The following is a 288,358-nucleotide window of genomic DNA, read 5'->3' on the forward strand; positions in this document are numbered from 1 at the left end:
ATTTTTCACAAAAGGCATCAACAAATTAGGAATGGAAGAAGACTGTCTTTAACTCGATAAAAAAAATACACATATATATATACATCAAAGTCTACAGCAAACCTTTTACCAAAAGGAAAAAAATCATAATACATTCCCTTTAAGATCGTGAAAATATCTACTAACACTGCTACTGTTTAATATAATATTGGAAGTTCTGTCAAAGACTATAAGAAAAAGAAATAAATAATAGAAGAATTAGAAGGTAAGACATAAAACTACCATCATTTGCAGTTAGTGCAAAAATCTATGTATGAGAGATTTTGTCCTCTACACCAACAGTAGTCAAATAGAAATTAACCTTAGGAGGATAACATTCACAGTAACACCAAAACAATAAATTGCCTAGGAATGCCTTTAAAAGAATACCTAACACCTCTATGGACAAAACTTCAAAGCTCTTAAGAACATGGAAGAGTAAAGAGAGAGTAAAGAGAAAGCATCCCATGCTCTTGGATGATACGACTCAACATTACAAAGTCACTGCTCTCTATACTCATCTAAATATTCAAGGAAACCAAAAACAAAATATGTTGCATTTTTTGAGGACTAACTTACTCTAAAATTTATTTTGATAAAAAAATTATCCAGAAATAGTTATGTCAACCTTTAAAAACAAAATAGAGGAACTTATTCTATCAGATACACTAAGATACTCATTGTAATAAATGTGATATGCTACTCGTGCAACAACAGATAAATAAACCAATGACTATTCCAGTGAGTCTAGACAGAGCTACAGATATTTTAGAACTTAATAAACAATAAAGGCAGCACTACAAATCAATGAAGAAATTTATCAAGAGCCCACGTGGCTGAGGATTTGGTGCAGTGGGAATTCTTATACCAGAGGGAATGGAAATTGCTACAACCTCTTTGCAATGCAATTTGGAATGAACATTATTCTGCACTATGGCACAACATTTTTCCCCTAGATGACCTGAGAGTCTTGCATAACTATGTTCATAGCAGCACTATTCATAATAGAAAGAATACGGAAGCAATCCAAATGTCTATCAATGGGTAAGTGAATTTAAAAAATGTTGATTCAGGCTGTATTCACAAATACAGAGTAGTAAAATTAATGAACCACAGGTGTACACAAAACAGATGAATTTCAGAAACCTGATGTTGAATGAAAAAAGCAAGTCCAAGAAAACTCTGTAATGTATGTGATCACATTTATGGTGCCACAAAACTAAACAATATATTGCTTAGAAGGGTGTGTGTGTGTTAAGCGATATTTAAAAAGAACTAAAAGCCGTTCTGTGGAACTTCTAGCCTGCCTTATGCACTACAGAGAACTCCCTTGGGTAGAGGGTTGCAAACACTTACAGTAAGGGTCCATCTTCCTTTACAGGAGGAGTGAGTGCCAAGAGGATGTAGGTGGTGCAGTGACAATGTCTGCTACACAAAGAAACAAAAACACAAATTGAAGACAGTGATTATTTCTAGAGTGAAAACAAGTACGTGCGATAGCAGAGAGCACTTAGGTAATATCTGTGACCTTCTAGCTCTTAAATTTCAGATGGTGTGTGTTTGTTTTATAAGTATGGTTCATATGCTACATATATTATTTCAATACTTCATTAAAATCACAAAAGGAAAAATGAAACATTTTCTTGACACGAAAAAGTAAGTTTAAAAACAAGGAAAAGAGAATTTCCAATTAGGAAAAAAATTTTTCCCAGTTACAAAAGCCTGTTAATTGCAGTCTGTTTACCACAGAGTACAAATATGAAAATGTTTTATTTTTTCTTCAATAATTGCTTGTTTACTTTTCCTTTTCGGCCTCTTATGACATCTTGGGCTTAATGTATAGACATGCATTCATTTTCAGTCATTAAAAATCCAGTTGATTTCTATCTCATAGATAATTTAGTGTTCCAACTTCCACTGTCTGAGACTGTGAGATATCAATGGAAAGAAGGTGATACATGGTGGATATTCTCATACCTCTTGCCCCATAATAGCTCTCCTCGTTCTAGCATCTCCTAGGTTGGGAAAGGAGAAGAGGCATTAGAGAGAGGGGGTAAAGGTCTTACTAGCTACCAGAGTCCACTTTTCATTGATGATGCCCTTGGCACAAACTGGGAGCTGGTTTGCTTCTCTCTGAGTGATCACCCCTGCTTGGTTCTCTCATGTGGAGGATGCACTGGTATCTCCAGACCCCCTATGTTCCCACCGCCTTTGTTACATGCTGTAGGAGGTCATTGAGGGGATGTGACCCTTGGTTGACCTGTAAGCTGGATCTGGGCAATTGGATGCTCCTGAGCCCCTCCCCTGTGCTTGTAATATATGGTCTCCACACCGTTCCCACACTGGGAGCTATTCTCAAGACAGCCTTGAGAGAGCAATGTGTTGTTAAGACCATTTGAGCAGTATATGTGTCTAATCCCAGGTAACGCGTACGTATAAGCTTTTAAGATTTGGCATAAGACTTGGCAGGCAGGTGCAAAAGCCTACTCATCCTGGGGCCAACCAAGACAAATTGTATGTAAGTTCGCTTGCTGCATCTACCAGTTTGGAGTGGTCTGCGTCTTTGATGTCTCCTTGCCCCCTGCCTCAGGGCTTATTTCAGACTATACTTGAAAAGCTTTTGGGGTTGTGAAACAACAGCACACCCCACAGCCTCTGGCTTATGAGGCCCCCTCATCTGGTCATACCCTTGAGGGGTGTGCCAGGTAGAACAGTAGAAAGTTAGATATCCACCATGTCCATTTTATTTATGGAATACCCACGTTAGCATATTGGCCTGCTAATATTAATTCTAACAATTATTAATTCTAACAAGTTTGTGGGATAAGTACTATTATTAATTTCATTTTACAAATGAGGGAAGTGGAGCTCAAAGTTATCAAAACGTTGCACCTGACTATTGAAAGCTGGAGTGGGTAGAACTGAAGTAGCCACGTGATAATCAATACAATGCTTGGAGGAAATGAAATCAGACAAATGGAGGTAATTTCATACAGGCCATGTTCAAAAATGAGGAATCACTCCTGTCTACAACAAAAAATTATTCATATTCCTTAAACTGTCCATCTTCCTTGAAACGTGCTATTGTTTAATTCTTAATCTATAAATGTCAATTCTTCGCCTTTTGACTTTACATTTTTTAAATTCCTTATTAACATTTTATTTACATACATTTAAACACATTAACTAGGCTGCAGTTTTATCAGGATTATAATTTTGCATGTATCTTACTTGTTTTTTTTTTAAGAGCATTCCGAATTATTTGGAAGACATAGTACTGTTTCTTACCTCTTAACTAAATAATTCCAATATCCAAACATAAGTTTATGTATGCATAAAAAGCAAACAAGACTACATAACAGCTTCTAAAACTACAAAGCATTTTTTAGAATGGTGTCAGAATATAAGATCAATATAAAAAAGTCAATCACATTATTAATTATTGGAAAAATTGGAATTAAAAAAATTTTAAGTACCATGTACAATACCACTTTAAAATATGAAATCATTAGGAATAAAGCTACAAAATTCATACAGAATCCATATGCTGAAAACTAAAAAATAATTGATGAAGGACATCAATGAAGACCTAAATAAATGGAGAGATATACTGTGTTTATGGATTGAAGACATAATATTGCCAAGGTGTAAATTCCCTTCAATTTATTCTATAGATTCATTGCCAATGGTTTTTTTTTTAATATTTACAAGTTGCTTCAAAAAATAAACAAGAAATATAAAGTAACAAAATAATCAAAACAATTCTGAAAAAAATTCAAACAGATGACTCACACTACATGATTTCAAAACTACACATAAGCTACATGAAGAAAAGAAAAAGTGAACTGGTGAAGAACAGATATGCAGATCAATGGGACAGAATGGAGAGCCTAGAAATAGACCAAAACAATATAGTTAACTGATCTGATTTTTGACATGGATACAAAGGAAATTCAGTGGAAAAGTATAGTGTTTTCTACAAAAGGTGCTGGAACAATTGGATGACCATATATAGTAAAGTGAACTTGACCTATTTGTCAACCTAACACAAAAATTAACTCAAAATGGAATAATAGATCTAACTGTAAAATGTAGAACTATAAAATATCTAGAAAAAGTTTATATGATCTTAGGCTTTGAAGAGTTTTTAGATAAAATACTAAAAACACAATCCATAAAAATAATAAATTACACTTAATCAAACTTAAAAATAACATGGCTATTTCTTATAAGTTAAATATACCCTTACCATACAAACCCAGCAATCATGTTGCTAGTTACTTACCCATATGAGTTGAAATCCTTTGTTCACACAAAAAATTTGGAGGGAATGTTTGTAACAACTTTATTCATAATCATTAAAAGTTGAAAGCAATCCAGTTGCCCTTCAGTGGATGAATGGTTAAACAGAATTACACCCATACAAAGGATTACTACTCAGTAATCAAAATTAATGAGCTACCAATCATGTAACAACATGGATAAATCCTAAATGCATTTTTCTAAGTGAAAGAAGCTAAATAGTCTACATGTTGTATAATTTGTTTATATGACATTTTGTAAACCAAAATTATAAAGGCACAAAACAGATCAGTGATTGCCAGGGATAGAGATGCGGGAAAGAGTTGATTATAAAAGAAGATGATAGAAATATTCTATATGATAGATACATGATTACACTTTTGTTAAAACCTATAGAATTGTGCACCAAAAGGAGTGATGTTTTACTGCCTGGTATTAAAACAGTAATCAGCAAGGATGTTAAAGAGATCCAAGACAGAATGCAAATTGTGATATATAATTTAACTGTATTACAAATGGATGGCCTACCACACTGAAGGGTGGTGAAAGACAAGAGCTGATATATGTAACTTCGTGAAGCAGTATTTTAACTAGATACTATAAGGTGAAAGAGGAAAGACTCTATACACACACATTTTAGATAGTAAAATTTTTCTCCTGGGGGTAGGCTAGTAAATCTGAAACTACACTACACATATAATAGGGCTGAAGAAGTAAGTAGATAATGACAGACAGGTTTTTCAGTCGAAAAATAATAAGCAAGATGGTGGCTTATTAGAAATATTGTAATGCTGCAGTAGAGTCTTTGGAGATAGCAGTATGAACTGATGTTAATTTTAATATAGGTAGATGATGATAAATGGATAGACAGTTGATAGAAAGGTGGAAAGAGAGACAGAGAATATGTGTGTGTGCATGTTTTAGTTGACACACACACATTTCTCAGCTCTGTCTTCTGAGAAGTCCTAGAAACAGTGGTTATCCAGTAACAAACGGTGACCATACCTGACACCCAGATTAATTTCTAGGCACCATTCTCTAATACAAGGAACCAGGGGTCTTTGTGAAGTGACTAGGCCTTGAGCTGGGAAAGACAATGTGAGCCTGGAACAAGCATCATGTGGTGTCAAAAAGCAAAGAAATACTTAAAAAAGTGAAAAAAATAGATAAGAAGAAAGAAAGGACAGAAAGAAAGGAAGAAGGTAGGAAGGATGAAAAGGAGGCATGTGAACCAAACAGCCCTTCAATGGCCAAAGTTGGACCAATTTGAGATACAAAATTAGCACCATAGTATTGGATTATAGCCCAAACTATAAAACAAATACCCATGGGTTCACATTAAAATAAATAAATGATTGAATAAATAAATGGGTGAGAAGAGACAGTTCTTCCTTTCTGAGGAATTCCAATGAATAACATAGGAGATAGGAGGGAAATGAAAAATCACCATTAGAACATTATAGTTACAGTGGCTGCAGGCAAGTCCCATGGCAGATGGCTAAAACTAGTGGGTGACACTTTAAGGAGATATTTGAGTAACTTGAAATACCTACCCTAAAATATTTCCTATGTACTATGGTATTTTTGCATGTCCACATATTCTTTGATATCCTTCCCTCTAGTGGTGGAGACTAATTCTATTCCCTTAAACATGGGCTGGAATAATCACTTGTTCCTAACAGTGTATGGCACAGGAAATAAGTAAATTTACTGGAGAAGCCTGGTACAATCATCTCAACCAAGAGTTCAAGGTTAATATTACTAATTATGAGATAGATTGATGTGACCCCCTAATATGATGCAATGGTAAGCACATTATTTTTGTGGTAGTCTTCTAAAAAATTCATTGCTTTAGTCTAATCATGAGAAAACACCAAATAAATCTAAAATGAGGAACATTCTGATAAGGAAAATATTCAACACAGCCGTCAAGGTCGGCAAACCACTTTTTTCCTCCAGTTGGCAAAGCACTCCCAGCTCCCTGCTCCCCTCCTCCAGGCTCCCCCTTTGCCCTGCACAAGCCGACATGACACATATCACAATAATACAAATTGCTCGCCTTGCTTGTGCTCAGGGCTCAGACCTTGGGAGATTACCCCCCTCTGAGCCCGCCCGTGAAATAAAATCTCAACACTCCAAGACCTCCAAGTGCCGCTTGGTTCTTCCATCAGTGATCCAGTCCAGGCTCTCCAGTATTTTACGTAACAGTGTTTTCTGTAATAATTCTATAAAATATCTAAAGAGTACCATTTGTTTTAAATTATTTCTTTACAGTTTTATTAAGATTTATTAGACATAATAGGATGCATTTGTTTTCATATTTTAAATGACCTTTAAAAATCTTAATTTTTGCTTGCTCTCTGCTAGTATACACATGATGCAACTAATTTTATATATTCACCTGGTATCCTGCAGTCTTGCTAAACTGATGTATTAATTCTAGTTAGTTTTTTTGTAGATTCCATAGAATCTTCTACATATACAATTATGTTGTCTGGATAAAGACAGATTTACTTCTTTTGTTACAATCTGGTTTTCTTTTATTTCCTTTAGTTCCTTTTATACACGCTAGAACCTCCAAAAAAATGCTTAGTAGGAATGATAGGAGCAGAAATCCTTGCTTTATTTCATGTCTAAGGGGAAAATAACTTAGTCTTTAACCATTAAGTACGATGCTATCCATAGGCTTTTTGAAGATACCTGTTTTAAACTTCTTGGCTGACATAACAGAATACCACAGACTGAGAGGCTTAAACAACAGAAATTTATCTTCTCACAGTTCTGAAGTCTGAAAATCAGAGGTCAATGTGCCAACATGGTGGAGTTCTGGTGAGAGCTGTGTTGCAGGTGTAGCTGTGTGTGCACTTGGCCTTTCCCTGCTGTGTGGGTGTGAAGAAAGTGGAGAGAAAGTGAGGTTTCTTTCTCCCTCTTCCTATAAGGCTACCAATCAGATCTCATCTAAACTGTTGATTTAATGTAAAGGCTTTCAAACAATTTCCTAATAATCCTTTAATATCTGGAGGAACTATAGTTGTATTCCACCTCTCTTTTTCCTGATATTGGTGATTTGTGTCTTCTCTAATTTTTGAGATTGGTCTGATTAGAGGTTTATCAGTCTTACTGATCTTCTCAAATAGTAAGTATTTGGGTCTAATTTATATTTCATTGATTTTTCACTATGACCTTTATTATTTCTTTCCTTCTGCTTAATTCGGGTTTTCTTTGATCCTCTTTTTCTAGTTTGTTAAGGTAGAAGATGAAGTAATTGGTTTAAGATCTTCATTCATTTCCAACTTAAATGTTTAGTGGCATAATTTTTCCCCTGAGCACTGCTTTTGCTTCACCCCCCAAATTTAACACAATGTGTTTTAATTTTCATTCTGATAAAGAAAACATTTCTAATTTCCATTTTGATGTTATCTTTGACCAGCGTAGTTTAGATGTATGTTATTTACTTTCTGTGATAGTTAATTTTATATGTCAGCTTGCTTAGACTACAATGACCATAGTCTGTTTAGGCAAACACTAGCCTAGATGTTGCTGTAAATGTATTTTTTAGGTAAGTTAACATTTACAAACAGTTGGCTTGAAATGAAGTAGATTATCCTACATAAGGTGGGTGCCTTAAGCAATTAGTTGAAGGAAGGCCTTAAGAGCAAAGATAGAGGTATTCCAAGGAAAGAATTCGGCCTCCAGATTGCAACACAGAAATTCTTCCTGAGATCCCAGCCTTCAGTCTCAGACAGCAACATAGACTCTCACCCAAATCTCTAGTCTGCTGGATTAGCCTATGATTTCAGGTTTATCAAACCCCACAATCATATGAACCAATGAGCCAATTCCTTAAAAGCTTCTTTGCCCTCTCTCACTCTATCTAGGCTATTGGTTCCTTTTCTCTGGAGAATTTTGACTAAAACCGTTTTCAAATATTTGGGGATTTTTCACAGATCTTTCTATTTTTGATTTTGAAGTAATTCCATTATTGTCAAACATAACTTATATGATCTAAATCCTCTCAAATTTATTTAGAATTGTTTTATTGCCCCAAATAATGGCAATCTTATGTGTGCATGTTAAAATAATGTGTCTTCTGCTGCTGTTGGGTAAAATGTTCCAGAAATGTCTATTAGGTTAAATTAGTCGAGTATTGTTCGAGTTTCTAGACTTTCATTGATTTAGTATTCCATCATATGGAATACTTGCTGTATTCATTTTTAAGATGGAAGCTGAAATCTCCCACTGTCACTGAACTTTTCTGGTTCTCAAGTTATATCAGTTTTTGCTTCATTATTTTCACCTTCTGGAGCTAGGTTAATAAATGGTTAGGAATGCTATGTCCTATATTTGAATTGACACCCTTATCATTATGAAACAACTTTCTTTATGCATGATAGCACTTTTATTGACCTGAAATCTACCTTTATAGATACTAATATGGCCAGTCCAGCTTATTTTTGATCAGTAGTAGCATTTGCTTTTTGCTTATTCCATCTTTTTTTCCCTTCTATTTATTTTCTATTTGTCTTATCTGCCTTCTCCTTTTTCCCTCTTTTTGCCCTCTTTTGGTGTGAATATTTTTTATTATTTCATTTTATTTTCTTTATTGACTTACCAGTTATAACACTATGTTTTGTTATTTTAGTAGTTGACTTAGCATATATGGACCACGTCTTCAACTCATCATGGCCTACTTCTAAATATTAGTCCACTTTACCTTGATCATAAGTTCCTTAAACAATATACTTTCATTTCTCCCTTCTGGCCCTATGTTTTGTCCAACAGTTACAAGTTATTAACCCCAACACAAAAGAACTCTTGCCTAATTTGCTGTTGTTCTGAGGCTAACCTTCATAATAGGATATTACCCTACTGGGAAACCACCCCCTTTCCCTATAGATGAAAAAAGATGGTCTCTCCCTTCATAATTGGAGACATCCAGGTAAAAGAGGGCAAACTAAGGTCTCAATGCTGCTAGTAAACTATATCCTTTTAAAAATCACTACTTGTAACTTTAGGTGTGTTTTGCCCCTATTTTGCATGAGGAATCTGAAGCAAAAATAAATAAATTACTCAGTTTATAGAAATAGATGAGATTGAACTATTCTCTAGCTTCAGATACTGCTCTTTGAACATATGATATATTTATTTTAAAAATGCTTTCCTTTTCAGAAATCTTATAAAAAGATCATTCTATATTTCATTCTAAAAAGTTCTAGAAGTTTTGTCTTAATTTTCAATCTTTCAGCCATCTAAGAAAAATTTGGTTTTTTATGGCAAGCTGTAGAATTCTTTTTTAGCATGGTATTCTAATTAAACTACCTCAGTAACCTGGTACTTACTTTTTCTATAGAAAGCAGTCAAATAAATCTCTGTAAAATCAAATAATTTTTCTTTTGTTCTTTCTTTATTTTAGAACCATCATTTATAATTTAAGTCAAAGCACATTGGCAGTTCTTTACTCCTGATTCTCCAGGGCACCATTTTCCCAATATGTGTATCCACATTAGCAAACAAATGGATAGTAATATTTATAATATAATCACAGAAACATATCCATACTCGATGTAGAAAAATTTGTTCCAGTTTGCTGTCTGATAGCCACCCAGTAGTTTCCATACTAAGTCCATCACATAAACCAGACCACAAGAAGTTTTCTTTTCATCTGGCTAATAGAATTCCAACAAGAAAGACCAATGAGTAAAGCATGCCTGAACTACGATGGAAGATTGTTAAGAAATTGCAATGAAGAGAAAGAGGTAAGAAGAGAGTAACTGAAATTGCTGACATGACCAATTTGCTTTATAAAAACCATGACTAAAGGTTTATACTTACCTATTTTACTTTTGAATAACAATATAAGTGATAGAGAAGTATGACATATAATAGATCAGAATGAGTTCATCTGTCACTAAATCTTAAGAATATATTAAACTAAAACTAGGTTATAATAGGAGAAAAATAATTCATCTTTTGTACTTTGCATTTTTTGAAAATGAAAAGGTAAGCTAAAATATAATTTAAGTAATACAACATAGTGACTTTTATTGGGTCTGCTATATATAAAAGATTAATGGAATTGTTCATGGAATATTGAAGGCTTAAGGCAACATAGCTTTTAGTAGAGGTATAAACTCAATACTGTTTATGGATTATTTATTGTTTTTGGCTTCTTATAGCATTTATATAAAGTTATATATTTAAGATACTATGTGATTACATCTAAATTCTGGCTCATTACTTGCCAGTGATCTAACACAATAACTTCATCTCTACTTAATTGAAAGGATATGTGAAGTTGAGGCTAAATGAAGTGCTTTAGCTTCTCACCCAAAATTAGGAGAGGTGATAAATTTATTATTTGTAGATTTCTTAGACTAAGCTAAGAATTTCCTTCACTGAATTTAACTAACTGATGTATAATGTACTCTTTCTACTCTAGTTTCTAATAGCAGGTTCTCAAACAGAAAAAAAACTGCATTTTAGTAAAGCCATGCTAATAAATGAAGGTCAAATTATGCCCTTAAATTTGTATATATTTGTGTGTGCATGTGCACACAGGTGTGGGTGTGCACACAGGAGTGGGTGTGCATCAGCCTATCATCTCCCAAAGATACAAGAATTCTGCCTCTTGTTGCTCTATCAGTAGCAGTTTTCCCTAATATGTCTACATGTTCCAGAACATAATGAAGAGCATAATGTACCATCCATCATCTACTATTTCCATCATTTGCTTCCTGGAAATTGTAATCTCCTAATGGATGTACAAATAGAGTAAATGATGATTCAGTAAGAGAGTAGAGGAAAGAGAAGGGAGTAGACGCGGCTGTGGTGGAGGAGTAAAGGGGAGGGAAGGGCCCTGACATTTATACCTGAGATTTCACCTGATGTTCGGATCAGAATGACCTCTGCAACCAAATGCTAGATGGTACCTCTAGAGGTCATTCAGTCTTTTAGATCTTCTTTTGGTCAATAGTAGTTTTCTGGTTCAGAATGTAAAGCATACATGTAACTAGTTTATTTTTACCAAAAATAAAATAAAATAAAATAAAAATTTTTAAATCCCCAATGAAAATGCTGCTAGTAAAATGTTTTCAAGAAGAGTCTATTTCTACTCTTTATTTTGAGCACACATTTTACTCTTTCTTTGTGTGTATGTGTATTTTGTGTTTATGTCTTTAAGGACATTTCTATGGAAGGAAAGCAAGTGTTATGGATCTATAAGTCTATGGCTCAAATAATTCCTGTCCCCTACCTTTTTTACTTTGGGAATTTATCTAAGGACTGGCTCTATATGAATATCAGCCTAATTTCTGAATCTAGGTCTAGGAACGTGAAGTAGGTAAGTGAACAAGCAGAATGTATGGGGCTGTAAAAAAATTACATCTACCTTATCTGACAACAAACATAAGACCTGCATAGAGCTTTTCTATTTGAAAATGAGTAATGAGGGAACAACAGAACAACAATAACAATATGCAGCCTTTAAAAAAAATTTGCTGCCAAGAGGAAGAATCACTGAAAACACTAATTTTGAAAATGTTTTAAAATAGGAGACAGAAAAAAAAATTTATAAATATGCTTCATATCTTCTATAACCTCAAATGTACCACAATGTGACATAATCAAGGAGCAGTTTCAGATTAAGGCAGAAATGAAAAGGAATATGACTGACTGAAAGAGAAAATAATGCAATGAAATGAGAATGGGTTAAAGACGTCACTTAAAAAGTAAAGACATATACACACTATAAAAATAATAATTGACATCAGGGGAGGTGAGAGAGACTAAGATAATTGAGAAAATACAAGGAAGCACCATCTACACCAGAAAGAAGCTATTAAAATGGGAAGGTAGAGATGAAATCATGTGTGGCACGATGACTCTTACTGCCTACCCTCCCCTTCTTAAAAGCAAAAAATGCTCAAGACCAAATTACCACCCCCCCACCAAAACAACCTGCTATACTACAATTACCCATGAGCTAGAGCTCCATCATAGCAAATAAAGAGGGAAAATGCTCTCTTTCATTATTGTCCAAACCCAGCTTAACAAAATAAGTGTAAGAACTAATAGTACCATGGACTATCAATGCAAAAAAAATTGAAATAAAATATTAGCAAATAAAATTAAAAGTATAAATTTACAATGATAAAATAGGCTTTTGCTAGAAGCAGAAGGATGATTTAATATAAACCAATCTATTCATTATGATCTACCATTTAGTATGTCGAAGAGGGAGGGAAATATTTATCTTCATTAGATAAAATTCAAAAATCCATTCAAAAGACTCCCATTAAAACAGGAACAGAGAGATACCTCATTATGATGAATAAATATATGTAGGTATTTGCATATATAATGTAAAGCATTTAAGATGAAAGTATGTGTTTGTGTATACACATCAGTCCAAAAGTTAACATCAGACTGAATGTTTCAATAATAGAAACAATCATATTAAAACCAGAAAGAGAAAAATTGCTCATTTTTGCAGCTATCATTAATTAGTCTGGCAGGTCTAGCCAAGGTAAATAGCATGAGAAAGAAAGAAACATTTAAAGGAGAACGAAATATTTGCAGATAACTATTATGAAGTAATTAAAAAATTCAAGAGAGTAATTTGCCCAGTTATTAGACATAAAAAAAGAATTCAGAAGTATGCTGGATATAGGAAAATGTATTGTATTTCTATATATAAACAGCAGCCTATTTGAATATATAATGGAAATAAAAATCAAGTTTAAAAGAAATCTTCTGTATGATACACTGAAGAAAAAGCTTAATGAGAAATTGTATATTTATATAATGAAAAATTTTAAATGTTGCCAAGGGACATTAAAAAGATTTGAATAAGTGCCAATATGTATTATGTTCTTGGATAAGAAAAATCAGTATTATAAAGATGACAGTTCTTTGAACTTGGAAACTAGGCAAGCTAATTCTAAAGTTTACATGAAAAAAGCAAGTTAGTGAGAATGCCAGTTAACTTTTAAAAAGGCAATTAGGACAGTTTTTTAGAAGGTCGAGTTCTATCAAGACTTCACATTAGGACTTTATGGTCTGCAGAGAGTAATAAGGTTCCAGAGATTCTAAAACCTACACTCTATTACCTCAATAGTTACAGAATCTGCCACTCAGCAGAAAGAAAAAAAAAGGCAAGAAGGAAAGACTAATCCTACCAGATATTATAAAGTCAAAGCAATTAAAACTACAGATATTAAAATATATACAATAAAGATAGAAAAGCAATGGATGGGTTAAATAATATAAAATAAACCCTCCCATATTTCTCTTATCAAATTCCTTTTCTCAAATTAAGTGAAATATCAGTGATTAAGTAAAATCATAAAACCTCTAAAATGAAGTATGGGAATACTTGCCCCACTATTGTTATAATTAAAATGCTTTGTAAGACATAAAACCCAGAGACCATAAGGGAGGATTGATGAATTTGGCTATATGAAAATTAAAATTCCTGCATAAAAACAAAGCCAAAAGATTAAAAGTAAGAAAACATAAGACACATTTGACAAATGGCTAATTTCTTTCATCTTTGTGGAAGCATTTCAAATCAATAAGAAAAACACTGACAATAAAACAAAATGGACAGGGGACATCAGAAAATGACAAACATGAGGTATTAAAATATTTTTCAAAAGTTGCTTTATTTTTCTTATAAAGATATGCTAAATAAAAAAGGAGGATATCACTTCTTAAACTATTATTTCAAAAAATGAAAAAACATATGAAAACTCATAGTTGGAGTGGGCATGAGAGAAAAGGCAATCTTGGACACTATCAGTGGAAGTGTAAATTGCATAAACTCTTTGGCGATCAATTTGGCAATGTTTATCAAAACTACAAAGTTACACATTCTTTTACCCAGTAGTTCAGCCACAGGTATACTGGCAAAATTGCCAAATAACGTATGTACAAGTTGATTTATTGAAGTATTGTTTTTAATAGCAAAATACCTGGTTATATAAATGTCCATTGATGTAGGAATCCCAACTGAATAAGGTAACCTCCAAAGGCCTCATTCTTAGCAGGTACTGAACCCAATTTTGTCTTCCTCACACCATAAGGGTGCTGAAAATTCTGGAGGTTTCTCAGCCTTTTGGTTATTACTTCCTGCTTGACTTCTCACTCTTAGCTACAATTTAAAAACAGCAAACACTTTGAGGGGAACATTAACACCAAATATTAGGCTAAACTCAATGCATTTTCCTTCTTTCAGGATCCTGGTCTCTCAGGTTCTGAATGCCTTGATTGTTCTCTCATGTTTACAAACAGCTTTTATTTTTAATCTATAAAGCTTTTCCAATTGTCCATTTTGGGGATATTGGTCTGATGCAAGATAATTCTTGATAGTTCAAAGTGGAATTCTGAATTAGGTATTTCTGAGGTGTTAGAATTTTGAATAACTTTTATTACTATTGTGATCACAAAAAAAATATTTCAGTTTCTTTCACGTATGTCTATTACAGAAATGCATTTAAATGTTGGATATAGGAGGAATTCATTTGCAAATGACTAAAAATACATAGAGGGACAGAAGTAAAACCAAGAGAATATGGAATAATGAAAGTCAAAGAACATTATTCCAGACTTTAGAAGAGACTAATTTATTGACTAGTAATGAGAGTATAACTAAAAAAATAAAAAGGGAAATATGTAAAGATATCAGTGTTCATTCCAGATATTATTAGGCCACAAATATTGCAAATGTGGTATAGGTGTCAGATATATCAGTTGAATTTTTAAAAAGCCCATTAAAAAACAGACACAAAAATCTACACAGCTATAAATGTCATTATTTTATTATAAAGGTAGTGTTTCAAGTCAGTGAAGAAAAAAAATTGATTAAATGAAATAGCATTGCAACTCTTAAATCACTTAGTAGAAAAAAAGTAGTAGATCCTTAATTCAGTTTATATAAAAATAAATTCCAGAGATATGAGAGACAGAAATCATATAAAATACTGTACAAAGATACAGACTTCAATTATTTTCTTTTAATAAAGAAAAAAATCATTCATAAATATTCGTGAAGATACACTATTTAAAAAAATTTTTTAAGCTTTAGAGAAAATTATTTTTAAAATAAGTGATAATTAGGACATATATATCAAAACAAGAAATCATGAAAATTTGGAATTACTGATTCTTTGAAACAATATTTGAAATTTGAAGACCAAAGGATGAATTTAATTATAAGAAGTAAGAAATATAAAAATAATACAAAAAAGCACATATGTTAATAGTTCGTTATTGTTTTAACTTAAAAGAATGCTATATACAAATCCAAGTTAATGCATCTGTGGGTAAAATTCTAATATTTCCAGAATATCTCACCTGGCTTTAGTGTATTTGCATATCCTCAGGGATGGAGAGAAGTTTATGTCCATATCAATGGATAATTACCTGGGCAACTTAGGGCTTATGTGAACCTGAGAGGTTAGGGGGAGGTCCTTATTTGCTTCTGCTGGAGTAGGAGAGAGAGATTGCTCGGACTGCAGTTTGTAAGCATTAAGCAGTTTTTAAACTTTATTTCTCACTTTCTCTAATTTGGTTTTAAAGTATTTTGCCCCAGGATTTCCTCTCCCTGGACTTACATCTGGCATAGTCAGCAGGATTCCTCTGAACACAAAATCTGTCATAATGGGTGCAACCTTTGGGAGGGCCGCCCCTAGAAATGATGGAGAGAAGTGGCTCTCATGCCAAGGGACGTGTATCTACACTCCTGTGGTCATGGAGGCACCACTACCACAGCTGGCCATGCCGACTCCAGCCCATGGCCCAAGCTGAAGGCTGCTGTTGCTTCCAGTTATGCTGCTTCTGCTGCTGGCCAGAGCCTGGTCACGACTATGGAAAGGAGCAGAGGTCTGGTTCACCTTGATAGAGAAGCAATTGGCTTCTGTGTACCACGTCTTGCTGGTCATCACCAGAACAGCTCCAACCAAGGTAATAATGACCTATTCTATTGCAGGGTGGGTGCAAGACTGGAACCAAAGGCCATGGAGTGGCATGGCACAGATACCTACTGAACATCATGTGACTGGCCATTTGCCTTTGGCATCCAGGGAATAATGAAGCAGATGCATTGTCCCAGGTGTGTTGGCTAGAAGGAAAGCCTGCCTTTGATGTGGTCTAATAGCTTCATCAGAGTTTGTTGCACATGGGGCAAAAAACAATGTGGGCTGTAGCCCATTGGTGGGGCTTGCCATTGACCTTTGAAGAAGTCAGCCAAGCCCAGAAGGAGTGTCCTGCATGTTGTGCAGATTAGCAAACCACCAAAAGGGGTCTAGAGCATCTCTTTGCAGCCTATGGCCAGCCACAAGTGATTAAGAGTAATCAAAGCACCCACTTTATTGGACATACATTGCAAGAATGGGTGCAGCAATTAGGAATAAAATGGACATGGCCCTGGACATTTCAACACATGGACTGGTGATGGCTGGCTCTTCTGGCAGCTTGGGGAAAAGGCCTGGAAGCTGGCCTCCTGTGTATTTCTGGAGTAACAGCACAGGGACCCCCAAAGATCATGGTTATTTGCTTCTACTGTCCTTGTGTCCTGGATGCGACCCCCTGGCTGCTGCTGCCACATAATGGCTGGAATGGATGAGCTTTGGACTTAATGCTGCATGGGACTTTGAACCTAGTTGAATCCTCTGTCTTGAGGATTATCATGATTGTATTGCTGTGATCAAGAAAAAAATGTTTAAAAAGAGGCTTAACTTTGTCTAATGTTCAGTATAAGTTTTGTGAGTAATCTAGCATGGTTGTTAGGAATGAGTAAACAAGTATAGCAAGTGATAATAATAGTGTGTTAGTGTACTAAACATATTTTGTGCTTAGGGAGAGATTGTGCTGTAAAGCACATTTACTTAATCTGCATAGGTTGAATCCTCTGGTTTGAGGATTATCATGATTTTATTGCTGTTTCTATTGTATGTCACTAGTCTGGTCACAATGTTCTGGTTTTCTCGCCCAGAAACCATTGCGGAAGAGGGAGATGGAGTAGATTGTAAGGTGAGATTTCTGGAGGGGTGGCCTGCGGATAAAATTGTAACATTTCCAGAATATCTTGCCTGGTTTTAGTGCATTTGTCTATCCTCAGGGGTAGAGAGAAGTTCACCTCCATATCAGTGCATAACTACCTGGGCAACTGCGGGCTTATCGGAACCTGAGAGTCAAGGAGGAGATCCTTCCTTGCTTCTGCTGGAGAGAGACAGCCCCAGACTGCAGTTTGTAAGCTTTAAACAGATTTTAAACTTTATTTCTCCCTTTGACTGATTTTGGTTTTAGATATATTTTGCCCTGGGATTTCTTCTCCCTGGACTTACACATCTCAATAAAACAGATATTATTGTAGAAATTTTTAAATTACCATTGTTAATAAAAAAAGACATCCACTAATTAAACAGTCTATTTGTCTAAGAGAATTTGAGGGAAAGGTATCATATAGTTAAAATCATCACTGTCCAAAGGTTTGGGCCTCATGGTTTTGTGAATATAAGTTTTCAGTATTTTAAATACCAAGTATTTCTGATCCTAGCATAATTTATTCCAGCCTAAGGAATATGATACAGAATTTTCCAATTAATTTGATAGGTCTAGGATAATTGTAAGCCAAAATCAATAAAGAATGCAGAAAAGAATAATAAAGACAATTTATCTACAAAAAATTTATATACCTTAAGTAAATTGTTTTAAAAATATAGTGAGCAAGAGGCGGAGCCAACATGGCGGCGTGAGTAGGACAGTGGGAATCTCCTCCCAAAAACATATATATTTTTGAAAATACAACAACTACAACTAATCCTAAAAAAGAGACCAGAAGACACAGGACAACAGCCAGACTACAACTACACCAGCAAGAACCCAGCGCTTGGTGAAAGGGGTAAGATACAAGCCCCGGCCCGGCGGGACCTGAGCACACCTCCCCCCAGCTCCTGGCAGGAGGGAGAGGGAGCCCAGGACTGCTAAACACCCAGCCACAGCCACCCGCACCAGAGCACAGACACAGTGCATGCGTGGAGGATTGGAAACTAGGGAGACAGGGCAGCAAGACCTCTCAGTGGGTGCCGAAGCTGATGCCCCTGTGATAAAGAAAAGCGGGGGCTTCTTGAAAGTCTTAAAGGGACAGGGATTTAACAGCTGGATGGAAACAGCATAGGTCACAGCCCAGTGGCTGGAAATTACAGGGAAATCCAGGCACACTAACCCCCTGGGCAACAGCTCTGAGACCCCTCACGGAGGTAAACAGCCAAACAGCCCCCCTGTCCATTACCCTATGGGCGCTGCAAAAGCAGAGAAGCAGCCTAAGGCAGACCACGCCCACAGAAAGGGAAATTCCTCCATTCCAGCCAGGCAAGACACAAAGAGCAAGTCTAAACACAATTACACAACACAAGCCACTAGGGGGTCGCAGTTGTCCCAGTAAAGAAAGGCCAGTAGCAAGTGAAAAGTTTGGCCCTCCCAGCTGACAGTCAATAGCACCTGTCAACATGAAAAGGCAAAAAAATATGATCCAGACAAGACTAACCCAGACAGCTTCGGCATCTGCTACATCTTCCCCTGAGAAGGAACCTGGGGAGATAGATGTAGCCAGTCTTCCTGAAAAAGAATTCAAAACAAAAATCATAACCATGCTGATGGACTTGTAGAGAAATATGCAAGAACTAAGGAAGGAGAATACAGAAATAAAACAAGCTCTGGAAGGACTTCAAAACAGAATGGATGAGACGCAAGAGACCATTAATGGACAAGAAATCAGAGAAGAGGAATGCAGAGAAGCTGATGCAGAGAGAGATAAAAGGATCTCCAGGAATGAAAGAATTTTAAGAGAGCTGAGTGACCAATCAAAAAGGAATAATATACATATTATAAGAATACCAGAAGGAGAAGAGACAGAAAAAGGGATAGAAAGTGTCTTTGAAGAAATAATTGCTGAAAACTTCCCCAAACTAGGGGAAGAAATGGCCTCTCAGACCACAGAGGTACACAGAACTCCCATGACAAGGGATCCAAGGAGGGCAACACCAAGACACATAATAATTAAAATGGCAAAGATCAAAGACAAGGACAAAGTATTAAAGGCAGCCAGAGAGAAAAAAAAGGTTACCTACAAAGGAAAACCCATCAGGCTATCATCAGACTTCTCAACAGAAACCCTACAGGCCAGAAGAGAAGGGCATGATATACTTAATGCAATGAAACAGAAGGGCCTCGAACCAACACTACTGTATCCAGCACGAATATCATTGAAATATGAAGGAGGGATTAAACAATTCCCAGACAAGCAAAAGTTGAGGGAATTTGCCTCCCACAAACCACCTCTTCAGGGCATCCTACAGGGACTGTTCTAGATGGGAGCACTCCTAAAAAGAGCACAGAACAAAACACCCAACATATGAAGAAGGGAGGAGGAGGAACAAGAAGGGAGAGAAATAAAGAATCATCAGACCGTGTTTATAATAGCTCAACAAGTGAGTTAAGTTAGACAATAAGATAGTAAAGAAGTTAACCCTAAACCGTTGGTAACCACAAACTTAAAGCCTGCAATGGCAATAAATTCATACATTTCAATAATCACCCTAAATGTAAATGGACTGAATGCATCAACCAAAAGACACAGAGTAATAGAATAGATAAAAAAGCAAGATCCATCCATATGCTGCTTACAAGAGACTCACCTCAAACCCAAAGACATGCACAGACTTAAAGTCAAGGGATGGAAAAAGATATTTCATGCAAACAACAGAGAAAAGAAAGCAGGTGTTGTAATTCTGGTATCAGACAAAACAGACTTCAAAATAAAGAAAGTATCAAAAGACAAAGAAGGATATTACATAATGATAAAGGGCTCAGTCCATCAAGAGGATATAACCATTATAAATATATATGCACCCAATACAGGAGCAACAACATACCTGAAACAAATATTAACAGAACTAAAGGAGGAAATAGAATGCAATGCATTCATTCTAGGAGACTTCAACACACCACTCACTCCAAAGGACAGATCCACCAGACAGAAAATAAGTAAGGAAACAGAGGCACTGAACAACACACTAGAACAGATGGACCTAATAGACATCTACAGAACTCTACATCCAAAAGCAACAGGATACACGTTCTTCTCAAGTGCACATGGAACATTCTCCAGAATAGACCACATACTAGGCCACAAAAAGAGCCTCAATAAATTCCAAAAGATTGAAATCCTACCAACCAACTTTTCAGACCACAAAGGGATAAAACTAGAAATAAACTGTACAAAGAAAGCAAAAAGGCTCACAAACACATGGAGGCTTAACAACACGCTCCTAAATAATCAATGGATCAATGACCAAATCAAAATGGAGATCCAGCAATATATCGAAACAAACGACAACAACAACACTAAGCCCCAACTTCTGTGGGACACAGCAAAAGCAGTCTTAAGAGGAAAGTGTATAGCAATCCAAGCATATTTAAAAAAGGAAGAACAAGCCCAAATGAATGGTCTAATGTCACAGTTATCGAAATTGGAAAAAGAAGAACAAATGAGGCCTAAGGTCAGCAGAAGGAGGGACATAATAAAGATCAGAGAAGAAATAAATAAACTGAGAAAAATAAAACAATAGCAAAAATCAGTGAAACCAAGCGCTGGTTCTTCGAGAAAATAAACAAAATAGATAAGCCTCTAGCCAGACTTATTAAGAAGAAAAGAGAGTCAACACAAATCAACAGTATCAGAAACGAGAAAGGAAAAATCATGACAGACCCCACAGAAATACAAAGAATTATTAGAGAATACTATGAAAACCTATATGCTAACAAGCTGGGAAACCTAGGAGAAATGGACAACTTCCTAGAAAAATACAACCTTCCAAGACTGACCCAGAAAGAAACAGAAAATCTAAACAGACCAATTACCAGCAACGAAATTGAAGCGGTAGTCAAAAAACAACCAAAGAACAAAACCCCCGTGCCAAATGGATTTACCTCGGAATTTTATCAGACATACAGGGAAGACATAATACCCATTCTCCTTAAAGTTCTCCAAAAAATAGAAGAGATGGGGATACTCCCAAACTCATTCTATGAAGCTAACATCACCCTAATACCAAAACCAGGCAAAGACCCCACCAAAAAAGAAAACTACAGACCAATATCCCTGATGAACATAGATGCAAAAATACTCAACAAAATTTTAGCAAACTGAATTCAAAAATACATCAAAAGGATCGTACACCATGACCAAGTGGGATTCATTCCAGGGATGCAAGGATGGTACAACATTCGAAAGTCCATCAACATCATCCACCACATCAACAAAAAGAAAGACAAAAACCACATGATCATCTCCATAGATGCTGAAAAAGCATTTGACAAAGTTCAACATCAATTCATGATAAAAACTCTCAGCAAAATGGGAATAGAGAGCAAGTACCTCAACATAATAAAGGCCATCTATGAAAAACCCACAGCCAACATTATACTGAACAGCGAGAAGCTGAAAGCATTTCCTCTGAGATCGGGAACTAGACAGTGATGCCCACTCTCCCCACTGTTATTTAACATAGTACTAGAGGTCCTAGCCACGGCAATCAGACAAAACAAAAAAATACAAGGAATCCAGATTGGTAAAGATGAAGTTAAACTGCAAACATATTTGCAAATGACATGATACTGTACATAAAAAACCCTAAAGACTCCACCCCAAAACTACTAGAACTGATATCAGAATACAGCAAAGTTGCAGGATACAAAATCAACACACAGAAATCTGTGGCTTTCCTATACACTAACAATGAACCAACAGAAAGAGAAATCAGGAAAACAAATCCATTCACAATTGCATCAAAAAAAATAAAATACCTAGGAATAAACCTAACCAAAGAAGTGAAAGACTTATACTCTGAAAACTACAAGTCACTCTTAGGAGAAATTAAAGGGGACACTAACAGATGGAAACTCATCCCATGCTCGTGGCTAGGAAGAATTAATATCGTCAAAATGGCCATCCTGCCCAAAGTAATATACATGTTTGATGCAATACCTATGAAAGTACCAGCAACATTCTTCAATGAACTGGAACAAATCATTCAAAAATTCATATGGAACCACCAAAGCCCCCGAATAGCCAAAGCAATCCTGAGAAAGAAGAATAAAGTAGGGGGGATCTCACTCCCCAACTTCAAGCTCTACTATAAAGCCACAGTAATCAAGACAATTTGGTACTGGCACAAGAACAGAGCTACAGACCAATGGAAAAGACTAGACAAACCAGACATTAACCCAGACATATATGGTCAATTAATATTTGATAAAGGAGCCATGGACATACAATGGCGAAATGACAGTCTCTTCAACAGATGGTGCTGGCAAAACTGGACAGCTACATGTAGTAGAATGAAACTGGACCATTGTCTAACCCCATATACAAAAGTAAACTCAAAATGGATCAAAGACCTGAATGTAAGTCACAAAACCATTAAACTCTTGGAAAAAAACATAGGCAAAAACCTCTTAGACATAAACATGAGTGACCTCTTCTTGAACATATCTCCCCGGGCAAGGAAAACAACAGCAAAAATGAACAAGTGGGACTATATTAAGCTGAAAAGCTTCTGTACAGCAAAAGACACCATCAATAGAACAAAAAGGAACCCTACAGTATGGGAGAATATATTTGAAAATGACACATCCGATAAAGGCTTGACATCCAGAATATACAAAGAGCTCACATGCCTCAACAAACATAAAACAAATAACCCAATTAAAAAATGGGCAGAGGAACTGAACAGACGGTTCTCCAAAAAAGAAATACAGATGGCCAACAGACACATGAAAAGATGCTCCACATCGCTAATTATCAGAGAAATGCAAATTAAAACTACAATGAGGTATCACCTCACACCAGTAAGGATGGCTGCCATCCAGAAGACAGAGAACAACAAATGTTGGCGAGGCTGTGGAGAAAGGGGAACCCTCCTACACTGCTGGTGGGAATGTAAGTTAGTTCAACCATTGTGGAAAGCAGTATGGAGGTACATCAAAATGCTCAAAACAGATCTACCATTTGACCCAGGAATTGTACTCCTTGGAATTTACCCTAAGAATGCAGCAATCAAGTATGAGAAAGATCAGTGCACCCCTATGTTTATCGCAGCACTATTTACAATAGCCAAGAATTGGAAGCAACCTAAATGTCCATCGATAGATGAATGGATAAAGAAGATGTGGTACATATACACAATGGAATACTACTCAGCCATAAGACAAGGGCAAATCCTACCATTTGCAGCAACATGGATGGAGCTGGAGGGTATTATGCTCAGTGAAACAAGCCAAGCGGAGAAAGAGAAATACCAAATGATCTCACTCATCTGTGGAGTATAAGAACAAAGGAAAAACTGAAGGAACAAAACAGCAGCAGAATCACAGAACTCAAGAATGGACTAACAGGTACCAAAGGGAAAGGGACTGGGGAGGATGGGTGGGTAGGGAGGGATAAAGGGGGGGAGAAAAGGGGGGTATTAAGGTTAGCAAGCATGGGGGAGTGGGAGAAAGGGGAGGGCTGTACAACCCAGAGAAGACAAGTAGTAATTCTACATCATTTTGCTATGCTGATGGACAGTGACTGTAAAGGGGCATATAGGGGGGACCTGGTATAGGGGTGAGCCTAGTAAACAAAGTATTTGTCATGTTAGTGTAGATTAATGATTAAAATTTTAAAAAAAGCACTTCCTGTGTGGTGACCTCCAATGAGTTCTACACAATGATATAAAGGGCATATAAATGTGTAGGCAAAGGGTCTGTTTGTGTTTATACAGAAGATCAAAGCCTAATTTGGCTACCCCGAAAATGAACTAAGATACGATATGAAAAAGAACTTCCAACATCAGCACTCTCGGGAAGACTCATGCCAGAAGATGATCATAAAAAAAACCCCAACAAAGATCCATGCACTGCTACAGCTGTAGATGCACTCATCCCACCAATTCCTGGACTTGCCATCGGAATGAAGAAGGAGATATCTAAGCTGGCCTGTGCATACAGTAAAACAACAAATTTGACTGGATCTATACTGTTGGAACTCAACCAAGAATTAGGAGAAGTGCAAATTGTAGCACTCCAAAATCTTACAACTACAGACTATTTACTGTTAAAAGAATATAAGGGATGTGAACAGTCCTCAGGAATGGGTCGTTTTAATTTGTCTGATTTCTCTCAGAGTGTTCAAGTTCAGTTGGACAATATCCACCATATCATAGATAAGTTTTCACAAATGCTTAAGGTGCCTAACTGGTTTTCTTGGTTTCATTGGAGATGGCTGGTAATTACAGGTATGCTTTGGTCATGTAACTGTACTCCTATTATATAAATGTGTGTGCACAATTTAATTAGTAATTTCAAACCTATACATGCTGAAGTTACTCTACAAGAAGATATGTCAAAGAAATAATCAATCTTCCCAGGTTTTCTTCCACCTGCTACTTCTATAGCTTTTCTTCTTCCTTCCTAATTACAACCCTTAAATAGAATTCATGCCACATATCGAATTTACCGAGTATCATAATTCTTCCAAGTGGTAAAGACACCTCGAGACAGATGCTGGGCATAGAAGCCACAGGGCATAAATACGCAAAGAAGTAAAAAGCTAACCTTTCCAAACAATAAGGCTTCTCTCTCACTTACCAACTTAACGTTTCCCTGTATGGCCCCGGAAGATGACTGATTAGCCAGAGACGGGTAAGATTCCTCAAGGGAGGAACAACCTAACACAGGCACAGTTGCAGGGGGGTCATCAGGTGAGAAAATTGGGATCGACAGAGGTGAGGCTTAGAACCTCACCCCACCTGTTCTGAGAGAAATCTTCTGCATATGTGGATGTTTTATTGCCCTTGTCTAGCTTGGATTAACACATAGTCTACAGGCACACACCTGATCATCTACATTTGCTCTCTTACAACACTAATCTATGTTTTCTACCTTTATCTTGTATCTACCTACCACTTCAGCATTTTATTAAAAATAATAATAATAAAGAGAGAAATGTGGTATTCACATATAAATCAAGTATAAAAATCAAATGAATATTCATATTTGAACTGTCTGTTTATAGTTCATAATGCATGAGCAAAACCGAAAGTTTCTGTGATGACTGCCCTTGTAATGTTCACCATGTAACTTATTCACTATGTAAGAATTTGTTCTACATGTAAGAACTTGTTCGTTATGCTTCAGAAGATTGGAGACTGACGAAAATTAAGCTTGGGGTGGATTAATGATTGTGCATTGAGCATTGACCCCCTATACAGAATTTTATTGTTGTTAACAACCATTTGATCAATAAATATGAGAGATGCCCTCAAAAAAAATAATAAATAAATAAATAGATAAAAATATAGTGAGCAAACTTGTTTTTAAGAAAATTTAATATTATAATCAGTAGCTTTTGTTTTTGGATTTTTTTCTCTGCTTGTTCTTTTTTTCCTGACTTTTTAGCCATCCTTACAATAGAAATATGTAGTGAATAACAAACCCATAACAAAATAAATACCAAGTGTCTCTAATGTATCTAGGTCACCCAGGATTATTATGATCACTGTTTTCATACTCTTTAGGTTCTAGTTTTTTTGATTGATGTTATTTTAGGTGGAGTTTTCATATGGCTACATTGTCCGCATATTTGTTAGTTTAAATAGTAATATAACAGTGCAATATATGGAAGTTAGGTAATTTATCTAAACCTTCCTTAATTCTAGGCATTTGGGTTGTATCCATTTTGGGACTTTTATATACAGTGCATCTTTAAAAGTCTTTGTATGGGGTTGTGGGTTTTTTGTTTCTTTTCCTTCCTTTTTTTTAAGAACAAATTTTTGAAGAATGGTTGACATACAATATTATATTAATTTCAGGCATACAACATAGTGATCCAAAAATTACACACATTATGAAGTGCTCACCACAATAAATGTAGTTTCCATATGTTACCATACAGTTATAATATCAATAGATTTTGCTTAAACAAGTACTCAATACCACTCAACAAGCAAGTATTCCATAGCACTCAACTGCCAGTTCTTATTTTTAAAATACTTTTGAACTATGTTAAAGGGTATATCTTTGACATAAGGAAAATCTTACACCAATGGTAAAATCATATTTAAAAGTCATTTTAATAGTTTTTAACACTTATTGGGTATTTATTTCAATTAATCTTTTCAACAACATTAGAAAGTAATTATTGTTTTGATTTTAAAGAAACTTTTGCTTTTTACAGATAATAAATGGAAGAACTAGAATAGGAAGGCTCTTAACCTGTATAGTAAAACATTAGAGGTATTATCATTAGTTGTGAGCATTAAAAGAGATTTGCTTTATAAAAAATAAATATCTCACACCAGAGAATATCAGAAAAAAAAGTGAAAAGTCAACTGTATTCTGGGAAAAATGCTTTCAACATATCAGATAGAAAATGGGTTAATACCATTAATATAAAATTAAGAATTGTGGTTATTTATTTTTTTATTTTTTTAAGAGCCAGCAACTTCATTTTTCTTTACTTTAGATGTTGTAACTGTTTACTCTCTGATAACAATTATAGATTTGTCTCCTTCTCCCATAAGCTTGTTGTCTTTCTGGAAAGGGAGAAAGCATAAGCATTAGAGAAATTCTTCATAAAAATTACCCTGTATTTAACATCTATTAAAATGCACCATCTTTGATAATTCAATCCACTTTGACTTTTAAAATATTCATGCTGTCCTAGTAAGATACTATCACTTTGTTGTTGTTGTTTTTTTGACTTCTCAAAACAAGCAATTAAATATTCTCACTTTCTTTTATTGATTTCATTCTCAGCCTGATATGCCCTAACTATTTATTTCAGGAGATTTCTGTCTTTAGTCATTGAAGAAATTTAATTCCCTTGGATCAGCTAAATAGGTTAAACAACATCATCAGGGGATAAAATTTTAATTAACAAGGAAATACTTCAGGAACTCAAAGAAAAAAGTTGCTAAAATACGTTGAATTCACAGTATTATCCATTTTTATTCATTCATGATAAAAATATTAGCTGAGTTTTCATGGGTGTGAGGCATGTACTACAGCCTCATTTTTTTTCAGTCATTATCCATTTCTATTATTTAAGCATTACAAATGTTGGCCAGATAAGATGTATTCAACTTTTCAAGGACACATTTCTAAAATTATTTTTATTCTCCTTTTCATATGAATTACAGGTAAAATATTCAAATACAGACAAATATATCTATCAGGATTTCATGGGGCATCAGGTGAGTTTAGCTTTGCTGTTCTCTCATGTCCTTAGGTGACCTTTTGGGGGGCTGTCAGTCTAATAGCACTGTCCCTTGTGCTCTATCTACAGACAAACTTGGAGGCAATGTCAAAAGAACATTTTCTCATATTCTCTTACAGTTTTCTCTCTATTTATTCTTCCTATCCTGGATGCTTAAATTTAATGTCAAATCACCATCCAGAAATATTAAGTTGAGTGTCTAGAAATTGGTCATAGCAATCTCTTAAGCAATTTCACAATGAGAAGAACACCTGTTACTTGAGATCATGAAGCTTATGTTTTAGGCTCCTTTAATACTTCTTTAGCTGTCTGCTTTCCCCAATATTTAATGATAAACTACTATCCTGTAGCCTTTCATAGCTGTCACCATCTATACTATATCATAATCTGAATGATCCCTCATTTATTTCATTGTTCATCAAGTGTTTATTGAGTGTTCACTCTGTGCCTGATGTTACATTAATTATTGGGGCTACAGGTAGAAATCCTCTGCTCTATCTCCAGTCTTATCTTTTTTCCTTCCTTCGGTCACACTTTATGCTCAAACACCACCACACGGCCCAGTCTATTCACCTCTGCATGTCTACTCACCTTTCAGGATTAAACTCAAGTCCCATTCAAACATCCCTTTCTCACGTTTTTTATTACTCCTTCCTACCAGACTAATCGCTCTCCTTTTTTTTTTAGTGCCCATGTTATCACTGTTTGCTTAATTGAATTAAAATTATAAGGTTATGAGCCAAGATGATACAAACAAAACTCCATCATCTTCATCTTTATATCACCACCATTTGACTGGTTAGAACATAATTGCCACTCTACAAGTGTTCATTGAACTCATGTAAACTATCTGAACTGAATCTAACAGGTGAGTAACATACCTAAATAGAGATATAATATGGTAAAATAGAAATATTAACAAGTAGGAACAACATTGCCGAATTAGAATGTAACAAGGCAAAAGGAACTAATTCTGTGTGTAAGTTTTTTTTAACCTATTACCTCTTAGCTCCAAATTCACCTTTTTATTTTTTCTGTGGCTCCGGGACTGGAGCTGTGTTTTGCCAAAAGAAAAAATAAAAGGGGATTGGAAGGCAAGAGGAGATAAGGGACCTCCTCTTTTGTGTTCTTTTTTCTGATCTCGACAGGGTTTCTCATTGATGGAGAGTTGCAATAATAGCAGTGGTTGGTTTCAGATTCCAGCTTCTTTCAAGACTCTCGGAACCATCCACATCTTGGTTCTTAGTAGGAGCCATCCACAGCCAGGTGTGGCTTCTGCCCGAGAGGACTGAAGCTCAGCTCCATAGGGCTCCATCTCTTAGCTTCTAGGTTCTGATATCCCAGCCTCTTTCTTTTGTTGTCCAGCCTTTGTGCGTTGGCTGCTTCCTGCAGCTGCTATGTCTTGGTTACCCATGCCCTGTGTTTTGATTTCCCAGCCCTCTAAGACCTAAGTAACTAGTTCTTTTTGTTAAATTCTCTTTATGAAATAACTTGGTTGGGTAGTTTAGAATGGAATTTTGTTTTACCAACTGGCCCCTGTGGCTAATACAGTATTGCCAGAAGATGGTCTGGAAAGACCTTGCAGAAGTGGCACTGGAGTTAATTTTTAAAGGCTATGTAGGAAAGCTAGAAGAAACTTTATAAACTTTAAAAAGTAAAAAAAAAAAAAAATGAGTTAAGCTACCCATTTTATCGAGTGACCAATGACTTAGAATGATCTACATCTAACTAGAGTTTTGTAAGATTTTATTTGAAAAGGAGATTCTTCAGCTTAAAACATAAAGTTTGAGAAGTAATGCTCCAATCCAAATATAAGAAACTGATTGAGAACATACATGTCTTTGAACAGGATCAATCTTTTGGATTCGATCTTTTCAGTACCACTGTAAAGTATCTTGTCTACATATTTTAAGTAGGTTTCCCAAAGTCATATAGTCTGCAAGAGATGCACATTCCATTTGAATCTGTATTTCTAATGTAAAATTCAATGTATTGTTCGCAATACCATGTGGTCTTTAATTCAGGTAAAAGCTGTTTGGAAGCAAAGAGACTTACTAGCCCTATCTGATCAGAGCCGGCTTCCAGGGGCTCCTGGAAACATAGTAACTAACACTCATTTGACAATTAGTATTTACAAGACATTTTAGTAAGTGTTCCTTGTGTTATTTCATTCAATCCTTAAAACTATTATTATTTCTGCTTTAGAGATGAAAAAAGTAGGGCTTGGAGGTATTAAGTAATTAGCACTTAGAAAGGGACAAAGTCAGAATTTTATAACAGGCATTCTGAATCCAGAGCCCACATACTTGATCACTACACTGTAATGTCTCCTATAAGGAGGTATTTTAAAGCAATATTGGAAAGAAGGGTATTTTTATCCTAAATGTCTGAATGAATAAATAACATTTTTATATTTTAACTTTAAATGGAATGAATATAGTCATTTGCATGTCAATGTAAGTCAGAAACAAATGAGTTTGTTATAATAGAATGTTCTAAAGTTGGAGAAAACATTGAATTCTAACAGTATACAGAAATTACCTCACATTTACTGAAGTATTACCCAAACTTACTAATACTGGAAAATTAAAATCACCTTTATATTAATTATTGGAGGGAATACATAAACATTTATAATTTTTCTGAATGATTATTTTTCTTTTGTGAATTCAAAATGTGATACCATGTTCAAAAGTTAATCCTGTTGAAGAGACTGCTTTTATTTTTCAAAACACTTTGATATTATTATATATTCATATACTAGTTAGTACCATCCTCATATTCTGTTTTTTCCCAGTTATAGATACTAATGAAAGGCAAAAGCCACTTCAGTTTCACACGATCTGTCTATAATCCAATTCCTAAAGCTGCAACATCAATTACTTTTTAAAAGCTGTTCAATTCTCAGCTGAACTGAAAAATCAAAATAAAATATGAGTCACACTACCTTGTAGTCTAAATTTATTTTATTTTAAAAATAAAGAAAACATTATAGAAAGTAAACATCTATAGAAAATTTCTTTTTGATATACAAATGAATGCTTAGTAATTGCATCCAATAACAATATTAGTCAGGAAAATGTTTTTGATGAAGGTTTTTTCAGTCACAATCTGAATTGTCCTATTTAAGATATGTTGATGTGAAAACTTTAACTATTGGTCTTATAGGGCATGAGATTAAATTTGTTGATTTTGTCCAGTAAGTGAACTTTTAGATCAAACTATATATTCAAGTGCTTTTCATCTATTTTTCCTTATTCTAAGGCCTGCAGCAATGAAGCTGCTTAGCCCATTAATGTTGGCCCTACAAACCATCAAGATTTGGAAATCATCATCATTGCTCCTGTCTAGAGTCCAAAGCTTAGGTGACTAAACCAGGAGTCTCCCACCCTCACTCTTACAAGACAGCTGGGTGGTCTTGGTAGGTAGAAACATAGACATGAGCAGCCTGGGAAGGGGAAGATAACGTTCAAGAAAACAACCGCCCAAACCACACCTCATCATAATCTCATTAAAATATAATTCTCTGCTTCCTAAGTTTTGCTGCTTCTTTTCTTAGACTTCTACTTGATAAAATATCGGGAGTGACACCCAGCCCTGTATCTGACAGAATCACAATCTCTCTTCAGCATTTGCAAGGCTGTGTTTCCACCACCTTCTGATATTTCTCTGTGGATCGCTTTGTCTCTTTAGTGCCCCACATTCAGTTGCAAACACTTCAGGATCACACAATCATATCCAAGACTACATATAAATACATAAGCATACATACATATAGGTTTTAAAAAGTATGGTTTTATAAAATAAATAGTGTTTTTGTCCATAGGCATATTTTTACCCATAGATATTATACTTTGGAAAATGCCTCCAAGTCAATATGTATGGCTAGAATTATTACTTGTTCTGTCTAGATAATATTCCAGAATGAATTTTATAATTTATTCACCTAATCATCCATACGTAGGCATTCAGATCCTTTCCAGTTTTAGCCACCATATACCTGCTACAATTAAAAAAAAAATTGTTATAGATTTGGAGTAATTTGGAGAAGTTAGTTATTAAATTTAATAAAATGCCTTACATTTTAGTGTGTGTGTGTGTGTATATATGTATATATCTCACATATATACACACACACACACACTAAAATGTAAGGCATTTTAATATATATATAATGAAACTGCTTTCACAAAGTAGTGCAATAATTTTCCTATCCACCGCTATTTAGGAGGGTAGTTTCTACTTAAATCCACAACAGCAGATGATCTGATTAATTTCCAGTCTTCCGAGTAGACTAGTCATCTTGCTCCAGGGGAAGGAAAATGAATTACATATTTTACTGTTCCTCAGCTCACACATTTGCAGTCAAAGGTACTTGGGGCCTCCAATTCCAGAACTTCTATGAAATGGAAATTAGGTTACTTTTTCCAGTTTTCCCCTAATTCCTGAAGATTGTTGCTCTCTCCATTTCAGTATTGCTTGACTTCTGGTCTAATCTTTTGTTCTATGGTCATCCATTCCATGTCCCTGCAGGTTTATACCTTTAAAAAAAGAAAAAAACTCTTCTACTCTAATTTTCATGGGGTTTCAGGAAGGGGCAGAGTAAAAGTTTGTTTCTCCAATATTTTACCAGGCTGAGTTTTTTCTCTTAGGCCCTTGTCCCCTTGATAACAAAGAATTGAAAGGCAGAGACACAATAGTGTAGAAAAGTGAAAGTTTTATCTGAATACATTCGAAGGGAGGAGTGGGCCAGAATCAAGGTAGACAAAGGTACAGAACTTTTAGGGGAGGGTCTATTTATCATGATCTAACTGGGAGGCATCTGTTTGATTGACAAGGTGAGGTCACTTGATTGACAGCTCTATTTATATACCCATTCCTCTTAGTGTACATGTCTTTTACAAAAAATGCACACAGAAAACTCCATGTGGGGGGAATAAAATGACAATTTTATTTTATTAAGATTATGAGGAGGTATGGTTTGTGTGGTTCTTAGTTTTGTTCCATTGTGCCTGTGTTGGGACCTGGTTGGGACAGCTGGGTCTGGTCCTGATAGGCATGACGTTATCTCCCTGCAAAGGCTTTGTTGTCTTCATATGGGACCATATGAGCAGTTTGGGCATTTTTTTTCTTTGAACCTTATCTTTCCCTTCCTTGGCTACTCATGTCTGTCTTTCTACTTAACATTCCTAATATATGGTCTTTTACACAAGTTAGCTATTTCATCAACTTTCAGGTTGTATTGTCTACTCCAGTGTTTTACTTCTTGTTGGTTACTTCCAGTGATTGGAAAGGTCTGAGGATTACAGTAAAACTGACCATTCAGAACAGACAGGCCCAGACTGAGGTGGTGCCTTCTGCCCCTGCCTGATCATCAAAGCCCTCAAGAAGATGCCAAGAGACAGAAAGAAGCACAATTGATGAGATGGTAAACATTGCCTGACAGATTCAGTGTTGATCTTTAACCTGAGAACTATCTGAAACCATTAGAGAGCCTAGGGACTGCTCAAGTCCATGGGATGCACACTGTCACCCTCATTACATCATAGATGACATCAACCAGGGAGCAGAGGAATGCCCAGCTAGTTAAGTACTACAAAGTAAAATCTTTCAAATTGACAACCAATGAAAAAACAAAAATTCTTTGGAATGCTCATGTAAACATTGGTGTAGTAAAATTGCAATATTTCCAGAATCTCTTTCCTCACCTTAGTACATCTCCGTATCAATAGGTGTTTCCAAGTGCTGGAGAGTAGTCATCTCCATATCAATAGGTGATTACATGGGGAAGCAAGGGCCAGAGAGGTTGGGTGGGGTCCCTTTTTGCAGCCAGGTGGTGAGGGACACGGCCCAGCAGAAGTGGATGATTCGTTGTAGGCAATAATCGAGTTTCTCCCACTTTATTTCTCCCTTTGACTGATTTTGTTTCAGAGGTAATTTGCCCTGGGCTGAAAAAATATTTTTGCCCCAGAGTTACATCCAGTGGTAGTTGGTAGGGACCCTAAATCTGTCTTTATGGATGCAACCCTTGGGCAGGCTGCCCCTAGAGATGGTGAGGAGATACCTGGAAAATCCCCTGTGGATAGTGGGAAGGCAGGCCCCAGTGGCTGCAGTGGTGGAGGGTGCAGCTTCAGCCAGGAGTCCCCTATCCGTGGGGCTTCCAAATGGGGAGCCCCTAGTGGGGAATTGGTCTAGGGTAAAGCACCTCCTAGAGGGGTGGGGCCTTCCCGGAATTGCAGAAGGGTGGAGACACTAGAAGCTATGGAATTAGCCCTCTGTGAGAAAGAAGACTGCTTAGAGGCCCTGAGAGGCCATGTAGCAGCTGGGATTGTGGGATATTTGTTTCTCAAGATAATGAAAAGTGTTATCAAGGACAGAGAGAGGGTTATTGAGGAGAGGGACTTTAGAAGGAGACACACTTCAGCATCGCTTGAAGGAGCTGGGCGATGACCTATGGGATGTCCTTAAGAAAGAGAGACAGTTACTGAGAAGACAGGTCGCGCTCCTGGAAGATATATTAGCTAGCAGGAGAGGAGGCAGCAGGAGAATCCACATTGCAGGAAGCCATGGCGGAGGGGAAGGAAAAAGCGGTGCCTTCACCCCCAGTTATGGTAGAGGAGATGTCAGGGGAGGATGAGGTGCTGGGGCTGAGGGCTGAACTGTTACTGAGGCCACCGCCCGAAGCACCAGCCTCTCCCGCGTTAAAGGCCCACCCGGTTGTAATTACGAAAGTGAAAGTGCAACAACCACGGGCTCCTCAGGGGGAGGACCAGCCCCCTCCCCAGGTTGTGGAGCACTCCATGCTCTGCCCTTTTACCCAGAATGAACTCATTGACATGAGTGTTCGGTTTCAGCAGAAGCCGTGGGACCCTCTGCCTACATGGCTTCTGTGTCTCTAGGATATGAGGATAGTAAACATTGTTATGTCGGGTTCTGAAATGGATAGATTGGCTTCCCTGACAACTCACCCTTCCCTCCAACAGTGGTTGCAAAAGCGCCCATCACACCTCAGGGAATCAGGCACTTCTGGATTGGCTGACAGCAGCTACCAGGGCAGTTTGGCCTAATCAGGGTGATTTACCATACTTGCCCACTAGCTGGAAAATGTATGCAGAGTTTGAGCAGGTGTTATGGGAGCTGGGCATGAAAAATATCATCTATAATATGGACCCCCAGGGCCCCGATGAGGAGTTGTTCAACATAGGAATGAGAAATCTGGTTCTCCATACAGCTCCCCCATCTCTCAGGTCCCTAGTGGCTATTCTTGCCCCCCCCATAGGGGAACCCATAAGTGAGGCAACTTGTACTTTAGCAGATCTGGGGGAGGTTGAAACAATAAGAGCACAGAAAAAAGTACGGGCTACAACTGAAAGGACAAGTGCATTGGGCCCCATGAAGGTCTTGAGAACCCAGATGTGGGTTGATTTGATAAAGGCCATGGTAATGAAAGAAAAATTTGATGAGCATCCCAATAGGATCTTGTTAAAATTGTGGCACCAATTAACACCAGAGCAGCAGTTCTAGCCACTGAAATTCAGGACATGGAAGCCGGAGGCAAAGCCCCATGTCCAGCCTGGGTCCCCAAAAAACTTCCTGGGAGACAGTACTCAGGCTGTGCCTGAACCCTCACCCCCACAGGAAACGATTGGGCATCATGGTTTGACTGTGGTGAGGGTCAAGGCCCCCATCTTGGGGAACATGGTGGGGACCACAGGTCACATGTAGAATTAGCAATTCATAAGTGCCCTGTGAATGTACAATGTGCCCTGGCACTTGTGGACACAGGAGCTGAATATTCTCTGATTTATGGCAACTCTGAGCATTTTCCCAGGACTCCTACTCTGATAGATGGCTGTGGGGGTAAGGCAGTTAGAGTGAAGAAAGCCGAAATCCCATTGGGGATAGGGGGTTTACCCCCAAAGGAGTATATTGTGTACATTTCTCCCATCCCTGCATATATTTTGGGGGTAAATATCCTGCAGAGCCTGTGATTACAGACCATTGTAGGTGAGTTCAGATTGAGGATACATGTGGTAAAGGCTGTTCTGTGGGGACATGCTAAGCACCAGCCTGTAGCTCTGCCTATAACTTGGTGGGTGACAAATACTAAGCAGTATAAATTACCTGGTGGACACAAGGAAATTGAAGAAAACTCTACAGGAGTTGGAGAAGGTGGGCATCATAAAGCCCACTCATAGTTCTTTTAATTCCCCAGTGTGTCTAGTGAAAAAGCCAGTTGGCTCCTGGTGTGTGACCATGGATTACAGGGAATTGAATAAAGTCACACCCTCTTTGCATGCTGCTGCCCCTTCTTTAGCAGCCCTTATGGACACCCTCATTCATGAAAGGAAAGCATCGTTATGTTGTGGACCTTGCTTATGCTTTCTTCTCTATTGACATAGCACAGAAAGTCAGGAACAGTTTGCCTTCACATGGGAAGGCCAGCAATGGATATTCACTGTCCTTCCACAGGGATATATCCACAGTCCCACTATTTCTCATGGATATTTAACCCAGGACTTGGCCACATGGAAGAAACAGCAAACAATGGAGCTATATCACTACATTGATGATATCATGCTCATGTCTGATTCTCTTGCATATTTAGAAGGGGCAGTTCCTAGACTACTGCAACATCTACAGGAGAAAGGATGGGCTGTGAACAGCACCAAGGTTCAGGGAACTGATTTGTCTGTAAAGTTCTTGGGTGTTGTTTGGTTGGGTAAAACTAAAGTTATTCCTGAACTATTCATAGACAAGGTCCAGGCTTTCCATACCCCTATCACTGTGGCAGTATTACAAGAGTTTTTGGGTCTTTTGGGCTACTGGAGAGTACTATCCTGCACTTGGCACAAGTTATGGGCAGACCCCAAAGTGAAGGGCTGTGGCTTTCCATCCTAAGACTGAGACAATATGGATGGAGGATGGGCTGAACTGCAGGCAGTATGGCTTGTGATCACCCAGGACCCCTCCCCTATAGTTGTCTGCACTGACAGCTGGGCCATCTACTGACCCTGTGGCTACCAATATGGTGCCATGCCAACTGGATGGTTGGTCTCTGGCCCCTGTGGGGGTAAGAGCTGTGGCAAGACCTATGGACCTCTGGTCAGACCAAAACATTTATCATATATCATGTGACTGGCCATTTGCCTTTGGCGTCCCCAGGGGATGATTAAGCAAACACATTGGCCCAGGTGTGTTGGCTACAAGGAAAGCCTGCCTCTGATGTATCCCGATGGTTATATCAGCATCCATTGCACATGGAGCAAAAGGCAATGTGGGCTGTAGCGTGTCAGTAGGGCTTGCCATTGACCTTTGAAGAAGTCAGACGAGTCCAGAAGGAGTGCCTTGTGTCCTCTAAGAGGGACTTTCACTGAGTCCTGCAGCAACATGGGACAATAGTAAAGGGGCTGATACCTCTTGCCAGGTAGCAGATAGACTATTTGGGCCATCTGTAACTCCCACAGGGAGGGGGGTGAAAGTCTGGTATACTAGACCGGGATGAGATCCCATTCCTGCCACTGTCCTATCACAGGACCACTCTCTTGCATGCATCCTACCTGATGGACAAGATTTGCCTATATTGGTGTCATTAAAACATGTATCTGATCTCCCTTTAAGTTATTTTCGTCGACAGTTCCTGTGGCCTGGGAGTGCCCCCTGGCTACAGCTGCAGCATGATGATTGCTCCGAACTCCCTACCTGTTCAGCTACTGACCACCTGTGGAATGGGGGAGCTATGATCTTGATCTGCATAGGACTTTGAACCTCACTGAATCCTCCATCTTGAGGATTATATGATTTTATTGCTGTTATTATTGTCTGTTATTAGTCTGGTTACAGTGCTCCAGTTTTCCCACACAGGAGCCATTGTGGAAGAAGATGGGGAGCAAGCAGATTGTGAAGCGAGATTTTTGGAGGGGTGGGCTGTGGGTAAAATTGCAGTATTTCTGAACCTCTCATCTGGCCTTAGTGCACCTCCATATCAGTAGGTGTTTCCAAGGGGTGGAGAGAAGTAGCCATCTCCATTTCAATAGGTGATTATATGGGGGAGTGAGGGCATATTTGGGCCAGAGTGGTTGGGTGGGTTCCTTTTTTTTTGCAGCTGTGTCCTGATAGGCATGGGCAAGCAGAAGTTGACAGCTGCTTATGAGCAATAAATGAGTTTCTCCCACTTTGTTTTTTCCTTTGACTGATTTTGGTTTCAAAGGTAATTTACCCTGGACTGGGAAAATATTTTCCCCCAAAATTTACAATTGGTCATTTATATTTTTGTCAGGAGCTATCCACTTCCTACAGGCTTACAAATGTGTGGACACAAAGTTTATACAACATCTTTTATAATTATTTTAATGTCCTTTATACTTATGGTTATGACTCCTCTCTTACATAGTTTGATTCTTTCTTTTCTCCTTTACCATTTTTGTTAGGAGTTTATTTTATTGGTCTTTCACAAAAGTAGCCTCTATATTTACTTTACCTTATTCTTTTGCTTTTAATTATTTCAGATTTTTATTATGTAATTTCTTCTTCCTATTATCTTTTAATTTTGTATCTAATTTCTTCGTATGTGTGTTTAGTTGTTGTCTTTTATTCTTTTGTTCATCTCTTCTTTACTGATGAAGGTAAACAAAGGCAAATATTTTCTTATGGCTCAGGATTTCTGTGCTCTCTAGGCTTTTAATGTGAGGTTTCTTTCATTTTTGTCTTTATCAGTTTGAGTTGTTTTAACAACTATGTAGTAGACTGGATTTTTTAAATGACAAACATTTATTCTCACATTTCTTTAATGATGGGAAGTGTAAGATCAAGCAGGTCTGGTAGCTGGTGAGAAAGAAGACAATCTACTATATTCTCACTTGATGGAGAGCACAGAAACAGGAAGCAAGCTCTCTCATGTCTCTTCTGGAGTACACTAATCCTTTTTATGAAGGCTGCATCTCCATGACCACTTACATCCTAAAAGACCCATCTTCTATTACCATCACATTGGGGGTTAAGATTTCAGAATACAGATTTGGAAAGGACACAAACATTCAGTCCATAGCAATCATTTTCTAGATTGCTCTTTTCTTTGGGATTTATCTTTTCAAAGTATTATGAAATGTATCTCTAATTTCAAAGCAAGTATGTTTTCTTGGACATCTGTTTTGTATTTATGTCTAGTTTTATTCAGTCAGTCAACAAACACTTACTGAATACCTACTATATGCCCTGAATGATTCGTGATGCCTAGGATACCTCAGTGAGCAGAGGTATTCACTATGCAATCTTTGTTTATCCCATAATTATTTTGAAATCTCCCATGTTTTTTTATAGGTCATTTCTAAAACATGAAAACAATGAATAACATTTGTGGACTATGGCTATGTTAATATGATTTACCTCAAGGTAAGTTAGCATGCTAAAACTGTGATCATTATTCCAATAAAAGAAGGGACTCCAGACTGAAGGGTTTTTTTCCTTATACATTATTAATTTTCAAATGATTCACATTTCAGTTTCCCTATCTGTACCCCAAGTACATTATACAGTTTCATATTATTTTCCTCGTGCTTGTACATGTCCTTCTTTGCTTCTCACTGTGAGAAATACATGCCTTACTGCTCCTGTCATCTATACTAATGTTTTATTTGTGGTATATGTTTCTTGCCATCTACTTCATTATTCCTCCTGATCACATCTTTTTCTCAGAGTCTAATGATTTTCTTATCCCACTAGAATCAAGTATCCTTTTGTTGGGAAGTAAGAAATTTCCTCTACCCCTCCAGATTCTTCTATCTGGTCTAAGATCAAATTGACAGGAGCCAGATTAACAGGAGAGAAAAAAACCAACAGCAAAATTAAATTATGTACTATGGAGAAGCCACAGATGGGGTTCAAAAGACATTTAGGGACGCTGAGGTACAGCTGTCATCCTGAACCAAGGAGGAGAGGATAAGGGTCTGAGACTTCAAAGGAAAAGAGAAGTAATTCACAGGAATATGAAGAGCATATGTTTGGAAAACAAATGTTTGCTGGGCCACACAACAATGGACACAGAAGAATTTTAACAGACATAGCCACATCCCTCCCTGTCTACCACACCTAGTTTACATTACAATATTGTCTATGTTGATGGCTCTCTTCCTGGATCACATCCTTCATCTAAATTCTTTTTATGCAGTTGTGAAGTGGGAAATTAGAGTTTTTTCCTGAGTCTTTTAGGCCTTGATGGTTCTCAACTCTGAAATAATCTGCATGTCAGAATGGCACATATTGGGGCAGCCTGCCCTTGGTCCCTACACTTGCAACACTGCCATCCCAGGGATCTTTTCAATGGATTCTTAGGTTAGTTTCATCATTTATTTTGGTAAAATATCTTCCTTTTCTTGTTTTTCTTTCTCCTTTTGTTCAGGGTAGTTTCCACATGGGTAAATGATCTGAACACTAGTATTTCAGGAAAGATATTATTTCTCCACACATTTGATAATCAATTTGGGTGTAGAATTCAAGATAGGAAATACTTTTATTTAAAAGTTTGGAGGAAGATTATTTTCTTGTCTTCTGGAGCTTAAGTTTGCTGATGAGGTATCAGATGCCAGTCTAAACCACATTCCTGTGTATGCCAAGGGTGTCCCAAAGACCCAAGAAAAACCATGAGGAATGCCTGCTCCATCCGTACTCTGGATATCATCTTTTCCACATTTTCCTAAAACTGACATTTACTCAGTGTTCTCTGAAGAAGTTTTCAATATTATTTAATCAAGAGTTGATACAATGAACACAACTAGTTGTTTATGCAATATTTTACCAACCAATCCAGATTTTTTTCCTGATTAAAAATCTCAAATTTTCAACCTCCTTTGCAGCTAGGGATGACCTAGTGACATGGATGCAGCTAATGAAATGTAAATGGATGACTGCTCATTGGAACTTCCAAAAACCTGTGTCTTTTCCTTATTTTAACAAGACAGAATGATGCCATTCACATTTTATCCTTTGCCTTTCCCACTTTTTCTTAACCAGAATGCAGACACAATTCATAGAAGAAAAGTTGCCATAAGAAACCATGGAAACAGAAGCTACATTCTAGGGATGGAGACATGAGCAGGTCAGAAAGTATGGATCAGTAGGGAGGTGAAGTAATGAACTAACACTCTTAACACTGCATGAATCATATGGTTTATTTTGCACTTTCTTTTCATACAACACTCAAAGTGGGGATCACACATATCACAGATCAATACATCTCATAGCAGTCACATCGATGGTTTGGATCCAGGCTGTCCCTATCAGCCTCTTCTCTTTCCCAAGGGCTGTCATATGAGCTCCACCTTGGGGGAAGGCAATGCAGTGGGGATGGTTCTGGTGGAGTGACGAATCTGTGACGGAGCAGCGGCGTGGGCAGATGAGCAGAAGCAAGCCTTGGAGCACGTTTGCCATATAGAATTAAAGGTAGGAAATAATTTTATTTAGAAGTTTGGAGAAAGATTTAGTCATGTAGGGACCTATGAAACGAGCTTGTTACAGGAACTCTGTGTTGAGTCCTTTGTATGGTCCAGTCCATCCACCCAGGGGTCAGAGATAAGAGGGGGCAGTCCACATCTAGTTCAGGTGTCCACCAGCACTCCCTTTAAGGTGGGGTATGTCTAAGCATATATAGAGCTATCTGGTTTGGGCATTCACCGCAGGCCTTTTAGGGTGGGGTATGTTTGCAAAGGCAGTGTGAAAGCAGGCAAGCCTGACATAAGTAACTCCATACTGGATGCTCACATCAGATAGCCAAGCAGGTAGCTAGAGGAATCAATTGACCTTGACCAGCTATATAAGGCTTGGAATGCCTCTCTGGACTCCTTATTACTTAAAGATGTTATTATTAATAACAATAACTCTTTCCTTGTTAAAGCTACTGTAGACATCATGCAACCACTGTAGACAGTACACACCCAAACACAATTTAATAGGCTCATTGCATCCAAAGACATACTCCTGGGAGTGGTATCTATTGTTGTAACACAAACTTAACTAACCTGCCTTTCTAGCTTCTCTCATCATCTCCTTCCACAAAAATTCCTGGAGAATGATGATGATGTTTATTTCCATGCCTTCACACAATCAATCTCTTCTTCTTAGAACTCACTCCTCATCTCTACTCTTACCTCACCAAGATAACCTTTATTTTCTATATAACTTTCACCTAGTTGCTACTGTTGCCAGGCAGATGCATCTGGGGAAGTCTCTCCCTGCACACCAGGTGAAATCTCAACTTGGAATTGAGGGAATTCTTAACTCTGAATGTGAAAGAATTCTCAAGATCAGATGAGTGTAGGCAAGGAAATAATTTATTAAAGCAGGAGTAGCAGGGAATGGCAGCTGTCTTACAGGCAGCAGAGAGCAAGGAAGAGCAGAGGGGGTAAAGGGAAGTTCATTAAACTCTTGCTTCCCATAGGGCAGATCCCTTGCCAACTCCTAAAGCCAGGGTCACCTGGTGTCCAATGTCTGCTTGAATCTGCATAGCATGGGAACTAAGTCCCTGCCACCCCAGGATTTGAGGGAGCCACAGAGCACTGGATGGAGTAAAATTATGTTCTGAGAACTTCCCAAAGGCAAAGAAAGGAGATTTTCAGGCAGGCTGCTAAAGAGCATTATCTTGCAGCTGCAGTCCTGTCCTGGTCACCCAGGTGATGGGAATCTGCAAGCCCAAATCAGAGCTCTTAGTAGCTCCTCCCTACTTGTCTCAGGTATGACAGAGAGAGGGACTTGTACTTAAGTCTGGAGAGCAGAATGAAATAGCAAAATGACAAAGACACTTATCACTGGAAAAGCACAGAGACAAAACTCAATAAGTTGAGCAGTGAGAAGGCTTTATTTAAAAAGTACATACTCAAAGAAAGGGGAGTCCGGACAGCCTTAGAGAGGAGGTGTACTTAAGAGCTTAGGATTCTGTCTTTTAAGGCTTTCAAGAATGGGGCAAAGGACAGTGGGACAGGGGTGGGGCATAGGCTTGATATGTGGTCTCATGATGTCTATCTCCAGTGAGAGACATTATGTAAGCATCCACAGCCCTCTAGATAATTCTGTAAGATAAATTTAACATAAGGAATTTGTTGATCCTGTTCTTCTCCAAGATAGTGGTTTCCCTCAAGCACTGGGAACATATTAGTTAGGACTGCTTGCCCTGCCCTAAGATAGATTGTTGTCTGATTACCAAAGAATATGTTAGGACTCTTACATCCAAACTCCCTGGTTTTTAAAATGGAATCTTAGCCTTAAGATGGAGTCCCTCCTGTTCTTACTATACTCTTTGCATCTTAGCATTTTTCATTATTGGCAGGAAAAGTTAATCATGATGCTTGTCCCACATCCCTGCCCTACCTCACTAGTTCATCCTAGAAGCCTTCCAATAATCAACACTTTGAGTTGGATTCCTCTGTGTGTTCCCTGAGTACTCTCTGTCTTCCATGATCCTGACCGTGCTATATTGTTATCGATTGTTCACTTTTCTGCAACTGTTTCTAGATTGCAAGCTCCTCAAGGCCAGGATTCCTGTCTATTTTGTTCACCACTATATCCCTCATACATTGTATGACTCATAGTATACACTGAACGCATGCTATGGAATGAAAGAATGGAAATATATAGACATACATACATACACATATGCACACACACATACAAACACCCGAGGGTGCCTTGGGCAGAGTTTCCATCTTTAAAGATCTTGTTATCTTTTTTATTTCAAATACTTTGGGAGATCATGTGAGATAGTAAAAGGAAGACACTGTGTAATTATAGCTGGACTCATACTTCAGCTTTACCACTTACTGACCTTGTCACTTGGGGGGAATTTATCTATTCCTTTGAGCCTGTCTATATCAATAAACATAATGAAAATAACCTTCTTATGGGTTATTTGTGATTACACAATGGGATGATACATGTGTCTACCAGAGTAGACTCTCAGTAATGTTAGTCCTCTTCCTCTACTAACATGCAGCTAGCTTCTTTTCCAGTTAATACAACCATGTACTCCTTTAAGGACTCAACTTTATCAGATTTAACAGTTTCGTCTATAACAAGCTCTTTGCATTCCTTCATTAAATAATCACAGCATCACTATGATTTTTTAAGTACATAGAAAGGAAGGAGTAAAAAAATATTTGTTTACATTTATTCACAAATATAATAAATTTAAAGAATAAGTATATATGAAGAATATATTATGGTTTTAAGTCAAACTTTGTGAATCCAAGCTATATATATATGTAGACTGGGTCTTGAATCTCCTTGTAATGATTTTAGTCTCCTTGAATTTACCATTTTTTCAGAATGTATACACACACACACACACACACATATAGATAGATATACATATATACATATACATGACTATTAATAAGCTATTTTGACTGATGGCAATATTCTATATCATTATTTGGTTGTGGCTACACAATACTAAATAATTGTCAAAACTCATCAACTTAGATATTTCAGTTTGTTGAAATTTATTGAATTTAAATTATATCTCAGCAAAGCTGTTTCAAAATTTAAAAGCTATGGTAGAATCAATATGTAGTGCTAGTAGATTAGGTATTTCAGAGCAAACTATCAGAAAAAATATATGGAATTAAGTACTAAAAATATACAAAATGTGCATGTGCTTTTGTCTTGAAGGCATTTGGTAGTCTAGAAAAATAAAATTTTAGCCTTTTCAGTATCATAGGAGTAGATAAGAAATCCCCCATCCTTTCTAATATGGGGGATTTAGCAGGAGCACCCATCTCACAAACAGCCACACATCAGGGTGAGAATAGACTGGGACTTGAATCTTCTTGTAACCATTTCCAAGTCTCCTTGAACTTACCATTTTTTCAGAATGTAGAGAGCTTTAGGATGTACATGAAACAAAACAAACAGGATGAATCAAACAAGTTAAGCAATACAGACTTTTGTCATTTCAATCCTTATGCACAACTATGGAATCTCTGATTAAGGACACTTCAAAAATTTACTTGAAAATATACTTAATACTGTCATTGAGGATGTAAGTATTTTCCAATCTCTGTTTACTAACTTCATAGTGTTGGTTTTGTTTTCAGGATAAATTCTCTCACACTCCCCAAATGGGCTCATATCCCACAATCCCCCAGATGCCATATCCAGAATTGACAAATTCCAGGCCTTCAAAAGTGGGACAAGGAGGACTGCATGTAGGCTGAACTGAGTGGCTCTGTATGTTTGACAACTGGAAGTTTCTTTTTTCTTTGTAAAATAGGAGATAAAGTCACCTGCTGAGAGTAAGGAGGGAGGTTCTGCAAACAAGGTTCACAGTCTTGTCTGAACTTTTAAGTTGTGTCTGACTTTTGAAACATCATTGCCTGGGGGTAAGAATGAGAGTTGAACAAAGAAACAGTAGAATAACTGAGCTTCAGTGAGGAGCCGGTTGGTGTACGTGACTATGCAGTTTTCCTGAGAACAATTTGTCATGTTCAGTAATTTTCTCTTCGAGCAGCACTCAGCCACTCATGTGTGAATATGAGAAAAGCAATAGTTATAATTATGCAGGTTGGAGGCATTAGAGAGACATGTGAAAGAAGAAGGGGTGAGGGGACTGGGTACTAGAATGACTGAAATGAAGCGCCAGAAACTCTAATCTGAATCATGGTGTATTAGAGGGAAATAGAGAGCAATAACCTGGAGGCCCCAGTGAGATACAGGAAGTAGTTGAAACAATAAGCTAGAATAAAAGAAAATTGTGCTCAGGAAACAAAATGCTTGAATTAGTGCTTCTGGTGGCAGACAATCTTTTTTAAAAATTGATTCTTAATAAAGCATGAAAGTGTGAATGTATTCCTCTTAACTTTTAGAGAAAAGCCAGAATTTTTTGGTGCATTTGTGTAAAATTTAGAGTCACTTTTGGCCACCTCTCTCTTCTGAAAAGGTGAACCATGATAACAATCTGATGTCTATTTCATGTACAAATATACATACTCACAGAAAATATATATTATTGGTTTGTGTGTGTATATAGATACAGATATATAGCTATATATTGTTTATACACATTATTGTGCTACTTGCATTTTTCATTTAGTAATATTTTATTTAATAATCGTATATGACTTTGTTGATACATGGAGCAGCCGATCATTCCTTTACGTAACAAGGTGATTTCATTATATGAATGTATCATACTTAATGTTGTCATTTCCTTATTGGAGGTGCATCAGTCAAGATTCAGTACAGGAAACAAAGAGCTGTGTGTATTAAGAAGTTAGAGATAACATATAGAGACTTGGAACTACAGAATCATTAGAAAGAGCCAAAAGAGAGGATTTCCAGAGGGTACTTTAGGAGTATCCTCTAGAACAATGTGGGATTGACCAACTAACGTAGCCACTGCAGCTACTTCTAAAGCTGTACACAATCAGGATGTCAACGCTGCTCCTGTTACTTCTACCAAAACCTCCTCTCAGCACCCAGGAATCTGGGGAATGGATCCTGGAATGCTACTGCTGTGGAAACAGTTGATCAAATAACAGCAATAGCAAAAAATCTGTACATTTCCACCACCTTGTTTAACTTTAGAAATTACCAAGTAAAAGCAGAATGATCGTGGTCACCTCACTTTCAAATTCCACATGGATGCCTCTATGTAAATGACCCAATTTGTACCCAGAGCCATAACTTCAGTAGTGTCTGGAAAATGAAGTTTTTAGCTTCCTGATTTCAAAGTGTAGAAGATAAAAAGAAATTTGAGTGAGCTGATCCACAATGTCCAACATAGAATAGGGCACTTTAATTATTTCCAATTCTTTGCAATTACAAAAATGCTGTAATGAGCATTCTTTTATGTGTCTTCACATCTTATTAAGAGAAAATACCTGTAAGTGGAATTTATGGGTCAAAAGGTATTATATTAATCAGCACACATTGCCATAACAACATAGCACAGACTAAGCACTATTAAACAAAAGAAATTTATTTTCTCACCATTCTGGAGGCCAGAAGTCCCAGATCAAGGTGCTGTCAGGGCTGGTTTCTTGAGAGATCTATCTTTCTGGCTTGGAGATGGCTGCTTTCTCATCCTAATACGCCTTTGCTCTGCTCATGTGTGGAGACAGAGAATACTCTGGGGTCTCTTCCTGCTATTATAAGGATGTCAATCTTATGAGATTAGGGCCCCATCCTTGTGATCCCATTTCACCTTAATAGGCCCTATCTCCAAATACAGCAACTTGGGGGATTAGGACCTCAATGAACAGAATTTGAGGGACACAATTCAGTTCATAATAGGTATGTATGATTTTTATTTGATGAATATCACCAGATTACTCTCCAAAGAAGTTTTACCAAATTTATATAATTTTCCATGTAACAAAATTTGAAAAAGCAAGCTGAGAGATTTTGCATAATCATACATATAAAAAATTGGAACTTATTGTGAATTTCATCTGTATGTTTATCTTTGTGTTTGAGCCTCTTTTTATATGCTTAACATCCACTTATATATATTTTTTCTGACAGTAGAAATGTATGACTGAGTTGAAATGGTCAACAAAATCTTTAGAGTTGAAGACAAAGAATTTACAGGACATCATGATGAACATATTCACTCAGGATGACTATAGGATTTTGAGCATAAAGAAAGACTGTGGGTCCAACACCAAAAACATTTAAGAGCAATAATTAAGAGCAATAGAGAAGTAAGTTCATAGCATTACTAAGAATGGGGAGAAAATGCTATATTCACATGACATATGCCTCAATGAATTTTGATGTGCAAGTCATAAAGCTAACAAATATGCTTTAGATTCTTAAAAAAGACATATGCTAAAGTTTCTACTTGCAGAGTATGTATGGTCAGATGGTTCAGCAATATTGTCCCTATTATAGCATTTTTCTGATGCAGCCATTCAAGAGAGAGAGAAATATTTTTTTTCTGTGTCCCCTTCTGAGACAGAAGTATTTTATCTGAGACTTCCACATATAAAATTCTTGTTACCTTTTTAAAAAAACTTAAAACTCCCAAACAGTTCTACCCTGTAAGATATCTTCTATATAACATTTTTGGAGGAATATTCAGTCTCATAATAATAACTGCAATTATTTTAAAAGGATAAAGTCAGGGTTAAAATTGGTGTTTAATACATACAAACATACAATACTTTTGCCTCTACTCACAAAATATATAAAATATTCACTGCACATTTTCTCTTCTTCCTGAAGACATTAAATGTGGGAGTTTTAATGTACTTATTTATTTATAACTCTTTTAACATTTATTTTATATCATCTTTATTTGCAACTCAACAGGAAGTTTTAGTAGTTGATTTTTTAAACAAGAACACTCTAATTTTCTTAAACTATGTCTAATGCAGGTCATTTAAAGTATTACTCCAGGCCAAAATGTTGATACTAAGTTCTAATACTAAAGAAATTGCTTGACAAGTCCCTTTATGAAGTAAAAATGCAATTTTTCACTGAGAAAAATCAAAGAAATAAAAAGTTTTCCCTGGGATCAAGTGTCATTATAAAAATCATACCTTCCAAACACTGCATGATAATGAAAAAGGAGAAAACTACTCTTGCTCTGAGAAATTTTCTAAACATCATTATTTACAGATAGTATTAGAGACAATTTCTAGAATGGCTGCATGAGGATCCCTTCAGACCTGTTGCCCAGTGAAACAATAATACTTATTCTTCAAAAAAAAAAACATTTAAAGTCTATGGAAATCGAGCCTAAGGGCATGCAGCAAATGAACATTTATTCAAGAAAATCTACTGAATGTCTGTAAGAGTAGTGAGTCTGTTGTACTTGAGTCATAACCTGATCCCTCCCTCTTTCTCTCCCAAATCTGGACAATGGAAGCTCTACTCTGGGTGACTGTGCCTAGGAAGACAAGGATCCCTCTAATCCCAGCACACAGTCAAGGGCCATGGTGTATCCCTGTGAGGGGCCGGCATTTCTATTCCCCCATCCCCTTTCCCACATTGTAGAGATTAAATTACAGGTGTGTTCATCTAATATACAGGGCTCCTTTCCTCCACTCACACTCCACACATAAAGTGGAGGCTCTACCCCAAGTCAGACAGGCTAAGAATACTGGGACTCTGACTGTCCTCATGTAGCTCAGTTATAGGGCAGAAGTTTGACCACATGATCTTTGGAATCTGCAAGAAAAAGCATTTAAGAAAATCTAAAACTCATTCATGATAGAAAAAACAAAACAAAACAAACTACAATAGCAGGGGATTGTCTCAATTTGATAAGGGACATCTGTGAAGAACACACAGCTAACATAAAACTTAATGTTTAAATTGAATTCTTTCTCTTAAAAATTAGAAACAAGACAAGGACGTCTGCACTCTCACTTTCAGTCAACTTTCCTCTCTAGCCAGGGCAATTAGGCAAGCTTGATGGTTAATTTTATGTGTCAACTTGAATCACTGTCCAATATATGGTGCTGTTTTTCTATAGCCGGGATTCATGCGTCTAGGAATCAAGGGATGGAAATGTAATGGCATCTCTAGTGATCCACTAGCAAAAGTTTTGTTTCCTGTTCCCATGACTTTATGCTCTGTTTGCCTAAAGGTATTCATTCCAAATGGAGGAGTGTTTCCTGTTCCCCTTGGGTCCAATAGATACAATGATTCCATTGGACTGGAAGTTAAGACTGCTTCCATTCTTCTCTGAGCCTTTCATGCTTCTTAATGAATAGGCAAAGAAGGGAATTACTGTGCTGGTTGGGGTGATTGATCCTAACTACCATGGAGAAATTGGACTCCTACTGCACAATGAGGTAAGGAAGAGTATGTCTGGAATACAGAAGATCCCTTAGGGCACCCTGTAATTAAGATCAGTGGAAAACCACAACACAAACAAGGCAGGACTACTAATGGCCAAAACCCTTCAGAATGAAGGTTTGGGTTGTTCCTCCAGGTAAAGAACCACGACCAGCTAAGCCAGGATGCTTGCTGAAGGCAAAGAGTATAGAGAATGGGTAGTAGAGGAAGGTAGTTGTAAATATTAGCTGTGACCATATGACCAGTTACTGAAATGAGGACTCGAATTATCATGAGAGTTTCCTCCTTATTCCTTATTTTGTTATGAATATGTTTGTGTGTGTATGTATGTTGGCCATTTCTTTCCTCTTATTCCTTTATCATGTATGTAGATAATTAGGTAACACCCAATTAATTCATCAAATTAATTAGGTAACATTTACTGAATAATTATCTTACTATGCCAGGAGTTCACTCTACCTCTATATTTCTAGTTATGTTAGAGAATAAATTTTCTTGTTTTTGATGAAGATCATTCCTGCCTTTGATAAGGATCATTGTATTCCATAACAGAAAAGCAGACCACCATTAGTCATGGAATTGCAAGCATATTCCATATCCTTTAGGTTTTGCTGAGTTAAAGATGCTTAAAGCCATGTTGCCTTATTATTCAAGAACATTTATTTATTTGTCACAATAAATGACAAAGGGACTTGAAATTGCGAGTGTCCCTTAATAGTAAGGGAAACCTTAAAAAAATACCCCACATTTTCTTATTGAAGCTGCAAAACCTTGTTACATTATAGGAACTAACCCAAACATTACTGCATGGGAGTTGAAGTGGAACTATTGGGAAAATATGGCAATCATATGCTATTACTTAAATTAATGATAATAATAGTAATAAAGCAAAATAAGGTTTGTATATATCTTTAGCTCACAGATCATTTCACATAATTTCTTTGATCTTTGTAGCCTTTGAAGTATATATTACTATTTATCCCCATTTTTGTAAATGAGAAAATTGAAGCTAATAATTTAAAGCACTTGCTTGAGTTCTTTAAACCAGTAAGGAATTTCATTTAAAGAACTGTACACTTGCAGGATAACTGGGCATTAATCACAGGCTTGAGGTTATTGCGTTTCCATCAGCTTGTCTTTGCCTTGTATTAATCACCTAGAATTAACCACATATAGGTTGTGACTGTTATTTGTGCTATTCATCAATTATTTTTGACTCTGCCTACTGAACACATGATATGATTTTACTTCAAGACGTTCTTGAGTTTGGGTGGAACCATGTGACCAGTTCTGACCAATGACTGAGCAAAAGAGACATGAGTCACTTTCGGTCAGAAGAGTTGGGATGGAAAGCAAAAATTCTGCAAGTGAAATATTAGGTATAACAGTGAGAAGAGTCACTCCCATTTCTACTTCTTGCTTCTTGGGCCCGTGTTTTCTGGGCCCATGGTACCATATATTGCACTCTGGTGCAAAGTATATACTGTATCCTTTAAGAACCCCATTATTTCAGGATATTGTGTCTTAAACGGCACCATAACTAAGTCTTCTGCAAAGCAGCCCATCTTTCAGCTAAGCAATCCACTTCCAGGTTATACCACATATGCTAAGAACAGTTGATTCCATGTGCATGCACTCATGATGACTTCTTGCTGTGAAATCAGTTCCTTGATAGGATGGAATGCTGTATGGAATGCCATGCTGGTGATGAAGAAATTCTGTGAATTCATGGGTGGTGGTGTTGGCAGAAACATTAATGGCAGAGGAGGTAAATTCAGAATCTAGAATGTGTCTGTTTCAGTGAGGATGAGTCTCTACCCACTCCATGAGGGCATATATCCAATCAACCTATCACCGAATGGCTGGTTTGTCCTCCCATATCCCAAGAATGGTGCCTTGTTGAGAATTCAATACTGTTCTGTGCTGTTGGGAGATTTGATATACAACAGTAGCACTAGCCAGTCAGCTTTGGTAAAGGGGTGTCCATGTTATTGAACTCATGCATAGATTCCATCCCTGCCACCATAGCCACTTGTTCATGGCCCATTAAATAAAGAATGTGATGGCTAGGGAGAAAGGGGGACTGACACCCCAGAGTCTATAATTTTGTCCATCTGATCATGAAGTACCTCCTTTGCAGTAGCAGTCCTTTGGAGAACATTTAATATTTACTCTTATCTTCACAGTCTGTGCTGGTTCTGAAAATTCCATCCACATATTTCTTCCCAAAGTTCTCTTTTCATCAGTTTTTCAAGTCCTTGACCAGTCAACCAAATCACTTGCAACTACCTGTAAATTAACATAGACCTGTATTTCTGGACATTTCTCACTTGACATAGGAGATGATCAAATGTCCAACCTGAAGTTCAGACCACTAGGAAAATTTTCCTTTACCACTGTCCCTCAGGTATAACCTCAAGTGAGCCATCATGCTACAGTTGCTACTTTCAGGTAGTACTAGCATATCATGAAGACCCATCTGTAAACCAGGCTCAGGGTTTTTATTTCTCAGTTAGCTGGTTGTTATGAGATTCCCAGAATGCCATTTTTTGCAGGTCTATCTGCTAGAACCATTCCTGGTAACAATTCTGTATTGTTCAGTATCCAATCAAGAGAGAGGATCACACATTCATTTGAATAGGGAACATTTAATATAAAGCTTTATATTAAAAAGAGGACTGGAGTAAGGAGAAATTGTCTAATGAGAATTAAAAAGGATTCTAAAGAATTTAGGAATAGCAGATATAAGATGTGACCATTATTCCTAAGGCTGATATAAGATGTCATTGGAAAGAGTACCACTTTGGCTTTCTGAATGGTGGAGAAGTCAAAGAAGTACTTCATTAGTGGAACCTTATAGAAATCTACCTCTGGGAGCTGCTGAGCCTCAGAATTTTGTCAGGCACCAGGAAAGCTGTGGAACACTGTTGTACTGGGCACTTAAGCCTTCCTCAGGAGGCTAGTGAACTTCCATGTCCAACTCAGACTGGGTCAGCTCTGGCTGACTGTGCAGGATGAAAGTGAGGGGATGGCAGACCTCTAGTGTTCCTGGTGTGTGTCCATGCCTGGGACTGAGGAGAAGATATAGGGGGCAGCAAACTGGGTTGGGCCAGGCCCACAATACCTGAGTAACTAGACTATGCCACCACAGCTACATGAGTTTGATGGTGAATCAAACCCCATAAGAAGCTGTACCTTGCCAACAAGATGGCAGTGTGAGAAGTGAGGCAGAAACCTCCTCCCCAAACCACATATAACATGTAAATATAGGAAAAACAACTAATCCTGAAAGAGCAACCCAAAAGAAGACTATGACAGACTGCCTACATCTGGGGAAAACCTCTCGGTAAAGTAGCAAAGCCAAGATCTGGCAGGCCCCAGGCCTTCCCCCTACCCAAGCTCACTGGCAGGAGGAAGAGAAATGGAGTGGAGAGGAAGTAGAAGCCCAGGACTGCTAAACTCCCAGCCCTGGAGATCTGCTCCAGGAGCACGAACCCACATTACACAGTGCTCTGGAAATTAGTGAGGTTGGAAAGCTAAGATGGCAGAATACTTGGAGAGACTGAGATTCCAGCTGCTTGTGGAGAACAGATACCCACAACCTGCCACTATGGGAGGCACTTTGAAAGACTTCCCAACAGCGAGAGGGGTGCTAAAGAGGCAAGGATTACACAGAGCTTGCTGCGCAGGAGAAAGGACAGGTGGGCAAAATTGTCCCAGCACACTCAATGCAACAGGTTGGGTACTTTCAGGAGCTTCAGGAGTTCCATCCTCCTGGCTGCCAATGCAGCCCTGAGGCCCCCATGACATGCTGCCTGCCACTCCTTCCTCTCGGCCAGTATCAGTTTGCAAACCTTCTGCTCCCACCATCACGCCAGGCCAGCCAGAGGTTGTTCCCACCTACAGTAGCCACAAGGGCATAATGTAGAGGCTCCTTGCCACACTCTCAGCCAACTGGCCCTAGCAGGGGAGGCAGGCACTACAGCCAGGAAGCAGAAAATAACTCTTTCCTCCCAGCAGACAATGGCACCACTCGCCTGCAACCCCCACCATTGCTCCAGGTACTGGGCAGCTCCAGAGAGTAGAGCTTCTGATCACTAGAGGGTGCTGCCTACACAAAGTTATTATTCCATAGTAATCATTAGAAATATGGCAAAAGAATTTTGCACAAACCCATATCCCTCAAGCACCAGAAAGAGGGCTAAGTGAAACTAAAATCAGCAATCTCCTTGATAAAGATTTCAAAATAAAAATCATAAACATGCTCACAGAGCTACAGAATAATATTCAAGACCTTAAGGAAGAGTTCAAGAAAGAGATAGAAACTTTGAAAAATACAGTATCTGAAAAGAAATATACAATGGAGGGATTTAAAAACAGATTAGATGAGGTAGAGGAGATGGTAAATGAAATAGAAATTAGAGAACAGGAATACAAAGACGCTAAGACACAAAGAGAAAAAAGGATCTTCAGGAATGAAAGAATAATAAGAGAACTGTGTGACCAATCCAATATTTGCATTATAGGGATACCAGAAGAAAAAGAGAGAGAAAAAGGGACAGAAAGTCTCTTTGAGGAAATAATTGCTGAAAACTACTCCAATCTGGGGAAGGTAATAATCTCTCAGAACGTGGATGTGCACAGATCTCCCAACACAAGGTACCCTAGGAAGACACCAAGACATATAATAATTAAAATAGCAAAGCAGCCAGAGAGAGAAAAAAGATCACATACAAAGGAAAACCCATCAAGAATTCAGGGAGTTGATCTCTGAATCTGGGTGGACCTTGAGACTTGCTCCAGCTAATGTAGGTGAGGTAGGGCAGAGACAAGGGACAAGCATGATTAATTTTCCTTAAAAAAATGCTGAGGTTAGCATAATAAGCTCAGGAGAGACTTATCTTAAGGCTAAGAAACCATGCTCTGAAATGGCCAGCCTGAGAAACAAAGGGGTTTTCTGATCCCCCAGCCCAGCCTTAGCAACAAGTCCTAGGCAACCAGGTGGACATCCTCCTTTCCAGTGCTTGTAATTCTTGGACATTGCAGCCCAAGTGGTTTTCCTTCCTTGGAGCCCCTCTTAATTAGTAGGAGGCTTTTTTTACTCTTCATTAAAAGCTTTGCTGGTTGCTCTGTACTCTTGTCTGTTGGCTTCATTCTTCATTGCCTCCAAGACACAATCCTGGGAAAAACAGCATCTCAACCAGTAACAATGGTACATAGCAATGCCCATTCTGCTTCAAAGGAAGGAGGCTAGGATGAAGATTCTATACTGTTTAAAGGACACATGCTAAATGTTTTATGGGATGAGACTTAGAAGGAATGAAGTAGGGTCTAGGAGTCAAGAAGGTTTGGGAAAATGTATGTGGACTGGAATGTTTCCAGAATCAACATATATTTGTAGCCCATGGCAATGCTTTCCAAAAAGCCCCACTGGATGAATTTTTATGATCGAATAGTAAGCTTGAAAAGAATTTTGTTTCTGTGAATGCTAATCCTACTGCTTTCCCAGGCACTTCAGTGCTTGTTCTATGGCCTCACATACCAAGTGGCCAAGGTGTTAAGGGCAGACACTATGTGTCAGCTCAACATGGATTTCCCCCTACCTAAAGAACTGGCTACTTTCATGGCTGAGCGTTCAACTTGTCCCATCAGCAACTACTCCTGGTCCTCCCCCTGGCACACAATCTGGAGGATGCTTTGATTTGATCAGCTTCCAAAAGATACACACTGGATTTGATTTTTCTGCTCAGCAACTTTCTCCCAAAACGATTGTCCACACACTTACTGGCTTGTTTATTCCCCATTAGATTTCACACATACCATTTTTTAACCAATTAATCATCCTTCAGCAAAAGAAGTAAAGCCATTGGGCAATGCTCATGGGGTGACTTGTGTAACGAATCTCATTACCAGAAACAGCCAACTTTATGGATGGTTGAGTTAAAGACTCAGTTACGGTCTGAGGAGATACCACCTGGAAAGTGTGGGAGGAAGGGAGCTTTCTGACAAGATGTATATTCTCAGAGCCAAAAATTAATATGTGATACTCTTTCTCCTATAATCATAATAACAGTTCAGGAAACAAGAGGCAGGACTGGGTAGGACTCCTCTTATTATGATACCTGTACTTAAAGTTTTGGACTATGCTGGTTTGGAGGTTTTAGTGCCTAAATAAGAACTCTTCCATTAAAGAACCTAGTGATGAACCCATTTAATGGGAATCTGAGACTGTTATGTGGCAGTTAAGGACTTTCCATGCTGCTGAATAAACCCGCACAGTGTATTGGTAATTAAATTAAAAATTTTCTTCCATAAATTGCAAAATATCAATAGGATACAGCAAAACTGGAGGAGGATTCGACATATTAGACTTGAAACTGCATCAGTAATGAGTAGGTTTGGATTTTCTTCCTTTGGGGAACTGGTGCTTGAGGCTTAGCTGAACAACACTCAGCAGGAACGGGAGAAAAAAAAAAGTATGAGAAGAAATGTGATATTAATTTTGGGCCACTAGCAGAGTGAATTACTGTAAGGTTTTTTTGTTTTTTGGATGACCAGCATTGATATGGCCTTTCTATGTTTAGAAAACTCTTCTGCGTTAGGAATCTCCAGAGGACTTGGCCAAGTGGGCCAAGCAGATCTACCTTCCAGGGTTTTGAAACTAGAACTATTACTACAGAGATCCAGGACTGTGGGGCATTCCTGTGGCAGTAATAGCAGAGGCAGTTCTCAGAGGCACCTGTGATACTGTTACTGGTTTGTTTAGATCCCAGTTCTTTGTCTTCTCAATGGAAACAATTCAATCAAGTGACAGACTTAGGACAGTCTTAAGTGGCAGGAATTTATAAGCAAAGCAAAAGTAAGCTCTTGAGAAGGGGGGGACGGTGGGCTGTTCAGAACAGCCCCGCTATTAGAGTTAGGGTTGGTCTTTAAAATGGTGAAAACTCCCTCCCCTCATCTTACATCATTCAATTGACATGTTGATTGACATTTTCAGATTATATAACCTTCCTAGTGTGCAGGTCTTACCTGTAAGTTGCCAAGTAAAAGCCATGGGGTGGCAGGGTAAAAGTGGGTGGAGGTAGGCAAAACCACAATGTAAATTTATTATAATTATGGTATAATGAACCCTGAGGTAGCTCCAGTTGCATTCTGGGTCTTAGTGTGCCAACCCGTGTTGGTGGTCTGGAAGACGGCTTGGACTTTTTTACATCTTGTTTGGCCCTGTTAAGGCAGGAGACTGAACCATAAACAGGAGGGGTTTGGGGCATATTCTGCCATCTGGTGACAAAGGGGTAGATAAAGAGGCAGAGGACCTGGTCCAAGACAGGGTAGGACCCACTCATGTCTGCCTAACTACCTGACAGTACTGATGGTGGTGACAGCATCTGGAGTCCAGCGACATCAGCGTCAACGGCAGATGGGATACATCCAGTGTTTAGCAATATTGGTTGCACTGTCTACACCATTAGTTCAGCGGCATGGCTGGGGCTGTGATCCAAGTTGTGTAGTCTTGCTGTGTTCTGTTCATTTTCTGAGCCTGTCTCTATGCTTTCTGACAATTCTGTGAGTTACAGTATCCTTAGGAATTTCCTGTTCATATTGTAATTAGAAAACCTTGACTCTTTCTCACTAGCCAGATGAGCTTAATGAGAAAACCATCTTCAATAGTTTGTATTCCTTCTAGTCCTTAGCAGAGAACCTTTTTAAGTGAGTACATCTGATAGCATCGTTTATGAATAAATAATGTGATCCCTAACCTTAAAAAGTTATAGTTTAATACAGAATGTAAAGAATGCGCATGAAATAAATACAATCTATAAAATTGAATAAAACTAAATGCTAAATTGCTAACAAACTGTGTCATTTGGAAAAATCTTCCTGAAAGAGATGGGACTATAGTTAATTCCTAAAAGATGAGCAGAAAACAGGCATTTTGGGTACAGGAACCATAAAACATCAGAAGAAGAGGGCATATTCACAGGGCCCAGAGACCAGCCCAAGTGAAGAATTGGGCATATAAACTGAAACCAATGGGTGGGCGGGGGTTTGGGTGGGGGAGATACTTTGAATGATTAAGAGGGAACATATTATTAAAGCCTTTTCCTCTAATCAGAAATAGAGAAACTCTTTCCCTATATATCTTACATATATCTCTTAAGTTTTTTAAAGTTAAACATTTTAAACACTGGGTTAAATAGTTTGCCAGGAAAAGTTTTAGAAACCAAGTTCGACTTAGTCCTCTCCCTGGTTATATGCAAACTTCTTAGACATTTTTGTCAGAACTGATGGGAGAAAAGAGCTGAGACTGAGGATAGCAAATAATAAAACGTGCAGACAGTTTCAAAAAAATTCAGTTTGCATTCAATTTTCCATTACTTTGTAATTTAATTTTTTTTAATACTAAGCAGTGAACCATAATTACAGGTATGCACTGGCAGCGCAGACTGAACATTATTTCCTGGTGGCAAAGTCCAGTCCTGCTCCTTGTCCTCGACTCTCAGTAACTAACATTCTTGCTCATTAACTTCAAGAAGACGTCTAGGAGTAAAGATAAAAATGAAAGTGGCTGCAAATAGTTTTAAATCCAACTTGCCTGGCTTGACAGTGAAATGACCACACGGTCTGGTCATTGGGTCAAAAATCAATTACAAAACAGAGGAGCTTTTCTTGTTTTTATTTTTGCATTAGCCTTAGTAAAAAGCGGACTAGAAAACCACAACCAAGAAGAAAGGCAACCATTAAAGCAGGAAATACACTATTGGCTTTTCCCTCGGCGGGATGGGTCGGCTGCCTTCCAGCCCCGCGGCGGCTCCTCGCCCAGGCGCTTCTGACCAGACCCCCGCCCCCGCGGAAACCGTCGCCTGGCAGCCGCCGCGCCCGGACGCCCTCCTCCAACCTTCCTCCCCGGCTTTCTTCCAGCGGCCGGCGGCCCTTTCCTACCCCAGCCACAGCTCGAGAGCCCCACTCCCGCGTCTCCCGCAGGCCCCAGGCTGGATGGGGGACGAGCTCCGCTCCCGCGCTCGCAGCGCCGTTTCCGCGTCTGCGCAGCGGGCGAGGGGCTGGAACGGGGCCGATCGGGGAGGTGCAGGACGCGCGGGAGCCAATGGGCAGGCTCGGGGGAGCCGGGCTGGCAGCGGCGGCCGGCCGGGCGCGCACTCTCGGGATGGAGGGCGAGCGCCGGGCGTCTCAGCCGCGCGCCGCGGGCCTCCCAGCCGGCGGCGCCGGAGAGGAGAGCCCGGGGGATGCCGAGCCCGTCCCGGGCAGCAGCGGCTCCTCCTCCCTGCTGCAGGCCGAGGTGCTGGATCTGGACGAGGACGAGGACGACCTGGAGGTATTCAGTAAGGTGAGGGCGGCGGCGGCGCGCCCCGGGAAAGTTCCAAGGCAACTCCCGGAGTTGGCACGGCTGTGCGGCGGCCCCCGCAGGAGCGCGCGGGAGGCTCGGAGCTGGAGGTTGTGGGGAGGGGGGAAGTCTGCGCAGCCGCTCCGCTCCCCCGGGCCGCCCGCCGCGCCTGTGCTGCGTCCGGCAGGGCCCCGACCGCTGCCGCCCAGTCTAATGCACTTTGACCTGCCCCTCGGCTGGGTGGTGGCATCGTGGAGCCTGCAAAGTTGTAATTTTTTCCCTTTTTCGTTTTCTTCGCTGACGCAGACGCCTCCTCGAGACAGTACTCGAACCCGAGAGGCGGTGGCCCGAAAGTGGCCCCGTCCTAGAAGCAGCTTTTCGCGTGCGGCCAGCCCTGAACTCGGGGAGAGAGATAACTCGAGTCTGGAGAAATTATCCTTGATTAAGTGTTACTGGCTGTGAATTTGAGACTCGGGTGAGTCTCAAAGTCCACTGCGAGTAGGTGCGAGGGAGGCCCCTCTTCAGGAGAAAACGGTTCGTGTGTCCAGCGGGAAACTCCCCCACTGCAGAGCTCAGGATTTTTCAGATTGTCAGCGACTGTCGGTCAACCCACTGCCAGACGCTTTCTTTTTTTCCTTTTCCCAGAGAAATCTGGACCAAAGGGCCCTCTTACTTTGTAGTAGAGAAATTGACTCGGATTAGTGGCGGACGTGTGGTGCGTGTACGCTGGTGGTGGTCATTTCTTTTTGGAAAAAAATACCTTTCTGGCAGGGCCGCTCAAGTTTCTCACGTTGCTGGTGGTGGAATACCTGAGTTGACGTGAGAACATTGTATTACTTACTAAAGTTAAATGTTACTTCGAGATGTCAGGTAAAGCAACATACTTAACCACTGCTTTATTGTGGGAGAGCGAATTGCAGTTAGAAAGTGACCAAGCATCTGACCCCAAAGAGGAATATTATGCAAAACTCCTTCTTTTTCTTAGGATTAGATGAAATGGTAGGCACGTTGTGTTCTAGGTATTTAGACAGAGTATCAGTTTTGTGCTCTTGATAAAGTGTTTGACCTTTCAGTGTGCTTAAATTATAAAACAGTGGACTTATTTTATGTTCAGTTGTAAAAAGTTAACACTGCCTTTTTACATTCCACATATACTTTATGTTCAGATCAGGGACAATAGGCCAGCCCTTACAATGTTTTCCAAGACCCCCGTGAGTCTCTGAATATTTGTGTGTGACTCTACATTGTGAAACTTCTGGCCGAGGGAAGGGAGAGTGTTGGGAGTGGTGGCATTTGTGTACCAAATCATCTGGGATTGTTTTAAACTTGGCATGTGGTTTCTCCTTTCTTAGATTCTGAGTGTTCTAGCTCCCTCTTAAAAATCGCTGTTCTAATGAGCCCTTGTTGTCAGAGGTAGAGCTAAGGTGAAGCTAATGAAATTTAAGCTTCAGATGTTGTTTTGTTTGGGTGGTTGGAAATGGGAGTTGGAGATGTTCTAGGTAGGTTGTGGCAGGACAGGTTGCAAGCAGAAACATTTCTAAGTAAGCATTTCTGGTAAATTGCCTACAGCTGTCTCAGAATAAAAGAATATAGATCTCCATGGCTTCAATCAGTTGTTGAGATTTCTTTTCTCATTGTAAATAAAATTTCGTTTTCCTACATAGTTTTGTATTCTTTTTAAAAAGGTTGCAAACTTCAGCTCCATACACATGGATCCACCCTGCTTGTCAGTGTTGTGTAATTACATGTGTTGTACACTTAAAAAAGTTAAGAACCACTCCTACAGAAAGTGGCCACATAGATTAAGGTAAAGATATCACATTGGTTGAAGTCTGAAAAGAATACTTAGAAATTTTAAAAATTACCCTCCTGCTTATATTTCAGTAAGTTGAATTTTTCAACCATTAACTATGGTAAACAAGCAAATGTGAGAAAGTACTCTCTATTGGCCTACTAGTTCCTTTTTAGCCTTCTGCTATGTAGAGCTCTACCATTGCCCAGCCTACCCTAGGATGGTATCAAAAATTACTTCTAAACTATACTATGGTAACCCTTTAGTACTTTGAGATCCACTACTTTCATATTTAGTTTATGTTTACACTTGTGGTCCCTTATTCTCTTAGATTATTTGTGAATATATATCATGCTGCCATCTAAAAGCTTTTGCATGAGTAGGATCTTTGGCTTATTATTATTCTTTTCTTGCCACAGTATATTACAAGTACATGTTAGATATTTTGGCTAAGATGCTGTACTATTTCTTGGAAAATAAAGAAATGCAAGATTCAGTTCTTGTGATCACAGTCTGGAAGTCCAGGTGGAAGATGTGACAGAAACTCTAAATGACAACATTAATCAAGAGAGTTGGAGAGTAAAACAAACAATTGTTCTGAGTTTTCAAATAATCCAGTGAAGAGAAGATGATGCCAGATATCTCAGAAGACCATAGAGAACGAAGGAGAACATAACCGATGATTCAGAAACAAGAAACAATAACAAAAACAAAAGGATAAAAATTATAACAATATTGTATGAATAGCGTTAGAACTGGGCCAAATGAGGTAAGGCTTGCAAAAAAATAAATGTTATTAGAGAAAAAAGGCCTTTTTCTCTGCATTTAAAGGGAAAGGTTCTTCTTTTTTTTGGAAAGTATATGAAAGTAAAATAAATTGCCTTTATTTTTATTACATACTTAATGTATAGAAGAAAGAGCAATTGCAACATATCATAGGTAACTAGGTCACAGGGAAGCACTGAGATTCTTACCTGGTAGCAGTAAATGAAAACCCTAATTGGTTGTTTAAAGGTATCAGGACTGTAAAATGAGATTTGCATTATCAAGCATAATCAGGGAATTTACAGATGTAATTATCCTCATCACCACTAGTCATCCAGGAGAAATCATGCAATGCAGGCATGGTACGCCCAAACTAGAGTTGTGTATCTATTCTTTTTTAAAATAATAGGCAAAAAGGAAAGTCCGGACAGTGAAGATCAGTATAATTCAGTATCCAGCAAGGCTATCAAAGCAATAGAACTATTTGGTATTTTGTTTATAAACTCTTTGAAAAGAAAGACGTGGTCATGTTTTATTAGTTATGGAAAACTAAGATTGTTTTTATGCTAAATCAGAAACATAACAAACATGTTTATTGGAGCAAGGCTTTTGAAAGAGTCATTCATATTTTTATAGAAAAGGTTATTTTTGAAAGAATAATAGAATATAGTTGTTGAGACATCTAGCTCCCATAAATATGTATAGGATCTCTGTCAATCTAGGAATTCATAATAGTTATGGAGGAACATAATTGTACTATTCAACACTTCTATCAAATACTTAGAAGAAGATATTAGAAGTTTCACATTTGTTTTCTGAACCATCTTTATTTAGTTCCTACTGTGTGCCTGTATGAGTCCTGGTCCTGATGAGAATCAGAATTTTCTCCAGTGATTTAAATGAAGAGAGTTTAATGCAAGAACTATTTGTAGAATTTTGATCAGGGTTCAGGAACAAACAAGGAATACTGAGAGACTTAAGAGACTTGCATAGCAAAAAAACATTAGCACCCTTAGTTTAAAGGGAAGAGGAATGGAAATAGTGTTGCTGGAATCCATTGAGAGCCAGAGCAGGGTATATGGGGCCACTTTCACAGGAACTGTATTTACAGAGAGATGTAGCTAGAAATGTGCTACTGCCAGAAATGTGGTGCCTAAGCAGGGAGGAAATAGGTAGGATATTCCCTGAGCTATGCTTCTGCTTTTGATCTCCTGCTTATGGCCTCCACTGATAAAGATGCTCAGGTGGTATCATCCATAGGGGTCAGCCATCTAGGGCACAGGGAAAAATGGGTGGAAACTGGGGGGTTGAAAATAAAGAATACCAGCGTAATATATAGTACAAGTGTAGAGAAAAGCTTTGGATAAAGATAGCCACATCTCTATCTCCCATCCCATGTGCTCCTCCATAATGTGACCTGCTACCTTTCTATCAAGAGGTGGGATCTGTTCCCCTCTTCTTGAATCTAGGTGAGATTATTATGACTGTTTTGATCAGTTACGCTTGGTAGAAATGATGGATATGGTGCAGCTTCCAGAGCTAGGTCATAAAAGGAAACATAGGCTCTGCTTTGTCCAGTGGGACACTGTGCTTTTCGTAGCTGCAATGTAAGAAAGGCAAGCTAAGGTCTCCATGTTGCGGGGAAGCCCACGTTCCCTTGAGAAACCAGATGCAGATGCTCCCATCAGGTGCCCCAGCTGAAATCCCAGGTACCATCCAGCATCAAGTGGCTGGCTTGTGAGTGATGATGTCTGTATGATTTCTACCCCCAGCATGAAGCACTTCCAGCCATCAGATCTTCTCAGCTGAGGCCCTGCATGTGGTGGAGGAGAGGCAAGACATTTCTGCTGTGTCTAATCTAAATTATTGGGCTAATAAACCAGTGAGCATGATGAAATATAAAAGCAATGAAATTGTTTTATACCACTAAGTTTTGGGATGATTTATTACACAGGAGTAGAAACTATAATAGCTAATAATCTGTATAACAAAGCTTTCCAAATCTTATGATAAATTAGAATATTGGGTTCAGAAGTAGACTATGATATTTAATTGGGGTAAATGTAAAGTCCTGAAGAATGTTCTGCTAGTCACTGTAAATAAAAATACAGTTTAGTGGGTAGGAGCAGAGCTACACTGCCTGTGGCTACACTGACTGTATTTGAAATCCTTGCTCCACCACTTACTGGCTTTGTTTCCTTGGGCAAGTTACTTAACCTCTCCATGCCTCAGATTTTTCATCTGTAAACTGAGGGCAAATAATAAATATGAGAATTAAATGACTTACATGCAAAGAGCTTATAGTGTCTGGCCCTTAGTAAATATGCAGGTGCCGTGAGATGCTGCTGTGCAGAAAGACCTGCAGTGATGGGCATGTTCTGTACCTGCCTGTTTGATGTGGCAGCCACTAGCCACTTGTGACCCGTGAGTACTGGAAATGTGGCTACGACGCATAAGAACTGACCTTTTAATTGTTTCAGTTAATTTACACTTAAATGTGAGTACCTTGAGCAGTAGCTTGAGTTATAGGTTACTAAAGAAATATCTTTGAATGGATGGAATGAGTGATTTCCTACCTTGGTGATCCACATAGAAATATGTAAAATACACATACCTTGTACACACACATGCACACATATATGTACATAGTGTATATGTGTTTAGTGTATGAATCTATGAGTGTCTGTATGTACATAGTGTTTGTATGTGTATAGTGTATAAATGTGTGAGTGTGTGTGTGTGTGTGCACTCTCAAATGTCCAACTCACTTGAAGTCTAAAATACAGGATTACAACAGGCAAGTCATGTGTTCCCCCTTCCCTGGTCTACTTCTGAACTTGCCTGGGTGGGTCTTACTATTTTGATGATTAAAAGAGGAAGCAGTAAAGCTAAGGGAAATAGTGATGATTTGGAACTATTTATATTCCTTCCACTAGAGGCTCCACTCTCTACCATCACAGCTTTCTAACATGTTAAGTAATTTCGTATGCCTCCCAGTGGAGGAAGAGTGAGTGAGTGAAACAAAGAAGATGAAAAACCCTCAAGTTCTCCTTATGAATGAGCATGTATATGGTCAACAATAGAATTACACAAGGACATTTCAGGGCAAATTTGGGGAGACTTCGAATAGGACCATTTTATGTACAAATATTCCTATCAGTTTTCTTTGATTGAAAACTCAATTTACACAAATGACATGATATTGAATCTAAACAAACACCATATTTCCAAGATCATATGGAATATTAATTGTTCTGTGATCTGCCCTGTCCTGCCACTTCTGACGTTCCATTCCACCCACTGTATTTTAAAGGGGAATTGATAGTCTTTGTCAGAAAGTGGCACAGGGAAGTTAGGTCATCTGCAGATGCCAGCACTCTGTTATTGGTTCTTTGGAGCCCTATGTTAAGGTAGAACCAGAGATCTTGCCCGCTCAGCGAAAAGAGGGCTTGGATCCACAAGCACTGTCATCCTTGGGCACAAGAAGTGGGGAAGGCTGCAGTAGTAAGTTATGCTGCACATTTGCTGTTGTGGAGTAGAATGAACAAAGAGGTTTCACTGATAATATGTTCTAGCAATTGCCACATAATATGAAAGACTGGGGAAGAACAAAAAGTAGTTTAGCTTGGAAAAGACTTGGGTTAATTCTTTTCACAACTCTTCATGAAGAGTTATGATCAAGGTGGATTAAATATTTGTAGTTCTGAAGGATAAAACTAGAACCACTAGGTCAAAAGTATGTGGAGACAAGTTTTAGGCCAGTTTAAGGAAGAGATTTGTAACTGAAGGTTCTAAAATGAAAAGGATTACTCAGCATGGTCATGAATTCTGTCACTACAAATGTTCAAGCACAGGCTGGATGACTAACTGTCCCAGAGGAGAGGAGGGTGGGATAGTTGGGCTGCCCCTTTCCACTGTTAAGAAGCTGTTACAAATGGAATTTCAGATTACTAAATTTAACTACAAGAGCAATGGAAAGTCCTGACAAGATGGTCTGCTCATCTCTTCAACTTAATTTTCGAACTATATTGCATCATTCTCTGATTCTTGTATTTCTCTTTCTATCCCTTTTATCTTTTCCATTTCATTCACTGCTAATGATGTGACTATTTCAGATACACATAATAAAATACTTACTGTTACCTTCTGTTTATCTCTTTCACTTGCTCTTCATGTCCCTTAAATATCTAAAAAATAACCCCCATCACTTTTATCTTCTTGAAATCTCTGAAATTAGTGCCATCTTCCTGTTCCCATTGCTACAATTAAAATAGTTATATTGTTACATCTGAAAAGCCATTAACTAGGCTAGGCCTTGCAGCAACTGATGTTTCTGATCATATTGTTACATTTTGCCATTCAAGGGTCTGGGTGATCAGTCTGCATACCGGCTGTCCTGCCTTCTGCCTCACCAGTCTGTCTCCTCTACAGCCTGATTGCTTAAAATACCTCCCATGATCTATTGCATCTACTGGGAGCTTGTTGGAAATGCAGTTTCAGAGCTCCCTCTTGACCCAATGAATCAGAATCTATATTTTAACAGGATTCCCTGGTGATTTGTTTGCACCTTACAATTTGAAAAGCACTGATCTAGAATCACTGATCTATGGTCCACTTGCTGTATGTGAGCTTACTTTGTATTTTTCTATCTCTGTGTAATTATTTTTAGGTCCACAAAACAAAATCCTTTGTTATTTATGGCCCAATGTAAAGCTGCCTGTTTCCTAAGGACTTCTCCATTCTCCATCTTAATCTCTCCACCTTGTGCTCCTCATAATAGTGTTTTGAATCTTGTGATTCTTAGTAACATTTTGCCTTATAAAGAGGTGTTTATTTCTCTTCTCTAAAACCTGGATTGCTTGTCTACCTCCAGCAGATTAAACTCCTTGATGGTAGGAGACTAGGAGCTCTAAATATACATTAATATATTTACATTATACATTATTATTAGAAATAAATACATTAGTGATGACATGGCCTGTGACCTTTTCCCGTGTGTAGACACAATTATTACAGTAATTTGCCAATGGTCTGTCTTCAGTTAATCCATTTGTATTGTGTTGGTCTTTCCTATCTGAATACTAAACCAAATAGAATTAAAACAAATTGTTCTTATTAAATGGTGAGTAAATGTTAATTGCCAGATGACACAGAACTATGTTGAATGTCAATCCTGGACAAAATTTCCTACTTGGATTGCCTTAGAAGGTACAAACACTCAGCATAAAAAACCCAAGGAAATCATTTAGGAATCATCTTTTACTTGAAAAAAAAAATCCTTTTAAACTAGTAGCACCTGATTCAATCGGGGCCTGGTGGTAAGCAACGGCAACCGACTCTGGCAGGAAATGAATGAAATGGTGAATATTATTAGATTGCTCACAGAGTAGTTTTGAAGTCAGGAAATGTAGGTGCGGAAGTGGATAGGCACTAGCAGAAAATGTAGCCAATGTGATGTTTGGAAAGAGGATTGGATGCTGTATAGCCAAAAGGAAAAAATAATCCATGGGAACCTATAGGAAAGGGAACTATGTACAATTCATTTTGCCAATGCATTTACTTATTGGTCAGTAGAAATGCAGAAAATTATAACAAATACTTTGGGAAAATGATGTCAAAAGATTGCAGATATGAACTTTATATGCCCTAAAAATATACTTTATTCAATTGGGTTTTAAAGGTACAATTTTATTTCTGCATCCTTGAGGTTCTCATCAGTTGCTCTGGTTAACGCTGACCGTCTGCTACAGTTTTCCAAGTGGCTGGTGTGATCAGAAGGGAAAACAGATTCAATAGCTATGGGATGTAGTGCTCAAAATTAATTTTATCCATGCATTTATTTATTTCTATTGAACATATTCCAAAGAAGATATAAGACAAAATTAAACTAATCATTCACAGTTGCTCACTTCAAGAATATATCTTAAAGTGTTCTCAGTAAACAAGGGAAAGGTTGTATCCTTAAAAGACTGTTTTAAATGGAATATTTGATTAACTCTGACACTACATATATCAGTCATGCTGGACAAAAAAATGTATTGCTTGTTGTATTAATAAAAAAGGATATAGTCAGGCAATCAAAGTTATTAGCAGGTACTGACATAAAAAATCAGTAAAACACATGTGATAAAATAGAACAGAAGGCTAAACCAGTAGTTCTTAAAATTGAAGATATAATAATTTTACTTTTTAACTTTGAGAAATGCTTTGGTATGCTGTACTCTATTTTTTTTCTTTTTACTTTTTTTTTGCACTAACTTCTTTGATGTATAATCTATATACCATAGAATAATTTTACTTTTTAACTTTGAGAAATGCTTTGTTATGCTCTACTCTATTTTTTTTTCTTTTTACGTTTTCACTAACTTCTTTGACGTATAATCTATATACCATAGAATAATTTTACTTTTTAACTTTGAGAAATGCTTTGATATGCTGTACTCTTTTTTATTTTTTTCTTTTCACTCTTTTTTTTCACTAACTTCTTTCACATATAATCAATATACTATAAACTTCACCCATTTTGGGTGAATGATTTTTAAAAAAATAAATTTACTGAATTATACAGTGAGGTCTTCTGAGAATCACAAAAATGTATTTCTAATATTTAAAGAGCCTGTATTTATTTAAAGGAGGCTGTTCTGGTATTATATTGGTAGTTTAGGTTGGGCTGTATAATAACTACTTAGGTTAAAAGTATGGGAAATATGGGAAAACATTCCATGAAATCAAAGGAGGCACCAGGGATATAAAACTGAGGACGAACACTTTTAATTTAAAATTACCAAAGCGTATGTTTTTCAGTTAGTGTGAGAGTGTGACCAAAATTTGGTATTGTCTTTTAAATGCTTTATTATGTGTATAGCTTCCCCTTTGAATGAGTCATTACATGTAGTGTCTGTTAGGCTATTTAGAAGTAGTAGGGTAAAAGAATATTCTTGGTACAGCTGTTTTAACTGTCTAATAGTTTTCCTGATATATTTTAAGCATATAAAGTCTCTTCAGGAACATTCATGTTTGTTGGTGTGGCTAGATATCAAGGCAATTCAACACTTTCCCTGGAGAATATCTATAAAGATGGCACTTATGTTTAGGGGAGTAGTTTTAATTTACTGTAGGCCAGAATACATTTTAGCCCTGCCTAGTAAGTGTACAGTCAGCTGGTTACACTCCTTAGGAACCATTTTTATTATATTCCTGAGATGGGTCTTCAGTGTGATCTGCCCATAGAAAATATTTTCAACTTCTTCAGGAATTCTGGTTAAATCAATTATTTTTCCTGGCTTATACTACTTCCAGTGAGTCAGCATTGAATCCATATAGATATTTTCATGCCTGCAGAAGATACATAGTTCTTCTTCAGCTTACAATGGGTTTATGTCCCAATGAGCCCATTGTATGTTGAAAATATTGCAAGTCAAAAATACATTTAATATTGAACATCATCACTTAGCCTAGCCTACCTTACTTAAATGTGCTCACAACACTTAACACTTGCCTATAGTTGGGAAAAATCATCTAATAAAAAGCCTGTTTTATAATACAGTATTGAATATCTCCTGTAATTTAGTCAATACTATGCTGAAAGTGAAAAGCAGAGCAGCTCTATGTACACAGAACAGCTCTAAGTGTCTGGGCTGTCCACCCTTGTGGTCATGTGGCTCACTGCTGCTGTCCAGCACCAAGAAAGAGGATCCTACCACATGTATCATCAGCCCCAGAGAAGATCAAAATTTAAAGTATGGTTTCTACTAAATTTGTACCACTTTTGCACCATTGTGAAGTTGAAAAATCGTAAGTCCAACCATTATAAGTTGCAAATTATATATAAACATATGTATCTATATTACGTCTGTCTCTGTATATTATATAACTGTCTATGTAATACCTGTATAAAGCAGAAGCAAGAAGCCTGTAGGCCAAATCTAGTATGGTTTGTTTTTGTAAATAAAGTTTTATTAGCATGCAGCCACACCTGTTTTTTTTTTTTTTGTACTTATCTAAGAGTTTGTTCCTTTAAAGAAAAGTTTTTCACAAATCAACTATGTAAAAATAAACTATAATTTTTGTACTATATTATTAAGCTAATTTGTAAAATCTTTTTAGATGATCACTCAAAATATTTACAGATCTGAAAAAAGTTAAAGATATTCCATATTTAAAGTACCTAAAATACTCTTTTTTTTTTTTACTGTATAATTCCCTTTATATGACAATCTTTTTTTTTTTTTTAATTATTTTTTATTGAAGGGTAGTTGACGCACAGTATTACATTACATTAGTTTCAAGTGTACAACACAGTGGTAGAACATTTATATACATAATTCTAGGTTCCAGCTATCACCCTACCAAGCTGTTACAATATCTTGACTATATTCCTTATGCTATACATTACATCCCGGTTACTTATTTATTTTACCATTGGAAGTCTGTCCTTTTTTTTTTTTTTTTTTTTTTTTTTGTGAGGGCATCTCTCATATTTATTGATCAAATGGTTGTTAACGACAATAAAATTCTGTATAGGGGAGTCAGTGCTCAATGCACAATCATTAATCCACCCCAAGCCTAATTTTCATCAGTCTCCAATCTTCTGAGGCATAACAAACAAGTTCTTACATGGAGAACAAATTCTTACATAATGTTTTTTAATGTATTGTCTGTGATGGTTTTCACATTACAGTGGCCAAGGTGAGTAACTGTGACAGAGAGAGATGGCCCATTAAGGCCCAAATTTATTGTCTGGCCCTTTATGGAAAATGTTTACAGTCTCCTAGTAATAGAATAATAAAATTTTCATGCATGTACTTACCACTCAGCTTAAGAATTAAAACATAAACCTAAAATTTGATATGTTCTGTGTGGCCATCTCCAATATTCTCTCTTTATCCTGCTTAAAAGGAAATAATAATCTGAATTTTGTGCTTATCATTTTGCTTGGTTTTCATAAAAGTTTATTCTATATTTGTATCTTGAATCAATATATTTTAATGATTTATATGGATTTGGACCTTGTATGTTTTAGGAATTTAAAAAATGATACCATCCTGTATGAATTCTTATCTGATTTACTTGTTTTTCCTCCTAACATTATGTTTATGAGATTTGTTTGTGATTTTGCATGTAGTTGGTTTTCATTGCTCTATAGTATATACAACCTTGTATGCATATGCCACAATTTATCTATTCTTCTGTTTCTAGTTTTTTCTAATTGCTAACAATGCTGCCTTGAATGTATTTGTACTTCCTCAGGTTTTGTGCACTAAGTAACTATGTATTAACCATAAGAATTTATTTATTCTTGCTTTACATTTCTATTTAATTTCATGGGCAACTGAAAAAAGTGAATTCACTGACAACTCCCAGGGATCATACTTTGATGTACTTTTGACTTACTGGCAGTTAGAAGGTCAAACGCTAGTTCTTCTACTTAATAGCAGTTAGAATTTGAACAAGTGATTTAACCTCTCTCCTCTCATCTGAAAACAAGGTATAAAAGAGCACCTACTCAATAGTTTTGCTTTCTGATTTAAAAAAATGGGAAGAAATAGAACCTGGGTCATTGTACGGTTTACATAAGATAATTCACATAAAACCTTCAAGCAGATAATGTACACATCACATTTTTTCATCTCTTTTTATCCTCTCCTTAATCCTCTGTGATCCAAAGTGAGATGAGACCTCTCTCAGAGGTTACAAGTAAGAACACTGAACCTCAGAAAAGTGAAATAAAGGCCTTATGTCACATAAAACCACGTGAAACATTTCTGTGGTCAGTATATAGTGTTGTAGTGCACAAGACCTGAGGAAGTCCAAGTGCATTCAAGGGAACACTGCTGGAAAACAGAAATGTAAAAATGGATAAATAAATTATGGAATATGCATGCAGGGTATATATACTACATAACAGTGGAAATTTTGTTTAACTAGAATGTTGTAGGCCCCTTTAGAGAGCACAGAACAGGCTTTTTCCCCCAATCACATTTTCAGCAGCATTCCACAGAAGGCCTTTCTAATTTTTTTATTATTATTATAAGCAGGCAGATTGGAAGGAGTTGTAAACCAAAACACAGCTGGTAATTCTAAACTTAGGCCCATCAAGATGAGTGTCCCTCAAAACAACAGGATTTCTCACACTCCCTCTACTTTAAGTTGCTTTTTTACCAGATGTCTCTTGGTGCGCGTGTTTCTTGTGCATCAGCAATTTTATTTGCATGGCCTTTTCATGCCACTGTTCTGATTTATCACACTTCTCACATTGATTTTTTGTTCCCTCTACTTGTAAAAGGAAAATAGCTGTTTGTGCGCAGATGGCGGGTGCGATTTAGTGTTATTGGAGTAATTCATGTTATATTTATGAGATGTTCCAGAGTAGCATCTCAGAGAGGGATATTAAGGAAGGACATCTCTTAGAGAGGTTGTACCTAACCCTTTAATCTGTTTCTTTGAGTGTTCAGCTCCGAATGCAAGGCACTGTTTGTTTTAAAATTCAGTTATGTATTTTGTTTGTTTCAGTAGTAGAACTTCGGAACCATCTAATTGTATTAAAGGAGGGAGGCAAAAACATTTTTCAGGAGTTACTGTAAAAAACAATGAATGAATGGAGACAGGATGAAATATTTTAAGCTTAGTGTCTTCCTTACATGTTGTGTATCACTCTGGGTACAGACATGCTGTTAGTTTTTAGGGCTGCCGTAACAAAGTCCCACTAAGTGTCTGAAGCAATGAAAATTCATTTTCCCATAGTTCTGGAAGCTAGAAATCTGCAATCAAGGTGTCAGTGGGGCTGGTCTCTTCTCAGCAGTAAGGGAAGGATCCCTTCGAGGCCTCTCAAGCTGGTTTGTAGATGTCCATCTTCTCCCTGTGTGTCTGTGTCCAAATTGCCCCTTTTTATAAAGACAGCAGTCATATTACATCTGGACCCACCCCAGAAACCACATTTTAACTTAATCTTGATTGCCTCTATAAAGATCCTATCTCCAAATAAGGTCACATTTTGCTGTACAAGGGATTAGGACTTCAACATATAAATTTTAGGAGGATGCGATTCAGCCCATAACAGATGCTTATAATGAACTAAAAGTAACAGTAAGGAAAACTTACACTTAACTTTTAAGTGGCTTTGTCAGTAAATTCCAGTATCATAGTAACACAACTCTAACATCCATTTATTTCAGTAAATTCACTTAAGTGGTTTTCTTACAGTGGTTATGTTGGTTTGGATAAGGATAAAAGACAATGACTTCCTGTAACAATTTGGCTTACTTCTTCATTACACATATTCAAATCTCAATCTGAGATCATTCCAAGATTTTTTGGTTGTGGGGGTATGTGTGTTTTCTCTATCTTAGCTATAGGACAGGTATTTGATGTCATTTAAGAAGTAGAGATTTACTACACAGGTAATTTCTCTTCTGCTTTAACGCCTTGAAGAAAAAAATGAGATGATGTATTTTCATTGTCAAAAACATTGTAAGATAATGGGCATATATCTGGATGCTAAGAATGAATGAATGCATAAATGAAGTTGAGAGGGGTTAGGGTGGCAGGGTGGGGGTCGGGGGAGAGAGAGATAGTAAGAGGAAAGAGGCCTGCATTGTGGAGGTGAGACCTTTCTTTGGAAATACAAATTTTAATGATCCATTTCTCCTGGAAGCATCAACCACAAAAGGTTAAATGGAATTCTTTTTTGTTAATTGGTTCTTTGGCTTGTCTCAAACACTCATTTCTGTCACTTATTCATGTCCAAATGTAAATCTTTTAAGTATTGTCAGTGTATTTTTTCCTTTTTTTTGAAGTGAATCTAAAGCACTTTAGATAGTCTTATTAAGGTTTTAAGAATGTTTTTGAGTGATTCACAGTAATTTAAATCCTTCTACTGAAATCTGAGATGTTGCTAAATTTCAGCCTGTAATTTTCTTCCTTTGCTAGACATTGAAGCATATTTTTATGACACCACACTAGATCTTATTGTAATTGTGAGACGTTGTAAATTCATGCAGATCTTTCCCATTTTACAAAAGGATGTCTTTTAAGCAGAAGAAATAGAATGCTAAATTATGTAGCAGTTCGAAGGGGTGAGTTGTGGTAAGTTAAGGGGGTAACTACAAAGAATGCCAAAGCACATGGTTGTCTTCCATGTCAGTGAAACTTAAAGTACATTTGCCCAGCAAATTAAAAATTTCAGCTTAAAAAAATACTGTAGGTTTCCCCTGCTATTTGAAAGTAAAGTGTTCCTGTGAAACCTTTTGAAAGTCGAAATGGCATAAAGTGAAGAAGCAATGACCATTAATCTATGTGGAAATAATATCTGAGCATTCCCAGACAGAAAAAAATAACCTCTTTTAGGCTTTTCTGATGCCTTCGGATGCATTTTGCTAATGGATACACAAAATAAATCAAGAGAAAGCACAGATGCTCGCAGACACAATTTAAAGCTTTTGGTGGCATCATACTGAGATGCTGAGAGTAGTTCCTGGGGAAGGAACTTGGTGGGGCCACTCTTGCTGCTGGGGGTGCACACTGCCTCCATAGTGGCTCTGCAAAACAAATGTAGCAGGTCGAAAATGTTCCACACTCTTTTCACTTTTAGCTTTTTCTCATAAAAGAGAAAATCCTTAGGATTTCTTTCAGTTAGCAAAACAGGTATTAATTTATGTCTTTCCTAAAAGTGAAGTGACGTAACACAAACTTTCAAAAAGTGGGGGATACCTGTATTTATATGAAATGGTTACTGAGAGAGACCTTTGTACATGCTCATTGCACATTGATTTGGAACTTCTAAATTCTGTTTTTAATGGCTGCTTAGTATTCCATTGTGTTAGTATCTCATAATTCATTGTGACAATCCCATTATCATGTGATCCCTGACATTTAAATATTTCCTATTTGACTATGCAGTTTTGGTGAGTTAAGAAAAAAAGTAAATGGTAATCCAAGGTCTTCTGCTAGAATGGCCCTAGATAACTCTTAACTTATTGTAATAGTCCTTTCTGTCTCTGAACACATTATGTATAGTGTTAGCTCTGACAATTTTAATATTTCTTCTCAAAATAATATGTTAATAATATGTTTGTTTTAGAGTATTTAAGGATATACAAAAACTCACATAGGAAAATATTAAACTCAGTAGCAATCCTAACACCTGGCATAACTTCTGTTAACTTCTTTTTGTGCAGCTTCTGTTTGTATGTGTGTGCACATTGTGAGTGTGCTCACTCCCCCTTGCCTTCCTCATCTTCTGTGTCTCTTTTTCTCTCCTACCCTCTGGTTCCCCCATTATACACTCACATAAACAACCATACACACATTAGAATCAGGGGTATACAGATTTTATAATCTTAATAATGTACTGTGAGTATTTTTTCCAAGTTACTATACATTCTTCCAAAATATTAGTTTTAATCACTTTATTATATTCTGTCATAGAGACAGATTTTATTGTGTCCTATCCTAGAGATGCACTATAGCTTATTTCACTGAATTTTTGTTGCAAAACATTTGTTGTATCTATGTTTTTATGTGTCTGATTAACATGCCTGTAAGTTGTTTCCTGTTCCTTGGTCTAACTCATGCCTAGATGTATTTCCTTTCACAAATTATTTTGTAATCACAGTTACCTTCTTAACATAAACATCATTGTTCATCTTGTTTCTTCAATGAGCGTGACTTGCCCTAATACTTTTGTATTATTTAATTGAAGGATCACCCAAATGCTGTATTATATAGTTCATATAAGTACATTTCTGGGAGGGACCTTGAGAACAGTGCTCTGGATATTATTGCTACTTCAAAAGCATTTAAGTTGATTGATTTTGAGGGAAAAAGAAGTCAATGTTATGATTTCAGACTTTTGTGATTCATAGTACTATTAAAAAGTAACTTTTGTTAGAATATCAGGTCTTTGCAACATCTTACTGTATTAATGAATTTGGAAGGTATTATTTTAGCCTCTGAGGTGAGAGAGATTTTGGAGATTTTAAAGTCCACTCCTTAATTTAACCTAGAAAGGCTGAATTAATCATTCAAGGTTATCTACTTAGTGGAAACAGAACTAGATCCCAGTTTTTCACCTCCTATGTAATTATTTTTTCATTCAGGACTGGCCAACTCTTGCTAAACTAAGATAGATTTTGCTGCAGAATTAATCTCTAGGTGTGTCAGTTAACTTTAGTTTTTGCATAACAGCAGACAAAACTTTTTATTCTATCATCTATATCCTTGCTTTTGGAGAAAAAAAAGGTATCTAAAAGAGAAAGTATAGAGTTGGAGAACAAGTCATTACTACCACTGGAAAAATAACTTGTCATTTTGATAGTGTTAGTTTTATCTTTGGGTGTGAACGAAGCATGACTGTATTTAAAGTTTATTGCATCTTATACTTTTGTTTCACTTTTAATTTTAAAAATAACATGTAGACCTTCTTTCCTAGTCATTTAAAAACAAACTACTGAAGATACCTGAGGAGATGACAAGTGTGTCCAAGGAATTGACCAGTGGGATTGGTGCTTGAGGAGGGATCGAACATGGTTGGGAATGAGAATGAGGCGTCCTTGGCCTACGTGGGCAGGGCTGAGGAGGCAGCTGACATGGTCTGGATATTGAGCACATGTAGGGGATTGAATTTATAAGTAAATATATTCAAGATAATGGGAATCAGGCTTTTCTTTGTCGGAGAAAAGAGTTACAAATATGGAAAAGGGGGAAGGCTGGAATAAGCCATGTGGTGTAAAATTATAATTGGATGTATCAGTGTGTACTCATGGTATTCAAAATCTCTTTATATCTCTGTATTTATCTAGATCCAGGTGTGTGTGTGTGTGTGTATACACATATATATGTATTCATGTCTATCATACATATGTTTCTTAGTATTTATATCTTGGTTTCTAAATTCTAATGTCTAAATGGAACCAAAGCTGCTTGGAGGAATGTCTGATTTCATGGCTGGGCCAGGAAAAATATAAGATAAACTGAAACATTTTGTTATGCTGAAAAGTAAAGTGCTCATGGAGTAGGGAAGATATAGCAAAAATACCCAGGTGCCAGCTTTAAGGTGCCACTAGTCAGGTGTAGGACACATAGAATATCAAAATAAATTATGATATTAATTGATTGTGACCCACTGAGTAAAATAGGAATCTGCAAGTCTACACACATTTGATTAATTAACTAAATAAATACTTTTCATCCTCCTTAATAGGAAACCTGATACCAAAATTGAGAAGTAAAAAAAGCAATATGTATGTTGTTTTGAAATAAGGACTATAACAAGAATAAAAAACAGCTAATAGAATTTGCTTCTGAGGAGAGTATGAACTGGTAATAGCAGTGCTAGAGGAGGGAAGCTGCTTTTTTATTTTTGTTTTCTTTTAAGCCTTGCAGAATGATTTAATTTTTGAAAACTATAAATAAACTTATTTGGACATAATTTAAAGCTTGGACAAAAGTTGCAATTTCACTTAGAACCTAGGTTTTCCAATCACTACTCCACAACTTTTGCTCTCTCTGTTCTAAGTTGGTTAAATTGAAGACATGATGTTTTATTACTCCCAAAGAGGCCTATGTGTCTTTTTTGGAAACAAGGACACTCTCCTACATCATCACAGTTGTAAATATACAAATCAGGAAGTTGACACTGATGGAATACTACATTGTAATCCACAGAGCCTTTCAAACTTCTTCAGTTGTCCGTAGTATACTTTAGAGGGAAAAGTCAAATGTTCTCCCCCATTGGTAGAGTCCAGTTCAGGATCATGTGTCACAGTTAGCTCTTTGTCTCTTTAGTCTTCTTCAGTCTCCAACAGTTTGTCATCTTCCTTTTTCCATCAGGGTACTGGCATTTTTGAAACTGTTTTATAGGCAATGTCCTTCCCCTCAAACATATACATATACCTTCTTCCCATCATTTAATAAAATTTTATCACCGTTTTAAGTTAAAATTGGGATTAAACCAGTTTATTTTTGGTTTAACAAAAATCAGGTATCCTATAACAGGTAAGCCATATAACTGAATTAGGATTGCGTTTTCATTCCTGTACACCTTTTCTTTTCTTGAGAGTACATCATTCATTCATTCATTCATTCATTCTGTCTTTGTTTATCCTTCCCTTTCTCCCTCTCTCGCTTTCTCTCCCTCTTGGCTCTTTTTGCGCCAATCATATTTCATCTACAAAATCTAACAGCACACTTCTGCCCATTACGTTTGAATATATTAGATATTTTGCCTCTTTCCTTTCTCCTTCTTTCCTTTCTCCCTTTCCTCTCTATCTTTCCCTCCTTCCTTTGCTCACTCCCCTTTCTTTCTTGCCTTCTATCCCTCCTTCCCTCTTCATCTTCCTGCCTCCCTAGAGGCTCTGTCCTCCTCGTCTAGTCTGTCAATCTGAAACATTCTTCAACTACCATCCAAAGAATTTCCTTTAATCTTCTTTTCTGTTAACTCTCCTGTTTTTAAGATTTGATTCCTTCTTTCTTGGAATATGCCCTTATTTTGGAAAAGTAAAGAAGTTTCCAAATAATGGGTACATAAGAAGTCAGTTTTTGAAATCTTTCCTATCTGAAATGACTTTATTCAACCTGTATACTTCAATTACAATTTGTCTGGCTATATAGGATTCTAGGTAAAAAATATTTTCCTCTCCAAATTTTGAAGATACTGCCATTTTCAAAGTTAACATTTAGCAGTCTGAAGCCATCAATCTGGAAACATTTCTGTTCAAAGGAAATTTTCTTTCTTCATTTTCTGGAATTCCTTTTATTTTGGCATTTTTTGCTTGGATCCTTTAAATTTTTAAAAATTTTTTCTTAAGATATTATTGATATACACTTTTATAAAGGTTTCACATGAAAAAACAATAAGGTTACTACATTTACCTATATTATCAATTCCCCACCCATATACCCCATTGCAGTAACTGCCCATCAGTGTAGTAAGATACCACAGATTCACTGTTTGTCTTCTCTGTGCTACACTCTTTTCCCTGTGACCTCCCCATACCATGTGTAGTACACATAATAACCCTCAATTCCCTTCTTCCTCCCTCCCTACCCGTCCTCCCATACTCCTCCCCTTTGGTAACCACTAGTCCCTTCTTGGAGTCTGTGAGTCTGCTGCTATTTTGTTCCTTCAGTTTTGCTTCATTGTTATACTCTACAAATGAGAGAAATCATTTGGCACTTGTCTTTCTCCACCTGGCTTATTTCACTGAGCATAATATTCTCCAGCTCCATGTTGTTGCAAATGGTAGAATTTGTTACTTTCTTATGGCTGAATAGTATTCCATTGTGTATATGTACCACAACTTCTTTATCCATTCATCTACTGTTGGACACTTAGGTTGCTTCCATTTCTTGGCTATTGTAAGTAATGCTGCAGTAAACATAGGGGTGCATATGTCTTTTTTGAATCTGAGAAGTTGTATTCTTTGGGTAAATTCCAAGGAGTGGGATTCCCGGGTCAAATCGTATTTCTATTTTTAGGTTATCAAGGAACGTCCATATTGCTTTCCACAGTGGTTGAACTAGCTTACATTCCCACCAACAGTGTAGGAGGGATCCCCATTCTCTGCATCCTCACCAGCATTTGTTGTTCTTAGTCTTTTCGATGTTGGTCATCCTTACTGGTGTGAGGTGATATCTCATTGTGGTTTTAATTTGCATTTCCCTGATGATTAGTGATGTGGAGCATCTTTTCATGTGTCTATTGGCCATCTGAATTTCTTCTTTGGAGAATTGTCTCTTCATATCCTCTGCCCATTTTTAAATCGGGTTGTTTGCTTTTTGGGTGTTGAGGCATGTGAGTTCTTTATATATATAATTTTGGATGTTGACCCCTTATTGGATATGTCATTTACAAATATATTCTCCCTTACTGTAGGATGCCTTTTTGTTGTGTTGATGGTGTCCTTTGCCGTACGGAAACTTTTTAGTTTGTTGTAGTCCCATGTGTTCATTTTTGCTCTTGTTTCCCTTGCCCAAGGAGATGCATTCAGGAAAAAGTTGCTCATGCTTATATTCAAGAGATTTTTGCCTATGTTGTCTTCTAAGAGTTTTATGGTTTCATGACTTACATTCAGGTCTTTGATCCATTTTGAGTTTACTTTTGTGTATGGGGTTAAACAATAATTCAGTTTCATTCTCTTGCATGTAGCTGTCCAGTTTTGCCAACACCAGTTGTTGAAGAGGCTGTCATTTTCCTATTGTATGTCCATGGCTCCTTTATCGTATATTAACTGACCATATATGGTTGGGTTTGTATCAGGGCTCTCTAGTCTTTTCCATTGGTCTATGGTTCTGTTCTTGTGCCAGTATCAAATTGTCTTGATTTTGTGGCTTTGTAGTAGAGCTTGAAGTTGGTGAGCATAATCCCCCAAGCTTTATTCTTCCTTATCAGGATTCCTTTGCCTATTTGGGGTCTTCTGTGATTCCATATGAATTTTAGAATGATTTGCTCTTGTTCATTGAACAGTGCTGTTGGTATTTTGATAGGAATTGCACTGAATCTATAGGTTGCTTTAGGCAGGATGGCCATTTTCACAATATAAATGCTTCCTATCCATGAGCATGGGATGTGTTTCCATTTATTAGTATCTTCTTTAATTTCTCTCATGAGTGTATTGTAGTTTTCAGAGTATAGGTCTTTCACTTCCTTGGTTAGGTTTATTCCTAGGTATTTTATTCTTTTTGATGCAACTGTGAATGGAATTGTTTTACTGATTTCTCTCTCTGCTAATTCATTGTTAGTGTATAGGAATGCAACAGATTTCTGTGTATTAATTTTGTATCCTGCAACTTTGCTGAATTCAGATATTAGATCTAGTAGTTTTGGAGTGGATTCTTTTGGGTTTTTTATGTACAATGTCATGTCATCTGCAAACAGGCACAGTTAATCTTCTTCCTTGCCAATCTGGATGCCTTTTATTTCTTTGTGTTGCCTGATTGCCATGGCTAGGACCTCCAGTACTATGTTGAATAGAAGTGGGGAGAGTGGGCATCCTTGTCTTGTTCCTGATCTTAAAGGAAAACTTTCAGCTTCTCGCTGTTCAGTATGATGTTGGCTGTGGGTTTGTCATATATGGCCTTTATTATGTTGAGGTACTTGCCCTCTATGCCCATTTTGTTGAGAGTTTTTATCATGAATGGATGTTGAATTTTGTTGAATACCTTTTCAGCATTGATGGAGATGACTATGTGGTTTTTGTCCTTTCTGTTGATGTGGTGGATGATGTTGATGGATTTTTTAATGTACCATCCTTGTATCCCCGGCATAAATCCCACTTGATCATGATGGATGATCTTTTTGATGTATTTTTGAATATGGTTTGCTAATATTTTTTTGAGTATTTTTGCATCTACATTCATCAGGGATATTGGTCTGTAATTTTCTTTTTTTGTGGTATCTTTGCCTGGTTTTTGTATTAGAGTGATGCTGGCCTCATAGAATGAGTTTGGAAGTATTCCCTCTAATTCTACTCTTTGGAAAACTTTAAGGAGGATGGGTATTAGGTCTTCACTAAATGTTTGATAAAATGCAGCAGTGGAGCCATCTGGTCCAGGAGTTTTGTTCTTAGGTAGTTTTTGATTACCAATTCAATTTCATCGCTGGTAATCGGTCTGTTCAAATTTTCTGTTTCTTTCTGGGTCAGCCTTGGAAGGTTGTAATTTTCTAGAAAGTTATCCATTTCTTCTAGGTTATCCAGTTTGTTAGCATATAATTTTTCATAGTATTCTCCAATAATTCTTTCTATTTCTGTGGTTTCCACAGTGCTTTTTCCTTTCTCATTTCTGTTTCTGTTTATGTGTGTAGACTGTTTTTTTCTTGATAAGTCTGGCTTTGGCTTCATCTATTTTGTTTATTTTCTCAAAGAACTAGCTCTTGCTTTCATTGATTCTTTCTATTGTTTTATTCTTCTCAATTTTTATTTCTGCTCTAATCTTTATTATGTCCCTCCTTCTACAGACTTTGGGCCTCATTTGTTCTTTTTCTAGTTTCGTTAATTGTGAGTTTCATGCGTTCATACGGTATTTTTTTCTTTTTGATGTAGGCCTGTATTGCAATGTACTTTCCTCTTAGCATGGCCTTTGCTGCGTCCCACTGATTTTGCGGTGTTGAATTATTATTGTTATTTATCTCCATATATTGCTTGATCTCTGTTTTTATTTGGTCATTGATCCATTGGTCATTTAGGAACATGGAAGTCTCCATGTGTTTGTGGGATTTTTCATTTTCTTTGCGTAATTTATTTCTAGTTTCATACCTTTGTGGTCTGAGAGACTGGTTGGTACAATTTCAATCTTTTTGACTTTACCAAGGCACTTTTTGTGGACTAGTATATGATCTGTTCTTGAAAATGTTTCATGTGCACTTAAGAAGAATGTTTATTCTGCTGTTTTTGGGTGTAGAGTTCTGTAGATGTCTGTTAGGTCCAGCTTTTCTAATGTGTTGTTCAGTGCCACTGCCTCCTTACTTATTTTCTGGTTAATCTGTCCTTCAGAGTGAGTGGAGTGTTGAAGTCTTCCTTGAATTAATGCATTGCATTCTGTTTCCTCTTTTAATTCTGTTAGTATTTGTTTCACATATGTAGGTGCTCCTGTGTTGGGTGCATAGATATTTATAATGGTTATATCTTCTTGTTGGATTGACCCCTATATCATTATGTAATGTCCTTCTTTATCTCTTGTTACTTTCTTTGTTTTGAAGGCTTTTTGTCTGATACAAGTACTGGAACTCCTGCTTTTTTCTCCCTATTAGTTGCATGAAATATCTTTTTTCCATCCCTTTGCTTTTAGTCTGTGTATGTTCTCGCATTTAAAGTGAGTCTTTTGTAGGCAGCATATAGATGGCTCTTGTTTTTTTATCTGTTGAGTGACTTTATGTCTTTTGATTGGTGCATTCAGTCCATTTACATTTAGGATGATTATCGATTGGTATGTACTTATTGCCGTTGCAGACTTTAGATTCGTGGTTACCAAAGGTTCAAGGTTAACTTCCTTATTATCTAAGAGTCTAACTTAACACAGTATGCTATTACAAACACAATCGTAAGGTTCTTTTTTTCTTCTCCTTTTTCTTCCTCCTCCATTCTTTATATATTAGGTATCATATTCTGTACTCTTTGTCTATCCCTTGATTGACTTTTGGGATAGTTGATTTAATTTTTTATTTGCCTAGTGATTAACTGTTCTACTTTCTTTACTGTGGTTTTATTACCTCTGGTGACAGCTGTTTATCCTTAGGAGCACTTCCATCTAAAGCAGTCTCTCCAAAATAAACTGTAGAGACAGTTTGTGGGAGGTAAATTCTCTCAGCTTTTGCTTATGTGGAAATTGTTTAATCCCTACTTCAAATTTAAATGATAATCTTGCCCGATAAAGTAATCTTAGTTCGAAGCTCTTCTGCTTCATTGTATTAAATACATCATGCCACTCCCTTCTGGCCTGTAAGGTTTCTGCTGAGAAGTCTGATGATAGCCTGATGGGCTTTCCTTTGTATGTTATCTTATTTCTCTCTGGCTGCTTTTAATAGTCTGTCCTTATCCTTGATCTTTGCTATTTTAATACTGTATGTCTTGGTGTTGTCTTCCTTGGGTTCCTTGTGTTCGGAGATCTGTGCAGCTCCATGGCCTGAGAGACTATCTCCTTCCCCAGATTAAGGAAGTTTTCAGCAATTACCTCCTCAAAGACACTTTCTATCCCTTTTTCTCTCTTCTTCTTCTTCTGGTACCCCTATTATATAAATATTTTTCCTCTTGGATTGGTCCCACAGTTCTCTCAATATTCTTTCATTCTTAGAGATCCTTTTTTCTCTCCTTGCCTCAACTTCTGTGTTGTCCTCCTCTCTGATTTTTCTTTCATTTATCATCTCCACCGTATCTAATCAGTACCCTCCATTGTGCTCTTCAATGATTGGATCTCTGACTGGAATTCATTCCTGAGTTCTTGTATATTTTTCTGTATCTCCATGAGCATGTTAATTATTTTTATTTTGAAATCCCTGTCAGGAAAATTCATGAGGTTGATTTCATTTGAATATTTCTCGGGTGTTGTATTCATAATGTTACTTTGAGCCAGGTTTCTTTAGTGTTTCATATTTGTATATGGCACCCTCTAGTGCCCAGATGCTCTACTCTCTGGAGCTGCTGCTCAGCCCCTGAAGTAATCTCAGGGTTCTCAGGGGAGCAGTGTTGGTGCCTGAGGGAGGAAAGAGCTGTTTCCTGCTTCCCAGCTGCTATTCCTGCCTCCACTGCCAGAATCAGAGGGCCGACCACACAGGTTTAAGTCTCTATGCTTTGCAATTGTAGTTGCTGTAGATGGGGCTTCCCTCTGGCTGGCCTAATGTCAGGGTAGGGTTTGCTGGTTTGTGAGCCACGTGGGGCTGGCCACGAGAAAGGCATAGTAGACTTCATATCACAGAGGGGGTCCTTTGAGCTGTGCAGCCAGCCAGGAAACTGGAGCACTGGAAGAGCAAGAAAGTTCCCAACCTGCTTGGCAAAGTGCACCAAGACAATTTTGCTTACCTGTCCTTTCTCCTGAGCAGTAAGTTCTGTGGAATCCTTGCCCCTTTAGCAGCCCTCTTGCTGTTAGGAAGTCTCTCAGAGTGCCCGCCTTTCTTTTGTCCCAGAGTAAGTGGGTGGCTGGAATCTCAGTCTCTCCAGGTATTCTGCCTGTCTCAGCTTTCCAATCCCCTAATCATGAGAGTACCATGAAAACACCATGAAATGTAGGTTTATGCTCCCTGGCAGATCTCCAGAGTTAGGTGTTCAGCAGTCCCAGGCCTCCACGCCCACCCCGCTCTGTTTCTCTTCCTCCCGCCAGTGAGCTGGGGTGGGGGAAGGGATTGGGCCCTGCCGGGCCGCAGCTTTGGTACATTACCCTGTTCTGTGAGGTTTATTCTTTTCTCCAGATGTACGCAGTTTGGCACAGCCCTCTTTCCTGTTGCTCTTTCAGGATTAGTCATATCAATTATATTTTTGTATTATATGTGGTTTTAGGAGAAAGCCTCTGTCTCACCTCTCATCCCTTCATCTTTAGTCCATCTATATTGGATCCTTTAAGTTTTTAAAACTAGTTTTCTCTCTTTTTTTCTACATTTTATTCTTTTGGTTTTTCTTGGGTTCAATTTTTCAAATGTCCTGGCCAATTTTTATCCTATTCTCATATTTCAATTTTCATGCCCTTCTTTTTTATTGTTGGTTTTCTGTATTCTCTGGATTTTTTTTTAATATTATAAACCTCTGCACATGGATTTCATATCATTCTTATCCCTAATGATTTCATATGTTTTGTAAGCATTCTATTCTCTTTTCTGCCTGCTTCTTGTATTTTCTTTGTGAATCTTAATTTTTTACATCAAAGCTTTCCACATATTTATGAGTTTGGTGTTTCCTACACCAGCTAATAGGAAGCTAAGTAGACATTCGGCCTTCATGGTAGGGGCTTCATTGATGTTATGTAAAGACCTGGCCAATTCTTTAAGGGACTATAATGGTCAGATTTCTCTTGGGAATGGTCAGCTAAGAGAGGAAATCTCCAGCCTCTATATGGGGTTTTCCCCTAGCTACCAACATTTTTGGGGCCAAATTAGGGACAAGAACTGGTCATCGTCACATCTAGTATTTAGGAGTTGCCCTTGATATCTGTGTGGTCCTAGGGCCTCTTCCTACATCCTGCCTGGTACCCTGGAGTTTAGACACTCCAGAAAGGAAATTAACACGTTTTTTTCAAATTGGGAAGGAAAAGTCACCTGATCGCATAGAGTAGGTGAAGGAATCTAAGGTTCTATCTTTTGTTTTATTAGCTTTTCACCCAGTCCTCCAGGTTTAGCTCTACCAGTATTCCAGGTCCACACATTCTGCTATTGCCAATTCTTGAGTTTCTGTGGGATTCTCATAAGGTCATAAATGTGCCTTCTCTTTCTTGGTTTACCCTTCTCTCCTAGGTTTATTTCCCAGCTTTCTTGGCACTGCTACTTCCATTACTACTTGACAATCAGATTTCCAGTTTCTAAAAAGTAGCTGACTTTCTTTGTGTAGTCCTTTCTTTTTACCTTGAGGCCTTATGCCTTTTTGTCATGTCTTTGTTTCTTTATTGTCATTTTCAAAGTGAGATTTTAAAAGAAGCAGAGATAAAAATACATGCTTTGAGTCCAGTTATCCTTTTGTTCTTGACATATTTCATTAATATATATGTGGTATCTAAGAACAAGAGGATTTTAGCTTTTTTTTTCCTATGGATGCTCATTTTTTAATGTTTTTATTCCTTAGGATGCCTCATTGATGGACATGAATTCCTTTAGTCCTGTGATGCCAACATCCCCTTTATCAATGATAAACCAAGTCAAGTTTGAAGATGAGCCAGATTTGAAAGATCTCTTCATCACAGTTGATGAACCTGAAAGCCATGTTACTACAATTGAAACTTTCATTACTTACAGGATTATTACCAAGGTAAATACTTAATGAACAACTGCTTAAATAAAATTGTTCTCTTTGAACTTTTGGAAGTGCTTTTTATTCACTGTAACTCTTAACATTAGAGATTCTTAGCTGAGGTGACATATTTTCTGACCATTTTTGGGTAAGACATTGCATCTTAACTGCCCTTCACTTGTTCTGTGAAATCAGTGATATTCAAAAGAACTTGAATAATAATCACCAATCTTTTAGTAGTTGTGATTCTTTTTTTTAATATATGTTTTATTTTTTATTAAGATACATTGATAGATGCTCTTATGAAGGTTTCACATAAAAAACAATGTGGTTACTACATTCACTCATATTATTGAGCCCCCTTGCCCATACCCCACTTCAGTCACTGTCCATCAGTATAGTAAGATACCACAGAGTCACTACTTATCTTCTCTGTGCTACACTGTCTTCCCTCTTCCCCATAACCCCCCACACACCATGTGTACTAATCATAATAACCCTCAATCCCCTTCTCCCTCCCTCCCGACCCACTCTCCCACACCCCTCTCCATTGGTAACCACTAGTCCCTTCTTGGAGTTTGTGAGTCTGCTACTATTTTGTTCCTTCAGTTTTTCTTCATCGTTATACTCCACAAATGAGGGAAATCATTTGGTATTTGTCTTTCTCCGCGTGCCTTATTTCACTGAGCATAATACCCTCTAGCTCCATCCATGCTGTTGCAAATGGTAGGATTTGTTTCTTTCTTATGGCTAAATAGTATTCCATTGTGTATATGTACTATAACTTCTTTATCCATTCATCTACTGATGAACACTTAGGTTGCTTCCATTTCTTGGCTATTGTAAATAATGCTGCAGTAAACATAGGGGTGCATATGTCTTTCTGAATCGTAGTTATTTTCTTTGGGTAAATTCCTAGGAGTGTAATTCCCAGGTCCAATGGTATTTCTATTTTTAGTTTTATGAGGAACCTCCATATTGCTTTACACAATGGTTGAACTAGTTTACATTCCCACCAGCAGGGTAGGAGGGTTCCTCTTTCTCCACATCATCACCAGCATTTGTTGTTCCTAGTCTTTTTTATATTGGTCATCCTAACTGGTGTGAGGTGATATCTCATTGTGGTTTTAATTTGCATTTTCCTGATATTTAGTGATGTGGAGCATCTTTTCATGTGCCTGTTGGCTATCTGAATTTCTTCTTTGGAGAAGTGTCTGTTCATGTCCTCTGCCCATTTTTCAATAGGGTTATTTGCTCTTTGGGTGTTGAAGCATGTGAGTTCTTTATATATTTTGGATGTTAACCCCTTGTTGGATATGTCATTTACACATATATTCTCCCATACCGTAGGATGCCTTTTTGTTCTGTTGATGGTGTTCTTTGCTGTACAGAAGCTTTTTAGCTTGATGTACTCCCATTTGTTCATTTTTGCTTTTGTTTCCCTTGCCCAAGGAGATGTGCTCAGGAAAAAAGTTGCTCATGTTTATATTCAAGAGATTTTTGCCTATGTTTTCTTCTAAGAGTTTTATGGAGTAGTTGTGATTCTTAAAATTGGAACATTTCCAGTTTTTAGGTTAAAAAATTATAAAGAAGTATCTTTGGATCAGAAGGGCCCCAGTTTGTTAATAAAGAAAACAACTAGTTAGAACTTAGTATTTTAGATTCCCATTTCTTCTGAAGATCACAAAAAGTAATTTCATTTGTTTTCCAAATAAGAACAAGTGATCACTATATTTTATATATGAGATACTGTGACGCATCCAATAATTCAAGGACAGAGTAGATCTAGAACCCCAGCCTCCTTAATCCTGGTACAGGGCTCTGCAAAAAAGACAGTTGACCTCTGCCAAAATAAATCAATGTCCTTTATGTAATGTCAGCCTTTAAGAATTCTATTTACAGGTTATATTTTGTTTATTAAGCCTCACTATCTCGTTTGTAGTATGTCTCTTTTGTAACTGAAAAGGTTTTGGATCTTCTTCTTATAATCACTTCCTCCAGTGCAGTCTCTACACTGTGGTTCGTTATGTTTCATAAAAACGTATACATCTAATTGCCGATTAAAGATGGCGGCGTGAGAGGAGAGACAGAGGCTTCTTCCTAAAACTGGATACAATTAGAAAATTTAATTGGCACAACTAATCCTGAGAGAGCAACAGGAAAGAGGACGGTGTCAGACTGCACACACCTGGAGAAAAGAGCAGACCTCAGCAAATGGGGTAACGTACCAGAGCTGTGGCTCCCTGGGACCCGAGCCCCTCCCCCACCCCAGCTCACCGGCGGGAGGAAGACAAACGGAGCAGGGAGGGAGTGGAAGGCTTGGGACTGCTGAATACCTAGCTCCAGAGATCTGCGCTGGAAGCACAAACCTACATTTCATGGTGCTTTCATGAGACTCGCATGACTACCGGGTTGGAAAGTTAATACAGGCAGAGTTCCTGGGGAGACTGGGATTCTGGCTGCTTGGGGAAAGCAGGGATCCATATCTGGCTGCTCTGGAACAGAAACTTATACCTGTGTGCCCGGCCCACTGGCTCAGGCAGCGGAGACAGGCACAGGAGTCAGGAGGCGGGGAACAGCTCTTTCCTACCCCCAGTACTGCTCCCCTGCGACCCCCGACATTGCTTCAGGGGCTGAGCAGCTCCAGAATAGAGCTTCTGGACACTAGAGGGCACCATATACAAACATGAAACGCCAAAGGAACCTTGTCCAGAGTAAAATTGTTAATACAACTCCCAAGAAAGATTTAAATGATATGGACCTCGTGACTCTTCCTGAAAGATAAAAATCATCAACATCCTAATGGAGGTAAGGAAAACATCCAAAAACTCAGGAATGAATTCAGGTCAGAGATCCAGTCATTAAAGAACACGATGGAGGGTATTAAAAGCAGGTTGGATATGGTGGAGGAGACAATAAATGAAATAGAAACTAGAGAAGAGGAATACAAAGAAGCTGAGCCACAGAGAGAAAAAAGGATCTCTAAAAATGAAAGAATATTGAGAGAACTGTGTGACCAATCCAAGCGGAACAATATTCGCATTATAGGGATACCAGAAGAAGAAGAGAGAGAAAAAGGGATAGAAAGTGTCTTTGAGGAGGTAATTGCTGAAAACTTCCCCAATCTGTGGAAGGAGATAGCCTCTCAGGCCATGGAGATCCACAGATCCCCCTACACAAGGGACCCAAGGAATATAACACCAAGACACATAGTAATTAAAATGGGAAAGATCAAGGATAAGGACAGACTCTTAAAAGTAGCCAGAGGCAGAAATAAGATCACATACAAAGGAAAGCCCATCAGACCAACAACAGACTTCTCAGCAGAAAACTTAACAGGCCGGAAGGGAGTGGCATGATGTATTTAATGCCATGAAGCAGAAGGGCCTGGAACCAAGATTACTTTATCCGGCGAGATTATCATTTAAATATGAAGAACGGATTAAACAATTTCCAGATAAGCAAAAGCTGAGAGAGTTCACCTCCCACAAACCATCTCTGCAGTCTATTTTGGAGGGACTGCTATAGAAGGAAGTATTCCTAGGGTTGGATAGCTGTCACCAGAGGTAGTAAAATCATGGTAGGGAGGGTGGAGCAGCTGATTGTGAGGGAAATGCAAAATTAAATTGACTATCCCCAAAGCCAATCAAGGGATAGAGAAAAAGTATAGAATCTGATACCTAATATATAAAGAATGAAGGAGGAAGAAAAAGGAGGAGAAATAGAAAAGAACCTTTAGATTGTGTTTGTAACAGCATACTAAGTGAGTTAAGTTAGACTCTTAGATAGTAAGGAAAGTAACCTGGAACCTTTGGTAACCACTAATCTAAAGCCTGAAATGGCAGTAAGTACATACCTATCAATAATCACCCTAAATGTAAATGGACTGAATGCACCAATCAAAAGATATAGAGTCACTGAATGGATTAAAAAACAAGACCCATCTATATGCTGCTTACAAGAGACTCACCTTAAACCCAAAGACATGCACAGACTAAAAGTCAAGGGATGGGAAAAGATATTTCATGCAAACAATAGGGAGAAAAAAGCAGGAGTTGCAGTACTAGTATCAGACAAAATAGACCTCAAAACAAAGTAACAAGAGATAAAGAAGGACATTACATAATGATAAAGGGCTCAGTCCAACAAGAGGATATAACCATTATAAAGATATATGCACCCAACACAGGAGCACCAGCATATGTGAAACAAATACTAACAGAACTAAAGGAGGAAATAGACTGCAATGCATTCATTTTAGGAGACTTCAACACACCATTCACTCCAAAGGACAGATCCACCAGAGAGAAAATAAGTAAGGACACAGAGGCACTGAACAACACACTAGAACAGATGGACCTAATAGACATCTATAGAACTCTACACCCAAAAGCAACAGGATACACATTCTTCTCAAGTGCACATGGAACATTCTCCAGAATAGACCACATACTAGGCCACAAAGAGAGCCTCAGTAAATTCCAAAAGATTGAAATTCTACCAACCAACTTTTCAGACCACAGAGGTATAAAACTAGAAATAAATTGTACAAAGAAAGCAAAAAGGCTCACAAACACATGGAGGCTTAACAACATGCTTCTAAATAGTCAATGGATCAATGACCAAATTAAAATGGAGATCCAGCAATGTATGGAAATAAATGACAAAAACAACACAAAGCCCCAACTTCTGTGGGATGTAGTGAAAGCAGTCTTAAGAGGAACAGCGATCCAGGCATATTTAAAGAAGGAAGAACAAACCCATGATGAATAGGCTAACATCACAGTTATCAAAATTGGAAAAAGAAGAACAAATGAGGCCTAAAGTCAGCAGAAGGAGGGACATAATAAAGATCAGAGAAGAAATAAACAAAATTGAGAAGAATAAAACAATAGAAAAAATCAATGAAACCAAGAGCTGGTTCTTTGAGAAAATAAACAAAAAAGATAAGCCTCTAGCCAGACTTATTACGAGAAAAAGAGAATCAACACACATCAACAGAATCAGAAATGAGAAAGGAAACATCACGATGGACCCAACAGAAGTATAAAGAATTATTAGAGTCTACTATGAAAACCTATATGCTAAGAAGCTGGAAAACCTAGAAGAAATGGACAATTTCCTTGAAAAATACAACTTTCCAAGACTGACCAAGGAAGAAACACAAAATCTAAACAAACCAATTACCAGCAAAGAAATTGAAGCGGTAATCAAAAAACTACTCAAGAAAAAAACCCCTGGGCCGGATGGATTTACCTCGGAATTTTATCAGACATACAGAGAAGATATAATACCCATTCTCCTTAAAGTTTTCCAAAAAATAGAAGAGGAGGGAATACTCCCAAACTCATTCTATGAAGTCAACATCACCCTAATACCAAAACCAGGCAAAGACCCCACCAAAAAAGAAAACTACAGGCCAATATCCCTGATGAATGTAGATGCAAAAATACTCAACAAAATATTAGCAAACCGAATTCAAAAATTCATTGAAAGGATCATACACCATGACCAAGTGGGATTCATGCCAGGGATGCAAGGATGGTACAATATTCGAAAATCCATCAACATCAGCCAGCACCACAACAAAAAGAAGGACAAAAACCACATGATCATCTCCATAGATGCTGAAAAATCATTCGACAAAATTCAACATCCATTCATGATAAAAACTCTCAGCAAAATGGGTATAGAGGGCAAGTACCTCAACATAAAAAAGGCCATATATGATAAACCCACAGCCAACATCATACTTAATAGCGAGAAGCTGAAAGCTTTTCCTCTGAGATCGGGAACAGGACAGGGATGCCCACTCTCCCCACTGTTATTTAACCTAGTACTGGACGTCCTAGCCACAGCAATCAGACAAAACAAAATACAAGGAATCCAGATTGGTGAAGAAGAAGTTAAACTGTCACTATTTGCAGATGACATGATATTGTACATAAAAACCCTAAAGACTCCACACCAAAACTACTAGAAGTGATATCGGAATACAGCAAAGTTGCAGGATACAAAATTAACACACAGAAATCTGTGGCTTTCCTATACACTAACAGTGAGCCAATAGAAAGAGAAATCAGGAAAACAATTCCATTCACAATTGCATCTAAAAGAATAAAATACCTAGGAATAAACCTAACCAAAGAAGTGAAAGACCTATACCCTGAAAACTATAAGACACTCTTAAGAGAAGTTAAAGAGGACACTAACAAATGGAAACTCATCCCATGCTCTTGGCTAGGAAGAATTAATTTCGTCAAAATGGCCATCCTGCCCAAAGCAATATACAGATTTGATGCAATCCCTATCAAATTACCAACAACATTCTTCAACAAACTGGAACAAATAGTTCAAAAATTCATATGGAAACAGCAAAGACCCCGAATAGCCAAAGCAATCCTGAGAAAGAAGAATGAAGTGGCGGGGATCACACTCCCCAACTTCAAACTCTACTACAAAGCCATAGTAATCAAGACAATTTGGTACTGGCACAAGAACAGAGCCACAGACCAGTGGAACAGATTAGAGACTCCAGACATTAACCCAAACATATATGGTCAATTAATATTTGATAAAGGAGCCATGGACATACAATGGGGAAATGACAGTCTCTTCAACAGGTGGTGCTGGCAGAACTGGACAGCTACATGTAAGAGAATGAAACTGGATCACTGTCTAACCCCATACACAAAAGTAAATTCAAAATGGATCAAAGACCTGAATGTAAGTCATAAAACCATAAAACTCTTAGAAAAAAACATATGCAAAAATCCCTTGGATGTGAACATTAGCAACTTCTTCATGAATATATCTCCCCGGGCGAGGAAAACAAATGCAAAAATGAACAAGTGGGACTATATCAAGCTGAAAAGCTTCTGTACAGCAAAGGACACCATCAATAGAACAAAAACGTACCCTACAGTATGGGAGAATATTTTCATAAATGACAGATCCGATAAAGGGTTGACATTCAAAATATATAAAGAGCTCACGCACCTCAACAAACAAAAAGCAAATAATCCATTAAAAAATGGGCAGAGGAGCTGAGCTGAACAGACAGTTCTCCAAAGAAGAAATTCATATGGCCAACAGACACATGAAAAGGTGCTCCACATCGCTAGTTTTCAGAGAAATGCAAATTAAAACCACAATGAGATATCACCTCACACCAGTAAGGATGGCCACCATCCAAAAGACAAACAACAACAAATGTTGGCGAGGTTGCAGAGAAAGGGGAACCCTCCTACATTGCTGGTGGGAATGTAAATTAGTTCAACCATTGTGGAAAGCAATATGGAGGCTCCTCAAAATGCTCAAAATAGACTTACCATTTGACCCAGGAATTCCACTTCTAGGAATTTACCCTAAGGATGCAGCACTCCAGTTTGAAAAAGGCAGATGCACCCCTATGTTTATAGCTGCACTATTTACAATAGCCAAGAAATGGAAGCAACCTAAGTGTCGATCAGTAGATGAATGGATAAAGAAGATGTGGGACATATACACCATGGAATATTATTCAGCCATAAGAAGAAAACAAATCGTACCATTTGCAACAACATGGATGGAGCTGGAGGGTATTATGCTCAGTGAAATAAGCCAAGCGGAGAAAAACAAATACCAAATGATTTCACTCATCTGTGGAGTGTAAGAACAAAAGAAAAACTGAAGGAACAAAACAGCAGCAGTATCACAGAACCCAAGAATGGACTAACAGTTACCAAAGGGAAAGAGACTGGGGAGGATGGGGGGGTAGGGAGGGATAAGGGTGGGGAAGAAGAAAGGGGGTATTATGATTAGCATGTATAATGTGGGGGAAAGGGGAGGGCTTGGCAACACAGAGAAGACAAGTAGTGATTCTACAACATCTTACTATGCTGATGGACAGTGACTGTAATGGGGTTTGTGGGGGGGACTTTGGGTAGGGGAGAGCCTAGTAAACATAAATAAAAATAAATTAAAAAAACAAACAAACAAAATGTATACATCTGATTTCTACACTCAGATTCTTAAAATCCTTTCTTTGCTCCTCATTTCCTATGGAATAAAGTACAAACTCATTTATATGACATATAAAGAACGTCTCAGTCTGTCGACAGTAAGCATATATGGATCATCATTTATTCCCCACATTTAATCCCCCTGCTCTCCACTCATATAGAATATCTTCTGTTTTTTAAGGTGTAGTATTGTAGGTATTCTTGCTCTCACAACTTTGCATATACTTTTCCTCCTATATGGTTTATCATTCCCAGTTCTAGGCAGGAGAACTGTTATTGTTCAAGACACACCTGAAAATCTTGCCTACCCATAGGCTGAATATCCTCTTTCCTCTGTTTTCTCCTTCTGTCCTAAATGAACTCCTAAATAATGTAAAACTGTACAGTCAGAGTAGCAAAGGAATTAAAAGCCTACATTTAATCCTTCTAAGCCTCAGGCTTTTCTTTTTTTTTTAATCTATAAAACTTGAGTGATAATGGAACTTGGTTCTGTAGAGTTGCTGTAAGAATTGATTTTGGATAGGTAATCAATGTAAAACAATTAGCAAAATTCCTGATACCTAATACATGTTCATTAATTGGCACCTACCTGTACGTGAGTAGGTAACTGTGTGTTTATTTGTATTTATTCCCAAGGAGTCTGTGATCCTCTCAAGGAAGACAATTGTATCTTAAGTTATTCGTAATTCCAAACACAATCCTTAGCTATAATAAGTAAGCAATATAACTTTTTGGTATTTGAGTGAATGAAGAAATTTATGGTATCATATTCATCGATTAGCAAGAGGCTATAGAACAGGACAGCCTGGAGTTGAACCTTTCCTCTTCCTCTTCCTTGCTATATGTCTTGGGCAATTTAATGAACTTCCTCTGTTTAGTTTCCTCATTTGTAAGTAAGATAACAGTACTATTCTTGTAGGGTCTTTCTGAATATTTAATGTGCTAATACAGATATGTTGCTATGAATAGAGCCAGATTTTTCTTGTAACTACTGTTATAATCATCAACTGTTATTACCCTTCCTAGAAATGAATTTGTGAAACTAAAATGTTTTCCCATCATTTATTTCTCTGAGAAAGATAATCTTTAGAACCCACCTTATAGATTTCATTCTGATGATAGACATATAATTCTTATGAGTTTCCATAGTTACATCATACTTTAAATGTAGGATTAGTAACAACAGTAATATTACAGTGTGTTAAACCAATAATATTTGTTGTGCTATTACTTTGTCACAGGCAATGTTCTAAGCGCTTATACATATTAGCTCATTTAAAGCTTATAGCAATCTAGGCCCTAGATGTTATAATTTACCCCCATTTGTGCATTGAAACTCAATAACTTGCCAAAGGTTACACCACATAGTGACTAGCTGAGACGGGATTTAAGTCCAGAACATTTACTTTAGTTTGATTATACATGTTTTCCATTGTATTTTTGTGCATATCTCTATGGTTATGGCAAAGGTTTAACTATTGTAAACTAAGTCACTTTGTTCTTTTTCCAATTAATTTTGTTTTATCTTGTTATATAGTAACAGAATATACCTGCATATATTAAAATATGCATTGTAGATACAAATTAATAAACATTTAATATATGTATATTATATTATCAAGCATAATCTTTTCTTTGTTACTCACTTTTTATCACTATATTTATTTACTCATCTATTCAATAAAACTTTTGTTGAGCCCCAATTATGTCCCAGTTAATGACCCTGTATATGGAGACTACCTCAGCAGTCAGGCAGATGTCCCCTGTGCCTTCATGGAGCTTTCAGTCTAGCGGGGTGATGGGTATTAAACAGTTATATGCTTAGTTATTTAATTATCATTATAAATGCTGACAGAAAAATACAGAATTTTACAGTGTAGCACAGAGAAGGCAAATAGTGAATCCGTGGCATCTTACTACACTGATGGACAGTGACTGCATTGGGGTATGGGTGGGTGGGGACTTGATAATATGGCAAATGTAGTAACCACATTGTTTTTTTCATGTGAAACCTTCATAAGAGTGTATATCAACAATACCTTAATAAAAAAGAAAAAAGAAAAAAAAGAAAAATACAGGATTTTATAAGCATGGAGCACTCCATCTAATTTGGAGGTTCAGAAACAACTTCCTCGGGAAAGTTTTAGTATTAAAATTTATATTCATAGACACTAAAATTATAAGGATAAATGCATTTATACACATATACATACATACACTGACAATCTGCTATGTAGGAACACTGAAGAATAACCTGACTGTAAATAACTGTGAGTATCAGGAAGCCCAGTTTCCTGGCAGCTGATGCCCTTATGGGAAAAGGCCCTTTATTATCCAGGTTAGTGTATCTGAAGTGACTGCTCTAAAGAAATACTTTACCTTTTGGAGATCTAGAGATGTGCCTTCCTTTAGTACATATCTAAGTAAGAACTAAGATTTAATAAGTTCTTTCCTCTCATATCTTCATCATTATGACAAATTTCTAAGTGTCTGACAGTGTGCAGGTAGGGGTTAGAGTATCTTCTTGATTCTGAGATTGATATTTCCTCAAAAACAGTTTTCTCAATGCTCAGAGCTTAGTGAATGTTTGCCCTTGACTGAAGGTCAGTATTTATTGAGTGAGTGCACGCTGGGGTGCAGGTCACATGAGTCCTTTCATGCTAAACTTCAAACACCCGAGGTTTTATGGTCAGACATGAAAAATTAAATGCCATTTACAATATAGCTTCCATAGAAAACTATATTCTACAATAGAAGCATTGTTTGTGCTTCAGATAAACTTTTTAGAAAACATGTTCTTTCTCAATTGGAGATATGTCATCAAATCTCATTATTCCTACAATTTGGAAGCTTTTATCTACCTTTTAATGCCCCAAATTGGCCACTTGAGGTGGGACATGATTCTATTCCTGCTGTAGGGGAATTAGTTATGATCTGAACTCAACTGATAATACTTGTCTTCCTTGTCATATATTAATCTTACAACTCTTTAGGAATAGAATAAGTTCTACAGTAGGAAGGAAGAATACACGGTCTTTGAGGCTTTTACTTCTGTTTTCTTCTATTAATTCAGTTTGTTGGAGAACTCTTTTTAGTCAATGATAGACCAATGAGGACAGAATCAACCAATTATTTGACTTGATTTTATATCTTCCTCTCACTGGAATTTATATTAGGTTGCTCTGTGTTTATTTAAAGTCTTGAAAATTCTTGTAGACATACAAAGCTCAGTCTTACTTAAATTGCCCAGTTTTTGAGTATTTTTATTGTTAGTTATATTAGCATAATAAACCTGTACATATATGCCTGATACAAGGAGATGTACAATAAATATTTTTAAATGAATGACTCTAAGCCATGTTTTGTGTACATGTGAATTTATGCATGTATGTGTGTATTTGCATATACATGTACACATACCAACTTGTGTATACATTGTTAAACTATGTTTCTATTTAGATTTGGTTCTCCTATTTTTATCATTTCCATAACTTGTAACATAGTTAAGATTTTGTAGTGTTTTGTGAATATTGAGTTTCTCAGACTTCTTCATCTCATTGACTTCTACTTTTTTCCGACTCAAAAGGGAATGTTTTGCTAAGATATATTGTATGCTACTCTAAAAATTCATTTTAAAAGAATAAACTTTAGAAGTATAGCTTTTATGAGTCTTATTCATGACAATTGAGATGGTATCGTATGACTTGAACTACTTAATTTTACAATTGTGTTCATCTGTTTGGGTGATTGATATTTCTGGTGAGTGTGAAATATGTATGCAATATGCTACTTCATCTTTCCTCCTCCAGGAAAATCTCAATCTTTGTATTACTATGTATAATTTTTTAAATGCAGAAATTCATTAATTAAGATATTGGTAGGAGTGAACTCTTTTATGATAGATGAGTGTGTATTAGATAATCTGTTTTTGTATCTGGCTTGGGATTCAGGCAATAAAGGTGAGTTTGATATTGTACCCTTCTTGTCCTATATGTTGACATAGATTTTTGGTTTGTTGAAAACAGATATTTTCATGTATTTGCTTAATTTTTAGTAATTTAAGCATACAATTAAAAATAAAATTCCCAAAGAAATGACAGGAGGATTTTCTTTTCACATGAAATCTCCATTAATAACATTTTAAAACAGTGGTAAAATTACCCTGTAATTTTGTAATTTTCATATACTAAAAGCAAATTTTAGCAAAGCAATTCATTTGAGCAAATTCCAGGAAAACATTTTTTTCTCAGTTATGTTCAGGTTATTTTCCAAATTGCAAAAATAGGACTTTCCTCAAATTCTGAATTCTAATCATCTTGAGAAAGAAATATATTTGAAACCTAAATTCAGAACACACTGTCTTGTTAGCAAGAAAGTCATGCCAAAGATAATAGTAGTTAAAATCTTGTGGAAGGCAGATGGTTGCTTTAAGACAGATTTTTCAGTTTGGATTTTAAATTTGAGCATGATGTTTGCTTTCTTTCTTGAAATACTGGAAAGTTTCCTTTGTTTCATCTGCTACATGAATTAATGACTGCAGGAAAAAAAAGCACGGGCTGACAAACACTGAATAATTAGAATTTGTTAATTTTTCTTCAAGACCCATATATTTCAGAATGTCTAAAATAACATTTAGCAAATGTCTTCTGTCTTACTTTCTCCTACTTTCCTCAGACATCTCGTGGGGAATTTGACTCCAGTGAATTTGAAGTTAGGAGACGGTATCAAGATTTCCTTTGGTTGAAAGGAAAACTCGAAGAAGCACACCCCACACTGATTATCCCAGTAAGTTTATGTATTTTTTTCATAGACTAGGTGCCATTTTGTCTTTTGAATTCTAAGTAAAGTTAGAATGCCTAAAACCTCATTTAGACCTTTAAATTCAGGTAATTCATTTATCTTAGAAACATTTGTTTTTAAACATTTCAATCTATGTACAGATTTGCTTTTTTAAACTATGGTAATATGTTAAGATTTTGCAGTTGTTTGGTTTTAGCGTCATGAATTTTGAAGAATTATTTTTATGAGAAATAATCACATGTTCAAATAGTCTTCCAAGAAGAAAAGGTGTTAGAATTCCTTATAATCCCTTACAGTGCTGTAGAATGCTCAGATACCTTTTTAAAATCTTTTGCCTTAGCCGTTGCCAGAAAAGTTCATAGTGAAAGGAATGGTGGAGCGCTTTAATGATGACTTCATTGAGACACGCAGGAAGGCGTTACATAAATTCTTGAACCGAATTGCTGATCATCCAACTTTAACATTTAATGAAGACTTCAAAGTTTTTCTTACTGCACAAGCTTGGGTAAAGAGTTTTGATGTATACTTATATAATTGTTTAGTATCTGTATGTATGGTAGGTTGTACACTTCCTCTTGCTTACCTTTGTAAATCAGACAGCAGTGTCCTTGAATTAAGATGGATTTTTAAACACTGTAAAGATACCTTCAGTTTTAACCCTGTGTCTAATCTACATGTAAATATTATAGAAATCTTGTATTTTCTCATATTTTTTGTTTTTAATGTCAAGGTACTCCTTTCATATATAGCCAGTACTGAATATACACAAATATATTTCTTTGACACTATTTTGAGTAATAATGAGTCAGGACCTTTTTAAGTTAGGATAAAGGTCTATATGAACTGGATAGTTGGAAGGGTGGATGGATGGATGGAAGGATGGATGGCTAGCTAGCTAGATTATACAGTTTCTTTATTTTTACTTCAGTAACATAATGTGAGGGTGTCTAATCTCTAATGTACAAACCTCATGTGTTCCTCTTTTTCTTTTCTCCTATGATGATAAAACTCACCAAGATCATGGATAGGACAAATAGTCAATATTAAATAATTACTGACCAGTGTTGAGTTTTATGTCTCTCAGTTGTTGCCAAAGTGATAGGAGTTAAAAAGCAGTTCATCTCGATCTTGACAGTCCTGCTGTCTGGAAGTCCTTGTGACTTACATGAAAGAATCTGTGGCCTGACTCCAGAACCTTAGGAGCTGTTAGCAACATCCTCTGTAGTCACCAACCATGACCTGTGCTGTCTTCTGATGTTTCTATCAGGTGATGCTATAGGACCACTGAAAAGATGTATGGCCTAGTCAAGGAGGGTATCTGTTTTTATTTGCGCACAAGATCATACTGATATAGAAATAAGTAAGTTTGTATTATTTTGTGTAAGACCTTTAGGAAAGAAAATCTGGAGAAAGATAATACATTATTTAAATAATACTTAATGATATTTTTATCTGTGGATTTGATAGTCATCATTGTTGTTTATAGTTCTTTTTATTTCATGTTCCTTTTCAACTTTTATTTGATCCAAAAAGCTTGTGTTTCAACAAGTGCCCCAGCCATCATCAGAATCCCTTGCTCTCTTTCTTGCTGTTCTTTTGCAGTAAGTCATACTCATGAAGGGATACTTTTGTATAGTGTATCCTTCTATAACATTTATTTTATTTTGCAACTCTGTAGCTAACTCTCCTAAGTTAACTATGAAACAGCTAGTTACATATCTTTTAAAAATCTCTACAGCCGGCAGGTCAGTGGAGGTAGTGTCACAGTTTACCCACTTCAGTTGGTTCACAAACTGTGGTCGGGGGTATCTGTTTATGAACTAGCCTAGTGACTTTAAGAAGACAAAGCAGGTTAGTGCTTAGCAGTAAAGTCTCTGGAGTCAGACTGCTGAGGCTTTCCTTGTCTACCACCTAAATGTTCCTGGACCTTGAGCAAGGTCTTTACTCTTCCTGTGCCTCCCTCTGTAATGAGGATAGTAATAGAACCTACCTCATAGTGTTACTGTGAGTTATGTATATAAAGATGCAAGTATAGTGCCTGGAACATATTAAGGTCTCAATAAATGTTATTATATTAAAGAAGTAATGAAGTTTTCCAGTTTTTTATTCAGGATGTAGTTTAGACCCTGAGATATCTTCTGTCAATCATTTTTTTATTAAACTCTGTTACAAAGCATAGAGTGCATTCCACATCACCTTCATATCTTATGCAGTATCTCCTTCAGTACAGTTTCCTCTGTTAAACCTTATTCTTGTAAAGATCCGTGCTCTAAGGAAACACATATACATTTTAAATGAGTACTTTGAAAAAGAATATGCTTGAGACTTAGAGAAAGAACTATACCAATAAAACTCATCTGCTTCAAACTAACAACAAAAAGACATATAGGAAATGTTTTTACCATCTTTATTTTTCTAATTAGGTCTCTTTTTTGTTGGTTCTGGACTACTGTTGTTTGCTTCACTGTTAATATTCCACTGTTTTTTTTGTTTGTTTCTAGGAACTCTCTTCTCACAAGAAGCAAGGGCCTGGATTCCTCAGCAGGATGGGGCAGACAGTCAGAGCTGTTGCAATGTCGATGAGAGGAGTTAAAAGCCGCCCAGAGGAGTTCATGGAAATGAACAACCTTATTGAAATATTTAGCCATAAAATTAACTTGATAGATAAAATATCTCAGAGAATTTACAAGGAGGAAAGGGGTATGTAGAATCAGTGCAATGTGATTTCCAAATTGTCCAATTTCTGAAGAATCTTCACAATTGCTGGTATAGTAAGGCACATTAAGTTAGCATTTCTTTTTATGTTCTTAGGATTTCCATCTCTCTTCTTACAGTGCCCATTGGTTCTTGCAAGCTCTTTACTTTATCTGCTAGAGCCCTTGGCCTATTAATCATAGTTGTTTTAAATTCCTGGTCTTGTAATTCCAACATCACTGCCATGTCTGGTTCGGATGCTTGCTCTGTCTCTTTAAGTTGCACTTTCTGCTTTTTTGTATGCCTTGCAGTTTTTGTCTTGATAGCCAGACATTCTGTACCAGGTAAAAGGAACTGTTGTAAGCAGGCCTTTAGTACAGTGGTTCTGAGGTGCTGAGAGGGAAGAGGAAGTGTTTGCTAGTCCTATAATTAGATCTCAGTCTTTTTGTGAGCTTGTCTGTGGACTGTGCCTTCACAAGTGGATCACAGTTTTTTTCCTCCCCCCTTAGTTGGGGCAGGAGGGTCCAAGGGAGCTGAAGTTGGGAATTTGCCTTCCTCCAGGTCAGTTAGGCTCTGTTAATAACCCAGCAAGTTAAGCTCTGGTTAACTAGTTTTCCCTGAGGGCAGGCCAAGTTAAGAACCGAGTGCTCTGTTTCCAAATGGTTCATTTTCCATTTCCCTGGCAGGAAGCAGTGGGAGGTTTTTATTGATATTTGAACAATGGCAGTTTAGATGAACTCCTGGGGTAAATCTCACAATATTGTGGGACCCCCTTTGGCTGGATCCCCCTAGAATTTTAAACTCTCAGTTGTCCACATTGAGGCTCCAACGATTCTTCAATTAGAGCTCCAGCCTCAAGCCCAACACTGGGCTGCCAGAGGTGGTTTCTGCTCTTGAGTCTCTGCTCCAGGAAGCCACAGTTCCTTGTATTTGTAATCTTGGAGGCAGTGGTTTGTACTGTGTCTTCCTCTTTCTTACAGATAGAAGAACAGTGGATTTTTTCGGTCTCTTCAGCCCTTTCCTTGTTAGAACAGAGGGTGACTTCTAAGCTCTTTACACGAGGAATCACTCAACATTGTTACAATTTCACCTTCCAAGTGTGTCTTATTCCCAGATGTATTATGAAAATCTCTGATTCCTAAATGATTTTGAAGGTATTTATGGCCAGTCTCTATTTGCTTTATTAAATCACTAGCTGTTCTTATTCCCATTTATAAATAGTAGTGGTAAAGTAAGCCCTGAGCTTAAGATTTTGAATATAGTTGTATAAAATTGATCTTAACTTAGACAATGGCTTAAATATCAAAGAAGTGATTTTTAGGAAGTAGGGTTTCTGCATTTTCTAATGATTTTTTTGGTGGGGATAGGCACTTTGCATTAGGCCTGTCCAAGCATGGCAGAGAGACTTATGTACTGGAAAATAGGTCCCTTTTCCTAATTTCTGTCTTCAATTCCTTTTCCTATTTTCTTTGTTTACCTCCCTTCCTTCTCTTTATTTTCTTTCTTTTTCTTAGTTCATAAGTTAGACTTTATTCCATGATGGCTTTCTTTTTTCTAATTCCATGATGACTTTTTGCTAATTTTCTAATTGCTTTTACCTACATAAAAATAGATTGCTTAGTCAGAAAATATATTTCCTAATATAAATTGGTTTTAGAGATCAATTACTTAAAATCCCGATGTTGATGACTTATTTTTTATTGTTTGTCCCCTGTTAAACTGTAAGTCCATCAGGACAAAAGGGAAGAGAAAACGGTTTGTTTTACTTCTAGTATTGCAATAGCACCTAACATACAGTAGGTGCTCAGTTAAAATCTGTTCAATTACTGAAAATATAAATGAATGAACATAAGATTTGGTGATAAGAAAATATGCTTTACCAAGAATTATTTGGTTATAACAAAAGATAAAGGAAAGATTACTATAGCTGAATGTCTGTTGCTCTTTCTCTTTCTTTTTCCACACATTGATACTTTGTAAGGTCATTGTGGTGACTGAATACGGTTTAATAATTTGTTTTAAGCCTTCTTGGTCTGCCCTTGTATTTGCCATTTGTCATTTTTTTTTTTAATCTCAAGAAGGTGATTGTTTTAACTAAGTTCTGTGATTCCAATGCTGTTGAGTAGATTCTTAATGCATAGTTAAGTGGGATAGCAATTCAAAGAGGCCCTTAGAAACTCTTGACACTAAGCGTTTTATTGAATATCGATATGCTTTTTATTTGCTGGGCTAAGGGGATAGTTTTAATATCTTTGATATACTCTAATGTTTGTTAAATGCTCAGAAGAAATCTGGGTTTTGTGATAAAATTTATAAATATGAGCTCTCATTTTCAGTGAGTGAATGCCACTGGCCCCAATTAAAGGGATTTCTTGGTCTTTAGAAGGTGAAACCCACCTGTCAAGGTTCCATTCAGAATAATGGGATGCTTTTTTTTCTAACTTTGTGAGTCTAAGCTATACAGGGCATTTCGTTCATATTTAATTAATGAAGAATTCGGTGATCATAACTAGTAGCTTCTCTTTTTATTTTCTATTCAATTTTTTTCTTTGACTTTGTTTTACTGTGCGTTTCCTAGTTTATTTGCAAATTGGTATAGACCACATGTGCTGCTTCTCTGTGCTGGAGATTAAAAGAAGAATAAGATGGTACTTGTCCTTGAGCTCACAGTCTAGTTGAGGAAACAGATGTGTTAAGAGATAAATTACAGTGCAACTCATTAAGTGTTTGCATATAAATGTGATCAGACTGCTATGTAAGTACAGCTTAGAATTTTAGAGAAGCTCTCTCTATAAAAAATATTGCACAGGTTTAGTGACACACATTGATATATACACAAATTGAAAAAAGAAATAAAGGTGAATATTTCCTTTTCCAGAAATACTAGTTTCATATGGACATTATTTAAAATAAAGGATAGGCCTAGATGAGGAGGGTGGTATTTGGAAGGGTTCTGATACTTTCATTGGGTGACAATATTTTCATTGTTGATATATATATTTTTATCTTTTTCAGTTTACTTGATCATACAAACTTTTGAAGGTTTAATAGTTTAATTTGGAGCAATATGATATATTTCAGCTAACCCTTATGAGTAATAAGATGATTAAACAAATGAACTCCATTGTATTTATATGGACGTTAGAAAAAAAATGCTCACTGCTTATATATTCTCTGCCATAAAAAACTATTGTTGAAAGTTGATAGTATGAAAGCAAAATGTAATGTTCAGATTTTAAAATGAAATGTAAAGTTTTGAATAAATGGCTTGTCAAGCATTGAATAGTCTTAAATGTTCATTAAAAATGAAAATATTTATTGAACACATTATACATCGGGCTTGAGATAAAAAATAATGACTCAGCCCCTGTCTGAGGGAGCATATGGCCTAGAAGTATGTGAGTTACACAAGCCATTAATGTAGAGTGGGATAATAGAAGTATACAGTTATAACAGGCTTATTGAAGACAAAAAAATTCCAAGAATCCTTTGGAATAGAATCAGAAGAGATATATGTACTGTAGGATTTAAAGGATTAAAATAGTTGTTTGCTGGATAATAGAAATGATAGAGGGCAAGGCAAAAGGATATGGGCAGTTTGATTTGGGAGAAATCATCAACTACTCATGAATGAGCAATTATTTTGGTTTGAATTAAAATGTCTTTGGGAGAGAGTCTCAAGATTTGTACCTAGAGAGGCACTGTAAGGACTGAACATAATGGAATTTCTGATTCAGCTAAGAAGCTTCAATGTTTATATATTGTGACAAAAACTGAAAGAAGGAGAAAAGCTACACGTCCTCTAAAGCAGTACAGGTTAGAGATGCTGATGACAGTGAAGCCGAGGCTAGAGAGATAGGTAGGTTTGGTAGGTAGGTAGATAAGGATATGTATGCATGGACAGAGAGATAAATAGATAGATATTAAGAAATATTGGAATTGGTGATTGACTCACTGTATGCAGGTATGAATCTAGGATGGCCCCCAGATCTTCTGCTTAGATTGCTGGAAGCAATTGCCATTAAGTAGGATATGTAATCAAGAGAAGGGGAGAAAGAACACAAGTTTTGTTTAGGTTTTGTTGCCTATGAGACACTTGGGTAGTTTGGTAGGCAGAAGTCCATGGTAGACATGGTGGCCATATAATTTATCTTCTAAGCCAGAACACTTTTGAGAATAAAAAAAGATGCTATTATTGATCACTCCGGGACAGTAGTCATTCAAGGACTGATGTGAGCAGACTGGGACAACTGGTCAATTTAATGAAAAATGATATCCATTTTTTTATGCTTATGTATAAGAACGGGTGCACAATTAGAAAAATAAGTTTCTTACTGTCTGTAACACAGGGATTTTGAAAACTTCTGTAAAACTTAATTTTTTTTAGAATATTTTGATGAAATGAAAGAATATGGCCCAATTCATATTCTGTGGTCAGCGTCAGAAGAAGATCTGGTTGATATTCTAAAAGGTGTTGCCAGCTGTATTGACAAAAGCTGTCAAGCCACTGAAAAAAGGATGTCTGGACTCACAGAGGCCCTTCTTCCTGTCGTACATGAGTATGTGCTTTATAGTGAAATGTTAATGGTAAGAGCACCTAATTATGCTTTCACCTTAGACCCTGACCTGATTATAAGCTTTATAAAGACAGCTTTTATTTCTGTTTTTTTCTCATTACTCTTTTCCTGTTCTTACACAGGACACTGTGTATGAAGATACTTAATAAATATTGGTTGACTGAGATTTAATTGATGAATTAATGCATATGTTAATGAAAGAAATATTCAACAGCGACAACATTTTGTAAGATTATACACAGATTTGAAGCATCCTTATAAAGATTTACATAGAGAACGTGATTAGTTTTCCAACCTTTAATATTTCACTTAAAACATTTTTCAGGCTTTAGAAATTCCTTTTCATGAAAGAATTGCTTTCCTGCTTCTAGGTACATTTGATTTAGCAATATATTTAGCAGCATTATACAGAAAGTACTTGAGTAGGATCTTGATGTTCATTCTGCCTTCTGGATGCTTCTAAAAAGAAATCTTCAAATTAAAATGTTTTTTCCTTGAAAAGGCTCCCTCTTATATAAAAGTTTTGCATTTCACCTCAGTTCAAGTTAAGGTTTCTAGATATTTGGGACTTAACAATGCTATCTATAAAGCTAATGTTTTTCATCCAGTATTACCCTCAACTCACAATACCTTGCAAAAATTGATATCCTAAGTTTTTAGTGTTTTAGGGTGGTGGTGGGGGAAGGAATCAGCTTACATTAAGATACAGGCCATTTCTTCTGCCACTTATAATTGTAGTCATGTCTGGTTTCTGTTTTCATGTACTCTTTGATTTTTTTGGATTTTGTTTTTTTAATTATGCTTCTGTGTTGGTAAGAAAAACTCAGCCTTTAAGCATGAGATCTGTCTCTTTCATGTTTAGATTTTCCTTTCACAGTCATTAAATATTTTGAGGATATTCCAGTTTTCTGCTATTATTTAACTTTACTGGGGTCCTTTAAACAAACCCTTCTTGTTTCTCAAAAGCCTCTATTAATGTTTCACTGCTGAGGAGACTCCTGCTTGTCTCCATCAATTTTTTTGGCTACATTATTGATTTCCTCTTGTGTGGCTGTTCAAAGAGATCTGATTTGTGTAATTAAAAATTATATTCTTCCTTTAATTAGATATTGTTTTGCTCTTTATTATATCAAGATGGAAATTATGCAGATTAAATCATATATCATTAAAGGTGTGGAAAATTATAATAGCAAACAAAAGGATTATTTTATAGGTCCTCATTTGTATTATTTTGTAGATTCCTAGGGTATCATCAGTAGCATTTAAATTGCAATTCTGATTCTGTTTTATGTTGACATACTTTCTTCAGTGTGAGCTAAAATAAAGTACATACTTTGAAAAAATTATTAAATTGGTGTATTTTTTACTAGTTGTCTTCTGAAGCAACCTCTTACTAAAAATATTTCTACCCATATGAAGCACAGTACTTCATATTTATGGAAATAGAACTTAAATTAATGGGACTAAATTGCAGTATGTGTCATTTGGGGTAGAGAAAGGAAGGGGCTCCTGACATTAATGGCAATTAAACATTGAAGTAAATACAAAATAATTTGTGATAATTGGTGGAATTTTCTATGAATTTCTTTGAAAACAGGAGAAACATTCATGTTTTTTGAATGCTGTAAGAGTGATTCCACCAGGCACAAAAGTAGCCTGAGTAGTTTTCACAATGCTTTTTGTTCTTAGTACCTCTCAATACTCATGCAAATAGTAGAGCCACTTTTTCAGGCTTCATTTAACTGATTCGTGTCCAGGTTCTTCTCTTCCTCTGAAAACACTCAACAGATGTGTGTCTCATGAAGGCCCTCTCGTTTATGTACTGTACCTCTACTCTCCCTGTTTGAATTGTTTGTTTTTTTTCCTGAACCTGTTTAGAACACTTGTGTTCATTATTATAATTTCATTATTTAAATTAGTACTATGAAAACCAGGGAAAGATGAATACATATAAAAAGACTCCTTGTGTCTATGAAACCTAAGTACAGTGTCTTGGAAGATATGTGAGTTGCCAAGGGAAAGACATTTTAAAAGACTAGCAAACATAAAACATTATACAATTCTGCATTCAAATTTCTTCACAAGGATGTTTGAAGTTGAAAGACATTGAAACATAAAATCATGGTTATTCAAGAGAGCAAAATGGAACTGCTATCAGTCAGCGAGGAGGCCATGATTTCTCATCAAAAGCTTGGCTAATTGATTAATATTTATATATTTTAAGCTAAAATAAAATCTTAAGATCTGAATGTACACTTCAATTTCCTGATTCCTTACCCCACTGTAATTGACTAATTAACATGCCCTTGGAGTCAGATAAGAGAGAGCCACTGATTATAGATACTTTGAGGTGAGTGGCTTATGTGACCTCCCAGATGTGATCAGTTTATACCATAGCATATATTTTCAGTGCTCCTACTGCTTATTTTGTTCTTTGCTCCTTTTGAAGAACTGCATGCCTAGAGTGTGCCATCAAAAGTTGTGCATAAAATACTTAAACCAGTAAGATGTGCATTGGGAAAACTAATTAAAGGCTCATGAAAAAAATTCTGTTAAATACTTGCTTTCAGTTAAGCTTTTAGGGATCAAAATGTTTTTAAGTCGTTATATTCCCAAATGACTCATGACTTGTGGAAGAGATGCTATTTATATTCTGAAATGTATGTTTTTGTTATACAAAGATTATTAAAACTAACTATAACCTATTCCATCCTTTTGTTTTAATATGAAGGATGTTATGAAAAGAAGAGACCAAATACAAGGAGAACTGGATTCCAAAGTTGAAATTTTGTCCTATAAAAAGACAGATATTGATCTGGTAAGTTTTTAAGTTTCTTGATATAATCATGTAGAATGAATTGCCTAAGTTTTTTATTAGCAATTTAAAGCTCCATTATATGCTTGTTTTTAAGCATTCAGCAAATGATACTAAAATTTCTTCCAAAAATCTATTATGCATTTATCACCTGGAGAGTCTGCAGGCTTAACAATGATGCTTTTCTGCCTTTTTGTCTTATACTGTCTCTTTTTTTAATTGAAGTATAGTTGATATACAATTATATTGGTTTCAAGTGTACAACATAATGATTTGACACTTAACTATATTATTAAATGTTCACCCAACTACTATAGTTACTGTCAGCATAGCCAGATGTTACAGAACCATTGACTATATTCTCTATGCTGTAGTTTCATCCCCCTGACTAATTTATATTATAATTGAGATTTTGTGCCTCTTCATTCCCTTCACCTATTTCACTTGCCCACCCCAACCCCTCCCCCATTGTAACCACCAGTCACGTCTCAGTGTCTATGTTTATTGCTGTTCTGTTCATTTTTTTTTGTTTTGGTTTTAGATTCCACATATAAGTGAAATCATATGGTATTTGTCTTTCTCCACCTGGCTTATTTCACTTAGCATAATACCCTCTAGGTCTATCCATGTTTTGGCAAATGGCAGGATTTTTTTTATGGTTGAATAATATTCCATTGTATGTATATACCACCTGTTCTTTATCCATTCATCTATTGATGGACACTTCAGTTGCTTCTCTGATTTGTCTATTGTAAAGTAATAGGGGTGCGTATATCTTTTTGAACCAGGGATTTTGTTTTCATTGGGTAAAGAAGTGGAATTACTGGGTCATATGGTATTTCTATTTCTAGTTTTTTGAGGAACCTCAATACTATGCACAGTCGCTACACCAATTACGTTCCCACCAACACTTGTTATTTCTTGTCTTTTTCATGGCCGTTCTAACTGGTGTGAGGTGATATCTTATTGTGGTTTTGATTTGCATTTCACTGATGATTAGGGATGTGGAGCATGTTTCCATGTGCCTGTTGGACATCTGTATTTCTTCTTTGGAGAAATGTCTGTTCAGGTCCTCTGCTCATTTTTTAATTGGGTTATTTGTTTTTTGGGCCTTGAGGTGTATGAGTTCTTCATACATTTTGGATGTTAACCCCTTATTGGATAAATTGTTTATGAATACATTCTCCAATAATGCAAGTTGCCTTTTTGTTTTATTGATCATTTCCTTTGCTGTGTGAAGATTTTTAGTTTAATGTAGTTCCACTTATTTTGCTTGTTTCCCTTGCCCAGGGAGATGTATCCAGAAAAAAATCATTCATGTTTATGTTCAAGACATTTTTGCCTGTGTTTTCTTCTACGAGTTTTATAGTTTCATATCTTACATTTAGGTCTTTAATCTATTTTGACTGTTGTGTGTGGTGTTAGGGAGTAAACAGTTTCATTCTCTGGCATGTAGCTATTCAATTTTCCCAACACCATTCACTGAAGTGACTGTCTTTTTTATCTATTGTATATTCTTGCCTCCTTTGTCATGCATTAATTGACCATATATGCATGGATTTATTTCTGGACTCTCTATTTTGTTCCATTGCTCCGTGGGTCTGTTCTTGTCCTAGTACCATGCTGTTTTGATTACTGTAGCTCTGTAGTTTAGCTTGAAGTTGGGGAGTGTGATACCCCCAGGTTTCTTCTTCTTTCTCAATATTGCTTTGCCTATTCAGGGTCTTTGTGGTTCCATCTAAGTTTTAGGATTATTTGCTCTAGTGAATTGAAAAATGCCGTGGGTATTTTGATAGGGATTGCATTGAATCTGTAAATTGCTTTGGGTAGGATGGCCATTTTGACGATAATAGTCCTTCCTATCCATGAGCATGGGATAGATTTCCATTTATTTGTGTCTTCAATTTTTTTTTATCAGTGTCTTAGAGTTTTCAGAGTACAGGTTTTTACCTTCTTGGTTAGATTTATTCCTAAGCATTTTATTTTTTTAATTCAATTATAAATGAAAATTTTTTTTAATTTCTCTTTCTGCTGGTTTGTTAGTATATAGGAATGCAATATATTTCTGTATATTGATTTTGTATCCTGTGAGTTGCTGATTCCCCTTATTCTAACAGTTTTTTGGTAGAGTCTTTAGTGTTTTCTGTATATAGTATCATGTCATCTGCAAACAGTGATAGTTTTACTGCTTTCTTACCAGTTTGGATGCCTTTTATCTCTATATCTTGTTGTCTGATTGCCATGGCTAGGATTCCAGTACTATATATTGAATAGAAATGCTGAGAGTGGGCATCTTTGTCTTGTTCCTGATCTTAGAGAAGAAGCTTTCAGCTTTTCTCCATTGAATATGGAGCATGATGTTAGCTGTGGGGTTGTTATATATGGGCTTTATTATGTCGAGGTCTGTTTCCTCTATGTCCATTTTGTTGAGAGTTTTTATCATGAATGAATGCTGAATTCTGTCAAATGCTTTTTCAGCATCTATGGAGATGATCATGTGTTTTTTTCCCTCATTTTGTTAATGTGGTGTATCACATTGATTGTCTTATGAATATCATAACATCTTTGCATCCTTGGAATAAATCCTATTTGGTCATGTTGAATGATCCTTTTGATGTGAATTCAGTTTGATAATATTGTTGAGAGTTTCTGCACCTATGTTCATCAGGGATATTGATCTCAAATGTTCTTTTCCATGTTGTCTTTGATTTGGTATTAGAATGGTGCTGGCCTCATAGAATGAATTTGAAAGTATTCCCCTGCTCCTCTGGTACACATCCCACTGCTGGTAAATATTTCAAACTGTTGCCTGTGTGTTGGATCTCAGTGGGATGCACAGAGCATTTCCATCTTCAAAGGGACAGGAATCTGGGCTCCTCACAGTGCTCCAACTCTCCCTGGTGCCCAGCCTGTTAATCCCAAAGCCAAATTTAATGTGGACTTATATTCCTGTAGCAGATCTCCAGGGCCAGGTGTGCCGATTCCTGAGCACTTACCCAGTCCCCATTCTGTTCCTCTCCCTCCTGCTTGTCTGCTGGGATGGGGGAAGGCCTTGGGTCCAGATCAGTGGCAGCTCAGCAACTTTACCCTTCTCTTTAGGGGGTCTTCTCTTCCTCACCAGGTGTAGATGGTCTGTTCTGCAATCCTCAGGTGGTTTTCAGGGTTAGTTGTATTTGCTGTGGTTGCATCCTTGGTGTATAAATGGGAGGAGGTTTCTGCCTTGCCTTCCTACTCCACCTTCTTTTCACCACCTGGATCCTCTTACAATGAGTAAAGTATGAAGTCATTATTTTTTTCAAATTAGGGTTTTAGAAGAAAGTTTGGACAATACCTAATATTGGTCCAGAAGGTTAGCAAGTTCTCAGTAAAGAAATCCAGTTTTTGGTAGTTTTATAGGATATTTATACAAAATAAGTTGGTGTTCCTATATGCTTTTTTTTAAGTTGTTATATAAACTTTCTCAAAGTATGTATCTTTTCAAGTTTAGTCCTTTCCTTAAAATACATTTTTATGGAAATTTTCAATATTAAAAAAGGTCCAGTAATATAGTGGACTCATGTACCCATCCCTGGGCCTCAAAAATCCCTACATTTTGCCTACCCTTTTTTTTTTCTTCTATCACTTTTCTTACTTTCTTTTCTGAAGTGTTCTAAAGCAAATTCCAGACATTCTGTTATCACCCACAATGTTTTAATATTTACACTTTATTGTTTTTACATATTTTCAGAGTAATACTATCAGATCAGAATTATTATTCTTATTTTAAAGTGAAGAAGAGGATTATAAGGTTGAATAACTTGCACAAGTTTATATAATTCTTAAAGCAGAAATAGGATTGGAGGTGATGTTATCCCCTGCCTCCACCTGACCAGTGCTGCCTCTCAGAGAACAGGTATAAAAGTGGGAAAAATTATTACTTTGCTTAACTTCTGTTGAGTTGTCTATGAAAGATACTTTCTTAATCTTTGTTTTAATTTAAGGATTTAGATAATATTGAATACAATATTGAGTACACAGTGACAGGTGAATGGGGGAGTCTTGGAACCCCCACCCCTGCTTATCTGTAGTATTATAGCCCCCACCCCAACCTGGATTAGGACTTGGCATCCTTCTTCCTGCTTCAGTTTTCTCCCTAGCCTTAATCATTTTTTTAATACAAGATATTATTTCTTTACTGGTTTTCTTTATATCATCTTCCTTTCTCTCCCTGTCCATAATCTAAGCACCTTAAAGACAAGAATTTGTTATTTATTTCCTGAAATGTTCTGAGCCCCTCAAACTGTGCCTGGTACATGGTAGAAATTTTAGTGAATGAATGAATGAAACCTGCAGTGACTGCTCTGATTCATAAAAACATTTTGAAGGCTCAGAGCAAAAAGTCTCTCCAAAATCAGATTTTGTGCAAAATGTTGAAACTTCACTAAAAAGTGATGGAATTATCCTCATCTTTCTTGACTATGTTTAGTTTTCAAACTCAAGTTCATTCTTGATGAAATGTGAGTGGGGAGTGGTGGGCTTCTGTGGACAGAGTAGGAGAATGGAATCTGTGACAGAAAATAATAGAAAATGTAGAACCAGGGGAGCAAATGCTCAAGCGAAAAACATTTTTGCTTTTACCTCAAGATGAGGAGAAAAAAGAGAAAACCAAAGATAAACCTTTTCAATAAGACAAAGAATATATATATATATATATTTCGAGTCAATTAGAAGGGACAAAAAAGGGTGGCTACATGTAGAGAAATTATAACTATCTTTTAAACTGTAGAATTTCTTTATTTGTTAAATAATTTTGAAAGATACGGAAATTAGTGATTAAAAATTTACCCCTCACTAAATACTAGAAAAAGAGTATTTTAAAGTTTCAGGAGAATAGTGTAAAATGGCTTAAATACCATGCATCTGTTCGAATGGCTTAAATTCATACTTTAAATTGAAAGGAAGAGTAGTTGGGATTGTTCCAACCACAAAAACACAGGAAAAAATAGCTTAGGCCCAAAGATGGCTAGGCTTTCCCAACTCAACTAAAAAAGCACATTATTTTTTTCATTTGACTTGCAAATATTTTGTCTTTTGCTCTATAAAGAGTTCCTTGATATCTCATTATAACCTAATGATCCATCTGTATTTATGATTTCATTTTTGTGTGTGTGTCATATCCACTATAAAATGTTCCTTACCTATTCTGCTATGTTATAAGACTGTATAAATTAGAGACTTTAATTACCTGCATTGTGTTCTGTAAGATAAATTTAATTCATAAAGATCTGAAACCAGACACATTTAAAAGAGATGTGCAAGTATTTTTTTGCTACGCATCAAAACAGATCCTTCCTAAAATGTATAGGGACTAAGTTAATGATGTGTGAATGGTACCTGTTCCATATTCAAGCAGTTTATTTGTTTACAGATTCCACTTCCTAATCCCTATATGTTATGATGTTTTCCTTGGGAAAAACCTTCCAGAGTTACTCTCAAAATGAACTTGCCGTAATTAGTCACAGAACAACTGGAGGGAAGTTGCTTGGAAATGTGCAGGATAGGGTCACCATGGAAACACGCCCTTGTGAGGTCCTTCTAAGCAGCCGTCTTTGTGGTCACCATGGCGACCTGACAGAGAACTGAACATAGCCATCTAGCCCCGCGGTTTACCATGGCAACCCAAGCAGGGCCACTTTGGAGACTACTTGGGGGCCATATTTATGTAGACTTGCTGGGGCTGCCTTCAGATGCTCCATCAAAGTCACCTTTGGGTGGGATGCTATATGCAAACCCAGCAAACCATTTCACAATGAAAAGGTCTGTGACATGAAGCTTTACCAAGAAGGGCAAAGTCTAGGGGAGTTACAATTATTGGTCAGAAATACAGCAGTGATGAAACATTTCAGAGTTCATGTTGGACATGTCAGGTGATCTTTCTGTCGGCTTCATGGCAGGCAAATACAAAGTCTGGTTTTTTACCTTCGCCTATAACTTTGTATATGCTGTAAATTGGCAATAATGACTTTATTGTTACTTTTTCTTATCACACAGATATGCCCAGAAGAACTGCATATTTTTCTGCAAACTAAAATAATGATTTAGAGTGAATTCTTTGATTTATTACCTGGGTAATTGCAAAGTGGCTGCTTCTTAGAGTTTGTGGTTTGTAGTTCTTATCTCTCAACAATAAAATTAATGTTTGCAAAATGACCTAAACTCAGTAAGACTATCAGAATACTCATTTGAAGGTCAGTTCAGCTGTACATTTAGAGTTTTGTCATTTAGGCTTTGGAATTACGTAGACCTAGGAGCAAATCCTAGCTCATCTGTTTATTAAGTCTGTGACTGAGGACACTTTTCATAACTTGTTTTAGCCTTGTTTTATCATGAATCATCTGGGAAATTAGCAGTTTAGGGACTAAATGATACCATTCAAGTAAATTATTTGGATCTTAGTAAGCACTCACTGTTAGATGATGTTACTTTGATGACTTTATAGAAATAATATTTGAGATGGTTCTTGTAAAATGACTGAGGAATGGTTCCCTGAGAAGCAGGGGGGATTATTTCAAGTAGACTGAATACTATGAAAGTGTAGTAAAAGCTAAAAAAACATGATAAACTGAGGAAACCAGGTTGATGTACAAGGGACATGAAGGGGGAGTGACTATCAAGGAAGATCATAGACAGATGGGATGGGAGCCTTATTATTTGTCAGGATGAAGAAATATTAACTTTATCCTTTGGACAGTGTGGAACCAGTAAGAACCTGAACCGAAGAAGTGTAGTAGAGTTGCAGAGGGCAGTAAATTTGAGAAAGATGTAGGTGAAAGGTAGAATCTGTGGCACTTAAAGAATGAGGGGCCAACATTTCAAGTTGATAGTGACTCTTAACATTTCTAGCTTGTAAGGACAGATAGGTGCTCTATAAACTGAACTATAGCATAAAAAAGGAAGAAAATTAGAGATAAGTGACTTCATGCTAAGATGACATTTAAGGTAAAGGGATTCAGCAAAAACCTTTCAACAAATGGTGAGTACCTTACATATAAGAGACACTATTCTAAGTACAGTGAAGACAGTGTTCAAGAAACCAGGACCTCCTGAGGCTTACCTTCTAGTGGATAGAGACAATGAGAAATAAATAACTGATTAAAATTTATAGTATATTGTCATACAGTGATAGTTGTGGAGAAGAGGGAATATTGTGCAGCATGCAGTTTAAAATTAGAGGTCAGGGAAGATCTTACCAAGGAAGTGAGTGAATAAAACCTGAAGTAGGTAAGGTCTTGAACCTACCAAGGGAACATCCCAGGCAGGGGTCAATAAATACAAGTACACCTGCCCATTTCAGGAAAAACAGGGAAACCAGTGTTGCTGAGATTGGATGAACAAGGAGAAGAATTATGGGAAATGAGATCAGAGAGGTAACGAGGGGACAGATCACATAGGACCTTATAAAGTTTGGTGTCAGTGAGATAAGAAGAGAACAGTTGAACAGGACTAATAGGATCAGACTTGTTATAAATAATTAGTGTGCTTGCAAAAGACAAAAGATGCTCTGTTTGTGGTGTGTGCATGTGATGGGTGAACCAGAGATGGAGACCAGCTCTTAAAATCCCTGTGAGATGTAATGGCTTGGATAAGAATGGAGGTGGTGGGATCAGATTCTGAATGTAATTTGAAGGTATAGCTGTTTGCTGTTTGGTGGACTATGGATTGTAAGTAGACAAGAATGATACTGAGGTTTTTGGACTGAGCAACTGGAAAATGAGAGTTGGCATTAATTGAGATAGGAAAGACTTTGGAAAGGATGGGTTTAATGGGCAAGTTGAAGAAATCAGATTTGGACATATAAGGCTGATGTGCCTAGCAGATAGCCAAGGGGAGATGTTGAGTAGGGAATTCCATATAAAAATCCAGAGGTCAGGGGAGGAATCTAGCTGGAGATGCACATTTGAGAGTTGTCATCAGATAGACAGTATTTAATACCATGCGATTTGTTGAGGTCACAAAAGGATGAGAAAAAAGAGGTCCTAGAACTTAATGGGACTGAGCCTTAGCATATTCCAACATTAAATATCAGAAAAAGGATAGCTGGTGAGGAGAAGGGAAGAGAATTTGTATAGCTTTGGTTGGTGGTAGATGATTGGGGCAATAAAATGAACTAAGCAGATTTATTTGGGCTTATTCAACTTTTTAAACTACTTCTCCATTTATGAGGCATTTATAAAAACAGTAAACAGTTTGATACAGCATATTAAGATAAGTGTATATAGATAATAACAGATTTCAAGAGAAATTGGGAGTTATGTTATTGGCTCCAATAAGAAAATGCTCAATGACATAGATGTGTTCATTCAAAGTAAGAGACTTTTTGACTGTGGAGATAAAAGTATAACAATAACTGAGATTATGAGGAAAACTCATATATTTGGAAGAACTTGCAGTTTTTACAGTTACAAGTTTTCAGAGTCAGAACTTCTGTTTGAAAATGCTTATTCACTTCACTGCCTAACTGTAAGATAAATAAAGTTCATCTGTAGTGCTAAATAATGCTGCATATCCATTTTATTTTTGTTTTTATTTTTGAATGATGATTTATAGTTTTCCACTCAAAGTAGCATTCAAATATAAATGAATATGAATACATTTGACATTTAGCAATATGTGCATAGAATCTGAGAGTTGGATCCAGATATAATGCCATAGCTGTTTAGCAGTATATTTATGTGAGCAAAAAAAGTCATTTTCAGAAGATCATTGTAGTTTAGATTTGCATATAGCCACATTCAATAGATGCAAACAGATACCAAATTTATTCACACTGGTCCTTGCTCTGTATGACTTGTTATTTTGAATCAGTAGTTTCCTTACCATCAAATAGTGGTTATTAATCTTCAGATGTTCTTGATAATACACTACATGCTGCACAGAGTAAGACTGACTTCTCTCTAAGCTTTGAAGAAAGGAAATATTGACAAAAAATTTTTTTTGTGGTAGGGGCAGAGGTCACCTCTATCTTTTCTCAGTTATTTGTTGTCTTACCTTTCTCCCCTGAGTTTTTTAAGAATTTGTTCCTTCCTATATGATTCATTTCCTTATATCTAGTTTCCTCTCTCTGCTTCTTTTTTGTCTGTTTACATCTATGTGTTTCTCTCACACACACATATACACATGTACATATACACATACACACTCATGAAGGACATGACACTATCCTGGGAAAGGAAAAGGGACTTAATTCTTAAATACTTCCTACTATCATTTTGTCCTAGAAGCATCTAGCAGACTTTTCCTCACATCTCATTGGCCAGAGTTGTGAAAAGCCCATGATCAAACAGTGGCCTGGGAATGGGACTGTGACAATCAGAATTGACTTAGACAAGCTGCAGTGTGCCCCCCAGTGCAAACACCTGGAAGAAAATGGGGATCTCTCTAGTAGTAAGAAGGAATAGGGAATGGATTCTGGGTAAATAAGTAATAAATTGGTGCCACACATACACAGTGTAGCAGCATATTGGGGTCACATAGACACAGCTGAATGGGAATTGGGGATGAATGAATGATGCTGTAATCAAGAAGGCACTCAGCGGCCTCTCTTCTCAGACCAAAGTCCCTGGCAGTGCCTAGAATTCCTCTACCTCTATACACCTTCACTGGCAGGCTTCTCATTCAGGACATCTTTGGTTTGAGTGGTAGGAAAATAAATAAATAAAGTCATGTGTTCCTACTTGTATAAATTTGTAAAGATTAATAATGAATATTTGATTAAAGAGCAAAAAGTGGTGTCTACCTTGCAAGTAAGAGTCCACTGAGCCTGGGATCTATATTTGGAATTTTACCATATTACTTTTTCCCTCTGTCATTGATTTATATGCCCCAGCACTTCCAAGTAGAGCAGTCTCCATAAAGCATTTAATAAAAGGTTCTAAACCCAATTGCATGTGATTTCAGCCACAGCATCAGGTGCCTTTGTAGTTCTGGGCAAGTTACTTAGATTCTTCTTGATTTAGTTTCCTCAACCATAGGAGTTGTGGCGAATGTCTATCCTAGAGTGTTGTTAAATCAGCACTTGAAAACTCTTAACCTAGTGCTTAACCAGTGTTACATTGTAAATATTTTTATAAACCATATTAGAGGAACTTTCTTTGAATTGGGCATTGTATTCTCTAGATCAAAATTTAGAAGGTGGTAGCTATAATCTTGTTTATTAGACCGTTACCATTTAAAATAAGAAAAGGAGACAGCAGTTAGCTTGAGCTGAACAATGCCGGCTCCCACTTGTCCCATCTAGTCACTCTAGGCAACTGAATGTATATTTTAAAACATATCTGAATTTATACAGATTATTTTTAAAAATTGCATTTTGGGCTCCATAAAAACATTTTAACTAAACTACACTTGGCATATTGCCATGTTTCTACAGTGGGAGACATCTGAAGAAGGAGAACTGTAAATCCCTTTATGATAAGCATCAACAATATTGAATACATCATATTTTTCCTTTATGAGTTATTTTGAGAAAAGTTTCCTTTCTGTTTCACACCAGCAATAACACTTAATTTCTCCAGAGCCATTAGCTTATTTTTAGCATATATACATGGGTTTTTACACCTGATCCTACCCACCTTTACCCCACCCTTTACATTAACTACTATACTGTTGAGAGCACCAATTCTGATCCACTTTTGTCTGACAGATGTGTTATGTGTCAGTCTCATCCCTGAATTGACCTTGTTTTTATCCTATTCTTATTTTCCCTTTGCACTAATGTCTTTATCTAGGTATCTTAGTTGTTGCACATAACCTGGGAAGCCATCTTGAATATAGTATGGAGAAAGTAAAAAAGAAATTAATAAATAAGTACTATAGGTAAAGTATTCCAGATTATCTCAAAGATAACACATTTTTTAAAACATAAGTGTGATCAAAAGAAAAAAAATTTGTTTTTTGTTATTTCCTTAGGAATCCACAAACATCAGGATATCTTTTGTGAACACAAACTTGAACAGCAACTGACACATGTTAACTGTTACTCAGAAAATTAGCCAGGAGGTATTAGAGGTGGTAAAAAAACTGAACTATTTTCAAAAGTTTTATCATGAAATTTACATAGGAAATTATTGCAAAGTAAGGTTTACTGATTTGAAGAAAGAACACATTACAGTCCTGGTGAATAAGGCCTGTGTCTGTTTGTGGTGGGTGAGAGTGGAAGGAGAGAAAAGACAATGAAAGGCTGTAGAAAAAGAGAGGCAGTGTAACACTGTTGCAGATGATTTTCTAAAGAAAGACTGTAGTTCTGTGTCTCTAGGAATACTTTTCATTCCACTGTCTGAACTGCAACAGAAAAAGTAATAGTTGGATAAGTAAAAGGGACAGTTTAAAATTCCAGTCATATCTTCTCAGGATTTAAGAAATTCTACTTATGGCATCCTTGTAGATTTGTGGTTTGGTTTGAGGAGTTCTTCCCACTAAAGATGTAATAGTTTAAACAGCTGTCCTGTATAGAAACTCAAAGTAGATTCAGTTTCCTTTTAATTTAGACTTTTTGTTAATAAAAAATGTGCCCTTAAGGGTCTGTCTTATCTTTCTTTCACTTCCAGCCCTGCTTTGGCACTCAATAAATACTTGATTATGCTTAGAGCAATAACACACTGGGAGTCTGAAACCTGGAGAGGGCTTTGATTCACTTTTACTTAACTTGCAATTAACTTGACATTAATTATTCTTTATCCATGATCATGCAGAAATATTACTTACTTTGAAGAAAAGTTTTTGAACATGAATTAATGTCTACAAATCTGAAGTTTGTGTAAGTAAAAATTTCATTAAGTTAGAAGAAGAAAGTATAAAAAAATAGAGAATATAAAATGGTATGATAAAACATTGTTTAAAGTATGAATTGTTTCAATATTACTTCTAAAAATAAAAATATTTATTTCCATAAAGAATAGAGCCAGTAGATTTTCTTCTAGCATGGTGACATATCACTAAATTAAGTGCATTTTGATTTATTACGTTTCTGGGCTTTTAAGAGTAAGCTTTTTCTATTAAATGTTAGTCAATAAGTGAGTAAATTTAAGGGGAATTGCTCTATCAAAACACCACTCAACTTTCAAAGTTCTAGCCCCAAACTAGTACTTTCCTTTGTGTAAGCATAATATTTAGTACATATTGTATGCCAGATACTGTGTGACTCATTGGGATATTTTAGCCAATGAGTAATACTATAAGTTATGAGGTAGTTTATTCCCATTTTTGAAATGAGAAAATCATGGCCTCATTTGTCAATCAGCCAGGAGTTACTAGCTCCCTCCTTGCCTAAGCATTTGTTGGTGGGGAAACTGCAGTGACCAAGACTGACACATCCCTGTCCCTAAGAAAATTATGGTCTAATGGGGGGACACTAAAAATAAAGGAAAAAATAACAAATAAATGACTCTAGTGGTTTTTGATGTTGATTAGTGCTATAGAGAACATAAAACAGGATCACATTAGCCAATGCCAGGAGGGGAAGAGAAGGCTTTCTGAGAAGATAGCTGAGGGATTTAAGGGGCAATCAGCCCAAGATCTGGCACAGGTGTTCTAAAAAGAATCCATGCAAAGCTCTGAAATGGGAATGAGCTCTGCATGTTTCAGGTACTTTATAAGATCTCGTGTAGCTGGAAAATAGAGAACGAAGGGACAGTGGATGAGGAATGAAGACTGAACAATCACAAATTTTGCCAGTGTTCTGTAATGTTCTTGACAGCATTTGGTTAGACGTCCCCTTCAGTTTGGGACTGTTCTTCATCTTTCTTTGACTTTCATGATTGTTACACTTTTGAAAATTTCAGACCAGTTATTGTGTAGTATACTTTCCATATCAGAGTGTCTTATATTCCCTTATGGTAATGTAAATTATCAATCTTTGACAGAAATATCACTCAAGTGATGTGATCTTTTCATAGATCCCTGTAGGCAGCACACGACTTGTCCCACTAATGATAATATACTCTTTGATCACTTGATTAAGGTGATGTCTACCCAGCTTCTCCACTGTCAAATCAATCCTTTCTCTTTGTAATTAATAAACATTTTGTGGGATGCTACTCTGTAATTATTCCATCCTTACCAGTTGGTTTACCTTTCAGTTGATTTACACGTGTGTGTGTGTGTGTATTATGTTTTTCTGTTTTAGTCAATGGATTCTAGTCCAATTTTATCATGTATTTGGATATGAAAACTGCCCATAATTGGCTAGTAGGACCATGTTCAAGGTGTTTTTTTCCTTTTTGCATGTTAACATCATTCTTTGCTCCTTTCTATATAAGAAGACATTCTAGGTTCTTCTTGTATTTTTCTTGCTCCAGCCCTAGAATCAGCCATTTTTCAAACTAGCCCTGGTTACTTTTAGTGGAAAAAATTATATTTAGAATAAAGCATCTTGAGATGTTAAATATAGTCATTGCTATTTGAGATATCACATTCCAACACCTGAGTAGACAGAAATAGTGAATATATATCTATGCATAATTATATACACACACATATTTATATCTGTATTTATAGGCATATTTATGCCTATATTTACATACTTATATTATATATGTGTTGTGCATATCGAGTTCATACCAGTGCCTCCAATTCAACTCCAGTATCATAAGAGACTTATTTGACCAATACCTTGAATATAGCTTTCAGACCAGTTCTGAAAGCTATGTCATCTTTCCTGAGTGTCGGTACTCCTCCCCCACTCAGGTTTTCACACCCTGCACTGGGCCGCATCCATGCAAGAGCATCCTCCTTGCTACTCTGGGATTTTGTTTCCCCATGCCAGAACCTGCCCCTCCCATGTGGCACCTACCCACCCTGTTTGGGCTGTTTCTTCCCATTTCAGAGCACTCTTTGCAGGGACTACTGCATCCTCTTGCTATTGCTTTGACATCCTGCTCTGGGCCAGTATGACTTTGCCTTCTTCCTCCATCAGCATGGGCACCAGCCTGACTCTGTCCTATGAAATAAGTTTTAGGACTGAATTATTCAAGAAGAGAGGGGAAAGGAAGAACTGAAAGTTGCTTTCAAATGCTCACTCTGTTTTCTGTGTGGGGAAGAAAAATGTAGTCAGTGGGGGAAAAAAAGACCTGTTGAGTCTAGTGTAAGAGGAAGGTGATAATGGCATGAACAGGGTGGTAGCAGTGGAGATTCTAAGAGAGGTTAAGCGGTTTGTGCAGTTATATAGAGCTAGTGAAATAGCAGAACCAGAAATATAAGCTGGCACCACACTCCCTGGTCTCTTATAAACACTAATTTTTTCTGATAGGTGAGTCTGATGTCCAGAGGTGTGAGAAAATTTTAAAACAAGTAACAATTATCTTCTAAGAAAATCAAACCAAAAAGGAATTTTAAGAGTTTAGTGCTTTCTCTGTATCCCCTCCAATATGTATTTAAACACATATATACTTAATAATATTCATAATAAATTAGAAATTGCAACTTGACAACACTTTGAAACGTGTAGAGTTGCAATGATCTCAGAAAGTTGAAATTCTTTTTTTCTTCTTTCAAGCAATTATTGTATGGAATTTTATTTTATCCAGGTCAGTATGTAACACTAAAACTGATGATAATAAGTTACATTCCTTAAGCACTTATTATACACCAGGCAGAATTCTAAGTGCTCTTACATATCTTCATACCATTAGATATTGGTAAATATGTTATCTCATTTAAGTCCCACACAATATATGAAGAAGCTACTGTTATTTGCCTCATTTTATAACTGTGAAAACTGAGGCTCGGAGAAATAAAGTCACTGGTTTAATGTTGCACATGTAGTATTGTAAAGCAGGACTCCTGAAATTATGCTGGTAACTATGTTCCAGTTATATCAGTGTATGTAAACTGTATTCTAGGGCAACATTCGAAAGGATACTTACTGTCATGCTTCAATTGACTAAAACCAATCAGTTTGTATGTGTGATAAGTTCTATTTCCCATTCCTGCTGCAGAACATTAGTAGTGATTTGAAATATTCTGTCATAGTGAACTGGCAGTTTTAATGGTATTAATTTTAGAGGAAATTGACCTGCCTTGCTTATCTGTCAGTAAAAAAGAGGGTATGAAATGAGCTAAGGGACATAATCTCATCTCTAATGTAGTCTGTGGTTCTCAGTAGTACTGTGTGTGGCCTGGGAAGGAATAAGAGTTCAGGTCAATGGGACATTTTCAAATATACAAACTTCCAGAGGTTCTGCCATTCCCAGGAGACCCTCTGAAAAGACAAGGTTCTGGTCCAATGTTAAATTTTTAGTTAGAATATTTAGCTTAACTTAGTCATGTGTGTTTAAGGTTACACACACAACTGAATGTGTGTTTTTAAGTATATGTATTAAATAATATATTAATGTAGATATAACAACTTTTTCAACTCTCACATGCATCTTCAATACTTCCTTTGAGTCATTGAATTCTCTTTTTATTGAAAAAGATTATATATTTACATAGTTCAACAGCCAGGAAAAAGGAGCTCGGAGTCTCTGTTTCTATCCCTCACTTGTGAATCCCTATGTGTTGTATCCCTACAAATATCATCTCCAACCGCCAATATTAATTTATATGGCATTAGGAACTTCAACATTTCATTTGTCCTAAAAGATAGATATTCTTGATCCATAAAGCAATTATCATGTTGCTTAAAAAGAAATACCAAAACTATGTATTTGAATAGGAAATGTATTCCCATGGTTCAAAACTCATACATAGCATGGAAAATCTTCTTCTCATCTCCATACCCTATCTTCCCGATTCCCGCCACTCACATTACAAGTACCTACTACTGTTGGTCACTTTTGTAGCCTAACATGTTTCTTTATGGATGTTCAGATACAATTATACATCCTGATTTTCCTTTTTTAAATGAATGTGCTAATATGCTGTAAATATTTCTACGCTTTGCTTTATTACTATAATAACATTTCTTGGACCATTCCAGTTATTGGCCTTTTACAGCTACATGATATTTCATCATATGGATGTGTCAGAATTTATTTAATGGGCTCTTACTAGTGAACATTTATTTGTAATCCTTTGCTACCATAAAAAATGCTTCATGAGTAATCTTGTATATATATTATTTTGTAAGTGTACCAGTAGATCTATAGAATAAATGCCTAGAAATGAGTTTGCTGAGTTAAAGACTATTTGTTTTTGATGTCTCATTACTAAATATACTCTCTTGGGCAAGTTAGCTAACTTCTCATCTGCTTAGTCTCTTAGCTTATAGAAAAGAGAAATAATAGTATCTAGCTTATAGGAGTAAATGTGTTAACACGTAAAGGTGCTTAGAATAGTGCCTGGTACATAGGAAGGGTTATTATTGTTGATATTATTATTATTTCCACCAAAATGCTGTCCACTGGGAGAGGTATTTACATTCTCACCAGCATGTTTCTGAGGCTTGATTACTTGTGTACCCTCCCCCCTTGCCTTGTCAGTATTATCAAACTGTAGAATGTTGCCCTAGGATGAGTGAAAAATAGCATCCCCTTATGATTTTAATTTGCATTTATCTTATGATGTGTGGTGTTACGTATTTTTAAAATATGTTTAAGTAAAATTTGTATTTTGTTTTTTGTGATTGTCTATTTTTTGTTCATTAGATTTTCTCTATTAGGGAAATTAGTATTTTTTGTCATTTGTATTTTAATTTTCTTAATAATGATTTTTGTTAGGCAGAAATACTTAGGTTTTATAAAGTCATATTTATCTACCTTTTTCTAAAGGCTCTCAGTTTTATGTGCAAGTTAAAAAGTCTTCCCCTATTTCAGGATGACAAGAGTTGTCTCATGTTTCTTCTGTTAACTTTTGGGTGTTTTTTTCCTCACGTTTGAATCTTTGAACCATTTGGAATTAATTCTGGTTATAAATGTAAGATGTGAATTCAATTGTATTTTTTCCCAGATAGCTATCCAATTGTGTCAAAACTATTGAGTAATTGTTTTCCCCAGTAATTTGCAATGCTGCTTTTGAAATAGTCAATTTTTGTTTTCCATATTTTCAACTATTTTAAGACTCTGTATGTTTCCTTGGTCTGCCTGTTAGTTAAGCACCAGAACCATACTGTCCAAGAGGTTTTAAAAATGTGTTTTGTATATGGTGGGATTTGTCTACCCCCATATATTGTTCTTGTCTATTTGCAGTGCTTTTGAATGTAGATTTTAAAGTACTTGTAATGATAATCAAACACTTGAATTAAGAGGCCATTTCCTAGAAATAATTACTATGGTGTCTCCTTTTTAAAAATAACCAATTTCTTCAGTAGACTACTATATATATATATGCAAAAGTACTATTAATTTTGTTTCAAGCTAATGTATTCTCATGTAGTAATTGAGAAAATATTCAATAATATTAGAGGCTTTCCAAGAACACAAGTAAAAGCTTTATTAAAGGATACATTTTTGGGGGGAACCCCTAATTTATAGACTTGACTACATACACAATTCCAGTTATAATGATCATAGCTTTCTGGAGATGTGTTATACAATATAGTATCTACTAGCCACTTATGGCTATTTATATCTGAACTTGAATTAATTAAAATTAAGTACAATGAAAAATTCAGTTCCTCAGTTACACTAGCTACCTTTCAATAGTCATCTGTGGCTATTGCCACTATTTTGGGTACTACAGAATAGAATATTTCTATCATCATAGAAAGATCTGTTAGCTAGATTTGTTTTAGAGTATGTTACAATTTCAAGAGCTGTTTTTATGTATGGTGATTTGGTAGATGGAGTCAAAGGGGAAAGGTCATATCTAAGGGAGGTTTTAGCTTTGCTAGGGATTCAGATGGAAAACAGATGAATGGCTGAAAAAAACACCTAGAGAACTGAATTGATTAAAAGTATAACATAACCAGTACTTCAGCAAAGATAACTTGGTAGTTACTAGACTTTTTGGTCACATAGTGCATCAGTTAAATATGTTTGAGCATACCTCCCAGTATATGTATGTTTTTAATTTACAAATTATCTGCTTGCACTACTATACTCTTATATTTTATCTGTATTATAAACTATGCATATAAATCAAAAACATTAGATAAGAATTAAATATAAGGTGGTCAAAAGGTACAAACTTCCAGTTAGAAAATACTTAGGTCATAGGGATGTAGTATACAACCTGGTGACTATCATTAATAATATTATACTGAATATTTGAAAGTTGCAAAGAAGAGTAGATCTTAAAAGTTCTCATCACAAGAAAAAAAATGTGTAATGCTGGGTGTAAACCAGACTTACTGTGGTGTTCATTTTGCCATTTGTACATACATCAAATCACTATGTTGTACACCTGAAACTAATATAATGTTTTATGTCAATTTAAAAAAATTAAATATAAATGGAAGTTCCTTCCTGCAGCCCTGTGATTGTATAGCTATGCTCTGAAGTTCTTGTACCCCATTTTGGAGTTTGGTAGTATAGTGTGTTTGAGTAACAAGTTAGAGAACCTGGGTTCCAGTAAGAAGTTAATGAAAGTCACTTAAACCTCACTAAGCCTTACTTTTACTTATTAGTAAAATTACTAAAAGAAATAATATTTACTTTAAGGTGTATAGGAAGAATTAAATAAGATGATATGTGGTATATTGTTTGCTTAAGTAGTAAATAAAATAAAAATATTTCATGACAGAAAATTGTATAGCCTATGAAGGTATGTGCAGGCATATTTCAGAGATACTGTGGATTGGTTCCAAACCACAGCATAAAGCAAGTACCACAATAAACTGAGTCAAATGAATTTTTTTGTTTCTTTGTGTATATGTTTTCACTATACTAGAGTTTATTAAGTGTGCAATAGCATTATGTCTAAAAAGGCAAAGTATATACCTTAATTAAAAATTACACTTTTGCTAAAAATGTTAACCATTATCTGAACTTCTGGTGAGTTGTAGTCTTTCTGCTGGTGAAGGGTCTTATCTGGATGCTGTTGTCTACTGACTGGTCAGGTTGCTGAAGGTTTGGGTGGCTGTGCCATTTCTTAAAATAAAGCAACAATGAAGTTTGCCGCATCCATTTGACTCTGCATTTCATGAACAATTTTTCTGTAGCATGCAGTGCTATTTGGTAGCATTTTGCCCACAGTCGAACTTTTTTTAAAATTGGAGTCAATCCTATCAAACCCTTCCACTGCTTTAGCAATTAAGTTTATAAACTATTCTAAATCCTTTGTTGTCATTTCAGCAATTTCCATATTCTCTTCACCAGTAGATTCACTAGTAGAGTTCATCTCCAGAAACCGTTTTCTTTAGTCATCCATAAGAAGTAACTCCTCATCTGTTAGATTTATCATAAGATTGCAGCACTTCAGTCTCATCTTCAGGCTCCACTTCTAATAGCAGTTCTTTTGCTCTTTTCCACCACATCTACAGGCACTTCCTCCACAGAAGTCTTAAACCTCTCAAAGTCATCATGAGGGCTTGAATCACCTTCTTCAAAACTCTTTTAATGTTGATATGTTGAACTTTTCCCATGAATCATGAATGTTCTTAATGGCATCTAGAATGGTGAATCCTTTCCAGAAGGTTTTAAGTTTACATTGCCCAGATTCATTACAGAATCACTATCTATAGAAGCTATAGTCTTACAAAATGTATTTCTTCAATAATAAAACTTGAAAGTTGAAATGACTCCTTGATCCATAGGCTGCAGAATGGATGTTGTGTTAGCAGGCATGAAAGCAACATTAATCTCATTGTCTATTCCCATCAGAGCTCTTGGGTGGCCAGGTGCATTATCAATAAGCAGTAATCTTTTGAATGTAGTCTTTTTCTGAACAGTAGGTCTCAACAGTAGGCTTTCACCATTAAGTAAACCATGTTGTAAAAGGATGTGCTGTCATCTAGGCTTTGTTGTTCCATCTATATAGCACAGGCTGAGTAAATTGACCATAATTCTTAAGGACCTTAGGATTTTCAGAATGGTAATTGAACATTGGCTTTAACTTAAAATTACCAGCTGCATTAGTCCCTAACAAGAGAATCAGACTGTCCTTTCAGTCTTTGAAGCAGGCATTGACTTCTCTTTAGCTTTTAAAGACCTAGATGGCATCTTCTTCTAATAGAAGTCTGTTTCATCTTTATTGGAATATGTTGTTTAGTGTAGCCCCCTACATTAATTATCTTAGCTAGATCTTTTGGATAACTTGCTGCAGCTTCTATATCAGTCCTTATTGCTTCAACCTGAAGTTTTATTTTATGGAAATGGTTTCCTTTCTTAAACATCATGAACGAACCTCTGCTACATTCAAACTTTTCTTCTGTAGTTTCCTTACTTCTCTCTGCCTTCATAGAATTGAAGAGAGCTAGGGCCTTGCTCTGGATTAGGCTTTGGCTTAAGAAAATGTTGTGGCTGGTTTGATCTATCCAGACCACTTATGCTTTCTCCATATCGGCAGTAAGGCTGTTGCAGTTTCTTATCATTTGTGCTCGCTGGAGTAGTACTCTCATTTCCAAGAACTTTGCCTTTGCGTTCACAACTTGGCTCACTGCTGGTGCCAAGAATCTTAGTTTTTGACCAGGTCTGACTTTCAACACGCTTCCTCAGTAAGCTTAATCATTCCTAGCTTTTGATTTAAAGTGAGAGATGTGTAACTGTTCCTTTCCCTTGGACACTTGGAGGCCATTTTAGGGCTGTTAAGTGGCCTAATTAACTATTGATGTGTCTTAGGGAATTGGGGGCCTGAGAAGAGGGAGAGAGATGGGGGGTGCAGACGGTTGGCACTGTAGTCAGAAGACATACAACATTTATGAAATTTGTCATCTTACACGGATGCCATTCATGATGCCCCAAAACAATTACAATAGTAACATCAAAGATCACTGATCACAGATCACCCTAAAAAATATAACAATAGGGAAAAAGTTTGAAATATTGCAAGAATTACCAAAAGTAACAGAGACACAAAGTGACCAAATGCTGTTTGGGAAATGGCACCATTAGACTTGCTGTATGCACGGTCGCCGCAGACGTTCAGTTTGTGAAAAATACAGTAGCTACAAAGTGCACTAAAGCAAAGCACAATAAAATGAGCTCTGCCTGTAAAATCAGTAAGTTTAGACTTTTGACTTTGAAGTAATTTTTGACTTTGTAAGACCTAATGGTAATGTAGTATTTTGCTTTTCTAAACTTTGATTATATCCTTCAGAAACAAATACAGGAAATTATCATATCTAAAGAGTTAAAAGACCTCAGTTTCTTTTTTTTTTAATTATAAGGGGACATACCCTTTTTTAAAAGGTTTATATTAATAGAACTCATGGAAGCACCTAGGAAGAAGTGAATCAATCCTCTTCAGTCTACTGTGTATTTACTGTACCTAAGTTGTGCAAAGAATTCAGGGAACACTTCCTAAAATGGGAACGTTTAAATAGTTGGCTTTCTGTTGCCTCCAGTGTTACAGGAAATCATAATCATTCTTTATTTGAGGGATATTAATGGTGTTGGAAGTGGTAACTTGAAAGGTGATGCATCAGCTACACTTGTGGGTGTTTTATAACTCAGTTTGTCATTTTAGAAAATGCATTGTGTTTTACTGAGCACATTACATTTGGATAACAAAATTAGCAATGGGTGTCAGACAGAAAGGTTTCTACTTTTTAAGATAAGTACGTATTGTAAAGTTTATAAAAAAGGTACTACTTAATAATCACATGTATGCCTGAGCAGCATTGTATAATCAAGCATCTAATTTTTTCAGACACATATTGCTTCTCTCCTAAATCAGAAAATAGTAAAATTTTATTGTTAAGAGCCCTCTTATCTCTCCCCTGCAATTTAATTAATACTTGCTAAGAAGAGGTAGCTGTCAGATTAGAACTGAATTTTTGAATTTTCTATTGTCTTCTGATGGAGTGGCAATCTAAGTCTTTTTATTTAGGTATATTATTTTCAAGAACTTTCTAGATGATAATTTCTCAGCTTTTCTGATTATGAAGAGAAATTTTTAGCATTTGAATAAATAGATTGAGTGGTTGATTTTTTCCATAAAAGGAAGTAATAGAGAAGCCACTTAACAAAGAAAACATTGAAGATATTTTTAAGTAAGAATAGCTATTATCTTCAAATTGTATTGTTTTACTAAAAAATTCTGGTGATACATGCCTTTAGGGTTAGGTAAAGAAACATTTCAAACTCAGTGGTATTTCAAAGTATAAAGGACTAATCCTTGGAGAGGCAGTAGGGGCACAGCCTCGATTCATTACTAGTATTTCCCTTTTCTGAAGTCATTCATCCATTCTGCAACTATTCATCAAATTTCTACATAGTGTAAGCACTGGAGAGATAATGGTCAAAAGATCAACACATGGCTCCTCATGGTAGAGTCTAGAGTCCACCAGGGAAGTACAAAAACAAATAATTAAAATAATTTCTAGTTCTAATGAATGCTAAGGAAATGAACAGTGGACTGAGAGAATAGGGAAAAAGAACCTGTTTTGTAGATAAATGCTGTTCTGAGAACAATTATTGAAGAACTGGTATTTAAGCTGAAATTAAAAGAAAGCTAGCTAGAGGATTTAGACTTAAAATGAGAGAATAATTTTTCAAATACCTCACCATATATTTGTCTTCTTTGATACATCTCAGTAAAGCTTGAATTTGTTTTTTGAAAGGGTCTTCTACATCTTTTGATAAATTTATTTTCAAGAACTTTCGAGATGATAATTTCTCAGCTTAATTTTTTTTGTATTTATCATAAATTATGTACTTAAAATTTTGTTTTCTAACCTTTTTTTTGGCCAGAGTATAGAAATATAATTCACTTTAGCATATTTATCTTGTATTCAGCAATCTTTGAAGTTATTTTTAATTTTAATGACTTGTAGACTCTTAGGGATTTACTATATAGAAAATCCTAACATAGGTACCCATTGATGGTTTTGTCTCATTAATCCAATCATTACACTTTTTCTCTTTTTCCATTCCTTATTGTGCTGTCTGAAAAATGTATGTTAATGCTGTTAGTGACGGGACATCTGTGTATTAGTCCTGATTCTAAAGTAAATGTTTTCAACATATATTTCTATTGGTAATAATGTATGCTAGAGTCTTTTATATATACATTTTTAATCAAGTTAAGGTAATTCTTATCTAATTCTGAGTGATGAGAGATTGATTCATAAGTGAGTATTGAATCTTACTGACTGGTTTTCTATATCTACTCATATGATTGTATGATTTTTCTCCATTATACACTTAATGTGATTTGCACATAGAATTTCTTATTTTAATCATCCTTGAATACCTGGGTAAATTCAACTTGGCAGTTGCTGGATTTGGTTTGTTCTGTTTTTAAGACTTGTGTCTGTATTTCTTAATAAGAATGATTTGTCACCTTATTGTACACTTTAAACATGCACTCTTTGATTTGTGAGTTATACCTCTATAAAGCTGGGGGAAAAAATGATTTGTAACTACCATTGCTTATACCAGAAATGTCAGATTTCATATCAAAGTCAGGCTAACCCTCACAGATTTCTATATACTAGATTAATTTGTGAGACTGTCATTTTTTTGTTAATGAAGGAAGATGCCCTTCCTTCTTTAGGAGCCAATCCTTGTACGGTTGTTTGGATTTAGGGGGTCAGTTATAATAATGGAGAGACTTTAAATTTTAATTGTGCTATCCATGTGACCTTACTACTCTACTTGTAATTAGGGATAATCACGCAGTGATGAGAAAGGATGCTTCTTGCCACCAGTTTTAGATTATAAGTGATAAAAGTGATTAAGTGATGAAGGATGGATGGTTAAATAGTGAGTGGAGGTGATTCTTAGAAAGATTAGTGAAATTTCCCCTGGATTGTTCTTTAGCAGTGATGGGTCACAGTCGTTGAAAAAATTTTGATATTTTCTTCTTTCATCCTGGCAGCTCTTCCTGGATAAATAGACTGTGGGGAAGCTGCTTTCTCAATCTGTAATTTTTATACATGATACTTTGACAAAACTGTTGGTAATCATGGCAATTAACTCCCCTAGAATTATCATGCCATAGTGTATGTATTAATTACTTATTAAATATATAGTTCAGCAGTCAAGCAGATTTGCTTCTAAGACACATTTTAGTGTAGTGTGTAGTTGAGACATTTTTACCAGAATTTATTTTCATTGATACAGAAAAGTTGGAACATACGCCTCAGTAACTAGAGAGAGACCCATCAAAGGACATGGTAAGCCCAATTTTTTAAGATCTCCTGTTTTAAAGTCTCATGTGAATATCACCTGCATAATATACTTTATGTTAATTTAACAATATTTTTATATGCTCTCCATAAAATATCTCTAACAAGTCTATGCCTTGGTTAGTTATGACTTTGGCTATCTTCTAGGCCATCACTGAGTATTAATGTAGATACATCAATCCTAGTTTGAGAAACCACATTAAAGGATTTCATGTTGATCTTATCTAAAATTATATGAGAATTGAGAAGACTTTCTGATGTTAAGATTTGCCTCTGTGAGATCAGTGTCAAAAGCTGAATGAGACAAGAAGGAAACTGTTTCACAAAGAGGCCCCATGGCCAGCATGGTGGTCGGCACATAGTAAGTGCCCTACTCAACAATTAGTTGTTGAGTAAACCAGTGTATTTTCTAAAAAATAATTGCTAATCTCTGATAAATAAAAACTAAAGGCCTAAGAGAATGTTTGAAAATATAGGTCATCTTAAGTTGCTGGACAGGTTTTTCTGTTACTAGGAAGTATACTCAAAGTACTTTCAGAGTCAAGGGGAAAAGGTTCATTTGCATTTTTTTATTTTAGGATTTTATCATTCCATAATTAGTACAATACTAATATTCCTTGGATTGGAGCAGAATAACTTATTGATGTGACCTGGTGACAGTTTTCTTAAATGGATGTAATTTCTTGACCTTTTGGCCTCACCCATCTGATTTGGAAGAGGGCCTGATGGAATGACCTTATGTAGATATTTTGGCCTGGTGACGTTGTCCAGTCTAGCTGCCAACACTCCCAGGTATATTGAGAATTTGGGGGATCTTTCTGAGTTACTAAAGAAGTGTCTCCTTGTTTCCCCCGTGGCTGCTGTTCCTGTGTGAAGCAGGTCCCCAACAGGGTACAAATGAGTGAACCAGACAGATGCAATTAGAACATTTCTGAGATCTTAACAATCCTTTTATAATCACTTCAGTTTGCTGCTCTAACCCTACCATGTGCTTAAGTCCCAGGCAGTTTGCTAACAACACATTATTCAAACTGATTCTAAGAAGTTGGTACTTTCTTTCTCCTCATTTTACAGATGAGGAAACTGCAGCCTATCAAGGAAACTGAACTTAGCTAAGGTCACACAGTCAGGATTCCCACCCATGGACTTCAGAGCCTAGGCTCTAGGTCACTGACCTATAAATGTATGATTATGAAAGTTTTTAAATTCAGGAAAAAAGAAAAGGAGGAGCCAAAAGCAACTTATTAAAACCCTAAGGTAACTGAAAAAGATGAAGTGTTTCTGCTTTAGAATGGACCTGTCAAAGTGAATAGTGCGTCTGGAATGTGTTTTGCTCTAAAGCCAAAAACATCTGGCCATTAGGAGGCAGGGGACTTGTCACTGAGGCAGATGCTGTGTCCTCCTTGTATCAGGCACGTGTCTTGCTCCCCACTTGCATCAGAGCACTGGAATGGAGCAATGTTCTGGAAATAATAATATTACAGCATCTGAGTTGATCACGATGTTACTGTTCACTTCTCTCTATCAATGCTTAGCTTAAATTCATCAAATGAAGAGTACAATAATGGTATTTATTGGATATAAAGTTATATCATCTTTAGGGGAATTTTTGAATTTAGATATTCTGGATTTTTTAAAATTTAGTTTGGAAGGGACTTCTTTATTTTATGAAAGAAGAGCAAACTCACTGATAGACTCTTAGGCAAATGATAAGTTGAAGTAAGAGGGAATGCCCAAGACATTATGGATCTTAAGTCCCTACTAGGTTATAAACCTCCAATGACAGGCCCTTCCTTCTCATATTCCCCATGGGTGCCCTTAATCATGTGCCTGGTTCAATGCCTGGCCCAGAGTAAGTATGTAAAAATAAAGATTTGCTGAATGAATGAATATTTACTTTTATACTCAATTTATTTGTTCTTCCATCTTATTGAAAAAATTAAAAAGTGCCTTTTGGAGGAAAATTGGTGGGGAACGGAATATAGAAAACAACTTAGATTGAGTTTTCTAAATAATTCAGAAGAAAAAACAGAATTGGGAACTGGAATAAGGATGTTAAAAGTATACTGTTACAAAGACCCACATCTTGTGCAAATTCTACTTTTGTTAATATTATTGGAAACTTGGGCCATCTAGATTGGGGGGAAAGAAAGTTACCTTTAAGACTTACAAAGTTAAATGAGATGTCATATGTGACATACAGTGAGGGACCTGATTTTAGTAGGCACCCAGAAATGTTAACTTAGTTGGTAAATATTAAGAATATGTGCTGCATACATGCAGAAACATAGCTCTCTTTCCTAACTCCACCTCTCACCGCAACTTCAAGGCATTTTTTGTACATGCCTGACTTTTTCTTACTATCAGGACATCCTTGATAGGATTACAAAGAAAAGAAAGATGATCAAAAGGCTTTGAAGCAAGATTGTAAAGGAGATCAAAGTTGTTTGTCATCTCTTTAATGACAAAGGTGATTTCATTCTTCTGGCTGGCTTGATGGTTATCCAATTTTTGTGCCCATCCCTCCAAAAGCAGATTGCTCTCTTTCATAGTCCTTGCCAAATACATACTTGCTCTAAAGTAAATCCTAAATAGCTCTACTTTCCTGCCAGAAAGTCCAAATAAACTCTCAAAGTCCATTTGTAAGAAGGCATAGCTAATCACATTCAGTGGAGTAATTGTGATTTGTTTTAGTAAATGTAAAAGTTCTTTTTTCTGTAATGGAAATGTATTGAGAAAATAACATCAAAAGGTCAAAGTTAGATCTTAAAAGCAAAGAAGAAAAGCCCAATTATTTTCAGATGTTTAGTGTTAAATCAAATGTATGCACTTGGGATATATCGTATAAACATCTTATATAGTTGATGAGTATACAAGTAATTCCATTTTGTAGAATTTGTCTCCAAATTTATTTATTATAAATTTTTATTTGTGGAATATATTCTTTGTACTTATATTATAAATTTATATTTATTATAGATTTATATTTGTGGAATATATTCTTTGTAAGAATATTTTTAATGTTTTTAATTTATTTACTACCCTAACTTTATGAGACTACAGTTCATATCTGTAGCACTTTATTTATAAATAAATAGATACTTATGAAATAATTTCCAGGAATGCATTTTATCACAAAGAAAAAATTATCTTTATTGTAGGATTCTAAACTATCATCTCTTTTTTATAAAGTTAATAAAATGGTATTTTAAAGTAATGTTCTATGGAAAAGAATTATTTTCATATTTCAGATTAGTCATTTGGTTAAAAAGAGCTAATAAACCACATTTGTATGGATTTATATAAACTTTTCTCCAGTAGAAGATCCATATCTGATGGTTGTACTAAATTCTATAAAGGTCTATTTTAATAAAAATTATTAAACTACTACAGGGTATCTAGATTGGTTTTACCTGAAGTCAGTTTCCTCTAAGGAGGAAAACTTCCAGTGTGATTAAAAGGATTTGCAGAATTGAGTGTACCTGTGATTGCATTACCGGCATGTGCTTCAAAAATTGAATTAACTGTTAAAAATGGTGTAATGGTCTGCAATTGTAAAAATGATCCATAGGCCTATGCCAGTAGAATGTAGGTTTTGTTTTCTAGCAGTAACGAATGATCTGCACAGATTCATCCAAACTGTTTTATGGACTTTCCCACGTAACCTGTGACAAACATTCACAGAATGGTGACCAGGGTTCAGACTTGTAGCCAGTGTAGATGGAACCTGTTATGTCTGTTCTTGACCCTTTTGATCATCAGGGCTTCTCAAGATAACTGAACTGAATCAAAGAAATAAAACAAGCCCAACCTAACATGTAAAGAAGGGAGCTTCCTTCAGTTGCATCTAGGATACCTCCAAGTTGATGGGATGTGACCCTATGCATCCATTATTCTTTGATTTGACATCCTCCTCTTAGGCTGTACTTTTCATGGAGGAGAAATAATGAAGTATTATATGAATATTACTTCAGTTTTTCAGCATTATGTATTTTTAGGGTGATTTGTTTTTCATTTTCTTCATTGTTATTTCAGTTTTTCCCTTTGTGATTTTGACCTAAGAAATCACTTTTTTCCCCACTTTATATGAAATTTTAGTGAAACATGTTCCTCTCAGGAAAAAGTAGTTTTTAATTAGAAACAATTACTTATTTTAGGGTTTAATCCTTGCTTCTTTCCAGAACAAAAGAAAACTCCAAAGTGTAAGACTCTTGCCTTTTGTAAGATTTATTTAGCTCCTTTGTGCTCATTAGATTGTCTCTCTTAAACAGCCACCATGTGCCTTGTCCACAGTAAGCAGAAATAAACATTGATGAACTAGTGAATAAAGTGTATCATCTTTTTAGTATGCAACTCTTGCAAGGTTATTTTCTTGATGAGTATGAACTGCTTCTGAACTGCTGTTTCTTTGGCTCTTAATGGAAAACTTTTCAGTTATCTTTGACATCAAATTTCCCATAGCTCAATCACTATACATTGGGGAGTTCCCTGAATTTGTTTGTGTTTCTCACTGTGACTTGATTCTGCTAAGGGACACTAAACCAAAAGCTTCTATTTAATTAAATGTGAACGACATTTGAATTACTTACTTAGAAACAGTAATATGTTTTACAGTTTACAGAGACCCCCAAAAGCATAGGGCTTGAAAATAATTGGCATCAAAAGAGATCACAGGCAACAAATAGAACCAGAGTTATATATTTATGTATTTTAATGAGTATAACTAGACATTCTGATTGGGACATGTATTTTAACAATTTTCAAATGAACTACATCATTATTTTTTTGAAAAAGAAATTCTAAGGCAATTTAAGCATCCTTAAAATATCAAATTGAAAACCTTGGTACTGAAGAGGGGGTCTCACCTGAAAGATCAGAACTGCACATCAGCTGTGCAGAGATGCAAAGCACTTCTCTGGGTAGTTTCCTTACAGTTTTACTACTCTTCCCCAGACATATGGCTTTTATTATTATCATATAGCTCTTCATTATTTAAAATACTCAGCTATGCTTTCATGTAGTTGAAGTGTCCACATCACCTCTCAACTTGCCCAAACCACCCAAGTTTTACTATAGCAAAGTTACTTTGGAAGTTTTACTCCTGTTGACCTCCAAAAATTATTTGATGTCCTGTATGTAAATCAGTGGTTTTGAACATTTTCCATAGAACTGTACCTCACCCTGCAAAACTATTACTGTTGCCTCCAGGCCTTCATTTCCTATCGCACCCTACCCCACCAGTTCACCCAGTTAACCTTATCAGCAACACATTTTCTCCCAAAGCCCACATAGAGCCAATTGCTAAACCCTAGTAATTCTGCCTCCCAAAATTTTAGTCTCCTCCTCTCAGTCCTGCTGGCATCAGAAATCTGATTGTTACCCCTGACCCCTCGTCCTCTTCCTCAAACTCCTTTAATGATTCCACTTGTTTTCTATTAAAATCCAGACACCTCCTGGGAAATCCCTTTGGGACCTGGCACCTAACTGCCTGCCTCTCTTTCCTCATTTTTGCTATTCGCCTACTCACACTTGAGGTGCCAGCCTTAATGAACCACCTCTAATCTTTCAGACACTCCAAAATAAACATATTTCCAGGACTGTATACCTGCTATTTGTTTTCCATGAAATGCCCTTCACATATTCTTTATTTGGTTACTTTTTAAGTTTCTCCCCTTAGGTATGAGCCCTTTAAGGCAAGATCTATTTCTTTATACTACATCTTAGTTCTATTTTTTTATTATTGAAGTATAAATGACATATAATATCCTGTTAGTTTCCGGTATACAGCATAGTGATTCAACATTTTTATATATTATGAAATGATCCCCATAATGTCTAGTTACCACCTATCACTATACAAAGTTACTACAGTATTATTGACTATTCCCTTTGCTTTAATTACATTCCCATGACTTACTTAATTTTTAACTGGAAGTTTGTACCTCTTAATCCCCTTAATCTATTTTTCCTGCCCCTTAACCCTTCCCCATTCTAGTAACCAGCAGTTTGTTTCCTCTACTTACGAGTCTGTTTCTATTTTGTTTTAATTTTTTCATGTTTTGTTTGTTAGATTCCACGTATAAGTGGAAATAATGTGGTATTTGTCTTTTGCTATCTGACTTATTTCACTTAATGTAATACCCTCTAGTCTATCCATGTTGTCACAAATGACAAGATTTCATTCTTTTCTTATGACGGATATTCTGTCATGTATAGTATATACACAGTGTGTATGTGTGTGTGTATGTGCACATGTTCTTTATCCATTCATAGACACTTAACGTTACTTCCATATCTTAGCTATTATAAATAATGATTCAATGAATGTAAAGGTCATAATACCTCCTAGAGTCATAACTTTTGTTTTCTTTGGATGTATACCCAGAAGTGAAATTACTGGGTCATAAAGTTTTATTTTTATTTTTTTTAGGAGCCTCCATACTGTTTTCCATAGTGGCCGCACCAATTTACATTCTCACCAACAGTGTGTGAGGGTACCCTTTCCTCTGCACCCTAACCAACACTAGTTATTTCATGTCTTTTTGCTAATAACCATTCTGATAGTATGAGGTGAAATCTCACTGTGTCCTTGATTTGCATTTCCCTGATGATTAGTGATGTTGAAGACCTTTTCATGTGCCTGTTGGCCATCTGTATGTCTACTTTGGGAAAATGTCTATTCAAGTACTCTGCCCTTTTTTTAATCATATTTTTTTTCTATATTAAGTTGTTCAGGATTTTTATGTATTTTCGATATTAACCCCTTATTGGATGTGTGATTTGCAGATATCTACTAACATTCCATAGGTTGTCTCTTCATTTTGTCGATAGTATCCTTCACTGTGCAAAAGCTTTTCACTTTGATATAATCTCATTTATTTTAGCTTCCGTTGCTCTTGCCTGAGGAGGCTGGTCCAAAAAAATATTGCTAAGACTGATGTGTTTTAGGAGTTTTAGTGTTTCAGGTCTTACATTCAAGTATTTAATCCATTTTGAATTTATTTTAGTATATGGTGTAAGATAGTGGTCCAGTTTCATTCTTTTTGCATATAGCTGTCCAGTTTTCTCTGCACCATTTTTTGAAGATACTGTTTTCTTCCCCATTGTATATTCTTGCCTCCTTTGTCATAGGTTAATTAACCATATGCATGGGTTTAGTTCTGGGCACTTTATTCTATTCTGTTGATTTATGTGTCTGTTTTTCTGCCAGTTTTGTTTTGATTACTATAGCTTTGTAGCATAGTTTGAAATAATGGAGCGTGATATCTCCAGCTTTGTTCTTTCTCAAGACTGTTTTGGCTATTTCAGGTATTTTGTGGTTCTGTACAAATTTTAGGATTATCTGTTCAAGTTCTGTGAAAAATGCCATTGGTATTTTGATGAGAGTTACATTGAATTATATTACTATACACTAGTTTAGGCAGTATAACATTTTAACAATATTAATTATTTTAATCCATAGTCATGGAATATCCTTCCTTTTATTGCTGTCATCAATTTTTTTCATCAATATAGTTTTTAGTGCATAGGTCTTTCACCAACTTGGTTAAATTTATTCCTAGTTACTTTATTCTTTTTTATGAAATTATAAATGGGATTATTTTCCTAATTTCTCTTTCTGATAGTTTGTTATTAGTGTATAGAAGAACAACTGATTTTTGTAAGTTGATTTTGTATCCTGAGACTTTACTGAATTCACTTATTAGTAGTAAGAGGTTTTTGGTGGAGTCTTTAGGTATTATTTCTTCTGCAAATAGTGATAGTTTTACTTCTTCCTTTCCAATTTAGATGCTTTTTTTTTTCTTCCCTAACTGCTGTGGCTAGGAATTCTAATACTATGTTAAATAAAAGTGCTGAGAGTGAGCATCCTTTTTTTCTTCCTGATTTTACAGGAAGAGCTTTCAGCTTTTCATTGTTGAGTATTATGTTAGCTGTACGTTTGTTGTATATGGCCTTTATTATGCTCAGGAATGTTTCTTCTATACCCTCTTTGTTTAAAGTTTTATCATAAATCGATACCAAATTTTGTCAGATACTTTTTCTGCATCTATTATGATGATCTTATGATTTTTATCCTTCGTTTTGGTAATACGATACATCACCTTAATTGATTTACAAATGTTGGATCATCCTTGCATCCTTTGAATAAATCCCACTTGCTCATGGTGTGTGATCTTTTTAATGTATTGTTGAATTTGGTTTGCTAATATTTTGTTAAGGATTTTTGTATCTATGTTCATAGAGGAAATTGGCCTGTAATTTTCTTTTTTATGTGGTGTATTTGTCTGGTTTTGATATCAGGGTAATGCTGGACTTGTAAAATGAGTTTGGAAATATTCCTTCCTCTTTAATTTTTTTTGGAATAATTTGATCAAGATAGGTATTAACGCTCCTTAAATATTAGGTAGAATTCACCTTTGAAGTTGTCTGTTCTTGAACTTTTGTGTTTTGGGAATTTTTTAAATTACTGATTCAGTATCATTACATGTAATTGGTCTGTTTAGATTTTTTATTTTTTATTTTTTGTGGTTCAGTCTTGGAAGGTTGTGCATTTCTAGGAATTTATCCAGTTCTTCTAATTTGTCCAACTGGTTGGCATATAATCATTCACAGTAGTTTCTTGTGATCTTTTGTATTTCTGTAGTGTCAGTTATAACTTCTCTTTCATTTCTGATAGTATTTATTTGGGCCTGCTCTTTTTTCTTTTCCTTGATGAGTATAGCTAGAGGTTTATCAATTTTATCAATTTTGTTTATCTTTTCACAGAACCAGCTTTTAGTTTTATTGATCTTTTCTGTTGTTTTTTTAGCCTCTATTTCATTTGTTTCACCTTTGATCTTTATTATTTCCTTCCTTTTCCTGACTTTGGGCTCTGTTTTTCTTTTCCTAAAGTTAGATTGTTTATTTGGGATTTTTCTTATTTCTTGAGATAGGCCTGTGTAGGCATGAACTACCATCTTAGTAGTGCTTTTGCTACATCCCACAGATTTTGAAATGTTGTTTCAATTTTCATTTGTCTTGAGGTATTCTTTGATAACCTGTTTGAGTTCCTCATTGACCCATATTTTTGTTTAGTACCATGTTGTTTAGTCTCTATATGTTTGTATTTTTGTCCAGTTTTCTTCTTGTAATGATTTCTAGTTTCATACCATTGTGGTCAGAAAAGATGCTTGATAATATTTCTGTCTTTTTGAATTTATTAAGACTTGTTCTGTGGCCTAGCATTTGATCTGCGCTGGAGAATATTCCATGTGCATATGAAAATAATATGTATTCTGCAGTTTTTGGGTGAAGTGTATGTATCTATTATGTCCATCTGGTATAATATGTCATTTAAGGCTGACATTCCCTTATTGACTTTCTGCCTTGATGATCTGTCCATTGATGTAAGTGTCGTATAAAGTCTCCTATTATTATATTTACTGTCAATGTCTCCCTTTATGTCTGTTAATATTTGGTTTATATATTTAGATGCTCCTATGTTCGGTCTATAAATATTTATGAATGTTATATCCTCTTCTTGGATTGCCTACTTTATCATTATGTAGTGCCTGTCTTTGTCTTTTATTACAGTTTTATTGTAAAGTCTTTTTATTATATGAATATTGCTACTCCAGCTTTTTGTTTCCATTTGCATGTAATATCTTTCTCCATCCCTTCACTTTCAGTTTGTTTATGTCTTTAGATCTGAGGTGCATCTCTTGTAGGCAGCATGTAAATGTATTTTACTATTTTTGTCCATTCAGCCACTCTGTATCTTTTAGTTGGAGCATTTAGTCCATTTGCATTTAAAATAATTATTGTTAAGTACATACTTCTGCCATTTCATTAATTATTTTCTGGTTGTTTTTGTACTTCTCTTTTCCTTTCTTCTTCTCTTGCTTTCTCCCTTTGGGCATGATGAATTCCTTTAATGTTATGACTAGATTCCTTTCTCCTTATGTTTGTGGCACTATTGTAGGTTTTAGTTTGTGGTTACCATAAGGTTCTTACATATACCTATATGTATAGAAGTCTATTTTAAGCTGATAGTTACTTAAGTTTGGAAGGATTCTGAACGCTTTATATTTTACCCCCCCCACACACACATTTTGTTTTGACATTATATTTTACATCTTTTTATATTGTGTATCCCTTAATTAGTTATTGTATTTATAGTTGACTTCATTATTTTATGTCTTTTAACCTTCATATTAGCTTTTAGAGTAGTGGAACCATTGCGCTTACTATGTATTTGCCTTTACCAGTGAGATTTTTTTTCTTTCATATATTTTCTTATTTCTAGTTACGGCCTTTTCTTTTCACTTAAAAAGACCCTTTAACATTTCTTGTAAGACTGGTTTAGTAGTGATGGACTCTTAGTCTTTCCTTGTCTAGGAATCTCTTTGTCTCCTTCATCTCTGAATATAACTTCACTGGGTAGAGTATACTTGGTTGAAAGTTTTTCCCTTTCAGCTCTCTAAATAATCCTGCTACTTCGTTTTGGCTTGCAAAGTTTCTGCTGAAATATCAACTGATAGTCTTAATGGAGTTTCCCTTTTATAAGGCTATTTTTCTTTCTCTTGCCACCTTTAATATTCTCTAACTTTTCCATTTTAACTGTATCTTGGTGTAGATTTCTTCTGGTTCATGTTGTTTGGGACTCTCTGATTCCTGGACCTGGCTGTCCAGTTACTTCCCCAGATAAGGGGATTTTTCAGCCATTATTTCTTCAAATAAGTTTTCTCCTTTTCACTCTCATCCTTCTGGGATGCCTAAAATGCAAGTGTTAGCCTCATCAGCATAGCTGGCATTGGAGCTGGTATGGGCCAGGGGTCCATGGCACACTGTGCCTTGGTAGAATACCTGGAGCTGAAGCTGGGATGTCTGGTGGGTCATGTAACAAGCTTCAACAGAGCCACCCTGGCAGGTTGGCTGGAGCTGGTGGAAGCATGTTTTGGGGTTCCTGGGGTGCATTCTACTGGGCTTCCCTTGATGAGACAGAGATGTAGCAGGCATAAGCTGTGGGGGTTCCTGGGGCATGCTGTATTGAGTGAGCCTTACCTTGGTGGGACAGCTGAAACTGAAATGGACACAGGCTGGTGTTGTCACAGTCCTGGGGCACATTGGTGTGGCCCCAGCAGGCCAGCTAGAGTGCCTGACCCTGCTCCTACCCATGCTATCAAGGTGGAGGGGGAAGGTAAAAATAATCCTTGCCAACACCTCTGACCCCAGAGAGTTCAGGCAGTTCCCCATCCCTTTCGTGGATGCTTTAGGGTTAGTAAATTGATTGTCTTCACTTACATGTTGCCCTTTAAACTGCTATTTTCTTGCTGTGTCTCAGGGCAGGTGAGTCTGTGAGGGTCTCTCAGTGATAGTCCTCCTGCAGATCACTGTATTGGGAGTGGGGTTCCCATCATTACTCTGCCTCCATTTCTCCCCCATTATGTATGTGATCCCTCTGTCCTTTGTTGTGCAGAATCTGTTCAGCCAGCCCTCGGTTCTTCTTCAGGATGAAATGTTCTCTGTGCAGGTATAGATTCGGTGTGTCCAATGGAGGAGGTGAATTCAGGGAAATTCCTATGCTACCCTCTTGGACTGCCCTCCGACTTAGTTCTTAACACAGACTCGGTGGATGCTAAGTGAATGCTGCTGAGTGGGTGGGAATGAACCAAATCTTCATTATTTTTCATTGTTGTCTCCATAGTTCCAATGCATGATAACTGGTTTCTTTCCTTCCCCTCCTCCTTCCTCTCTCTTTTAACCATACCCACATATCTCTAACTCAGGAATCTATCTGAAGTATAGCTCTGCCTTGGCCAAAAACTTCCAGTGGCTTAGCCTTTCCTGCAGAATCCATTTCGTGCTCAATATCATTTACACCCCTAGTCAGTCTCTGATCAGCATATCCAGCTGCATTTCCCCTTTTCTGTTGCCCACCTCTAGACTCCAGACTTACTTCTTACCCATTCTTTTGTCACATTCTGTAGCATACCATTTCTGTGGTTTTGTTTATGCCATATCCTCTTTCAGGTATTTCCTTGCCCCTAGCCCTGCCTACTGAATTAATATTCACAATGTCCCTCCTCAGTCAAAATTAATCCTCCATTTGGTATCTTTCTTTATCAGTTTATTTGTTCCTTCCATTATGATGCATATTGTGTTCTGCATTGTATTATAGCCTTTTGTTTTTGTTTTATTTTAACATATCTGTATGCTAGTATGTTACAAACTTCTTCAGGTAAGAGCTGAATTAGTTTAACTTGAAAGCCTCTTTCCCCACAGTTCCCCAGCTTGTAAAATGAAGATAATAATACCAAATTTGTAACATTATTGTGCAGATTAAATGAAATGATGTATGTCGAGTATATAGCTTAATGCAGTAGCCCATAGCAGAAATGCAATAATGGTCATTATTATTGCTGCTATTACTGGTACTGTGGTAGGGACTCACATTGGAGGACATTATTTTGTTTGCCTGAGCTCTTAGTATTAATGCTTTTCATTTAATTTTGTGGCTAATTTTTAGCTGAATATAACTGAAGCTAGACATTACCCATTAGCTTTGCTGTTAACTTTTTTTTTCTTTGCTGTCTTACAGTCTTTTCTTATTTTTTCTGGTATTTCATCATTTTCCTGGCAGAAGGGGTTGCTTACTTCTTCAGTTTTTCCATGAACAGAGGGCCAGATTGCTTCTAGTATGTGTGAAAAGAATTATAGAAGCTTTAATTCTTTTTAATTCGGTCTTTTCTGTACTGTTTTGCAGTAGAGAATATGAATTGAATTTCCTACTTTTAGAACTAGTGAAACCTGTGTGGTCAGAGGACCACTGATGCTCTGAATGGGCTTCTTTGGCCTGCCACGTTTCTAACACATCTTACCGTCTCACTTGGATTAATTTATGGAGAGTGTATGTGCAGAGCCAGGATGGCACCATCTGAACGAATAGTTCTTTGTACCAAAGGACTTGCTAAAATTGAAGTCGACTAAGGAAAAGCACATCTAATAATATTATGCATTTGTAAATTGTTAGAATGATCTAGATCATTCTTAATTTGCATTAGGTACTTTGTGCTCATTATCAATTAGAGTGTCCTAGAACTGAAATTATGGGAAGGTGATTTATGTGAAGAAATACCTCATGTCTCTTTTTTTCTTTTCCAACTAAAGAAATGATGAAATCATCAAAGAAAGGAAAAACTACTCAAAATATAGCCATAAAAAATGATGAGAATTGATCACAATATTTAAAGCATATACATTATCTTCCACACTGGTAAGAATAGATTAAGAAATAGCACTGGAAATGGATTCAGACCTAGGCCCTCATGGAGGAATGGAATATTTCCAGAGACCAAAATACTGGAGATGGGGAGGGAATCAGCACTGATATCACCAACTGATGACGATGGTGATGGTGGCAGTGATTAGTAATAGATTAACATTTAGTAGGCAAATCGTCAGGCACTGTGCAGATTAACTGATGCTCATTCTCTTGTTCATCTTTTATAAAAATCTCTATGTGATACATATTATTATTATTATTATTATTACATTCACTTATCAGGTGAAGAAACTAGGGCTTCAAAGGTAGTCTTCACCCAATGTCACAGAGCTTGTAAAAGACAGAAGAGGGACTTAACCTCAGGTCAGCCTAAGCAATCGCCAGTCTTCTTAAATGCTACGAACTTCTTTCTGCAGGTGATAGTGAGGTCGGAGGACAGACAGGCCTTCCTCTCTGGGAACTGTTAGCTGGAGCGCAAGCACCAACCATCCTGACCACCACTGCCAAGGCCTTTCATGAGGATTTTCAGATTGACAAAGGGAAAGCTCTTTGTTGTAAATCTCATATGGCAGTGACACCATTTTAAGATCCATCAGGAGTGGGAGGAAGATAACACATGTGATTTTGCTAGTATTTCCTAAAGCCGGTTTCCGTACGGCACTCTGTCCATAACCCCACTCCTGTGCAGACCAGTTTTGGATTGCAAGACCTAAGCAGAGGAGAAGAGCTCTGTGGTTGCAGTTGGTCTGGGTACCTCCTGGCCCTAGATGAAAGAGATATAGGTTGCTAGTAATCTCCATCTGGCAATAAAAATGTCAAGATGCCTTCCATCCAGCAACCCAGAGGAGTGAGGTTCTCTAACCAGCCTCTGAACTGTTCCCAGCAGGCCCAGGTCCTGTTTGAACCAGGCCTTTCAGCAGTTGTACTTGTAGCTTCTCTCTCAGTCCACATCCCATTAGACATCCCTTTAGCAATCCCATGAACAGCCTGTTAGACAAATCTAAGATTTAGCAAAATAATTACCCTGAAGAGTATGTATCCCCATAAAGTAATAAGTGAGTTCACTGAGATAGTTTACAAATAAAACAAGAAAGTAAAAAATAAAGCACTTTCCCTTCACACATACAAGATATGAAAAATCAACCTTACCACTGAACTAGATCTTCCATAGGTACTAAAAGATTTCTACACTACCAAATGTCTATTCTTAGGGAAATAGATCATATATGGCTGCAATGTATTAAGAACAGAGAATTGGAAAAAAATAATTCAAACAGACATTGGAAGGAAAAAAATTTTGTTCTGTCTGAGACATACATTTTCACATGTTAACATCTCTAAAATGCGGATCTTCTTAAATGATAGCCTCTTTCAAATACACAGTCACACAACAGTGGTAACTTTCAGTCACACAACAGTGGTAATGTATAATGTGTCTTTTAAAACATGAGAGAGAGAAAATCCAAGAACCTACCATGGGCTACATGGTTCAGTAAGGTCCAGTCACCCACTGTTTCTCTGACTTCATCTCTAACCTTCCCTCTTTTTTGACTCTGCTACATGCCACAGCCGTGCTGATCTTGTTCTGGGACCATGTAAGCATGCTTCCACCTCTGGGCCATTGCCCTGTTTCCTCTGCAAGGAGAGATTTTCCTACTGAGAACCCTGTTGTCCACTCTCACATCAACTGCAGACATTAATGCAAATGACACTTTCTTATTTATGCTTTCCCCTGTCATCTTATCTAAAATTGCATGATCTTAATATTCCCTGTTTACCTTTATTTTTCTTCTTAGCATTTATTATCAATTGAGAGTCCCCGTTTCACTTACCTTGTTTATGGTTTGCATTCGACAGTGGAGTATAAACTCTCGCAAAAGGGATTTTTTTGTCTATTGTCGTCGCTGCTGAATCTGTGAATTCTAGAAGAATGCCTGGTACAGAGATGTCACTTAACAAATATATGCTGGCTGTATAAACACATATGTGTGTATAAAATATATGTAAATATATAAATACATCAGTATACCAAATATAAAACAGTAAATTAATTAGATGCTCAAAGGTTGGTGGGTGAGGTTGCGAGGAGGTGTAAATACCATGCTGAGCCTGTCCAGGGGAGCACAGATAAGGTGTCAGGTGTCTTGAGATATAAGTTTGCCTCTGTTACCAGGTGAGTGAAATTTGGCAAGTTAATCCTCCAGGCCTCCAGGTCAGACTGCATAATCTGTATGGATGTTAGATAACATGTCAGTTAATTGAGCTTTATGCTAAAAACAATTGAAAAATGAGGACCAAGAATCGGAAGCTGAAGTGAATGAGATAGTAGTATTTTTTAACATAAATATTATCACCACAAACAATAGTGGTAATGAGAGTATTAGGCAAAAGAATTTTGAGACAACATAATTCAATTTCCTTTGTTTTATAAATAAGGAGACTGAAGCCAAGGTTTGAAAGTCTTAGTCAGAGTTAAGTGCTAATTGGTGGCAGATCGTAGAACTCTATTCAATGTCTGACTGAATCCAGTGGCTTTATGTTCACTAATTAGTACAAATAGTAAATACTGGCGATTTAAAAAAAAAAAGAATTATTCCTAAGCTGTTTGATAAAATGTTCAGCTTAGATTTGATGAGTTCAGTTAGTGGTAAGAATACATAGCTCAATTTATCTCCTTTGTGATCTATTTCAGCTTGTAGAAGAGATTGGAAAACTTGAAGATAAAGTGGAATGTGCTAATAATGCCCTGAAAGCAGATTGGGAAAGATGGAAACAAAATATGCATAATGATATCAGATCAGCGTTTACAGATATGGCTGAGGAGAGTATCCACTATTATGAACAGGTAATCAGTGGAATGCGGTACTGCTTCACTTCGAAGAAGTTACCCTCTCTTTTCCTTCTATCTGTCCTGTGCTGGGAGAGTCTGTTAAGGAACCAAGTGTCACATACAAAAGCCTCTGTGGGGCCTAGTGCCAATGAGGTCGCCGTTTAACAGAATAATGCTGATGCCACCCGCCGAGACAAATGTGTTTGTGTGCAGGAAGGGTGACAGGCTGTCCTTAGCGTGGCCCCCAGTGCCTCATATGAGCTGAGCTTGATGTGAGCAAGAATTTTGTTTTATTTTCCCCTTAGATTCTTGTTTTGGAAAAACTGGAATTCCTCAAAAGCACTTGATGACACTTCCTAATGTTCCCCTGTCTTATTTCCTCTTCCTCTCCCTTTCTTATATGGTAAAGGGTTTTCAAAGTGAGGGAAGGAACACAGGTTTGAAGGAGTAGAAAATCACTTCAAGGACGGTACCTAATGTTCCCCTCCTTGCCTTCTGTAGCTATTCAAAAAACCAACAAAGGAGCATCCTCTTCTATTCATTTTATTTATTTATTTTTTCAGGTCAGTTTAGTTTAGTTCAGTTGTGGGCTTTTCAGTAGTTCACGGAAGAGCCTAGTCGTTATTTCGCTTTTCTAGTGATTATTTGTTATCTTTTTACAACTAATAGATCCTCAATGTGGTTATCATTTTAAATAAATTTTGTACTATCACTTGCTTCATCCAGCATATTCTAAACATGCTTTTCCTAGAATGTGTATTTTAAACATACATCTTTAACCTTACCTCTAACTGAATTAATGACTACATGAAATTGATACATTGAAGAACATTACTTTATGGTCTGTAGTTTATAGTGCTTGTCAGTTTAAAGGTGCTTTCAACTAAAATATTACATGTTTTGAAAGTAAATGTTTCATTCAACAGGAGTTGCTTCAGCCTGGCTGCTACCAGACACTGGCCGGGCAACCCTAGTGGGACCACAGGATGCAGGACAAGTGCAGTGTCTTCCTCACGTAGTTACAGCCAGAGAGGGAAAGAGTCAATGAAAACTAAAGATTACTAAAAACTATAGGTTCCAGGGCAGAAAGGCTTCACAGGGCTATCTAACCTAATCTAGAAGGAATGAGGAAGGTTCCTCAGAGGGTATGTTTCAGATCTGAATGGTGAATAAACGATAGCCAGATAAAGATGTGAGAAAGAATGTTCCAGGCAGAGCAAATACATGCACAGAAGCCCAGAAGTGAGACAGAACATGTTCAGGTAGCTGAGGCTCTTTGTTTGGAGGACAGAGGAGTGGAGGCAGTGTTGAGTTGCAAAATGAGGCATGTAGAGGGGAGAAAGTTTTCCTCAACCATCTTAGAATTTCTGACTAGGTCTGAAAATTAGACTGGCAAAGATGCACTAACAGGAGAAAAGCCTGCAAATTGACCTAATGTCAGTTCTGTGTGACATGGGCACCTTCATAAGGAAGTTCAGGTCGAAAGAAACAGCTGAGTATTTTGATGTGAAGTTTGATGGAAGGTGGGCAGTCATGTAAATATGAGGTGAGGAGTATGAGGTAAGTGTAACAAACTCATGGAAACTTAGAAAAGCTTGTTTGGAGTTTTCCTGGTTTCCCCCATCTTGGATATAAGGATGCTTGCTTCCTCTGGGTATAAGGACCTCTTCAGTGAGGGCTTCATCACCTGCTTCAGGGATATGGGTTGGGGGGAGGTCAAGGTGATCTTCCTGCCTCTGCCATATTCTCAACCTCCTTCAGCTTAAATTATTCAATATGCCAAGGTGCATATTGTGCAGTATTGTGTGCAGAACCCCATTAGACTAAAGAGGGCCCTATGTTTAGTCTTTTGTTTTTCATTCTTAGGGAAATGAGAAATAGCATTGAAGAGATTTTGTCAGGGAAGTGATACATAAATTAAACTTGCCTTTTAGAAAGATCACTCTGGCTGTATATGGGTCACAGTGGAACAAAACTGGACATGATGAGACTAGTTAGGGAACTTTCAGCAACAAAGACAGAGATGTAAACTGACAGGGACTCCATGACAATGGGCTAGAGATTGGTGGACAGATTCAAGTGGTTTTGTTTTTTTCCTTTTATATAGGTTGGGTTGGAAAGATCATTTTCTCTCTTTCCTTAATTTTTTATTCACATTAACAACCTTAAGTAAATTCAAGTATCTAAAAGGAATTTCTCATAAATCTCACACTTTAAAGCATTTAAAATATTTCTGTTGAATAAAGCACACTTACTAACATAGACTTTATTACCACTTAACCATTTAAATCCATAGAAATAACTTTATCTCTCCTTTGCAATAGAACCTGTCCATGCTGATCTTAAGGATTTTTATGACATCAAATGAAATAATTTATAACACAATGCTTTGAAAATTAGAATATGCAATATACTATAAGTGATTATGATTATAAAACGTAAGTATATTAGGTATACAAATCATGTAACAAATGTACCTACCATATTTTCCTTTAAATGATAAGGTGCAAGCTTTTCTCAGTTTGGACTTTTTATTTTTTTAAGAGAAAATGTTTATACGCATTCCATTGAACTCCAATTAAGTTATTTGGGTTTTGACTGTACCTCTCACATAAATACATATTTTTGTCATTTTCATAGATTGAATTTTTATATGAAAACTGTTATGCTCGAAACAGTTAAATTGGCATCATTATGCCTTATTGCCATATTGCAAGTTTTGTTTTTCACAGCAGTTTATATCAGTATGGTATTAACTCTTTCCTCCAAGTAAATTTCTAGGTGTTACTAAAAATGTATCAAGTGTACTGTATCTTGGATGTATAAATTAGGAGGAATCATTGGTTTTCTTTAATATGACTTCAGAAGACCCCTACAGCTCTGGTTGTTTGTTGTTTTTATTTTTCTTTTCCTGAGTGAATAACTTTTAACTATGGCACATTAGTCCAAGCATAATCAGGAAGTTGGAGCCCTTAAATAATCAAGGCTTCCTAATTAGCACACAGACTGTGTGGCTTGAAACAGCAACAGTCTGCTGTTATCTGTAAACTTCAGAATATTTCAGCTATATAGAGAAGTGAAGTGTTGCCAGAATCTTTCCATTCCTTCTTAGTTTAATCACATTCTTATGGAAATACTTCTTTTTTCATTAATATTTGCAAAGCTAAATCTCCAAAGGGGTTTGTTCATAGTGTGATAGATGAAGTCGAGTAAAAACATTTGCCTTTGGACTTACTTTTATGAAGTGAAATGGTCACAGCTTGTTTATAACCTAAAATTTAAATATCAAAGTGACAGAGAAAAAATCATATTATAAATAGGAAGTATAGGTCCACATGAGAAGCTAGTTATTGTCATATTGAAATGTACTTAGATGTGTGAATTTACTTGGAGGCAGTTGACACCAAGTGTAAAACATGTATCTCTAAACAAACTTTGAATAGGTAAAATGCACTTATTCCCTTTTTTGTCCTATGTGGCCAACAATTAAGAATAAATTTGAATCTTCTTAAAAAAATTAATATAGCAGATCAAGAAAACCAAAAGTCCAGTGAAGAAGGGTGGATCATTTCAAAGTATATTAATAGTCAAATAACCAAAGAAAATGATTTCCAGTTAAAATGTGTATGGATGCTAAAATGATAAACTATGACACACTGGGTGAAATGTATGAATGTTTTATAATGGTAGGACAAAAGTATCTGTGTTTGTTGCTGCTGATAATGATGATGTTTCTGGTTATGGTGAAAAGATTTGAAAAGAAGTGATCCTTAGTTGGTATTACACACTGAAAGAATATACACTTCAATAGTTGAATTTTAATACCATAATTGTGAAAAGCTCACATAATGTTAACTTTTGTTAAAAAGTACTTCATATTTAAGTGAATGCCATACCGAAATGTTTTTTTCCTTTGCACATTTTATTTTAGAATTATTAGTTAATATATGGAATTCTTTTTTCATGGCCTTATTTTCCTGGTTGTGAAATTAATACATGTGAACTACAAACAAAACAACAAAAGTAAGTACACTAACACATAAAGAAGAAATAAATAATTCCCGTAGCCTTTTCTCCTACAGAGTGGTACATTTAAAGACATGTATAGAAAAATAATTTGCTATGTTCACATCAGCATATTTATAAATTTCTACATAGCTTTCTGAGTGTATCAACATAAAAATATGATTATATTTTGTATCATGGATAGATATTATTTTGAGTTCCGTATTTTTCATCTTTTTAAATACTTTGCCACATAATGACATAATCTTCACTTAATGCTTCCTATTAAATACCTTTTTTAGCAAAGAGAACTACTACTAATTGAGCTTTTATATTTTTTTTGCTTTCATAAAAAATACTTTAAAAAATAATTGTGAGTATTAAACTTTAAAAACTTTCTTGATAAGAATGTCAAGAAATAACCAGGTCAGAGGTCACTGCACTTCAAATGCTATCAATCTTATTTGAGAATCTCAGTTGCCTCATGTAAAATTATTCATTTAAGATTCTATTAGCATCAAACCCCTGTGCTAAGCACTATGAAGAATCCAGATTCAAAGTTAAATCTTGCCATTAGTAGGTTACAGTTTATTAGGGAAGAATAATAAGTATATATATTTTTCACTTGATTAATACAGCTTTACAATATACTAATTTTTTAATGGAAGAGTATTTACATTAGTTTTATTTACTTGAATTATAATGAATGGACTTTTGCAGAAGGCTTCTGTAATTACTGAATAATACAAATATAGGTATCTACATGGAAATCTAGAAAGCAGAACAATTATAGCATAGGATATTTTCTGGAAGATAAATGAAGAAAAAAGAAAATATTTGCAAGGGTATACCATCTAGCCAAATGGATAATATCACTAATGCTTTTCCTAAAATCCAAGTCCAACTATTTAAGGACCCTTTACAAATTAGAGAAATTAAAACAAAATAGAAATCGTGTCAGTCCTTTCACAAACTAAGTAATGGATGAGCATTGAATATCCTAGAAGTTCTTCAAGTATAGTTGAATTTATGTATAAACATATTCCTTGTTATTTGGGGGATGGTAAAATGAATTCTAGTGAAAGAACTGTGCAAGTTCAGTGATGCACTGCATGCTTCAGAATATTAAGTCAGTTTTGTAAATAGTTTAGAAGCCCTGGTCCAAGTAAAGATAGCCCCCAAGCACTGTGACTTTATGAGGTTAATCTCTACTGATAATGATTATGAACTGTCAGCTAAGCAAGTTTCTGATAGATGGCACTTAGATTTCTGCTCACAGCTTCACTCTATTTTTAAAAACTGCTGATCCATATGAATTAAACAGAGCAATGAGGGAGAATAGATTCCCTAGACTGAATTCCATCCAACAAAGAAAAACTGTTATAAAACATGACAAACCTGGGAAGAAAGTCACATTTTCAAAATCTGGGAGGTAAAGTAAAAGAAGGAACCCTGGCCATTCTGTCTTATTCCCTAGAATTTGGAAAAGTGGTTTAAAAAAATTACAGAAAAGTTAAAATTTTTAAGTCATAGATTCAAAAAGAGAATATGACAGAAGAGAAAGGAACAATTCTAAAAAGTAAAAAGAGTGAAACAGTTAAAGAATCTGATTATGCCTGAGGACCAGGGACTATGAAAGGCTTAGACATAAAGAGAGATGCAATCAGAGATGAATACAGAAGAAACAGTGTCCAGGAGGGCACATTTTAGGAAAAAGTAAGGTTTTTGGAAAAAAACAAGTGAATGACTTCCAAATAATAACAAAGTTAAATGGAAGTGGGTGTGATGAGCTGCTTTTGGAAGCAGTACAGTTAGGAATTATAGGCTCTAATAAATTAGTAAAGTGAATCTCTAGTGGAAACCATGTTATGGAAACAGAAAACAAAATTACTTCATTTCTATTTCATTCCTGTTCTCTCCATCAAGAAGAATGAAAGTATAAGTTGAAAGATATATGAAAATATAAAGAAACAGTAACTAAAATCCAATATATTTGAAGAGATAACAAAACAACAGCTATCCACTTCCATAAAAAGGGAAGATTGGGTGTATTCCTTTTTCCGATGAGCATTGCGAAACCTTTCCTTTACCAGCCCCAAATTAGTGCTTACAAAGCCCTAGTTGAAGCCCTTAATTCTAAACTGACTTACATAGTAAGGAAGATTCACTAACTTCTGCTCACCCAGGAGAAATTCAGGCCATTTTTCTTTCCTAGGTGAACATTAAAATTAGCTCCAGAGAGGATTTTAGGGAATACTACAACAATGACATATGTTTCCAAAATAGTCAACCTCTGTAATTTCTGGTACACACCATATGCAATCACCAAATACTGTTCAACTCTTGTGAACGGCCTTTTAGAGAGGATGGAAGAGGTAGAGGATTCACCCGGACCGAGTTAGTATGATTTTGATCTCAAGGACTGGCAGGTAGTTTTAGGCTTTCCTTTGAAATGTTGTGACAGAGGCTTAATAGATAGTCTGTATTGAACCATTTAAATTATTTTTTTTGTATTGACAGTTTCTTAGGATGAAACTGAGTGATCAGATACTTTCTTTAATATGTCTCAACTCTCCTAATCAAAAGAACAAAGAAGTTGGCTAAAGTTGGAATAATTCAGAGTTATCGAGGATAGGGATTTTTAATCCATATCAGGGTACTTTTTTTTTTTACAATTGTGCCTCATAACTTACTAAAAGCTGGTACCTGACCTAATCTCCAGGACCCAGGAAGATAGATTTCCAGATGGTTCAGAAAAGAGCTGTTCGTATCTTTGGAACTGTTTGAAGAATGTTTCAGAACTATGTTAAACACCCTAGGATTGAATAGAATTCCCATTATGTGTAGGCTAGATTTCCTGGAAAGTGAACACACCAGCTTGGAAGACTAAAATGCTTAGTACTTATTCAGCCTAAACATTTTTATACCAATTAAAATTTCCAATTGGTTGCATTTTCTGTCCACATTATCCACTTTCTTAATCACTGGAGGCCTGAATTAGCAAATGCAGCAAATTAGCAAATACACACCACTTTTCTATAGGTCACCCAATTTATTTAGGGGTGGTCATCATCAAAAGGAAAATACCATGTTTTCTTTTTCATAATGCCATTAAGTGGCCATCCATTGAATACCTCGGATTTTTTCCCCTTTGTATTTTTAGTTAAGAGACCAACTCTGTTTGCTATTTAATGATTAATCTTGTCCTTTTTACCATCTATGCCATATACACCTGTTTCAACTGCTTAGTAGAGGCTATTAAGGTCCTTTATTATTGGCTGATTGGAGGGGCCATCTTTGGGGATTAGCAACTACAGAAGTTGGGAAGCTGCATTCTCAGTTTGATAGGTTCTACAGAATCTTGGATAAGTGAAGAGGTGAAAATTGCAAGCAGAGGGAAATCTACGCTAAAGACGTTTTATAAGCAATTTATTAAATTGACTATTATAAATTTCAGAGGAAGTCCCTGGGCACAGTTCTTTGGGTTTCTAATAATTGTATACTTGGGAAAACAGTTGAGCATACATACAATCATTTCCTTCCATGGATTTTACTTTGGCTATCATTGGGTATGGCAGCTTGATGGCCAGGTGCCTTCCACCTAGATTGTGTACTCTTGTACCTTATTAGAGAGGGTGGGCAATGCACATTTAAATTTCTAAGAAACTTTTTAGAAAAAAAAGAACTTTATACCTTTGTTTAATGTCTCTGATTTATTTGCTTGCAGAAGCCATTTATGGAATAAATGCCTGAAATATTCTCTAGAAAACATGTAGGGAACTTATAGGAATATTATCTTCTAATGGTTAGAGCCTTTATTGTAAAATCATCTCAAGAAGTTTAGGTAGCCATGAGCTCTTGACAGAGTAAATTTCAATTCCACGTGGCTTAAGAGGCCACCCCCTTTTGAATTTACACCTTAATAATTTGATAAAGCTTTTCAATGATACAGGTGAATGCTCCCCTACTATAGCAAATAAGAAAGCAAATACTATCCTCCACTGGATGACAAGGCCCTGCTTTCATATTCCAAGTACTTCCTGCATTTTTTGTCCCCAAAGGAATGCTTATCCCCAAGCCAAAATTATCTTCTGGCAAGATTCTCTTCAGCCTGTAGAAAGGCTACGTTAAGATTTCACCTACGGTAAGTCTAAGACTTGAACTGACTCTTAGAAAAGAGAAGGAAATTTAGAGAAGTGCTTCTCAAATTAACTGTGGTGAAGAACATGTCGTTTTCTTTCTATCTGCTAAGGATCATTAAGTGATCCTCCTGCATGACCAGTCTCATACCACATGAAATTACCACAAAGACTGGACAAAATCTTGTGAATCTGTAATAAACAATTTATGGACTGGGCATCAGCCCACACTTTAACTAGAATTACTTTAAAGATAAAAATAATTGCCCAAGGTCTCCCAAATTATGTTCCATGATATACTAGATTAGATCAGCATTTCTTCTTGAAGGATTAGTATGTGATTAGTAGGCTCATGGTGTCCTTTCTCATTTAAAAATATATAGTCTATTTAATATTCAGGTATTGTATGAAGTATATGAACATAATTATAGAAATCAGGCTAAATGCAGCAGAGTATGATTTTTGCTTGCTTCTAACATTTTTAGAACTCTGAAGTAGTATGTAGTTAGCTATTCTGTTGTTTTATTAAGTGATTATTTCTGTTCTAAATTGTATATTCAAAGCCATAACTACAGTTAATGTTGCCATGTAACTGTGGACATCTTTTATTACATTTTATAAAAACTGTAAAGATTTTTCTTTCACAGTTTTCTGCTTTCTTAAAACTTCTATTAAAATATTGTCACCAATCTCTTATATTCTCATATATAATTATTTCTCAATTATACAAATGGAGCTGAGTTAAAGTGTGAAATGGGCAGTTATGCCATAGCATGGACAGTTAGTGCCTCTTCCCGTCCTTTGGATTAGCTACATTTGTCCTTTCTTTAAAATAATCAAGGATTTGAATATGATACTACATATTTTAATGAAATAATTTCTTAAAACACCTAGTTTCTGAATCAAGACTTTCATTTTATTGTGCTTCATGATTGAGAGGTGATACACAATGGGCCAATATAATAGTTCCTTTAAAGAAAAAGATGAAATTGTTTCAGTCACACATATGCACATACATATACCTCATGATACATCTTGAAAAAAGAAGGTGGGTATGCTGATGAAAAAAGCCATGATGTCTGCCACTAGCCAACTGTAAAATCTTGATCATGTCTTCTCTATACCCAGTTTTCTAACCTGTTAAATAGAGGTATTGATGGTTCTCCCCTTCCCCCACTCCCCACCCACAGACACCCCTCAACTCCTCACAGGTATTAAGGAAAATTAAATTAGAAGATATGAAATGCTTTAAAATAATGCACTTAAACGTTATAGCAATGCCTTGATAATTTTTCAGTAATCCAAAGGTAAATGTGCTCTTTATAGTTTGCTGTACTTTCAGTATGTATGTGGTTAAATAAACACAGATAAGCTTAGTGTTTGAAGTGTCTAGTACTAAACTGGACGAACTTCATATAATTAGCTTGTTATTAGTCAAAGACAGTGATGATAAGGTACAGAAAAGTAAGAGTTGAAAAGATTTGAATTCATATTTTTGGCTCCTGTATTAATTCTTCCTAGAAGATTTTCAGTGTATTAGATCTTTTCAGCCCCCAGTTTTCCCATATGTAAAAATGAGAGAAAAGGAATAAATTACATCCCAGGCTCTTTCTATCTCTAGCATATCTTGAGTTGGAGATCTGAAGACTTGTACGACAAAATAATAACAAAATGGACCACAAGATGGCGTTTGTAGCTAATGAGTCCTTTTGCGTGAACCCTATTGCAGTCATTTAAGTATTTGCAGTATTTACAAATGCAAACTTATTATTTATATTCGAGAGATATGTAAAAGTGATTTTTATAAAAATATGCAAATCCTGTTATTTTTAAAGCTACTGATATTTGTAAAAGTATAAATTGGCAATGATTCTTAGAAGCTGAATGTAGACTTCTCCAAAAATGAAATTTAGAGAATAATTTTGAGCTAAAGCAAAATAATAAAGGTTACTTTCCTCTTGTAGCATCAGCTCTTAATTTCTTTCTGAATTGATTACGTTTTACAATTTTAAAATATGCAGCTCCTGATAGTTTTTACTAATGTTTTGAATCTAATGTTTACATGATAAAAATCAGTTACTAAAATGTTATTACACAACTGCATGACCTACAATTTTTATAATGTAATTTATTTTTCAATGTTATTGACCTATTATAGAGATAGTTACATATTTGAGCTTCATTGTTTCCTCAAATGTAAGTGATGCTATTTGTGCCCGAGATAACTTGAGACAGCATTGAAATACTTAGAGGACACTCAGTCAATATTTCTCTTTTTCAGTTTATTAAGAAAGATGGAATTATCACCATATTGTCTAAAAGACTCTTTTAAATTAGTGGCTTGCAATGGAAATTTCTATTTTTAAAAGAAATTTGTAGTAAGGTTTGGCTTTTATCACATTTTATAATAATAGATGTCATTGCTGTTTTAAGTAAATTTATGTATCTTATTATCATAGAGATATATAGACATGATTTTATTAATTTGACTTACATGATAGCTTAGATGAAACTGAACTTTCTGTTAACTGTTCCATCAACAGGGTGGTAGGTAGCATTACCTGTGGAGATACCGGACTCTGTGCTCTCCTGTCACATGGTGTCTGAAAGCATGGGCTTGGCACAGGGATCGCTTTTGACTTGGAGTTGAGAGACCATAAAGACTTCTCTTTATTCTAGACAACCTCAGTTTCCTCATCTACAAAGTGCTGAAAATAATAGTACCTACATCATAGAGTTATTTGGGTATTAAAATATATACCCACTATGCATCAGTATGTAGGTATGTATGTAATGGAATAAAGAAAGATGGAAAGTGAGCCTAGAAGCAAAATTTAATATTCCCAGTGAGTCACTGAAAATAGATAATTTTCCTGTTTGTAAATATCTTTCCAGGCGTCTCAACTACCTTATCCTTTAAGCCACTACTTATTTTACATAAGCCTTAAATTGCCAATATAGAAAATAAGTTTCAAAGCTGATAGATAGATAAGATAAAATATGTGTGAAGTCCTTAACTCAGTACCTAGCACATAATAAGGTTTCAGTAAATGTAAACTACTAGTAATAATAGTAGCAATAGTAATAAGTGTAAATATTTCTCAATTATTTATGTATCTTCTCTTTGGAAATTGTTTATAATGATAATTATTTTATAAATATCAAATACTGAGGGGAGAGGTAAAATTTATGTTTGTTGCATTTCCATGTAGAGTCAAGCCAAGCAGAGCAAAACATACTTACCAAAATTACATACGATCTAATTTGCCAATACGGTGTTGGTCACAATTAGCCCCTGGAAACCTTCACTTTCTGTTCTATAATGAAACTGAATGGACACCCATAGTCCTTATTTAATGAATGGGTAAACAGGCACCAAAAGGTGAAGAGAGTTTCCTGAAATTGTGGAACAGAACCTCACCATATCCCACCAGCTTGAGAAAGTATTGATTCTTCAATGTGGAGGCTCCATTGAACACTGTGTTGTGTATATACAAACACCAGTTTTGTCATCATTCATTGTTTAGAAAACTGAGTCACACAGTTGTGGGATCACTTCCACTTATGAGGACTGAAGAGACCTTTTCTCATGGCAAAATACCATTGCCACCTTTGCTGAAGTAGCAAGAGATTTATTTTCAAAACTAGTTTTGGTATTTAAACTTGGTTTCTATGTATTCTGTCTGCATATTTGAGCAGTTTTTAAGCTTCTGAGTAGGGACAAAAGGGTTTACCTCTTAGGTCTCTTTCCCTTCCAAACAGTTCGGCTCACCTTCCAAACTGTATGTATGGCTTTGTTTCCCACTGCTGCCCTTCAAAGAGAAGCTACCCTTTGTGGCCTGTGACTAAGCTGGAGCCAGCTGGGGAAAACAGGCACTGGATTCTCAGTTAACAAGGATTTGTGATACACTTGCTTTCTGGTCGCTAACATCCTGCCTGGTAGCAGGTGAAGCATGTGTATTGGTTTGCTTTTATTTTAGTGAGAAGCATGGGTGCTGGAAAAGAGTGCTGGACTCTGGATTGCAGTTTTCTTAACTTTAAGATGCAACTACTTGATTTCACAAATGTAACAAATAAAACAATAGGTATAGAAAATTATGACATTATTCAACTCACAGTGGAATTCCTGCTGTTGATTCTCTGATGATAAGATGAGAATCTAAAGCTAGAATGAGTTGGTGGAACTGTTACAAGGCATGCCAACACTGATGCTGGGTATTTTCGGTTACTCTAATTTTGATCTCTATTACCTCACTTCACTAATTGTGATGATTTGAAAGTAGAAAACATGAATTCCCTGGTAGAAAACGATGAGGAGCCAAATAGCAGAAATATCATTTTAAGAAATACAATTTACAATTATAAGCAAGTCCCACATTGAGATTTGAGATTTTGTTATTGTTTTGATGATTCTTTATATCCTCCAATTATCACAGTCCCAGCCACAGTAGATACTGAACTAAATTAAATTGTTTAGCTATGTGATATGAACAATCCATTTTCTGAATTTTTGCTTAGTTTTTCATATTCAAAAAAAAGGCAAGAAAAGAGTAGAGGTTTTAGAGTGTTAGAGATTATCTTTTATATTTTTAATTAGATTTATAGACATTAATTAGATAAATGTACAACATATCAGGCAGCAGGTTAATATTACACATTGGCAGGAGAGGGCAGTTAACATATTTATTTAGTGAAAAATCTGCTATCACAATTCCAAAAGAGGTCTGGTAGCATTAGGAGCTACACAGTTCAGGGCCAAATCCTTAGCTTTGTAGGCCCAGAAAACATGAGTGGACGGCAACCTGAGTGAAAGGCCTTTATGGCAAAACTTAACATTGGCAAATTCAGAAAGCAATAGAAGCCAGAATGTCAATTGATTGATAATTCAGATTTAAAAATGAAATTTTTATATGACCAGCAAATTTGCATCATAGTTCAATACATTCCTTCTCTGTAATCTGCATTTACTGAGCACTTACTGCATCTCTGGCATGTATTAACTCAGTTGTCTTTGAAAGAGTATATGTACTCCTGAAAATACATAACTTCTAAGAGGTATGTAAGGAATCTGTTATCACACACTCTGTTTGCTTGTATACTGTTTCCTGAAATTTGTTCAGTCAGATGCTCCTGAAGTCATGCATTTCCTTACTTACCTCCCCTTCCAAAATTGTCCTTCTACACTGTAAAAGAAAAAATATCTCATCTTGATGGCCCAGTGACTAATTGAATGTACCCTGGCAATCATTCAAGACATTGGTCATTCTCCATTTGTTGATGAATAAATACTGGTATACCGCTTACCGCTTTTGTAATATCACAGACATACTTAACCATTTGGACCTCAGATTTTTCATCTGTAAAACAAGATTCATAACTGTCAATGAGAGGTTTAAAGAAGCGTGATGTGTAATTAACAACCATTATAATGCCTGACCAAGTATTCATATCTATATATAACAGTTGTCATGTTATTCCTGTTGTTTTTTGATATCCATGTCCTGTAATCTGTATTTCAAAATACATTACTTTGGAAAAGAAATTAATTCACAACATTAACCAGTATGGATGGCTACTGAATATCTTCCTTAGACATTTATTAAACTGGGATAGGATAGTTGAAGCAAAATATGACAATAGAAGTTTCTTCACAAGAGGATTAATGCAACCTTTGGTGCATTTGGATCACATATTTGACAGGAATTCTAAATAGAGCAGACTGCTCAGAATTTCGTTTTGGTTTTTACCTTGAGGATGTTCAGAAGTTTATTTAAATGATAGTTTGGCAGGGTTATCAAGAAGATACGGTATCTCTGGAAAGCAGTAATTGTTTTAGGTTTCTCTGCAGGGTTACCAGGTTTTTGTACGGATTTGCAGCAGAGCCTAGAGAGCTCTAGTACAATGTTCTGTTCTCTATCAGACCTTCAGTTTCAGTTAATAGTTCTCCTTGTTTTGTGAACCTTGTGTATAGATTTTTAAGTTATTTGTATTTTGGCATTTTTATATTTCCTTCTTCTTATACTCAAACTTTGGTGAAGGAAATTCTTGAGTTTCTATAAAGCTGAATTTTAATTTTTTTTCTTGGCATTGAAAATAAAATATTAATAACAGCTAATATTTAATGCATGCCTGCATATGATGTTAACTGTAGGTTTTTTTTGTAGCTCTGCTCCCTTAGGCTGTGGAAGTTCTCCTAATTTCCTGAAACTTTTTTCTTTTAAATCAGAAATAGAATGGACACTGTAATTTCAAAGTGCCTTTTTTGTTGAGATGATATTGCATTTAATGCAGTCAATTGGTTGATATTTAAATGGTAATCAATCTTACATTCCTAGGATAAACCCCATAATGTATAATTTGTTCTACAGGTTGCTATATTTATGAGGGATATTGGTCTGTAGTTTTCTTCTCTTGTAACGTCTTTGGTTTTGGTAAATTTAAAACCATTCATATGGCTTCAATTTTCTGGAAGAGTTTGTGTAGGATTAATATGATTTCTTCCTTAAATGCTTGATAGAATTTGCCAGTGATGACACTTGGGTCTGGAGTTTTCTATCTGGGAAGATATTTAGCAACAAATTAAGATTTGTTTGGGTTATTTGTTTCTTCTGGAGTGAGTTTTGGTAGTTTGTGTCTTTTTTAAAGAATTGGTTCATTTCATTTAAGTCATCAAGTGAATAGTTATAAAGTTTTTCATAATATTTCCTTCAGTAGAATCCAAAGTGATGTCACCTTTCTCATTCCTAACATTTTGTCATTTGTGTCATCTCTCCTTTTATGATCATAATGGCAAAAGTTTATCAATTTCATTAGTCTTCTCAGAGATCCACTCTTTTTTTTTTAATTTGGTTCACTTTGCTTTTATTTGTTCTTCTTTAGATTTTAAGATGAAAACTGAAGTCATTTCTTTAACACCTTTCATCTTTTCCAATGAAATAGTAGCCATTTAGTACTATTAAGTTTCTCTGTATGTACTGCTTTAGTAACATATCAAAACGTTTATATGTTGTGTTTTCATTTTCATTCAATTCAAAATACTTTCTAAATTTCCTTCTGATTTCTTTTTTGACATGGAGTAATGTAAGCATCCTGTTTAAATATTAAATATTTGATGAATTTTCAGGTGTCTTTTATTATTTTTTTATTGAGGGACATACATAGATAAACTGCACAAATCTGAGTGTACAAATGATGAATTTTGACATGTGTGTACACATGTAATCATCACCCAATTCAAAATATCAGACATTCTTACTAACATTTTTTCCTCTTCACCTATTTCACCTATCCCCCCACCCCCTCCCCTATGGCAACCACCAGTCTGTTCCTTATGTTTATGAGTCTATTTCTATTTTGTTTGTTCATTTAATTTTTTAGATTTCACCTATAAGTGAAATCATATGGTATTTGTCTTTCTCTGTCTGGCTTATTTCACTTACCCTTTAAGTCCACCCATGTTGTCAAAATGGCAAGATTTCATTCCTTTTATGGCTCAGTAATACTCCTGTGTGTATGTACATATGTACCACATCTTCGTTACCCATACATCTGTTGATGGACAGTTAGTTGGCTTCCATATTTTGGCTATTGTAAATAATGTGATAAACATAGGAGAGCATATATCTTTTCAAATTGGTTTTGTTTTCTTTGGATAAATTCTCAGAAGTGGATTTCTGGGTTGTTTGGTATTTCTATTTCAGTTTTTTGAGGAACTCCCATACAGCTTTCTATGGCTGTTTTCTAATTTAATGCCATTATGTTCAGAGAACGAACTTCCTATGACTTGGCTCAGTCAGTCAATCATCTGTTTTAACAGAAGAGTACATCTGGTTCCTATTGCACCATCAGGACCAGCAGCAGAAGTCCTGAGTCTGAGTTCTTCACCACTAAACTATATGTTCTTATCACATTGCCTTTACACAAACATGCACAGGAATTCATGGGGCCTACTCCTGTAAGGGAACATTAGTTAGCACACTCTAGTCTGAATTAGATCCCATTACTATATATTCCCATGATACCTTGAAACTTCATAGACCCTTACTTGATTATATTTGCTTACTTGTGTTTCTTGCTAAACCATAAATTCTGAGGTCAAAACTGTGCCCTAGACCCTATTATAATGCCTGGTATAATAAGAACCCTAAAATATTTGTTGAGTGAATAGATGTTTTATGTCAACTCTCCATCCTCCAAATCATGTACAGTTTAGACAGTTACAGATGACTTAAGGTCTAAATGTTTAAAAATATACTAAATGTGAGGTATTTACCTTTAACGCCCTTTCATGGGTATAAATCCATTTATCTGTAAAGACATCAGGCTTCTGCTGTACCATCTCAGAGGAGGTCACTGTTTTGTGGTCCCTGTAGTAGCTGCCCGACCTTACCTGTCTTCTCTCTTACCTGCTTCTCTGCCCTTCCTTATCCCTATCTTATTTTGTTATTTCTCCAACTTTATGAGATGGATATTATTACTACATATCTAAGGAAGTAGGATATAGAAATGCTTATAATTTACCAGAGAGTAAAGGCAAGTCCTAGAACTGATTCATTACAGGGACTAAAATTATGTTTCTTGGATTGTACTGATGGCTAGTACCTTCTAAAGCTTCTTACAGCAAAAATATCCCTTAAATTCTTGATAGACTGATTATTCTTATGAGATCTATTTTATCCCAAGCCTGACTTTCAAAATAATTATCAAATATACAGTATTTTCACCCATTAATTTGCTCAGTGTTTTTTTTAACTTGGCAATTAAGTTTTTCAGCAGTATTTTCTACTGTTCCCATGCAGGTGTATATTCTGACCATATTAGTTTTCTAGGCTCTTGAGACTATTTCTTAATCAATTCACAGGATATTTCCTTTATTAAAAGCCTGATTTGGAAAAATGTCAAATTTTTGTGTTCTAAATCTTCAGTTTGAAAAAGTATATACACACATATATGTACATAAGTCCACACATACATACTTTTTGGAACACAACACATAATTTGAGAGCTTTAGAAGGTTAAGTTTTTATAGTGTTTTGGAAATCTCTGGTATGTCAATTAGTACTGGTTATCAAAAATGGACATGTTAAAGCTATAAAAAAGAGGAAAAAGAAGTGATATGAAAAAAGTTTAAGCTGGTAAACCAGTGTTAATCACTCCAGCTTTGGAGTATATCAGTAAATGCATGTATATAATAATCTGTCCACATTTAGAAAAAACATGATTTCTTTCCTAAACAATTTTAGCTCAAGCTGAGTATATATTAGAGTAAATGTGTTTTAGTAAAATCCTAAGTATGAGCAAATTATTAAAATAAATGGATAAAAATAAACTTCATACAGATAACTGAGACTAGGCTTTTGGGAGGATCAGTCCCAGGCACAGTCACGAAGTAGGCCACATTTATATGTGTCCCCATGCCTCCAATCCCTTCTGATCCTTTTTCATTTTCTGTGGTACATTAATGATAAAAGTTTCAGCACCTAGTCCCTACAGATGATCATAATATAATAATTGCTAATTTTTGAGCACTTACTTTGTACCCAAAAGTTCCACATAGATATTTATACAGATTATGTGCATTTAGTTTTTACAATTGCACCTACTGCTAAGTACTCTCACTAATCTAATTTATAGCTGAAGAAACTATAAAATAAAGATTAACCAACTTACCCATACTCACATTTGGTGTAGGAGAAATCACATCTGATCAAGGCCTGGTTGTATCACCACTCCTCCATCCAAATTCTTAATGAGCGCTATCTCAGATCCAAATGATCCATCTTTTCCTCTGTATTGACAATGGAGAATACTGGATTATTTTAGTAAACTAATACATGCTGATATTTTGAATGTTTTCCTCTCATTTAGCAATAGTACCTCGCATTAAGAATTAAAATATATAGAATGTGACAAGGCCTCTGGCAAGCTGATGGGAGAGAGGAATATGTCAGATAGCTCTAGGAACAGATATGCAAGGATTTATTAACCCTTTTACCCCTGACAGTGAAGTAAAAGCTGGTGTCCTCATGGTGTGTTTCCATTATTCAGTGCCTTGCTGCGTGGGAGTCCTTCTGTGCATCGCAGACTGACCTCCACTTGGAAGATGAACCCTAATCCCATTGAGCTTCTGTGTGATCTTTGGGAGACAGCATCTATTCCACTAGCCAAAGTAATTCTGGATGGCCCATGTCTTTTATAAAGTGGATCAAAAATGTCTTGCAGTATCTGGAAAACCAATAACATGAAACTCAGGTATTCCAGATAATTGGTATGAATTTGGAGATATATATATATATATATTTAGCTTAGTTTTCATTGGTTTAATTATGTAATTTGTATGCCAATTACATATAGAATTTTTTTTCTTAAATATTTGTGGAATATGTCATTTTAAATATATTGTAAAGATACAGTTTTAATAAAAAGTTTATTATGAAATAACTGGCCATGGTGTGTTCTTTTTCTACTAGTAGCTCAAGCCTCTGAAGGAGATTCTAATATGAGTTCAGCATGTTAGCCAGTATGCATTCATTTTTATTTCATCATTATTTTCTCTTTTTTTTTTTTTTTTAAATAATTATTTTTTATTGAAGGGTAGTTGACGCACAGTATTACATTACATTAGTTTCAAGTGTACAACACAGTGGTAGAACATTTATATACATAATTCTAGGTTCCAGCTATCACCCTACCAAGCTGTTACAATATCTTGACTATATTCCTTATGCTATACATTACATCCCGGTTACTTATTTATTTTACCATTGGAAGTCTGTCCTTTTTTTTTTTTTTTTTTTTGTGAGGGCATCTCTCATATTTATTGATCAAATGGTTGTTAACGACAATAAAATTCTGTATAGGGGAGTCAATGCTCAATGCACAATCATTAATCCACCCCAAGCCTAATTTTCGTCAGTCTCCAATCTTCTGAGGCATAACAAACAAGTTCTTACATGTAGAACAAATTCTTACATAATGAATAAGTTACATAGTGAACAGTACAAGGGGAGTCATCACAGAAATTTTCGGTTTTGCTCATGCATTATGAACTCTAAACAGTCAGTTCAAATATGAATACTCATTTGGTTTTTATACTTGATTTATATGTGGATACCACATTTCTCTCTTTATTATTATTATTTTTAATAAAATGCTGAAGTGGTAGGTAGATACAAGATAAAGGTAGAAATCATAGTTTAGTGTTGTAAGAGAGCAAATGTAGATGATCAGGTGTGTGCCTGTAGACTATGTGTTAATCCAAGCTAGACCAGGGCAATAAAACATCCACGTATGCAGAAGATTTCTCTCAGAACAGGGGGGGTGAGGTTCTAAGCCTCACCTCTGTTGATCCCCAATTTCTCACCTGATGGCCCCCCTGCGACTGTGCCTGTCTTAGGTTGTTCCTCCCTTGAGGAATCTTACCCGTCTCTGGCTAACCAGTCATCTTCTGGGGCCATACAGGGAAATGTGAAGTTGGTAAGTGAGAGGGAAGCCTTATTGTTTGAAAAGGTTAGCTTTTTACTTCTTTGCATATTTATGCCCTGTGGCTTCTATGCCCAGCATTTGTCTTGAGGTATCTTTACCACTTGGAGGAGTTATGATACTCGGTAAATTTGATATGAGGCACGAATTCTATTTAAGGGTTGTAATTAGGAAGGAAGAAGAAAAGCTATAGAAGTAGCAGACGGAAGAAAACATGGGAAGATTTATTATTTCTTTGACATATCTTCTTGTAGAGTAACTTCAGCATATATAGGTTTTAAGCTACTACTTAAATTGCGCACACACATTAACATAATAGGAGTATAGTTACATAACCAAAGCATATCTGTAATTACCAGCCATCTCCAGTGAAACCAAGAAAACCAGTTAGGCACCTTAGGCATTTGTGAAAACTTATCAATGATATGGTGGATATTGTCCAACTGAACTTGAACAATCTGAGAGAAATCAGACAAATTAAAACAACCCATTCCTGGGGACTGTTCACATGCCATATGTTCTTTTAACAGTAAATAGTCTGTAGTTGTAAGAGTTTGGAGCGCTACAATTTGCACTTCTCCAAATTCTTGGTTGAGTTCCAACAGTATAGATCCAGTCAAATTTGTTGTTTTACTGTATGCACAGGCCAGCTTAGATATCTCCTTCCTCATTCCCATGGCAAGTCCAGGAACTGGTGGGATGAGTGCATCTACAGCTGTAGCAGTGCGTGGATCTTTGTTGGGGTTTTTTGATGATCATCTTCTGGCATGAGTCTTCCAGAGAGTGCAGATGTTGGAAGTTCTTTTTCATATCGTATCTTAGTTCATTTTCGGGGTAGCCCAATTAGGCTTTGATCCTCTGTATAAACACAAACAGACCCTTTGCCTACACTTTTATATGCCCTTTATACCCTTGTGTAGATCTCGTTGGAGGTTACTACACAGGAACTGCCCTTTTTTTTTTTTTTTTGCTTTGTTTTTGGTATCACTAATCTACACTTACATGACGAATATTATGTTTACTAGGCTCTCCCCTATACCAGGTCTCCCCTATAAACCCCTTTACAGTCACTGTCCATCAGCATAGCAAAATGTTATAGAATCACTACTTGCCTTCTCTGTGTTGTACAGCCCTCCCTTTTCTCCTACCCCCCCATGTATGTTAATCTTAATACCCCCCTACTTCTCCCCCCCTTATCCCTCCCTACCCACCCATCCTCCCCAGTCCCTTTCCCTTTGGTACCTGTTAGTCCATTCTTGAGTTCTGTGATTCTGCTGCTGTTTTGTTCCTTCAGTTTTTCCTTTGTTCTTATATTCCACAGATAAGTGAAATCATTTGGTATTTCTCTTTCTCCGCTTGGCTTGTTTCACTGAGCATAATACCCTCCAGCTCCATCCATGTTGCTGCAAATGATTGGATTTGCCCTTTTCTTATGGCTGAGTAGTATTCCATTGTGTATATGTACCACATCTTCTTTATCCATTCATCTATTGATGGACATTTAGGTTGCTTCCAATTCTTGGCTATTGTAAATAGTGCTGCAATAAACATAGCGGTGCATCTGTCTTTCTCAAACTTGATTGCTGTGTTCTTAGGGTAAATTCCTAGGAGTGCAATTCCTGGGTCAAATGGTAAGTCTGTTTTGAGCATTTTGATATACCTCCATACTGCTTTCGACAATGGTTGAACTAGTTTACATTCCCACCAGCAGTGTAGGAGGGTTCCCCTTTCTCCACAGCCTCGCCAACATTTGTTGTTGTTTGTCTTTTGGATGGCAGCCATCCTTACTGGTGTGAGGTGATACCTCATTGTAGTTTTAATTTGCATTTCTCTGATAATTAGCGATGTGGAGCATCTTTTCATGTGTCTGTTGGCCATCTGTATTTCTTTTTTGGAGAACTGTCTGTTCAGTTCCTCTGCCCATTTTTTAATTGGGTTATTTGTTTTTTGTTTGTTGAGGCGTGTGAGCTCCTTATATATTCTGGACGTCAAGCCTTTATCGGATGTGTCATTTTCAAATATATTCTCCCATACTGTAGGGATCCTTCTTGTTCTATTGATGGTGTCTTTTGCTGTACAGAAGCTTTTCAGCTTAATATAGTCCCACTTACTCATTTTTGCTGTTGTTTTCCTTGCCCGGGGAGATATGTTCAAGAAGAGGTCACTCATGTTTATGTCTAAGAGGTTTTCGCCTATGTTTTCTTCCAAGAGTTTAATGGTTTTGTGACTTACATTCAGGTCTTTGATCCATTTTGAGTTTACTTTTGTATATGGGGTTAGACAATGGTCCAGTTTCATTCTACTACATGTAGCTGTCCAGTTTTGCCAGCACCACCTGTTGAAGAGACTGTCATTTCGCCATTGTATGTCCATGGCTCCTTTATCAAATATTAATTGACCATATATGTCTGGGTTAATGTCTGGATTCTCTAGTCTGTTCCATTGGTCTGTGGCTCTGCTCTTGTGCCAGTACCAAATTGTCTTGATTACTATGGCTTTATAGTAGAGCTTGAAGTTGGGGAGTGAGATCCCCCCTACTTTATTCTTCTTTCTCAGGATTGCTTTGGCTATTCGGGGTCTTTGGTGTTTCCATATGAATTTTTGAATTATTTGTTCCAGTTCATTGAAGAATGTTGCTGGTAGTTTCATAGGGATTCCATCAAATCTGTATATTGCTTTGGGCAGGATGGCCATTTTAACGATATTAATTCTTCCTAGCCACGAGCATGGGATGAGTTTCCATCTGTTAGTGTCCCCTTTAATTTCTCTTAAGAGTGACTTGTAGTTTTCAGAGTATAAGTCTTTCACTTCTTTGGTTAGGTTTATTCCTAGGTATTTTATTTTTTTTGATGCAATTGTGAATGGAGTTGTTTTCCTGATTTCTCTTTCTGTTGGTTCATTGTTAGTATATAGGAAAGCCACAGATTTCTGTGTGTTGATTTTGTATCCTGCAACTTTGCTGTATTCCGATATCAGTTCTAGTAGTTTTGGGGTGGAGTCTTTAGGGTTTTTTATGTACAGTATCATGTCATCTGCAAATAGTGACTGTTTAACTTCTTCTTAACCAATCTGGATTCCTTGTATTTCTTTATTTTGTCTGATTGCCGTGGCTAGGACCTCCAGTACTATGTTAAATAACAGTGGAGAGAGTGGGCATCCCTGTCTAGTTCCCGATCTCAGAGGAAATGCTTTCAGCTTCTCGCTGTTCAATATAATGTTGGCTGTGGGTTTATCATAGATGGCCTTTATTATGTTGAGGTACTTGCCCTCTATTCCCATTTTGCTGAGAGTTTTTAACATGAATGGATGTTGAACTTTGTCAAATGCTTTTTCAGCATCTATGGAGATGATCATGTGGTTTTTGTCTTTCTTTTTGTTGATGTGGTGGATGATGTTGATGGACTTTCGAATGTTGTACCATCCTTGCATCCCTGGAATGAATCCCACTTGGTCATGGTGTATGATCCTTTTGATGTATTTTTGAATTCGGTTTGCTAATATTTTGTTGAGTATTTTTGCATCTACGTTCATCAGGGATATTGGTCTGTAGTTTTCTTTTTTGGTGGGGTCTTTGCCTGGTTTTGGTATTAGGGTGATGTTAGCTTCATAGAATGAGTTTGGGAGTATCCCCTCCTCCTCTATTTTTTGGAAAACTTTAAGTAGAATGGGTATTATGTCTTCCCTGTATGTCTGATAAAATTCCGAGGTAAATCCATCTGGCCCGGGGGTTTTGTTTTTTGGTAGTTTTTTGATTACCGCTTCAATTTCGTTGCTGGTAATTGGTCTGTTTAGATTTTCTGTTTCTTCCTGGGTCAATCTTGGAAGGTTATATTTTTCTAGGAAGTTGTCCATTTCTCCTAGGTTTCCCAGCTTGTTAGCATATAGGTTTTCATAGTATTCTCCAATAATTCTTTGCATTTCCGTGGGGTCCGTCGTGATTTTTCCTTTCTCGTTTCTGATACTGTTGATTTGTGTTGACTCTCTTTTCTTCTTAATAAGTCTGGCTAGAGGCTTATCTATTTTGTTTATTTTCTCGAAGAACCAGCTCTTGGTTTCATTGATTTTTGCTATTGTTTTATTCTTCTCAATTTTATTTATTTCTTCTCTGATCTTTATTATGTCCCTCCTTCTGCTGACCTTAGGCCTCATTTGTTCTTCTTTTTCCAATTTTGATAATTGTGACATTAGACCATTCATTTGGGATTGCTCTTCCTTTTTTAAATATGCTTGGATTGCTATATACTTTCCTCTTAAGACTGCTTTTGCTGTGTCCCACAGAAGTTGGGGCTTAGTGTTGTTGTTGTCATTTGTTTCCATATATTGCTGGATCTCCATTTTGATTTGGTCATTGATCCATTGATTATTTAGGAGCGTGTTGTTAAGCCTCCATGTGTTTGTGAGCCTCTTTGCTTTCTTTGTACAGTTTATTTCTAGTTTTATGCCTTTGTGGTTTGAAAAGTTGGTTGGTAGGATTTCAATCTTTTGGAATTTTCTGAGGCTCTTTTTGTGGCCTAGTATGTGGTCTATTCTGGAGAATGTTCCATGTGCACTTGAGAAGAATGTATATCCTATTGCTTTTGGATGTAGAGTTCTATAGATGTCTATTAGGTCCATCTGCTCTACTGTGTTGTTCAGTGCTTCCGTGTCCTTACTTATTTTCTGCCCAGTGGATCTATCCTTTCGGGTGAGTGGTGTGTTGAAGTCTCCTAGAATGAATGCATTGCAGTCTATATCCCCCTTTAGTTCTGTTAGTATTTGTTTCACATATGCTGGTGCTCCTGTGTTGGGTGCATATATATTTAGAATGGTTATATCCTCTTGTTGGACTGAGCCCTTTATCATTATGTAGTGTCCTTCTTTATCTCTTGTTACTTTCTTTGTTTTGAAGTCTATTTTGTCTGATATTAGTACTGCAACCCCTGCTTTCTTCTCACTGTTGTTTGCTTGAAATATGTTTTTCCATCCCTTGACTTTTAGTCTGTACATGTCTTTGGGTTTGAGGTGAGTTTCTTGTAAGCAGCATATAGATGGGTCTTGCTTTTTTATCCATTCTGTTACTCTGTGTCTTTTGATTGGTGCATTCAACCCATTAACATTTAGGGTGACTATTGAAAGATATGTACTTATTGCCATTGCAGGCTTTAAATTCGTGGTTACCAAGGGTTCAAGGTTAGCCTCTTTAGTATCTTACTGCCTAACTTAGCTTGCTTATTGAGCTGTTATATACACTATCTGGAGATTCTTTTCTTCTCTCCCTTCTTGTTCCTCCTCCTCGATTCTTCATATGTTGGGTGTTTTGTGCTGTGCTCTTTCTAGGAGTGCTCCCATCTAGAGCAGTCCCTGTAAGATGTTCTGTAGAGGTGGTTTGTGGAAAGCAAATTCCCTCAGCTTTTGTTTGTCTGGGAATTGTTTAATCCCACCGTCATATTTGAATGATAGTCGTGCTGGATACAGTATCCTTGGTTCAAGGCCCTTCTGTTTCATTGTATTAAATATATCATGCCATTCTCTTCTGGCCTGTAGGGTTTCTGTTGAGAAATCTGATGTTAGCCTGATGAGTTTCCCTTTATAGGTGACCTTTTTCTCTCTAGCTGCCTTTAACACTCTTTCCTTGTCCTTGATCTTTGCCATTTTAATTATTATGTGTCTTGGTGTTGCCCTTCTTGGATCCTTTCTGTTGGGGGTTCTGTGTATTTCCGTGGTCTGTTCGATTACTTCCTCCCCCAGTGTGGGGAAGTTTTCAGCAATTATTTCTTCTAAGATACTTTCCATCTCTTTTCCTCTCTCTTCTTCTTCTGGGACCCCTATAATACGGATATTGTTCCTTTTGGATTGGTCACACAGTTCTCTTAATATTGTTTCATTCCTGGAGATCCTTTTGTCTCTCTCTATGTCAGCTTCTATGCGTTCCTGTTCTCTGATTTCAATTCCATCAATGGCCTCTTGAATTCTATCCATTCTGTTTATAAACCCTTCCAGAGTTTGTTTCATTTCTGCGATCTCCTTTCTGGCATCTGTGATCTCCTTCCGGACTTCATCCCATTTCTCTTGCGTATTTCTCTGCATCTCTGTCAGCATGTTTATGATTCTTATTTTGAATTCTTTTTCAGGGAGACTGGTTAGGTCTGTCTCTGCATCTCTGTCAGCATGTTTATGATTCTTATTTTGAATTCTTTTTCAGGGAGACTGGTTAGGTCTGTCTCCTTCTCTGGTGTTGTCTCTGTGATCTTTGTCTGCCTGTAGCTTTGCCTTTTCATGGTGATAGGAATAGTCTGCAGAACTGGGACGAGTGACGGCTGGAAGGACTTCCTTTCTTGTTGGTTTGTGGCCCTCCTCTCCTGGGAGAACAGCGGCCTCTAGTGGCTTGTGCTGCGCAGCTGCGCGCAGACAGGGTTTCTGCTTCCTGCCCGGCTGCTATGGAGTTAATCTCCGCTGTTGCTGTGGGCGTGGCCTGGCTCGGGCAGCTGCTCCAAAGTGGTGGAGTCGCGTTGGAGCAGGAGCGGCTGGGAGGCTATTTATCTCTGTAAGGGGCCTCCCTGCTCCCTGCAGCCCAGGGGTTAGGGTGCCCAGAGATCCCGGATTCCCTACCTCTGGATTAAGTGACCCGCCCTGCCCCTTTAAGACTTCCAAAAAGCACCCGCCAAAACAAAACAACGCCCACCAAAAAAAAAAGAAAAAAAAATTTTTTTTAAAAAAAATAGTTTTTAATTAAAAAAAAAAAAAAAAAAAGGTGGTCGTTCGTTTTTCTTTATTCTGCAGTGCCAGCCTCAGGCCTCTGCTCACCGGTCTTTCTGCCCTGTTTCCCTAGTATTGGGGTCCCTATCCCTTTAAGACTTCCAAAAAGCGCTCGCCAAAACAAAACAGCAAAAAAGCAAAAAAAAATGGTCGCACGCTTTTCTTATGTCCTCTGGCACCTGGCCTCCGGTGCCCTCTCACTGTTCTTGCTGCACTGATTCCCTAGTATCCAGGGCCCCCCGCGCATGCACTGTGTCTGCACTCTGGCCCGGATGGCTGGGGCTGGGTGTTCGGCAGTCCTGGGCTCCGTCTCCCTCCCGCTCTGCCTGCTCTTCTCCCGCCGGGAGCTGGGGGGAGGGGCGCTCGGCTCCCGCGGGGCCGGGGCTTGTATCTTATCCCCTTCGCGAGGCGCTGGGTTCTCTCAGGTGCGGATGTGGTCTGGATATTGTCCTGTGTCCTCTGGTCTTTATTCTAGGAAGGGTTGTCTTTGTTATATTTTCATAGGTATATGTTGTTTTGGGAGGAGATTTCCGCTGCTCTACTCACGCCGCCATCTTCTGCCCCTCCTCCTTCTCTTGAAATACTATCCACATTGATATTAGGAATTTGAAATCAATATACAAAAATAATTTAATGTTATCAAACATTAGTGATAACTGAAAGTTAGTTTGTTAGAAGTTAAAGTAATTGTTTTCCATAATTTAAAAATAAGTTGTTATAATTTTAAATTATTTGAGTTATTAGTTAGAAATCCTGATACAGTCATATTCCCTCTAATTTATTCCTTTCTTTTTACATACTCTTCAGAACCTACACCTAGGTTTTATTTTTTAATGTACACAGTGTTTATCAAATTTATTTTCCCATTTATTTATTGTCTACTCTTTTTAAGATACAGTTATAGGTGTTTATGATCTGTAGTGATAAAAAAGACATAGTACACCCACTTCATTTTAAGCTTACATTCTAGTAATATCTTACAAAGTGACTTCATACTCATGACTATTTAAAAATAAGTTATTTAATATTCACTAATTTTTGGGCATATATTCTCAAGACAGTAAATTTTGAGGTATTTGGTCATGCATGTTACATTATATGCATAAGTTTAAGTATCATTTGGATATTAGCACTTAAATAGGTATCAAAAAAATAGACATTTATATTATTTTAACTAATAAGAGATACAAGACATTAAGTATAAAACTAAAAAAGTTTCTTAAATACTCTCATGTATAATTCTTAAGCCATTTGTAATAAAGAATATGGCTTCATTTTTTTTTTTTATTGACTGTTGACAGCTTTTAAGCCTCCCCTCCCACTCTTCCTTTTGCTCTACATCTGTACAAGCTGCTAAGGAAGCCAAGTACTCTCCCTCTTTTGGCACTGACAATAAGTTCGAATCATAAAATGGTCTCCCTGTATGCAGAAACCCACCCTGTAACCCACATAAAAACCCTAAGCTAGTCAGTCCCCTTTGCCAGCTCACTCAAGTCATTTTTAAAACAGCCTGACATGCCTGCCCTGCGCTCCCAGAAAGCCTCATTATGTAAATAATAAACCTTTTCATACCTTCTTGGTGAGTGTGGTGTCACCAGTGTTGACATTCAAGACACATTTGAGTGGGAGTCCTTCCGGTTTATCAGCATGGCCCCAATTGTATTGTTTTGCAAGCCAGTTAACCACTGAACTTCATTTTCCCCATGTGGAGATAATAATCTTGACCTCAAATGGAGACAATACTGTTTTACTTACTGGTCTTTAATGATATAGCAAACTTAGAACACCTGCCAAGAAAAATTGGAATGTGGGGAGTTAGGTGAAGTCGATCAGAAGGTACAAACTTAGAGTCATAAATAAGTCCTGAGATATAATGTACAACATGGTAACTGTAGTTAACAATACTGTATTATATATTTGAGAGTTGCTAGGAGAGTAGATCTTAAAAGTTCTCATCATAAAGGAAAAATGTGGTGAGGTGATGGATGTTAACTAATCTTACTGTGCTAATCATTTTGCAGTATGCACAGTTATCAAATCGTTGTAACACCTTTAATTTATAAGTGTCATATGTCAATTTTACTTAAATGAAACTGGAAAAATAAAACTACCTGCCAGAGAAATGGTAGCCAATAAGATCATCAGTTAACTAAATGTGAGTCATATAAAAATGTTTTGTTTTTAGGTAAGCTTTTAGCAAAGTGTCTTGCCAATGGGTTTCAGCCGCAGGCAAGTTCACTATGGATTCAGTGTGACCAAAGAAATTGACAGCAAAACGTTCTTTGGGGTGAAAGGGTTATACCCAACTTTATTTCCAGGTGGCAGGTCAGTCACTAGAAGCCCATTCACTCAAGTGAGTCTGTATGCAGCAAGCTGGTCTCTGCTTCTGGGCTCCTCTGTCCACACAGCTGTCCTCTGGGCCTCTCTGCACAGTCGTCCTGCACAGCTGTCCTCTGGGCCTCTCTGCACAGTCTTCCCACACAGTTGTCCTCTGGGCCTCTGTCCTCAGCACTCTAGCCTCTGCTCTGCTCTCCTGTAGCCTTACAGCCCTGCCACCGTGTCACAAGTAGAGTACTGGGCGGAGCTCTTTTTATAGAGTCAACAACCACGTATTGCCCACAGGTGTGCAGTGAGCCAGTCAACTAGGGCCAGGTGAGAATCCTGGCCACAGGAACTCTCATTTTATCCACAGAAATCTTTTAGGAAAAATACCTTTTCTTCTCTAGCTTTGAATACTTTTCTTCCCTCTTCTATTCCTTTCTAGTCACATGACTGTCATCCCACATGTACACCATACATACCCACACAGGTAGCTCATGTTAACTAGTGTGTATCCTTCCTTACATTTCTCCATGCTTATAGTATCCTGTACAGACCTAAGCACACATACATATACACATACTATCCCACATAATATTTTAGCTTTATTTTATAAAACTGTCATACATGCTATAATACCTCTCATTTCCTCACTCAACATACCTTGTGAAAACCTTTCAAAGTCAAGAGTAGCTCTGATACGTTTTTTAAATGCACAATATTCCATGGTATGAATCTGTAATAATTTATGCAACCATTTTATCATTATTTACTTTGTTCCTAGTTTTCATCACCCCAAAAAGAAACCCATATCTTTTGGCTATCACTCCCTAATCACCCCCACCAGTTTCCCCAGGGCTAAGGAACCTAGTAATCTGCTCTCTGTCTCTATAGATTAGTCTTTCCTAAAATTTTATATTCATGGAACCATGTAATAATGTGAACTTTCATGATTTGCTTCTTTCACTTAACATGATGTTTTCAAGGTTCATCCATGTTGTAGCATTTGTCAGTACTTTATTCCTTTTTATGGCTAAAATGATTGGGTTGCAGGGATATGCCACTTTTTGTTTATTCAATATATTTGTTTAGCCTTTCTTTGATAGACATTTGAGTTGTTTTCAGCTTTGGTTATTATGAATAATTCTGCTATAAAAAGTTGTGTATAACTTTTTGTGTGAAGATGTTTTCATTTCTGTTGGGCCTATAGTTGGTTGTGGAATTGCTGGATCATATCACAACTATATTTAACCATTTGAAGAGATAGCAGACTGTTTTCCAAAGTGGCTGCACCATTACATTCTTACCAGCAACGTATGAGGGTCCAGATTTCTGTACATCCTCATGAATTCTTGTTATTTCCTGTTTTTTTTTTTTTAATTATAGCCATCCTAGTGGATAAAGTGGATTCTTGTTTTGATTTACATTTCATCTTTCCATATGCTTAGTGGTCATTTGTATATATTTGGAGAAATGTCTATTTGGATCCTTTCCCCACTTTTAAAGTTAGTTTGCCTTTTTTTTTTAATGGTAAGAGTTATTTACATATTCTAGATACAAATCCTTTATCAAGTTATGATTTCCAAATATTTCTGTCACTTTTTTGATAATGCACTCTGAAGTATAGAAAGTTTTAATTTTGATGAAGTTCAGTGTATCTATTTTTTCTTTTGTTGCTTACGCTTTTGGTATCGTATCTAAGAATCCATTGCCAAATCTGAGGTTATGCAGATTTACCCATTTTTTTCTAAGAGTTTTAACTTGTAGACTTAATTCTTTGACTCTTTTTTTAGTTAATTTTGGATATGATGTGAGGAAAGAACCCAATTTCATTCTTTTACATGAGGATATTCAGTTTTCCTGGCACCATTTGCTGAAGAGACTATGTCTTTACAGTTTTTACCACTGGAAAGTGGTTTCTGAAATGCCTAGTGTAGCCTTCTTGAACTAGTTGTAGTGATGTGTGCTGTGATGTTTGTTTTTAGTGATATGGAAATACGATTACTGGATACCTCCTCATAAAAAGGCTTTTAACAACAACACATTTAACTTTACTTAAAGATGTACCCTGAAGTTTGCATGTACTTTCATTCAACACATACTCAACAATAGCTTCCCAGAATACAGATTTCCTGCTGTTCAATTACTTTTCTGCCAAGCACATACCTTTTTAAAAAAGACAAAGAAGGACTTGAAGTGGGACATTCCAATAGCTGTTATATGGAATTGATGATAGATTTAGTATGTTTTGAAATTAGCTTAAAGCCCTTTTGTATAATTGGCATATAGTAGCCAGGGAATATTATTCTCTTTCTAAGGATTCCATTCTTTCCCTTTGTCCCATTTATCTGGAGGGAAATTAAAAACCTTTTTACCTAACTAAGTATTCAAAGCAGAAAGAATCAATTATGAATTTTTCTATTGTTTTGACCTGAAATCCTAGGAAGAAAGAAACTTATTTCCGGTGTCTACGGGATGTGATGGTGTACTTGAATGAAAGTCCTTGCCATAGTGGAGGATAACTCACGTGAACTCCAGAATTAGCAGGCTTAGGCTGAAGATCTGATTTGGGGAAGCTACCTAACTTGTCTGGTTCAGTTTTATTACTAGCAGTTGATGGAGCAGGAAACATTATATACATCACTTTTAAAGAACTACAAACACATACAGGCATACACTGTAAATAGGAAATCATTACTAGATATACATAATCATGAAAAGATGCAAATAAATGTCTGTATTTTTTTTCTTCCTTTCCTTTGCCTCATCCCAAAGATAATTTTACGTAGCTTCCTTGAAGGTCATTTTATATTTCTCTGGAATCTCTTGGTGGTCCATTTATGCTTTTGATCATCTGTTCCATGTGAATTTCTTTTATCTTCTCTTTGCTTTAAACAGGTTTATAAGTTCTTATATTTTTTTCAAAACTCACAGTTGCTCTATGCCTTGATCAAGCCCTATTATTGATTTTTCATTGCCCTTTGGCCTTTTTTCCCTATACGTCTTTTCCTGAGATTGTTTCAGCATTTTTATTCCACTTGACAAAGGAACAAATCAAACTACTTTAGATAAAAGGGAATTTGATGCACTTACAGAAAGAAATGAAAGGGATATTTGGACATAACAGGTCGTGAGCAGGTTTATTTCTATTTCTGTCTTAACTTAGCACTTCTCAAAAGGGTTGACTTCATTTCTGCCTTTTGCTACCTTAACATGAGGCTCATTTTGTGGTTTTCAACTGTGGGCCATTTAGTAGAGTCTGGAGATATCTTTGGATGCTACACTATATGAGAAGTGTGCTACTGACAACTATTGATAGAGATCAAGGATGCTGCTAAACCCCCTACGGGCAAGCCAGCCACCAATTAACAAGGAGTTGTTTGACCCAAAATACCAAGCCTGCTGAGGTTGAGAAATTCTGGGCAAGATTATCATCTACTAGTACCTCCTGGCTCACAAGTTCCCAACTTTGCTACTAGGAAAGAAAGAGCTCCTCCCTTTCAGCTTCCATTCAGTTGAAAATTCCTAGGGAAGAACTGGTCGGGGATACAGCCACCTTCTGCCTACCTGCCTCATCCCTCCTCCAGACCAGTCTTTGTTGCTAGTAGGTAGGATGCTATTACCAACATAGCATAGGTCAGGCTCTCATTTTTATACAAATTGCTGCAGGCAGGGAGATTATGGCCAAAGGAAGATGGCAGTTTTCACTCAGATGATGTGTTAAATTAAATGTTCACTCACAAAAAAAAAAAATTTGCTGGGGAGGCTACATTATGCAGAGGAAAGAAGAATATTGGGGAAGACAAAACACATTCTGTCCACACTGTAATATTAAAATGAATGTATATTTTTATTCATTTAGATTTTTGTTAAGTTCTATACATTTATATAATTAACAATATTCTTTCTTATGCCTAGAAATTCTTCAACAAGGAAGGGCTAACAAAAATAGCTCCTTGAGGAACATGGATTAGTGATTACAAGTGTAAATAAACCATTAGTCCAGCACATATAATTACATAGAAGTTGATCATAATTTTATTGGCTAAGAAATAGCACAAGATTGTGAAATTAGAGTTGTTAGTTCACTCATCTGTATTGAAAATATAATCTTTACATTAGGATTGATTGAGCTTAGTATATAAAATATATTCCTATGCTGCAATAAGGCACTGAGATTCCATCAAAGCACACTGATGTAGGGAGTATATCGAATGACAAAGCTGTGATCCTTTCTTTTACAAATATGTTCAACTACATAATTATCTTAACAAATGGAGTAATGAGGGACTGCTCCATCCAATTTCACAAAAGATCAAATTCAGTATTCTCATTGTTTCACGAAGATTTGGAAGTTAAGAATAACTTTAACCAGATGTAGGGTTACAAGAATGTGAACCATGAACAGCCAAAATTCAGAGAAATGAATGTTATCTGGAAACATATTCTGGCACCCCAACTCTGACACCTAGCTTATAAATGTAGAAATAATGTTCCTGTGTGTTTAATAATGGCTTTAGATAAACTCTTTGATCTTTAGAGATAGAATTAAATTCTGGGCATACTGTAAAAAAGGAAAAAAAGGCATTTTAGCATTTAAAATTCTGAGCTCGTTAGTTAAGTATTCTAGGCCTCAATTTCCCATCTGTGGAAAGGAGGAATTAATCTGCCAAGATTTACATTTCTGGGAAGTACAAGAATAAATTATACACAGCTGACTTTGACGTCTTTTACTAAAAAAAAAAAAATTTGTAAATTCTACATCAGCTTCCCCTTGTTACTCCGAAAATTCTTGAAACTTCCAGTCCATCCATGAATATCCCAAGATAAGGCAAACTAGTGGTCATATTCACCAAGGTATAGTATAGTAAGAAAGGTTCAGAATATGATGTATATGTGTGGATATAAATAGATCTAGGTACATATTTAACTTCACATTTATGTACAAAGGTATGTGTGTGTGTGTGTGTGTGTGTGTGTGTGTGTGTGTGTGTGTGTGTGTGTCTGTGTCTGTGTGTGTGTGTGTGTGTTAATGTGAATAGCAATTAGTGAAAAGACATGAATTAAAAATCACTGGAGCAGGAAGCCAACTGTGTATGTACTATTGCTTATCTTCCTCCCTTTTTCCATGTAGTGTACTTCTTCCCAGGTTTGAAAATGTGTTCACGTTCACATTCATAAGATTATTGAGCAACAAGATCCTCTAAAATGGGGCAGCTCTTTGGGTGTGTTTGCCACCATTTAGCTTGTTTAATTCTTTAAGCTATAATTACTCATGTTCAAAGGGAAAAACAACTTCCATGGTTCCTGTTTATTTTTTTCTTAATGAAGGATAGGAGAGATTGTATTTTTTATTATAAAGCATGACAGTTAAATGCTTTCTCATTTTAAGGGAGATCATCCCAGAATCTGCAATTTTAATAGTAATCAGAGCTGGTTAAATGAGGCATTTGATAATGATGAAAAAATATTTTCCCTTCCTACTTGAAGTATTATGATTTCTGATTTTAAGATTAAATTAGGGGTGGAGCCAACATGGCGGCGTGAGTAGGACAGTGGGAATCTCCTCCCAAAAACATACATACTTTTGAAAATACAACAAACACAACTAGCCCTAAAAGAGAGACCAGAAGACGCAGGACAGTGGCCAGACTGCAGCTAAACCAGTGAGAACCCAGCGACTGGTGAAAGGGGTGAGATACAAGCCCCGGCCTGGCGGGACCCGAGCGCCCCTCCCCCCAGCTCCCGGCGGGAGAAGAATAGGCAGAGCAGGAGGGAGACGGAGCCCAGGACTGCTGAACACCCAGCCGGAGCCATCCGGGCCAGAGCACAGACACAGTACGTGCCCAGGGGGCCCTGGATACTGGGGGAACAGGGCAATAAGTCCTCTGAGCTGGTGCCGAAGCTGATGCCCCTGTGACAAAGAAAAGCGGGAGATTTTTGAAAGTCTTAAAGGAACAGGGATTTAACAGCTTGACGGAAACAACACAGGTCATAGTCCAGCAGCTGGAAATTACAGGGAAAACCGGGCACACTAACACCCTGGGCAACAACTCTGAGACCCCTCACGGAGGTAAACAGCCAAACAGCCCCCCAACCCGTCCATTACCCCTCTGGGCGCTGCGAAAACAGAGAAACAGCCTAAGGCAAAACGCCCACAGAAACAAAGATTCCTACACTTTGGCCGGGCAAGACACAAAGTCCCAGCCTACACGCAATTACCCAACACAAGCCACTAGGGGTCGCAATTGTCCCAGTAAAGAAAGGCCAGTAGCAAGTGAAAAGTTTGACCTTCCCAGCTGACAGTCAATAGCACCTGTCAACATGAAAAGGCAAAAAAATATGATCCAGACAAGACTAACCCAGACAGCTTCGGCATCTGCTACATCTTCCCCTGAGAAGGAATCTGGGGAGATAGATTTAGCCAGTCTTCCTGAAAAAGAATTCAAAACAAAAGTCATAACCATGCTGATGGACTTGCAGAGAAATATGCAAGAACTAAGGAAGGAGAATACAGAAATAAAACAAGCTCTGGAAGGACTTCAAAACAGAATGGACGAGATGCAAGAGACCATTAATGGACTAGAAAACAGAGAACAGGAACGCAGAGAAGCTGATGCAGAGAGAGATAAAAGGATCTCCAGGAATGAAAGAATTTTAAGAGAGCTGAGTGACCAATCGAAAAGGGACAATATACGAATTATAGGTATACCAGAAGAAGTAGAGAGAGAAAAGGGGATAGAAAATGTCTTTGAAGAAATAATTGCCGAAAACTTCCCCAAACTAGGGGAAGAAATGGCCTCTCAGACCACAGAGGTACACAGAACTCCCATGACAAGGGATCCAAGGAGGGCAACACCAAGACACATAATAATTAAAATAGCAAAGATCAAAGACAAGGACAAAGTATTAAAGGAAGCCAGAGAGAAAAAAAAGGTTAACTACAAAGGAAAACCCATCAGGCTATCATCAGACTTCTCAACAGAAACCCTACAGGCCAGAAGAGAAAGGCATGATATACTTAATGCAATGAAACAGAAGGGCCTCGAACCAAGACTACTGTATCCAGCACGAATATCATTGAAATATGAAGGAGGGATTAAACAATTCCCAGACAAGCAAAAGTTGAGGGAACTTGCCTCCCAAAAACCACTTCTACAGGGCATCCTACAGGGACTGCTCTAGATGGGAGCACTCCTAAAAAGAGCACAGAACAAAACACCCAACATATGAAGAAGGGAGGAGGAGGAATAAGAAGGGAGAGAAATAAAGAACCATCAGACCGTGTTTATAATAGCTCGACAAGCGAGTTAAGTTAGACAGTAAGATAGTAAAGAAGCTAACCCTAAACCTTTGGTAACCACAAACTTAAGCCTGCAATGGCAATAAATTCATACCTTTCAATAATCACCCTAAATGTAAATGGACTGAATGCACCAATCAAAAGACACAGAGTAATAGAATGGATAAAAAAGCAAGATCCATCCATATGCTGCTTACAAGAGACTCACCTCAAACCCAAAGACACGCACAGACTTAAAGTCAAGGGATGGAAAAAGATATTTCAAGCAAACAACAGAGAGAAGAAAGCAGGTGTTGCAATTCTGGTATCAGACAAAACAGACTTCAAAATAAAGAAAGTAACAAAAGACAAAGAAGGACATTACCTAATGATAAAGGGCTCAGTCCATCAAGAGGATATAACCATTATAAATATATATGTACCCAATAGAGGAGCACCAACATACCTGAAACAAAAATTAACAGAACTAAAGGAGGAAATAGAATGCAGTGCATTCATTCTAGGAGACTTCAACACACCACTCACTCCAAAGGACAGATCCACTAGACAGAAAATAAGTAAGGACACAGAGGCACTGAACAACACACTAGAACAGATGGACCTAATAGACATCTACAGAACTCTACATCCAAAAGCAACAGGATACACATTCCTCTCAAGTGCACATGGAACATTCTCCAGAATAGACCACATACTAGGACACAAAAAGAGCCTCAGTAAATTCCAAAAGATTGAAATCCTACCAACCAACTTTTCAGACCACAAAGGCATTAAACTAGAAATAAACTGTTCAAAGAAAGCAGAAAGGCTCACAAACACATGGAGGATAAACAACACGCTCCTAAATAATCAATGGATCAATGACCAAATCAAAATGGAGATCCAGCACTATATGGAAACAAATGACAACAACAACACTAAGCCCCAACTTCTGTGGGACACAGCAAAAGCAGTCTTAAGAGGAAAGTATATAGCAATCCAAGCATATTTAAAAAAGGAAGAACAAGCCCAAATGAACGGTCTAATGTCACAATTATCGAAATTGGAAAAAGAAGAACAAATGAGGCCTAAGGTCAGCAGAAGGAGGGACATAATAAAGATCAGAGAAGAAATAAATAAAATTGAGAAGAATAAAACAATAGCAAAAATCAATGAAACCAAGAGCTGGTTCTGTGAGAAAATAAACAAAATAGATAAGCCTCTAGCCAGACTTATTAAGAGGAAAAGAGAGTCAACACAAATCAACAGTATCAGAAACGAGAAAGGAAAAATTACGACGGACCCCACAGAAATACAAAGAATTATTAGAGAGTACTATGAAAACCTATATGCTAACAAGGTGGGAAACCTAGGAGAAATGGACAACTACCTAGAAAAATACAACCTTCCAAGAATGACCCAAAAAGAAACAGAAAATCTAAACAGACCAATTACCAGCAATGAAATTGAGGCGGTAATCAAAAAACTACCAAAGAACAAAACCCCCGGGCCAGATGGATTTACCTCGGAATTTTATCAGACATACAAGGAAGACATAATACCCATTCTCCTCAAAGTTTTCCAAGAAATAGAAGAGGAGGGGATACTCCCAAACTCATTCTATGAAGCTAACATCACCCTAATACCAAAACCAGGCAAAGACCCCACCAAAAAAGAAAACTACAGACCAATATCCCTGATGAACGTAGACGCAAAAATACTCAACAAAATTTTAGCAAACCGAATTCAAAAATACATCAAAAGGATCATACACCATGACCAAGTGGGATTCATCCCAGGGATGCAAGGATGGTACAACATTCAAAAGTCCATCAACATCATCCACCACATCAACAAAAAGAAAGACAAAAACCACATGATCATCTCCATAGATGCTGAAAAAGCATTTGACAAAGTTCAACATCCATTCATGATAAAAACTCTCAGCAAAATGGGAATAGAGGGCAAGTACCTCAACATATTAAAGGCCATCTATGAAAAACCCATCTATGAAAAAGCCAACATTATATTGAACAGCGAGAAGCTGAAAGCATTTCAGCTGAGATCGGGAACTAGACAGGGATGCCCACTCTCCCCACTGTTATTTAACATAGTACTGGAGGTTCTAGCCACGGCAATCAGACAAAACAAAAAAATACAAGAAATCCAGATTGGCAAAGAAGAAGTTAAACTGTCACTATTTGCAGATGACATGATACTGTACATAAAAAACCCTGAAGACTCCACCCCAGAACTACTAGAACTGATATCGGAATACAGCAAAGTTGCAGGATACAAAATCAACACACAGAAATCTGTGGCTTTCCTATATACCAACAATGAACCAACAGAAAGAGAAATCAGGAAAACAACTCCATTCACAATTGCATCAAAAAAATTAAAATACCTAGGAATAAACCTAACCAAAGAAGTGAAAGACTTATACTCTGAAAACTACAAGTCACTCTTAAAAGAAATTAAAGGGGACACTAACAGATGGAAACGCATCCCATGCTCATGGCTAGGAAGAATTAATATCGTCAAAATGGCCATCCTGCCCAAAGCAATATACAGATTTGATGCAATCCCTATGAAACTACCAGCAACATTCTTCAATGAACTGGAACAAATAATTCAAAAATTCATATGGAACCACCAAAGACCCCGATTAGCCAAAGCAATCCTGAGAAAGAAGAATAAAGTAGGGGGGATCTCACTCCCCAACTTCAAGCTCTATTATAAAGCCATAGTAATCAAGACAATTTGGTACTGGCACAAGAACAGAGCCACAGACCAATGGAACAGACTAGAGAATCCAGATATTAACCCAGACATATATGGTCAATTAATATTTGATAAAGGAGCCATGGACATACAATGGCGAAATGACAGTCTCTTCAACAGATGGTGCTGGCAAAACTGGACAGCTACATGTAGGAGAATGAAACTGGACCATTGTCTAACCCTATATACAAAAGTAAACTCAAAATGGATCAAAGACCTGAATGTAAGTCACAAAACCATTAAACTCTTGGAAGAAAACATAGGCAAAAACCTCTTAGACATAAACATGAGTGACCTCTTCTTGAACATATCTCCCCAGGCAAGGAAAACAACAGCAAAAATGAACAAGTGGGACTATATTAAACTGAAAAGCTTCTGTACAGCAAAAGACACCATCAGTAGAAAAAAAAGGAACCCTACAGTATGGGAGAATATATTTGTAAATGACACATCCGATAAAGGCTTGACGTCCAGAATATATAAAGAGCTCACATGCCTCAACAAACAAAAAACAAATAACCCAATTAAAAAATGGGCAGAGGAACTGAACAGACGGTTCTCCACAAAAGAAATACAGATGGCCAACAGACACATGAAAAGATGCTCCACATCGCTAATTATCAGAGAAATGCAAATTAAAGCTACAATGAGGTATCACCTCACACCAGTAAGGATGGCTGCCATCCAAAAGACAAAGAACAACAAATGTTGGTGAGGCTGTGGAGAAAGGGGACTGCTGGTGGGAATGTAAATTAGTTCAACCATTGTGGAAAGCAGTATGGAGGTTCATCAAAATGCTCAAATCAGACTTACCATTTGACCCAGGAATTGCACTCCTAGGAATTTACCCTAAGAATGCAGCAATCAAGTATGAGAAAGACCAGTGTACCCCTATGTTTATCGCAGCACTATTTACAATAGCCAAGAATTGGAAGCAACCTAAATGTCCATTGATAGATGAATGGATAAAGAAGAAGTGGTACATATACACAATGGAATACTACTCAGCCGTAAGAAAAGGGCAAATCCTACCATTTGCAGCAACATGGATGGAGCTGGAAGGTATTATGCTCAGTGAAACAAGCCAAGCAGAGAAAGAGAAATAACAAATTATTTCACTCATCTGTGGAGTATAAGAACAAAGGAAAACTGAAGGAACAAAACAGCAGCAGAATCACAGAACTCAAGAATGGACTAACAGGTACCAAAGGGAAAGGGACTGGGGAGGATGGGTGGGTAGGGAGGGATAAGGGGGTGGAGAAAAAGAGGGGTATTAAAATTAGCATCCATAGGTGGGTGGGAGGAAGGGGAGGGCTGTACAACACAGAGAAGACAAGTAGTGATTCTATAACATTTTGCTACGCTGATGGACAGTGACTGTAAAGGAGTATATAGGGGGGACCTGGTATAGGGGAGAGCCTAGTAAACAAAGTATTAGTCATGTAAGTGTAGATTAATGATAAAAACAAAAAAGCAGTTCCTGTGTGGTGACCTCCAATGAGTTCTACACAAGAGTATAAAGGGCATATAAAAGTGTAGGCAAAGGGTCTGTTTGTGTTTATACAGAGGATCAAAGCCTAATTTGGCTACCCCAAAAATGAACTAAGATACGATATGAAAAAGAACTTCCAACATCAGCACTCTCGGGAAGACTCATGACAGAAGATGATCAGCAAAAAAAAAAACCCCAACAAAGATCCACGCACTGCCAGAGGTGTAGATGCACTCATCCCACCAGTTCCTGGACTTGCCATGGCAATGATGAAGGAGATATCTAAGCTGGCCTGTGCATACAGTAAAACAACAAATTTGACTAGATCTATACTGTTGGAACTCAACCAAGAATTAGGAGAAGTGCAAGTTGTAGCGCTCCAAAATCTTACAACCACAGACTATTTACTGTTAAAAGAACATATGGGATGTGAACAGTCCCCAGGAATGGGTTGTTTTAATTTATCTGAATTCTCTCAGACTGTTCAAGTTCAGTTGGACAATATCCACCATATCATAGAAAAGTTTTCACAAATGCCTAAGGTGCCTAACTGGTTTTCTTGGTTTCACTGGAGATGGCTGGTAATTACAGATATGCTTTGGTTATGTAACTATACTCCTATTATGTTAATGTGTGTGCACAATTTAATTAGTGGTTTAAAACCTATCCATGCTGAAGTTACTCTACAAGAAGATATGTCAAAGAAATAATCTTCCCAGGTTTTCTTCTGCCTGCTACTTCTATAGCTTTTCTTCTTCCTACCTAATTACAACGTTTAAATAGAACTCGTGCCACATGTCGAATTTACCGAGTATCATAATTCTTCCAAGTGGTAAAGACACCTCAAGACAAATGCTGGGCATAGAAGCCACAGGGCATAAATATGCGAAGAAGTAAAAAGCTAACCTTTTCAAACAATAAGGCTTCCCTCTCACTTACCAACTTCACATTTCCCTGTATGGCCCCAGAAGATGACTGGTTAGCCAGAGACGGTTAAGATTCCTCAAGGGAGGAACAACCTAAGACAGGCACAGTCGCAGGGGGGCCATCAGGTGAGAAAATGGGGAGCAGCAGAGGTGAGGCTTAGAACCTCCCCTCTCATGTTCTGAGAGAAATCTTCTGCATACATGGATGTTTATTGCCCTTGTCTAGCTCGGATTAACACATAGTCTACAGGCACACACCTGATCATCTACATTTGCTCTCTTACAACACTAAACTCTGTTTTCTACCTTTATCTCGTATCTACCTACCACTTCGGCATTTTATTAAAAATAATAATAATAAAGAGAGAAATGTGGTATCCACATATAAATCAAGTTTAAAAATCAAATGAATATTCATATTTGAACTGACTGTTTATAGTTCATAATGCATGAACAAAACCGAAAGCTTCTGTGATGACTGCCCTTGTAATGTTCACCATGTAACTTATTCACTATGTAAGAATCTGTACTCCATGTAAGAACTTGTTCGTTATGCATCAGAAGATTGGAGACTGACAAAAATTAGGCTTGGGGTGGATTAATGATTGTGCATTGAGTATTGACCCCCCTATACAGAATTTTATTGTTGTTAACAACTATTTGATCAATAAATATGAGAGATGCCCTCACAAAAAAAAAAAAAGAAAAGAAAAGAAAAAAAAAACGATTAAATTATTGTATCTTTGAAGTGTTTTATTTAAATAATCTGAAATTCTGTAATCTTTTGAATCCCTTTGCATTTAAATATCATATACACATCCACCCATGCAATGACTCCCTAATTCCACAAATATCCTGCTGCTAATAGGTGTCAAACACCTTTTCTGTGCTGTTGTAAATAATAATGGTAAATAAAATTAACATAACGTGCCCTTAGTAAGCTAAAATTTTAATGATATGGTCACCATACTTAAAAATAAATCTCAAGTAATGCATGTATTAGTGTCTAGGGCTGCCATAATCAAGCCCCAAACTAGGCAGCTTAAAACAACAGAAATGTATTGTCTTTCAGTTCTGGAGGTTGGAAGTCTGAAATCATAGTGTTAGCAGAGCCGTCCTTTCCTTGATTACTCTAACGGAGAATCCTTCCTCACCTAACCTGCGGTGCTTGCTGTCAATCCTTGATGTTCCTTGGGTTGTAGATGCATCACTCCAGTCATATGGCTGTCTTCTCCCTGTGTGTCTTCACACTGACTTCTCTCATGAGTGTCTCTCTGTCCAAATTTCCTCTTTCCACAAGGACACTAGTCATAATGGATCACAGCTTACCTAATGACCCCATTTTAATATATAAAGACTCTATTTTGAAATAAGGGTGCACTCTAAGGCATTGGGGTTAAGACTGCAGCATATCTTCTTTGGCGGGTACAATCAACTTATAACAATGCATATTTACAAATTATGACAACTGTTATGATGTAGTCAGACTATTAACACAGAGAATAACATTGAAAATCTATTTTAAGTTTAGTAAACAGGGAAGAACTACTTAAGACCCAGAAAATATGAATAACAGGCAAAAAGGAATAGACTGGAGCTAACTGAAACAGCACATGCAAAGGTCCTGAGGTGGGGGGAAAGTCTGATGCACAGGAAGTGAAATACAACCTGGGTATCTGAAAGGCAATCAGTGAATGAGAAGGAAGGGGCCCCAACGTAAATTGTTCCCAAGATAAAGTTGCTTAACTTTATCAGAAATTTTTTAGGAATTGTGAGAATTTATCAGAATTTGACTGAAGTTAGATGAACTTTTTAAGAAATACAATCAGTATTTATGACTTCCTTGATAATAAATGAAAAATGTGGGGACACTGGAGGATATTAGAAATATAGGAACAGCAGAAGAACAAGGAGAAGGGAAAAGCTGAAGTATAAATACGAACATCAGTGGAACTTCTAACAACTTGAAGACAGGCTACAAATTGTCATAACCATTATTAACATTCAGGGTGACCTGGACTAGTACAGCCATACTGGTCTTTAAAATGCTTAAATACTTTGATAATAATTGGTATACAGCCACTGCCATACACCTCTATTCAGCCTGCTAGCCCTCTCCTGGAATCTTCTCTAGATGACCTCCAAATTTCAGATATAAATGCATTACTCATGAAACAGCCCCTGTGCCAACTCTATCAATTCCTGTTATCTATTCTAATTTGTCCACCCATAATGCACTGGGCATATCATAATAAGAAAGATTTCAAATGTGATACACAGATATATATATATATATATATATTATATATATATATATATATATATATCAAGATATTTATGTGAACATACATGTATAGGCGTACAATAATATGTAAACATGTTTATATGCATGCATCTGAAAATTAAAGAATAAGTTCTTAAATTATTTAATCAATTTAATGGTCTTCTTAAATTAATTACAAATGAGCTTGAAAGTTAATTATTTTTATATACCAGTTTTAGCCATAATCTCTGAAATCTTAGCCACCAAAATTTAAAAGCTTTGACTAATGGGAAGTTGTAGAGGCTGGAGACAGAGCTGTAGCTGAGGAAATGAACACTGCAACATAAAATCTAGCAATCACCAAGTTGGCCTTGATTCAGGCTGGTATTCACATCCAAACTGGTCCCATTCCACACAGGAAATATTAGAATGAGAGGCTTCAAGCAGAAGCAATACCCAAAGTCCAGAGAAATAACTGCATGCCAATTCCAGGAGAACAGCTCAGGTATGAAGGACAAGGTCACTCCAGGTGGGAGAGGATTGGCCCATGCTGGTTTCAGGAAAGGTTCTGATGTGAGTAGAGGAATGGAAGGCTAACACTGACAAAGAAGTAGGATCCATTTGGCTATAGCTAATAAGAAACTGACTCTGGTAGGTTTAAACAGGGAGGAAGTGTGTCATCACTAACTAAGAGGTGCAGAAGGAGGGGCACTTTAGGAACAGCTTAATCAGAGCATCCCCCTTGTGTCTCTCCAGTCCCTTGTCTATGCACACTTGGCCTGTTGGCCTTTCCCCTGATTGCTTTCCTTACAGTGTGAAAATAATGGCTTTGGTTTCACTATCCACATACACAATATCCAGAGGAAGTGAGATGCTGTCTTCCAGTGGTTATCTATTTTTAAGAATAGGAAAACTCTTGCCCATTATATCCAACAAACTCCTCCTTACATCTCATTTCTCTAAACTGGAATTTATGCCCATCTTGAACCAATCCCTGTTGGCTATTATGTTATGCACCGACTGGCCTAGTCCTGAACTCCTGAACTAATCCCAATTGAGGAGAATGAGATTACTCTTTCCATTAAGCCCACTCCTGGATTTATTATCAAAATAAATAGAGCAAGGATTCAGAATATGATTTGATACCCTAGGATTAGAATGTATCAGGTAAGGATACAGACTCCAGGACAAAACTAGAAATGTCAAAAATTTTTCTAGGATATACCCATGAGAGATAAATAGGAAAGGAGCAGAGAAAGGAAAGCTCCAGACTGCAAAGCAAATCGAAACCTAAAAAAGGAAATGTGGTAGGAGAGGAAATGTGGCCACAGTTTAATGGGCCTCAGGATGTAGCACAGCTCTTAAGACTTTCTCAGCTCTAGTCCCTCTCCCAGGCTGTCACTTGACTGTGAGCAGCGTGGGGAAAACATGAGCCCCTGGGAATATCACTGTGGATCCGAATGTGCAGCAGCTGCAGGCTGCCTGCTCACTACACTTCTCACAGCAGGTTTTCTCTGGGAAGAGATCTATGCTCAGAGGCTGTTTCACACTTTCTTCACCTTCCAGTGTCTGAGAAAAACAGAAAACAGATTTTACCAAAATTTATTCAATGACAGTAACTATTTTTACTCTTTCACTTAGAGGCACTTTCTTAAAAAGAAAGGTTCGGGAAAATTTAAATATTACTAAGTTTAGTAGACCCTTGCCATTACAACAAGTTTTGATAAAACGCTTTAATCTTATGTGTTTTAAATATACTTCTGTCAACACTTTGGAGTTACAGACTTAACTCACTTGATTTATGGGAAATGTCTACCATATAACCTAACTGGCAAAGCCAGCCCTTATTGTCAAATAAGTCAGACTTTCTAGAAGAAAGTCTGTCTTTATTTTCAATTTCAATTCAAATAAGTGTATGCATTCATATCTTCATGACAATTCTCCCTTCTGAATTCTAAGATAGCTGCATGAAGAAATAAGCCATAGGTGGGAGGATGGGTATGTAGACAGATAAACAGATTAATCTTGCTACTAGTTTGTCATTTGGATAAAATAAAGCATCACAACCTTCAGCATTTCTCATAACAGACTGTTTGCTTTGCTCTCATGAGACACAGTCACTGGAACAATGCATTGTTTTACGATCTTCCAGAGATGGATGCGATGAGGTCATTAAATAAAAATTAAATAATCCAGCCTTACCCACAAATTCCCCACACTGACAAGAACAAAGCATTTTTAATTACACTGTCCCTCTCTTTATATATATAATTCTTTAAACAATTAAATTAGTAAGTAACTAGCTATAACGTGCCATGGGAGGATGGAGGGAAGAGTGACTCTTGGAGATAATAGGAAAATTAATCAAAGATTGGGTAACCTTAGGGTCAGTGTCAGAGAATGAATTGGAGCTGAAATAGGTTTTATGGTTGAGTAGGTTATATGGAGGTTTCCCTCCATCCTATTAGTTACCACATCCATCACCTCAGTTACCTCTTATTTATTTATTTATTTATGGTGACAAATTTAAGTTCTCTATTAGTGAATTTCAGGCATACAATGCAGTGTTATTAACTATAGTCACCAGTTGCAGTTATACTTGCAGACCTTATTGACTTTATAACTGAAAGTTTGTACCCTTTTACAAGCCTATTGCCATTTCCACCACCCCTAGCCCTTTGCAACCACTTTTCTGTTCTGTTTCTGTAAGTTTGATACCGTGTGGTATTTCTCTTTCTCTGTCTGTCTTGTTTCACTTAGCATAATGCCCTCTAGGTTTATCTGTGTTGTCCCAAATGGCAGAGTTTTCTTCTTTTTATTTTTAAGGCTGAGTAATATTCCATTGCATATATATTTATATTTATATAAAATCACATTTTCTTTATCCATCCATCCCTTGATGGACTCAGGTAGTTTTAATATCTTAGGTATTGCGACTATGCTTCAATGAATATAGGAGTGCAGATATATCTTTGAGACAGTGATTTCATATTCTTTGGATATATACCCAGAAATTGGATTGCTGGACATATGATAGTTCTACTTTTAATTTTTTGAGGCATTTCCATACTGTTTTCCATAGTGCTTGTATCAATTTTCATTCCCACCGGAAGTGCACAAGCATTCTCTTTTTTCCATATCCTTGCCAGCATTTGTTATCCCTTATCATTTTCATTAGACATCCTAACAGGTATGAGGTGGTATCTTATCAAGGTTTTGGTTTGCATTTCCCTGATGATTAGTGATGTTGAGCATTTTTCCATGTGCCTGTTAGCCATCTGTATATCTTCTTTGGAAAAATCTCTTTTCAGGTTCTTTGTCCATTTTTTTATTGGATTTTTTTTTGCTATTGAATTGTGTGAGTTCCTTATATATTGTGGATATAATGACCTCATTGGATATGTGGTTTGCAATACTTTCTCCCATTCTTTAGGTTGCCTTTTCATTTGGTTGATTTCCTTCACTGTGCTGAAGCTTTTTAGTTTGACATAGTCCCACTTGTTTATTTTTGCTTTTGGTGTCAGTACCAAAAAATCATCACCAAGACCAATAACAAAGATTTTACCCTCTATGTTTTCTTCTAGGAGTTTTACTGTTTCGGGTCTTACATTTAAGCCTTCAGTCCATTTTTAGTTGATTCTTGTGCATAGTGTAAGACAGTGGTCCAGTTTCATTCTTTTGCATGTGGCTGTCCAGTTTCCCCAGCACCATTTTTTCAAGAGACTATCCTTTCCCCTTGTATGTCCTTGCCTCCTTCGTGAAAAATTAACTGACCATGTGTGCATGGGTTTACAGATTTACTTATCCTATCACATCATGTCCCACTGTGCCTGAAGTCTGCTTGTCTATATTATCCTGGGAATAATATAGTCACAGGAATAATAATCATTCTCTAATTCTCTGCCTCAAATTGTGCTAGTTCAAAACCATTAGAGAAAATATGGTTATTCTGTACATAACAAACAAGTTACATTTGAATTGGAGGCTGGCAGATTAATTAAGAATTTATTTCTGTAGCCCAGATTGAAAATTACTGAGATCTTCAGTATAGCAGTGGCAATACAGATTTGAAAGAAGTTGCTAAAATGTTAGGCAAAAAAACAATTTTATTTTGAAAGGTAAAGAGGGACAGTTTCAGGATAAATAAAAAATAAATTGTTTCAGAGCTAACATATAGGAAAAGAACCTGCAGAACTTGGCAATTAAGAATCGATGCTAGCCATAGTGAATAGTTTTGCTTATAACTCAGTATCTTGAAATTGCCACAAATCATTGGCGAGTCACATACCACACCTAGCTTCAAGGAAGACTGGAGAATTAATAGTTATTTGAATACACAGCTTCCACAGAAAAAAGTCAGTTTCATCACTAAGAAAAAGGAAAGACTTGGTAGAGGCTGGATAACTAGCAATATCTGCAATAAGTCAGAACCTTGGGTGGACAATGTAGAGATTTCCACCACTTCTTATTTGTATTGCTGTTTCTTACTGCTGTGAGTATGGCAGTGGATCGCAGGCTGAAAGACTGCGTATCATAAAATGTGATATTATCAAGCCTGATCCCAGGTTTCATGTCTTGCCCAGAGTCACTCTTGAAGGTTATAGATTCTTTCAACACTGTTTCTTTTAAATTATAATTTCAGTCTTTTGCTTTTTAAACTTCTTTATTATAAAATATGAATGTTCCTTAGAGAAACATCACACTAATTACCTTTTTCCCTTCCTAGCTTCCTCTTTTCTCCTTTGTTTTCTTCCTTTCTCACACTCATTCTTCTTCTTGGTGTTTCATGTTCCTATATATTTCCGTCATATGGAAATGCATCCCACCCAAAGGAATTCAGATTCTAACATTTCAAGAAAGGGAGAATTGTGCTGAAATCAGTGTTTCTTTGAAAGGGAAAACTTTTTAAATTATTCGATCAAAGAACCTAAGAGCTCAAGATGGTTTGATGACATAATTTATATCCCTCAGTGAACTTAAAAATGGCTAAAATGGAAAATGAAGGCCAAAGACTATAATTATCCACTTTTAAACTTCAAGATTTAAAGTACAAGAATACCTTCACTTTCTTTGATTTTTCTTCCAAAGGTTTCAATGCTGATCCTTCCTCTCTAAGAGGTGTGATTAGTTGAGTGTTCCTTAGATACATATGATAAAAATCGTCAAGAATTCCATTTTGGAGGTCAGTATTTTTTCCACTTTAAGGCAAGAAATCTACAAATACTAAGACTTTGTAGTGAACAATTAATTCACTTTTAGAGACAAAAAAGTTCACAATATTCTGCTTTAACAAGTAAACATCGTGATCTTTTCATTTAAGAAGCATAAGTGCTATATAGTAATAACCTAGAATCTTAAAAGCTGCAAAATACTATGGATATGAGCTAATTTAGTAAGTCAGTCCTGATGTTACAAAGAAATTGTGAGCCAGCATCCCCATCAGACCAACCTCATAGCTTGTGATCTCTACGGTCACAGAGGTTTCTGTGCTTAGACAGCCCAGTGCTTGGTTTAAGGCTGCTATTGTCATCTTGGAAGTCTTAATTCCAAGTGCTCATTCCAAACAAGGGGCCCAATGTTTTCATTTTGTACTGGGACTCACAAATTATGTAGTGGGTCTTGATTTCAGTTATTTGAAAACAGTGTCAAAATTATTGGTGCTTATCTCCTCTCTCCTCACTTTCATGTGTTTAGTTAAATATTATTTTAAGTGAGTCTCCTCCTTTCAATAACATCCTTGTTAACAGACAGCATCTTGATGCCTTTACTCCCCATAGTATAGAAGCGCTGGAAGTGAGATTGGAGAGGCTGCATGTGATAGATCATAGGAGGCTCTGCAGGCCAAGGTGAGCATTTTGATTTTATTCTAAGAGAAGCTGTGAATCAGCTGAGAGTTCCGAGCACAGAAGAGATATGCTGTCATGTATGTTTTAGAGGATTCATTAGTAGGAGGTGAGAGCTGCTACAATACTATATTGAGAGATGATCGTGGCACAATGAGAAGTGGTCAAATGCATAATACTCTTTGCCTTCCCACACTAATTATGTAAAACCCAATCATTTTTAAATTGAAACTTTGAAAAGTGAAAGTGAAAATTTCAAAGTCTTTTTGTCTTCACAACCATCATAAAGCCCATCACATGTTTTTGACTTTACAAAGATATAAAGGACATGAAGCAGCCTGGCACAGCAAGACTATTCCAAACATTGTAGCAATTATTTTTATTTAAAATATACATTCATCTTCATATTCCACAATTTCTAATTTATGTACTGTTTCATTCAATAATGAGCTAGTAGCTTTTGAGTATCTACTTGTGCCACCCACTCTCCTCAGTGGAAAAGTTCATGGTGAAAAAGATAGGCATTATCTTTGCCCATAAACATTCACAGCCTACACATTTTTACAAATGTGGGCACAGGAATGTTAACACTAAAAGCCACTCAAGAGGAAAACTTAGGCATGAGATCATTAAATCTTAAAATTTAAGTGAAAGTATTATATTTGATTTTACATTCTTGGCTTGTATTTATATTACTCTAGCAGTTATTTTACAGCTAGCTTTAAATACTATTACATTTGGTATGTAGCAATTATGACAATATAGCCCCCAAATCAAAAGTATGTTATGTAACTTTCATTGTCCTCCTTCTAGGATAAGGCAAATGGTATTGTCCTTAATGGGGATTAACTGTGTCATTATGGAAATATTATTAACAATCAGATAGAAGAAGAAATTTTATCACAGATTTGGCAGATTTAATTCATTCCTTTTAGCTCTCAGAAACCTTTCATAAAAGTAGGTAACAAAGAATCTAATGTATAATCTTGTTGTGAGTGGGCAGTTATATACATTGAGATACCTGACACCCAGTTGTTAGAAGGTGAGAAAAATGCAAAGTCCAACTGAAAGGCTAATTGTGTTTTGTGTCATGTGTGGCAGTAAAAGAAAGGTACGCAGGGCAGGACAAACACTTTCTAAAGCTGAGAGTCATTCACGTCCAAATGTTTTGCAGCACGTCCAAACAAATCTTACAGAGAAGAATAAATCTGTTCCATTTTTCTTACTTTCATTCATTAATTTAATTATTCATTCATCAAAATATCTTTAAAAATAAATAAAAGGACAATAACTTATTTACATATTATTTCAACATACCTTTCCATGGTTCTAGTACAAGGAACAGAGACACTTGACATTTGAATCAGTGATTCTCAAACTTTTCTCTTACCACCTCATTTTCCCTGATTCACCTGCTACATTGAGCTTTCAACAACAGGGCACATAGATCCCAGTCCTTGAATCCTGCTTGTCTGAAGGGAAATAAAGGGTGTAAAGAAGATCAAAGAAGTAGAAAAAGTCATCTCACCAATTCCGGATACTTTTGGGTGACTGCTATCACTAGCACAAGGACTTTGAAACTTCATTGCTGCTACATTTCCAAGCCCATAATCCTTTGAGAAGCTGTGGCCCAGATAAATCTAAAAGAGAACATGGGTAACAATATGGTATTGGTTTTGAGGTGATGTGTTTACAATACTTTACATTTGATGTGTGAAAACATGTTGCCTCAACAAATTTGTAAGCCTTAAACATATCTTTTTCCATTGTGAATCTTGAGTAAAACAAAGGGCTACCAGATCACAGTGCTTTCCCAGGAAAAGAAACATAGGGGATGGACGACCCTATTTGGTTATACAGTAACAACGGATAGTTTGTGATACTGTGTCAAACACTTTACAATGATTAGTCTTTACTTGTTTTGAGTTATTATGATATTGAAACAATTACTAATTTTTTCAGATAAGGAAGGTAAGGCTTGGAGAAGTGAAATGGCTTGTATAATTTCACACAACAACAGTGTAATTCACAGGAGAATATATGCTCTTAACCACAACCCTAAACTGCCTTCCTTATCTAAGAACTCCAGGTTTTTATTTGTTTATAACAAGCCCAAGCCACTTTGCATTCCCTGAAATATTAGTCCTACAGTGGGGGAGGCAGTGGTGCTCTCCCAGCAGAGTCCACTGGAAAACAGGGCGTGTCACCTCCCCTATGTAGAGCGAGGAAGAGGCACCGTGCTGCCAGCCACAGCCAGTGATTTCACCTCTAGAGACCCTGTTGAGTGACAGAGGAGGAAGTATCAGTGCCTACAAATGGGATGATCTACCAGTTAAGACTCTGAGAACTAACAATAGACTTGCCTGGGTGCGTGTTCACCCTGTCTATGTGAAGTCGCTTCACTTCCTAGAGTGTCTGCAAACTCAGGGTATGTATCAGCTGGCTGGCTGTTCAAGTTCCATCCAGCTAAACTTCTGTGAGCCCCTGAAACATCACATTTTGGGTTGTAGATTACTCTTATCATTACCCAGCGCCTATCTTAAACCTCAGTATGTCCTTTCTGATGCTCAGTTGAGTCTGCATTGTTTCTTTCTGAACAAAATGTTTACAGTTAGGAGAGAAACTGTAAGAGAGAAGCTGCACCTGCCAACGCCCCTCAAAGTGCAAGATGTCAGAGTTCATCTTCGTCAAAATCCCTTAATCCACAAAATAACATTCTAAGCAAAAACTGCCAATCTTGCCAATAGGAAGAAGATTTAAGCAGGCATATTGGCCCTGTAATGCTTACTGACATTTCAGTGACTGGAAGCACCGTGCTGTACTTTGTAAATCCATCATGAACATACTTATCTAGATATTGAATATCATTTGAAGTTTCTGCTTTAGCTTCGCATTGGTCATTGGGTAACTATTAGGTGTTTCTTACTGATCTATGTGTAATTTAGTTAACAAGCATGTTTGTTTATGATACAAACAGGGGTTATTCTAAGTTCTAGCTGCGATTTCCTCATTTTGTACTATTGTGCAAACAATGCATGCCATAGACTTTGGCCATCACGACTGTCTTTGCTCAAATAACAAAGACACCTTACATCTTTGATACACTTGTAACTTCAAAGTCCTTTGATAAAAACATTACAGGAAAAGAAAAAGTTCACAAATGTTTTCTTAGTGTTCTCCAGTGCACCCAGCATGAGACTACTATTCCTAAATTGTTTTATATACTTCCACATATGACCGATTTAACTGTTTTTGATTGACTCAGTGAGTGAGTTCAGTGAAACCTGTCAGTTTTATATTGTATAATGGTCCTACCAATTTAAGTGAATTTCCAGGGAGTTTGAAACAACCAAGTGATAAACTCAGGAAAAGCAGTTAAAGTGATTTTACCTGTAGTTACAGTTCCATAAGTTATGTTTTACCCACCCCAAATTTATGTTTCTTTTTGTATAAGACGTCCCTATTATTTTATTATGTTTTTACCTGTGTATTCTTCTAAGATTAAGTTTACATGGAAATATCTGGAATTAAAAAAAAAAAAGTGTGAAATGAATTTCTAGATTTATCTCTATACTCTACTGAGAAGAGATTTCAGTTGGCAATGAAAAACAAAATTAATACATGGCACTTTAACTATAGCTACTCAAGGATGGTATGAGAAATATTAATTTAAAAGCAGTTTTTAAAAGAGCAATGCCTATTAAATAACAGTAACAATACTGGTTGGAGCATCTGGGTTTCTTTTTAATTCTTTTCTAAATTAAGGTATCATTGATACACTCTTATGAAGGTTTCACATGAGCAACATTGTGGTTTCAACATTCACCCATATTATTAAGTCTCCCCCCACCCCTTTGCAGTCACTGTCCATCAGTGTAGTAAGATGCTATAGAGTTACTACTTGTCTTCTCCATGCTATACTGCCTTCCCAGTGACCTACCTACATTGTGTCTGCTAATCATAATGCCCCTTAATCCCTTTCTCCCTCCCTCCCCACCCACCCTCTTTAACCACTTCCCTTTGGTAACTGCTAATCCCTTCTTGGAGTCTGTGAGTCTGCCCTGTTTTGTTCCTTCAGTTCTGCTTTGTCATTATACTCCACAAATGAGTGAAATCATTTGCTACTTGTCTTTCTCCCCCTGGCTTATTTCACTGAGCATAATACCCTCTAGTTCCATCCATGTTGTTGCAAATGTAGGATCTGTTTTCCTTGAATGGCTGAATAATATCCCACTGTATATATGTACCACATCTTCTTTATCCATTCATCTACTGATGGACACTTAGGTTGCTTCCATTTCTTGGCCATTGTAAATAGTACTGCAATAAACATAGGGATTCATATGTCTTTTGAAACAAGGGATCTTGTTTTCTTCAGGTAAATCCCTATGAGTGGACATCTGGGTCAAATGTTATTTCTATTTTTAATTTTTTGAGGAAGCTCCACATTGGAAAGTATATATTTTTTAATGAATTATGTATAATATTTGAGCCTCCATGATTGTTTGGACATTGTAGTTGCTTATTCACTAAGAATGCTGAAGATCACGGGAAGATGGCAGCATGAGTAGTTCAGAGGAAATCTCCTCCCCAAAACATATATATTTATGAAGATACAATAAATACAACTATTCCTAAAAGAGACACCAATGGATGCAGTACAACAGCCAGGATACATCTACATCTGTGAGAACTCAGCATCACATGAAGGGGGTAAGATACAAACCATGGCTAGGTGGGACCCAAACGCTCCCCCACCCCAAAACCCGGCGGGAAGAAAGGAGTCCAAACAGGGAGGGAGTGAAAGCCCAGGACTGCTAAACAACCAGCTCTAGAAATCCACACCCAGAATGCAGACACAAGGTGCACAAGGTGCTGGATATTAGAGAAATGGAAAAGCAAAACCTGTGGGCAGGTCCCTGCAACCAGCACCCCTGAGACAAAAGAAAAGCGAGTTCTTTCTGCAAGTCTTAAAGAGACAGGGACCCCATAGCTGGACGAAGTTGTCCCGGCAGCTGGGAATACCGGGGACTTAGGCGCCCTAAAAGGAGGCAGTGAAGCTCTGAAGCCCCTCACAGGACTAGGCAGCCTGCCAGTCATTCCTCCAACTGGCACGGACCCCGACACACAGGCCCAGGTAGCAGGAGAGTGGGAGCGCGCACTGGGGGCGGAAGCGCTAGAAGGAACCGAGAGCAGATCCGTGCGCCGCAGGGCTAGCCCGCAGTGGCACGACCGAACAGCCCGGACGCGGCTCGTGCGCATTGGTGGCAGTGAAGCCAGAGCCTGGTAGAAGCCTGCGCGGAAAACCCCCGCACACACTGGCAGCAGAGACAGAGGGAGCAGGTGCACTCCCAGGAGCCTACCAGAATCCCAGCCCAGTGCACAGCTGCCCAGGCCAGACCCAAAGGCCACTGTTGCCACACAGCTGCCCGGCAGGGTCACCACTAACATGGAGGAGTGCACCTGGCATGCCTGCCACTCCCCACAGGGTTCTGTGCTGTTCTGATGGACACCCTGCCCACAGCAGCTTAGGAGATTAACCCGGTGGCTGCTCCAGGAGTGCAGGTAGCCGTCACAGGCAGCGGAGAAGGGCAAGGCCTCCAGCAAGCAGGAAAGGACTTTCTTCTGCCAGCTGACACACCTGCAACCTGCCTATAGCCACTGCAATCACCATGAAAAGGCAAAAAAATCTGGTCCAGACCAAGATAGTTACACCTGAGAAAGGATCTGCAGAGGCAGACCTAACCAGTCTCCCTGAAAAAGAATTCAAAATAAAAATCATAAACATGCTGACAGAGCTGCAGAGAAATATGCAAGAGCTAAGGGATGAAGTCCGGAGGGAGATTACAGATGTCCGGAGGGAGATCACAGATGTCCAGAGGGAGATTACAGAAGTGAAACAAACACTGGAAGGATTTATAAGCAGAATGGATAAGATGCAAGAGGCCAATGATGGAATAGAAACCAGAGAACAGTAACGTATAGAAGCTGATGCAGAGAGAGATAAAAGGATCTACAGGAATGAAACAATATTAAGAGAACTGTGTGACCAATCCAAAAGGAACAATATCCGCATTATAGGGGTACCAGAGGAAGAAGAGAGAGAAGAAGGGATAAAAAAAGTGTCTTTGAAGAAATAATTGCTGAGAACTTCCCCAAACTGGGGGAGGAAATAGTTGCTCAGACTACAGAGGCACACAGAACTCCCGAGAGACAGGATCCAATGAGGTCAACACCAAGACACATAATAATTAAAATGGCAAATATCACGGACAGGGACAGAGTATTAAAGGCAGCCAGAGAGAGTAAAAAGGTCACCTACAAAGGAAAACCCATCAGGCTATCATCAGACTTCTCAACAGAAACCCTACAGGCCAGAAGAGAATGGCATGATATATTTAATGCAATGAAACAGAAGGGCCTCGAACCAAGATTACTGTATCCAGCACGAATATCATTGAAATATGAAGGAGGGATTGAACAATTCCCACACAAGCAAAAGTTGAGGGAATTTGCCTCCCCCAAACCACCTCTACAGGGCATCCTACAGGGACTGCTCAAGATGGGAGCACTCCTAAAAAGAGCACAGAACAAAACACCCAACATATGAAGAAGGGAGGAGGAGGAATAAGAAGGGAGAGAAATAAAGAACCATCAGACCGTGTTTATAATAGCTCGACAAGCGAGTTAAGTTAGACAGTAAGATAGTAAAGAAGCTAACCCTAAACCTTTGGTAACCACAAACTTAAAGCCTGCAATGGCAATAAATTCATACCTTTCAATAATCACCCTAAATGTAAATGGACTGAATGAACCAATCAAAAGACACAGAGTAATAGAATGGATAAAAAAGCAAGATCCATCCATATGCTGCTTACAAGAGACTCACCTCAAACCCAAAGACACGCACAGACTTAAAGTCAAGGGATGGAAAAAGATATTTCAAGCAAACAACAGAGAGAAGAAAGCAGGTGTTGCAATTCTGGTATCAGACAAAACAGACTTCAAAATAAAGAAAGTAACAAAAGACAAAGAAGGACATTACATAATGATAAAGGGCTCAGTCCAACAAGAGGATATAACCATTATAAATATATATGCACCCAATACAGGAACACCAACATACCTGAAACAAATATTAACAGAACTAAAGGAGAAAATAGAATGCAATGCATTCATTTTGGGAAACTTTAACACACCACTCACCCCAAAGGACAGATCCACCAGACAGAAAATAAGTAAGGATACAGAGGCACTGAACAACACAGTAGAACAGATGGACCTAATAGACATCTACAGAACTCTACATCCAAAAGCAACAGGATACACATTCTTCTCAAGTATACATGGAACATTCTCCAGAATAGACCACATACTAGGCCACAAAAAGAGCCTCAGTAAATTCCAAAAGACTGAAATCCTACCAGCCAACTTTTCAGACCACAAAGGTATAAAACTAGAAATAAATTGTACAAAGAAAGCAAAAAGGCTCACAAACACATGGAGGCTTAACAACATGCTCCTGTATAATCAATGGATCAACGACCAAATTAAAATGGAGATCCAGCAATATATGGAAACAAATGACAACAATAACACAAAGGCCCAACTTCTGTGGGATGCAGCAAAAGCAGTCTTAAGAGGAAAGTATATAGCAATCCAGGCATATTTAAAGAAGGAAGAACGATCCCAAATGAATAGTCTAATGTCACAATTATGGAAATTGGAAAAGAAAGAACAAATGAGGCCTAAGGTCAGCAAAAGGAGGGACATAATAAAGATCAGAGAAGAAATAAGTAAAATTGAGAAGAATAAAACAATAGCAAAAATCAATGAAACCAAGAGCTGGTTCTTCGAGAAAATAAACAAAATAGATAAGCCTCTAGCCAGACTTATTAAGAGAAAAAGAGAGTCAATACACATCAACAGAATTAGAAACGAGAAAGGAAAAATTACGACGGACCCCACAGAAATACAAAGAATTATTAGAGAATACTATGAAAACCTACATGCTAACAAGCTGGAAAACCTAGGAGAAATGGACAACTTCTTAGAAAAATACAACCTTCCAAGACTGACACAGAAAGAAACAGAAAATCTAAACAGACCAATTACCAGCAACGAAATTGAAGCGGTAATCAAAAAACTACCCAAGAACAAAAACCCCGGGCCAGATGGATTTACCTCAGAATTTTATCAGACATACAAAGAAGACATAACACCCATTCTCCTTAAAGTTTTCCAAAAAATAGAAGAGGAGGGAATACTCCCAAACTCATTCTATGAAGTCAACATCACCCTAATACCAAAACCAGGCAAAGACCCCACCAAAAAAGAAAACTACAGACCAATATCCCTGATGAACGTAGATGCAAAAATAGTCAACAAAATATTAGCAAACAGAATTCAAAAATGCATCAAGAGGATCATACACCATGACCAAGTGGGATTCATCCCAGGGATGCAAGGATGGTACAACATTCGAAAATCCATCAACATCATGCACCACATTAACAAAAAGAAGGAAAAAATCTACATGATCTTCTCCATAGATGCTGAAAAAGCATTCGACAAAATTCAACATCCATTCATGATAAAAACTCTCAACAAAATGGGCATAGAGGACAAGTACCTCAACATAATAAAGGCCATATATGATAAACCCACAGCTAACATCACACTGATAAAGGATTGACATCCAAAATATATAAAGAGCTCACACACCTCAACAAACAAAAAGCAAATAATCCAATTAAAAAATGGGCAGAGGAGCTGAATAGACTGTTCTCTAAAGAAGAAATCCAGATGGCCAACAGGCACATGAAAAGATGCTTCACATGGCTAATCATCAGAGAAATGCAAATTAAAACCACAATGAGATACCACCTCACACTAGTAAAGTTCGCCATCATCGAAAAGACAAACAACAACAAATGTTGGCGAGGTTGTGGAGAAGGGGGAACCGTCCTACACTGCTGGTGGGAATGTAAACTAGTTCAACCATTGTGGAAAGCAGTATGGAGGTTCCTCAGAATGCTCAAAATAGAAATACCATTTGACCCAGGAATTCCACTTCTAAGAATTTACCCTAAGAATGCAGCACTCCAGTTTGAAAAAGACAGATGCACCTCTATGTTTATCGCTGCACTGTTTACAATAGCCAAGATATGGAAGCAACCTAAATGTCCATCAGTAGATGAATGGATAAAGAAGAAGTGGTACATATACACAATGGAATATTACTCAGCCATAAGAAAAAAACAGATCCTACCATTTGCAACAATATGGATGGAGCTAGAGGGTATTATGCTCAGCGAAATAAGCCAGGCAGAGAAAGACAAGTACCAAATGATTTCACTCACATGTGGAGTATAAGAACAAAGGAAAACTGAAGGAACAAAACAGCAGCAGAATCACAGAACCCAAGAATGGACTAACAGTTACCAAAGGGAAAGGGACTGGGGAGGATGGGTGGGAAGGGAGGGATAAGGGTGGAAAAAGAAAGAGGGCATTACCGTTAGCATGCATAGTGCATGGGGGGCACGGGGAGGGCTGCGCAACACAGAGAAGACAAGTAGTGTTTTTACAGCATCTTACTACACAGATGGACAATGACTGTGAAGGGGTATGTGGGGGGGACTTGGTGAAGGGGGGAACCCAGAAAACATAATGTTCTTTCTGTAACTGTCGATTAATGATACCAAAATAAATAAATAAATAAATAAAAACTTTAAAAAAAGAATGCTGAGGCTTACAGGTTGTCATTTAGGATCAGAATGAATACACTTCTGGATATCTACTTCCAACTGAGATGGGGAAATTGAGGACAGAATTACCACAGAAACTGAAAAAATAAACAAATGGACAAAACACATGAAACAAGTGTTATCAAGACACTAGCATCAGGTAACGGGACAGTGACCCACCAAAGATGGGGGAAATGACATGCACTGTATGATTTCCCTAGTTTACTGCCTAGAAAGTTTCCAGGTCACAGAATATGGAGGCAGAATCAGCCAGAGTCTGGCCATCTCCTTGAGTTGAAGAGACAGAGCTGAGTTTGAGGACAAAAAGATGCCTAGAGTTGGTCTTTCCAAAGTATTGGATAGGAGAGGGTGCATAGAAAGAGAACTCCGGAGATCTGAGCTGTCCCCTTCATGTCTTTGGCAGAATGCTGATGAGTGCTGGGTATGAGGAAACCACCCAAGGCCAGGGAAAGAACCACCTGAATGGGTTAAAGGTGACAGTTTCTGTCTGTGACACAAGGCTGAAAATAGCCATTTTCCCCAGCAGCCAGACTGGAAAGCATCATGATTCATAAGGCATAAGGTGGAGCTTACTGAAATATCTTCACTGGTAGTAGGAAATATTTAGTCTTAAACACTTCTCCAATCTTGCCTAATAAATCTGAAAAGCAAGATCAAACAATATCCAAGTAAATTAATGGTGACCCAGAACAAAGCTCAAGTATATTTATGACAATACAAAAGTATCCAGCATCTAACAAAGTAAAGTTCACAATGTCTGAAGTTCAATAAAAAATTATCAAGGAGGCAAAATAGTAGAAAAATATGATTTATAATCAAGAGGAAAAAATCAGTCAATTGAAAGCTAGAGCTAAAACAGATGTTAAAATTAGCAAATAGAAACACTTAAATAGTTATTATAACCCTGTTCCATAGGTTCAAAAACTAAGTGTAGACAAGGAAGATATAAAAAAGATGAACATTGCATTTCTATAATGCAAACTAGAATATTTGATATAAATAATACACTGGATGGGATTAATGACAAATGCAACATTGCAAATGTAAAAATTAGTAAGCATGAAGATGTGGGAATAGAAACTATTAAGATGAAACACACAGAGAAAGGAGAATTTATCAAAATGAACAGAGAATCAGTGAGCTATGGAACAATAAGTGGCTAATACACTTGTAGTTGAAGTGCCCAAAGGAAGCAGAAAGGGAGAGAAAAAAATATTTGAAGAAATAAAGTCTGAAAATTTCCAAATTTGATGAACTCTATAAATCCACACATCCAAGAATCTCAGTGAAACCCAAGAAGACAACTACAAGCCACATCACAATCCAATTGTTGAAAACTAGTGATAAAGATAAAATTCTTAAAATTCATATAATGAACTTGTATCCAGAATATATAAAAACCTCCCAAAACTCAAAAAAAGAAAACAACTTATTTTTTTTTAATGAGTAGAAGATTTGAATAGATCAAAAAGATATACTACTATGGCAAATAAGTAATGAAACAATACACAGAACCATTTATCATTAAAGAAATGAAAATTAAAACTACAGTGAGGCACTACCACATATCTATTTGAATGGCTAAAATTTAAAAACATGAGCATCCCAAGTGCTGACAGAGAGGTGAAGCACCCTTGTAAGGGTCTGGCTGTTTCTTAAAAGTTACACACACCTCTGCTGTGTGATCTAATCACCCATTCCTAGAAATTTACTTAGGAGAAGTGAAAGTCTATGTCCATACAAAGACATTTACAGGAGTATTCAAAGGAGCTTTATTTTAATCACTAAAATCTTGAAATAAATCAAACTTTCATAAACAGGAGAATGAATAAACAAATTGTTGTATTTTATACATGTATGTAATGTAATTTTATGTATATTTTATTTTATATAAAAAGTATTTTAAAATTAATAAAATTTTATACATGTAGGTACCATAATCATTCTGTGCAAAAAAATCCATATGATGGAATACTGTTCAGCAATAAAAATGAATGAACTATCAGTACATTCTACCTCATGAATTAACCTCTGAATAATCATGCTAAGTGAATGAAGCAAGCAAAGATGGAGTAAGCATTATAATTCTATTTTTATCAAATTCTAGGAAGTGCAAACCAATCCACAGTGACAGAGTAATCTCTATTCAATAGTGTTAAACTAATTTGGGGACAGAGTATGTGGATGGAATGAGGAGAGCTGAAGAGAGAATTTATAAAAAGGTACAAGGAAATCTTTGTGAGTGATGGATGTGTTCATTACACTGATAGTGTTAATGTTCTCATGAGTGTATACATATGTCAAAACTCATCAAATCATACACCTTAAATATGTGATGTTTGTAGTATGCTAATTTTACATTGATAAAGCAGCTTAGAAAAATAAGTACACTGAGAAATACATACCGTTTTCTATCCCTCATCTCTGTTAATTTGGAGTGTGCTGTCTTGGATGGTAAACTGTGCAGTTTCACAGTGGCAAAATAGAGAAGATACGTATTTTCCTTTGATAGTGCTATTATCATATAATACAGATTAATGACTAAATATTCTTGCATATAAATGTTTGAATCATTTTGAAACCCTTTCCAATGGATGTTTCCTTTGGGGCTACTCTTTTGCTGGTAACTGGATATGTGGCCCATCCTGGTATGAGCCCTGGAAACCAGTATAAGAAAAGCCCATTCTGTGATTCCTTGCCATTGGCATTTCATTGTGTAGTTCACTCTTCAGCACTGCAATCATTCAATCATTGTTACTTACCAGAGAAATTATTCTTAAATTTGGGAAGTTTAAAACGTTTTGTAGAAAAATATTTTTCTCATTGACAGTGTAATTCATATATCTTACAGAAAAATTTAGAAAATACCAAAAAAAGAGTAAAACTATACTGTATAGTTACAACTACTATTAATAATATTTGGCAAAATTTACTTGCATTTTTCTATGAAAAGACATAGTTACTTGTTATAAAACTATATAAAACCAAGAATCTTGCTTTCTTCACTTGATATTAAAAATGCCTTTTTTTGTCCTAAGCTTTGTTTTAATGGCTGTCATAAATTCCATCATTTAGATAGACTATAGCTTATCACCTATCTCCTGTTAGACTTTTACAAGGTTTTAAATGGCTTACAGTTGTAAATAATACTGCAATATTCATCTTTTGCATAAAGATGTTTTCTTGGAGAATTTTCTCCAAATGGAATTATTTACTTAAACATATCTACAACCTAAAAATTCCTCTTTCCAATTCAATAATTCATTAGTATCTATTGAGCACTTTATCATACAAGACACTACAATAGAGAATAAGGACTTGAATATAGCCAGAAGTCCTACACAGGTCTAGGAAGGGAGAAATTGCCATAAGAGTTTCAGAGTAATAGGTTCAAATTCAAGTTTGAAAGCACTTAAACAATATTTTTAAAATTCTGAATATGGTATTAGAAGAAGAATGGGTCAAGTGGAATTGTGTTGTAGGTGTTCTGTGAGAATTCTTTCATGCTCTGGGTTGTGTGTTTTCTCAGTAGTCCTCCATGGGAGTCAGTTTAACTTGAATCAGACGTTCATATGCTAAATGATAAGTGTCTTGGTATGGCTGTGGTAGAAATAACTAAATGTCTACCTCACTGATTTTAATGATGTTTGCTGAAATGAAACTGAGTCGACAATTTGAGTTCCTTAATGTCAGTGTGCAAAGAAAGTCCCCACAGGTAAAAATAAAAAAGAGAGAATACCATAAAATAAAAAAGGTGTCAGTATTTCTATTTTTAAAATGTGCATAGAAATTTTCTCTCACAAAATTTGGATTTTATTCAAAATACAGTTTTGGGGAAAATGTGCTATTGGGAATATTTGAGAAATCATTAGTGTTTGTAACTCCGGTCAGAAAATATGTTCCCAGCCTGGAGCAAATAAACCTTTGAAGCCAAAATCAGTCAAAGGAAAAAATAAAGTGGGAGAAGCCCATTTATACAAGAAGTCGTCTACTCCCGTTTGCCTGTGTCTCTCCTAACCTGGCTGCAGAGGTGCTCCAAAAAATCTCTCTGGTCCCTGCATGCCCTCACCTCTCCACCCCTCTTGTAATATTCTGTTGATGTGGAGATGGACTAAGGTCAGGCGAGAGATTCTGGAAATATTGCCATTTTACCCACAGTGTTGATGGGGGGAAATACGAACCACTTAGTAAAAGATAAAAGTGAGAGGAAAAGAGTGGTTGGAGACAACCTGAAACCTGGCTGAGCAAACCCATTTTGGGTCATAATGTTAAATTGATGTCAATGAAAAAGACAAATGCATTTATGTTGAGGGTTTTTTGGTTCACTGTTGTGACATTTAAAAATAATACTTAAATAATGAATCATCATTTTTGAAAAATTCAGGGAATTAGGACAACACTGTGAACTTTTTGAAATAATGTTTGGTTATTTAGAGAAGGACATGATGGAGCCAAGAAAAAAAGAACACTGGAATTTATTCTGGACTGGAGTAAAGGCCTGGAATTATCTGGATGGGCAGACAGAAGACCACTTAGTATTCAGTATTCAGAATGCAGTAGGAAACTACTAATGGGTCATTAATATCATGAGTCTTTTAAAAGCAGCTGTGAATAGAACAGAAAAGGATTAGCAAATGCAAGACCCTCTCCTCCCCTCCATCCTGTGTGCCCACAGACATTTTCAATCGATTACTGGAGTCCTTCCCATCAGGCCTCAATGGAGCTTGGAATCCTTATTCTAACACCTTGTGTGTTCAGTGCCAACAGATGGACTTTAAAGATCTTTAACATGACTTCCAAATATGATATATATGGATGTTTCACTTTTTTCATTACCTGCTTATTTGATAGAACTGTTGTGAAGGGTACGTAAATAGTCAATGTAAAAGTACATTGTCAATAAAATGTTGGGAATTATTAAACGCAAAAAGACAGCTAGGGTGAGGGGACTTGATAATATGGATGAATGTAGAAACTACAATGTTGCTCATGTGAAACCTTAATAGCATTGTATATCAGTGATACCTTAAAAAAAAAAAGACAGCTAAGATGATTATTTGTCTGTGTTATAAAAATATGGCTAATGTACTAACAGGTTAAATTCTTTTACCTGCAGCCTGAATGGAGTCTTTACTGTATGCAGATTTTTTTGGTAGAGTCATATTAGACTATTTCAGTATTGTCTGCCATTAGACTGTGTGCTTTCTGAGGGCAGATGTGTTTTTCATCTTTGTATTTCTAGCACTCGGTATACCATCTGGGACATAGCATATACCTAAGACTTGTTGAACTGAAATCAGAATAAAAATCTGGGTAATTCATTATTTTCTTCCAATTTTCTGTTGTGATAGAGTACACATAACATAAAATTTACTATCGTAACCATTTCTAAGCATACCACTCAGTAGTATTTAAGTACATTCATATTGTTGAATTCACTATTTTTTAACCTCACTTTTATCACAATCTTAATTGAGGCCAGTAGTTCAGGATTTTATCTTCCATTTGCATTAGGCATTTCCCAGTCACTGTGAATCTGGATTTTATGTAGTACAGTATAGCTAATTCTGTAGTGATGCTTATAAATTAACACAAAATATTCCTCTAAACTATGTAATAATGTGCCTGCATTTCTCTGGAGATGGCTCCCAAAGGAAACTATTAATCCACCCACAAATATGTTTACTGTTTGAGATTCAAGAACCTAAAATAGTAAAAGAATCTTTGATTTTTATCTCTGTGTTCAGTCTTGGTACCATCTGCCAACTAATTTTGAGATTCCAAAGGCAAATCTTTTCATATGTGCCTTCTTGAGCATTGTACACTTTATTTCCTAAGAATTTAGGATTCAACTTGCTCTGCTCTGAGAGTAGGGTGTTTTAGTTTACAGAAATATTGAGCCAGCAATGCATCAGCAAATTTGTATTAAGAGGGGAGATGAATATTTCAAAGCTCATATTCATACGGCCTTGGGAGGAATTTGTAATCTGGATCCCACAGCTGCTGCTAAGTGAACTGGGGTCGTTTTTCCTCTGGTTAAGCCAGTAGGGGGTTCCCAATGCTTGTCTCTACCGCAAGATGCTCTCTGCATTTTTATTACTTGCTGTAACCTTAAAAACTGTGTTTGGAAATGCGTGATTTTTTAAAGATCCTGTTATAAATTATGTATGTTTCTGTTGACTTGAAATCATGCTCATTCACAGGTTCTGTTTTTGGGAGAAAACAAAGAGCATTTGGATGGGGCTAGATTCTTAAAATATTTTTCAAGAGAGGGAGCTAAATGGAGAAGCTAATTTATCCGAAAATTCTAAGGGAGGGTTTTGGGAGTGATGTCATAAAATCTGGTGTGTGTACGTGTGTGTGCATGCTATGTGCTCCGCATGCTGCAACAGAATGCATCCATTTTACTTGTCTCTTCCTTGGTGGCATTGTGCTTCTTCAACAATTGACTCTAAATCTCAAGGCTGTAAAGCTCTGATTGTAGAAGGTTGTCAGCTAAGAGACAGCAGAGGCACCACATTTTAAGGGAGAGAATATGCTAAAAGTAGACAAACAGGGAGGGCTAGGCAGCTGACACCAAATTTTTGTATCTCCATGAACCTCAGAGTAAAACAGTGCTTTGCACATAGTAGATTCTTAGCAAATATTTGTCAGCCAGATTTTATATTCTCAGTTCTTTACATTGAGGAATTCTTTGGGTCTGTTTAATAATTATACTTTTGGAGAAAAAACACATGAAGACATATTAGCAATCTACGGTTTACATAGTATAAAGATATCAACCTTTGAAAACACTTGCTGCATTTGTTTCCATAGAATTTACTGTAGGAAGAAAAGAACTAGTTGCAAAATTTTCTCCTGATATTGATATTCTCATTTTTAGAGTTTCTTACTTCAGTCACGAGGAGGGTTGAAGTCCTTCCAGCCATACTATTCTCATCCTTGACCCACTTAATCCCTAAAGTTGATTTCTTATGTAAAATGCATATTACATCATCCTTTGGTATGAATACTTGCACAAGAATGAACTATGGTTAAAAATTACTATATTTGGAAAGGCTGGTTTCTATAGCTTTTATGTGCACAATACAGAGTTGATAATGAGTCATTTTTTTTTTCATTCAACAGCAAAATGTTTCCTTCGCTGAGTTCTGAATGGGTCTTATGAAAAGAATTTTCAAGTAGTGCCTGGGAGAGCAAGGCAGTCATTACTGACTTTACAAAAGCTACTGTGGATATATGTTGCCATATCACCAACATTTCTGGTGATTTAAATTCAGTACTAAATTGTCTCTGATAATGTTAAGCAACAAATTGGATACAATTCCAGTAGCACATATTCTGATATCTTATCTAGGGAACCTCAGCTGTTCTGCAGAAATAAGTTTGGAGAAAGGCTGCATGCAACCTTAATTATAAGGCAGATGGACTGGCTACAAATGGATGTTCTGCTGCTAGAGGTCTGTTCCAGAGAAGGATGCAATCAGTTCAAGCTGGTTTTGACGGATGTTTCAGACTATGGTCTTGTAAACAGGTCTGAAAATAGCCACTTTTTAAAGACTGTAAATTCCTGTAATTAGGGTATGCCTTAAAAATTAACCCTAAAAAGAATAACGGGTGGAGGATGGAATAGCTTTCAGTTGTGAATTACTAGCTGGATGGCTGTAGCACTGTTCTTAAGAGGAGGAAGCAGGTCATTAGAGGGGATGCATCTAAACACTGTGTGTCAGAAATGAAAGGAAAATGGAGTTTCCTTGGTGCTGGAGAACTGTGTAATTAGCTGGGATAACAAGCTTTGATATTTATTGTAGTGGAATGCAAGGAAGAAACTGAAAAACAAAACTCCTGGTGTCTCTTCTCCACATCTGCCGAACTAATTTGGGGGTAATTTTATCATTTTAATCTGCATGATGCTCTTCCCCAGTTGCTAAAGTACCCTGGTGTATACCAGATGTCAGACATTTAATGAGGCCTCAGGGGCACAGGATGGGTTTGATTGCAGGTGGTTAATGCCTGCCAGGCCTTCATACAAACCCATAAACTGGTGTTTACTGGTTTGCATTGATTTGCCATACTTGAACTCTCCAATCAGTGTTAGTGGCCACTCTATCCACTAGGAGGAGCCGGAGGCTACTCCATCCACTGCTCAACTTCACCCAAGACTGGTCCAGTGTAAGAGAAAAAGGCTTCAAGCCAGGGTACTAAGGAGTTAGTGTTATGAAAGTTGGGAGTCAAAGCTCCCACCTATAGAGGTACGACTTGAAGTAGAGTAAAGTGATTAAGAATGTATGGTTCCTAGAGTCTAGGATTTAAGTCCAAGGAAAAATACAGATTTCCTCTAAGTCTCAGACTCCTTAAGTTTAATATTAATTAAATATTAATAATTAAGTATATAATTAATATCAACATTAAGGGTATATTAATACTTATCCCTTCAATTTGTTATAAGTGAGAAATGAAATAACCCAGATGAAGCATGTAGCTTAATGTCTTGTACAGTGTGAACACTGCTCCAACGATGTTATTTGTTTTTGATGTTATTATCTGGTCCTTTGGGTGTCTGCTTTTTCATGGGAATCCTCCTCTGTGGAGCTCAGCTTCCAGCCAAAGTAGGGGATGACTTAGGTCGCCTTTGCTACAGCCATCAGTTCCCCTTCTCAAAGTAGTTTAGCTCAGTTAAAGCACTGGGTCTAGTCACATATACTCAGGTTAGAGTCCTAGTTGTGACACTTGGTAACTCTGTGACCTTGGAAAGTTGTGAGAAAAAAAAGATGTGAAATGATACAGTATTTGTCTTTCTCTGTCTAATTTATTTCACTTAGCATAATGCCCTCAAGTTCCATCCATTTTGTCACAAATAACAGGATTTCCTACTTTTTTATGGCTGAATAATATTCCTCTGTGTGTGTGTGTGTGTGTGTGTGTGTGTGTGTGTGTGTGAATGTATCTCACATCTGCTTTGTGTCCATTTGTCCACCAACAGACACTTTGGTGGTTTCTATACCTTGGCTATTGTGAATAGTGCAGCAATAACCATGATGTTATGATTTTTATCCCTTTATTAAACTTATTTTAGTTTTCCTGATTTTGTTGAACTGTCTCTATTTCCTTTTAGCTCACAGAGCTTCTCTAAAACAACTCTTTTGAATTATTTATTAGGTAAATTGCAAATCTTCATGCTTGTGGGGTTGGTTACTATAAAATGATTGTGATCCTTCAGTAGTGTCATATTTTCTTGGTTTTTCCTGTTCCCTGAAGCCTTGCTTTGCTGTCTTTGCATTTGAAAGCAGTCACCTCCTTCAGTCTTTACTGATTCTGAGGCTTTCCCAGACCTGTGGGTACACCTGCTACACACTTTCTGCTCCCTCTTGTGGAATTCTTAAGCTTGTACACCTTTTCCGGTTCCTGCAGAGCCCCGAGCTGATTGCTGACACTTCCTGATTGCTTTCTCAAGGGTGCTGCTAAATGCTTCAGTCTGTGGTCCCTCTCAGACCCGCAGTGTCAGACTGGCTTTCTAAGTGTACGAAGTAGCCAATCTGGGAAAGCTCGCTCTTTCCACTTTCAGGAGCACGTGCAGGGAAACTGCCGGGCTGTGGGTTGGGTGTGGGTGAGGCACATGGGGCTCTGGAGGTGCCTGTAGGACAGTTGTCGGGGAGGTGTAGAGGGGTGACCCCACTGGCTTGAGGGTGGGCCCCTGATGGAGTAGTCAGCAGGATCTGTGCCCTCTGACACTTTCTTTCCTACCTTTGGCTGCCCCTCTCCCAGTCCCTCACTAGCCCCCGCCCCCAGCCCCAGCCGACCACCATGCAACTCAAGACCCAATACTTTGGATTCCGTGAGAGAGAAATGGCCTCTTTGGCAGCAACTTGCATAGCTCAAGAAACCAGGTGTTCCTGCACAGGCTCTCATTTTCCCTCTCAGGAGAAAGCATGCGCCTGAGAACCACTCTGTTACACGCCCGAAGCTGTGTGGCTTTGGGGGAGGGATGATGTGAGTAAAGTCACACCAGTCCTCTTGGCCCTCTCCACAGTGCTCCTCTTGAATTATTTTGCTCCACTGGTGTGCTGGCACCCCTCTGGCTGGACGGCAGGACTTCACAACGGCTCTCTTGTCTGTGGGTGATTGTCCAAGACGGTGTTTTCCAGGGGCTCCCAGACCTTGGCTAAGAGGCCTGAAGGTGATTCTCAGGCCATGTCAGGTCTCCAGCTGGAACCAAAGCCTGTGTGGCTATTATCAGATGCAAAGGTGAGCAAGAATCCTCCTGTGTCTCTTGGCATGTGGTTCTGGGTCCCACAGATTCCGCAAGGGCACTTTTGTTTACAGAAGGTACCAAAATGTTGTGCACAGGGGATAGCATGACAGATGTCTGATTCAGTCATCTCACTGATATCACTCTCACGATCTTTAAATGAGTAAAACAAGGGGAACTTAATCACTTAGTTGTTGCTAGGATTACAAATGAGATGATTCATGTAACTGAGTTTAGCATAGCATCTGGTGCATGGTAAGCACCAAATAAATGTTTGGCAGTATTATTATTCTTTAGTCCCAGGGTTCATTTTCTTAAAAAAAAAATCATTGATGCTCTTTATTATCTTTCATTTTCAGTCTTTTCATTAAACAATTTTCAGGCATCATTGGTTAGAGGAGATTTTTTTAATGGACAAGCGGATCTTCCCATTTACCCTGAACTCACTTCCCACCACTTAAAACTTTGATTCTGATGATAAGTCTACTTCAGTCATTTTAAGATTGGAGACTCTTGGTCAAAAACGTATGGTCTTCATTTTCTTAGTCTTAGATGTCTCATTCTTTTAGCAAAATTATACCTGGATTTGAAGACCAACTACATGTGATAATTTAAGAAAGAGCCTCTTCTGACATTAATTTTCTCATCCTTAAAATGGGAATAAAAATGTCTAATTTGTGGCATTGTATTTTTAAATAAGTTTATGCAAATAAAGCACAGTGCCTGGCACATGGTAGGCTCTGGATGAATTTGGCAGACTGGAGGAGGAAGGTGGGGAGGAGGCCCTTGGTAGGGACAGATGGAATCAGATAATCCCAGTGTAGTTTGACTACAAGTTGGTGCCCCTTGTATGGGTCTCTGATGCTTTGATATTTTCAATGATGATGGGGAAGGATCCACCATGGCTAAATGCATTGCATGGATTCTGGAGCTAGACAATCATGAGGATACTATCAAACTACATAGGTGACCTGTGGACCGCTATGGATCGAAAGAGCAAGGGCTTATGGTCAGAGCCAAGCTGAGAGATGCCCGGGGCATCAATGTATAAGTGACTGTAAAACAACTACTACAATACATCAAAGACGGAGCGCCATTTACTTCAGGTCTCTTCTGTAACTCCTTCTGTAGTTGGCTTCTTCCATAGTTTGGCTTCTGCCAAATTGGAGTGCACCTTGGAATAAAAATTAAAACAAAAGCAAACTTCCTTGCCACCACTGATGAATCTCTGTTGAGAATTTTTTCAGAAATTGACAAGCACTCTGAGAGTGGCCACTGACAAGTGCCTGAAGTCCGCAGTTAGAGCTGAAATTGAAAAATGCATGATAGCGCTGCTTTGTAAGAAGTGGGTCTTTTTCCCCCTAAACTTTATACCCTTTAATATACCTGCCAAAGTGTTTTCTGAATTAGAAAATTGTGCGAGAAACTAAAAAGTGAGAAAGAACTATTGAGAAGGTGAAAATATTCTTGCTGACATAAAAAACAGAAAAAAAGAACTCTCTATGGTATTTTGAACAAGACTTTGTAGCATATCCTTAAGAGTTCCTTCTATGTTCATACATATAAACTATGAGTGAGGAAAAACCACAGAAGAAAAGATTCCAAATTAAGTTAGAATATCACATTACACTCAATATATGAGACTAAGTTACCTTAAATATAATAAAAGAAGTATAGGAATGCAATTTTCTCTTCCTTCAGTAAATAATTCCTTGGCCAGATAATTTTGAAATAGTATGTGTACATGAAATCAGTAGCTAGATCAACTTGTCCATGTGTCTAGGTATGGCCCTGGCAGGCAGTTCAAGACACTTTGTCATGGAGTTAGAGAAACTGCCTTTACTTTTATTCTTCAGTTTTGTAAGATATAAATTACTTAAAGTGTCTCGTAACATAGATGTTCATAGTTAATCCTGGATAAAGGGAAAGGGGAAATTAAGTGACGATATTAGCAATATTGTACTCCACAAAGTTCATTTTACATATATTGCATTCCATGAATGTGATTCACCATCTCTCACAAATTCTCTAAATTTGGCAAAAATCCTTTTCCTGTTTTTGAGGAATGTGTCCAGAGGCTGAAATTTCATTTTATTTATTTGGTTTAATTAATCAGTTACACAACTATGTTCTGAGTACCCACACTGTTTGTTTCTGTGGATTCCCAGTGTGACTAGAGTGTAGAACTAAATTCAGTCAAGGGTAAAGAATTGCCTCTCTGAGGAGGTGACAGCTGAGTTAAGACTTGAAGGATAAGAAAGACCAAACGTGTGCAGATCTAGAGCAAAGGAAATGGCTGGTGCAAAATCTTGAAGGTGTGGGTGAGCTTGATATGTGGGTGCCTTGGGAAAGAGAAACAAGTTTCCCTTAAGAATTCTTAATCACAGGCTTGAATTCAGAGTAAGGGACTCTCTTGTGTGTCTCCCCACATACTGAACCAAAGAATCATTTTATTTTAAAGTCAGCATGGTTGACAGTGTCCCCGACACCCAGTGGAGGTAGGCATACATCTTCTCTGTGCAGAAAGGCCTCAGAGTGTTGTCACAGTTAAAGTCCCCCCACACATACAAGGAAACAGGGCGCTATAACTGGGAGACAGCAGAAACTATAGTCTACAGAATCAAAGGCCCCAAAATGGCAAAATGCTAGAATGATTAAAATTAGAATTGAAAATGAGTATGTTCAGTATGTTTAGAAAAATGGAAAATAAGTTTTCTGTTTACCAACAGACATGTATTAGACAGCTCTTATGTGCCAGGCTGTGTCTTAGGTGCAGATTTTAAACGTTCTAACATCTTATAAGTTCTCTGTTCAAGGTTATTAATTGGCCCAAGGGTTTAGCTGTGGCCCTGGAACACGTATGTATCTGCTCCTTCTTGGAGATACTTCTGGATTCTGCTCAAGGTAGGTTTGCTGTATTTTTGAAACGTGTATCTATCTTTTGGTCCCATGGGGTGGAGTGTCTGCAGGTTCACTTTGAAGGACACACCTGTTTTCCACTCTGCTTGTGACCTAAAATGAAAGAATGCTCTGGCCTTGAGCCTCACCCACGCGGTCAGATTTGAGACACAATGATCAGTTCAGTGGTACATCCCATAAAATTAAAAACAGAATTTGTGAATGAGAATTATAAAGGGTTTGCATTATTTGGAAAGTTGCAATAAAGGGTGAAGGACTCTAACACACACACACACAGAAAAAAAAAGGTAGAGAAAGAAAGGAGAAAGAACATTGCTACATTAACATTTGAATTTAAATTCTTTCATAGTTATTATAACAGATTTACACTCAGTGTACCCTAGAAATGACTGAAAATGGAGGCATGAGCCAGTGGCATTGATTTGATAAATTAAATGTTTTAAACATAGATGAGAGATGTTGATTGGATATAAGAACCTCAAATCAACTTCCCTGGAGACCGTTACAAAAGAAATTATGGGATTCTTACATTCTTGAAACTGTAAAATTTTCTTTGTTGGCTAAGCAAAGTTCTCCCTAGCAAAAGAGAGAAGCATATGAAAGACCTGTTAAATGTAGTTTCATAATTCTGGTTTTATGATGTTATCTCACTTACGAGGCCCCCTCCTGGGCACTCTAGCCATGATCTGGACTGAAAGAAATAGGTGTGCTTATGTGTGTTTGTGTATATTTATATATGTTCACATACTTTTTCTTTAAAGAAAAAGAGTATCATTTGAAGCAAATACTTTTCTCTTGTTGATAGGACTGGCTCATTATAACAGGAACAATAACAATAATGATAGAGATCTACCACTCTAGTTTTTAAAAAAGAGGTGACAGAGGAGCATGAAACTATAATATTTTAATAATGAAAATATTTCATAACAGTTTAGTAGTGCTTTATCTTTTAGTACACATTATTTCCCTTGAGTCTCACAATTGCAGGTTTACCAGACACTTTTTATCCTGCCCTAATTAGGGATTCTTCAGTAGCAAGAGACCTGATCGACTCAAGGTAGATTAAGTAAGAGGAGATCTAGTACCAGGAGAAAGGAATCTAACAAGCCTGAAAGGCAGGTATGACCAGGCCTCACAGTGTTTTGAAATTCCGCAGGAAAGCCCTTGGCCGTTCTTTCGGTCTGTACCAGGTCTCCCAGCTTTGCATGGCTCCTCCCTCTCTCCTCCTGACTTCTTTACTTGAAGGTCATTATGGCTGCCCCCCACCCCCCCCCCCCCGCCGTTTTCACCCTCAGCCCTGCATCTCACGTGTGTTCCTCCTTCTGGCAGCACCAGCTAATGACTAAAATCTCTGGACTCCACTTTAAAATTTCCAGGGATATATTGGATGGAAGTGGGGAGCAGAGAAGCTGAAATGCCCTATATGGATAAGGTGAACAAGGGGTGGGGATGTGAGTTTAATAATTCTGTAAGGGTAATTCATGGTTGGGAGGAGTTTAGAGGTCTGGACACCCAACCCCAGGTGTGTCAAAATATATTCCCTTTACAGATGAGGAAACAAGGCTCTGTTTCTTCACAACCCAAGGGTCTGACTGAGCTCTGAAAGCCCTGACTGTGGAAATTTGAAGTAAAAACAACAGCAATCACAAAAATACATGCGGCCAAGTCTATCAATATGCTGATGACTACTTTGGTTATTTTCTGAAATATTAAATTCCAAAGGGTGTTTTTCTCATTTTTTAATGCATTTTCTTTTTTATTCTTTAAATACATGAACTAGGACACATGCAAGTTCTTTACTACTCAGAAGAAAATTCCGTGCCAGACTGAAGGTTGAAAGATGAAGGGACCGACATTTCAGCCTTTCACGATTTCCTGAACATGAGGGACTTGATCTTCAAAAGGCTTTGTAAATTAGGGGATATTCCTTTCAAGTGGTGTGTGATAAACTGGGGCTTTTTGCTTTTTTGTATTTTTGCTTTTTGCTTTAATGCTCAGAAAAGCAAATTTGATGAGAAAATATAGTGTGCTTTGTAATCCTGTGGGCATTTGGGCATGAATTTATTTTTGCATTATTTGAAAGTTGAAGAGTAAGTTTTATTGCTTAGATAACATAAAACAGATTTCTGCCAATAAACTGAAATTTGACATCTTGAATGACAAATAAGTGAGTCTTACTCTTGTCTGACAACCCCAAGCTTTCGGGCAGGTGTCTGTCCAGCTAACTTATCAGTTTTCATCAGTGGGGCTCTTGGGGTCCAACGACAAGGAATAGCAGATGCTGGCTCTTTCCTTACTTTCCCAGTCTGCTCATTAAGCAAACAACTCGAGGCCACACCTAGGAGTCAGAGGCGACTAGGACTCATTTTCTTTATTACGTCTCAGCCTCTATCACAGTGCCTCCACATAGTAGGTGCTTAATTATTATTTACAGAATGAATGAATGAATTTTTCACCTTGCAATTTCACCTGACATCAGATATTTTGTTGGAAATTCCTGTCGTTGGAAGGCATTCAGAGTAGGCACAGTAAGTAGTTCAGATTGAAAATGCACTGTAAGCTAACCCAGAGCAAACACAATTCTGAGTGACCGAGAAATCATCCAGTGTTCACCACAAGCCATTTTTCTGGGATATTTTGGAAACTGACACTGTCTTCCATACTTACTTGAAGCTGAAATAATTCTAGGCCAAAGCTACTTATATTGGGCTGGAAAATAGAATATAGAGTATAGAACAAAATAATTTCCACTATGTCTCTCTGTTCCCATTCTCCCTTCTTTCCATTTCTATTCCTTCATAAAATATTTAATAAAGTTAAGTATGTTGCAGGCCATAGGAAAAGAGGTGAACAAGACATGGTCCCTACCTTCAAGGACCTTTCAGTCAGCAAAAGGCAGAGGGAATTAACAAACAGTAATGGAATACTATGGATGTGTTGTTAAAAGGATATAGTGGGTATTGGTTGTAAAGTAGAAAAGGAATCATTTTCATCTTGAGATTTGGGGAGTGGCATGATGTCTTTCTAGAGTTTAAATATGATCAGCAATTCTTCAGATATTTCTTAAAGTTTATATGGCTTCATTTTGGAAAATAAAATCAGGTATTCAACTGTAAATGGAAACTTTCCTTGAAATATTTTTCAAGGTTATCCCCTTTTGGAAGAATAGGACATGTCACCCTAAGCCATTCTGCTGCAGAAGTTTCTCAGACATTCTATAAGTTGCTAGGATGTTCCCAGGCACAGAGAAGAGAGTGTGGTGTGACTGGTGAATGCAGCTGTTTACTATGGAGCAAGGAGTAAGGGCCTAGGTGGTGTTAGAGGTGTATCTCTTATTGGCTGGTGTACAAATCTGTGGTTTTCTACAGTCAAATATCCTTACTGCATATCTGACTCTAGGATTTGAATTTGCAGAGTTTATGAAAATATTTAATGGCCATTTACTAAAGTATGTATATATAAAAGTCTGAGGAGAGCAGATAAGGCAAAGAGGAAGAATAGCATCACAGAATGATAAAAAAATATATATATATATATATTAGGGGGATATATTTATTAGATCTAGGTGCTCTTTTCTAAATCCTAAAATTTCTCATGGGCAGACCATATCAATTTAATTTTTTTCCTAGCAATGTTCAGAGACGATTTTCACTTGCCAAAGATTGTGGGAAATGTTCAAAAATGGAAAGGAGTGATAAATCGGACAGGTTTTTGGTGATGAATATATTAAGATCACAAACACAATTCATACACTTAGATACTTATTTTTATTGCAAAAGCCTTTAAAGAAAATATTTAAATCACTATTTAAGGTCTCTAATATCATAAATTCCATTGATATCTACCCTCCCTGTCATTTCAACTCTGCCTATTCTATAAACACTACACTTTCTAAATCCATTTCATGAAGTCTAAAAATTGAATAATATTCAGATAAGAAGATGGGAAGATAGAAAGCCTTCCAGACTGAGCTTTTTTTGCTTTTTTTGCATTCTAGTGTTCTTCTCACCTTTATGGATAACTCAATTATATAATCATAGGTCATTGACCATAATCAATATTAACTCATACTAACCAAATTTAGGTAAACCAGATGGCTCATTCACTAACTGAAACTGGAGGATTTTCACTTCAAGAAACCAGCTTATCCTTCTTTTACCCAAATCGGTTCCTCCTCAGTGACAGTGTCAGGGTTGTTGCATTGAGAATTGGGATATTCCTTGGCAGACACAGAATCAGGAAAGAGAAGTAGAATGTTTGAGGCTGGTTTTACTGATTCATGGTAAGGCCCTGTCAACTTTCCCTGCTTCACAAGAGGTTCTACCTCTCCAATGACTAAGAAATGTGCTTGTTAGATATCCTGTCTGTTTTCTTTAGCAAGTACTGGAGAAATACTGCCAAACTCATTTTCTGCTATCCTTTTTTCTATGAGCCATGATGATATTTCCACCTCCCTTAAGACATTTTTTTCTTTGAGAAGATTTTTATCAACCAGACGCAGAAGTCACATAGTGTCATGTCCCAGTACTGGGTGGGCTGAGGCAGTGACAAAGGACTGCCCTGGTTCACTGCCAGGGGACAAAGATGCTCAATGAGAGGAGCATCAAGATGGCATTATAAGAAGACCACATGGAGCAAGAGATACTGAGGATAGCCATCTTTGCATAGTACAATCTGCCACAGTCCGCCCTTTGCCTGCCACAAAATACATACATTCCTGCCTCAAGATTTCCAAAGTATCATCCCATTACAGCGTCTGTTCAAGCCCAGTATTGCATCATTTAAATGAGGTTTAGGCTCCTCATGTGCAGTTCCTGAAGTACAGCTACTTCAGCACCATTCATCTCAACCTAAAGACTTGTGCTAAAAAAGACTAATTATATATCCTCCAGCTCTCTCTCTCCTCAAAACATACAACTCTAGTATAGGAATAAGACAACTGCTCAAAAATGAGGGATATGAAAACACACAGTACTCACGGGAGCATAACAGTTCTGAAATCCAATAGGACGCTTTTTGTCAGTTCTTTGAATAGAGCTCAACATTACTCTATGTGTTCTCAATATCTATCCCTTAATTCTGTCCTCTGAGTTCTTCCTTTCTCAAAAGAAAAAGCCTGTGGTTTCAGGTGAGAAGTCTTCTCAGCCTGTTTTTGCCTGTAAAATGTTGTAGGTCCAACGATTTCTTTTCACCTTGTATTGTCTCTGCCCCTTTCGATCTATGATAGCAATGTTTGTGCCAATACAATTCTCTTCAAAAATCTGTGATTTTTCTGTGACCCTTATTGGGGTTCACTCCAATAAACAAAAGGCCGTAAGTACAAATGTTTTTAAAGCTGGTCCTTTCCTATCTTGGGCTGCCTGAAAGGATGCTAAATGACAAAATACTTAATATTCTTATCAGCCCTGTTTTCTGGTGGAATTTGCAAGACATTCTCTTAAGTTCTTTAAAGCACCCTTTGCTTGCTTGAAATCTTTTATAAGGCACTATATTACAACTCTCTGAAGTTGATAAAAAAGCTTGTAGTCCTACCCAGGATTTGATCTTTGGAGTGATAATTAATTTGAGAATCATTTGCCATCTGGAAAGACTGGGAAAGAAAAATAGTTTTATTTTCAAGCTCAGCAAGTCCAGACTCTTTGACATTTAACTTTATTTTTTAGTTTAACTTAACTTGTCCTTTTCATATTTTTTCAAAGGCTAAGAAAGAAGCCAAGTGGCAATTTTAATATTTTGCCTGGAAATCCCCTTAGCCACATCATTATGTTCAGTAGAGGTACATTTCCTATTTGCCACATTATTGTGGGCAACACTGTTGCCAAGTTTCTGCTTCTACATAACAAGGAAGCCACTCCTGTAACTTCCAATAACCTTGTATTCTTATTTATTCATGTAAAATGTTCTTACTTTCCTTTAAGCCCTCACTGACAGCATTTGGGCTTTGAGGCCCTTTAAGTATGTGTTCACACTCTCAAGTCCCTTTAGGATTTCACTAAGTCTTCTCAAGCTCCTTCCAGCTTCCACCCACTACTGCATCCCCACATCCATACCACTTGCTTCAGGTTTTTGTTATGGCAGCCTCAGATTACCTACCAGCTGCTGATGCTTACATAACAAATCACTGCAAATTGTAATAGCTCAAAACAACAGCAATCATGTATTCTGTTCACAGCTCTGCTCTTTGAGTAGCGCTCTGTGGGAATAGCTTGTTTTTGCTCCATGCAGCATCAAATGGGGCAACTTGATTGTGGCATGGAGGAGCCATTTTCATGGTGGCTCAGTCAGTGGGGACTGTTGACCGGGTACTCAACTGGGCTTGTCAGTCAGGGGTCTTGAGTCCTCTCCAAGTGGGTCTGTCTGTGGCTTTCTGGGACTTTGTCATAGCATAATGGCTGAGTTCCAGGGCTGAGGATTCCAATAAAGCAAGGTGGAAGTTCGTGGCACTTTATGACCTAGCCTCAGAAGTCACATAGCATCACGTCAGCTGAAGTCTACCGGCCTAGGAGTGCCAAGGTCATATTGTTAGAAGAGTGTGTGAAATGGGAGACAGTGTTACAACCATTCTTGGAAAAAACAGCCCACTACAACTGGTATTACTGAAAAAGCTTTCCTGTTCATTGGCCACTTGTGAGTTATTTATTGTCTTTTAAAAAATCTTCATTTTGGACTCCTTATTGATTTGCATATGTGCTTTGTATACTGAGAATATTAACCCATTGTCTGTCATATCCATTACCAATATTTCTTCCCCAGAACATCCCTTTTTATGTGGATTCCAGTGGCTCTTTAACTGGACCACACTGGCGTAGTCATTTCTGGCACACACACTGGAGATGTGCTGTGGTTACGGTGCAGAGGCATACTCAAATCCATTGGGCTTTCATGTGTTTACACATATGAAAATAAACAATGAAAGAAAGCAGAGAATTTATGAAGTAAAAATGAGAACATTTTACTTACTCTAAGGGTGTGTGGAACAATTTTATTCTGGCGAGGTATTTAAAGGGAAGAACTTCCAAAAGTAATTAAAATATATTTCTTATATTTCTTATATGCAAACATTGGACAGTGCCTGGCATATAGTAACTGTTTTTTTAATGCTTGATGAACTGGCTTTTATCAGTGACAGTCTAAGTCTGGGTTCTCCTAAAGGCAGTTCCTGAGAGACTGTGAGCATAAGAAATTTATTTGGGAAGGGATTCCAGCAAGCTGTGTGAGGTGGTGGGGAAGTGTCAGGGAAGAGAGGACGGTGCAATGATTGGCACTGTGGTCACAGTGTGAACACATGGGACTCAGCTTACCTGGGGCTCTTTATAAGGCTATCGTGAAGACACCTCAGGATAATCCCACTAAGATGCAAGGAGGCCTGGAGATCAAGTCAAAACTGCTCAAAGTAAGAAGCCATCAGCATGCATAGGGACTGAGTATCTCTGTGGTGGGTGCAGGTAAATGGGCAAGGCTCTGGCAGTGTCTACTGCAGTGATATATTAAATAATGGGAAAAAGTAAAGAAAAACTGTGAAGATGGAATAACAGTAATGAAGCAAGAAAAAAAGGAAATCAGTTTATACAGGAAAAACTAATTTCCCTACATCTCCTAAGAATGATGCAAAACCAATTACATTTCTATAACATTTGAGGTCAAATTATATAATTGACAACTTTATATTTCATATTTATTTTCATGTATATTTTTATTTCATATATATTTTCATATTTAATTACTGAGATGAATGTCAAGTGGTATATTTCTGAGCCAAAAGTAACAGAGTTTGGCTGAGAGTTATCTGATTAAAAGCTGCCCTTTTAAGACAAATGCCATATGATTTCATTTATATATGGAATCTAAAAAACACAACAAATGAACAAACAAACAGACCCACAAATATAGACAACAGACTTGATTACCATAGGAATGGGGTGGGAAAAGGGGAGATAGGTGAAAGGAATAAAGAGGTACATTTGCAACTGCAAGTGGTACAGTAAGTTAGTCATAGGCAGGAGGTACAATGTAGAGAATACAACCAATAATATTGTAATATCTTGGTATGGTAACAAGAGAACTACACTTACTGTGGCAAGAATCTAGTAATGCATATAAAGTAATGTATATAATTATCAAGTCACTGTGTTGTATATCTGAAACCAATATAATAATGTTTATCAACTTTATTTCAATTCAAAAAATTAATTTGACTCAAAAAAAGCTGCCTTTTTAAATGAAACAAAAAGATTGAATGCTGGTTTACTGCAGAAAGAGAGGTATGAGTTCTAATAAAATGAAAGCACAAAATGAAACAAATTCTCTCCCTACCTCCCTCATTCACTCCCTCCACTCTTTCTTCCTTCCTTTCTTAAAATATGTAACACATATAGAATGTTAGTGAAAAATGTGTACACCAAACATAGACCATGGCCTCTATTCCTTTCCCTTTCCCTTTTATGTCACCTTGGAACCTCTTAAGGTGATAACATACTTGTGATTAATTGTTGTCTATTATTTAGTATCTGTTTGGCCCCTGGAAACTGTATACTCGTTACATTAGCTGCAAGCTGCCACAATCTGATTACCATTTGGTACTGATCTCCCAGTGAATGATAATAGAATTAACTTAACAAACATACAGAGTAAAATGAAATGTCAACTTTTATTACATACTTTTCTTCCATCTGCCAGAGCGATTTTAAATGCCAGTTTTAAAAAGTAAAGACAACCAGCAGCCCTTCAGTGAGACTTGCATGTGCCTGCCGATGGTGTGTGGCGTTTGGGTGTTTTGCACTCTGCCTCAGAGCACTGCCGAGCCCTGGCCTGGTGGTGGCATCGGGCTGTTAATGGCAGTAATCCCTTGTCCATCTGTGTCCTTTCTCTGCCTTGGATGAGCTGTTATGGTTGAACAGCTCTGTTGTATACTTTCTTTCTGAAAGTTTCTTGCATTTTGAATCTTGGCTGTTGCATTGGCAAAGTTCCATTTTCCTCTTTCAAGAAGGATGCCGCCGGCATCTTCTCCTCCTTTCCAGACTGCTGTCCTAGTTGATTGTGAGCCAATAATATGCATCACTATGTTTGGGGTTTTGGTGGTAATTGTCTGATGAAATGTGAGATAGACTGTGGAAGATATGAAAGAGTTTAATTTTTGATCTCCCTCGAAAAATCAAAAAGCCTAATTGATGTTGGGAAACCCATGCAGAATAAATTAGTACTTTGGTCAGATTCTACTACAGCCTGGTGCACATCTTGCATTGCTCATCAATATGTCTTTTTATATATTTCCCCACTCACTCATTTTCTACAGTCCCATTAGAATGCAAGCTCTGAGAAGGCAGGACATTTGTATTTCTTCTGTGCAAGTATACTTCCAATGTACCTGGGGTCAATAAATACATTTTGAATGATTGAGTGACTGCCATCTTGCTGCCTATTGAGTCCATCTCTTTTAACATGTGTTGAGTTAAGAAGGAATAAAATGAGCAGGAGCTAAAGCTACCTTCCTAACAAGATGTTGCCTGAGGGGGCAGCTGCAGACTGACCTCAGAGCCGTCCTCCCCTTGTCATGTAACATACAGCGAGTTTAAAGGGAACAAACCAGAAGCGCTGAACTATCTGGTTTCGTGCCCCTTACTGGTGGCACCCACATTATTCTGAGTTTGGGGCTGGGAAGTCACATTGTTTAAGGTCCCAAGTTGATGACTGGAATTCCAACATAATGGATAAGGTGCTCCAAAAAGTAGTGATGCAGGTATGAAGGCAGAAATGCAGAAGAGAAAAGATGCTGATTAGAAGGGCCAGGATCAGGAGCTATAAGTGCTGTTGAGCGGATGATTAGAGAGCTATTGAGGATGTTGAGGAAGTCTCTGTTCATCAAAGGGAAAAGTGAGGTGAGAGTTAAAATGCTTGGTGGCAGCAGCTCGCCAGACAAGTGTCTACTACGTACATCCTCGCTGCCATTGGAAAGTAGGAGCACGGGCCTGCCCAAGCTGCCTTGCTAGGGATCACTCCTCTTCTTAAAAACTGCTGCAGCTTCCAGGGATGGGGCTCTCTGTTGGAGTCCTGGTCCAATCATCTGTGAAATACTCCAATTGCTTCTTCAGGATACCCCTGGTGTCCAAACACCAGCAGTGCCTATCTCTTAAGAGAGCCAAATTCATCTTTGTATACTTCTGATTATTACCAAATAGGCTGTTTTAAAAAAATATTTGTTTCTGTATGTTTTGTCTTTGGTTTTAATTCTATTGCTTAGGGACTTGTTACTTTTTCACATGACTAGGTTCTCAAAATACTTTAAGGCAGTCATTACTCCTTGTACTAGTCAAGGTAATTAACTCTAATGACCATATCAGGTAAACCCCTGAAATCTCAGTGATTTAACGGAATAAAAGCTTATTTCTTTCTCATGTGGGTCAAGATGTCTTTCTGAATCTTCCAACTATGCTTTCTGGAACATGGAGATGTCTACATCAGAAAAGCCAGAGAAAAAGAGAGATGGAAGCAGCAAATCATTTAGCTGTTCATTACCTCCTTCTTGAAGTCACATGTGTCACTCAGTCCACGAGTTAGAATTAGTCAGGTGACCATAACCTAACTGCAAGGGACTCTGGGATATTTAGGAGAACACATGGGTATTTGGTTGACTCTAAATGTGTTATCTGTTACATGCTGCTCCCACATTAAAATTTTTTTCAACTGGCTAAATTTCCCAGAGCCTTTGATTCTTTTCTTTTCTTTTTTGTCCTTTAATTATTTCCTGAAGGACAGAATTCCAAGTATATCTGCATCACCCAAAACTTTTAATAGCCATACCATTCTTAAACTGTGCTACTTCTGTGTGGTCATTTTCTCCTGGCCACTACTCGAGCACCTTTCCCCCAGAAAGCTTAGACACTAGTGAGCAGGTAAAAAATGGGGAGCTAAAATGGGATGTTAGAAGTGTACTCCTGATGTGATGACGGGCGGTATAGCCACATACAGAAGGAATACCCAATCTAACTCCATACTGAATGAAAGATACCTGATCTGAGATCTGAGGGGTTAACCGATCTCTTCACCAGGTGGGAGAAGAACTGAGAATGGCTGTATCAGGGCAGAGGGAAGGGTGTAGTGGGGGCCAAGTACAACGGTCAGCAAGGAACATTCAACGAACTGCCAGAACTTCATTTCTACTGGAGAGGCAAATGTGAAGGGAAACTGAGCATGGCTGAGCAGAGCTGTAGGCAGGGCCCGGATCATTCAGAGGCCTGTAAAATATACTCATCGTTTTGACTTTATTGTAAGGGCAGTGGGATTCGCAGGGGGGTTCAAAAATCAGACATAATTAGAAAGATCGAATTTGGTTTCAAATTCAAATAGAATTGGATGAATTTAGAGGCATAATAAACAGCACAGGAATGTAGAGTATTCTGTAAGAGGGTGGTGTCCGAGGTATTGGACAGATTAGAAGATGAGTTTTCAAGATCTCTTCCACCTGTCCCTTCCAGAACTTGTGTACACTGGGGTTCTGAATGAAACAAAGGAACTACATCCCACTTGGTGCTTCCAACCCACTACCGTTACAGATAACCACACGTCCAGTTTGGTTTAAATAGGACGCCTGGAGAAATGTGTATTTAACTTTCTTTCAGAAATGTGTATTTAACTTTCTTTCAGCTAAAATTTGAACTTTTTTGAGGGAATTACATTTTATACTTCATTTGTATCTGGAGTTCTAGGTATACAATAAGTACTTTATTTTTAAAACCATCTATAGAATAACATATAAAATAAAACACATTTTTGTTTGTAGTCATTATTATAACAAGCTCATGTAATGATGTATTCCAGAACTCCCTAACTTCACAACATTACTTTGGAATATATTTACAGTTAAATGTCTTTAGTTACCAGCAGGAAGAAAAATAACAAAAGTGTGGACTAAGTGGAAGAAGGGGCTCTCCAACAGTGATTTTTACTTATAGGAAGATTCTCATGCAATTATATCTTTAAGCTACTGTCTGATAAGAAAAATTATTAAAAATGATTAATTAGGTTGATCCTTTGAAGACAGATTTAAAGGGTACATATCTGAAAGTAAGTGAAATACATTTATGGTAAGAAACACTGCAAATAGTACAGGTCTTTTTGACATGAATATAGAAAGAGAACAAAGATTTATTCTAATCCCCAGACCTCAAAGTGTAAGGTGCCAACATCGAAAGAGAAGATATTACTAACTCCACCTTTATTACAGATATGGAGCTCTTTTGCTCAGAGTTAGAGTGCCAAAGTTGTCACATATGTAGGAGGATATTTGTTATAATTGCAAGGCTTGTGTGTGGCATATTAACAAAGCAACCTCTTTATATACCTACCTGCAGATGAGGTACATTCACCTTCTGGCTGAAATAGAGGCACATTGTGCTCTCAGAGTTAGAGCTGATCATTCTGGCAAAGAAATGAACATCTCAGTGGGAGAAGAACACCACAACAGAGTTGAAATTCTAGTTAAATTAAGATCATGCAGCCCCACTGAGGAAGATAATCCATTTACATATTTACACCCCAAGCTCTAAATTTTCCAGACAGGCCTTAATAAGAAGGACTCTGCTTTGCCCAAGAAAACAAGGAAATTAAATATTTATTGCATTCCTTTCTTTTTCCCATCTAAATAATGTAATAGATAACAGAATAACACAGAAGCTAATATTCCTGACAGGCTTGGATTTACAAAGTGTTTCACTTAGAATGTTTAAGCTTTATGAAGGCAACGATCTAGATAGATTTGGTCTTTGTTTTATCCTTAGCATATACAAAGAGTGTTCAGTAAATATCCATGGAGTGAATAAGTGAATGAATGGTTACATCAACCTTATTTTATTTTTTGTCTCTTAATTCTATCACCACAAAGCAAATTTTATAATGCTTTTATTCTAGTTAGAACTAGGTTTATGAAGGCAACATTATGTTTCATAATCAATAGAGTAGAAGAAATTATTTTAATTTACAAATACTCATAAAGTCAGTTCCATTAAACTATACATTTTTGCATAGATAAATGTTTAATATTGTTGAGTCATTCAGAATGACCCTTCACTTGATGTTTTAAGAAAATGTGTTCAAGGACAATGTTACTAGTTTTTCTGTTGTTGTTACTGATTTATACTTTAGTTGTTGACAAAGTAATAATCCTAATCATCATCATCCTAATTCAAAACGTATTCAGAACATATCCATTAGATTTTTTAACAATCATGAAGAGAATTTAGGTAAGAGCTTGCATTACAATATTTACCTTTAGGATAAATACCTTAGAGGGCAGGAATATGCCATTTGTTGTTATAGATACTGATTGACACATGTCCCCATGCAGCACAGCCAAGTGTTGGCCTAACTCTGCATCATGCCAGCTTTGCCTGAGTGATTTGGTGGAAAATTGGTATTAACTTTGTATCTTCCCGTGTTTTAAGTACAAGAAAAGGGAATGCAGATCTCCTGGTTGTCAAAATAACTAGTCTCCTTTGAAAAGTTATACTTATAGGAAAATGATAATTATAGCAATTATTCAAAAACATGGAGGAATATATAATATAAAGTGGAATATATGTATGTGAAAACACAGATGAAAATAGATAAAGGTTGGAATCTAACATGAAAAAATTAGAATAACTAGTTGGGATTCAGGGTTATAGGTAACCATTTTTCCTTTTATAAAATGATATTCAACATTGTTAAAGCATCACCATTTTCCTTTGCAAAGTGGTGGGGCAATACAGTCTGATACTATTACAAGACAAAAAGATTATCCTGGAAATGTGAATAATACAGCTTGGGGCTCCTTTACAAAAATGGGCATGGTGTCTTTGGAATTACTACAGCATTCAGGTCATACTACCTTAACCTTCTTGTTAAAAGCAAATATTCTTCATTCATGTTATAACAAAATATGAAAGCCAGGCAAGTCTGATTTTTAACAATTATAAACAAAAATAAGCTATGGATTATAGATATTCAGATACACTACAAGATTGGAAAGGATTAAAATAAAAATAATTAACAAAAAGGTAAAAGAAATAGTCATACTCAGATCTATTAATCTAAGTAAATATTGAATAATGTTTTGAAATTATTTTAAGTATTCTTCTCTATGCCGTATTTTCCATTTTAAAATCTTGCATATTAAAATGTTATCACTCGTGATAATCTTATTTGCTTGTTACATGTATATAAATAATAATGTCTTGTGATTCTAAACCTTGCCTCATGCCATTTGATGTTCAATGCATACCTATTGCTTTTTTGCAACAGAGAAAAAACTAATAATGGATACATGATTATTTCATGAGTGGAATAAACTTTTTTAAAATTATATTTGTCTAAAACAATATAAAATAGTTATTAATGGGAAGTAAATGAAAGGTTTACATGTATACTGACCTTGTCATTTTTCTACATTCACACCCTGAAGCAAATCTTTAACTTTAGATAATAGTGTAGTTCTGTCACCATTGAAAACATGAGATTGCCCTGAATGTTAGTTCTCTAGAAAATGTGCAAATCACTTTGATACCAAAAAGGAGGAATTGTTCCCTCCATAAATTGTTCCCTCCATCCACACCATCAAAAGAAACTCATATATTAAAATTCCTGTCAGTGATCAAGTGAGGATATTGTAATTTCGTGGTTACCCAAGGAATAGAGAAAAAAGACAATTAACTATGGTATATGCTTACTTAACCTGGAGATAGTAGGTCCCACAAAGAAGAGCTATTCAGTGACACACACACACCCATATATGTACACAATCAGAATGAAATGTTGATATTAAATACACAGGGTGCCAAATCTGCTCATGTTTACTAAGCTTCAACATAACATTCTGAGCATAAAGATTTAGAAAGAAAAAGAATTATGGCTCTGGAACAAGCAGTCAATAATATGACAACTATAAAAGGCTTACTTTGAAATTCAGAGATAAAAAATGTAGCTGTAGTCTTTGTAGATCCATTAGGAATTAAACCCAAACCACTTCCTTTTTTTTTTATGACAGTGTTCAACTGTGCACTTTAGATCTTCCCAACAGAAAGTCTAATGAACCCTGTGGAGGCCATACTACCTGCCAAGAAAATAATCCATGCTCCAAAAGCCCCAGCAACAATATTCCTCAATGCTCAGAAAAGTGCTGAAATCTTGTTATTCAAAAGACTTTCTACACTCCTCCTTGGTGATCCTGGAGAATCTAATGAGTGAAAAGCCAGAGTTAGGAAACATCATTTCCAGATTTAGAAAAAAAAACAACAAGTGCTATGAATCAGAAAATTAACTAATGACTGTCAAAAATGACCTTCCTGGAGCGTCAAACAATGCCTGTTGTGGTTTCTCAAATCACCCCAGCAGGAAGGCCCAGTAGCTGTGGAGAGGCCACCATGCATTGCTTCATTGCCCCACTAATGTGCAATCTGTTCTTAACATTCTTATTTCCATTTCATTTCGGAAACATATTTGAAGACTAAATAATCCTTAGGCCAGTGAGTGAGAAAATCCGGTAACAAGAATGTCTTCTTTCTTTTTTTCTACATTTTTCTCCCTTCATTTTATACCACAGATGGATTATTAATCAAACATTGGTATTATGTTTATTTTTACATTTTAAAGAGCAGACTGAATGCTCTCTGGGGCATGTAGAAATCAAGATTTTTGACTTTGAGGTAGGTTATTTCCACTTGATTGCTAGAAAAAAAATGCACCTGCAACCATGAGTCAGCCTTCAAAGTATTTGTATTAAAGTTATTATAAAGGCAAATACAACTGAGTTATAAATCAGGGTACTAAGTACTGTAATAAGGCAACAGCAGACTTGAATAGTGCCTAAAATGAATACCAAATTTAGTCTTGGAGAACTGGGAGAACTTTCTAAAGAAAATAATGACTAAACTGAGATCTGAAAAGGAAGAAGGAGTTGCCCTCTGAGTGTATCACCCACTGATTATACAATAAAAAATTAGAAGATTAAAGTTGTGATTTCAGCTGGCAAATCACTTAAGCTGTGCCTTGACTGTTTCTTCTTTGAGAGGGGTTTTGCCAACCTGATAAGATTATTGTGAGGTTAAACATGTCTGAGACCAACAAACTAAAAATGTGTACCCAATGACAAAATGTTAATATGTATTCTATTAATTGCAAAAGCTTACATGATATAGTAGGCAACCTTTAAGATGATCCGTAGAGATTCCTACCTCCTGGTATTCATTCCTTTGTGTAATCTTCTTCTTAAATATGGCCTGGATTTATTGACTCAGTTGTATAGATAGAATGGCAGAAGTAAGGAGTTGTCATTTCTAAAATTAAATGTTAAAAAGACTGGAAATCTGTTTTGGGGCCTGGCTGTCTTTCCATCCCTCCTCTCCCACCTCAGTTTCTGATCTTGGGGAAGCCAGATTCCATGTGGTGAGGCAGCTCTTGGAAGAGGACCATGCAGCAAGGGACCAAGGTTGACAATAACCATATAAATGAGTTTGGAAATGGATGACGTTCTTGCACTTCCTCAGGTGAACCTTCAGATGAGAGCACAGCTCCAGCCAACAGCCATATCAGAGACCTACAGCCAGATGTAAACTGCTAAGCTATTCCCAGGTTCCTGACAGTCTTGTTAAATACTTCAGAATTTCCACTGAAACTCTGGAGGGGCCAAGTATTAGAAGAAAAAACATGACCATAACTAAGGGATTCACTGTAAGATTATGGACAAAACTAAAATAGTTCCTCCTTAACAAAGTATAAAGTGACCATAAGATCAAAGTAAATGAAATAATTAACTCTCAAACAAATCTCAAACCTTTTCAGAGGTGTATAACTGAACTTACACTCTCCACCTACCATCTATGGTGCCCAGCATAAAGTTTTAAAATATTGTAAACATGAAAAAGAAGAGAAAGCTATAACACATAAGTAAGAAACAAGGCATTCAACAGAAATAAATTCGCAGATGTTGATATTAGCAGACAAGGACTTAAAGATGATAAAAGTCTTCAAGGAAAAGTGGTATAATTAGTGAAGAAATGGGAACTGTCAGAAAAGATAAAAGATAAGAGATAAACAGAAATTACATGAAAATCCTAGGACTGAGAAACACAATATCTGATATTTTAAAATCTATTGGTTGGAACTAATAGACTAAAATAAAATGTAAACAAAAATATCAGTGAACTTGTAGATAGATCAGTAAAAATCACCCTAGTCAAAATAGACAGAAAATATATGAAAAAAATGAAAGGAGCTGCAGTGACCTGAGGAACATCATCAAGCCACATAATACAGCTGTCCAAAAGGAACTGATAGAGTGGACCAGGCAAAAAATAGTTGAAGCAGGAAGCATTAGATAAAAAATTTCCAAATTGGATTATAGAAAGCAACCTATAAAATCAGGAAGCTAATACAAAAAGAAAGTCACATTTAGCTACATTCAAAGTTAAACTGCAGAAAAGCAAAGATGAAGAGAAAAATCTAAAAGTAGCCAAAGGACAAGGGCACATTAAACACGGGAGAAAAAGGATAAAAATAGTTGCTGAATTTTCATCAGAACCAAGAGAGGACAAAAGATAATGAGACAATATTGTTAAAAAATGGGAGTAAAACAACCCAAATCTGTCCATTTAGAATTCTATATCCAGTAAAAGGAAGGTAAAATAACAAAAGCTGTAAGACTTTGTCACTAGCAGAACCATATGCAAATGCAGAAAGAAGTTCTTTAGACTGAAATACATGACACCAGTTGGGAATCTGGATCCTCGGGGATAAGTGAAGAGTACCAAAAGAGGGAAATGTCAAATATTAATTTTCTTTATTTTCTTACATTATTTAAAAGTAAATAAACCATTTAAAGCAAAATAATAAAAATACACTGTAGAAGCAAAATGAGTGACAAGAATGTCACTAAGACAAGAGAGGTTTAAATAACATTATGTTCTTATAAAATTCTTTCATCATAAGTGAACTGTTACAATATTAGGTTATAGTATGGTGAGATATCTATTGTAATCCTTAGAACAACCACTGAAGAAATGATTATGATTAAAAGTCAACGGACAGGAGAGAATGAAATATAATTTTAAAAAGGGATAGAGAAAAGGAAAGAGTACAAGTATAAAGTGTGTATCAAAAGTTCCTATGTATAATCACATATTGTGGAAAAGGAGTACACTTCAGTTACTAGGCATAGATTGTTAGACTGGATATGAATGCCAGATACAATGGCATAAGATATTTACAGAATAATAAGTGAATTTGGTAAGACGGAAAAACACAAGGTCAGTTAAAGGCAATTCAATTCTTATATTTAGTATAAATAGAATACAAAATAAAACTGAAGAATGCCATTTCCAGTCATAAAAAACTATAAAGCATTTTAAATTAATTTAAAATTCTTTAATATCTCCACAATGAAAACTATAAAAAACTGTGGAGAGGAATTGAAGAAGACTTAAGTAAATGAAATAATATATCTATCATATTCATGGACAAGAAAACTAGATATCGTTGTCAGCTATTCTCATATTGATCCCTAGATTTAATGCCAAACACTCAAAATATTAGCAGGAATTTTTTCTAGAACAAATAGGCAATCTAATTTTAAAATTTGTATGAAAATGTAAAGAACATAAATTTGCCAAAACAATCTTGAAAAAAAATAAAGTTAGAGGACATATGCTATCTGATTTCAAGATTTCTCTTAGAGATAGTAATAAACACATCATAGTATTAGTTTAAGAATAAAATAAATCAGCTAAATAAGTAAGCAAGTATATAAATAAATAAATAAATAAATAAATAAATAACTATGACAGAATAAAGATTCCAGAAATAGACTCACACACTCATGGTCATTTTCAAAAGTGCCAAAATAATTCAATTGGGGAAAGACAGACTTTACAAGAACTATTTCTGTGACAACTTTATATAAATAAATAAAATATATCAACCTTGACTCATACTCCACACCATCCACAAAAATCAATTCAAAATGTATCAGAGACCCAAACATAAAAGCAAAAGCTATATAACTTTAAGAAGAATACATTAGAGAATTTTTCACAACTTAGAAACAAAGATTTCTTATGCTACAAAAAGCACTAATCTGGCTTTATCAAAATTAAAGAATTCTGCCATATAAAATCATTATTCAGAGAATGAAAAGACAATCTTGAGATTAAGAGGAAATGTTCACAATATATATATTTGATATAAGATTGGTAGACAGTATATATAAAGAACCCTCACAATTCAACAATAAGACAAGGAAGTCAACAAAGAGTGGGCTAAATACTAGAATAAGGCCTTCATGAAAATAAGTTATATGAATGACCAATATGCACATGAAAACATGTCCAATGTTATTAACCAGAAGGGAATACAAATTAAAGTAACAAAGAGATACAACTACATACCCATTAGAATGGAAAAAAAAATTTTTTAAATTGACAATACCAAGTGTTGACAAATATGTGGAGCAACTGAAATTCTCATACATCAATGATGATAGATAAATTAACACAACCACTTAAGAAAAAAGCTTGGTTATTTCTTATAAAATTAAACAAACACCTGCCTATCTAGATATTTTTCAGAGATTAAGTCAAAACACATGTCTCCCAAAAGGCAAGTAACACAACAAATATTCATGGCAGTGCTATTCATTATATTCATAAACTGAAAGCAATTCAAATATTAATTTATAGAAAATTGTGGCATATTTATTAAATTTAATACAACAGAGCAATACAAAGGAATGAATTAGTGATATTCCCCACAATGGGGATGAATCTCAAAATATTATGTTGATTGAATGAAACCAGGCACAGTAGTAATCTACAAGTGTGTGTCAGAAAATTCTAAGTGAGATCTTACCTACCAAACTGAGGTAAGTAAAAATAATGCTGAAATATTCAATTGCTATATTATAGAATCATAGTCTCCAAACTATAAAGGACATTATAGATCTTCAAATTTGAATCTTTCCCTCCTCCTTCTTTTCTTCCTCATCTTCCTTTTACTTTTTCTTCTTTTTCTTTTTCTTTTTTTCTCCTAATGAAGAAACAGAGCACCAGAAAGGTGAATGATTGGATGTTGGGCCAGGGTCACCTAGCCCATGCTAAATAGCTAAATAATTTAGATATATGCTAAATGCTAAACTCTGGTAATAGAAGTTACAGCATGGGTAACCTGTGGAGATGGTAGTGAATTTATTGGAAGGGGTAGGAGAGTGTTTTTTCTACAATGTAGTTGATCCTTGAACAACATCAGTTTGACTGTGTAGGTCCACTTACAGGTGGATTTTTTTTCAACAAATAAATTGGAAAATTTTGTGGAGATCTGTGACAATTTGAAAGAACATTTTCTTTCTCTAGCTTACTTTATTGTAAGAATATGTTAAATAATACATGTAATACAAAATATGTATGAATTGAGTTTTGTTTTCAGCAAGGCATCCAGTCGATAGTAGGCTATTAGTTTTGGGAAGGCCAAAAGTTCTACACAGATTTTTCAGTCGTGTGTCTAACCCCTGTGCTGTTCAAGGGTTGACTGTATTCTACATCTTGATTGGGATAGTGGTTACAAAGGTATAATACATTTAGTAAAACTCAACAAACTCCAGACTTAAAATTGTGTATTTCATTGTATATAAATTATGCTCAATAATTTAGTAAAATAAAAGATATAAAAATGGTGTACATATTAACAACTAACATTTATTTTTGTTTTAAAGAAAAGGTTGAAATTTGCAACATAATACTGTTCATCTCTGTGGGATTGTGTCATGTTATTTTTATTTACTCTTTTCTATACATTTGAATTCTCAAATTTTTCTAAAATGAAAATGGATATATTTTTATTATTAGTCAGAAGTTCATTAAATATTGTAAAAGACCTAGAAGCAATTAGGTATTTTTAAATATTTTAAAAATTAGATCTATTAAAACTCTTTTGTACAAAATCCTAATTGGAATATCATGAATGCTGATGCCTACGAGTATGAAAGAATAAGAAAAGAGGAGAAATAAATGCAAGGATTAAAAAATACAAGTGTGCATCAATTTAGAAGGTACATGTATGGTCAAGTAGAACTTTGAGTTTGGCAAGGTGGAGATTAAAATCCGTAGCTCTAAAAATTTGTCATTAAATATCCTCCAGTACTAAATGAGAGAATGAATGAGAGGCCATGCTGCAAAGTAAAGATTTGGTTAAAAAATGAAGTGTTCATTTTTTAACTGAGAGTCATGAATCACAGCAATTTATAAAAGATGTGTCCTGATTCTAGGTGAGAAGTGCGTAGACACTATCTGGCACTTTTACTCAGAGAAGGAGGTCATGGCAAGAGATCTGTTTCACTGACAACAACCAGTATTCAAAAAGTTTGACCTTTGCTAATCAAACCTGAGTTTCACCTGAAATTTGTGGACTTGGAATCAGCAAGAGCAAATGTTTCTCAGCTTCTCATTATATCTCCTTCATGCTGCCTGTAAGGGAATATGACCTGGCAAAACAAATACTTGGTGTAATTTGCATACAAGAACAGTGTATTTTTATGCAATTTAAAGAGAAAAGGACACTATTGCAACATTACATCAAAAATCCTGCAAACATTTTTGGCTAGTACATGGTATTTTAATAATATCACACAAAACAATTTGAAGATTTGTAACTGAGGACTATGTTCCTCAACATTAACCATCTTTTTATTTATTTATTTGTTTGTTTGTTTATGTATTTATTTATGTATTTTTTTATTTTATTTGTGGCCCAATGTGGTATTCTGTATAGGGAGAGTGGAATTACTAAATTGTTATAGAGATAATGTAGTATATATCTTTTGTAATAAAACAAATGACAGGTTCTCACCAGTATTTAAATATATATAAACATGCAGATTATTTGAGAGGGAAGAGTCATAAAAACCCTGTTTCTCTCTGCTTTATCCATTATCGGCTTGATTATACTCTCTGAGCCATCATGGACTGAAGGTATGTACTAGGAGATTCTGAAGTGAAATCTCGCCAAGCAAACTGAGAGATGTAAAAACAAAATACTGAAACACTCAGCTGGTATATTATAGAATTATAAAGTATCTGAACCAGAAAGCTCTTACAGATCTTCAAGTCCAATCATCTCTTTTTTTTCCAGTGCAGAAACAGACCCAGAGAAGTGAATGATTTGGCCAAAGTCACAGCCAGAGAACCAGGAATCGAATCTTGGTCTCAACATCCAGCTCAAATTCATTCAAGAAATAAAAGAACAGTTAATCAAATAGCATATTTTTGGGGGATGCCTTACAGTTTGCATTGTCTGATTTATCTTATGTAACCCTTTGAGGTAGGAGGGGTGCATTGTTTTTATTTTACAGAGGAACTGAGGCCCAGCTTCTTTCTAAACAAGTTATTAGGAGATCCAGTTTATAGACTCAGGTCAATATTTAATTTGTTTACTGAACAATTACTATGGACTAGGCATTGTGTTAGGTAAGTAGTTTTACCCCCTGCTACATAGAAGAATCATTTGAGGAGGGTTTAAAGCTTATACACACCTCAGTCACACCTCTGGAAAGTCAGAGTTAGTTTGATAATCAATATTTTTAGAAACATACCTAGAGGATTCTATGTCAAGCCAGACTGAGAACCACTATGCTATAAGAAAACAACATATTTGTTCTTTTGAAAATATTTATTGAATACCTGTATCAAGCATTGTTCTAATTGCTAAAGATACAATGGCAAATACCACAGAAATACCTGTCATTGTCTTTACATTCTGGTGGGAGTGAGAAATGATCAAAAATTGAATATTGAAGATGGTGATAAATGAAATCGAAAAAACAAACAAACAAAACCAAGGGAGGGAAAAGGAGATAGATATTGCCGTTTTAAATAGAATGGCATTTCAACAAAGACCTGAAGGAGACGGGAGGGAGAGGAGGGCTGGACAGGAAAACTCAAATGAAAAAGCTTTGAGGCAGGTATGGGCCTGGTATTATTTAGGGACAGCAAGGATGCTGTTGGGGCTGATTTAGAGAGTAATAGGAGATGAAATAGGAAGAGGGGACAGATCATGTAGTGCTTTGCCAGCCATTGTGTGGAATTTGGATTTTATATAAGAAAGATGTAAAGCCCAAGGAGTATGTTGAGCAGGAGAGTGACAAGGTCTGATTTTTATTTTAAGTGTATAGAATAGATGGTAAGGTGTCTAAGAAATTGAAGGCCCAATAAGAGGTTTTGAAATGATCTGACTGAGGGATATTGTGATTTAGACCACAGTGATAAGAATGAAGGCAGTGAGAAATAATTGGATTCTGGATATATTTTGAACTTAGAACCAACAGAATTGATAATTTGGATGTGTAAAAGAATTTCAATCTAAACTGGAACTGGAGGATATGAAGTGGAAATCTCATGCATGTGCCCTCAGAAAAACAAGACTTAAGAGCTGACACACTGATTTCCCATAAATGATTGATTTACAGAAAATTGACAATACTGGAATTTCTTAAAATGATAGGGAATTGATCAGCTGCTGCCTAATATTGATCATAGGAAGTTTTGCTTATGATTTCCACAGGCATGAACAAGAAACCTAGGTTGAGTTGGTCTTGCAGAATGAGTGGAATTGATTTTTCTATGACTGGACTGGTTTTGTCTGCTCAGGGAACATTCAAAGCTGGTGTCTGTTTGATTTGATTTTAATAGATTAACTGAACTCTCCCCTGTTTACATTCCCTGACTATAAATACAGCTTTCTGCAAACCCTAAATGGACTTGCCTGTAGCTTGTTACAGTTGGCACACCCTGAGTTGCAATTCCTCTGCTATTCCAGAATAAATTCATCTGCCTGAGCTTGCCTCAGTTTACCTCTTTATTTAGGTGGACAAATGTGTGGTTTGAGATAACAACAGTTCAACATGGCTCTATGTTTTTGATCTGAAGGACCGGGATTTCAGGGAAACTAATAAGACTTCAAAATAAATGAAACAAAAACTGATCAAACTGAAAGGAGAAATAGACAAATCTATAATTACAAATGGAGACTAATCTAACAATAATTGATAGAGCAAGTAGAGAAAAAATAAGGATATAGACTTGAATAACTGGACCTAAGTAATAATTGGCGAACATATGGCAAATAATAACAGAATAGCAAATTTTTCTAATGCACATAGAATGTGCACCAAGATAAACCATCTGGTGAACCATAAAGTGAATCTAAATAAATTTCATTTAATTTAAATCTTACAAGGTGGGGGGGGGCCAGGCCAACATGGCGGCATGAGTAGGACAGTGGGAATCTCCTCACAAAAAAATATATATTTTTAAAAATACAACAAATACAACTAATCCTAAAAGAGAGACCAGAAGACACAGGACAACAGCCAGACTACATCCACATGTGCGAGAGCCCAGCGCTTGGTGAAAGGGGTAAGATACAACCCCTGGCTCAGCGGGACCCGAGCACGCTTCCCCTCAGCTCCTGGCGGGAGGGAGAGGGAGCCCAGGACTGCTAAACACCCAGCCCCAGCCACCCGCACCAGAGTGCAGACACAGTGCATGCGTGGAGGGATGGAAACTAGGGAAACAGGGCAGCAAGACCTCTGAGTCGGTTCCGAAGCTGATGCCCCTGTGACAAAGAAAAGCGGGGGCTTTTTGAAAGTCTTAAAGGGACAGGGACATAACAGCTGGACGGAAATAACACAGGTCACAGCCCAGGGGCTGGAAATTACAGGGAAAACCGGGCGCACTAACACCCTGGGCAACAGCTCTGAGACCCCTCACGGAGGTAAACAGCCAAACAGCCCCCTGTCCATTACCCCTCCAGGAGCTGCGAAAGCAGAGAAGCAGCCTAAGGCAGACCACGCCCTCAGAAAGGGAAATTCCTCCATTCCGGCCAGGCAAGACGCAAAGACCCAGCCTACACGCAATTACCCAACATAAGCCACTAGGGGTCGCAGTTGTCCCAGTAAAGAAAGGCCAGTAGCAAGTGAAAAGCTTGGCCCTCCCAGCTGACAGTCAATAGCACCTGTCAACATGAAAAGGCAAAAAAATATGATTCAGACAAGACTAACCCAGACAGCTTCGGCATCTGCTACATCTTCCCCTGAGAAGGAACCTGGGGAGATAGATTTAACCAGTCTTCCTGAAAAAGAATTCAAAACAAAAGTCATAACCATGCTGATGGACCTGCAGAGAAATATGCAAGAACTAAGGAAGGAGAATACAGAAATAAAACAAGCTCTGGAAGGACTTCAAAACAGAATGGACAAGATGCAAGAGACCATTAATGGACTAGAAAACAGAGAACAGGAACACAGAGAAGCTGATGCAGAGAGAAATAAAAGGATCTCCAGGAATGAAAGAATTCTAAGAGAGCTGAGTGACCAATTGAAATGGAACAATATCTGCATTATAGGGATACCAGAAGAAGAAGAGAGAGAAAAAGGGATAGAAAGTGTCTTTGAAGAAATAATTGCTGAAAACGTCCCCAAACTAGGGGAAGAAATGGCCTCTCAGACCACAGAGGTACACAGAACTCCCATGACAAGGGATCCAAGGAGGGCAACACCAAGACACATAATAATTAAAATGGCAAAGATCAAAGACAAGGACAAAGTATTAAAGGCAGCCAGAGAGAAAAAAAAGGTTACCTACAAAGGAAAACCCATCAGGCTATCATCAGACTTCTCAACAGAAACCCTACAGGCCAGAAGAGAATGGCATGATATACTTAATGCAATGAATCAGAAGGGCCTCGAACCAACACTACTGTATCCAACACGAATATCATTTAAATAGGAAGGAGGGATTAAACAATTCCCAGACAAGCAAAAGTTGAGGTAACTTGCCTCCCAAAAACCACTTCTACAGGGCATCCTACAGGGACTGCTCTAGATGGGAGCACTCCTAAAAAGAGCACAGAACAAAACACCCAACATATGAAGAAGGGAGGAGGAGGAATAAGAAGGGAGAGAAATAAAGAATCATCAGACCGTGTTTATAATAGCTCGACAAGCGAGTTAAGTGAGACAGTAAGATAGTAAAGAAGCTAACCCTAAACCTTTGGTAACCACAAAGTTAAAGTCTGCAATGGCAATAAGTACATACCTTTCAATAATCACCCTAAATGTAAATGGACTGAATGCACCAATCAAAAGACACAGAGTAATAGAATGGATAAAAAAGCAAGATCCATCCATATGCTGCTTACAAGAGACTCACATCAAACCCAAAGACATGCACAGACTTAAAGTCAAGTGATGGAAAAAGACATTTCATGCAAACAACAAAGAGAAAAAAGCAGGTGTTGCAATTCTGGTATCAGACAAAACAGACTTCAAAATAAAGAAAGTGACAAAAGACAAAGAAGAACATTACATAATGATAAAGGGCTCAGTCCATCAAGAGGATATAACCATTATAAATATACATGCTCCCAATACAGGAGCACCAACATACCTGAAACAAATACTAACAGAAATAAAGGAGGAAATAGAATGCAATGCATTCATTCTAGGAGACTTCAAAGTCACTCCATTGTGTGTGGCACATTGTGTGTGGCACACCACTCACTCCAAAGGACAGATCCACCAGACAGAAAATAAGTAAGGACACAGAGGCATTGAACAACACACTAGAACAGATGGACCTAATGGACATCTACAGAACTCTACATCCAAAAGCAACAGGATACACATTCCTCTCAAGTGCACATGGAACATTCTCCAGAATAGACCACATACTAGGACACAAAAAGAGCCTCAGAAAATTCCAAAAGATTGAAATCATACCAACCAACTTTTCAAACCACAAAGGCATTAAACTAGAAATAAACTGTTCAAAGAAAGCAAAAAGGCTCACAAACACATGGAGGCTAAACAACACGCTCGTAAATAATCAATGGATCAATGACCAAATCAAAATGGAGATCCAGCAATATATGGAAACAAATGACAACAACAACACTAAGCCCCAACTTCTGTGGGACACAGCAAAAGCAGTCTTAAGAGGAAAGTATATAGCAATTCAAGCATATTTAAAAAAGGAAGAACAAGCCCAAATGAACGGTCTAATGTCACAATTATCGAAATTGGAAAAAGAAGAACAAATGAGGCCTAAGGTCAGCAGAAGGAGGGACATAATAAAGATCAGAGAAGAAATAAATAAAATTGAGAAGAATAAAACAATACCAAAAATCAATGAAACCAAGAGCTGGTTCTGTGAGAAAATAAACAAAATAGATAAGCCTCTAGCAAGACTTATTAAGAGGAAAAGAGAGTCAACACAAATCAACAGTATCAGAAACGAGAAAGGAAAAATCACGACGGACCCCGCAGAAATACAAAGAATTATTAAAGAGTACTATGAAAACCTATATGATAACAAGCTGGGAAACCTAGGAGAAATGGAAAACTTCCTAGAAAAATACAACCTTCCAAGACTGACCCAAAAAGAAACAGAAAATCTAAACAGACCAATTACCAGCAACAAAATCGAAGCGGTAATCAAAAAACTACCAAAGAACAAAACCCCCGGGCCAGATGGATTTACCTCGGAATTTTATCAGACATACAGGTTAGACTTAATACCCATTCTCCTTAAAGTTTTCCAAGAAATAGAAGAGGAGGGGATACTCCCAAACTCATTCTATGAAGCTAACATCACCCTAATTCCAAAACCAGGCAAAGACCCCACTAAAAAAGAAAACTACAGACCAATAACCCTGATGAACGTAGATGCAAAAATACTCAACAAAATATTAGCAAACCAAATTCAAAAATACATCAAAAGGATCATGCACCATGACCAAGTAGGATTCATCCCAGGGATGCAAAGATGGTACAACATTCGAAAGTCCATTAACATCATCCACCACATCAACAAAAAGAAAGACAAAAACCACATGATCATCTCCATAGATGTTGAAAAAGCACTTGACAAAGTTCAACATCCATTCATGAAAAAAACTGTCAGCAAAGTGGGAATAGAGGTCAAGTACCTCAATATAATAAAGGCCATCTATGAAAAACCCACAGCCAACATTACATTGAACAGCGAGAAGCTGAAAGCATTTCCTCTGAGATCGGGAACTAGACAGGGATGCCCACTCTCCCCACTGTTATTTAACATAGTAATGGAGGTCCTAGCCATGACAATCAGGCAAAACAAAAACATACAAGGAGTCCAGATTGGTAAAGAAGAAGTTAAACTGTCACTATTTGCAGATGACATGATACTGTACATAAAAAACCCTAAAGACTCCACCCCAAAACTAGTAGAACTGATATCGGAATACAGCAAAGTTGCAGGATACAAAATCAACACACAGAAATCTGTGGCTTTCCTATACACTAACAATGAACCAACAGAAAGAGAAATAGGGAAAACAACTCCATTCACAATTGCATCAGAAAAAATAAAATACCTAGGAATAGAATGCAGCAACCAAGGAAGTGAAAGACTTATACTCTGAAAACTACAAGTCACTCTTAAGAGAAATTAAAGGGGACACTAACAGATGGAAACTCATCCCATGCTTGTGTCTAGGAAGAATTAATATCGTCAAAATGGCCATCCTGCCCAAAGCAATATACAGATTTGATGCAATCCCTATGAAACTACCAGCAACATTCTTCAATGAACTGGAACAAATCATTCAAAAATTTATACGGAAACACCAAAGACCCTGAATAGCCAAAGCAAACCTGAGAAAGAAGAATAAAGTAGGGGGTATCTCACTCCCCAACTTCAAGCTCTCCTATAAAGCCATAGAAAACAAGACAATTTGGTACTGGCACAAGAACAGAGCCACAGACCAATGGAACAGACTAGAGAACCCAGACATTAATCCAGACATATATGGTCAATTAATATTTGATAAAGGAGTCATGGACATACAATGGCAAAATGACAGTCTCTTCAACAGATGGTGCTGGCAAAACTGGACAGCTACATGTAGGAGAATGAAACTGGACCATCGTCTAATCCCATATACAAAAGTAAACTCAAAATGGATCAAAGACCTGAATGTAAGTCATGAAACCATTAAACTCTTGGAAGAAAACATAGGCACAAACCTCTTAGACATAAACATGAGTGACCTCTTCTTGAACATATCTCCCCGGGCAAGGAAAACAACAGCAAAAATGAACAAGTGGGACTATATTAAGCTGAAAAGCTTCTGTACAGCAAAAGACACCATCAATCGAACAAAAAGGAACCCTACAGTATGGGAGAATATATTTGAAAATGACACATCCGATAAAGACTTGACGTCCAGAATATATAAAATGCTCACACGCCTCAACAAACAAAAAACAAATAACCCAATTAAAACATGGGCAGAGGAACTGAACAGACAGTTCTCCAGAAAAGAAATACAGATGGCCAACAGACACATGAAAAGATGCTCCACATCGCTAATTATCAGAGAAATGCAAATTAAAACTACAATGAGGTATCACCTCACACCAGTAAGGATGCCTGCCATCCAAAAAACAAACAACAACAAATGTTGGTGAGGCTGTAGAGAAAGGAGAACCCTCCTACACTGCTGGTGGGAATGTAAATTAGTTCAACCATTGTGGAAAGCAGTATGGAGGTACATCAAATTGCTCAAAACAGACTTACCATTTGACTCAGGAATTCCACTTCTAGGAATTTACCCTAAGAACGCAGCAATCAAGTTTGAGAAAGACAGATGCATCCCTATGTTTATCGCCGCACTATTTACAATAGCCAAGAATTGGAAGCAACCTAAATGTCCATCGATAGATGAATGGATAAAGAAGAAGTGGTACATATACACAATGGAATACTACTCAGCCATAAGAAAAGGGCAAATCCTACCATTTGCAGCAACATGGATGGAGCGGGAGGGTATTATGCTCAGTGAAATAATCCAAGTGGAGAAAGAGCAATAGCAAATGATTTCACTCATCTGTGGAGTATAAGAACAAAGAAAAACTAAAGGAACAAAACAGCAGCAGAAGCACAGAACCCAAGAATGGACTAACAGTTACCAAAGGGAAAGGGACTGGGGAGGATGGGTGGGTAGGGAGGGATAAGGGAGGGGGAAGAAGAAGGGGGGTATTAAGACTAGCAAGCATGGGGTTTGGGGGGAGAAAGGGGAGGGCTGTACAACACAGAGAAGACAAGTAATGATTCTACAACATTTTGCTATGCTGATGGACAGTGACTGTAAAGGGGTTCATAGGGGGTACCTGGTATAGGGGAGAGCCTAGTAAACATAATATTCATCATGTAAGTGTAGATTAATGATAACAACAACAACAACAAAAAAGCAGTTCCTCTGTGGTGACCTCCAATGTGTTCTACACAATGGTATAAAGGGCATATAAAAGTGTAGGCAAATGGCCTGTTTGTGTTTATACAGAGGATCAATCCTAATTTGGCTACCCCGAAAATGAACTAAGATACGATATGAAAAGGAACTTCCAACATCAGCACTCTCTGGAAGACTCATACCAGAAGATGATCATCAAAAATCCCCAACAAATATCCACGTGCTGCTTCAGCTGTAGATGCACTCATCCCACCGGTTCCTGGACTTGCCATGGGAATGAAGAAGGAGATATCTAAGCTGGCCTGTGCATACAGTAAAACAACAAATTTGACTGGATCTATACTGTTGCAACTCAACCAAGAATTTGGAGAAGTGCAAATTGTAGCACTCCAAAATCTTACAACTACAGACTATCTACTGTTAAAAGAACATATGGGATGTGAACAGTCCCCAGGAATGGGTTGTTTTAATTTGTCTGATTTCTCTCAGACTGTTCAAGTTCAGTTTGACAATATCCACCATATCATAGATAAGTTTTCAGAAATGTCTAAGGTGCCTAACTGGTTTTCTTGGTTTCACTGGAGATGGCTGGTAATTACAGGTCTGCTTTCGTTATGTAACTGTACTCCTATTATGTTAATGTGTGTGCGCAATTTAATTAGTAGTTTAAAACCTATACATGCTGAAGTTACTCTACAAGAAGGTATGTCAAAGAAATTATCAATCTTCACAAGTTTTCTTCCCCCTGCTACTTCTATAGCTTTTCTTCTTCCTCCCTAATTACAACCCTTAAATAGAATTTGTGCCTCATATCGAATTTACCGAGTATCATAATTCTTCCAAGTGGTAAAGATACGTCAAGACAAATGCTGGGCATAAAACCCACAGGGCATAAATATGCAAAGAAGTATAAAGCTAACCTTTTCAAACAATAAGGCTTCTCTCTCACCAACTTTACATTTCCCTGTATGGCCCCAGAAGATGACTGGTTAGCCAGAGACGGGTAAGATTCCTCACGGGAGGAACAACCTAAGACAGGCACAGTCACACGGGGGGCCATCAGGTGAGAAATTGGGGATGAACAGAGGTGAGGCTTAGAACCTCACCCCCCCACTGTTCTGAGAGAAATGTTCTGCATCCGTGGATGTTTTATTGCCCTTATCTAGATTGGATTAACACATAGTCTGCAGGCACACACCTGATCATCTACATTTGCTCTCTTACAACACTAAACTATGTTTTCTATCTTTATCTTGTATCTACCTACTACTTCAGCATTTTATTAAAAATAATAATAATAAAGAGAGAAATGTGGTATCCACATATAAATCAAGTATAAAAATCAAATGAATATTCATGTTTGAACTGATTGTTTATAGTTCATAATGAATGAGCAAAACCGGAAGTTTCTGTGATGACTGCCCTTGTACTGTTCACCATGTAACTTATTCACTATGTAAGAATTTGTTCTCTATGTAAGTACTTGTTCGTTATGCTTCAGAAGATTGGAGACTGACGAAAATTAGGCTTTGGGTGGATTAATGATTGTGCATTGAGCATTGACCCCCCCTATACAGAATTTTATTGTTGTCAACAACCATTTGATCAATAAATATGAGAGATGCCCTCACACACACACACACACACAAAAATATATATATACACGCACTTCCAATTGTAAAATAAATAAGTAACCGGGATGTAATATATAGCATAAGGAATGTAGTCAAAATATTGTAACAACTTGGTATGGTGATAGCTGGTACATAGAATTATCATGTATATAAATGTTGAATCACTGTGTTGTACACCTGATACTAATATAATACTGTGTGTCAACTACCCTTCAATAAAAAATAATTATCTACAAAAAATAAATAAGTAAATAAATAAATAAATAAATAAATCTTAGAAAGTATATTTTCTGACTTGTGTAGAATTAAATTCAATACTAGTAAGGCATCTAGAAAGTGCCTAAATATTTATAAATTGAAGAACTAGCTTCTAAAAAAATTATGGGTTGAATATTCTAACATTACCCATAGAAATATATACAAAACTTCTTAACATGTTATCAAATTAAATCCAACGATGTTTATAAGAAGAAATACATCGTGAAAAAGTGAGGTTTACTCCATGATGGATTACACTCAAAAGTCAATGTAATTCACCATATTAACAGAATAAATGAGAAAAGAAATCTTATGATCATTTCAATAAATACAGAAAAATAATTTTGAAAAAATTCAATTCCTGTTTATGATTATTAAATTCTCCACAAATCAGGAATAGAAAGAAATTTTCATAATCTGCTAAAAGTAATCTTAAAATCACACAACTAACATTATGTTTAATGAAATTGTAATGCTTTCCCTTTAAATTAAAGAAAGATGCAGTTCTATTCAGCATTGTCCTGGGTGTCCTAGCACATGTAATATGGCACAAAAAAGTAAATACAACCATAAAGATTAGAAAGAAATAAGTAATGTTATCTTTATTCATAGGCAATATGATTGATTATATTGACAATGCTAAACTGCATTTTAGACACACACATTCACACATACACACACACATAGTGACTAGAAACAACAACAGGTCAATCTACAAAAATATATTTTATTCCTATATACTAGCAGTAATAAATTAGACAATGCAGTGTAAAAACACAATTTGTAATAGTAACTAACAACATGATATACATAGAGATAATTTTACCAAAAGAATGTAAATCTTATGCATTGGAAACTACAAAACACTGCTATGAAAAATTAGTTAGATGGAAAGATATCGTATTCATGAAGTGGAATACTCAGTATTTTTTAGATGTCAGTTCTCCCAATTGACCCATAGATTCACTGTACTTCCAAAAAGCTCCAAATTACATTTTTTAAAATTTTTTATTAAGGTATTAATGATGTACATTCTTACGAAGGTTTCACATGAAAAAACAATGTGGTTACTACATTTACCCATATTATCAAGTCCCCACCCATAACACATTGCAGTCACTGTCCATCAGTGTAGTAAGATGCCACAGATTCATTATTTGCCTTCTCTGGGCTACATGGTTTTCCCCGTGATCCCCCAAATCATACTAAACATAATACCCCTCAATCCCCTTCTCTCTTTCTCCCGCCCCATCCACCCTCCCACACCCCTCCTCTTTGGTAACCACTAGTTCCTCTCTGAGTCTGCTGCTATTTTGTTCCTTCAGTTTTGCTTCATTGCTATACTCCACAAATGAGGGAAATAATTTGACACTTGTCTTTCTCTGCCTGGCTTATTTCACTGAGCATTATGTCCTCCAGCTCCATCCATGTTGTTGCAAATGGTAGGATTTGTTTCTTTCTATGGCTAAATAGTATTCCATTGTGTATATGTACCACCTCTTCTTTATCCATTCATCTACTGTTGGACACTTAGGTTGCTTCCATATCTTGGCTACTGTAAAAAGTGCTGCGATAAACATAGGAGTGCATATGTCTTTTTGATCTGCAATGTTGTATTCTTTGGGTAAATTCCAAGGAGTGGGATTCCCAGGTCAAATGGTATTTTATATTTCTAGTTTTTTGAGAAACCTCTATATTGCTTTCCACAATGGTTAAACTAGCTTAAATTCCCACCAGCAGTGTAGGAGGGTTCCCCTTTCTCTGCATCCTCGCCAGCATTTGTTGTTCTTAGTCTTTTCAATGTTGGCCATCCTTACTGGTGCGAGGTGATATCTCACTGTGGTTTTAATTTGCATTTCCCTGATGATTAGTGATGTGGGGCATCTTTTCATGTATCTGTTGTTGGCCAACTGAATTTCTTCTTTGGAGAACTGTCTCTTCATATCCTCTGCCCATTTTTTAATTGGGTTATTTGCTTTTTGGGTGTTGAGGTGGTGAGTTGTTTATATATTTTGGATGTTAACCCCTTGTCACATATGTAATTTACAAATATATTCTCCTATACTGTAGGATGCCTTTTTGTTCTACTGAGGGTGTCCTTTGCTGTACAGAAACTTTTTATTTTGATGTAGTCCCATGAGTTCATTTTTGCCATTGTTTCCCTTGCTCGAGGAGATGCATTCAGGAAGAAGTTGCCCATGCTCATATTCAGGAGATTTTTGCCTATGTTGTCTTCTAAGAGTTTTATGGTTTCATGACTTACATTCAGGTCTTTGATCCATTTCGAGTTTACTTTTTTTATGTGGTTAAACAGTTATCCAGTTTCATTCTCTTGCAGGTAGCTGTCCAGTTTTGCCACACCAGTTGTTGAAGAGGCTGTCATTTCTCCATTGTATGTCCATGGATCCTTTGTCATCTATTGATTGACCATATATGGTTGGGTTTATATCATGGCTCTCTAGTCTGTTCCATTGGTCTATAGATCTGTTCTTGTACCAATGCCAAATTGTCTTGATTACTGTGGCTTTGTAGTAGAGCTTGAAGTTGGGGAGCATAATCCCCCCAGCTTTATTCTTCCTTCTCAGGATTGCTTTGGCTATTCAGGGTCTTTTGTGGTTCCATAAGAATTTCAGAACAATTTTCTGTAGTTTGTTGAAGAATGCTTTTGGTATTTTGATAGGAATTGAATTGAATGTGTAGATTGCTTTAGGCAGGATGGCCATTTTGACAATATAAATTCTTCCTATCCATGAGCACGGGATGTTTCCATTTATTGGTATCTTCTTTAATTTCTCTCATGAGTGTTTTGAGGTTTTCAGAGGATAGGTCTTTCACTTCCTTGGTTAGGTTTATTCCTAGGTATTTTATTCCTTTTGATGCAACTGCGAATGGAAATGTTTTCCTGATTTCTCTCTCTGCTAATTCATTGTTAGTGTATGGGGATGCCACAGATTTCTGCATATTAATTTTGTATCCTACAACTTTGCTGAACTCAGACATTAGATTTAGTAGTTTTGGAGTGGATTCTTTAGGGTTTTTTTATGTACAATATCATGTCATCTGCAAACAGGGACAGTTTAACTTCTTCCTTGTCAATCTGGGTGCCTTTTATTTCTTTGGATTGCCATGGCTAGGACCTCCAGATCTATGTTGAATAGAAGTGGTGAGAGTGGGGATCCTTGTCTTGTTCCCGATCTTGGAGGAAAAACTTTCAGCTTCTCACTGTTAAGTATGATGTTGGTTGTGGGTTTGTCATATATGACCTTTATTATTTTCAGATACTTGCCCTTTATACCCATTTTGTTGACAGTTTTTATCATGAATGGATGTTGAATTTTGTCAAATGCTTTTTCAACATCTATGGAGATGATCATGTGGTTTTTGTCCTTTTTGTTGATGCGGTGGATGATGTTGATGGATTTTCGAATGTTGTACCATCCTTTCATCCCTGGAATAAATGCTACTTGATCACAATGGATGATCTTTTTATGTATTTTTGAATTTGATTTGCTAATATTTTGTTGAGTATTTTTGCATCTATGTTCATCAGCGATATTGGTCTGTAATTTTTTTTGTGTGGTGTCTTTGCCTGGTGTTTGTATTAGAGTGATGCTGTCCTCATAGAATGAGTTTGGAAGTATTCTCTCTTCTTATACTCTTTGGAAAACTTTAAAGAGGATGGGTATTAGGTGTTCACTAAATGTTTGATAAAATTTAGTGGTGAAGCCATTTGGTCCAGAGGTTTTCTTCTTTGTTAGGTTTTTGATTACCAATTCAATTTTGTTGCTGGTAATTGTTCTGTTCAGATTTTCTGTTTCTTTCTGGGTCAGCCTTGGAAGGTTGTATTTTCCAGAAAGTTGTCCATTTCTTCTAGGTTATCCAGTTTGTTACCATATAATTTTTCATAATATTGTCTAATAATTCTTTGTATTTCTGTGGCGTCTGTAGTGATTTTTCCTTTCTCATTTCTTATTCTGTTCATGTTAGTAGACTCTCTTTTTTTCTTGATAAGTCTGGCTTGGGGTTTATCTATTTTGTTTATTTTCTTGAAGAACCAGCTCTTGCTTTCATGATTCTTTCTATTGTTTTATTCTTCTTGATTTTATTTATTTCTGCTTTAATATTTATTATGTCCCTCCTTCTACTGACTTTGGGCCTCATTTGATCTTCTTTTTCTAGTTTTGTTAATTTTGAGTTTAGACTACTTATATGGAATTGTTCTTCTTTCCTGACATAGGCCTGTATTGCAATATACTTTCCTCTTAGCATGGCCTTCGCTGTGTCCCACAGAATTTGCGATGCTGAATTATTGTTGTCATTTGTCTCCATATATTGCTTGATCTCTGTTTTAATTTGGTCATTGATCTATTGCTTATTTAGGAGCATGTTGTGAAGCTTCAATGTGTTTGTGGGATTTTTCATGTTCTTTGCGTAATTTGATTCTAGTTTCATGCCTTTGTGATCTGAGAAGCTGCTTCATACAATTTCAATCTTTTTGAATTTATTGAGGCTCTTTTTGTGGCCTAGTATATGATCTATTCTTGAAAATCTTCCATGTGCAGATGAGAAGAATTCATATCCTGCTGCTTTTGGGTGTAGAGTTCTGTAGATGTCTGTTAGGTCCATCTGTTCTAATATGTTGTTCAATGCCTCTGTCTCCTTACTTATTTTCTGTCTGGTTGATCTGTCCTTTGGAGTGAGTGGAGTGTTGAAGTCTCCTGGAATGAATGCATTGCATTCAATTTCCTCTTTTAATTCTGTTAGTGTTTGTTTCACATATGTAGGTGATCCTGTGTTGGGTGCATAGATATTTTTAATGGTTATATCCTCTTGTTGGATTGACCCCTATAGCATTATGTAATGTCCTTCTTTGTCTCTGTGACTTTCTTTGTTTTGAAGTCTATTTTATCTGATACAAGTACTGCAACTCCTTTTTTCTCTCTATTAGTTGCATGAAATATCTTTTTCCATCCCTTCACTTTTAGTCTGTGTATGTCTTTGGGTTTAAAGTGAGTCTCTTGTAGGCAGCATATAGATAGGTCTTGTTTATTACCCATTCAGTGACTCTATGTCTTTTGATTGGTGCTTTCAGTCCATTTACATTTAGGGTGATTATCGATAAGTATGTATGTATTGCCATTGCAGGCTTTAGATTTGTGGTTACCAAAAGTTCAAAGTTAACTTCCTTACTATCTAAGAGTCTAACTTAACTCACTTAATATGCTATTACAAACACAATCTAAAAGGTTCTTTTTTTCTCTCCTCCCTTTTCTTCCTCCTCCATTCTTTATATATTGGGTATCATATTCTGTACTCTTTGTCTATCTCTTGATTGACTTTGGGGATAGTTGATTTAATTTTGCACCTGCTTAGTAATTAATTGTTCTACTTTCTTTACTGTGGTTATATTACCTCTGGTGACAGCTATTAATCCTTAGGAACACTTCCATCTATAGCAGTCTCTCCAAAATAGACTGGAGAGATGGTTTGTGGGAGGTAAATTCTCTCAGATTTTGTTTATCTGGAAATTATTTAATCCCTCCTTCAAATTTAAATGATAATCTTTCCAGATGAAGTATTCTTGGTTCAAGGCCCTTCTGCTTCATTACATTAAATACCCTTCTACATTAAATATCATGCCACTCCCTTCTGGCCTGTAAGGTTTCTGCTGAGAAATCTGATGATAGCCTGATGGGCTTTCCTTTGTATGTGATCTTCTTTCTCTCTCTGGCTACTTTTAATAATCTGTCCTTATCCTTGATCTTTGCCAAATTAATTACTGTACGTCTTGGTGTTGTCTTCCTTGGGTCCCTTGTGTTGGGGGATCTGTGCATCTCCATGGCCTGAGAGACTATCTCCTTTCTCAGATTGGGGAAGTTTCAGCAATTACCTCCTCAAAGACCCTTTCTATCCCTTTTTCTCTCTCTTCCTCTTCTGGTATCCCTATAATGTGAATGTTGTTCCACTTGGATTGGTCACACAGTTTCTCAATATTCTTTCATCCTTAGAGATCCTTTTTTCTCTCTGTGCCTCAGCTTCTTTGTATTCCTCTTCTCTAGTTTTTATTTCATTTATCATCTCCTTCACCATATCTAATCTGCTTTTAATACCCTCCATTGTGATCTTCAACGATTGGATCTCCAACCAGAATTCATCCCTGAGTTCTTGAGTATTTTTTTGTACCTCCATGAGCATGTTAATGATTTTTATTTTGAACTCCCTTTCAGGAAGATTCATGAGGTCGATGTCATTTTAATCTTTCTCAGGAGTTGTACAAATAATTTTACTTTGAACCATGTTCCTTTGGCATTTCATATTTGTATATGGCACCCTCTAGTACCCAGAAGCTCTACTCTCTGGAGCTGCTCAGCCCCTGAAGCAATGTCCGAGGTCATAGGGGAATGGTATTGGTGCCTGAGGGGAGGAAAGGGCTGTTTCCTGCTTCCTGGCTGCTCTGCCTGTCTCCACTGCCAGAACCAGTGGGCGTAGCACATAGGTATAAGCCTCTATGCTTTGCATTTGTAGTTGCTATAGACAGATCTTCCCTCTGGCTGGCCTAATGCCAGGGTACTGTTTGCTGGTTTTCGAGCCAGGTGGGGCTGGCCAGGAGAAAGGCGCAGTAGGTTGCGTATAATGGAGTGGGTCCTTTGACAGAGGAAGCCTCTGTCTCACCTTTTACATTGCCATCTTTAATCCTCTCCCCAAATTACTTTTTTCAGAATTTGAGATGATTTCAAATTTTATATGGTAAAAATAGGACATAGAGTAGCCAAAATATTCTTGCAAAAGAACAAATTTGGGAGATTCATGCTGTGTGACTTCAAGGTTTGCTATAGATCAGTGTTTTATTTATTTTTTTATCTGTTTTCATTATTGTTACTTTCTCCCAGAGGAAAATTAAATTTAAATTCTCTCTAGTGAGAGAAATTAAATCTTAAGTAATAAGATTTTATCAGGCAAGGTTGAGTTAAGTTGTCATGACCATTGTAATGGACAAGATATTTTTTACTCATTACCAAGAACCAATTTTCACATCTAACCTGAGATATAGGGCTATTACCTCTATTAAGAACACATACTAATGAGCCACAGTAATATGCACAGTGTGATTGCACTTACAGAAGTTTCAGAACAGGCAAAATTAATCTGTATGATGATAGGAATCTAAACAGTGGTTACCTGTGATGGGTGGGGTTTAAGCAAAAGGGGTCACACAGGTAACTCTCTGGAGTCATAGAAAAATTTCATATCTTCATTGGGCTATGGTTATATGGATGTCCCATTTGTCATATTTCATCAAATTTTGTACATGTAATCATTTATGTAAATTTTACTGCAACTAAAATAAAAAATAAGATCATAATTTAATTTAAAAGAATATATCTTTACATTTGTCATCCAATAAATATGCAGATGAATTAGGCCATAAATATATTTTGGCATGTAATATATATACGTATAACTTTATTGATATTCAGTGATAACCAGAATATTTTTATTCAAATTTCTAAAAGTTACATGAAAATTAAAACCAAGAAAGAAAAGAATTGCATGATGAAAATAAATTTTAATGTATACCACCTTATTTATTACCTTTATACCATTGTAAATAGCCTTAAATCTTCTCAGGAAAAGATGTTTCCTGGTTATAAATGCTATATAACAAATTACCCTAAAACTTTATGGATTAAAGCAACCATTTTCTTTTTGCTCATTGTCTTGCCAATGGGTTTCAGCCCTGGGCAAGTTCGCTATGGATTCAGTGTGACCAAAGAAAATTACAGCAGAATGTTCTTGGGGTGAAAGGGTTATACCCAACTTTATTTCCAGGTGGCAGGTCAGTTACTAAAATCCCGTTCACTCAGAGTGAGTCTGTATGCAGCAAGCTGGTCTCTGCCTCTGGGCTGCTCTGTCCTCACAGCCATCCTCTGGGCCTCCCTGTCTGCACATCCATCCTCTGGACCTCTCTGTCCACATAGTCATCCCACACAGCTGTCCCACACAGCCATGCCATCCTCCAAGCCTCTCTGTCCACACAGTCATCCTGCACAGCCATACTATGGGCCTCTCTGCACAGTCATCCTGCATACCTGTCCTCTGGGCCTCTGTCCTTGGTGCTGCCACCACTCCAGCCTCTGCTCTGCTCTCCTGCAGCCTTGCAGCCCTGCCACCATGTCGCGCCCAGAGCACTGGGCAGAGCTCTTTTTATAGAGTCAACAGCCATGTATTGCCCACAGGTGTACAGTGAGCTAGTCAACCAGGGCCAGGTGAGAATCCTGGCCATAGGAACTCTCATTTTATCCACATTCATTATTCTGTGGGTCAGGAATTTGAGGAGGACTCATTTGGGCAGTTCTTGCTTGGGGCATCTCATGTGGATGTAGTCAGATTATCAGCTGGGACTACAGCCATCTAAAGGATGGACTGGGCTTGATGTCCAATATGGCTTGCTTATGTGAATGTGAATTGCTGGCTGTTTGCTGTAACATCCCTGAACTGTCAGCCAAAGCCCTACACATGTTCTCTCTAGCATAGTGGTCTAAGGTTAATAGGACTTCTTATATGGCAGCTCAAAGCTCTAACACTAGTGTACCAGTGAACAAGACAGAAGCTTGCCTTTTCTGATCCAGCCTTTGATGTCATGCAGACTCACTTCTACATTCTGTTAGTTACAAGAGTCACAAGTTTACCGAGTTTCAGGGAGAACAGACATAGAGAACATTCCTCTCTAGGAGCTGTGTCAAGGAATTTCCATTCATGTTCTTTTCACTGATGAAAATAAAATAAATGAATAAAGCACATTTTGTTTGTTTTGACCTGAAGAGTTGAGACCTACTGAGATCCAACATATTCAAGCTGAGTGGAAAATATTTTTTAAAGATTTAGATTTCATGTAGAAGTTGATGATCTCGATCATCTATAGGTGAGTGTTAGTATAGCCTCACTTAATAGTTTCACCTTACCAGTATCACTACTAATCGAGTAGTTGGGGTGGTCTGGACTGGGAGGAATTAAGTACAACTGCATCCTTTTTGGCTTACCAACTTCTCAGGAATTGCTTGTTAGTTAATTTACATATGAGCAGTATTAGGTAAGAGCAGAGCTTGTGAGGTTCTTGATTTCAGTGGACTCAATGAGGCCCTTTATTTTTTTATTCATTCATACATACATTGATGACAAATTCATTCATCAGTCATCTTTCATTCTTTATCTGGGGAGCAAGAGGAAGGTGCCTAAACTGGAAAGGGTCAGACTCTCATTCAATGATTTCACCTCATTACTGTGAAAGCTCTTGGAAAGGGATATCAAGGCCCCCTTTTCAGCAAAGAAATAGCTCTGAGGCCTGGCTAGTGATCATGAAGTATGCCTATGATGGGACCCCAAAATTTAGTATCTACCAGTCATGCTTAGAAGGAGTTGAGATCCCCGATGCTTTTGCAAATTTTCTTTCAACTCTGTAAAATCCCTTCCATCTTATAACAGGACATGGGCTGGGTGCCACCGGAGGCAATGAGGGCTACAGACATGCAATTTTCATCCAATTTATTTTCTTCAATCTCTTGAAACATGTTGAATTGAGGAGGTAGGTCATCTATAAGCTTAGTCTTTATCTCAAACTTAACTATTGATTTTGGAAAGAGGCCTGGGAAATTGCTTGTTTATGACCACCTGGATTCCATCATTCAGGTGAATTTCATAGAACTCTAATTTATTTGTTTAGTTTTCTTGGCTTTGACATGACAATTCATTTGGTAAGTATGAAGCCATATTACTCTATTGTGCATAAAAAATGATATAATCTCAAATGGCTCTTCTCAGACTCATTTTTCAAACAGGTCTCCTGGTTTAGCTGGAAACTAATGGCTTACACACAGGCAATGTGTAGGAAATCTGTTGCTTTATGATTGTGTGCAAAAGTAAATGAGCTGCCATGTAAGCCAATCAGCTCCGGAAAGCATCATCTGTTCTCAGTAATGAATGATTTCCTCTCAACATTTGGTTAATTTTTCTCGCTGTGGTCTAACATGTCTTTCTTGAATCCAAAATACAGAGTGAGATATGGGCCTAAAAGTCATGTACAACAATGTCACCTTGCTATTCTGCCTGCTTTTGAAGCTGGGTTTGGGGAACCATTTGCTTTTAAAAGTCCCTGCTTCAGTGATTACCTCACCATGAGCTGGTATTTCTTATCTCTCATTGTGGACCATAAATACAGAGTCTGGGGAAGCTAGAGCTGTTAGACCAACCCTAGCTTGAAAAGAGATGCCATTTCCCTCTTCATCATTGAACTGGGAGCCAGCCCTAGCACTGGAATGATGAAATAAAGAGATTCAGAATATTGGAGCAAAAGGAAGATTTAAGTTATCCAACCTAACCCTTTGTTTTACCTCTCAGGAAATGAAGGTCAAGAATACATAAATGATTTTTCTGAAGACAGACATTGTATGTCTCCAGACTCAGAAACCAATCCCTTTTCCCTTGAATTCTGTTTTAAAAAATTAAAGCAATTTGGAAAGTCAGCACTATACATTGGAATGACCATGAAACTATTGTGCTCATCTCTCTATTACCTTTAGTTCCTAGTCCCTGAGAATAGAATATTTTGAATTATTGGGAGCTCTTGGGGATGAATTACTGACTAAAGCTCTCCTGATGGTGATAATCACTTTTGTTTGTTTTATTTCCCCTTTTACTACTGAACAGAGGATTCATTCCTAGGCCTTAAGCTTTTCTCATTGCTTGTAAACTACCATGTAGATTTTCCCTTTTGGTAAAAGGTCTTTTTTGTCCTGCCATGGAAGGTAGCATTTCACTAAATACCTGGACTTATTTAGGTATGCTACTGTGGTAGAAAACCAAGGACACAAAGTCTCTGTTGAGGCTTTAGGAATGTAGAGGAATCACAAGGTGCTTGGGTGCTTGAGATTGAAACAATGTAACAATGTATTCCCGCCTACAGGGACTCAGTGATATGAAACAGCTTGTTGATCATAGTCATGGAAGCCCATTAGTTTATAATAAGGTATCTGGGTAACCTTTACAGAGATAGACTAAAATATAACTAGCATCATGAATACGCCTGTAGTGACCTAATAGTTCCCACTGCAATGGTTCCTGGGTGCTGACTCCCCACTAATGTTGTCGTAAATGTATGAAAAGGCATGGCCCTGCTACACTCGGGCTCAGCTTTTGGATAAGAATCTGCTGAGTCTGTGCGGGTACTAATAAATGCTACTTCTCACCAAACTTCTCGATGTCCCGACTCCTTGTTCGTAGTTCCCGTGGTTCCTACAACACCACTGCTTTATTGCCTGAACTAGTATCTTTCTAAATATATAAGGCATTAGTTGTGTTAAGAAACAAACATTATTAAAAAATTGGGCTTATCTCATTTAACCCAGCAAATAGAAGAGCTACCCATTTGCTGCAACTTCTAAAACATTATCTCCAATAAGCAACTGTCCCACTGTCATTATCTTTGATAGGCCAATTCTCACGTATTACTAGCTACCTTTTTATACTAAATTATAGTGCTCACGTTTTTCTTTTATGAACTTTAATAGAATATTTATATAGCTGAAAACTTGAATCAATACAGCACATTTTAAGGAGATTCTACAATTAAAAAATAAAATGTTTTGTAAAGTGAAACTAGCACTGAAAGATTTCCTGTGTTTTCTTTAGTATCATTTGTTCCCCAACTTTAATATTTGCTGATAAAATTAGAGAAGTCCTTTTTTATCATTACTCATAAAATAACAATTTAAACGTACAAAGAAACACTTCAGCCATAGCAAGTGTATGCCATACTGTGATTTCATTGCTTATTATGGATATTTAAAAAGAAACAGCTCTACATTGCTACATTATGTAATTTTTAAAATGTATCCATGAAATAAGAGTAAACTCCACCCTTCTGTTATGAGAATATAGTTCTTATTAAAAAAACTTAACACATTGAATTATTTTCAAGTTCAGTCCAAGGCTGTTTAAGTCCTCTAGCAAAGCATTTTCTGTTCATTCCCTTTAATATGGAATGGTTGGCACACAGATAAATTAATGTTAGTGTACATTTCCCTTTGGATAACTTTTTTTTCCCAGCCTGAGACCAGTCATAACCCATTTGGGTTATTAGTTCTTAGAAAATGCTTTCACAACCTGGAAATTTCCTTACATATCTGCACACTGTGCATTGCATCTCAGTGAATGGCATTCTCAGCAGTGGAATTTGAAATCCCTCCTCATGCAACAGCAAGTTGTAAGTAGTACTGCTGATCCAGCTAGTTATGAGAAACCGTCTTTGGAAAAGGTAATTTAATTGCTGCTACTGAATGCTCCCTTCTTCTAATGATCTTTTGTTAAGCAAAATAACAAACATTGAAAAACTTAGTCATATTTCACAAGATCAGACCCTACACACAAAGGGATTCATATGAATTATTGAAGAATGGTTGCACTAAGTAATCATCATCTATCTTGTTTATAGCCTCAAACTATCAGGGATAAGAGGAAGTAGAGCTATGTCAAAATTCTTGAATCATAAGCTTAAATTATTTCTTTAGAATGCCAATCTAGAATCCTGTAATATCAATCACATTCCTGAAATAGGGCTTAATAGCATTTCCCCTCACTCCTATTTCTCTCCAGCCCTTACCACCAAGTAAGGGTTCTACCATTTATTATATGACACATAGGTTTGAGAGTGGTTCAGAGCTCTAAAGTTCTAATTTAGAGCCCTGAGAATGGCTGGTTTCACACCCAAACTGTATTCTATACTACTTACTCATCCTCTCACTTAATTTTTCTCATTGTGTAAGGATATATCTCTGTGACAGATACAGTCAAGCTATATCTTCCACTTTCAAGTATGAGTTGTTGCTGGGAGTTTAACTGAGTCATGGACTACATTTTGTATACATTTTGCATCTAGGTGAAATGATTTTCATCAGTGCAACATGAGCTGAGGTGATGTGTGTAAAAATGCAGTATTTCCAGAATCTCTGGGCTGGCTTTAGTGCATCTCCCTATCAACAGGCGTTTCTAAGGGGCGGAGAGAAGTAGTTAATCTCCATATCAATGGGTAATTACCTGGGCAACCCAGGGCTCATCTGAACCTGAGAGGTTGGGGGGAGGTTTTGCTTGATTCTGCTGCTTCAGGAGAGAGACAGATGCAGGATGGTTTCTTTTTTTGTAAGCAATAAACGGGTTTTAAACTTTATTTCTCCTTTTGATTGATTTCAGTTTCAGCCAGGTATTCTGCCCTGGAATTTCCTCTCACAGGAGTTATATCTAGTGGTAGTCAGCAGGATCTCTGAACCCAAAATCTGTCTGAATGGGTGCGACTTACCGGTGGGCTGCCTCTAGAGATGATGGGGAGATGCCGGAATCCCCCCTGTGGATAGTGGGGAGGCCCCAGTGGATGCAGCAGCAGAGGGTGCAGCTTCACCTGGGAGCCCCCTATCTGTGGGGTTTCCAATTTGGAAGCCCCTAGTGGGGAATTGGTTTAGGGTAAAACACTGCAGAAGGGTGGAGACACTGGGGCTGCAGAATTAGACCTCCATGAGATAGAAGACTACTTAGAGGCCCAGAGTGGCAGTGTAGCAGATGGCATTATAGGGTCTCTTTTACTCGAGATAGTAGAAAATGTTATCGAGGAGAGAGAGAGAGAGAGAGGGCTATGGAGGAGAAGGAGGGGGTTATTGAGAGAGTTATCGAGGAGAGAGAGGGACTTCAGCAGGAGAGAGACACACTTTGGCATTGTTTGGAGAAGGTGGGCGATGACCTATGGGATGCCCTTAAGGAAGAGAGACAGTTATTAAGAATATGGATCATGCTCCTGGAAGATTCCTTAGCAGTGGTGAGGGGAGGAGATGGCAGAGAAGCCTCATTGCAGGAGGCCACGGTGGAGGGGGAAGAAAGAGTGGTGCCTTCAACCTGGAAATGGCAGAGGAGCCAAGGTGGAGGGGGAAGGGAGGAGAATATCAGGAGGTGGGGCCATGGCCAATCTGCTGCAGAGGCCACTGCCCAAAGTACCAGCCTCCCTTGTATTAAAGACCCACCCAGCTGTAATTAAGAAAATAAAAATGAAAAAACTGCAGGCTCCTTGGGGAGGAGCTGCCTCCTCCCCAGGTTGTGGAGCACTCCACGCTCTGCCTCTATACCCAGGATGAGCTGGTGGACATGAGCGTCCAGTATAGGCAGAAGCCATCGGAACCTCTGCCTACATGGCTTTTATATCTCTGGCATATGGGGGTGGAAAACATTGTAATGTTGGGTATTGAGATGAATAGACTGGCTTCCCTGATGACTCACCCTTCTCTCCAGTAGCAGTTGCAAAATGCGCATCATGCCTCAGGGAATCCGGCACTTCTGGAATGGCTGACAGCTGCCATCAGGGCAGTTTGGCTTAATCAGGGTGATTTACCATATTTACCCACTAGCTGGGAAACATATGTAGAGCTCCAACAGGTATTGTGGGAATTGGGCATGAAAAATATGATTTATAATATGGACTCCCAGGGCCCTGATGAGGAGTTGTTCACCGTAGGAATGAGAAATCTGGTGTATACAGCTCCCACATCTCTCTTTGGGTCCCTAGTGAATACTCTTGCCCCCCACCTAGGGCCACCCATAAGTGAGGCTGCTTGTACTTTAGCAGATCTGGGGGAGGTTGAAACAATGAGGGCACGGAGGGAAGTACCAGCCATGACTGAAAGGAGAAATGCAAAAGGCCCTGTGATGGTCTCGAGGACCCAGATGTGGGTTGATTTGATAAAGGCCGGGGTAGTGAAAGAAAAACTTGATGGGCAGCCCAATAGAATCTTGTTTGAACTGTGGCACCAATTAAAGCCAGAGCAGCAGTTCCAGTCCCTGATGTCCAGGACATGGAAACTGGAGTCAAGGCCTCATGCCCAGCCTGTGTCCCTGCAAAATTCCTGAGGGACAGTACTCAGGATTCGCATGGGCCCTCACCCCCACAGGAAGATGATTGGGCATCACGGTTTGACTGGGGGTTGGGGGGGGTCAAGGTCCCCATTTTAAGGTACGTGGTGGGGACTGGAGGTCTCATGTAGAATTAGCAATTCATTGATCCACTGAGAATGTACAATGTATCCATGTGCTGGTGCACACAGGAACTGAGCGTTCTCTGATTCATGGCAACCCTGAGCGGTTTCCCGGGACCCCTGCTATGATAGATGGCTATGAGGGTAAGGCAGTTATAGTGAAGAAGGCCTAAATTCCACTGGGGATAGGGCGTTTACCCCCAAAGGAGTATACTGTGCACATTTCTCCCATCCCTGAATATATTTTAGGGGTACATATCCTTCAAGGGCCTGTGGTTACAGACCATTGCAGGTGAGTTCAGACTGAGGGTACGTGTGGTAAAGGCAGTTCTGTGGGGACATGCTAAGCACCCACGTGTAGCTCTGCCTATACTTTGGCAGGTGACAAATACTAAGCAGTATTAATTACCTCGGGGGCATAAGGAAATTGGAGAAACTCTACAGGAGTTGGTTAAGGTGGGCATCATAAAGCCCACTCATAGTCCTTTTAATTCCCCAGTGCAGCCAGTGAAAAAGCCAGACAGCTCTTGGCATATGACCATGGACTAAAGGGAATTGAATAAAGTCGCACCCCCTCTGCATGCTTCTGTCCCCTCTATAGCAGCCATTCTGGGCACACTCAGTCATGAAATGGTCATGTGCCATTTTGTTGTAGACCTTGCGAATGCTTTCTTCTCTATTAACATAGCACAGGAAAGTCAGGAACAGTTTGCCTTCATGTTGGAAGGCTGGCAGTGGACATTCGCAGTCTTTCCACAGGGATACCTCCACAGTCCCACCATTTGTCACGGACTTGTAGTGCAGGACTTGGCCACATGGAGGAAACTGCAAAAGGTGCAGTTGTATCACTACATTGATGATATTATGTTCATGTCTGATTCTCCTTCAGATTTAGAAGGAGCAGTTCCTAGATTCCTGCAACATCTACAGGAGAAAGGATGGGCTGGGAATAGCACTAAGGTTCAGGGACCTGGTTTGTCTGTAAAATTCTTGGGGATTGTCCGGTTGGGTAAAACTAAAGTTATTCCTGAAGCAGTCATAGACAAGGTCCAGGCTTTCCCCACTGCTATCACTGTGGCAGTATCACAAGAGTTTCTGGGTCTTTTGGTCTACTGGAGAGTGTTTTTCCTGAACTTGGCACAAATTCTGAAGCCCTTATATGGGTTGGTATAAAAGGGCATCAGGTGGGACTGGGATGAGACATGTGCATCTACTATTACTGTTGCTAAGTCAGCAGTCAAGGTCGTGCAGGCCTTGAGTGTAATGGACTCATCAAAGGCCTGTGAGCTAGGTGTTCATGTAACTGAAGATGGTTATGGATGGGGTCTTTGGCCGCAGCTTGAATGGACATGCCAACCTACTGGATTCTGGTTACAGCTATGGAAAGGAATAGAGGTCTGGTACACCTTGATAGAGAAACAACTGGCTGCTGTGCACCACTCCTTGCTGGCTATGGAGCCCATCGCTGGAACAGCTCCAACCAAGGTAATAACCACCTATCCCATCATGGGGTAGGTGCGAGACTGGACCCAAAGGCCACAGAGTGGCATGGCACAGATGCCTACACTGGCCAAATGGGGCACATATTTACAGCAGTGTAACACCCATTCCTGCCACTGTTCTATCACAGGATTGCTCTCTTGTATGTATCCTACCAGATGGACAAGATTTACCTATGCTGGTGTCATTAAAACATGTATCCTGCCCTTAAGGTTATTTTCTTCTACATTCCTTGTGGCCTGGATGCGCACTCTGGCTGCAGCTGCCACGTGATGATTGCTCTGAACTCTCTATCTGTTCAGCTACTGCCTGCCTGTGGAATGTGTGAGCTATAGATGTAATCTTCATAAGACTTTGAACCTAGCTGAATCCTCTGGCTTGAGGATTGTCATGATTTTATTGCTGTTGCTATTGTTATGTCATTAGTCTGGTCACAATGCTCCAGTTTCTCACCCAGGGAACATTGCAGAAGAGGGGGAACGAGTCAGTTGTAAGGTGAGATTTCTGGAGGGGTGGCCTATGGGTAAAATTGTAGTTTTTCCAGAATCTCTTGGCTGGCTTTAGTGCATCTCCATATCAACAGGCATTTCTAAGGGGCAGACAGAAGTAGTTAATCTCCATATCAAGGGGTAATTACGTGGGCGACTGAGGGCTTATCTGTACCTGAGAGGTTGGGGGGAGTATTTCATTCACTTCTGCTGCTTCAGGAGAGAGACAGACGCCAGATGGTTGGGTTTTTTTTTTGTAAGCAATAAATATGGGGTTTAAACTTTATTTCTCCCTTTGACTGATTTCGGTTTCAGCTAGGTATTTTGCCCAGGGATTTCCTCTCCCCAGAGTTACAGGTGAGATGGTCACTTTTGGACCTGGGTGTTTAAAAGTAGTTATGCCCCCTGCAATGTCTCTCATACTCTCTCCCTTGTGGGATGGCATCAGAGGACACAGAGGTTCTAAGGGAACCCAGAGACACAGGCATAAGGATCCTGGTTCCCCGAGTCACTGTATGAAGAAAAGCCACACCTGCCAAACACAGATTCCTTGGAGTTTTGCATGGACAAGAAATACATTTCTATCAAATGAGGGGTGGAAATTCGGTGGCTACTTTGTTAGAGCAGCTAGCATTTCCTAACTATAATAGTTTCATATGCTTTTATGAATTTACCAAGCAAAACTGATTTGTTCATCTCTGAAACTTCTTATATTCCTGCTGGGAGCCATGCTACTCAAGCTGTGTAGTGAAGCTCAGGCTGGAAGAAGACCCCCATAAGGCAGGGGCCTTTGCAGCTGGCTCCCTCTATTACCCACCTTGATTTTATTATTCTCCATTATACTATTGGCTTTGTTTTTACTTGCATTGTTGCCAAAGACTAAGCTAACCTTTGCTAAGCAGCACGGAAAAGATGAGAACATAAACTTCCCAGAAGCTTTTCAGGACAGTGCTCCTGAAGAATGGAACACGCAGGGGCCAAATGGTGATCTTAGCATAAAGTACCGAAACCTGCTGTTAGTCAAACATTGACCACCCCATTTCCACTGAAAATGCCCCCCTTGTTTACAATGCTAGTGAAACTAGTGATGGAAAGTTTTATAGAAATAGAGTCATGAGAAAATATTAAATAGAATAACCCTGTTGACACTTAATTAATCATCTCATGTTTTCTTCCCTCTACTACTTCTATAGTTTGTTTTACTTCTTTCCTAATTACGGTCCTTTACTAGAATTTGTGCCTCATATGTGAAATTACCAAGTACCATAATTTTCCAGGAAGTAAAGATACCTCAAAACAACTGCTGGGCATAGAAGCCATGGAGCATAAATCTGCAAAGAAGTGAAAAACTAACCTTTTCAAGGAATATTACTTCTCTCTCACTTACCAGCTTTACATCTCCCTGTATGGCCCCATAAAATGGCTGGTTAGCCAGAGACGGGTAAGATTCCTCAAGGGAGGAACAACCTAAGACAGGCACAGTTGCAGGGGGGCCATCAGGTGAGAAAAAGGGGGCCAAAAGAGGTGAGGTTTAGAACCTCACCCCCCCAGTTTTGAGAGAAATCTTCTACACCTGTGGATGTTTTGTTGCCCTTGTTCAGCTTGGAATAAGACCTGGTCTGTAGACACAAACCTGATCATCTACACCTGCCTTCTTACAGTTCTAAATCATGCTTTCTATTTATATCTTGCATTTTACTTACTACATTAACACTTTGTTAGATTCACATATAAAGTATAAAAATCAAATGAATAATTATACATCATAGTTGACTTGTTTATAGTTTAAAGTTTGTAGTTAAAACAGAAACAGTTTCTATGATATGAATGCCCTTGTATTGTTCACCATGTAAGAACTTGTTTAGTCCCTGAAGTAGTAGAGTCACAGAGACCTGTGTAGCATATGTTAAGGAGATTTTAGTATCCACACAGGAGAAAAGAAATGTAGATAAGAAGGGGAAATTTAGTTTGTTGCCTACTGTGCCCTATAAAGGGGTATAAGGTGAAGATATGAGTTTATGATTTTAGATTGATTATAAATTTATTAAAGCCTCTAAGAATATTTTTGTGGGAAAGAATTCTAGCTAACTGTGGCACTAGGTGACCTGTATTTCACCCTGAGCTGATAGACTCCATAGTCGCTGCTACATACTGCATGCTCCTACAGTCACATGCACTACTTAGAAACTGTGTTACATGGAAACGTAAAACACAATAGAGTACAAGTTGATAGGAAAAGTTTCGGTCAAGGAACAGAAAAACAATCACCTGTCTAACACTTGACCAACCATGAATAGATTAGAAAGTAAAAGAAAGAAAAAAGCTTGCCTATACTTATCAACCAACTGCCTATACTAATTAATCATCAGAATAATGAAAAATAATCATATCCTTGTGCAAAATGGTATAAATAAAGATGTCATCGACACTTTGTCGAGAGACCACCTCCATCTGACTGTGTCCTGTCTCTCTGTGCGCCGACTCCGTCTCATCCTTTTGGGCTTCACACCCCCCCGCTGGAGCTGGACTCCCACATATTCCCAACTCCCACTCATGTCTAAAAGTGTTTTTATTCTCAGTGAGTAACAATAAAGCTATCTCTCATTGAGTTCTTGCTATGTGGGCATCATTATACTAATACATTTCATATTTTGTCATAATCATCTTTACAACATATTAACAAAAACCATTAGAAAGTAACTTGAAGAAATGTAACCTCCCCATGAATACAGACAGATTATATAGCTTGCTCAAGTTAATACAGTTATAAAGTGTTTAAACCCATAGTATATAATTTCAATACATATTTACACTGAACTAAACTGTTATTTTTCCAAATTTAACTTTTTCTGGGATTTCTCTGGACAACCTTTGTTGTTTGCATGAATCACCTCATTTAATCTTCCAACAAGCATATGTGGAAGTTACTTAATAATAAAAGAAAAAAGACTATTTTATAGCCTGTGTACATGTAAAAACATTTTTGAGCACTTGTACTATGCATAGTTTTGTGGTATATAGGCTCCAAAGAAAGTAGGTTTATTTACTGTTTTATAGTAGTTAGGTAGCCAAATGCTGATATGAAAACAACTGGGGAACTTAAGCAATTAAGTTGCTTAACATTAAAATCAAGACAACCTGTGACTTCGATATGCAAGACTTCACTAGAATCATCTTATATTGATTTGCTGGGGCTTAGACAACTGTGTGGCTTAAACAACAGCAATGTATTATCTCACAGTCCTGGAGGCTATAGAGCTCAAATTAAAGCAGGGTTGGCTCCTTGTGAGGGCACTGAAAGAGATCCTGTTCCATGCCTCTCGGACAGCTTCTGGTGGTTAGCTGACAATCTTTGGTATTCTTTCACTTGGAGACGTGTCATCTTGATCTCTGCCTTCAGCTTCACTCAGTGCTCTTTCTGCGTGTCTCCTAATTTCCCCTTTTTATAAAGTCTCTGGTCATATTTGATTAGAACTCACCCGAATGCCCTCATTTTAACTTGACTACCTACTAACAACCCTCTCTCCAAAAAAGGCCCCTTTCTGAGGCACTTGGTTTTAGGACTCCAACATATGAATTTTAGGGGAATAAATTCAAACCATAACAGATATTCACGCATTAACTTAATGAACACATAGCCACTAAATATTGACTAGGTTCCAGACATTGTTTTAGGTCATGGGGGGCTAAGTAAAGAGCAAAACAGATGAAGTCTCTGCTCAAATGGCATGTTGTCTCACTTGCACCTGCCTAGTCCACAGGGCTGTCCACTGTGCCCCACTGGACTCCTTATGAATTTTCTTGGCAAATTACTTTAACATTTTAATCCCATATTTTAAACAGCTAAAAGAGTATGCATATCTCCTATTTTCCAAAACCTATATAATAAATAAACACTTCACCTAATTTTATAAATGGATCTATTCCATCTAAGGGTAAAGTTTGGTGTTAAAAATGCTTTTGATTTTTTCTTTTCTTTTTTTTTTTGGTCCCCAGAATGACCCTTAGTAAAATAATTCTGGCTGTTAAATGACAAAATAAATAATGTGGTAAGCCAATTAATTGTTATTTAATATAAAATTGCTTTGCATTTCTAAGGTATTAAAGTCCTTTATACCCTCTAGGCCTCATGCTTCTAGAGTTAAGCAATTTGCACAATAGTATACTAATGACCTTTTCACTTTTCAGGGAAGGGAGTCTCATGGACAAGAGCTAACAGGAATTGATGCATAATCTGAAAGGTGTGTTTTAGGAGTTCTTTTAGAAGGAATCAGGAAAGAAGCTTTTAATATGAAGTGCACAATTTAACATTTTGTCATCAGAAAGTTCTGACAATTTTGGGGGGAAAGAAAAATTAAAGAAGGAAAAAGAAGAACATCCTTCTACTTAGGTAGCCTCCTGGACCAGTAAGACTCAGAATTATATCTTTGGCAGCTGGGTAATACCTATTGAACTGTAAGTGTATTACCCAATGCAGGGGGCAAAGGTAGTTCTTTTGGAATTAAATAATCTTGAAAACCTGTTTCCAGTCCACTTTATTTATTCTTCCTAGAACATCTTCTCCACCCCCATCTCCCATTTTCTGTGCTAATTTTCTCAGATACAGTTGAAAAATTTGGGCTACCACCTGTGAGAATTCCCTCCTGATGTTTGCAATTCCACATAAATATCCCCTGTGCTTGGTTCTCCTGACACAGTACTTAACCTCTCACACACCCTGCCATCCATAAGGGTCAATGTCAACCTATCCATTTGTCTCTTCTACTACACAATGAATTTCTTGAGTTATAGGGAGTATATGTTTTTCACTGTTGTATACTTGGTGCCTGGAACATAGAGGTGATCAACATATATTTGGCAGAAGAAACATTTACAATGATACATATTTTATAGTTACTTTTCTAAGAAAACATGTTTTCTTTTTACTAGAAAATCACAGTATAAAATTTAGAGGCATATGGAAATACAATGTTTATAATTAAAGAATTTTCTGTCACCACTCTATCATTCACAGTTGGATGACATTTGAGAAGCCAACCTTGCTGAAACTTAGGCTCTTCATGAATATTAATAAAAAATAAGCCTCACTCACTTACCAGGGGTGCGCTGAGGATTTCCTGAGACATGAATGTGAAGCATTTTGTAAAAGGCTATGTATTAAGTTTTTTATGATCACTCAAAAAAAGAAAAAACCTGTGTCCTAAATTAGATAGCATAAAATTCACTTTTGGAGAGAACAAGTGCCTGTAAGACTGCAGGCAATGGAGGGAGGAAAGCAAGGACAGTGCAAATGGAACCAAGACAGCACCAAATAGCTCTGTGCCGTATAAGGAAGGAATGGACAGCTCTTCCTCGATTCCAGTCCCTTGACGTGCTGACAAACCCTGGATGCAGACCCCCTCCATCCAGAAGGAGGAAACCTCTGGCTGTCCATCACCAGACCCTGAGACAATAAAAATTCCCCACCTACCCCTAGCAAAGCCCACTTCCCCCTCCCTTCCCTGTTCTATTAAAAACTCCCTGCCTCCCCTCCTGGGCATGACTTCTCCAGCCTCTATTTACATAGACTGGTGAACCTTGCCTGGGAATTGTGCTCAAATAAACTGCCTGGCCCTTTATTGCCTCTCTTTGCCTGCTTATTTTGGCTAAAATTTATCTTACATTTGGTGCCGAAACCCCGGAAGTAGCATGAGCACGGGGCCCCAACCAGCCACCGGTGGCCCCGCCCCCTCCTTCCCTGACCCGGGACCTCAGCCTGCTCTCTGCTGCGTGGACTATTTTCCGGTGAGTCCCTCAGTTTCCCCCGGTCTGTTTCCCTTCCTAACTCCATTTCACCTGGTCTGTCCGAAATTGTAGCTATGTCCAGGTTTGGGCATCCAGCCCATCCGCTGTGGGCATCCGGAATACCCGCCCCTAGCCCTGCAGTGTGGGAGACATCCCCCACCCAGGCTCCCAGGCCATCTCCCCTGACTTGGTGGAATTGGGACACTGGGCGCTCCTCTCAGTGGGATTAGTTGGGGGGGTGACACAGACATGGGGAACCAGTCCTCGAAAGCAGAGGCTCAGACCCCATTGCAATGTCTCATTTCTAATCTGGCTACTCTATATTTGTCCCTGGAAGTTCGCAAATAGAAGTTAGTCTTTCTTTGCTCTGAGGCTGGGCCTCAGTATCCCTTGGACAACCAGTTTTGCTGGCCCCCTGAGGGAACTTTCAATTTTAGCCTCCTCACTGACTTGACTAATTATTGCCACTGGAGTGGAGAGTGGGGTGAAATCCCATATGTGCAGGCTTTTTTTTTTTTGATGAAAATTTCATCCTAGATTATTTTAATAGCAAGGATAGTTTTATTACTATTATCTTTTTTTCTCCATTCTTTTTTTTCTTTGTTTTTTTTTTTGTTTTTTTTTTGTGAGGGCATCTCTCATATTTATTGACCAAATGGTTGTTAACAACAATAAAATTCTGTATAGGGGAGTCAATGCTCAATGCACAATCATTAATTTACCCCAAGCCTAATTTTCGTCAGTCTCCAATCTTCTGAAGCATAATGAACAAGTTCTTACATGGAGGAAAAATTCTTACATAGTGAATAAGTTACATGGTGAACAGTACAAGGGCAGTCATCACAGAAACTTTTGGTTTTGCTCATGCATTATGAACTATAAACAGTCAGTTCAAATATGAATACTCATTTGATTTTTATACTTGATTTATATGTGGATACCACATTTCTCTCTTTATTATTATTATTTTTAATAAAATGCTGAAGTGGTAGGTAGATACAAGATAAAGGTAGAAAACATAGTTTAGTGTTGTAAGAGAGCAAATGTAGATGATCAGGTGAGTGCCTGTAGACTATGTGTTAATCCAAGCTAGACAAGGGCAATAAAACATCCATGGATGCAGAAGATTTCTCTCAGAACAGGGTGGGGTGAGGTTCTAAGCCTCACCTCTGTTCACCCCATTTTCACACCTGATGGCCCCCCTGCGACTGTGCCTGTCTTAGGTTGTTCCTCCCTTGAGGAATCTTACCCATCTCTGGCTAACCAGTCATCTTCCGGGGCCATACAGGGAAATGTAAAGTTGGGAAGTGAGAGAGAAGCTTTATTGTTTGAAAAGGTTAGCTTTTTACTTCTTTGCATATTAATACCCTGTGGCTTCTATGCCCAGCATTTGTCTTGAGGTATCTTTACCACTTGGTTATGATACTCGGTAAATTTGATATGAGGCACGAATTCTATTTAAGGGTTGTAATTAGGAAGGAAGAAGAAAAGCTATAGAAGTAGCAGGCGGAAGAAAACATGGGAAGATTGATTATTTCTTTGACATATCTTCTTGTAGAGTAACTTCAGCATGTATAGGTTTTAAACTACTACTTAAATTGCGCACACACATTAACATTATAGGAGTATAGTTACATAACCAAAGCATACCTGTAATTACCATCCATCTCCAGTGAAACCAAGAAAACCAGTTAGGCACCTTAGGCATTTGAGAAAACTCATCTATGATATGGTGGATATTGTCCAACTGAACTTGAACAATCTGAGAGAAATCAGACAAATTAAAACAACCCATTCCTGGGGACTGTTCACATTCCACATGTTCTTTTAACAGTAAATAGTCTGTGGTTGTAAGATTTTGGAGTGCTACAATTTGCACTTCTCCTAATTCTTGGTTGAGTTGCAACAGTATAGATCCAGTCAAATTTGTTGTTTTACTGTATACACAGGCCAGCTTAGATATCTCCTTCTTCATTCCCATGGCAAGTCCAGGAACTGGTGGGATGAGTGGATCTAAACCTTTAGCAGTGCGTGAATCTTTGTTGGGGTTTTTTGATGATCATCTTCTGGCATGAGTCTTCCAGAGAGTGCTGATGTTGGAAGTTCTTTTTCATATCGTATCTTAGTTCATTTTAGGGGTAGCCAAATTAGGCTTTGATCCTCTGTATAAACACAAACAGGCCCTTTGCCTACACTTTTATATGCCCTTTATACCCTTGTGTAGAACTCATTTGAGGTCACCACACAGGAACTGCCTTTTTTTTTTTTTTGGTATCATTAACCTACACTTACATGATGAATATTATGTTTACTAGGCTCTCCCGTATACCAGGTCCCCCCTATAAACCCCTTTACAGTTACTGTCCATCAGCATAGCAAAATGTTGCAGAATCACTACTTGCCTTCTCTGTGTTGTACAGCCCTCCCCTTTCTCCCACCCCCCCATGCATGCTAATCTTAATACCCCCCTACTTCTCCCCCCCTTATCCCTCCCTACCCACCCATCCTCCCCAGACCCTTTCCCTTTGGTACCTGTCAGTCCATTCTTGAGTTCTGTGATTCTGCTGCTCTTTTGTTCCTTCAGTTTTTCCTTTGTACTTATATTCCATAGATGAGTGAAATCATTTGGTATTTCTCTTTCTCCGCTTGGCTTGTTTCACTGAGCATAATACCCTCCAGCTCCATCCATGTTGCTGCAAATGGTAGGATTTGCCCTTTTCTTATGGCTGAGTAGTATTCCTTCGTGTATATGTACCACATCTTCTTTATCCATTCAACTACCGATGGACATTTAGGTTGCTTCCAATTCTTGGCTATTGTAAATAGTGCTGCAAAAAACATAGGGGTGCATTGGTCTTTCTCAAACTTTATTGCTGCATTCTTATGGTAAATTCCTAGGAGTGCAATTACTGGGTCAAATGGTAAGTCTGTTTTGAGCATTTTGATGTACCTCCATACTGCTTTCCACAATGGGTGAACTAATTTACATTCCCACCAGCAGTGTTGGAGGGTTCTCCTTTCTCTACAGCCTCACCAACATTTGTTGTTGATTGTTTTTTGGATGGCAGGCATCCTTACTGGTGTGAGGTGATACCTCATTGTAGTTTTAATTTGCATTTCTCTGATAATTAGCGATGTGGAGCATCTTTTCATGTGTCTGTTGGCCATCTGTATTTCTTTTTTGGAGAACTGTCTGTTCAGTTTCTCTGCCCATTTTTTAATTGGGTTATTTGTTTTTTGTTTGTTGAGATGTGTGAGCTCTTTATATGTTCTGGACGTCAAGCCTTTATCGGATGTGTCATTTTCAAATATATTCTCCCATATTGTAGGGTTCCTTTGTGTTCTATTGATGGTGTCTTTTGCTGTACAGAAGCTTTTCAGCTTAATATAGTCCCACTTGTTCATTTTTGCTGTTGTTTTCCTTGCCCGGGGAGATATGTTCAAGAAGAGGTCACTCATGTTTATGTCTAAGAGGTTTTTGCCTATGTTTTTTTCCAAGAGTTTAATGGTTTCATGACTTACATTGAGGTCTTTGATCCATTTTGAGTTTACTTTTGTATATGGGGTTAGACAATGGTCCACTTTCATTCTCCTACATGTAGCTGTCCAGTTTTGCGAGCACCATCTGTTGAAGAGACTGTCATTTCACCATTGTATGTCCATGGCTCCTTTATCAAATATTAATTGACCATACGTGTCTGGATTAATGTGTTGATTCTCTAGTCTGTTCCATTGGTCTGTGGTTCTGTTCTTGTGCCAGTACCAAATTGTCTTGATTACTATGGCTTTATAGTAGAGCTTGAAGTTGGGGAGTGAGATCCCCCCTACTTTATTCTTCTTTCTCAGGATTGCTTTGGCTATTCGGGGTCTTTGGTGTTTCCATATGAATTTTTGAATCATTTGTTCCAGTTCATTGAAGAATGTTGCTGGTAGTTTCATAGGGATTGCATCAAATCTGTATATTGCTTTGGGCAGGATGGCCATTTTGATGATATTAATTCTGCCTAGCCATGAGCATGGGTTGAATTTCCATCTGTTAGTGTCCCCTTTAATTTCTCTTAAGAGTGACTTGTAGTATTCATAGTATAAGTCATTCACCTCTTTGGTTATGTTTATTCCTAGGTATTTTATTTTTTCTGATGCAGTTGTGAATGGAGTTGTTTTCCTGATTTCTCTTTCTGTTGGTTCATTGTTAGTGTATAGGAAAGCCACAGATTTCTGTGTGTTGATTTTGTATCCTGCAGCTTTGCTGTATTCCGATATCAGTTCTAGTAGTTTTGGGGTGGAGTCTTTAGGGTTTTTTATGTACAGTATCATGTCATCTGCAAATAGTGACAGTTTAACTTCTTCTTTACCAATCTGGATTCCTTGTATGTTTTTGTTTTGCCTGATTTCTGTGGCTAGGACCTCCAGTACTATGTTAAATAACAGTGGGGAGAGTGGGCATCCCTGTCTACTTCCCGATCTCAGAGGAAAAGCTTTCAGCTTCTCGCTGTTCAATATAATGTTGGCTGTGGGTTTTTCATAGATGGCCTTTATTATGTTGAGGTACTTGCCCTCTATTCCCATTTTGCTGGGAGTTTTTATCATGAATTGATGTTGAACTTTGTCAAATGCTTTTTCAGCATCTATGGAGATGATCATGTGGTTTTTGTCTTTCTTTTTATTGATGTGGTGGATAATGTTGATGGACTTTCAGATGTTGTACCATCCTTGCATCCCTGGGATGAATCCCACTTGGTCATGGTGTATGATCCTTTTGATGTATTTTTGAATTCGGTTTGCTAATATTTTGTTGAGTATTTTTGCATCTACGTTCATCAGGGATATTGGTCTGTAGTTTTCTTTTTTGGTGGGGTATTTGCCTGGTTTTGATATTAGGGTGATGTTAGCTTCATAGAATGAGTTTGGGAGTATCCCCTCCTCCTCTATTTTTTGGAATACTTTAAGGAGAATGGGTATTACTTCTTCCCTGTATGTCTGATAAAATTCCGAGGTAAATCCATCTGGCTCGGGGGTTTTGTTCTTTGGTAGTTTTTTGATTACCGCCTCAATTTCGTTGCTGGTAATTGGTGTGTTTAGATTTTCTGTTTCTTTTTGGTCATTCTTGGAAGGTTGTATTTTTCTAGGAAGTTGTCCATTTCTCCTAGGTTTCCCAGCTTGTTAGCATATAGGTTTTCATAGTATTCTCTAATAATTCTTTGTATTTCTGTGGGGTCCGTCATGATTTTTCCTTTCTCGTTTCTGATACTGTTGATTTGTGTTGACTCTCTTTTCCTCTTAATAAGTCTGGCTAGAGGCTTATCTATTTTATTTATTTTCTCGAAGAACCAGCTCTTGGTTTCATTGATTTTTGCTTTTGTTTTATTCTTCTCAATTTTATTTATTTCTTCTCTGATCTTTATTATGTCCCTCCTTCTGCTGACCTTAGGCCTCATTTGTTCTTCTTTTTCCAATTTCGATAATTGTGACATTAGACCATTCATTTGGGATTGTTCTTCCTTTTTTAAATGTGCTTGGATTGCAATATACTTTCCTCTTAAGACTGCTTTTTTATGTTCCACAGAAGTTGGGGCTTAGTTATGTTGTTACTTGTTTCCATATAATGCTGGATCTCCATTTTGATTTGGTCATTGATCCATTGATTATTTAGGAGCGTGTTGTTAAGCCTCCATGTGTTTGTGAGCCTTTCTGCTTTCTTTGTACAGTTTATTTCTAGTTTTATGCCTTTGTGGTCTGAAAAGTTGGTTGGTAGGATTTCAATCTTTTGGAATTTAATGAGGCTCTTTTTGTGGCCTAGTATCTTGTCTATTCTGGAGAATGTTCCATGTGCACTTGAGAAGAATGTGTATCCTGTTGCTTTTGGATGTAGAGTTCTATAGATGTCTATTAAGTCCATCTGCTCTACTGTGCTGTTCACTGCTTCCGTCTCCTTACTTATTTTCTGCCCAGTGGATCTATCCTTTGGGGTGAGTTGTGTGTTGTAGTCTCCATAGAATGAATGCTTTGCAGTCTATTTCCCCCTTTTGTTCTGTTAGTATTTGTTTCACATATGCTGGTGCTCCTGTGTTGGGTGCATATATATTTAGAATGGTTATATCCTCTTGTTGGACTGAGCCCTTTATCATTATGTAGTGTCCTTCTTTATCTCTTGTTACTTTCTTTGTTTTGAAGTCTATTTTGTCTGATATTAGTACTGCAACCCCTGCTTTCTTCTCGCTGTTGTTTGCCTGAAATATGTTTTTCCATCCCTTGACTTTTAGTCTGTACATTTCTTTGGGTTTGAGGTGAGTTTCTTGTAAGCAGCATATAGATGGGTCTTGCTTTTTTATCCATTCTATTACTCTGTGTCTTTTGATTGGTGCATTCAGTCCATTAACATTTAGGCTGATTATTGAAAGATATGTACTTATTGCCATTGCAGGCTTTAAATTCGTGGTTACCAAAGGTTCAAGGTTAGCCTCTTTAGTATCTTACTGCCTAACTTAGCTCGCTTATTGAGCTGTTATATACACTGTCTGGAGATTCTTTTCTTCTCTCCCTTCTTATTCCTCCTCCTCGATTCTTCATATGTTGGGTGTTTTGTTCTGTGCTCTTTCTAGGAGTGCTCCCATCTAGAGCAGTCCCTGTAAGATGTCCTGTAGAGGTGGTTTGTGGGAAGCAAATTCCCTCAGCTTTTGTTTGTCTGGGAATTGTTTAATCCCACCATCATATTTGAATGATAGTCATGCTGGATACAGTGTCCTTGGTTCAAGGCCCTTCTGTTTCATTGCATTAAATATATCATGCCATTCTCTTCTGGCCTGTAGGGTTTCTGTCGAGAAGTCTGATGTTAGCCTGATGGGTTTTCCTTTATAGGTGACCTTTTTCTCTCTAGCTGCCTTTAAAACTCTTTCCTTGTCCTTGATCTTTGCCATTTTAATTATTATGTGTCTTGGTGTTGTCCTCCTTGGATCCTTTCTTTTGGGAGTTCTGTGTATTTCTGTGGTCTGTTCGATTATTTCCTCCCCCTGTTTGGGGAAGTTTTCAGCAATTATTTCTTCCAAGATACTTTCCATCCCTTTTCCTCTCTCTTCTTCTTCTGGTACCCCTATAATACGGATATTGTTCCTCTTGGATTGGTCACACAGTTCTCTTAATATTGTTTCATTCCTGGAGATCCTTTTGTCTCTCTCTATGTCAGCTTCTATGCGTTCCTGTTCTCTGGTTTCAATTCCATCAATGGCCTCTTGCATCCTATCCATTCTGCTTATAAACCCTTCCAGAGTTTGTTTCATTTCTGTAATCTCCTTTCTGGCACCTGTGATCTCCCTCTGGACTTCATCCCATATCTCTTGCGTATTTCTCTGCATCTCTGTCAGCATGTTTATGATTTTTATTTTGAATTCTTTGTCAGGAAGACTGGTTAGGTCTGTCTCCTTCTCTGGTGTTGTCTCTGTGATCTTTGTCTGCCTGTAGTTTTGCCTTTTCATGGTGATAGGAATAGTTTGCAGAGCTGGAACGAGTGACGGCTGGAAGAGCTTCCCTTCTTGTTGGTTTGTTTCCCTCCTCTCCTGGGAGAACAGCGACCTCTAGTTCCTTGTGCTGGGCAGCTGCGCGCAGACAGGGCTTCTGCTTCCTGCCCCGCTGCTATGGAGTTTATCTCCGCTGTTGCTGTGGGTGTGGCCTGGCTCGGGCCTCTGCTCCAAAGTGGTGGAGTCGCGTTGGAGGGGGAGCGGCCTGGAGGCTATTTATCTCTGTAAGGGGCCTCCCTGCTCCCTGCAGCCCAGGGGTTAGGGTGCCCAGAGATCCCGGATTCCCTACCTCTGGATTGTGTTCCGCCCTGCCCCTTTAAGACTTCCAAAAAGCACCAGCCAAAACAAAACGACCACAAAAAAAAAAAAAAAAATTCAAAAAATTAAATAAATAAATAAATAAATAAAAAATGGCCACTCGTTTTTCTTTATTCTCCAGCACCAGCCTCAGGCATCCGCTCACCAGTCTTGCTGCTTTCTTTTCCTAGTATTGGGGTCCCTATCCCTTTTAGACTTCCAAAAAGCGCTGCAAAAACAAAACAGAAAAAAAAAAATAAATAAATGGCTGCTCGTTTTTCTTATGTCCTCCGGCGCCAGGCCTCCAGTACTCGCTCACTGTTCTTGCTGCCCTGTTTCCCTAGTATCCAGGGCCCCCCGCATGCACTGTGTCTGCGCTCTTGTCCGGATGGCTGGGGCTGGGTGTTCGGCAGTCCTGGGCTCCGTCTCCCTCCCGCTCTGCCTATTCTTCTCCCGCCGGGAGCTGGGGGGAGGGGCGCTCGGGTCCCGCCGGCCCAGGGCTTGTGTCTTACCCCCTTTAGGAGTCGCTGGGTTCTCGCAGGTGTGGATGTGGTCTGGATGTTGTCCTGTGTCCTCTGGTCTTTATTCTAGGAAGAGTTGTCTTTGTTATATTTTCATAGATATATGTGGTTTTGGGAGGAGATTTCCGCTGCTCTACTCATGCCGCCATCTTGGCTCCACCTTGTGCAGGCTTTTTGGACTTTTCCCCCCTGCCCTGACCTTTATGTTAAATGTTCAATGACTCAAGTTCTCCTGGCCCAATCTCCAGTTCAGGATTGTCAGCCTCTTACTCTGCCCAGTCCTTCTTCCTTTTCAGATCCACCGGAAGACCTTGGTCTCCCACCTCTCTCAGCTCACTACTCCCACCCCTCTGAAATTCAATCTGAAATTCCTTACAAAAAGTTCCAGCAAAGCACATTTAAAAGATCCCATGTAATCAATTGCTCTTCTTGCTGCACTTATGCAAATAATCAAGCCAACTGTTAATTATTTTCTTAATCTGGCTACTTCTAATAAAAATGACAGTGATTTTAGAGAAAAGCATTGTTTCAATAAAGCAGTCTTATCTATACTAAATCCTAATACTAATCATTGAGATATAAACTTGATCCAGAATTCAAGTTTCCCCATGATACCTGGCTATGATTCTCAATTAAACTCTTCTTATTTCTAGTTCTCATATTCAGCCATGCATTCTTAATCTCATCAAGTTTGTCCTTCCAGAATAGAAAATCCAACTCCAGATGTTGCTACTTATCCTAATAACACAATTTGTTCTATCTTGCCTAGAAGCCACAAAACTGCAAATAGTAATAGAAATGAAACCCAGAATAGAAGCACCAACCTTCTGGGGCCCTCTCAACTGACCAGTGATGGAAACCTAGCCGCACCCTTTACTGCGCCCCCTCTCAGCATGAAGCAGCCAGAGCAGTCGTCACCCCTTTTCCCTAGCAGCAACTAAAGTCTCTATCTGTAGGGGAGAGAATAAGACAGGGACCATAAGCTCAGACAGAGTGAGGTGAGAGCCTCTGGAGAAAGCAAGGACAGATATTTTCAATCAGAGCAATGTAACTACATGCTAAGAAACCCCCCCACCCACGACGCCCCTTGTCAGCCGGAAGTAGCCAGATCGAGTCGTCGCCCATTATGACCAAAAGGCTGGAATATAAGGCTGGAGGCACTGGAGGGAGGAAAGCAAGGACAGTGCAAACGGAACAAAGACAGCACCAAATAGCTCTGTGCCGTATAAGGAAGGAACGGACAGCTCTTCCCCAATTCCAGTCCCTTGATGTGCCGACAAATAAACTGCCTGGCCCTTTGTTGCCTCTTGTCACCTGCTTATTTCGGCTAAAATTTATCTTACAGTACCCAAAACTGCTCAAGTTTACTTTATTGTCAGAAATGCTCTTGGTATATTTTCCTCTGTGTCCTCATCAACAAATATTTATGGATCTCATGTTTGCCACAAAATTTCTGTCATTTGCATTTTGGGGAAAAATGCAGGGAGTTTGGCATTGTCCAAAGTGTTTCTTAATTAAATGATGAGAATCATTTGAATCTCTTCATTTTGGAGATTGCAACCTTTGGAGTACATTTGTTCAGAATTAGAAATTTGGTATATTTTACACTAGGCTCAGGGAATGCTTTTGTAAGATAAAGTAATAAAGTCAACTACTGTTTTGACTTCCTTCTGTTTTCTCTCCTTGTGGCACAATATTAGCTTTCTTTTTAGTTTCTTATTGCTGCTATAACAAATTGCCACAAATTTAGTGGCCTAAAACAACACACATTTATACTGTTACAAATCTGGATGTCAGAAGAATAAAAATCAGGGTGTCCCAGGACTGCATTTCTTCTGCAGGCTTCAGTTTCCTTGAATCTCCCACATTCCACTGGGGAACAAATTTCCTTGTATTTTTCCAGCTTCTAGAGTCTGCCTGCATTCCTTGGATCCTGGTCCTTCCTTGTATCATTCCAATCTCCAATCTCATGCTTCCACTGTCAGATCTCCAACATCTCTTTGATTCTCTCTCCTCCCCTTAATAAGGACCCTTGTGATTACATTGGGCCCTGCTCTCTTGGATAGTCCAGGGTGACCTCTCTATTTCAAGATCCTTAATTTAATAATGTGTGAACTCTCTTACATGGGTAAGGTAACAAGTTCACAGGGCCTGGGGATTTGGACCGCTTTGGGTATTAATGAACAAATTGGGGAAGCCATTACCCTATTTGCCACAATACTTAAAACCTTTTTTTCTTCTGGAACTATTGCTTCTCCTAGCATTGGATTCACTGTTATCTTGGATTCTAAGTTATATTCCAACTAATATAACTAGTTGTGTGGTATCATGATTAGGTTGTCTTAGTGAGCTTTAGTTGCTATATAACAAATAACTTCAAAATTTGCTGCTTAAAACAATAAACCTTTGTTATCTCACATGGTTTCTGTAGGTTAGGGATTTAGGAGGTTCTCCAGAGGTTTCAGCCAAGCTGTCATCTGGGGCTGCCTCCTATGACAAATTGACAGAAGGCAATTATGAGCTTTTTCTCAGACATGAGTAAAAGGCCATTCACATAGGGGAATCAGTGTTGGAACTGCATATTCTGACTTGAAATGCAATGATCTTATCTTTAATTCAAGCCAAACTGTGACATAAAATTTACTGTGTGACCCACTGTAAGTTATTTCACTTATTTCATCAGTAAATGTCAGGAATTGATTCCCAGCTGTAGCCTAATAACTTACTAAATTAACCCCTAAGAATAGTTTTCCTCTTCTGGAAAACTGACTTAAAAAGAAGAAATGTATGCAGAATTATGAGAGGGGTGAGCGATCAGCCATTGATAGTTTTTCTTCTTTAAAATCGTCTTCTGACATTCTCCCAGCTTGGACGGCTCACCTTTCAGAACTCTCTCTGGTTGCTTCCAGGATCCATCACATCCCACTTAGGGTAACAACGCTTAGGGTGTTACAGAGTATTGACAAATTGCATTTCAGTTTTATATTTAGTGTTCTGACAGTATAGTTTTCCTACCTTCTGCTTCTAACAGTAGCCAAAAACCCTTTAAACTCTCCATCATCTCTTCACTTATCCTCCCCCGCCAAAAGCCAGAGAGAGGGAAAAAGGAGGAGACAGAGACACAAAGGGAAGTGACAGAGGGAAAGAGAGAGTCTCTCCATCTCACCACATGGAAACTAGTTTGTCATCAGTAAGTGTGAGATCTTCAAAGTTGTTGTCAGTGGTTTGGGGGCTGGTGGAGACTGCCAGAGATGCGTCACTGATTCTTATAGCACCAAAGGAAGTGTCAAGATAGAGCAGACACTTCAGCAGCCAGAAAAGCAGATATAGTGACAGCCATTCTCTCCTGGGCTATTTCTAGTAACCAGGATTGTTCTGTTGGTAAGAACAAGTTTGAAACCAGATTCTGTACTGAGTTCACCTCCTTTGGAAGAAGGTCTTTTTTGGGGTGGCTGTCTTCCCACCTGCACTTGTAGCACATCAGGTACCAGAGACAGGTGGGAATCCTCCTTGCTCCTACTGTCCCCTCTAGAACTCTCTCTTCTCTTTTGAGCCAACAGATTGCAGCCAAATGCAGCCCATCTGCCCACCCACACCCCCTTGTTCATTGAAGATGTTGGGTCCGAGCTTGCTGTCACTCTAACACTACTCCTGTCATAACACTGGGTGATGTCAGCATTCACTTAGGTTATTTTCCAAACCTCTAAAATCCTAGTTTCTTTAACTGCTCTCATCTAATGACTTTTTTCCTTTAAACCACCTCAAATACTCACTCCCATTCACAGTACCAATGCTGAAGCCCTTCCGCGATCTTAAATCCAAGCATCCTAGTTTCTGAACAACATCTCGGC

At 37.2% G+C, this 288,358-nt stretch overlaps 1 protein-coding gene and 1 long non-coding RNA gene across 4 annotated transcripts; both read left to right on the forward strand.

The window, feature by feature from the left end:
• The first annotated feature begins 58,392 nt into the window (after window positions 1–58,392).
• SNX7 (sorting nexin 7) lies at window positions 58,393–167,523 on the forward strand. 3 transcript variants are annotated; one of them, XM_036883836.2, is made up of 9 exons: window positions 58,396–58,775; window positions 85,587–85,769; window positions 98,429–98,539; window positions 98,895–99,059; window positions 101,056–101,254; window positions 105,636–105,835; window positions 108,557–108,643; window positions 148,802–148,954; window positions 167,131–167,523. In XM_036883836.2, the coding sequence occupies exons 1-9, from the start codon at window positions 58,536–58,538 to the stop codon at window positions 167,194–167,196; spliced, it is 1,404 nt and encodes a 467-aa protein (XP_036739731.2). In that variant the 5' UTR covers window positions 58,396–58,535; the 3' UTR covers window positions 167,197–167,523. The 3 variants fall into 3 exon arrangements, with proteins under 3 accessions (XP_057356439.1, XP_036739731.2, XP_057356438.1); XM_057500455.1 differs by lacking the exon at window positions 58,396–58,775 and adding an exon at window positions 72,144–72,164; XM_057500456.1 differs by lacking the exon at window positions 148,802–148,954 and having other exon boundaries at window positions 58,393–58,775.
• LOC130683383 (uncharacterized) lies at window positions 148,961–158,130 on the forward strand. The gene is made up of 2 exons (XR_008997068.1): window positions 148,961–151,377; window positions 152,871–158,130. It is a non-coding gene; the product is annotated as an uncharacterized LOC130683383 (long non-coding RNA).
• Window positions 167,524–288,358: the final 120,835 nt, after the last annotated feature.

This window comes from Manis pentadactyla, chromosome 4 (assembly GCF_030020395.1).
Source record: "Manis pentadactyla isolate mManPen7 chromosome 4, mManPen7.hap1, whole genome shotgun sequence".
Classification (NCBI taxonomy): domain Eukaryota; kingdom Metazoa; phylum Chordata; class Mammalia; order Pholidota; family Manidae; genus Manis; species Manis pentadactyla.

Coding starts and splice junctions, on each gene's coding strand:
- SNX7 (XM_036883836.2), top strand. CDS start 58,536: ATGGGCAGGCTCGGGGGAGCCGGGCTGGCAGCGGCGGCCGGCCGGGCG. Junction 85,770..98,428: donor CTTACAGGATTATTACCAAG/GTAAATACTTAA, acceptor TACTTTCCTCAG/ACATCTCGTGGGGAATTTGA. Junction 99,060..101,055: donor TTCTTACTGCACAAGCTTGG/GTAAAGAGTTTT, acceptor GTTTGTTTCTAG/GAACTCTCTTCTCACAAGAA.